Genomic DNA, 271,405 nt, shown 5'->3' with positions numbered 1-271,405 from the left:
ATGTGATTCTTTTATTAAGCCCACAAGCAATTCTATGCTGATAAGCAAAAAGTCTGCTGTCTTTCCAGAACCTTCTGTCTAGAAGTGAAGGACACTATCTACAATCATGTGCCTTGACCACTGGCTTTCCGTGAAAGCTCACAATAAGTCAAGATATTAGAGGTACATTCAAAGCCTTGATGTCGTTACAACCATCCACATACCTTGGTTCCTGAGAGCTGTCAGATAGACCTTTACAATTTAAGCTGCTCTGGGACAATTCCATCAACTGGCAACATAAGTAGGCTATCATTTAGTGAACCTGAGAGAAGAGGATTCAATAAACCTCCTGACCACGGTGTTATGTAATGGTTAACTGTTCGCTAAATAGTTTCTGAAGTAGCAAAGCACCTGTTATCTGCCTACAGCACAGAAAGCCTTTTTGTCCTGCCAGTATTACACTCACATAAATGTATACCCCTCTTCCCCGGACACTTCTTACTGCCCCTAAAAATCAGCTAGTGGCCTGCTTCTCTGATTGTGGCCATAGTCGGTGGGCTGCTACAATTTATTTTCAAATCTCAAATCAAAACTTTACTTTGAGTTGTTTTCAGCATATCTAAATCTTTAAGGGAGTATACTCAACCTCTTCTCCATCAATAATCATCTCTAATAGAAGAGATGGCTGTGGCCATAACCCAAAACAGTTGTAATTAGGTTTCTTCCTCTTTCTCTCCAACATGCAGTTTTGTCCAGATACTAAGTTTAAACTTTTCTGCAGTTTATGCCTGCTTGACAGCCATGGTCACATTAGCTCTCTCAGTTTTATCTGCCTTATTTTGCTCCAGAGCAAGCTGCATTCTGGTGGGGAGTCAGAAATCTTGGAACATAAGTATTGCAACATATCTTAGGGCTCTTTGGAATGAAGAGTGTTGTTTAAGTAAAGATATATTAAAGATCCTGTGTATGTAACAGGCCAGATCTAAATTATGTATCATGACCCCAGGACACACAATGAACTACAATAGATTAACGTGCAGTATCCGTTACATCACTGGATATGTCCCACTGCAGCGAAGTAATTCCATACAAGCACCATTCATAATAGAAAAAAAGTACCATACAAGCACCATTCATAATAGAAAAAAAGTACCATTTACACATGAGTTATGAAGTTGTTTTAAACAGAGTGCCTTACTGGGAACGAGCAGAAGGAAGCACGTGATTCAGAGACTGATTTTGGAGAGACAAATGGAAGATGTAGGGAATTTTGTAGTGTTGTTACTAGACTAGATGTTTGACAGGTCCTGCAAATCTCCTTTGCTTTTTCTCCAAATTAATGCTTTGATTCTTATATACCCAACTTCATTTTTCTAAGAAAAGGAAAAGTGGGACAGATTTCTTGTCCTTAGCAAGAGATTCTCCCTCTACCTGCACCCACCATCATGTAAACTGCTCCTGACTCCCAGTAGCTCACACAAACATGAAGGGCAAAGATCAGGCAAGCAAGTTAGGACAGGGGATCAGAAGAAAACAATAAGATGTAGTATTTGGGCAAAAACATAAAGAAAATAAAAAAGTTGCTTCCCTAGAATTCACTTCTAGCAGGAGTCATGAACTACGAAGAGATCAGACACTATGAATGACCTAGTTATTAATGTTATTTTCAGCTCATGGGAGAAAGTCAGGCATTTGGAGCAAAAGACAAAGAACTATCTGAATTATGCACTTATCTTTAACATGATTTCTGAAACAACAGTTTTTGGAGGGTATAATGCAAGGCTTGAAGGAGTAACAGGAAACCAGAAAAGGAAGAAACAGCAGAAAGCAATGCGCTTTCACCCCAAGTACTTACAGTGATAGGACACATATTCACCTCTTCCCGAAAGAAATAAGCAGACTACAGATATCTTACAGTAGAGAGTCTTTTTTGTTCAGAATAGCTGCAGGGGCAAGGAACTAAAGCCTCATTTGTGTAATAAGCTTAGAAGCTAGTAAAATAAAATAGGATGTTCTGAGGAAGGTGGAAGTAGATTATAAAAGGTGATGAAGTTGTTGCTGACACCAAGTTTTGGAATTGCAGCCTCTACATCCGTGTTAAATAGCTCAGACAATCTCATTTCTTCATCACCAGTACCCTCTTTCCTAGATCCTTCACGTATTTTATATTTGTGAATGACTGATCTCTGTTTTTCCCTTGGAGAGATTATATCAGATTATATCATATTATATTTTGTTTACTTAAACTTGTGCTCTAGTTAGGAAGTACTAGTTTGCATAATGACCTGTTTTTATGGTGACCACAAATGTCAGGTAGTACTGTGTACTTTTTATCCTGGGCTTCTCTTTAGACAGTCTCTCTGGCCACATAAACAATATTTACTTAGGGAAAATGAATGCCTAAATAAAAAGAAATACAAACTCAAAATTTTAGTGAAAATACATATTGTCACCCTTTCTAAGTGTCATTAGAGATCTAGGATAATTCTGTGCCTATCACTTAATCATCACAGCAATTTCAAGAAAATCAGTTAATCACGATTAATGGCCTGAAACACTGATACAGTCTGCAAATTAATTTCAAGGTCAAGGTGCAAAGATGCAGAGTGACGGGACTCTCTTTTCTTGAAAACCCCCATCTATGTTTCAATAGTTATTCTGACAGTAGCGGTCCTGAGAAAATCTCTACCATCTGCGTGCCCTCCAATATCTGCTCTGCATAATGTTTGTCAAAAAATCCTGACTCAAGCTCATGTGATTCTTGCAGAGTTCTCATTTTGTAATGATTATGTTCAGTTTACAAACAAGCAAAATGACCTACCACACAGTATTTTCTTACTGCTTCATTGTATGGCTGCAGACTGATCACATCACCACTCCATAACCTCTCTTGCCACTAGCTTGAGTCTGTAACTATCTTTCTATAGGAAGCATAAGGTCCTTTTTGTAAGCAGCAAAATATAATGTTTTTCAGATTCACTTAGCAGAACTCAACTCAGGGGCCTGATAACAAGAAAACTTATCGTTAAAAAATGGACACGGGGCTGACAAGCACAACAACACGCAGCCACAATTCTGAACTGACCATTTCAGACCGTTTGTGGATGCTGGCTCACAGGCCATTTCATAAACTCAAACTAAATTATTTCTCAGTTCACTGAAATATACCCTTCTCCCATAAGACTAACAATAGGTTCTGTATGCACACACCCCTTTAGCACATGATAGTGCAATAAAAATCTGAGTTAGTACAAAAAAGGAAGAATTTGGCACTCCTACTGCTAAATGTTACCTACAGAGAACAGAGATGTTCCTCTCCAATTTTCAGGATTAAGGGCAGAACTTTATTCACTAGAGCCAATTAAACCTCTACAGCTGCCAACCAAATTTGTCAAAACGCATTTGCAAAGAGCTATAGAAGATGACAAAGGGACAATTAAAGACAGCAGTATTTCTGAAAATGGCAGTGGACACATGCAGTTGGAGAGGATTCTGACCAGCTTTCCTTGGAGTCTGAATGCTGTGGCAATTATGGGCCAAGCAATTTAATGACTGTTAAAATAACTAGCAACGTGGCTGATAATGTATTCAGCTAGGCTGGCCTTTACCCAAGTTCACTACTACAAAATCAAAAATTAAAAAAAAGTAGTGTACTTTTTCAAGTCTTGGGCTAGTTAGGAACTAATTCCAAAGCAGTGTAGAATATAGCTTTGCTTCAAATTGCTCCAGGGTCACCTCATTTTGTGCTGACCCTTTGGCAGAAAAATTGTGTCCACCCTGGCAACCATGACACCACTTGAACAATTACTATGGTGTTCCCATTCAATTTTAACTTTGTAAGTGATGGTTCAACAAAGCATAACTCAATAAATGTTTTTTTGGCTTATATTCATTCTTCTTTTACTGTCTGTTGTCCTCAGCGTAAGGAGAGATACAAATATACCTTGTACTCATAATACATTGTTTCTTCCATTTTGTATGAATCTATAATAAAACTTTGTTTCTCTCTCTAAATGGGGGTTGTCAAGCCCTCTGAGCTAAACAGAGAAAGAAAAGTCCGTCAGGAATCAGTATAGATGAGGATTTCCTATAAAGTCCAATCAAATAAATGTTTTGCTACATTGCTTGCCAAGATAATAACTTTTGCTGGTGCATACTGTGTCGAGGAGTTTTTTTATAAGCAGAAAGTTAATGAGTAATTCAATACACTTCTGAATACAGCTAAGTAAAATCTTCAGTGACCTTTAGCATTAAGAATGGAAGCCTAACTTGTGCTTAAGTTGTGACTAGCCATATTTGGTAGTCCATACGCTTTTACATGGACTCTAAAAATGTATTCAGTCACCAGTTAAGTCTGCTTTAGCAAAAGACACCGTGAACTCAAAAAAAAAAAAAAAAAAAAAAACAACCCAGCAACAGGAACTCAGTGCAGTTTAACATTGAGGTGAATATGAATTCCCATAAAACCACATTAAAGAAAGTCCAAAGTAATAAAAAGTCACAAAGATTCACCAAATGTAAAGATGATGTCTAGAATTCCACTCTTTCACGCACTCAGTAACTCTTGCACATTAGAGAGGTGTGCCCACACATGGCATGGAAAAAGCTGCAGTGGTATGGTATACTGTAGCGATTTTCATTTGATGTCTCACGATACTTATATTATCTTACTTATCTTGGCGATGAAGGAATAGATAGTAATGCTTCTTCCTCACCAACTCTCTGTATATGAGCAAAGTCAAGCATAAGAGGAATCTATGCTTTAACTCTTTTTAGAAACTGAACTAAACTTATTGAGAAAAAAGATTCTTAGCACCGAAGACATCAATGGTGTTAACCTGAGAAATACACGTGTGGACATGACACGTAGTAGACCCACTGAACTACTTCTGTGTAAGAGTATTTTCAGTGCTGATAAGCAGTTCATTGCTAACCTTGCTACCGGTTGAAAAGAGATTACGTGTGGCCATATAAGAAACAGTTTACTTTGTTTTAGTCTGAACGCTATTAAATTTAAATAGTGAAAGATTTGTTTATAGCAATAACATTTTAAAATTAATTTCAATTATTCTCCTCTGTTTCTTACTTTATCCATTTGACTGCCTTTACTGTTCTCCGTTATGTTGTTTCTGTGCATTTGAGACTGTTCTGAGGGTGTTCCATTACCATAACAATTTTTTTTATGCACATCCCTTGCACTGGCACAGGTGGAAAAATAAGTCTAGGAGAAAAAAAAAGGACAAAGAAACTGAAAATGTAGAAACATTGATGAAAGAGCACTTAAAAAACCCTACCTTTCAACTTTCAATTTTTTCAATACTATTAATTGATGGAGTTTTCTAAAATGCAGCATTTACATACAGTATTCTGGGGAGCACTGAAGATAATTGTTAGCAACACAAAACTGATTTTCTGTCAACATTTGCAACTTGGCCTGAAAACCAAGTAGCTGACTGTGAGAGGCAGCAGCTCAGGCTCCCAGCTCCTGTTAAGTTCCAAACTCAAGAGGAGCAAGTAACTTCCCCCCGAAGCCAAAATTTGGAAGGAAATGTGATGTTGGCTCTTGCGTGGCTTCTGGGCCCTCCCTGAAAGGCTTTGTCTCCTGGCGAGGCCAGACACTGCCCAGTAGCTACGTTTGCAAGTGCAGCCGCGAGCCCTGCCTCAAAGCTCAAGTAAAACGCAGAAAATACCTAGCATAGAGACCACTTCATATGTGCATTCAGTGATTATTCTGCCGTTGTACGGAGTAGCCAAAAGCCTAAAGACAGGAATTTTTATCCACCCCCAACTAATCTCATATCTTTACGCATAGCTGCACTGCCCGTACTCGTGCAGCTACCGTACTGGTTTTTTGCCTGCTCCAGCCTGGAAGGAATGACTCAGGCCGGTCTCAGCTATAGGCTGCGTGTTAACCCGTACCAGGTAACTAGCACAAACTGGATTCCCACCCTGCTCGCTAACGCTCCCGTTTCCTCCGTCCAGTGACGTGGGAAACTCCCAGCCGGGCTGCACCGCCGCGCCGCGCCGGGCCGGGCCGGGCCGGGCCGAGCCGAGGGACCCCGAAAACTTCCCCCCCGGCGGCGGCGGCGGCGGGCCGGGCCCGGCCCATCCCGGGGGCGGCCCCGCAGGAGGCGGCGACAAAAGGGCTCCCCCGCGGGCAGCCGGGGCCCAGGCTGCCCCCGCGGCGCCGACATGGAGCCCAACAGCGAGACCCACGAGCTCAACGGGCTGACGGAGGGCGCGCAGCCGGCGGCCGCCGAGCGGGTAGGGGGCCGGGGCCGGGGCGGGCGGAGGCGGGAGCGGAGCGGAGCGCGGGCTCCCCTCGCCGCCCGCAGCGACCGTTACGGTGGTGGCGCGCGGCGAGCAACGGCCGCGCGTCCCTCGCCTCAGGCCGCGGCACCCCGCGCTGAGGGGAGGCGGGGGCCCTGCCGATGTCCCCCCTGCTCCGGGCTGCTGCCTAACCGGTGCCCTCCGCGCCCACCTGCGGGGAAGGGGGCGGGGGGGGCTGGCGCATTTTGTCTCAATTTAAAGGCAGGAACTAAAAATCCGGCAAGAAAATCCTCTCCGTTCCTTGGCACGAGATGGGCCCAGGTCCCAGCCAAAGGGCCAGGGCAGGCCGTGGGGTGCCTCGCCGCTCAGCCCCTGCCCTGCCCGGAGGGAGCTGCGGGCCGTCCCTCCTGGGGGCTCCCGCTCTGAGCCTGGGGCGGCCGGTCGCCCTGAGGAGGGCGGGCGGCTCAAGAAAGTCTACGCAGGAGAAGGATGAGCGCAAAAGGCAGATGAATTGCTTAAAGGGTTGGGGCTATCTTCTTCCCCCTTCCCATACAGTAATCCACATAAAAGCCGGGGGGAAAAAAAAAAAACCCTTCATCTTTTTACCGTTCTATATAGTAAAAGCATGACTTAAAAAAAAAAAATCTTCACTGGAAAGTGTTTCATCCTATACATGTAAAGGATGTTTTTCAAGCATGTTACTTATCTGAAAAGCTAGGCTGGTAAAAGAGCATCTTTTATGTTGCTTTAGAAGAGGTTTAAACTAAACCTCAAAAAAGCAGCTCTCACTCCAGGCTAGGATGCTGTCGCACAAACAGTTATACTGACCCGCCTTCTCCATCCGCAGTAAAACTTTCTGGTTACAGACAGACTGGACTGATTGTGGAGCAGGTCTGTCCTCCTTCCCTCCCTTCCTGACAAACCCTTGTTGACGCCAATTTCATGCCAGAAAGACATCTGGTTTTAATAAATTCTGGAAAGTACCTAAGGAGAATCAAGGCTGGCATATGCAAGTCAAACAGAGGTTTCCTTTAAGTCACTCACTTCTCAGCATTCCTAATCTAGCACAGGCAGAGCCTTGATTGCATCACAATTACTATAAACAGGGCTTTTTGGTTTTTAATCTCAGTCTGTCCTATGAACATTTCTGTATCTTCCCCATTTTGCTTCATCTTCAGTTGCACGCAATCGTCATTTCATTACGTTTTTTCCCATAGAAACTATTCAAATCCTGTGCAAATGTGTCATATGAAGAATGAGCGATTACAAAATAGTTAGCCCTTCAGAGGGCTTTCCAGACACTTCTTCATTTTCTGACAGACATATTTGAAAACACATATGTGAGGTGAAACAGATAGGGGCAGGTTTCTGAAAACCAGTTTTGAAATGGTAGGTTCCTTAAAAATCTGACCGAGTCCACATTTCACACGAACAAATGAGCACCTCAGCTAAGCAGCCAGCTAAACCTGGGGAGGCCACGAATCCACTGGTGGTGCCTTTGGTATTGGAGCCCAAAGTGTCTGCTTTTAAGAACATTTACAGGCGTCACAACTCTGACAGCCCTGATGAGTTTCATATGCATCCTAGCACCTACCCTATCCTTAACAGATTTTCCTGCGCCCATCTTCAAACTGGTACCTTTTCCTCCTTTTAGGCTAAGTGATACAAAATTGGGACAAGAGTCACATTACCTTGAAACACCTTGTAGAGGCACATGAATTAAAAAGGCTGGTTAAACCTACTATAATTCTGGATGAGTGGTCACACAGTGCTTTCCTGTGGTTTATTTCAACTTTGTCATTAATTTGGATAAATTTTTACCAGCTGTCAAGCTTTTAGAAGCAAGGAATTCACAGCTTCAGATACAGGGTTGGCTTGGCACACCTCACTGACTAATGGGAATAATTGCACTTGGCAGAAGCATCTGACCCCTTGGTGCAAAGGATCTGTTCGTGCAAACGCAGTAGTAACTGCTTTTTCATGTTCTTGTATTTCCTGTGCTCACGACCCGTATGGAAACCGTCTAGGTTTGCCACATTGTAAAATCTTGTGTAACATTTCCATGATAATACTCTTTCAGCTGGTATTCCCTGTTAAAGGACTATGAAAAGGTGAACAGGAATGGGATAATAGAGGAGAATGGCTGTGAAATATTTTGCTTCCACTATAGTTGTGTTGTTGCTAAAAATGAATTAATATGTTATCTTGAATATAAAAGTAGTTTTAGTAAAGGACATGGACATTTCTTGGTACAAGTAGCAAACTTCAAATCTGTAGGAATTTGAAATCAGTTTAGAGCACATAAAATGAAATATCATGTTCTGAAGTATTACAAAGTGAAACTCCCATGTTGGTGACAGCTTTTTTTTTAAGCATGCATAAACAAACAGTGCTTTAACAACGCGTAACATAGGTAGCTCACAGTCCAGTCGTGAGAATGGCTGAAATAAGTAATAGCAATGCAAGACAAAAATTTAGTACTAGAGAAAGCTTCTACTTAAAAGTTTCAAGTTCAAGTTATATCTTCATTTCACAAAGTTGGTCATTATTAGTGCTGGTTATTTTTTAAGTCATTTAGTAAAAATATTCTAGCTTGATCCTGGAAGCAGTATAGCTTTAGAACAATGCTCTGCCATGAGATAACACAACTGTACTTTTTCCTTCTTCCTACTAGCTTTTTGAGCCCTCGGGAATTGTCATAGCTATCACATCCGCTACATAGTCACATTTTGTGTTTTCCCTTGCGCAATGTAGCCCTTTTTAAGTATAGGTTTTTTAAAAAAAAAAAACCTATGCTAGAAAACAGACTGTCTATGAAGTGTGAATGTAAGCTAAATTCTTCTATTCTTTTTTCTTAATCACCTGCAACCATACTGTCTCAAGATGTGATTACGGAAGCTCTCACAAGTGAGGTAGCGTAGTGTTAGGTTAGCACTGGAACGGACAGATCTACCCCCAGGAATGGAACTCCTACAGGAAACGTAACTGACAATTCAGTACTAGATGTGGGTTCCCCTTCCCTGAGGCAGCGCTAAGCTTAACTAGGGGTCTAATGTATCACTGGAAGGAGAGGAGAAGAAGTAATCACATCTCCTGAGAAGGTATACAAAGGATCTAGTCATCTCTGGTATAATTGGCATAGCTTTAAATACTCTTCTCAGAAGAATATTTCTTTTCTTTTTAGAATATTTTTCCTAATTTTCTGAATCAGCAAGATTTTAGAGACCGAGAGCAAGGCTTCATTTCTGAGTGGCTATGTATTTATCCATTATGTTTCCTATGTATAAGTGATGGAGATGTGGACAGGAATTCCACATCCATTGGGATCATTAAATGGCTGTATAGAGTTACTGGTTCAATTCGGCAACTATAGGACTAATCTTAGAAAAAATAAAAATAAAATTGTGAAGTTGTGTTCTGTTTTAGTTCTACATTTATTCCTTTTGTCAGATTCTTCTCCTCTTTGATATAACTGAAATTTTGTGCTTTGTTGAACAAGAAATTACCACTGAAGTTCTGGAAGAGTTTGCCATGAAATGTTTTCCTTAAAGATGAATACTTCAAGAAACTTACAAAATTGCATTTTAAGTAAGAGGGTTTTTTTAGCATCTTGTTAATAGTTTCAGTTAAAAAGACTGTTGCAAAACATAGTAAAGAACAGCTCGCTGTAAGATCAGTATGACTCAGGAACACAGCCTTATATTCCTTCATTATTACTAAGCATCTTTCCATTATTTTAATATTAGGACTGTCCCTAAAGAGAGGAATTTTATGAAGCTTGCTCCATGTCATTACAAGCCTATCAGAGGTCATATCTGTCAACAATGAGACCGCAAAATTGCCCTATTTCACTTTGACTCAATGCTATTTAGCTATTAAAAATGTCTATAAATTGCCATACACTTGTAGTAACCACTAGTCTGAAATAGAAAGAAAACTGTATACAGAATTAGAACAAGCCAAAAATTATCAAGACTGCATTTCAGAGTAAGTCTCCTTGGAGGTAAAGAACCTTCTGATAGTTTAAGGAAGGTGTCATTAGTCAGAAACAGTTCTTAGAAATCTTTTCTTGAATATGTAAATAATAATCAGTGTTCCTTCCCCAGTTATCCCATTTAAGTTACTGGTTTCCTGTATTTCATAAAGGCATTCTGCTGCAGAATGATTTAATATTAGAATACCATGAAGGTGTTTAGTATTAATACCTGTAATTGATAGTAAAATGAATATTTGTGCTTTTGAGGAACCTAGATACGACACTGAGCCTGATAATGCAAAAAAAATTGAGCTCAAGTTTCTGCAGTTGCAGCTGACATTACCAGTAGCTGCAATGGCAACTTTACATGAATCAAAGCAACTCAGGCTGTACTTCTGGCTTATGCTTTGTGCTTCCTGGTTTCAGTGCACTGATTTGGGAAACTGAAGGTTCACCTTACTAACTCCAAAATACTGGAGTTCTAGTGTGATTTAATAAGACATAACCAGTCCTGTGCTACTGCAAATAGGAGTTAATTTTGTTCACAAGAATGGCTACACTAAATTTAATGTTCATCATCAAATCTGACTCTTAACTCTGAATTCTCAGGATCCTATTGGTTCAGGTAATATTTGAATCTTTTACAGGTTTACTACGATTTTTTTGTTTGTTTTTAAACCTTCTCTTTAGAAAAAGATGTGATGCAAGACATTTAAGAAACTAAGTGCCTACAAGCGTACCAAAAGGGATGAATTCTAAAAATTTGCACTGAAAATCTAAATGATTTCTTTCCTCTTGTGTTCATGCTGAGAACGACAGAAATGAACATCAACTAAGTTTATGTATGAACCCAAAATAGGCATCATTTTCACTCGTGTTTTTTCCTCCTTGACTTCCAGATGACTTGCATATCAAAAACTGCCACTTCAGTTGACATTCATCTTGTCTTAACAGACTAACTGGTACGATTTTGGGAGAGTGTCAGGAGAGAGGTCAAGTTTGACAAGAAAAACAAAATTCTTAGTCTTTTTTGTCAGACTTTCAGCACACTAATTTGTGACTACTTCAGTAGTCACTAGTGTTTGGAAAATATTCTGTTCAGAGAGCCATGTAATTTATCATAAACAGTGATTTACTGCTGTAACAGAAGGTGGAAATCCTTCTAAGTCACTGTATTTAGCAAGATACCTTACTATTTGTTTCCAAATGTCTCTATTCTCTGTGCTTTTTTTTTTTTCCTGTTGAATCGTCAGGTGGGTCTTAAGTGATCTATGCATCTAATGACTTCAGTGCTTTTTTGTTTGTTTGAAATATGGAAAGGATTCATTAATTCCACTTTAAAGAAACTCACTTTTAGTGGTACCATTATAATGGGTAGTAAAGCAAACAGTAGCAAAGTGTGTACTAATATAGTTATTGTTAAAACTATGTATGGAATAAATTCCACCCTGATATGAAGGAATAAACATTAGGTTTGGTCTTTAAGAAGCAAAAAAGCACCAGCTTCTGATGTAGCATTTTAGCTTTCTCCTTGCAAATTGTGTCCAGTGCTCTGGGGAAGCAGAGACCCTTTTCCCATGCCTAGACACCCAGTGGTGCTGTCTCTGGGGACAGCCCTGCATTTGTGTGGAAATAAGCTCTTCCACCAATGAGCCTCAGTCATAGATACAGTGAGATGAGAAGGCTGTTGACTCCTCTCCTTTTTATAACTGTGCAGACTAGCATGGCAAGTTGTTCTGCTCAGAGGCTGCCGCTTGGGGGGAAAGCATGCTGCTACTGACACGAAAAGGCAGATATTGCAGTTCCAGCTACACTTGGCTCTTGTCCATCCACATGCGCACGCACATGCTGTCTTTCCTCAGTGACACCAACTGTAGGGATCAGCTTGTCTATACCAGAAACTTTGAAAATTGAAATTTTGTTTATATTGAGACTAAAGTGTATCAAAGGATTCCTCATTTGGAATGATACTACATATCATTCTCTTGCTAAATGGCATGCGTAGGAAAAGCCTTAGTTTACATTAGTCAAAGAAAATCTGCAGCAGTTTCACTTTCCCTAGCTGCATCCCTACAAGTGGTAATAGTATAGTCACTAGCTTAGTGCAGAAGACTGCATGTGTTGCTATGTGTTTTGAATCTCTGTAACCATAAAGCCACATAGCAAAGTTTCCATATAATTTGTTGTACATGACTATCTTTACTTTGAGGATAAGGCAACAGCTCTTTTCATTGCCTGCATACTGCTGTAACAAGTTTATTCACTTCCCAAGCACTGCTGTAGCTGGCCTGCATTTGTTTTAATGCTTTTAGCAGTTGCCCTCAACTGTTCTTTCAGAAAGCAATGCTAATCTGCATGTTTATAATAGTTTTCCATCTTAAGACAAGAAGCTCCATTTTCTAACCAAGCAAATGAAAGTGATTGTTGCTGGAGCGTCCATGATTGCAGGTTCTTTCTTCCAACAGAAGACAGAATCTCAAGCCAAGGAAATACTCTGTGCAACTGAGCCAGCACTTCAGTGTGCACACATCTGCTTGCCTAGGTCCAATTGTGACCTGGTCCACTTCCAGGAGTGGTAGCTGAAAGTCTCTTAATCTAAAATGCCATTTTTTTTCAGAATCTAAACATCATGGACAAACAGCTGAGCTGTGATCCCAGGAGTAAGAAGTTTTGCCTTAGCAGCATTCAGTACTCTACTTCTGAACTCTAATAAACAGAGAAGACTTTTTGAAGCAACTCGAAACCTTTGCTTCCACCACAGTTCAAACAGTACTCCACTGTTTCTGTGTGCAGCTTGACCATATGGAAATAGAGGATTAGCAACCAGCAAGGTCCTAAAAATGCAGCACTATATTTCCCCAGGAAGAGAAAAGGTCATATCCTGCAGTTTACAGAGAAACTATCTCATGTCATGTAGTCACAGATATAACCGAAAGGAAGATGTGACCCTGTCTGTTTACTTTTTTGCATAGTTTAGAGAAAAGCAGCCACTTAAAACTTACAGTCACATTCCTACACTGAGTAAAAACAAATGAATCAGTTGTCATAGTTTACCTGCAGGCCCTTTCCATCAGGGTTAAGGGCTGAGTCAGACCTACCCATGGATTATTTGCCTGTGTTATGCATTACAGGCTCATGAAGCCAAAGGAAATTTTAAAGTCAGTATCTTTGGCAGGAAGCAGTTATTTAGCTACTAGACATAGGAAAAGACTTTCTCTATTATGAACTTGCTGCAAGAGAGATTACTTTCACAGTCTACTGGAAATAGTTTATTTTATCCCCATACTCAGAAACAAAGTTCTACTATTACACATATCTAATCTTCCCCCTTTACACTATGTGACCAAGAGTGTTTGTAACTATACAATACATACTATACAATAAATAGTGGAAAAACATTAGTTTGGATCTTTCTGCTGAGCACTACCAGCATATATTTCAGGCTGCTTTGCATAATAAAATGAATACATACTTCTGTTGTAATGGTTATAGTGGATGGTTTTGTTTTGTTTTTAAAGCATCCGAATGTTATAGTTGTTTAATGGAAGGGAGGGCAGCAGCATGGAAGAGACTCTCCTTGGGGAGAGAAAAGGCAAGGAGTTGTGGGACAGACTCCCAAGCCAGTCGAACAGCGTTTTTGACCGTGGGCTATAGACGAAGCCCAGTGCCTACCTAGTTGTCTTGAGCGACCTCCGTGTTAGTTTCAGATCCCTTCTCTTCCCGCGAGCATGAAGGCAGGGTTACACGGTTTCATTCTCTCTACAGGAAAAAACTAGTCTGCTGCTGCCCCAGGACATTTCTCTCTCAGGAAAGTATTCAGATCAAGGCTCGTTACAGTGTGTCTGGTGAAAATAGGTCAAGTTTGGTAGTTGGCTGCCCTGGAAAGAACTGCGGATGTGTTTGTGGTACGCATCAATACCTGTCCTATTTAGAAGGACACTTGTAAGTGTGGACAGCAGCAAACCTGGCTTTGGATTTGGGAATTTTTATGCCGCTGAAGAGAGTTAAATAGAGGGAGTTTCCCCGCATTTGAATTAACCTTTAAAAAGAGGCTTTCCTCACAGTATTTTCTGGCAAGCATAAACGTTTATACAGTGAAAAGGTCTCTTAAGAAGCAGTTTTTAAGAGGTCAGCTAGGACAAGTTTACTCTATTATATGAGATAGAATTAAAATAAAGACTGGAAGAGCAGTGGGAAGGAAGCTCCTAAGCTGTTCAGATGCTGTAGCTGCCTCAGTGAAAGCTGCCTCATCTTTCTTCATCTAACCTAGTCACCCTCAGCTACCTCTAACCAGTAAAGAAATGAAAACCTCCGGGAGACAAGGCATCGCATTACAAGATAGGTCGCATGAACCACCATCAGGAAAAGCTTGTTTTTTTTATGCATCCCTCCAGGTTACCTCTGTTTGTGCCCTACAGTATGCAGCTGTGCTGAGTTTACTTCCTCAGCAGCTTAGTGTTGTTCCCCCTCTCCCATTTGTTCACTGGGAAATCCCCACCACTGGATTTTTTGGGAGGAAGTGGAATGAAGTGTTACCTTTCTTATTGGGCAGGGCTTAGTAACAGCAGATTGTGCAATACTTAAACAGAAAAATAGTTCACTCTGCATGAACCAGAGTAAGAAGCAGCAGGAGAAGAGATCAATCAAAGCTCATACAGTGGCTGAATCCTGAGTTAGGCTTAGGAGTAATTAAATAGCTATGTAGAGATATGATAACATCCACACAGAGTCAATTTAATGTATTATATGTCTAACATTTTTAATTATACCTTTAGGACTAAAATATTTACAACAGTCTGTTTACCTGATTGTTTTATAGGTTCCCCCCACCCAACTTTTCTCAGAGCAAACTTTCAGATTTTCCAAGTGTTCCTTCTCTCAGGAGGGAAACATACTTACTGTTTGGCATGAACTTATAAGCTGGAAAAAGTGCCTCTGCCAAAGTCTAGTACAGATACTCTCTACTGCTCCTTTATCAGATTGAGGGCAGCAGGAGCAAGAAGGATGCATAGACAGAGCAACAGCAGTACTGAGACTATTGATATCATTACAGAAACCAGTTAATGGGCCAAAAGTCATCTCTAGGCCACTACACCAACTAATATCGATATTGGAATAACCTTTTTATTGCCCCATCCCAATTTTAGAACAGAATGTCACAGTGGTTTCAAAGAAGTGGACCTATGAATATCAACCACTATGCAAATAAGAAGAGCGCTGCTGAGAGCATGTTGGACATTGCCCTGCTGATGGCCAATGCATCCCAGCTGAAAGCCGTGATGGAGCAAGGACCTTCCTTTTCTTTCTACGTTCCACTTATCGTTCTTATCAGTGTATCACTCATACTGCAAGTTGTAGTGGGAGTGCTCCTGATATTCCTTGGTATGTAGCAACAGCGAGAACCATTGACATTTATTTTTCTTATAAGATGGAACCTGGGGAGTATAGATTCCCCCACGTATTTGTTTTTAAAAAGCTATTATATTTGAAAGTCTGTCTCAGAATTGGTTAAGGTTTTCTTTGAAGGACAGATAAATATTGCAATAAAAGGAGTAAGGACAGTTTTATGTGGAGTCTTCAGTTTTGATTAACTTCCTCATATTCATTTTCCAAGAGCATGAATATTTTGCTTTTAGAATTGCCTGAAGGAGGAAGGAACATGATGAAATGCAGTAAAGGAAATATTAATAGGGCAGACACGATCATGGGGCCTGCCTAGTTTCATAATACTGTTTCTGATAAGACTTGTTACCTAATCCTATGACAGAAATTTATTTGCTGCATATCAGTAATATAAGGAATTATATAAGAATGCATTATATAAGAATATATTGTGAAGCTGGAAGTCTCTCTAAAATGGAAATGGAAGTTGAAATGTCCGTCTTCATGTTGGCATTGCACATTGTCTTCAGTGAGTTTGTATTCCTGCAATTAAGTCAAAGATTTGCTAACATAGGCTTGACAGCAATTCAAAAAAAAAATCTTATTTTTAAATTTAGGAAGTTATTCAAAGCATCCTAAGTCTCTAGGTGAGGAATGATAGAAGTGTACTTGTTATTGCCAATTTTCAAATCTATGTTAAACAACTTAAGCTAAAAAGAAAGCAACTTTAAAGAGAATGATAGATTAAAGGTGATAGCTATTATGCAGTTCCTAGATAAAAAGCAGATTTACATGCCCACCTGAAAAAATAGACTAGCTGGAGCAAGATTTCACTCTCAAAACATACCAACCTATTATTCGCATACTACACTATTATTCAAAAAACTCAAAATGAAATAACATGTAATGTCACAATACAGTCCAATTAGCTTCCTGGGCCTGCAAATAGATTGTCTCAAATTCTAGTAAAGCTTATATTATGATAATGCTTTTTACTTTCCTTTGTCTTCCCTTATTGGGCAAAGGATCTAGCAGCTTATCATTACGGAAAGCCTTTTTACTTTCTACCAGAAAGGAGAAGAAAAAAGGAATTGATGCAATGCCTTTAAAATATGTCAGAACTCATTTCAAGAGAATGAGTTCAAGTAAGAGTTCAGCTAGTGCATGTTTTGGTCACATTTAATAACTAGACAGCTGTAGAATCGGTTCCTTGCACCTCTGCTCCCCCCTGTTTCTGTCTTATCTGTTGAATTACAGGACCTTATGTTTTTAGAAGTGTAATGCAGTATCTTTGTTGTTCTCAAAAATAGAGGTTTTGCCATTCAGTGTTAATATGTGCTGTAAGGCACAAGAAAATGTTTACTAATAAAAAATAGTTATTTTTAACTAATGTTTCTAAATTAGTAGCGCACTTATATCCTACACCCACTGTAATGTTTGTTAGTTATTAGACAGGATATTGGTTTAACTACAGAACCAGGCTCTTTTCTATAAAAATATCATCACTAAATGAGTATGAATAACCAAAAAAGGCCCAACCAAAACCCTGAGGAGAGTGGAGAGAGACAGTACTCTTCTGGAAATTCAGGTTTCCTGTTTTGACATTAAAGGGGCCTTTGATACTTCACTTTGTTGTCATAAACCCCCCCAGCCTCCACTTGTGCTAGGCAAGATTTAAAAAGAAATTCTATCACTTTTGCAAAGTTGCTAGAAATCTGCGAAATTTATTAGCAGCACCCAAAAATCTATACTACAACTTTGAAGAAGTTACCAAAGATTCCTGTGAAATCAGAGAAGGTCCTTAGCTTTTCAGCTTCAGATACACCCATTATCCATGGAAATCAATATGAGGCCTTCACTGGCTGGAAGCATCTATGCATCAGTTGTTTTCCTACTGATATACAATCATTTAGTCTCATAGCTTTTTTCAAATCTTTCCCTTTAAATTAATGACTACTATGACAGATCTTAAGCATATATTAAAGGAAAACTCTGGAAGGTGATAGCCAGAGATCACATAAGGCACTTACTGAACTAGAGGTGCCACCATTAGCATCTTCATTACTCTGTCAATATTCTAGTTTTTGGCAAAACTGGAAAAAAGCTTTCTGTTCAAGGAAAAAGTTCCCAGGAAGCAAGGATACATATGGTTGTATTATTGATATGCAGCTGGCATTCAGCTTTTTCTTTCTTACGAAAGAAAGAATATAGCTGTTCATGCATGTGGTAGACAGCACAAGGGCAAAATCCAATTCCTGGCTCAGAAGAGATTCCAGAGAAGGATTAGAGAAAGCAACCTGATAATGGAGGATGTGGGGAGAGAGCATTGGAAATATAAACTAAAAAAAATTTCTCAGTTTAAGGCATCTCCCTGTTGGTTGGTTCAGTTGTTTACAACTTAAATACTTACTTAGGTTCCCAGTTGTTGTTGGGCAATAATTTCTCAGCACATGCTGACAATTGCTTTTTAATGCTTGTTGCTGCCAGATGTTGCCAAAGTGGCTTCCACCTCTAATTTTTGTCTTTGTCACACTGAGAGTGACAAGAGTAACCCACAGCCCCAATGACTAAGCATATCTGAGATAAAGTTCGTAGATCACTTGGCAAACAGTGAGATTCATGAAGAGTTCAGTCTGCGCTCTGCAATCATCAGCCATACATCTGAAGTGCTGAGGACGACAAAGCCTCCAGTTTATAAGGTTATACTGCTGGAGTGATTGTCTATCCCTGGAATACGTTGTCTTGTTGAACCCAAAGGTGCTGAAGGATATGAAGGTTTGGTGATAAGGGCATCACAGCAATAGCTTGCTTTTCACAGTGTGGATTTGTTAGTTTTTGCCTGCAGGAATAGTTTGCCTTTCTGTCCAGCCAGAAAAGACTACTTCTGGCAAGATAACACAAGTCTAAATGGAAGTCTATGCTACCATCCAGTTTCTTTCCTTTAAGCATAGTTTTATCCAGGAGCTACCAGTTCTCACCTTTCCTAGTAGATATCAAAAGCATTTCCTCCTTCAAAAGAGCTTTTTTTGATACTCAATAAAAACCCTGGCTTTGGGCCTTGCCAAGCATTTTATCCAACATCTGAAGTCCTTCTCTCAGAGCCCCCTGGCTCAGCCCATTGAAGCCCATACTTCAAATATGATTTCTTTTAATATAGAAAACATGTTAGCCCACTTTCACCATTTTTAATTAAACTAAGCCAGTGTGAAATGCTTGTCTTACGTACTTAAGGATTAATGTTCCATTTTATTTATTCTTGGTACCATTAGGATGCCAACATCCACATAGCTCCAGATGCTTTACGGACATGCATAAACTCATTTTCAGGGTTAAGTACTGCTCAGCCTACATTATTTTTGAATAATTTACAACACAGCTGTGGAATAGCTTATAGAGTTCAAATAGTCCCCTCCCTCCCCACACTATTCTTTAGTGCTTTGGCTGGCCTGTGACATCTCAATACACTGCTTCAGCAAGCAGGGCTTGGAACAGGTGCCCAGAATTCCTCAAAACCAAAGCAGCATTAGACTTTCTAATTAGGGACACTAAGCAAGTCTGGCTTTTACTACTTCAGCATCATGAACGTGTTTGCCACCACTTCTACTTAACTGATTCAAAGAGCAAGCAAGCCTTGGTTCTATGGTAAGCCCTGCAGCGCTGACAAAGTCATTATGTTAAAAATAAAAAACAAAGTTTATCTCATGTAGGAGAGTTGTAAGCTACACATCTATATATGTGTACCTATCAGATGGAGCTCAAAATTTTACTTATGCTGCTGCAAGAACTTCTCTGGTACACATTTTCTTCCACACTTCCTTTATATGCACACAAGCTCCAGTGATCTGTGCATCTAAGAATTAAGTGTCTTAAAGACACCAAAACTGGTCTTTGTTGTCAGGACATGCTCCAGAACTCACTGGCATTTGTTCCAGCAGCTTCAGAGAATTTTAGTACAGCCTCCAAGTTGCAAAGCGCTTACCACAGTAGAAAACAGGCAGAGAAAATCCATGCCAAGCAAGCACTCCCAGACTTCTAACTGTCCTATACAAGTACATGTTTTAGTCTATCATCAAGTCTGATATGAGCCTAATGTAACTCATTTATATGTTTTCACAAGGCCTGGAATCAAAACTTAAACTGAATATCTCCCTTGTGGGTTCCTCCCTCACTCCCATTAGCGATTCAACTGAAGAACTGTAAGAAACAAAAGAAAATATTTGCACAGCTGATGCTTTCTGTAAGAGACTTACACTGCACTACTTTGAAATCTTCTTCTGTTAAAGAGATGCAATGCCCTTGCTTTCTAAAAACAGTATCGGTACAAAAGCTGTACCAAGCAGGGAGTACAGCAAAGGAAGGACACCATTACAAGAGTCCAGCACTGATAAAGAGATATGACTATCTGGCAAGAACCCATAGCATTTTAACTGTAGTATGTTAAACTTCATTCCTTCCTCTCATGACCTCAAGCTTCATATATTCATGACAATTTTTTAAAGGCTTAAAATCTGGAAGAAAAAAACAAACAAACCTAAGTTTCAAGAAATCAAGAACACTGAAGGTTCCTAGTAATGTTTGTGTACCCACCACTTCCCATGTGCATCCCCAGAAATTGCAGATGCTGATAGGCTGCTTGCGACTGAAGGTCTTTTGCTTGACACTTGTGCTGACACTGTAGAATCTAACTTCCCTTTAAAGTATGACTGATACAAATAGCTTAGTATAAGAAACTGTTGAATTATCTGCGTAATGAAGAGTACTTTTATTCTGGATTTTGAAATACACATATAATTAAAGCTTTTCCCCTCCTCCCTTTTGTTTTTGAAGTAAAATATGACCTTAACAACCCTGCAAAACACAGTAAGCTGGATTTCCTCAACAACCTTGCAACTGGACTAGTATTCATTATAGTGGTTGTGAATATTTTTATCACTGCCTTTGGAGTGCAGAAGCCGGTGTCTGAGTCAACTTCAAGACAGTAAGTACAAGGTGAGTGTGGTTTCTCTGCACCATAAGGTAGTAGGATGTAGCATACAAAGATGCAGTGCCCACTAAGGCATATCTGTAGAATTAATGAGCTTATCTATACAGTTCTAGACTTTGTAGATAAAAGAATTTTCTTTAGATTGCTGCAAAAGCAGAAGCTACTAGGAACCGTTAAGTTATTACACAATGATTTTGTAAATGCAGAGTTCAAAAGTTGATGACAGCCTCTTGTTTTGTCAGGGGCTCCTTGCATAGGAAGCAAAGATTATCCTTCAGGGATACCCACTCCTTTTGCTCAGTGTTGGCAAAGCCAGGAAGGGAAATAAGACTGGTGGAGGAAGCGAAACACCGTTTTTTTTTATTATTTCCTTTTTGTTTAAGAAAGGTTTGCATCCAGTCTGTTATGAACATTGAAGGCTTAATCTTTATCCGAATAACTACCAGGGCTATTAAACCCAATGCACAGAGCCCTTTGATTTCCATGAACATAGTATGGCTTTTCTGCCATCCCAAATTGCAGAATTTTCCCTTTGTGAGAGGCTCAGCCCACAAAGATTGCACTATCACTTTATTTGATAAATGTAGTCAGTTAGACCAGTATTATTTTTTTCCACCTGCATTTTAAAGATTCCTATTTATTTAAACAGAAGGATAAATACAGAAACAGTGAAAATAAACAGGTGTCTTCCTAGTGTCATAGCTCTGAAGAACAATTAGAGGAAATAAACTTAAAATGCAGGCTTGTAGTCTGGGGAGCAGGTCATAACTACAGTCCAGCACCTTCCTTCAAAACAGCACTGCTGAGTTTGTGTGTGCTAATGTTGCTCTGGCTCTTCCAAATCTCAAATCATCTTCAGAAGACCTAGTGAAAAAGGAGTAGCTTAGCTTTCCTGAGAAGCCGCGGTACACTGGCTACTACACAGCCCATGTGTGTAACCTTATCTGTCTGGGTTAGCTTCCAGATTAAGTCCACTCAGGAAATTTTACCTGTTACAAAAAATCAGTTCAAGACCCTACATAAAGAGACTTTCAGAGCTTTTTTTTGATTGTTTCAGCAGTGCTAGATACTGAAGGGCAACTTGATTTTTGTATAAGTTTCTCCGTGAAAAAGAAGTTACAGGGCATTTAGACCTCTAATCTGAGGAGTGGTGCAACAGTAATCAGTAATAGAAGCTGAAACCAGGCATAAGTTTATCAGGACCCGAAAGAGGCTGGAGGAAATCAGTGCAACAAACTACTGGGGAAATGAAGAATGAAATTCATTTCCTTCTGCAGGTCTCCTTTAACCAAATAAGCTTTTTGAGGCAGTAAGATGAGCAAATGCATGCACTGTACAGACCTGTAAAGTTCTGGCAGTGAAACAAAGATATTTGTATGTTCCAGCTATGGTCTCTACAAATAAGCTAATATATTGTCATGTTAACAGTGAAGAACAGAGTCTCCAGGGCATTATCAGAATTATAGGTGTAGCATATGTCTCAGCAGGACGTATAAAAACACTGAGACACTAACAGAACAAAATTGCACTGCCATAAAACCAAGAGAACTGAATGAAGGATTATCGCAACTTGAGCTGTCTTCACAGGAAAAAATATGTACAAGCCAGGAACAGATGCAGACACAAGAGTCTGGTATAAGCATCAACAATTTTCAACTCTGGACAAGGTAGCTTCCCAGAATCCCAGCCATAGCTGGGATATAGAGGGGGGAAAAAAAAAAACAAAAAAACTTAAAGCAGAAGAGAAGAGGTTTTTGCTTATCACACCAATGTATCCTAAGGAGAGAAAATGACTTGATGGTGATCCAATTCCAAGCCAGTTAGTGCCCTGTAGAGTATAATAAAATAGTCTGTTCACAAGCAAGCTAATAAACAGAAGGCAGATATCATACAGTGGCACAGAATTGAGGCCAAAAGGCATGAAATTCAGCTTCCTGCTCTTTCTTTGGCGAGTAACTCCACTTCTCACCTAGTATCAGATGCATAGCAGATGAAATGCTATTTCAGATCAGGTGCTATTTCTGTAGCAGTCCTTGTATTCTCTGAGATGCCTTACTAGTTTTCTCTAGTACCAGAGCCAGCCCTGCTCCCTTTTAGATTTCTTACTGACTTTTAGGAGATACCACTTCTACAGCACTTCCCAAACACCATTCCTGTATTTCTCCGCAACCCGACTCAGAACTAAACTGCTTAAAAAAATCTTGCAACTGTTACAGAGCCTTCAGGACATCAGTTTCAGGCATTACAAGCCAATTCAGCTTTGCGCAGCACTAATGTGCTAGGCTCATTTCTGAGCATTACTTGTTCAAACAGCAAATATACAGCAAAGTGCTTCTCCCTGCAAATTCTTATTTTCTGTCCATGGGCTTTGCCCTCTTTCACTTGCCACTTCCTTCCCCATGCTCCACACATGGTGAAGTTTATGGAAGCAGCAGTGGTTTTGTGCAATGTCTTACTGCCCAGCTGGCACCATCTGGCAAGGAGGGCTCTTCACACCACTTGCATTGTAGTTTTTTTTTCTCCACTGTTCCTTCTACAGTCCCTAAACTTGCCACCCAAAAGGCTTATGGTTTAAGTATGGTTAGAACTTTGGAATCCCCTGTTAGAAACCTATGCCTTAAAAGAAAAGTTGGAGCTTGCATGCACCTTCTCCAATATCACCATGACAACATGAAATAAAGTTCTGCCCAGTGGATGGTAATAACTTAACATATAGCTATGCATAGCCAGAGTATTTGTTCAAATACATAAGCATGGTTGATATCTGCTGCTGAAACTGCTGTAATAAAATTGCAGTGCCACAACAAAGAACAAAAAAATAGCTGGATTGTACAGCTTCAGGTAGAGAAAAGACCAAAGGCTATTTAAAACATGTTGACTTCTGTACAAAATAGTATGTTTTGTAAAGATAAACAGCATGTTTCTCACATAAGGACAGTTTCCTAACAAAGTGGCCGAATGCACTGCCTAGAACCTGTGTCTTTTTAAAATTTAACAAGTCTGGATTAAAGTTCTGAATTGTTTAGATCACTACATCTGTAGTTTGCTCTTTTGTACATACCACCTGTGCTAGAAATACCTGTCCATAGTGATCATCTGAGCAGAATTTGAAAAATAAGTGTCAGCAAAAGTGCAGCCCCTGCTTGCCAAATGACAATTCCATGTTCAAGGATTGGCTCTCTAATGGTCTGTAACAGGAACCGATCTGTTCATGGGTCCATAATCTCCTTAAAGCCCTAAGAAAAGCGAGGGGCCATTTTCCAGCTTAAACTTCACGGTGCACACTCTGTGGAAAAGAACTTAATTCCTGCTTTAAGGCAAATCTGTTGTTTGCAGTAATTGCTGAATCACTAACTTCTCAATATCTTTGTTTTGCATTTCAGAGATCTAAAGTATTCATTTTCCCATAGACGCCATTTGCACTTGAGCCAGTTACGTTCGGGCGCAGTAAAAATAATCTGAAGAAACTGGACACAGAGCAACTTTCTCAAGTTTCTGTCAACACGCACCTTTGTGTGCGTAGAACTTTCCGATGTGTTAATATTTAAGCTAATATCTAAGGAACACTTGATTTTGACCCACTGACTTTACTTTACTGGATCCTGGCATTTCAATTTTTGTATAAACTAGTTATTTTTCTGATGAGTTTATACCACTTCTCTAACAGGTAAAAATCAACTGATGGTATCTACTTCACAGATTTCAAGACTTGCCATTTTCTGTGCCTTTTGTTTTTGCAGCAATTTAACACTTCCAGAGTGGTAAGAAACTGGAGGCATTCAGTTCTGGCATGGTCACATTGTCCTTAATTTCACTCAGATGGCACCTGGCCTGTGGTATTGCACTACATGGCAGCGGTTTTCCATTGCAGTGCACCAAGATAGCTCTGCCTTGTTTTTTTTTTTTTTTTTTTTTTTCCTCCCCTCTCTCTCTCCCAGTTCTGCTCTTCAACTAAAGCAAAGATAAAACAAATAGAAAGAGTAGAGTATCTTGTGTCCAGGTTTGCTCACAGATAGTCATTTGTTCTGCTACTTTGCCCCTGGACCAGTCAAAACTTTCCTCTCCTTTGTGCTATACTCCATCTTCCATGCAATAGCCATAGTTCTGAAAAGCCTAATAAGTGTTGCCATTTCTAGGCCCAGCTGGAAAACTAGAGGACACAGAATGAACTTTACTTGCAAAACTGGTTTCAAGGGCTTGACAGCAATTCAAATGGCAAATGAAAGATTCATCCTTCCATAGCCTGCTTTCTCCTCTTCCCAACACTGGCTTCTGCAGCTGTCTTGCACTCAAGACTTTATGGCTAATCTCTTCATTAATTTATATAAATATAGAGATATAAATATCCTCATAGATTCTTACCTGCTGGCTCAGGGACTGACACTTTCTCTAAATACTTAAGAATGGCTACAACAGAAGCATTTTAGCCATTTTACTGCCACACTATCTGCCATCAGAAAAATTGTAGTTTATTCTAGGGTGTGCTTATTTGTAGGTACAGATTTGTACTAATACGTTTCCATACTGTTATATTTTTAAATGCTTCTTCCTGTACATATTAATACAAGTATGACTTTCACTGTCTCATCTCATTTACACTTTTTGATAACACTGCTCTCTACTTGCATCTCATGACCCAGTTATGCCCAGTGTCTTCATTTACATATAACATAAGCATAATTAGCAGAAAACAAATCAGAAACTAGCACAATTAAAGTGTAGACAACATTTTTGAATTTTGCATTTTACCTTTTGTTGCTTCATTTCAACTTAACATGTATTTTTCAGTATGTGACAAACAATGGTTTTAATTGTGTGTTGCACATATGGATTTAAACATAATTCAGAACAGCTGCTGAATGAGGTACTCGGGAGAAATGGCTTTAAAAAAAAAAACTGCTGAAGGACTATTCATCCATACTTGTATTGTAACAGTTTCAATGCTGTACTGCAGTAAATTGACTGGCCGAGTAGCAGTGCTGGAAACCTTACTATTCTCCTTCCTTTTCAAAATAGACAACTGTAGGCAGAGCCCTTCCAAGCACAAAACTGTGTGTGGCTCAGTGACCACCTTCGTTATGCCAGGTTTTCACACATTGGGATATTTGCCCTGTCTGTACACCTGACATCATTAGCTCTTTGAAGGCATCTGCCTCTCCTCTCACTGCACAGGGAATTTTGCACCCAAGGTAAATGCCTGAAGTCATTGCTTTGTGTCATCCTAAACAGATGACCATTCTAAAAGGTAGTTTCTGAAATGCTCTGCCTTTAACCTAGGCATACACCATGGTTTATCATTTTTGATTTAAATCATTTTTGATTGCCAAGGTAACAGTTTTTAATATTCTCTGTTGTATTGTATTTTTGTTTTGTTTTTTAAAAGCAAGAAAAGATAGGAAATGTTTTTCTGGCTTTTAGCTGATCCTCTAACTTTTTGACTTACCCTTGAGGCAGATGCAAATAGATAAAACACACATGCTCTACTGATGTATACTCTGTTTATACTAGGTGGTGATTTGGCCCAATTTTGAACACATCTTTCCATTCCTATGCTGCTTATTGCCACAGCCCTCCCTTATTAGCACAATTAGGTTTGTCTTGCACTGAAACACTTGCAAGCAGCCAGACTGCAGTACAGAAATACCAAGAAGATATACCTTCCTGCTTCCCACATCTCTCTGGCTCTCATTAACTCCAGACTTAGATATTCCCTCATCCGTTCCACTTGTCTCTTCATTTCTCTTCAGTGCTTTGTACACCCTCCCTCAGTTCCTTTCCTATTTTACTCCCCTTGTTACTAGGCCATAGTTTTTCAGGTCACTCAAGTGAACAAGCTGTTGCAACAGTTTTCTCCCCCCAAAAATATATCACTATTCTTATGATATCTTTGCCGCTAGATTGTTGTCCACCAGAAACTACCAAAGCGCGTGTAATCCATCTCCCAGTTACTTATGCTGTAGCAAAGGAAAATAGCTAACTGGATCCAGAAAACTAGGGTATAAAACATGAACTAAGTGATGACATATCTACTACAGATTCCAATGGACTTTGCAAGATGTGGGTCTGAGGACACACAGGAGGAAAAGAAACATCCTTAAGCTTGAACACATTCTTGATGTCGAGAGCTGAATACATGGATCCACACTAAGAGACAGGTGCCTATTCTCTTGAAGTCTGCCAGAGCCAGACTTAGGACAACAAAACTGTGAATCCTGTTTCCATTCTGCCTCCTGAATGCCTGTAAGTGACAGCAGCGTCACAACAGCAATACTTGCAACTTCCAAAGACCTGGTTGCTTCTGTCGACCCTAAACACACGAAAGCCTGACCTTAAAGCCATCCAACTGGACAGAAGAATGTACTGGGCATCAGCAGTATTCAACTCACATTTGAATGTCTTTTTAAATAAAGAGGATACTGGTTTGTTAGTGTTTTTTATTGTGATTAAATAAGATTTAGAAAACATCTTCAGATTGCAATCTGTCTTACATCTCTGAAGACTTCAGAGATCATATATTTTTTAATCACACAAAAGCATCTGCAAGTTGGTTCCTGGTATAAATAATTTAAACATATGATTTTTCTTTTCAAATCGGGTGTTTCATTAAAGTCCTAGTGACTATTTCTTATGGGCTGCAAACAAAGACATCATTTTAAATGGTTCTTCAGTTTTCCATGCTTTTCCAGAGTTCCTGGTTCTAAGCAAACATTTCACTTGAAAACAAGTCATCAATAATGAAGCAAAATGAATTTTTACTGGCTATCTTGGAAACTAGGTCATATCAGGTCATCTCTTTACTCATTTCATAAGCTGCTGAGCAGTGTAATTACACATGTTGGGCTGGTTGTTCTTATTGGTCCCTTCAACATCTAGGACTGCCTTCACTGAACTCTCAGTTTAGTTTTATTTATTTAATCAGATGATAAAAACTGTTTACTGAAACTGATTTTTAAATATGTCTTCTAAAACTGGTACTAGCTGAAGTTATTCTCTAGCTGAATATTACTATAAAATGGACTGAACTAAAAAAGCATAACCCTGATTACTATTTTCCTCTCAACCACCATTCAGATGTTTTTCATTGCTCTTTTTAGTCTATTCTAGCAAATGCTTTATCCTGTTTTCTGCCATGCTTTCCTGCAAGTCGCACAGAGCCCTGCCAAACACTTTAGCATACGCACTGGTTGACTGGGGCACACTTCCCCCCCGCAGGGATAGTCAGCGCTCTGCACTCATCCTACTGGTCCAGAGCGCAGCATTGTTCCTGTGCCCTGCAGGAAAGGTCTGCATCCTCTTTAATTGTTTCTTACAGTTGTTAACAATCTCAATCACTTGAATATTTGCAAAAGAGTGATCTGAAAGGAGTGATAGTACCCAAACACTATATAAATTTAGGTTCTTTTCTAGGTTACCAAGAGTGCTGCCATTTCAAATTGTATGGGTCAGTAAATGCTACATATGGTACCAATTTATGCAGCACTTTACAACATGCTTTCAGCAAAAGCAAAAAAAAAAATCTGAAACCAAAACACCCTCACACAGTATGAAAAGCTAGTCATTGTGCTAGAGTAATTCTGTCAAGCGGCAGCAGAACAGGCTCTACTGAGAGCACGTTGACTTGCTGCAGACTAGTAGGAACACCTGCAAGAGAAGTGATGCTGTATTTTCCTTGCATATAACTCACATCTCAAGTTACCTGTGCACTTAAAAACATCATTCTACTATTCTATTCTTTGAAAATAAATCCTTAGATCTCCCAAAAGATCAGAGGCAGAGCAGGACCCATTAAAAGCACTGATACTGAAAACAAGCAGAGCCTCTTTCTCCTTACGTTATTGGCATACAGGGATAAATAGCATTGCTGCTAAATGACAGTATTTTGTTTTTAAATAAGTGATTTTCAGGTCATATAAATTAACATGATATCAGAATGCAAAGAGAAAAAACCTTCCATCTCTGCCTAGTCAGCCCCCTAGACCCCACACTTTCATTAGGAGATTTTAAAAAATTAGAGCTTCTGAACAGTCCAACACAGTTCTGCTATGTTGTTTATAGAGAAGTGATCTAGAAGAACAGAGAGTAGTTACATTTAATTATTTGGGGACAAAAAAAAAAAAAACAAAAAACACAGCATTATCACTGTTAAACCAGTATTCAGAAACGGATACTGCAGAAGAATAGCATTGATACCACATTTCCCTTAGAATAAGTCAGGAAACAACTAGCACCCCAGATATCACCAGATGGTAATTGTTTGAAAATTATTAGTTCCAGTAAAAACAGTTGTGGCTACCATCCCTTAAGTACACACAAATTTCCCCCTCAAACTACTCAGCTTCAAAGCATCTGATCATACTCTTCTTACAAATATGATGTTTTCCTTTGTACACTTGCCAAATCTCCAGGTGTTCCTGAATGACTGGAACACTGAAACATAGATTCAGCTCCGGCAATATTCCAGAAGCAGCCAAACATTTGGATGGACGCTCGTCTGGGATCACTCAGATACTCTAACACTGAGGTGCTCATAACTAGCATCCATCCTTTCAGACGCCCTCCCAAGGGAGGCTGAACAGCAGCTCTCATTGACTTGAGTGTTCCTCTAGGCCTATGCTCTTCTCATTATGTTTTCATGGATTTTAATGCATGTTCAGCACTTCCCATGCAAAGCAGAATTTCTGGAATTATTGTCCCTGCAGTAACAAGTCTTCTCACTCAGGATTGCATTTGTTATTATTTCCAGCCCTCTAGCCATTATGTTACCTTCTCCTAGGTAAGGAGAAGGCTAGGAAGGTTCACACATTGCAAGGACTGCAGCGTCAACATGTTATGGCACAAATTCTGCCCCAAGGAAGTATTCCAGAGAGCAGAGAGTATTCCAGAGAGATGTATTTTGGAAGAAGGTTTACATGATGCTGGAATGCTAGAATATGTTCTCATTTATGAAATAAAGCATTTCAGCATTTCATTCTGATTCTAGAAATTTGCATGTACAACTTCACATCATAGCATGCTCAAAAGTCCCCAAAAAATAGAGAAAACCTGCCTCAGGGCTGAGAGTAAGCTAGAGCTAAACAATTACTTTGAAGTATGTGAAAGAAGAGAAAGTTCACCTCACCCCCAAATTCCCAAACTTTGTCTCCAAAGGTTACATTCTGAGGAGGGGGCTCTGCCCCCATTCTTAGAGGGAGATTGGGAGGATGCAGCCCTGTAAGTGGAGCCCAGGCAGAGGAGCAGACCCTGTCCGCACTTGGTCAGCTAGTAGCTAAGAACTTCACATTTCAACAGCAAGGGGAGACAAAGTTACATCTCCACCACCCTGGTGCTTTTCCTTCTGGATATGGGACATATTTTAATGCCTGACTTTCCACACACACACAGCTTGGTCCCATGCACTGAAGAAGGAAGGTAATAATAAAGAAAAATCATTTCAGGAGGAAGGTGCTCTTCCCACACAGGCTCTCCTGAGCAGGTCCTTTTTCAGAGGGCTGCCAGGGTGTTATTTCCAAAGCAAATCTGATGGTAGAAAACAGAAATAGGAAACAGCACCAATGGCAACTTGCTGGAAGCTCTCCCTTCAGACACAAGCCAGAGGCTGCTCTGCAGCTCCTATCACAAACAGGAGTGCAGAACTAGCACAATACTTATTTTTTTATTAAGCAAACAGAGCTAAAAAAAGCACACAGTCTGCTACCTGCTTCTCTTCCTCACAGCTCCATGTCCTCATGAGCAGAGACCTACCTTGCAGATGCAGGCACAGCCAGCCCAGGGCACCCTCATTGCCTCACCAGCAGCACACATCCCTACCTTGGCTTCTTACAGCATGCCGAAGATAAAGCCAGAGCTACCTTTCCTCTCACAGGGAGGGGGGGAAAAAAAAAGCACATTTAAGCCTTCCTTTTTTTCCAGGGTAGGAATCCCAAAGTCTTTTTCTATCTTAAGCCACTTCCTTTCATTACTGCTCACACCCTCCAGCCAGGAAACCTCCCCACACCCTGCTTGAAATAGCAGCAATCACAGCTCACAGCTGAAACATATAAAGAGCAGGCAAGAGGGGAGCCGCTCTCGGCTCTTTAAAGGGGAAAGCCTCTTTGCTCTAGTGTCACACAGGGGTCTTGCTGCAGCCCTGTAGCATTCATAGGTGATCAATAAGCCTGGAGCAGTACCAAAAGCTGAGAGAAAGCATTACTAGAACAAGAAATAAACTGAGATGAATGAGAGCAAGTGCATTTGAGGAAGAGAGAAGTAACTGCGTGGCTGCAGCAGGTGCTCGTCACAGAACAGATTTCTTGTCTAAGGCCGGGTTAAATCCAAACGCTGCAGGGGCCATGTGTCAGCTTTCATATCAATAGCCAGTTTTACCCTCAGACTGCTCCTTACCGTGATTTAGTCACCATCCTATTGCTGAACACAGAGCAAAACTCGGCCGTTTGGCAGCAAAGCGCTGGCGAGTGGGGAGCGCGGAGAGGGGCACCAATCGATCCCTCGGCCCAGCGCTGGGGACCGGGGCGGGGGCCAGCGCTGCGCTAGTGGAAACGCTCACGCTGCAGAGAGTTGCTCGTGGCTATTTGCCCTCTTGTTTCGCCAAGACAGACGCGCACCGAAAATGACATCCGGTGTATGCTAGGTTTCCCTCCTGGTGCCTTTGCTTTTTGCGTGAGTTTCTGCGAGGGAGCAAGAGGAGGGACCAGCCTGGTGCACGTGAGCCGCTGCTCGCCGGCCGGGCTGCCCGCGCGAGGCAGCAGCGCTGCTGGTGACGCAGCCGGACGCCCTGCCTGCTGCGCGGGTGCTGCAGGCGCGAGGAACTTTGTGCCGTTTCCTAGCGGCCCCTGCTTTACCCTCGCTGGTGTGCAAACACCTGCAGCCTTACGTGCGCCTGCAGCGAAAGGAAAGACTGACATGGTAAAGCAGCATTTAAAGGCTTCTTCCTCTGAAAGGAGACACTTCACGTTTTCAAATGGATTGAAGTCTTGATCTTTACTCCATGTTAAACGCACACGCGCTGTCTTGCGGCTGCTTTTCTGACGGAGCTTGGCAACGCGCGGTGGGCAGGCTCGGCAGCGGTGAGGGGCATGCTGCGGCGCGTATTTACCGTTACTCACGCGTGCTCGCAGGGTACACCGTGATGAATAATGGAAGATACAGAATACGATCTTTTAAAGAACAATATGTGACCAATATTGCCCAACCTCCTGACATGGTGATGTGTGGAAATGACAGAAAAATGACCTTCTGTGCTACTGGACGCAGTGGGTTGTTTTGAACTCGCTTTCTTCCTTTTCCACAGGTTATTGAAGTAAAACTGGTTTCAGTTTCCTTTTTTTTTTCCTTTCCCCTTTAGACTATTTCATAATGAAAATTATTTAATAACCTGGCTTCTTTCCCAAGGAGAGTGCCACAAAAGAGCACAATAAGCGCAGGGCTACAGCTGGAGAAGGAGGAGTGTTTCCAGATGTCAGAGCAGCCGTCGTTCAGCCTGGCCGTTGTCTGGTCAGAGCAGCAGTCCCTGGACAACCTGCACTTGCAAGCTCATCGGCCCGCTCCGCGTGCCGCACAAGCGCACTTTGCAGCACACCGTTACTGCAGCGGGAGGAGACGCTTTCCAGTTGCTGCTCCTCGGGCAGGCTGGGCATCGTCAGAGCTGGAGCCAGCAGAAACCCCAGTGTATTACTTTTCCAGACTCCTTCGCGATGCTTTCCATGACGTCCCCTCGTTCCCATCATCTGACTCAGAGGCAGTCCCAGCCCTCTTCTTTTGGTATAGGTTTTAATTATTTCTGAGGCAGGTTGTAAGTCTGGTGCCATGGTGTTAAAAGCCATCCCAGAACCCCTGGGACATCGCCAACCATTTTTGCTAGTGCCAAAAATACATAAGAAGTGAGTTTCATCACCAGCCACCATTACCCCAACTTTCTGGCATCAAGGGCAAAAATAATTTAAACCGTTGGAAAGGACTTAGGTTTTCCATTTGTGTTGTAATTGCGAAACCTATGTAGCCCTGTGTCTTTACCCTGGAATAGGCTAAGAAGCAAGCTTAAGTTTAAGCTGACAAGCTATCTAGAGTTTGCAGCAGCAGATTTGCAGGAATGGGTCTATAAAGTATTCCTAGGAAGTTACAAGGGTTTTTCCTCTGTGTCAGCAAATATGAACCATCAGGCATGCCAGGTATGACTGTACCTGATACTTTCAAGATATAGGAAAGCGTCCTTCTGACAAGAAATGAGTATATTTAATTACAGGCCTCTCTGTCACTCATGGAGATTGAAGTTCGGGGAATGTGACTTTAAGAAAAACAAATTGTATTAAACAGACTAAATAGGTCAGTGTGAAAACAAGAAAAACCAGGACTGTACTGTTCAATATTCTTACTGTGTTCCTTTATATGCTGTAAAAGCACATTCTTTGCCACAGGCATTAAAAAACCAGGCCTGAAAACCCAATATGCCACAGCAGAGCAAACGGTACAGAGCAGCCTGTGACCCTGCTAGATCTCTTCACACACCATCTCTGGGAAACACTACCAGTCCGAGGAACGATGGTCATCAAACAGAGGTGTTGGCATCCTTAAACCTGATGCCAGTCACTGTTGCCATTTTGCTTCATTTGTACTTGCCGCTCAGTTTTTGGAGATGGAGTGTGACGGGATAATAAATCTTTTCCTTGTTGTTTCCAGAGTCAGGACTAGACTGGACTCAACTTCACTCAGCTCCGACTGAGAAATTCGCCTCCTACTTGTTCATTTCTCTAGTAACTCTGTGCTAGTCAAGACAAGTTTCACTGTGCCCCACAGCGCTCCTGCCCTCTCAGGCTGCGAATAGGCTGAAAAAACCCCACATTTTCAACTCTTTCATATATATCTACAGTACAGTGATTTTTTAAAAATGCTAACTGCATTGGCCAGCCAGTTTACCTGTTAGCCCTGGACACTGAATTTGGCTTCCATCTGCCATAAAACGTCTTCATTCCTTCCCACCTTTTGGCAGGTTGGGATGCAAAACCAAACAAAAGCAGGCCTGGAATGGTGTAGGATTTAAGGGTGTGAGAAAAAGCTCCTGCACATGCCTTATAAACCCTTCGGGTGAGAGATGCAGAAAGGAGCACAATCCCATGCTCGCAGGTTCGGAGCGAGAACGCCTCTTTAAGAGCCTTAATCCACCCAAGCGCAGCCAGTTTGTGTGGGGCGTCAGGCAGGCAGCAAAAGCTACCGGGAGCATAAACCAGCGCTGATTTGGCATCTACAAGCACTCTTCTGAGAAGCAAGCACAACCTTTAACTAGTCAGTGCTCGTTTGTGCCTAATGCATGGGGTTACAGCGTGCATCTGAACGTAGCAGTCAATTCTGGTTTTTTCTTAAGCTCCAAAAAGTGTCAAGGGATTCAAGCGTGTTTCCTAGGAAATGCATTTCGAAATTGCCTCTCCCAGGAAATAGCTGTCAGGTGGCGCTTTGTGCAGCAGCTATTGCTGATAACTAACTGAGGATGGGTTACTGCTTGCTGTAACTGGGAGCTCAGGTGGGTGAAAAAGCAACTCTTTGCTCTACAACCTGTTCGTCTGTATTGTGGGAAGAAATGGGAAAATGAGGCACTCGGCCGTGCTGGCCAGGAGCAGTCACTCGGTTCTGACATCTGTGAACACTTGTTTTCTCTCCCCACTAGAGCAAGCCTCGCGCTGGGACTCGTGGCACGCAGAGGTCAGATTTTGCCTCTTCTCCCTCCCAAGTAGAATTTACTACAGACTTGGGAACCTTCCCAAAAAATCTTTATTAAAAATAATACGTCTGCACAAAAAAAAAGATGTTAGTTCTTTGAAATGACACCCTGAAGCAGCCACACGTTTTACCAAAGCACAGCTCTAAGGCAGTGCCGAGAGAGGCCGCGTGCCAGGCGACCCGCGCGGCCGGCGGCCGGCCTGGGCCCCCGCGCGGCGGGGAGGGGGTGCCGGCGCAGGCGGGAGGGCCCGGCGGCCTGCCGCGCCGCTGCCCCTGCTCAGACCGGCCCTGGCAGCAGCAGGAGAGCAAAAAAAAAAGGAGAAGAAGAAGAAGACGAAGAAAGTGGCCTGGAGGAGGGAAATCCCAGGCATCCGGCAAGGCGCCCGCAGGGCGAGCGGAGGCGGCGCAGCGGCTGCTGCCTCTCGCCCGGGCACGGTTGGGAGGCGCGTTTTCAACCTCTGCTGAGACGTTTTACAGTGAATTATCTCAGCACAGGTAGTGAAAAAAGAAGACCCTTGGCTGTCTCTGTTAAGGTGAGACCTGTGCCACGGCGCGCGGGCGCAAGACGCAGGAGGCGGCAGGAAACCGCTGAGGCCATCGCCTGCCGCGACGGCGGCAGCGGGGACCGATGGGTACGAAACGTCCGCTAGGTGGCACGGAGCAGCCGCCTGGAGCAAGCCGGCTGCGCCCTGTGCAGCTGCAAAACCCGAAGGACAGCTAAAAATCTGAGCTTAAAAAAAAAAAAAAAGAGTGTGTTTTCCAGGCTGCTTATTACAAGCGGGACCCGTAAGCTGCACTGCTTTGCATCAGCCTAAAGCCACGTGTTACAGAACATATTGCTACCCAAAAATGAGAGGACTTGCAATAATCTCCGAGGAACCTATGGATAAATACATAGAAAATGATCCCAAAATCCACATATACGTGGGCTTGTGGGGTCAGACGCCACATCGTGGACCTTGGGCCCAGCAAGACAAAAGCTGAGGGGATCCCTCCGGCCCTGGCGGGCGGCAGGACCGTGTCCCCAGACAGAGCAGGAGGGTCTCCCTTCCTCCCCGGCCCCTCAGCACCGAACACCAACCCGGGGGCTTTGCTGCCCCATCTCCCCCCTCCACACACACCGAGTCATGGGAAGGCAAGCGGGACCGGTGCAGCGAGCACAGGTAGGCAAACCACGCCAGCCTGCCGGCCGTGCCTGCGCACACACTTTTCAGCAGTTATTTATTCACACCCGTTAGGGGTCCCCAGCCCGCCGGGGCGCCGCAGGTCGCTCCAGCCGCTCCCAGTTGCCTTCCCACAGAAAGCGTTCACCAAGCACAAACTGAGTCTGAAAGGTTTTTGCTTTACTAGGCACGAGGTTATTAAAGTTTTACTAACAGAAGAATGTAAGAAAGCTTTTTCTTGCAACCGTGGCGTGTAATGGCTTGCGCTCCAAAATAGAAAGGGCAATTCAGGATTCACCTGAAGTGCTCTTTTGCACACACACGCACATGCACGCACACACGCAGGCGCATGCGCGCACACACACGCACACACACACGCACACACACGCACACACACACGCACACACGCACACACACGCACACGCACACACGCACGCACACACACACGCACACACGCACACGCACACACACGCACACGCACGCACGCGGGCTGCTTCCAGGCCGCTGCCATCGGCAGCCAAGCAGCCGGTGCCTCCGCCCGAGCCTCTCCCCCGCGGCAGCAACGCGCTGCTTCGGTGGGATCCTCCACATCCCGTCGCAGCCCCTGGGCAGCAGATCCCTCTCCGAAGTCTACACCGAAGCACGAGCCACTGCCAAATCCGTCTGCGCATTCTCCTCACCTAAAGCCCCTTTTTGCGTGGTCAAAGTAACCCTTAAAACCACTCCTACGTGGAAGTCACTTTGATGTAGGCCTCCAAGCAAGTCCGGACGGGTAATGACTGATCAGACTATCACGACGACACAAAGTCAAGGCTTAACAAAAAGACAGCCAGCCTTTGCACCAACGCTTCATGTTTAATTGCACCGTATCACTGAACAGATTGACCAGAAAAATTGCAAAGAATTTTGAAACCAAATGAAAAAGTTAAAAATCTTACCAGAAAAGCCAAAGACAAAATATTAGCCATTGCATGGCAGAGAAGGGGAGGGCGTCAGCAGACAGCCGCCACGAGAGGGCCACGGGCCACAGGGCGCTTCTGGAAGTCAGGACAAAGCACAATACACAAAAAACAGAAGCAGTTTTCTCAGTACAGACTTTATTACAATTTAATTGCCAGCTTCACCCCATTAAAAAAACACATTCCATTAACTTTTATAGAATTAGAGAAGACATACGCTAGGATAAATGATTACAAAACACAGGACCTGTGAAGCAGAGCAAACTGCTTGCACTTCCAGGTGTAACAGCAGCACTGCTTACACAGCCAAGGCATCGCCTTTTTCTGGAATAATGTTTGTGCATACAGAACACCTGTGAAAAGCATCCACAACTGTACATTTCGAGCAAATATATTTTAAGTTTTCCTTTTATTATAGTATGAGGAAAAAAAAAAAAAAACAAACGCATCATAATTCAAAGAAACCGAAAGGGCAGCTCAGCCCCGGCAGCCTGGAAACGCCACCAGTGGCTCTGAAGCAGCCCGGCACGCGGCAGCCTGAGCCTGAGCTCGAGTCCCGCGCTCGCGTCCTGCTGCCCCAAAGTGCTCCAAACAGCAGTCTTGCTTTAAACGGCCTTGTGCAAATTCACCGCACGAGCCGTCGCTTCCTTTCCCAGCTCTCTTCGGATGCAGACGGTCCAGCCTGTCTGCCTTGACTATTTGCACGGCCAGGGCCACGCGCCGGCTCGCGCTAGTCCGGGGCGTTACAACGTTGGCTCGCGTGGGCACGCAGCAGGGGCGGTAAATGCCGAGCTCTCCCTCACTGACGGGGGAGCGGGAATGCTGCACCTCGACACACTCACCCAAGACCCCACTTAACTTATTTCAAAGCAAAAAATACTGCTTCCCTCGAAGGACCTGACTTCCAAACAGGTACATGCACGCTTCCTCAAGGAACTCAATATGCAGCTATCGCTTTGTCTGCTGTCGGCGTTTGCTGCCTAGACTCACTTGGGGAGAAGTGCATTAACTCTTGGTATTTGTTCCTGAGAGAAGGATCTTCAAGGCTGACGACCATCTCCCAGCCGGCTTGCCTCCTGCTCTCTGCTCTAGCCCAGAGAGCTACGAAACAGCCACTGAACTTCTGCCCAATTTCTTTAAACCCTTTTTAAGGACTAGGAAAGTTCAAGGACAAGGAAGGAAGGGAGCCTAGTCGTTTCTTTCCCAGAGACTACATGTTACACAAACCTGTGCAGTGCCAATTCCATAGCAAGCCTCACCTTCATTTTTTTAATCAGTGAAAACTAGCACTCCTAAAGGCACAAATCTGCTGTTCTTTGCTGTCAGGTTCTTTAACCACCAACGCCGGGCTGAACCTACGTCCCTTCTTCCTCGCTCCTCCCAGGCAAAACCCCAGGCACACATCTCCCCTCCAGTTTTTTTCCTGAGAGGTATCCTCATCTCAAACAACTTCACAAGGAGCAGAAACATAGCCATAGCCTTTACTAAACCTTCCTGTTATATATGTTGTAGAAGCTCAAGAAGGCCATTTGGTTTAAGGAACTGGGAGGACCACGTTGTCCCGCACAGCCATCGCGCTCCTGGGGCTGTTTTCCTGGCTCGGGAGGGCTGCTGGCAAGGCAAGGCGTCACCGAACCGGCAAGCACCGCACAATCTGGCCTTCAGATTAAATAGGGCACCAGTAACTCCTGTAGGTTTCAGTAACAGCTCACACCAGTTGACAACCTGTTGTTCAAAGGGTAACATGGTGGATGATCTAAACAGAAAGCATCTGCCTAGCAGCAGCAAGACCTCTGCGTTTGCTTTAAAATGAGATGTAACTGTTCAGATTGCTCTGAACAGTGATTTTGGTGTAAAATGGCACGCTGTCCCTCTAGTGAGGTTTCCAAGTTGGCTTCAAGGCGAAGATTTAAAGCCCCTTTAGCCCCTATTTTTTTTTCTGCTGCCTTAAAAATGGCTGCTTTCGGATTTAAGCAGCATTGCAGAGAGTTGCATTTCATTTCAAATGTTATAAATGCGAGAGAGCTTGCTGGAGAAATCTGCTGGGCATAGAGCAAGGCACAGAGAAAACACCAGAATATAATTAAAGCACATCCCCACACGCAGAGCGGCACGAGGGCAGACGATGGTGCAACGGGGGAGCAGAGCCGCGGGGCGCGCTCCACGCGGTGCCACGAGCCAACGCTACGGGAAACGCTCGTGGCTCAGCCACAGCTTTCTCCCTGATGAGATTCCCCGTAGATACTAAATCGAAGGGACGCAGGAGATGGCGGGGTGGAAGCAGGGGAAAAGACATCTAAACAACTGCTCTGCAGGGTGCTCTGGTTTTGCTTGCACAGCACCTGTATCGTTGCGCATTTCACATGGCACCAATCCGGCTGCTGCGCCGTGTATAAGACCCCTTGGCCGGTGCAGATCTTGGGGTGCACCTGGGTACACCAAGAGCTGCTCACACAGTGACCCCGGGAGCCGTCACGGAGAGGTTAGCCCTGCGCAGTCAGAGCAGCCTCTGGGGCCGCGCAGGAACGGCCGCGGCTCAGGCACCGGCAGCGGCGTCACCCCGCCGCTGGGAGCCCATTCCTCCCCCGGACCACGAAGCTCTGGTGAGCTCTGTCCTGGAAGGAAACACAGTCTTACAAGACCATTTGCTTTGGAGAAGGTGGTAGCATTTTTACAGTACGAATGAAATTTAAAGCCAGGAGATAATTTTCCAGCTGACTGTTTTGAGGAAACCACTGCAAATGACTTAAAGTTTCGCACTTCGGGATCTGTCGATGCACGGTGACTTGTGACGTAGCTGCAACCTGTTCAGGTGACCATGTCCCCTAATGGCATTACGTTTGATCTGGAAGTCACTTACCAGTGAAAGAACAGCTGCAAGGAGCCTTTCTCACCAGGGACGGGGACACGGTCTCCCCAGTTCCTTAAGCGCTTATGGGAACTGAAGAACTGTCCCCCAAAAATGCCATTACTCACAGCCAGCTCAGAAATACTGGACCTCCAGTTTGGAGGAGGAAAGGCCTTTGTGCTAAGCTAGGCAGGAGCACGACCAGGTTCGTGAAGCTCCAAAACCCCACACACCTCACTGGCAGTCCTGACTCCCTCAGCCTTCCTCACGTATTTCATTCTTACTCTGCGCTGAGAAGGGTTTCTGCAAGTTTTTCAGGTTTCAGCTCACAGAAGAAAACAGAACACGACCAAATGACATTACAAACAACTTCAGACTCTTCAAGTAAATATATGCATTTCTGGCCATAAAACACCTCCACATGACAGCACTTAAGTCCCCACAAAATATGTCAGGTTACTTCCATTTCTTAGATACACAGACCCTAAAACACCTCACTGGAAAAGACTAAATAAACCTGAAAAATCTGCCTGGTAGTTGCTCCAAGTGCTTCAGAGCAGACAGTGCGCAGGCCGGGCTAAGGTCGGCGCCAGCTCCAGCGCGCTCGAGCCACGGCGGACCGCTCAACGCCAGCACGAACAAGGCTGGGCTGAGGCGTCAACACGAGGCTCAGAAAACATGGCAAGGACTTGGCACACACGAAGGTACCTGGCACTGATGACGTTTAGAGGCGCCCGTGCCCACCTGAGCTCAGGTAGTAAGTGTAAAGCTTCTAGGCAAAACAGACAGTCCTGAGATGGAGATCTGTATCTTAGTAAGGCTTTGATTGCATGTGGGTTAAGTGCTTTTCCTCAATTAATTATCACAAAAGACAGACTGGCATTCTTTACACCGTTGCGTTCCTTCATTCCAGTATAAAACACATATATGGAAACATGGCTTAAGACCCATGATCACCGACGATATCATTTTAAAGTTTGTATTAAAAATATTTTTATCCAAATGATAAATATTTTAAAATAAGCATTTACAAAAATAAATGGTCCATTCCCATAAGGAAGGACATATATAGCTGAGCTTCTGAATACATCTTAAGGCAATGCAATTATTGATGAAGCTAGTTAATCAAATCTTTGGTATAAGAGCACATAGTACATTAATATTCATGCACCGTTGTATTCCCTTGGCAGGTACACTGTACAGACAAGCAAAGAGGCAGCTTTTCCTTAATTCCTTGATAAGTCTTCCAAATACAACATACAAATCTTTCGAACATGTCTTCCTATGATAATAGGAGAAAAGCCCAAGATTCTCCTGGCTCTTCCTAGGACTTTGGTATCTAAAAAATGAAGGTGGGAGAAAGAAAGAAAGAAAGTGAAAGTAGTTAAGTTTTGCTCCAATAAATAGCATCTGCAAAACAAAAACAGAAAAATGACTCTAGACAAAAGCCCGTTTCCTTCAATACTGTATAAATCAACTGCCACGACAGGGTAGCAATGAATCTGTTAGGCCTGCTGCAGTTTCAGACACCAGAACGGGAGATTACTGAGTTAGATAAGGGGGCAGTTTTACACCTGTGCGTGGCACTGGAGAGTCTGAGCCTGGACTATCACATGCAGGTCTGGTGGCCCCGTCTTATAAGAGACACTGAGATGCTGCATAGGGTCAGGAAAGAGCAACAAAAATTGGAGGGGAAAAAAAAAAGCCTTGGCCTCAGAGAGCTCTAGCTGCTGATTTTAGCAAAACTAAAGACTGAGAAGTGACTTAAGGCACAAGCACCTCCACTGGGAGGAAATGGAAATGCAAAGTGTCAGCTGGCACAGACACGAAGGCCTGAGGGGCTTTGCAACCTGGTGGAAAAAGGAGTAACAAAAATGAAAGGTTGGAGCTGAAACAGATTCACATTGAGAATACGACAAACACTTTTAACACTTGGGACAATTAACTGAGGCAAATGATCAAGGAAAGTGATGCTGTCTCCTTTTTTTGTATTGGGCTGCACCACAAAATGGTGGTGACCGAGCCTAGTGATGGTAACTAAGGACACACACAGGTTAGCCTGGATGGTCTAATGGTTCCCTTTCAACCTGAAACCCTGACTCCACGGAAAGCCCTGCTGAGGGACTCTGATCCGGGAACGAAGGGCAGCATGGCCCAGACTCCCACATCACCGGAGATGTCCGTGAACTGGTGGCTAAGCAAGTAGCCTAGAGCTCTAGCAAAAAAAGTAAAAAACATCATCCAGCTGTAAGCGCTATGACCAGGATGTGAGGAGCAGAAGGCACTTATCCAAAAACCAGTGGCTCCTGCCCCACACCCTCCACGTGCAGGCTGGCACCTCCCACAGCTCTGGGGGAAGACCTGGAGCAAACGACCCCACTGGGTCAGCTGCCCTCTCCCCCGGGATGGTTCCCACCAGCGCTCACTCACTGGTTTGCTGAAGTTGACTCACAGGTTGGGCAGGACCAGACACTTATTTAAAAGCAAACAGAAATGGGTATCAGATATTAAGAAGCCCACTTGCTTCTCGTGATTAAGGGCTCCAAGAAACGCACCCAAGTGAATCTTTCTGCAGTGGTTTAAGACACCATTTTCCCCCAACTTTTGGCTTAGCCTTTCTGCTAAGAGTTGTCACCCTTACAGCAACGCAGGGAGAGGGAAAGGGATGACCGGGAATCGGGGCAGCTCCTCGCTGCGCTCTGGGGGCGGCTGCAGAGCAGATTGCTCTCCGCAAACGCCCCCGGCCAGCACCAGAGCTACCTGCTGCAGCTGCTGGGCTCAGCAACCTGCGTCCGAGTCCTCGCTCACGCTCCAGCCAGCTCTGAAAGGACGTGCAGCCCCGAAGGCCTGGGTCTGTTTTCCAGCCTTCGCCTTCTGACTGCTGGGCATCATGACCCATTGCTATAGCAACAGGAGCTCACATGACTCCTCTCTTTAAAAAGAGCCCTTACTTGTAGCATCTTCTGCTAGGCGAACTATGTATTATTTATATTTTGGCATGTCTGAAGTGCAGTTGGTGTCTTAACCTCATTAATGAATGATGACACCTTGACCCGCTCTGTTAAGTAAGTCACGTTAGATCAAGCAGCACAGTGCTCTCCCCAGCCACGTGCTAAAGCAAGGCAATCATGAGAAAAAATACTAGAATAGGTTACCTGAGTCCCAGCAGTACCAAAATAAGGCAAATCCTGCAGCAACGCTAAAACAAGCAAGGAAAAACACTGGACCTAGAGAAGAAGAAAAAAAGGTTACATATTAAGACAGAAAACAGGAGCAGAAGTTTTGTGACCTGGAGTTCATGTACTACAAAGTACATTCACTATACTGTAACTAAATTTTACTACAGTTGCTTTGACACCGGTCACTGTTCGACTGTTTGTCTAACTAGCTAAGTTTCTATTACATTTACGTTCCTTATATGTTTTTATTTAAGTCTAAAGCTTTCTGCAAAAAACCCTTTAAATGTTACAACAAAATACTAACCAGATTACTGGGACCTTACCCACACAATGCAGCATTTTACCCCACAAACAGCCCCCACTGGGTCAGGGTAGCGCCCACGGGGTAAGAATACTGTGAGAATACTTCAGAGGAGACTGCGGTCTCTTAGAGGTGGTTTTTTAGGTTTAGTTTTTCCCCTTTTTTAGCTTTGTGCCTGCCTCCTTTTCCCCTAACAAGGAGCATTACTGCTCTCCAAGGAGCGTGCTGTGGAGCCCACGCTCTGGAGTCCCACTGGCTTCTATTACTTGCAGCCCTCGTCGTGTAAAGAGCCTGCAGGATCCGGCCTCACGAAAATAACTAGTGCCAGAGAAGTGAAACAGAGAAGCAAAGGCAGAACCCAAATTAATGCCAGCCGTCAGTTCAGTTGTTTGGCTTGCAATTAGTACACAAGATTTTCTTTATTTTCACTGGCTGCATGTCTCATCTATTTAAATAGCCTCTATATATACACTTACATAAAATGCAGCAGGAAAGGACTGCATGTGATTACATATACAGATGTTCCACAAACCCCACTTTCATGACAAAAATAAATATTCTTGTTCCCATTTGCAATACTGATGGAAGCTGAAACGCAGAGGAATTTGTAGGCCCGCATACTTAAACCAAATCTCTCCCTGGAAACATTTCTTTAAAGTGTCTGCCTGCAATGACACGCACTGTAACGTGGATGTTCAATACTGGCGTTCAGTGAAATCTTTCCAGCTCATACTTATCCACACATAAAAAACCTCACAAAGATTTACACCTGCTTTTTTATTATCTAATACACTATTTGCATTTACTCCTTCACAACCCAGGCAAAAAAATACATTCAGTTAAACCGTGTTTCTGTCCCTCACTGCAGTCTTCTTTCAAGTGAAACACCCCTAGAAGATATATTTCATATAAGGTGCTTTTATTCTCTTAGAATAGAATCTAAATTTCTAAATGAAATGTCAATTAAAACTCAAATGATAAAATATTTCCTTAAGAATTTTGAAAGTTATTCAAATTTTTCTTTAGGTAAAACTGTTCATACATTCCCGTTCCAAATATCTTTCAGTGAATCAAATATTTGCCCCTCTGTAATCTGGGCACCGAGAAGAGGAAGGGGAAAAAAAAACCTTAACAGGTTCTCCCAAGGAAAATACATTTAGGTTCACCTTTGCTCATCTTCCTTTCTGTCTTAGTTTTGTACTTCATTTGAAAGTTTCAGTAATTCACAGTGGATTAAAAAAATTCTTGATGGCCTTGTGAAAACTCACAGCAGCAGCTGAAGAACCCTTACTATTAAAGTACTGAAGACGTTGTAGAAAACTAAGAATTTAGCTAAAACAGGATAAGTAAAAAATACTCTTGTAAATACTGCCTAGCCTCTACAGTCTCTTGAATTTCCTGGCACTGTTTTGCTCAACAGCAGCTCAGTAAGTTTTCCTCCATTATGTCCCCTTAAACAGCCACAGTAAAGACATCATAAAACAAACTACTTGTTACATGAAATGCAATTACATGATAAAATAAATTGCATCTTAATCTGAAAAGCCATTCCATCCAGTGACACGGTAGGCATGTATTTACCCCTGTCATTTAGCATACATTTCTCCTTGTCAGTGTCTACCTCTGTGGAATCTGTGGTTTCTAGAAATAAAAGCAACACAGCAAAAGTTAGTACACAGCTCAGGCAAACAAACATACATAATCAGCACATGCAACAATGTGTGAAATACTGCATTTCAGAAAAAATATCCAATTTTGACATGAAATATTAGCTGCTCCTGAAAGTAAACCATGGCTATAGTGAAACGGGGATATATGCTTATTCAAAGACAGAGTCACGTAATCATTTGAATGTAACTAGAAATAGCTGTAGCAACACATCTGTGATCTGCTTAAGCGCTAACCACATAAGTAACATTAAGCATGGCGGGACTCCCATTCAGACGGGGGCAACTACTGAAAACTACTGGCACCATCAAGTAGTTTAAAACAGTTAAACTGTTTCCCGGCTGAGCAAAGCAGGAGTTGATCCTTCCAGAACGCCAGAAATTTTCAGTGTAATAAATACAAAACAATTCTGAACCAAAGCATGTGCTAATCTGGAAACACTCCTCTGACTTAATGCATCACCATCCTTTCTATTCTTGAGTAAATCTCTGGGCATTAATATAGCTGGCAGATAGCGCTTGCAACAATCCACTTGGCACAGATTATTTATCCAGATTCTGCTCTCGGGCTACCTACACGCGCAGCTGCTTTTGAAGCCGCAGGTCTGCGTGCTCACGCTTGGCACTCATAATTTTTAGCTCTAGATTATATTTTTCTGCAAAATCAAGTAAAAGTAAAAGTAAAATCAAGCAAAATTTGACCTCAGAACAAGATTTTCAACAATTAGCGCAATACAGCTATTTACTTGAAATGCAAGAACTCAGAAAGCTTCAGGATGCTACTTTTTGGCTTTATTGAGGGACTTCCCGTGTGGGCCTCAAAATCTGAACAGTTTGCTCCAAGTTAGCCCTCTGCAGCGGTAAAATAAAGGGACGGCCACAAAAGAGAGTTAAGGATGTGCCTGAGAAAGACTGGGCACTGCAGCTCCCCCCGGTCTGCACGCACAACGGGACGGGTGAGGGGGCGCTGAGAAAGCAGCTCTGCAGCGTGGGCTCTCGGCAGGCGCTTCGCCTCACTAGAAGAGGCCCAGACACATCTAGGACTGGCTCTTCTCCTACTTAGTGACGTGCCCACGTGCCCAGAGCAGGTGAAGCGGGGCCGCCAGCTCTGCCCTGGGCAGGGGGACCTGCAGCTGCGTCTAGGGAGAGGACGCGCCTTTGGACAAGCCTCAGCCGTAGGGATGGGGAGATAACACCGGCTGCAGCAAGCGCGGGCAGCACCGAGACCAAGCAACGCTGCTGTCAGCATGAAAGGCAGAGGAAAGACTCTCTCTTAATGCTTCACAACTCTCCAAAATAGCTTTTCAGTCCAAGCCTCCGGGTGGCAAAGGCTGTTCAAAAACAAAACGTGAGAGCTCCCAACTCAGCTGCCGGCAGGGAAGACCTTCAGCTTTTTTCGTTTATCACTCATTTCCTCCATCGGCGTGACAGTTTGGAGCCAGGCGAGGTGCGCGGGACACCCGCCCTCAGCCGACGTCGGGCAGGGGAGACCCTTCTCGCGGGGAGCCCTCCGCGGCGGGGCGGCAGGACCCGGCCCTCGAGGGGACAGCCACCGCTGAGCCGCTTCGCTGCAAACCACCCGAGGAGCGCGGGCCGCTGCAGGGCCGCCGTGGTTCCTCCTGGGCCAACGCAGTCCTGTGGGCCGTTTCTTGTGTCACACTATTGCTGGGGGGGGGGTTGCTCTGATCCCTTATCTTTCTCTTCTACATCAGCTTTGAGAGACAGAAAACCATTTTCTGAGTCACACGGAAGTCCCTGTTTGGCTCCAGCAGCTCGGCAGCGGTCCCCGCCGCGTGCCTTGCCCCCCTCCAGCGGGAGCGCGCGGGCAGGACTTCCAGTGCTGCACTGGGGGCAAAGACAGGAAAGCTGCTTCTGCAGCAAATTTTGCAGCGGTTTTAAAAAATGAAAAAAAAAATTTTTTTGTTTAAGTTTCCTCTGTAGAAAATATTTTTCACCCGTACAGCTGTACGCGTTTCATGTCAGGACGCTGCCCTGGCCACAGCTTTTCAGCCTCCTCACCAGGGCGATATTTTTTTCCAGGTGTTTATAATTCTGCTCTTTCCAGTTCAATCTGCATTTTGAACAAAGTCCCCATGTCAGGAACTCCCTCTTTTCCTTCACGTTCACAACACCTAGTGCCAACTCTGTGAATACTCTGTGCTAAATTTTACAAAACAGAATAACTACCCGTACGAGTAACATTAAAGGTCTGAAGCATGATATTTAAAATGATTTGAGTTCACTTAAAAAGAGAAATAAGGGCTTATACTGAAAAGGAAGCTTTTCTTGAAGAACAGAACTCTGGTTTTTGTTTAAAAGGCTGCACAAATGTTTATCAAGCAGCCAGTCCAGGACGCAAGCACACGTCCCAGTTACGGATTTCCCAGGCAGCAGCAAACACGCTAATGCAAACACTACCACCGCGTCCACTCCTCCCCTGGTCAAAATAAGGCAGCAGCTCACTACGGAGGAGCGCCTCCGCTTCCGTTATTTAGGTTATTCTCATCAGGCTGCTGCTGCTGCTGCAGGAGAGCGCGCGCGGAAAGCGAGTGTTTCATGGCTCGGGACTGCTGCTGGGAGCGCCTGTGCATAGCACCCCGCTTCGGGGGACGCCCCGACCGCCGGCAGGCAGGAGGGCGCGAAACAGCTCCGCTCCTCCTGTCCCGCACCCCCAGCTGGCTCGCTCAGCCTGGACGCAGCTGTGCAGTTTCCCAGGGGGACGGACTTCAGCGGCGCGGACGAACGCCGTGGCAGCAGTCAGCGCCCCGGCGGACTCAGCCCGCCGGTACGAGAGGCGGTCTGGCCTTGGCTATCGCGTGCAGACACGTCAAGGAGCATTTTCAGCAAGGGCTCCTAGAACGATAGCGTTGTCCAACACCAGCCCAGCTTAAACTCTCAAGCCCCCACCACGCGTTTGAAGTGATGCTCTCAGTGACCGCGGCTCGACTTGCGCAGCTGCCCCTAATTCCTGCGGGCTCTCTGCTGCCGCCAGTCAGCCGGGCACAACCACCTGCTGCTCCCCAGCTCCCTGCTAGCAAAAAGGGGGGCTCCAAAGACGACCCGATGCAAGAGCCCGTCCCCTCACAGGGGATGATGGCTCCTACGAGGCCAACGGCAAGTCCAAAGCACCGCCGTAAAGCGGCTAGAGGCCGAATCGGCGGGGAGTCACAGCTCATGGGCGATGCCCAGGCAGGCGCGGGCCAACGCTCCCCCAGCCCGGGCGCGTTTGCGTGCGTACGGATTTAGAGACCGGGTTCACCCCGCGGCCTGCCAGCTGTTAGGTGTTTGTGCTCGCTGGACACGGACTTTTCCTTTCAGAACAGAAGGCTAAACGCAGCTGGACAGTTCAACGTCTTAAAAACTAACTACAACGCTACATGCCGCTCTTCCTCCAGAAACAAAAATAAGAGGCTTTTCAGCTTTTTTAACCTACGTATTTCTGGCCGAACAGTTTGAATCTCACTGGCGTTTGACCTGCTTGGCTAAAATTTCCCTTAGCACGTAACTGAGTTTCTTGTAACCACAGCTCAATTGACTGGTGAAGCATTGGCGCTGTTAGAGACTTTATAAGGCCTTCTTACACCGCAGTCCCTTTGCAGCTTCATTAACTTAATTGCCAGAGCTTTCCCTCCAGCTTCTCAAGTCATTTCAGTACGCTGAACGCCTGAACGTATTTACACATTTCCCATCCCTTCGGCACATCATTTTTCTCTCCAGCTAAGTTAAAAAAAAAACAAAAACAAACAAAAAAACCCCCAAGCACTATCACCCCAAGAGGGCATCATTCTCCCAAGACGGCAGGCCTGATACTTCTCCATTAAGAAACGAGCTGCTTTGTAGCACAGAGAATCAAATCAGTTCTTCTGCAGTGCTCCCATATATACATGGGAGGGAGGAGCTTCACGCCGCCCTCAGTGAGCCGCACAAAATGACACCTAAGCGATGAGATCGACAGTTTGCCATTGCAGGGGCCTACGAACGAAGAACGATCTGCCAGCATGCCTGCCCCGTGCCAAACGCGACACAACCGAGAGGCTTAAGGGTTGCGGGAAAAGTCAAGCTTCTGGGCAACCTGGGTTCTGAGAGCCTGTTTGGCAAATTTGAGGTTATTCCAATGTAGTGCTCTTATTTGCTACATGTCAGAATAATGGCAGAGAAAATAAACAAGCTATTAAGGAGCAACGGTTAGTAAAAAGAAACTGCACTTGATATGAGATATTTTTCTGTGCCCTACATGTGATATTTAAATCGCACTTTAAAGACACAGGCTGATATTTCAGGACCATCAGAGAAATTTGAACAGCCCACGCCAGTTGACAAATAACAAGAACTGTGTAGTCGAATCCCTTTGCTGCTTTTTTAAATTTCTACTCAGATGGAATCAATGCATCAAAAAATATTTACCTACACTAAAAAGGAATGTCTCTGAAATGAGGTTTCGTCATACACAGAGGAAGAAATCCACAGGTGCCTCAACTTACTTAAGACTTTCCTGCTTGGCAGGTCGTTATACAGCTGTTCGGCATTGATCTGCAGAGCCCTGTAAAACTCCTGACAGTGTCTCTCTCCTTTCTTTTGAAGGTGCTTTAGCAAAGCTGAGAGCCTGGTTTGGAGCGACGCCTTGGGATTCCTGAACTGTAAGAGAAAAGCACTCATCAGAAGACAGATACAACAGCTGGAGGTCAATGTTACATCATTTCACAGTATGCCAGGAACGGACTGGAGGTATGGAGCTGATTTTATACCTGCTAAAAGAATGGGACAACAAATGAGGAGAATATGAAAAGCAGGTGCACGGCACAGGAATCTCCGAGACGCTGACCTCCACCCTGGAGACGCTCCCTGACGGAGAGCACGCTGCCTCTGCCTCCCCGAATTTTTGTTTCCGTCCCGATGCAGTGGCAGCCGCTCCACGCTTGATGTTTTCTCTGCATGCGAACTAGCATGGTACTTGCTACTCTACAGCTTGGTTCTGACAGCAAATAGAAAACATCAATAAATACCACAAGAAATTTTAAATTTTTCAAGTTTTTCCTTAGTTTTCCTACTAGCGATGACCCCAATCAAGTACTTCAGGCTGTTGATATCAGTCCCCACTACTGAGGAGTTCATCGTCCCAGGATCACACGTCCCATTGCCTCCAGCAGAGCTAACTGCTGCACGCCCAGCCCATCACGTATAAACTCTCATTATTCAGGTAACAGGGCAAGCAGCAGCAGAAGGAATTACTTTTTCTATAGTCTAAAAAGTGACGAACATTAGGGGACCTTACAAGGAGAATGAAAACGTGTACCCAGCCTTGTGTACACATCAAACTGATTCCAGCTGATTTGGAAAGTGTCCAGAAACATTCTCAGCAAAGCGCTGTTTTGCCGACCAGCAGAGCAGATAACGTTAGCAGTACACTTAGTTAGGATCGATTCCTTCTCGAGGGGGACAGCAATACAACATATCTGATATAACTCTCCTTAATCCAGCAAAATTCCCACAAGGTTGAGCGTAGACTGTAGCGCTGACAGAAGTTTGTGCCGACCTGCAGGAAAGCAGCTGATTTCTGTCTGCAAAGTGCAGAAGTCATTAAATTAGGTTTCAAAAATTCCTGATCCATTTATTTTGAGATACTTAATGGAATGAGGTTTCCTTTAATCGTGCATGTCGCGCTCTTTTTCATATCTCTGCGGCTAGGCTGGCTCAGCTGATGGTCTAGCATGGATCTACACCACCAAATCACTGCTCACCCCACGGAGCTCTAACTCACATTTGGTTATGACAGAATTAGGCCCATTATTATTAATGCTAAAATACCGATTCGCCAAGACCCTGAGGCTTGAGCAGACACTGAAATCGGTAGCGGGCAAGCACAAACTCTTACAATGGAAACATGGGAAGCCTTTAACTTTCACTCTGCACAGGTTTAAAAGACCTTTCTGCCTAAAAACAGGTGCATACGTTTGCAAGCCTCATACCAGGGAAAGGGGTCTCCTTCCAGACGCAGGTGTGCCTCTAGGAGATGCGGCCACCTGCAGCCACCTCGCACAGCTCCCGCACCCGCCAGCAGAGCGCCTTGCACAAACGCCCCCTGCTCTGGCATAACTTCTCGGAGTTATTGATCCGCAAGTAAAACTGATAAAGCCCACAGAGACGGTTTTGTAGACGCAGGAGGGATCACCTCCCGACACGACTCCGGCCGGACTGGGAGAGGGCTCACGAGAGGGCCCCGAAAAACAAAAAAACTGCGCTCACGAGAGGGCCCCGGAAAACAACGCAACACCCAGGGACAAAGCAGAATTCACTGCGTTACCTTTTCCGCTTCGGCGTCGGTGAGAATTTGGGGGTAGACTCTATTAAGCTGAAGAATAATTTTATCCACCACTTGCTCATTCAGTCGGCTGTTGCTCGTAAGAAAATACATGTCGTGTTGCAGCCGAACACAGTACGACTGATCTAGGGGTGGAAAAAAACACAAAGAACAAACCACTGTAATTCATCAGCAAACCCATTTTTAAGTAAGTTCTATACATTTCACTTTTCCTAGCAGCGGTTAAAAACGGAAAAATAAAATTGTTACCATCATCTAACTTTTGAGAGCATCTTTTAGGGAAATGCAATAGAGCCACGGGCTTCCGAAGACCCGTGCGCTCCCAACTATACGCATCCCAGCTCCCGGCTAGCCACCGACAGGGCCTCTCGCCTTCCGAAGGGAGAGCGCTCTACGCGATTCATAGACGTGCACCACTGATGGACACCGAATCACATACAATTACAGCATCCGCTCGGTCCTAAAGCTGTCAGATCACTGAAGATAAACCTTCTGCCAGCTGTAAACATGCAGTCAGACTACAGAGCGTAAAACCAGTGTGTTCTATAACATTTTTAACCTAAATATATATTCCGCAAAGCGATGTCCACTCTTATTTAGAGTTGCAAAAGCACACAGGTTTGGCCTCCGGGTACGGCAGCGAGGCGAGCACCCAGCGCAGGGCCCGCAGCTCCGTGCCCGGCGGCAGCGGCCCGCTCGCGCGCCCCGGCCCTGCAGCTGGCTGGACGAGCCAAAACGCATCGGCGCTAACACGACCCAGAGCTCCAAGCGCTTAGTGCTGCCTTCTGCCTAAACGGGGACTCCGGCCACTTGCACGGTTTCAACTGCCCAGGCTGAAATAGCTCGGCAACGTTAGGAACGTTGATTAATAACAATTAATCTCGGAATAATAACGGCATCTCTGCTAAAGAGCCACCAAGTCCTTTTAGGCAAACGGGAAGGGCTTTTGCCTCCACTGCACCTGGGAGCGGGGAGAAAGAGCATGCAAAAGCAATAAATCTTCACTGTAAAAGCGCCTACAAAGAAAATAACTTTTATATTAACACAAACCTCAGCAAATACACACATCCAGATTCGCTTTGTTGTTTTGGGCACCGTTTCCAAATTGACAGTAACTGATTTTGCAGTTGTCCTCTGAGAGCACCGCTTTCCCTACAGCTCCTTGCACATTGCCCCTATTTTACAATACAGGGGCACGAGGGTCCGCAGGCCGCCGCGTCGGAAGGAGAACGTCGGTGGCTGCGTGCTCTACAACCGCCACCGGTCAGCGCGAGCCCTGGGAGCGCAGCACGTCGTACCCAAGCTGCACGGGGTAAAAAAGAAAACCAGAACGTTCCTCCCGCTTAAAGCGCACACGGGGGTCATGGTGTCTGGGCGACCAGAAAACACACAGCCATCAGCGCCTCTGTGCCCTGCTATTTACAGAAGTTGGACAAGAGGATGAAGGAAAAAAGCAAGAAAAGTTTGGCATGATGCATAGCGCCTCTGCACAGCCCTTGCCCTTTCTGCATGGGTTTTTTTTTTATTACACTGCCCTTTTTCTGTATCTGTGCAGCATTCGTAGCGCTTACAGGAATGGGTTTAAGAAAACGTCCAATGTGATCACGATGGAGCGGTAACTTCTCTAGGGCCGGAGTCTCTCCTATTCAAATGAAAACACACAGCTATTGACACTGCACAGACAGTGGCGGCTTTACAGGCGCCACAGGATTGCTGTTACATTCTTGCTCTTTATGCAGACACAGTACTACTTCCATGTGTTTCTAGTTCCTGGGTTTTCACTGCTGAATCTCAAGGCAGCTTTTCAGTGCATCCTTAGAAACATCCTGACGTATTTACTGTGTAACTCTCTTTTGTTGCAAGGAGCAACACGGTGTCTGATTCAGGTCTGAAATCCAACTTTCCTTCCTTAAAACAGATGCTCTGCACGTATGAAAGGCTCAGCGAGGACCAGGAGACACGGACAGCGGGCTTCAGGCAGCAGGACGCTGTGAAGTTGTCTCTTCGTGCAAACACCTCCTGGGGAGTGAAGCACCACATCCTTGCTTCCTCCCTCCTTCCCCCTCCGTGCAGAGGGATTTCTTCTTCCTCCTCCTTGGTGACATCATTTGCAGTGACTTGCAGTTGAGGATTGCACGGCACATATGAGTCAGTATCTTCTGCAAGCTTACAGTGTATTACATATATTAAACCAGGGTCTTACAGCCAGCAGAACAATTAAGCTTCAGGTAACACCTCAGCATCCAAAAAAAAACCCCAAAAAAACAAAAAAAAAACCCTCCACTAAGTGCTAAAAGCACTATGAGGACCTGATAAAATGAGCATATATAAATAAAATCAGGCCTGAGGAGTCCCTCCTTGCCTTCTCCCCGCTCCCGCGTTATGGCTCCCTGGGCACTGCTGATGCCCATACACGCAGCACGCAGACGCGTGTTAGCTGCAATTACAGCAGCCAAGTTAACTGGGACCAATGCAAGATTGCATTTCAGCTATGATCATTTCCCGAGCAGTCGGGAGCGCTCCACACAGACACGGCATGTCTCGTTTCTACGCACTCCTTAAACCGCTGCCAGCCTTGTCGAGGGCCTCTCGCGGCCGGGGGAAACCTGCACGCTCGTGCTCTGCAGATGATGTTATGCAGCACGAGCCTGACTGAGGCTGCTGGGGTGGCCCCACCTGCTCCACGTCTAAGCCACAAGGCAGGAGAAAAGATGGGATGACATTTGTTGCCTCTGTCTGTGGACGCTGCTAGACTATGCCTACCACAGAGAAAACTTAAGATGTCAGCAAGAAGCTTTTCCTGTCCTATGGGATGGCCCCTTTTTAAGAAGTATCTTTGAAGTCGCCTGCTCCCTGCCCCATTATCCATAACAGCGTTTTACCTGCCTGTACCCTCACCTCCTCCAAGTTACTCTCTTTCAGGCTTTGGGACCGGGTGCAAGGTTTAAACTTGCCCGAAGAGAGGTTATTGAGCTCAACTCCAGTTCAGTAAAAGCAGAGCAGGAGTAATTTCCAATATGACACGTGTCTCTCCTGAAATCCTTCATCTCTCCCAACTCTGAGAAATCTCTGCCCAAACCACACGAGTAACAACTGCGTCCAAGCGTCAGGCAGACTGGGGATAGGAAACTTCCCGCAGGAACCACCCACCGGAGCAGAGCTGAGCTCCAGCTACTGACTTAAAAAAAGAACAGTCCCAGAAGCTGGGACTCGGCACCCTGCTTCAGGGCGATAAGGGTATCTGGACAGCACACGTGTGCATTTTATGCCATCACGTGCTGCTCTGGGTCCCATCCTGCCTGGCCAACTCCTCTCGCCTCCCTCGGGGCCGCCGGGAGGACAAGGGGCTGGGAAGGCCCGGGGATGCTGCAGCCCTGCGCTCCCCCAACACACCCGTGGGGCTGCCTGCCGGGAACAGGCTCCTGGGCTCCTCCGTTCCCCCAGCAGCACCAGCAGCTTTACCATGGCGAGGACTTGTTCCCATGCAAGTCAGTCACTTCTAACGGCCCAGTTAGAGGTGATTTACTACACAAACATGGCTAGAGATGCAAAACAAACCTGAGAGTCCTGCACCTGGGGAGGGATAACCCTGTGCACCAGTACGGGCTGGGGGCTGAGCAGCTGGAGGACAGCTCTGCAGAGAAGGACCCAGGGGTCCTGGTGGACAGCGAGCAGACCATGAGCCAGCAACGCACCCTTGTGGCAAAGGTGGCCAACAATGTCCTAGGCTGCTTTAGGAGGAGCATTGCCAGCAGGTCAAGGGAGGTGATCCTTCCCCTCTGCTCAGCACTGGTGCGGCCACATCTGGAGTGCTGGGTCCAGTGCTGGGCTCCCCAGCACGAGAGAGACACGGACCTGCTGGATGGAGACCAGCAAAGGGGCCACAGAGGTGATTAAGAGACTGGAGCGTCTGACATACAAGGGGAGGCTGAGAGAGCTGCGACTGCTCAGCCTGGAGAAGAGAAGGCTCGGGGCGGATCTCACCCGTGCGTATCAATATCTGAAGGGAGGGTGTCAAGGGGACGGGGCCAGACTGTGCTATAAAGTTTTATAATCACCGTTCATGCAGTGCCAGCTTTTTAATGTTGAACACACCCACTATTTACATTTTAAAATAAAAGAAACCTCAGACAAATAACTTCACAATTGTGGCTGATGTGTTTTCAAGTCTTAAGAAATTGGGGACTGGTTGTTTAGGATATTTTGCATATCCATCTTTTATCTCACTGCCTCAAAGAGACTACAGTCACTGCAAGGGAAATTTAAAATATTTACACTAACAAGACTTTGTTTTTTAGCAGAAGTCACACCTGTATTAGAAGTAAAGTTTGCGCCATTACCCAGTACTCGCCTAGAAAGTGCAGCGTAGCAAAACTGGGAGACAAGGTCAACGAACCACAGCTTACAGCACAGCCTTGGCATTGCCAGGCAGGTTAACACCCTGTGAAGACACTTTCACAGCTTAGTGCTTTACTCCAACAGAAAGGAGGAATTAGCAGAGGACAGAAAGAGATTTGAAGGCCAAACACTGCTAAGGTTCATTTGCAAAAGCAGGTCTCTTGAAATCAATAACAGCAATTGGGGGAGTATGTCACAGCATTTTGTTTCTTTGGTTTTATTTTCTCCGCAGAAGAGAAGCCTAGAACACAGCTAAGAGAAGATACTATTTCACTGAGGTTGACTGAGAGGTTGTCTATTAACAACAACAACAACAAAAAGTAGTACTTTCCTTGCTCATAGAAAATGTAAACTTGTCCAAAGAGATAGACAGGAAACTCAGGAGTTGTCTTTAACAGTTGAGAACAGTGAAGAGGAAAGCAAGCCTAATGATTTTGCGCTATTGACTTACGCTTACTATTTGCTTAGGATATGTCACACACGACCGCTTTTTCCTCTTACCCCAAGCACAAAAGGCCAGTGGGCAATGCTGTGTGCACATCACGTTAACATGCCGAGCTAGAACCTGACCTCACGTACAGAGGGAAAATAAATACATATATTGCTAAGAGATATCCGAGAAAAGCAAGAGATTACAGGCTATTTGCAGCCAGTAGCTCCTTAAACAGAGACTAAAATACATAAAATCAGTTCTGATAAATGCGCAAGCAGCAAGTGACAGTAACGAAGACCACGCACATCGTTCTGCACCTTCAGGTAAAAATCACTCCCATCGCAGTCCACCACAAAATGACAAAGCTCTGTTCTCCTTTTCAAACAGGCAGATAGGTTGCTGCCAGTAGCTGCACAACGATCCAGACATTATACTATGCTGGCATTTTAAGGCTGCTGCAATATATCCTGCTCTTGGAAGTAACGAGACTGATCAAGAGTCCGATCATGCTCCAGGGTTACAAGGCGGGCTGTCTTCTGCAGGGCCTGCAGGAGGACTGTCACAGCGCCAGCTCCCCTTCCCAAGGCTCTCCCTAATTTAATAGCGGGGTTCATGTGGTGTCGGCTCTCTCCCTTCTGGCATATGTCTATGGTAACACTTTCTGCTCCTGAACGGTATCACGAGCTATGAGCACAGCGCAACTGCTAACACAGATAACGACCGGGTTATATTGGCTGTCAAAAATTCCTTTGTGATTTTGCTTAATTGCTCTAACCATAAAAGGCCCCACGCTTTGTGGTACCGTCTTCTGTCGGCTTCTGTATGAGGAATATCCAATGGTGCAGAGCAAACTAGATTTTCATCTTTCGGTTCCTCTGTTGCACACTCCTCCAGGGCCCAGTTCTGCTGCTCTTTTGGATAAAACTACGTGGACCCGCCACCCTCACACTGGATGCTGGGTTGCCACCTCATGTTTATTAATCACATTAAATGAATAAACCCAGCTGTATTTCAAAATGGTAGGCCCATGATCAGCAACTAATTAAAATATTTTTTGGAAAAGTAATTTACTCCAGTGTACTCAGGGCCAAGAAGAGAAAAGGGAACGAAAAAAGTGAAACTCCTACATACCTGGGTCATTTCGAACACCTGTTCTTCCCTGGCGGATTTGGGTAATTCTCATGCTCTCCCGGCAGGGCCCGGACAGCCAGCGTCGCTCTCCCCGCGCCCCGCTACGCGATGCTCGCCTCCGCTGCTGCTCACGCGCCACCCTTCAGCCGCGCTCTCTCCTCTAACCCCGGCCCGCGCCTGGGGGGCACCAGCACGCCAGCCGCCTGCCCTCTGGCAGGCCCACGTTTCCAACGCATATCTCCACCAATATTTATCTCAGCACGCTTGATACCTTCTCTGGCACTGCTGTGTCTTTACTATGGGCTCATCTTCCGTTTGCTTTCCCCTTAAAAGCCTCCTTCGATTGACCACACAAACAAACGGATAAATTTAGCTACAACAGGCACAAAACCCAGTACTTCTCTCCCACGTTCCCCACAGTGATACACATCACGTGCAAACACCAGTTCTGTAAACTTCAATGGTCTCTGATCCACGACGCAAACACAAGTTGCAACTTCCTTGTAAAACTACTCGATGATTTTCACACCCTTTATAAAGGTAGGCTGACAATTAAAACCTGAAGGCATGCGGCCAATCATTTATGTAAGTACACGCAAACTCCCTGCTGAAGGATCTCAGGAAGAAGCTGAAAAAGTCTCCCTAAACACAATACAAGTTTTTAGACTAATTTAGGTTTTGGCTTTCTTCTTTCAACAGTGCAAGAAAGGCATGCTGCAGATTTCTTTTAAGAGGAAATCTGGCTGCAGAGAAGTGGGCTGAGATTATCAAATTGCACCCGTTACCAAACAGACAGCCGAGGAAGAGCATCTGGTTTGCTCGTCTGGTTTTGAAATATGATGCAGAGGCTAAAGACACCATGCCTCCCTCCCAAGCCTCAACCACACCCTAAGTGCTACTGCTACTGGCATGTGTTGGTAACTGCAAATCCAGAGTCGTTGACAACAAATTCAGTAACTCAGCTTTATCTGAAATATCTATTAAAAGTAGGAAAAAAACCCTAAATAATATAGTGAACAAAATATTAAAATCCTCTTGATACTTGAATGTGGTTTCAATTATTCTACGCACATTCCCCAGCCCTCTGACACTCATAGATTAAATAAAACAACTGGGCCTTTATGTGCCCAGGAAGCCTTGCGCTGCAGGTGCAGAGGCAGAACCTCAATGCGCGAGAGTGGGCCTGGGTATAGTAAGCAGCACTGATTTCTTTTAATCGCCATAAGCTGTGCCGTCAGCTTGCCAAGGTGTGAAATCTGGGGCGCAACACGCAAGGCCTGGAGGCATGCCTTTGTCCATCACAAAAAAATCCCTAGAATAACGCACACGCTTAATTGCAAGCACTATGCTTAACTCCTTTTGCAGACTATGTTTAACCCTCAGAACAGACTCTTTTACAGAAGCAGGCAGAACCAGCAGGCCGCACGCAGCACACAAACCAAGCTCGGCGTGTCAAACTGCAAGGCTTCGGGCACTGCCAAGCGGAGCGCAGTTTTAAAGCGGAGCTTAGCCAGCAGGCAGCGCCCGGCGCACCGCGACCTCCCCGCAGCGGGGCCCTCGCCCGGGGGCAGCGCCCGGCGCACCGCGACCTCCCCGCAGCGGGGGCTGTGCAGCGCCGCCCCGGCCGCGCCGCCGCCGCCGGCAGCCCGCATCCCCACGGCTCACGGCCCAGCGGTGCCCCGCAGAACTAAACCCGCCGGGGAAACCGCAGCTCGTCGGGGGCCGGAGCGTGCGGCAGCGCCGGGCAGCGCCGAGCACCCGGCCCGCTCCGCCGTGGCGCCGCCCCATGGCGGCGCGCACCCACCTGCCATGCTGCCCCGGCCCGGCCCGGCCCGGCCCGGCTCGGCTCGGCCCGCCGGCGGCTGCCGGCCTTCCTGGTGCGCGGCGGGGCCGGGCCGGGCCGGCCGGAGCGAGAGCCGCGCCGCCCCGCGGCCGCAGCGCCTCCCCCGGCCCGGCCCTCCCCTCGCCGGCGGGCCGCTTAACCCGCGGGGCGGTTCGAAAGCATCAAGCTACCCTTGCACAGTTAATTGCCAGGTTTTAAAACAATTAATTGCACGGTTAGTAAAGGCGCAATTTCCTTTTCTACTAGTTTAACTATCCGAAAGAGCATTTCTACATTTTTCCCCGTATACGCACGCAATATATGTCTGCATGGACAATGTGTTCTTCTTGTGCCACAGAACTGCGCGCACTTATGGAACCGCAACTATGACGTGTAGGACAAATTTGACAGACAGCCATTCAGCCCTGAGGAGAACGGATGACTTCTCTCAACCGAAGAAATGCTGGCCATGAGGCATCTAATTATCATGGAGGTATTAGCTTTGCGAGGCAGGAAGTACAAAGAAATCTCTGTATTTTAAAAGCTCCCGTTGGCATGAAATTCCATAAGCATTTAATTCCTCGTTCCATACTAGCAAGGTATGGAGGAGAATATGGGGTTTCTAGATATAGATGCTGCACAGAAGCAAAGCTCAACCTTAGGTTTGCAAACTGTGATAAGGAAACAGATATATTATTTATTACTACAGAATTTTTACTGCAAAATCTAGTATTTTTTAATGAATTGGAAAAGCTAGATTTCTAGTAACGCAAAGATACAGGGTGATCTGCAATTATGACTTGTGCCAAAAACATGAAAATGTTTATACTTGAACAGGGACAGAGGTCTTTTGAGAAGATTAAAGATGTGGCAGGCAAAGCTGCCTTCAGACTTGAAAGTACCGTGCTTCAGCGTAGCAACTACCCCTGCAGTTCACCAACTCCACAACCTCGCAGAGCCTGAGCGACTGCCTAGCATCCAGTGATATCCATCCAATTGCACACTGTGGTCCCCAGTAGCCTTTTCACACAACCTCTCGCGTTTTCAGGTAATGGTTTAACAAGACATCTCTGACTAAACCAATTTGGCTCACTTAAGCAACAAGTCTCCAAGCACCAAGACACATCCTTGCACCAAGACACACGCTTACACTGGAAACACAACTACTGCATGGATGACCACTGCAAGACAGAAATGCAGGAGCATCGGAAAAGTTAGCCCTGTTTTGTCTCCATGCCATTTTAACCCAAATGGGGAAAAAGTTATACCAATGCACAAGGGTTGGTTAAACAGAAATATAATAAACCATACAGCCCCTAACTTTTTGTGATATGGCTTGTGACTTAGCAACTGACATTTGACCTTGTCCATTTAGAGACAACTTCAAAGGAATCCCAAGGCTCTTCTTCCCACTGTTATCTTCCACAGGGGCCAGCCGTCCCTCTCCTCTTCCCAGAGGAGAGCACGTGGCTGGAGCGGTATATGAATAGTCTAGTTTATATGCTTGCCTATAGGTTTATACGACTCTCCAGAGCAGGCTGTGTTTGGTGCACCATCACCAACAGATTTCATCTTGCACTGTGAAGCCTAAACACAGGTGGCCAGGTGGAGCGTGTGGAGCTCCGGGTTCAGCCCCCAGCGCGTCCCACCGGGCAGGAGAGCTGCAGTCCCACAGGCAGCTTTAGCTTTGGGCGGATTCAGCAGTGACTCCATACCTTCGCTGGGGTCTCCACTGCCCGGGTGACCCTTTCGGGGACCTCTGAGGGTTTAAGCTCAAGGGCCCTGTTGTCACTTTCAGACTCTTAACCCAGAGGCTGGGCATCAGCATGTCCTGTACGACATGCCAAGACTTACAGCGCCTGCCGGATAGGTTTATCCTGTGTGTGCCTATCCTGAACCATACACAGCACAAGTTGCCAAAGAGGAAAGTTAAGGAGGAAAGAAGGGACGTGGGGAGGATGCTGTTATGCACTGGATATGCACAGCGTAGCCTCTTATGAAAGGCAGAGCCAGCTAAGCCCGACTTGGCAGGAAAAACAGAATTTCTTGGAAATTTGCGGGGTGCTGCCACTCCTCGGTGTTGTGGAGGAAGTGTGATCCCAGGAAGCATGCTCTGCGATGCGGAGAAGACGCTTGGGGCATTCGGGGATGTCTCTACCGTATCCTAGGGGCAAAAACTGGGCTGGTAGGGTTTGGCACACAGACACGTGTCTGGTTTCACCTGTGTGCTTGGAGCTTCCCGCCTGGCAGAGCCCTCCGAAGGGAGAGGGGTCCTGCACCAGGGTGCACGCACCGGCGCGCTCTGCACCCGCTTCCCGGGAGCTAACCCAGGACACTTTCCCGTGAGCCCGGCCCGGCCCTCTGTCACGCAGGTTACTGTGAGCACCTTCATTAACAAGCGAGAGACCTCAAAACCTACATTTACTCTTGCAAATGTTCATCCGTACCTTTGAACTACAACTAAAAGCAGCTTCTTTATGAAGTGTGGGAATACAGAAAAAAATCTCATTGAAATACTTTTAATATTTTAAGATTCTGTGACATTTATGGTGAATCTCCTCGGGAAGATGAGCAGAGTGTCAGCATCCTGAGTTTACTGTGTTTACCCTGAGGGATCCAGATTTTCTGAACAACACGCAAAATGTATTAGAAAATATTTTCAAAATTATTATTATTGCCCACAGAGGCCTTGATCATGCCCGTATCAAAGTCATTTTTGGTAATGTGTTATAGTAACAGAAACAGGCACTTTGTAGAAGGGAAATTGGCATTTTATGACTCCTTTCATCTCAATTTTTTAGAGGCTTTCATGTGTTTATTGAAATATCACAGCAATAGGTGCTGCACAGCATTAAGAGACAGTGGTAGCATGGTATGCAGAGGATTTCTTTTTGTGATCATTTTATACAATTGTGAATTCACAGCATTTTGTGCTCTGCTAAAAATTTCACCAGAATCACTATGAGAGTCTGCACCAGAATACTGAAAATATTTGATTCTTAAGGTGACATAGATGGAAATCTGTAATACAAATTTAAATTAATTTCTAGTAGCTATTGTTTCCAAGCACTATGAGTGAAACGGAAGTGAAAAAATCAATCATTCAAGAGCGCCGCAGCGTATATCGACACATTCTTGGATACAGATATTTTTGGCCTATAGAGTCAATAACGAAACAAGAGCCAAAGGTTAAATATATCTTCTCCTCAGGCCCATGGCACGTATGACTTTTGTAACCTTAGCACGGTCATGTTTTGACTTATAAAGCCAGCTCGGGGTTGGGCCTGGCCTGCTGGTGAGGCCCGCGGAGGGCACACGGGCACCCCAAGGGGGCACGTCCCGGGCAGCAGCGGGCCGCCAAAATCCCACCTGCTGCCGGATCCGTGACATTCAAAGAGCACGACCAGGTTTGGCGCGCGTGCTTTCGCAGTCAGTAAACGCGACGAGCTATATGCAAAAGGCACTGCAAACCCCTCGCAGTCTGCGAGGCAAATCACGCTTATTTTCAAAATGTTCAAAAAGCGAGCTGCGCTTTCCAAATCCCTCACTTCCTGCTACGGCAGGCACGCTCTAGGCTGTTTTCCGAAGCTGTGTGATTCATTTTTGATTTTTATCTCCTAATTCAGTGCACGGTCTAAGTGACCTGCCAAATAATGTTTTCTTTTCCAGTGTGTACAGGGAAGCCAGTCTATTTCCTGGTTAGTAATCGCAAAAGCGATTACTGTTTCCCCCTGCTAAACTGATTTGTTTTATTCAATTTAATTATTTTATTTATTAAATGCTAGCCTTGTCATGGCAACACTACAGCATCGGCATGTCGTGTTTCCTTATTTTAGCTGTTGCTAAATCACAATATGATTTTCTTTATTTTCCCACAGCTGAACAGGACTGGATCTCTTCAGGAATAAATTAAATCCAGATAGCGCAGGCAGTTTCTCTTACAAGCCTTTCTTTGTGCTTAAGAAAATACAATGAAATACTTTTTGAAAGCTCAAGTTACATCCTAAGCTCCCTTTAGCGAGTTTTTGCTTGTTTTTTTTTTTAATATATAAAAACAGACGCGAAGAAGGAAACAAACCAGCCCCGATCTCCCCAGCAGCCACTCCTCCGCCAGAGCCCTGCCCGTCCTATCCCGGCTCTTTGCGGTTTTGTTCGAGCACATTTGGACTTTTCAGACCCGCCGCTTTGCCCCGGTTCCTCGGCGCAAGCAACCCGGCACTTACACGTCTTGTAGCGCATCCTGCCCAGGCTGCGGGGCCGCGGCGGCGGCGGGCGGCCCGCACCGCAGCCAGCGAAACGAAAGTAACATCGGGCGGGCGGCGGCGGCGCGCCCGGGGAGCGCGCACCGCGGGGGAGCGCGCACCGCGGGGAGCGCGCCCGCCGCCCGGCCGCCCGCCGCGCTTCCCACGCGCGCCGCTGCCCCGACCCGGCCGCCCGCGGGCGCTTTGCCGCTGCTTTTAAGGGATCAGCTGTGCAAACCGAGACGTTTGTCTACTTGCAGTTAGCGGGGCTGTTTTTGCGCTGCCCCTTTCTAGGCTCGCCCTCGCCCCCCGGCGTTCGTGGTGAAGCCCTAGCCGTGTTACGGCTCTGCCCACCGGTTACTCCTTTGCCGCTTAGGAAATGAGCAAAAATAATTCTGTGATTCCTGGCATTTGCAAACGCAGAAGTTCTGCTGCAAGCTCCCAGTTCCTTGTTCCAGATCCAGCTGAGCCAAAGCGTTAGATGTGAACAGAACTGATTCGGGTGAAGTCTCGTCCAGGTCCAGCCAGAGGGCTGGGTTAACCCTAGCCAGGATTAATTTCTTGTATGTGTTACATACAAGTAAACCCCACGCACACAAGTGAACTACACACACACCCTGATTCTGCTATATTACAACCTTTTCCTTGGAAATTTTTATTGCTTTAGTAAAGCAAAACAATGATGCAGGTAATGGAAAAATTGAGTTCGTCTTGTTCCTGGTACAATGGAAAGGTCAGCAGATACAATAAACCCTTATATGTCGATCAGAAATCAGCTGGATAATTACAGAACTCTTTCTTTGTGCTGGCTGTTAGGCTGTGCATAGGAATGAACAGCCGGCTGCACATACATGTTCAAACCCACACTCAGCTCAGTATCTGATCCCTTGTAAATACAAATCCAAATACACACACACATACACACAAAACCCCACTCAACAAATTTCGTTGTTGTTTTTTTTTTTTTTACATTTAAATTCTCTGAAGGCAGGAAGCAACCGAAGCCACGTGCACGTCCTCTCACTAAAATAGGTGTGTAAATAAAGTGCTGCCAGAACTGGCAAACTGAGATTCAGCAAAGCTCCAGGGAGCCGCTTTATCTACAGGGGCCTTGTCGGGAAACCGTGGCTCTGCCAGCGGCAGGGCCTCGCCCGGCCACCGTGGGCAGGGCAGGACGGGCAGGCTGGCGGGGCGCCAGCACGCAGCCCACGGGCTTCCTGAGCTAAAGGCCAGTGGCCGGCATACATTAGAAGCTACTGCAGACTCCAGCATATAGGTGCAACACAGACCCTGCGGGAAACACCACTGTGAACATTTCCAGATAACCTTGACCTTGAAGCACATGAACACTGTGAATATGCTCACGCTTAAGTATAGCATCAGGGATCAGGCTGCTCCGGCCCAGCGTGACACCAGCTGACCTTTCATTGCCCAGCTTCCCACTGCGTCGGAGGAGTTTCGTGTTTCCTGGCGTGCGATGCCATCGCTGCATTAGCATGAGCTGCCGAGAGCAGAGACGGGCTTTGGGAACGGCTGGACGTGCAGAGCGGCGGGAGCGCTGCCGCGTTCCCCCAGCTGACACGCTCTGCTTGCAGGGGCTGTAAAAGCGGCCATTGGTTGTGCAATAATTATACGTGAGGCTTTCACCAACAGGCGCTGTAAATCATCTCTCTTCATGACAGTCCTTAAAAAGTAAGTTAAAGAAAAAACTGAGCAAATCATCTCCTCATGTTATTGAAGGAAGAAATAAATGTGGTTACTGGTATCACGTTTAGGGGGAATATGCTTCAGTCAGCATTTGCGCAGAACTGTGTATTACATGGTGTAACTCAGGATCTAGAGCTAAATCTGAAAGGTGCTCTTCTACCTCGCAGCAGGAGCCTATGAAACTTGAGCTTCCCCCCCATGTCTTTTATTACCCCCCCAACCACATCACCCTTGGAGCTATTTTCTCTGCTGGTCCTGGGTGACCTGCGGGCCCCCTTTGCCTCTCCCTGAAGAGTTTCCAGGCTTTTCCCCACCCCATCTCCTGCAGCCTGCTCTTTCTGACTTTCCCCCCCGATTCTGTCTCTTCCAGCTGTGAGCTTCTCTTTGCTCCTGGTTTGCTCGAGAAGGAAAGGTGCCCGGGTAGCGCAGAGCCCACCTCCCTCCGAGGGTCTGTACCATCTTTTTAAAGTGTATAATTTTAAGTATATACATATGTCTGATAGATTTCCTTATTGAACACATAAGTGTAACAATTTATAAGGACAATTTTATGTGTTTATATAATATAATTTATTAAAATGTCAGAGGAACCTCACCTGGCCCCTGCTGGTGGTTGTTGTTTGGCTCCTGCCTGTGGTCTGCCTGGTCAAGCTGTTCTGTGTGCGAAACGAGCCTGAGAGGAGCTGAAGCAAGCCCTGAAGATATGTCAAACATATTTCACTGATTTTTCTGCACCTCTGCAGCCCTCAAGTTACCCTGCCCTCCACCCAAACTGAAGAAGTTCTTAAACTTCTCTACAGTTACTACATGTGCTGAAAACAAACCAGTCCTCTAAACGCAGTCAGGAGTTGCCACCTTTCTGAAGCAAGCAAGAGGCGCTCGCAGCTCTCACCGCCCTGCCTGGGGGCCCCTGCCCGCGGCGCACTCGCTGTGACGTTGCTTTGTGCTCTTTCCTCTTTCTTTTTTTTTTTGTGGCCACAAGAACTGCAGTCTGTATATTACAGTATTTAGTAAGAAGATAACTAGTAAGCCACGTGAGATGTCATCAGGTAGCTGTGGCTCTCCCCTCCATCATCCACACAGCACTTAAGAAATCCCTAAACAAAACACAATGTGTATCACTGCTAAACTAACAACTTACTGGTAGCCTATCAACACGATGAAATGATGCAACTGTAAACCATCTCAGAAACTACCAGCTGGCATGTTGCCAAAATTTTGTCTTGGTCCTTCCAAGCAGAAGATCCAATTAAAGCTACCATTTAATTAAAGTTATTAAAACATGTGTTGAATGTCAGCATTAAAAAAAAAAATTGTTGCACAAGCCATTTACATCTGACAATACGTAATAGTAGAGTCATTTACTTATCGCACTTCCAAGACATCAGTGATGACCAGGATATTTTGCAAGCAAAATTGTTAGAGAACTCTGCCAAGCCTCCCCTCTTCTCCCCCCAAACCGTCAGTCATTTATATCCTGTTCTTACAGTCTCTGTGGTGGTCGGGGGCGGGGGGGGGGGGTCCTCTGTCTCATCCTGCCTTCCCGTGCCCCGCTGTTTCAGCTCTCGGATATCAGCCCCCTCCTGGAGGGTATCAAGGTTCATCAGTTTTGCATTCCCATCTCTTTTCTGGACCCTGAACATCTCAGATACACACTGGCTCAAGGAAGCTTCAAACAGTACAAACCCATAACCAAAAGTCAGATTCACAGAGACAAAGCATGCCATGGGAAACATAATTTCTGGATACTTCCAGGATGATACCCAACAGGCAGGTGCTCAGGAGAAATCCTGCATGACCAAATATCCATTTAGAAAGCTCCATCAAAGCAGTGGCCACTCTATGGTAGATGCTCTGGTACCCATGCCAAGCTTCATTGCTCCAGCTGGATCAAAATATTGTCTTGTCCTTTCTTTCAACCTATGTAGATATTTCAAGGTCATACATACATTTGACAGCATCAGACAGTATTCAGGAATCATGAGTGAGGCTTCCCCCAAAGCATTGTCATCAAAGAAACTTGGAGTTCTGGGTTTTTTCTTTTTTCCCTGTTATTTGACACTTAAGGACTGAAACGTCTCCCTTCCAATACCAGGGTGAGACACCTATTTATTTTTAAATGGAAGCTGTGGTTTTCACATGTGTACCCAACTCTACCGTTTGCAGCTTCATAAAATAAGAAACATCATGAGACTTGTGACAAAAGTCACAGGATCGGGGAACACTGTACTGTGTGATATCGCACAGCTAGAAGCAGGTGTGCCCTGCAGGCAGCACTGCTGGAAGGGCTTGCTGCGCAGGTGTGCCGCTCGCGGCGTTCCCGGGTGAAGCGCTCGGCACTTCCTACGTTCAGGCCCTTGATGTTTCCAGCATGGCAAATTCTCTTTAATTTGTTTCAAAGAATGAATTGTCACTTAAAAGGAAGTAAGGATCAGACGCTTTCCTGTAGCAAATAGTGCACCAGCTGGCTTAAAAAACATTCCCTGTCTAGTATTTAACACAAGAACTTAAAAACTGTCCTTTGGCTTTCTGCAGGCTTAACAACAGGCCAGCGCGACAGCCTCGGCGGCGCTGCCTGCTGTAGGAAAACTGTTTTAAAACACGGGGCGAAGGAATGAAACTAAGCAATTACTCCACTAAACATCACCTTGCCGGGTTTTTAATCTGTGAAGCGTTCTCCTCCCATACTGCCGGGTACAGCAATTAACTCGCAAGCATCCATGCAGGGAGCGGGTGTCTTACACTTGTTTACATAGTTTATAGCATTTAACTTGTTCATTAAGTGCAAGCCATCAGTTCCATAAAATACCCAAGGAAACCTAAGTCGTGTAAAGCAGAGAGGGTTTCACATCCATCTGAACTCACTGGCAGGCAAACATTTAAGGGTTAACTTAATAAATATGAGTTTTAAATGTCTATTTGAGATTCTCAGTTGCTTTCATCTTCTTCCTGTGCAGTGCTCATTTTCCTTCTGAAAATAAATAATGGTTACACGAGCAATAAAACCCACGCCGGGGGGTACAGCTATCATAAACTAGGCACGCTCTCCGAGGGAACGGAGCCACAAATCTTGTAACACACTATGGGTGTTGTTTCCTCATCTTGTTGTAACTTTGCTGCCTCTTGTGTTAGCTGCCTAAATAAATGACAGTAATGAAATGCTCCAGCACAGAGACAGTAAATCTACCGAGCTTCTCTGTTGTTTCCCACGGCCATCAATGTCCTTAGTCGCAAAGGTTTGACTTTTCCCCACCAAGCAGCGCTCGGATCGGCCTCACCTGCAGGCCAGGGCGACTGGGCAGGGTGCCGACACAGACATCCCGACAAGGGAATTCGTGTCACCGAGTGACTCGCAATCACACTGCAGCCTTTAAAGTCATATGATAAAATTAAAATTTCAGGGAGGTAAGTCATAAAATCCAATCAACACAATCACACAGATGTAGAATAGGGAGGGAATTCAAAAGACCTGCAGAGGGGCCTGATCAAGCCTAATGGGGCCACCCCTCACCCGTGTACCCTACCCGCACTTAAACCTCCCCTAAGGGCGACCCCCAGCCTTCCTCAGCCGTCTGCCTCGTCGCCGTACCTCAGTTCAAGGTTTTACTTGGCTGCAAATCATAGTGCATTTCTTCTGTCCCACCCACAGTGGATGCACAGAAAAATGATCTCCTCTGTATAAGAAGGTTTTATACATATTGGGAATGCCACATCCTGTCTTAGCCTTCTGTTTCCCTTATTATGCGCACACAGTGTTCATCTAGACTTTCCCATAAACCCTGCTTCCTAAACCTCTTATCATTCTGGCGGCTAGTTTGTGTGTTATTTTTTGTTAATCTTCCATCATGATGGTGCAGAAAAAGAGGCATAATATTACAAGTAGAACAGAACAGTTACTTCCCATGCCTGAAACTTCTTAACCCTAGGTTGAAATGTGCCTTCACTGAAAATTGATTATTTAAACATTTGTCTGGACTCTATTTGGGTATCAAAGAAGCATGTGCCTTGAGAAATCCTCTATTTCTTGAGGTTCTCTGTTCTCCTCTCATTCAAGCTAAATTTGCCCTTTCCCATCTTCTGACACCTCCTTTATCCTCCACAGTTCCCTGAAGCTAAACTGATGATGGTTCAAGTACTGCTCAGCCAACACCTTAGTAATTTAGGATGGATTTCATCAAGGACTCAGCTTCATCTAAATACTTGTGATCTTTTTCTTGCCTTCTTCTAGGCTGCAGTCCTAGTCCCTTTTTAAAATTAATTGCATTAACCCATGAAACGTCAGTGATGCCTGAACCAAAGTAGACAATAAGTGGTTAAGCCATCTCTTTGTTCATTTTTTTTCCTCAGGAAATAACTTACCTGTAACTTTACTGCATCTCTTCTAATGCATTTTTCTCACTTCCTGCCTTTTACTTCCCTTGCTCACTGTAACTCACGCCATCTCTCACTGTTCTGATTGGGTGCAACCGCCTTCATCTCATTTTATGCTACTCTGCAGTGATTTGCCCAGATTTCTGTTTTTCTGTAGATCTTGCCTTGCAATTTTCAAGTCCTTCAAGAGTTCCCAAGGGAGCTGAATCTGATTTTTGCTGTCCTCTGCATGGGGATTGCCTGGCATGCCTTTGGACAGTCTTTGTCAGTCACTGCTAGCTCTCCATTAGTCACCTTGTTTCTGCATATATCCTTTATACTTGTTATTTGAATATGGTGAGATTTGCTATCATCTGCTATAACAAGATTGTAGTTCTATCATTTGTCGAACAGGCACAAGCACTTCTTATTAAGTTGAAGCTTTAATCACGTGGAAAGACTAACTTCTTAGCATGTAATTCTCACGTACCTGCCACTTGCATAGAAGCATCTCAGATGTTTGGCTGTTTTTTCCAGACTTCATTCCTCTCCCTACTCCTTTCCTTTTGATTTTATTTCCATTCAGCTGTGGACTTTCAGCACTGATCCTAGTCAAGCCGTCGTTCTCAAATAGGATCCAAGGAGGCTTTCCCTCTGCAGATGGAGCCCGGCCATCCCCAGCTGTCCTCCTGGAAAGCACCAAGCCAGAAGAGAGGAAGATTTGCTGCTGTGACAGCTGGAGCACATTGCTTTGTGCATAGGTTTCATATCCTTGCATCTGATTTTCCACTTGAGGGCACCCTGCTAGCGACTCCAGCTGGCCCGCTGTTAATGACTGGCTCCTGCCTAGCCGTTCTGTAGCACATCTTCTCAGACACTTCTGACTCCTTTGCTTCCTCCCAAACCGCGCCAGGGACCTTGTGAGCCACTCGATGCTGTAGATGAGCTGCCAGCACCTGCAGGATATGCCAGAGGACATGCAGCAGCGGCCTTCCCAAACCAGCACACGGCCGGGAAGCCAACCTCGTAAACAGGACTCGGGATAGCGCATGGCACAGCGGCAAGCTGGTTCTGGCAGGATGCAGAAAAACTGCAGACAGCTGCCAAAACAGTTCACTGCACAGATCTGTCCTGATAAACATGGGTTAATACTAATTTAACGAATTGAGAACTTGGAACAAGTGTGGAGAAGGGTGACCGTTACCCTTTTTTCAGTACACACTAAGAAGCACACTGCATGGATGCAGATTACTGTAATGTACAGAACTGAGCTTGTTGTGAACGAAACCATAGCTCTGTCACCGAGACAACCACGCAGCTGAAGTTCATGCACATATTTACAACCTTGGCTGAGTACGGCCAGGATGGACTAGGGCATTTCCAGGCCTATCAGCAAGCCACAGTGATTTGAATTTCAAAACTGAAACTGCAGAAATGAAGGTCTTAAGAGTACGCATGAATCACAGTAAGTGGGACATACAATAGAACAATTACTGGGGCTTGCTATAAGATCATATTTCCATCAGGACAGGAATGTGACAATACCCATTCTGTAGCTGATGATAGGGGAATAAGTAAGAATTCAATCTGAATAAAAAACTTATACTGTAACTACAGGATATACCTGTCTGCACGTGTGTGTGTGTGCATAAGCATTGGAATAAGAGCCTTATCAGTTACTTAACTATTCAAAATGGAAAAAGTAAGAAAAAATGCATTTTCTCACAAGGTGAACAGATTAGTAATAGGAAAAGAAGGCATGTTTCCAAAAACTAAATCGCCCCTTTATTTAGAGAGCTACTCACAGATACACCGCAACGATCCTTTGAGCCATATGCATGCAGATGGGCTCCCCGAGGCCTCCTCCGAGCTTGTCCTCCATGCAGGGTACGCGCCCCTCATCACGCTGCGTGGAGGCCGCTACGCAATAATCCTGCGTGCAAAACAGCGACACACGGCACGCGGGTGGGCCAGCCCGCGACAGCCTGCTTGAGGCAGCGCCTTGCCCGCAGGCCAGCCAGCGCGGCAGCTGCTCTCGCGCCCTGGCACCCACACAAGCGAGAGCCGGTCCGTGGCTACGTCATCCAGCGCGGCAAAGAAGCCCTGCGGACAGCGCGTCCCTCTCGGACAACCCGGTGCACGCGGAGATGTGCCTCTGCTGCGCCCAGTCTCACACGGTTCGTTTCAAGAAACCGATTGGCCTCTAAATACAGGGCAGACGAACTGCAAAATAAGGTCTTCCTTATATAAAACAACAAGGTCTTTTAATTAAAAACAAAACTTTATTTTAATTCTATCATACTAGTGTGCAAAAATATGGGGGATTTTCCTTTCTGAAATGTTTACAAAAAACATAGGTCAAAAGAAGGTTGTAATCTTATGAATGTGTAAGATCATCAGAGACTTTGTATGAGGCAAATATACAAACTCGTTACCATTTCCCTCTATATGTACAGAAGAACGATATTATGCTTTTGCCATGGTCACAATATGTAGCACATTGTAGAGAACGGCTATTGACTGCCACCGTCAACATTCATTATTTCATTTAGATCAGACCTTGAAGTATTTCTTTTAAATAACTATCTTGGAGTATATAAAATTTCAAATTCGTATGAACAGTTAACTATCTATGTTGACTTTAAGGCACATATTTCTGTCCAGATTTTATTTTGGTCCAGAGGAGCTGTTGTATTTCGCACCCCAGCTATCCAGGTAGCTGAGAGCCAGGTTTGTTATAACTATCCTTATGTCCATAGACTTCAACAACATGTATTGAATTCAGTGCATGTGCTGCAGCACTGTGTCCTGGCACAACTTGTTTCACAGGTGCACCGCTGCTTTCGTATAACCTGGGCAGATGGTCCGTGTCCTTGCAACACCCAGGAGCTGTGGTGTCCCGCGTCCACTCCTCCTGGAACCTGTAAGCGTGAAGGAAAAAGTTATGGAGATTCATTTGCTCTGCTGAGGATAGAGAACTCCCCCTTTCCCTTTAGTTGCCCATCAGGCTTTTAGGTAACAACGTGTGCTGTAACTCATGGACTCGCTTCTTCTAGCACTGGAAACAGTTGGCAGCAATGGGGCAAATAATTACGTCTCTGTAAACGCCGAGGCAGACCTTGAAAAGACTTGCGAGGTTGGTTGATCTGGGGTTGGGGCAGATGTTACTGGTTTGCGCTCCCCGGTTTCAGTGCAAGGCTGCGCCGGCCAGAGCAGATCGCTACGAGCGCCCGAAGGCGGAGGCGGCGCAGAAGGAAGCTCCTTGCTTGGTGAGCGAAGCACAGGCGGGGGCACAGAGCCGGCTGTGCACCGCAGCGTTGCAGGTGCTATTTGCTATCTGCAGAGCTGCCAGCGGTGCCCGCGCCGCGCTGCTGCGCCGCGGCTCGCCCTCGCCCTGGCCTGCCCAACCTGCCCGCGCGCTGCCCCGAGCTGGGACGCCGGGCCCGGCAGCGGGGTGCAGGCGGTCCCCCCGCGGCCCTCCTTCCCACCACGGCCTCGGGGCAAGGGTGGGCTCTGGTAACACCGCAGCTGCTGGCACGCCGGGGGCTGCTGGGGTTGTTCAGCCCCTCGCCGCAGGTAAGGGAGCTCGTGCGGTCCCTCCGAAGGCGCCGGTGCTGGCCGCTGAAGCCCGCAGCCTGCGCGCCGTGGCCGTCTCCCGCACACGGAGGAGGTGGCCAGGACACGCCGCCTGCGTGCTGCAGCCATCAGTTACGGACAGAAACAGTCCTGGAGAGGGCTTTTCGGTGAACGTGCACATTCGGAAACCCACAGGGGAAAAACAAAATAGAAGTGTAGCTACTAAATAACTGAGGTCTTGCCGCTCTGGTACAGGACAGATACACTGCGGAAACACCCTTCCTGTAAAGGAGAATAAATCTTGCTCTTCACTGAAAAGTGGTATCGCAAAACTATTTTAGGCATGAGCTGCAGTCAGATAGTGTAAAGGCATCTTAAAGCATCGCTACCTACTTTTCATGTGAGCGCTGCTACCGCTGGAGTCAGAGACATCACAGCCGTACTCAGATGAGCAGGATTTACCCTCTTCAGTTTGGACAACACAATACTCGTTCATTTCTCATACGCAACAGCCTGATAACTTCACCCATTTCACATTGAAAAACCCACAGTTTTAACCGTGCCTTGCAATCTTTATGTGTCAACAAGCCCTCAGGTGTATCTGTTTGACACCAGGACACCCATCTCAGTACCACGTGGCTGTTCACCTACCATCAGGGAACAGAAGGAAGCTACATGCGTTCATGCTGCCAGTTTTAGCACCTGAAAGAAAACCTTCCGAGAGACTTGCTACTGCGCGTATGTTTTCTTAGTACCAGCAACTCAATCCAGCGTTCCTGAAGTGATAGACAATAGTTGCAAAACGAAAACCAGATCAAAAGAGCATGCACAGGGAGACGAGTCAGGAGAAAGGCAAAGCAAGACCTCTGCAAAACACCCAGTATTGCATGGGATAGTCACAGTCCTTGCAAATAGCCCTGCCAGTGTTATATTTCAAATCTAGCTGTTTTAGTTATTGTGCAATAAATACAGTTTATTTCTACAGCTCATGTAACTCATCCCATTCTGACGTGCTCTCCTACAAAGCTCTGCACCATGAAACTCTGCATTTACCCGCTGCTCACTGCCACATCAGGAACTCAAACTGGCTAAAACTGCAGCCAGAGGATAACTATACTCCAGGCTAAGCAACATCCTCCCTGACTTCATTAACTGTCAAGCTTCCATCAACTTAAATAATTTGTCTAGGATGAGGTGATAATAGTCACTCTCTACTAATTGCTGCTTTCAGATGCAGCACACAGATACCTGGGATTTAACTGCTCCTTCTAGGAGGTCTTTCTCAAGTTAAAAGCAAAGGAAGATCAACAAGAGAGAAGATGTCTTCATGCATGAAGCCCTGTGAACATCAAAGGAACAGTGAATTCAATGGTGCTCTATCTAAGCAATGGCTGAAAAGTGCTAATAAGAGGGTTGCAGAATTGACAAGGGATAATTGTGCATGCAGCAGGCTCTCTCTGAATGCATTGCTATCAGCCAGACATGGGCTTCAGTTTGCACTTTCATCCTCAGGAGCACTCTCCACTTCACACAAGTGCTGAACGAGTGTGACCTCTTTCAAGTGCTTTAACTTTCCTTTACTCCAATTTCCAGCTGATCATAAGAAAACATGATCATAAGAAGATCAGAAAACCTCCCTGTACTCTTACTTGGAACTGCAAAACCATCCAGAAATGCTAGATGCTGAACATCTTATCTGGATGCATAAGATTACATTTGACAAGGACAGATGCAAATAGTTTATATACTGGAGCTAGGCTTTTTGGTTTGGTTGGTTCTGCTTTCCTCCTCCACTGTGTTTCAGTTTCCATCACACTAAGTAAAGAGGAAACCTGTCCTGTAACTCCTGAACAATCTAAGAAAATATAGAGCTACAGCCCCCCCGAGACAGCACGACGCTGGGTGAATACAGGCCACAGGGCTGCTGGAACTGGGAGCAGAAATAACAGCACAGCTCCCATTGAGAAGGAAGAGCAGCCACCATAAGGTTGTCAATGGGTTTGAGGAGCCTCACAAGAATTTTGCTTTGTGTGAGCTGAGAACCGTTCATTCCTAGCTGGAGGGGAAACGCTGTCCACAGGACATGGAGCAGCGTGAGAACTCGGGGGGGCCCTGGGGCCGCTGCAATGCTGCCCAGTGCTGGCACTGGCTTTGAAATGACATTTTTATATTGGAGGACGGGAGGGGATTTTTTTGTTGCTTTATGGCTGGTGACTTTGTACAATGCTCTGGGGTAATAATGGAACCATTATGGAAACAATAACAGCGGCTTTATCGAAAGCACATGTTGCTGTGCACACACCCTCTGCACTCACTGCAATGACAATTAAGCTGAGGATGGAAGTAGGTATAATTCAGCAGCCAGCTCTTCTGCACTTTGTGACGGGGCCCCAAGATGAAACCACAGCTCACTTCCCCTCCCAGATTTTTCTTTGAAATATGCGTAGCAAAAGATACTGTAAGATTTCAGTCTCTGAAAGGTGGCATTGGGAAGGCTAGAACGGAGTAATAACAAACTAGAGGAAAACACCTCTTTAAACAGAGAAGCTCAGACTCACAGGGTGGGCCAATCCATGTGAAAGGCTTGAAAGGGAAATCCAGCCCTCTCTCCTGTGTCCTTGCAGGCTGGGTCTCCTCCCCTCCAGCCCTAAGCGCCACATAATCAAACATCATATGCATAAACAACTGTATTAATTAGGTACAATTGTATCAGGCTGGTCATTTGTTATTTGCAGCCATTTCAAATATTAAACACCCTAATGATGATCAGTCCTACATCTCCTCCTGCAGCACTAGAAGGAGTCCACTGGCGGCTCTCTGCAATTTAAGTCTTGTATTTGAGTGGGGAGGTCCACAGTCACGACAGTGCAGTGACTTGAGAACTCCGTGCAAATGATCTGGCATCTCAGTTGCATCCCTGGGCACGAGGAACCAGCAGGGCTGAGCTTTGCAGGGCTGAGTTTTCAGATAAACGAGCAATTTCTAACAGCAAGGTGGACTGCAAAAGAAAATGCCTGGATCTTTTAGAGGGAGTGAAGTGCCCAGCTTTCTGGTAGGACTACTGGCCTCCAAAAGCACCCCGATAAACCAGTTTCCCCATGAAAACACACAAGAGGTTTTGCTCTCCGATAATCAGGATGATTTTGAAAAACAAACTATGCAGAAACTCAGCATCATGAAACATGCTAGGCTAAAAGAATATTTTCTTTACAGCATCTAGAAGAGCCTAGGAACAGGAGCAGTCATGACATCCCACCAAACTGCAGGTATGCCACAAAAAGAGAGCATGGCAGGTAAGCTACCCCCCCACCCCCAATCACAGGTTCAGCTGGGAGCACGGTTCCTGCTGCCGGGGCTAGAAGGAAAAAATGAGCAAAGACTTGTCCCTCCGAACAACCAATATGTTGTAGAGAGGATAGTGGTGTTGCAGAGCCGGTGTAGTCCTCAGCTGAAGTCCCAGCTGTCCTGTTAGCACAGGACATGGAGAATTCAGGCAGAACCAGGGAGCTGGCTCTGGATATATGGGAACGGTATGATGCCCCCTCCCAACGCAAAGGCATCTTCAGCCAGGCCTGCAGCATTTGGACTTTTACCCTGGAAATGGATCTAATGAACATATAGACCCAGAATGGGCTCCAGAAGCATTTCCTGGCATTACTAGATGTAAATCAGCCTTTGGGGACCTCTAACAGTCTTGCGGTAAGTCACTGTTGTAGGACACAGTGCCTGTGCCATTTTGCCCCCTTTATTCTTCTACTGATGCCTCTTCTGGCTCTGCAGCCTCCCACTGTTGAGTTTTTACAGTTGTTCCAGGTATTCTGTTGCGAGTTTTTTGTTCTACTTGTTTTTCCTGCCATCAAGCTTTGCAGCAGCATGTCTCTCAATATGGGCATTTCTTCAAGTGTGCTCCCCTTTCAGTGTGGTAACTCTGCACTTCACTGTCCTCCAGTAGAAGGACTTCAGATCCTTCAGTTGTTTAATCTCTCCTACTTATGAGGGGAAGAGCAGTTGGGAATGAGCCATTGGGGTGCAGAGGGAAGGGTAGGAACACAGCCAAGTGCCATCTCCCCTCTTGCCCATACTTCTAGAAGCCTGCTGGCCTAAGGCCACGCTCCTCAGCAAGCCTGAGCAGATATGAACGTTGCTTAGAGCACATGAGTTTCGGATTTGCGCCTCCCCTGCAACCTCTCATACAAGGTAGTGGAGAACGTCAACCATTATAGCCACTAAATGGAAGAGAGAGAGAGAATAACGTTGGTTTTACTGTGTAGGCCAAAGCTATGAGCTAATTTCAGCAACTTTACTTATGGCTTCTTGGACTGCCTCAAAATGCCAAGTTGCCTCTCCTAAGAGCGTGTTGGCTTTTTTACAAAATCTTTTCACTTGGACATCTTCGTTGTTGGATTTTCCTCGTATGCTTCTTGCCAGGTGCACTGGTAATGCATCTTGTAGTCAGAAAGGGCTCCAGCACAAAAATTTCAGGCACTAAAAATATCTTCTGTGGGAATAGACTAGCCTGTTTCTCTGCAGAAGAGATTTTTTTTTTCTCCTGATAATATGCTCCAGCTGTAGTGGATATCTTAAAGGAGGACTTCAAACCTACTGAGACATGGGCTTTTCCGTTTGACTCACTCTGCAGTCAGATCAGCTACTTCATAGAGACTGTTTTAATAACTTGGCCTAGAGCAGTGTAAAATAATTCACTTCAAAACATTCCAAATTTGGAATGCACAACTTCCCCCAAATGGCTTCACACCAGGAAAAAAAAATCACCAAATTTCTTTGCCACTCTTTAGATGTATTTTTGAGCTGGACCAGCTTCTTTCTGGCTGTCTTATTAGCTGACAGAGGATGAAAAGGAGCAGGTTTACAGCTGCCTCCAGTTCTCCCCAAGCGTGGAAAATACTAGTCCATCAGTTCTCCCTTCCAAAATAATAGCACGTGCCTGGTCAAGGAAGCGCCCATTCCAGGGCAAGTTACAGGCCTGTCATGCTGAAAAAAATAACAAAAATAGAGGCCTCTTCACGTGTGGCTATTTCACACCATAATGAAGAAGTTCATGCAAATTGAAGCAAGCTCTTTCAGCTTTTTCCTCTTACCAGCTCTGCGGCTTTTCGTGCGACCGCTCTCTTTCTGCCTCTGCTGACGTGCAACCGTGCTACGGGGAGACACAAACCGCAGTGGCCAGTTGTTACCAACTGTCTTTGCGTGCCAAAAGCAGCTTGCTGTTCGCTCTCACGGCGGTTGTGCTAAACTGCGCATATTTTTATGGTTTCTCACAGAAGCTCGGCTAGAACTGCTTCCCGGCAAAGAGCTGTTTCCACCCGGGAATCGGAAACCAGCCGCTGGAGTTTCTCTGCCTTACTGCCGGCAGGGACCTCCGGGGCCCCATCCCACCTCTCGCAGCGTCCCCGCGGGAAGCAGCTACGCCACCGGCGTGGGGGGGCCTCCCCCTTGGGCCTGGGTCAGAGTCACTCCGCTCTCGGGTAGGAACCGGTTCCCTGAATATCCCCTCTCCCTGACATTCACCTTCATCTCTCAAATACCACCAGCAGCTGGCACAGGAGGAGGCCAGTTTCCATTAAGCCTCTCGAACTGACCTTTTGCCCCGTGCCTGGGTCGGGGTCGAGACAACCCGCCCAGCCGGCCCAGCCCGAGGCTCTGCCACACGGGTGCGGATGAGGGACGAGGGTTCATCCAGGGGCTGCCGTGTGCTCCCCCCGCAACCCCCAAATTATTCCAGAGCAGCATGCTGCAGAGCCACATTGGGAAGGAAAAGCATTTTTCATCAGAAAACAACCGACCCAACAATAGCACTTACTGCTTGGGAACGTACCACTTTCAGAAAAAACCTCAAGGCCACACTGGCGTTTCCAGCGCTGGCTTCTGGGCGACAGCGAGCGTCCCTGCCGTCCGGGACTCGGCTCCGAGACCCACGGTGACGCATCTAATCCCCAGCAGGTGTGGTGCTACCTGCTGTTTCGAGGAAGGTCTCTGAGCTTGGATGAACAATTTCAACAGTCCTGGGTTCATTCTCATGCCACACTCGGAAGACTTAAATCTTAAAATGTTAGAGGGAGCGGAATATAATTTCCTGATTTACAGTAAAGTACACTTTTCTCCCGATACATGCTGCACTCGGCGAAAGAGGCTGTGAGAGCGACTCTCGCCCTTTCCCCGCGGTGACAAGCCCCCCTCTGCCCTGCAAGCCCCCGGGTGCCGTTTCGGAGGGTCACCTACGTTGCTCTCGCCCAACTATGTGACACCGAGCCGCGGCTAATCGCCTTCGCAGAGGTGACAGACTCTCTCTTCAGCTAATCTGCCTCAGACCCCTGCATCACCCGGCCACTTGCTATCTCTGCACAAGTAATCTGCTACCTCTTCTGAGAAGTAACGCTGGAGAAAAGACGTCCCTCCCAGTGGCCCCACGCCTTGCAACTTGCTATCCCCTACTCAGTCTGCTATTCAAATATCATAAAAGATCAAATGTGCTTTAAAGGTCTGCAGCTCCTGCATACAACAGTTTCTGCTAAAAATGGCTATTTTTAACCCCCATACGGTTCCTTACTTCCAAAAAGAAAGAGGTGGCATCAACTGCGACTACGCTTTGTAGTTATTGATCCCAGGTATTTGTGGACATATTTTTCATCTTTTTAAAGGAATTTGTTCATGCACACAAGATGCCACAATGAGGCTCATTACAAGTACAGTAGTTGTCATTAAAATTCAGCATTTGCTAGCAAAATTGTATGTTTAACACATTTGCTCCATGTTTAAAACGTCAGGAGAAAATGACATCATTTTATGGCAGACAGGTCTAAAACAACAATAAAGCCTCTACGGTCCAACATTATTTATAACTTTCATCCAATAGGACTCTGGACCCATATTCCAGCCCCTCTTTACATCCAAAATTACCTCATCAGCAAACAAAGGCATCACTTTAACAGATGATAACTTTTTAATTCTCCATAAGCTACGACATAAACCACAACAAACCTGCCTGAAAGAACTGGCTTTTCATTTTATTTGTTCTTAAAGTATTTTTGATCCTTAAAGTGGGCAAATCAAAACATAGCATAGTTAACCTCTAAACCTTTTTCAATGAAGTCTGAAAAGCAGTGAGACCTACATCGTTTTCTACTCAAAAATAGGCTAAGATATACTCAGGAGGGTCTTCCTAAAGGGTGGAGGAACCCTCACTTTCCCAGACACTTCACATGCTCCACGAGGAACCCGCAGAACTCTTTTCTTTACGGAAAGGAAATGCTATCGTTAAAACCCACCCTGCTTCTCAGATAAGGGCACAACTCCTCTATTAGGCCTCCTTTTTCAAGGGGGCTAAGGAGCCACTTCCCGTAGTTATATTACACAGAGCAACACCTACTGCAGCTCTGCTATGGGGGGAAAGTGTCCACGTGGCTTTAGATCTCCTGTTGCGGGTTCAAGACGTTTGCTGAGTTTTCTCATGAAAAGGACAGAGAGAAAACAATCAGACTCCCAGGTTTCTTATACAATTCCTTATTAGAAAAATAAAATAAGATTTTTGGTTCACTACGTGGTCTACTAATACATTCACAAATTGCTCCAAATGTCCAAAACAGTAATACAAACCTTGGTTAAATTATCTTTCAGTTTCTTCATGACCATGCTTGCACACTTTGGTTCCAATGCCCCCAGCAATATAAAGAAGCCTCCTTTTCAGCTTGTTTGCCCTCAGTTTTGCTGCTTTTTCCAACCGTACCAAACGTCTCTGTCTATTTCCTCAGACCATCAGAGCTATAACAGCTCTACTGCTACAGCAACGCATGCAGTTAGAAAATTCCTCCCAGCAAAGACTGCCAAAATGTGCCCTTTGTGTTAAATGGAGAAAGGAACCACAAAACGCTGCAGGTAACAAACATTTCCTTCATGTCAGCAGTCTCACAGCACAGGCCAGCTCCACGTCCGCGCTTACCTGGTGCTTCCTCTGCACGGCCCTGCCGGTACCAGGGAGCTACGCGCACAGGATGACGAGACCTACTCTAATGCATTACAGAACAAATAAGCCTTGCAAGTGAAACGTAAAGCTGACATATCACTTCTTGTCTTCAAGACTTGGCATGAAATATGTTAGCATCATTTCCACATCTCATCCAGTGCATATATCCATTTAACAGAATTAAACAGTAGAAGTGAACAGTATTTACCAGTCTTGATTAAATGGATCTTATTTCAGTGAGGAAAGAGGACGTGGTACAAATTCATAACGCAATCCCAAGGCAGAGTTTCATTCAGTGTCTGTAACTGCTTCAGTTTGATTCCCACCCAGGCTTGGGAGCAGCCGTTCTCTACATGATGAATGGCTCTACTTTCAGTTCTGGCATGGGCATATCAATACACTTGCTTTTCCAGCTGATTTTTGCTGTAGCTAGTGATCGGCTGGGAGCATATCACCTCTGCATCGTGCAAGTAAAGCGGACCTTGATCAGCAGTTGAGCTCAGGCACCAGGAGGTGGGTATGCGCACCAGGATTTAACACAGCACGTGTGTTGTGCTGCGTAGAAAAAACAGAGCTCACAGGCTTCACTCCCCTTGCGCTCTTGATTTCCCCACTGAACTTTAACCATTCTCCACGATTCTAGAAAAATAACAAACTTGTTGACTTCTGGCCCCAGTGAAGCTGCTTATCCTGATGAATTGTACATTCCCTGCTACCTTCAGTTAAGAAAAGATGTACACAACTTGGTAAACACAATACAGCCGCTTCTGCTCTGTGGAGCGGTGCAGATAAGAACTGCGAGAGAGCTTGAGGCTCCAGCAGAGCCCCAACCCCTGCGCAGAGCCCTTGTGCGTTTATCCATGTTATTGTAAAAGCAGAGGACACTTTTACCAAACATTAATGCTCTAGCAGATTGAAGTTGCTCAAAATTAAAAATTGGATCCTGAGTCTTCCAAAAACTGGTTTAGGATATAATCACCATTTAATTAGCTTTATACTTCTTTCTGAAATCACCCAAAGCTAAGAACTGATTAAACAGCCATCAGACTTTCGTGTAAGTGCTCCATTTGAATATAACATCCAGCTGCGCTGTGACATCAAAGTAGGTTTACAACCTACATAAAATTGTTTTCTGCAGGTAACCACTACAAATCAAGATGCTGCTGTACACAAAAGCTGTACAAGAGAGCAGTGAATTAAAAGTAAACAAGGACTGTGCCATATATTACTGTATACGACGACTAAGCAGTACCCAAAGGATAGCAAAGATGAAATGACATGTAATTACATGGATAGTAGCAGCAGCACAGTGATTAGAATTTGACACGTTGTCTATTCAGATTTCTATTTGTCTTTTGTTGACAACAGCACAGTCAGCGTAGCACATCCGGCCACATTCGGAGGTTATTTTGAACTGGTACAAAAACCACCTACGCCCACCATGCAGGCACCCACACCACACGCTGCACCTTATTCCCACCGGGGCATTTCTTTGGGCAGAGAGCTGACGGGCGAAAGGGAACAGCCATCGACTAGGGCAGGGTCGGGATTCCCCCCACTGCGAGTATTATTTCTGCTACAGCAGCGTCTTGCAGACAAGGATCCTACTGCGTTTGCACTGGACGCACAAAGGGAAATTGTGTTTCTCGAGAGCTTTCCTTGTCCCTGAGGGATAAGCAGCAATACTCGCTGTCCACTGCAAGCTGTACCACGGCCCGGGGGACCTGGCTGGCTCTTCCCCAGTCTGGCACCTCGGTACCGCTAAACAGCACGGAGCAGTCGCTTTGCTGCTGCAGCTCAGCCGCAGTTTAACAAAGCCCATTAGAAACCTCTCTGCAGTTAATCTGGTGCCACCTCCTCCGCAGACCAGCCTTAAACAAGCTCCCCGGGGCAGAGGGGAAAGAAACCGCCAGTGCCGGTGGGCGGTCACGCTCGGCCTTTCCGACGTGTCACCTTTCGGCAACGTTAACTCGCCGGCGGATGGGTGAGTTCGAGGAAACGCGTTGGGTCTGAGGTGGCCGGTGACCCCTGTGAAGGAGCCGCCCTGGGCTTCTGGGGCTCTCCTTCAGCCTGCACTATTCACTAATCCGCTTCCTGAAATCTGTTCAACAAACCCATTCGCAACCGCTGTATTTTAATAACCTTACCTGTAGAAGCTTCGGTTATCATAGGCCATGTTAGTCACATCATCAAATACTGATTTATTCCTGAGTTTTTTATTGTTGTTATTATTCCTCCCCTTATAACCAAAGTAAGCAGCTTGCATGTTCTCTAGTTCTTCACTTCTGAGCTGGTACCAGAGTTGCATATCTCTGTGAATAAAGCAAAGGGTAAAATACATTACCATGATAAACAGCTGTATAGCGGAGCTTTTATCTGACTGTAGCTGTGATTCACTTAAGTTTGAGTTTAAATGTAAATCCACGTCTACTGAGGACAGCATCTAAATACGTGCTGAATTTCATGTGTGAGCCAAATTTCCAGAGACTTAAATATGTGCTGTCCTTAAGAGAAAGGCTTTCTTAAACAAGGGATTTAGGATAAATACTATTCTACAAAATAGTGTTCTTTTAAATATTATCCAGCATTCCGCAAAAAAACAACCTGAGCAATTTTCTTATAAGCACCCGTGGATAGTTGAAAGCACCAACAAGAACAGCAATTATTTTAATTTAATTTGGTGGATTTTAAGACTATCCTAGAGCACCCGGTTAAATTAACCCCATTGAACTGCGCACGCGAGGAAGGCATTGATCGCTAGCCCCATGCAGCCTGGGCGACACAGCACTGCATGCTCTCCTTCCACTGCCCTCTGAACATGTTCCTATAGTCAACAGCGAAAGGCACTTATGGCATGTATTTTGGGTCCGTTTTCTCTGGAACCTTTATCAGTGACACCAGGTCAGGCCCGATCCTGTGGTATGCGAGGAGACTACAGAGCATTGCTGCTTTATGGAACAGATCACTTCAGAAAAAAATATTCTCTGTGAATTTCTGCAGTACTGCCATTCCTAAGGCTTCAAAAATTGTCAGGCAGGTTTAAAAGACAAATTGACTTAAAAATGGAGGAGGCAGCTATTATACTGCCTTTTCTAAAAGCAGGGCTTGTTTGGTTGCCTTCAGCATTTCCTTTAGGAAACACTCAAGGCACTTTTCACACTTCTCTCCACAACTCTGAGGGCCAAAAAAATTGCTTTTCTTGTTTTTGAAAGAAGTCTGATTCGCAAAATCACAGGCATTCACACTAGCTGATGGGACAAGATTAAACCACGAGAGCTGGTGATGCTTCTTTTCATGTCATTTCTCTCCTCGCAGGGTGCAATCCTGCTCCTGCGGAAGAAAACGGCAGGGGAGGTCGTTGGGTGGGACACGTCTTGCAAAGAAGCTGGATTAGGTGAAGATTTTAGGAAACTTTGTCCTCTATCTCTCCGAACGCAGGAGTAAAATACAAGATGGCACGTGATGATAGTGCTTCAGAGATCATCAGCCAGATATCTTGCAAGACAGGCTTGCGGACAGAAGTGATCTTTTTTTAGTAGCCCAAGTAAAAGAGCTGAAAAAGCCGACGGGCAGACTTCAAAGCTAAAGGCAAAATGAGGACATCCCCTGCACTGCACAAGCGTTGACTACCTTTTCTCTCAGAGATGCTCTAACAGATGCTCATTTAACTAACCCTTTAAAAATTATTCTCAGTTTGCATGTGGCTGCTTTTCAGATTAAAAAAAACGCTTTGTGCATCCAAAAGTCGGCCCACATTTTCCAACTATATCATCTGCTCTAACAAGAGAGACCCCCTCTACGTGTGGCTAATTGGCATTTTCAAGCGCGGGCTGCAGGTCAGGTAAGCTTTACACAGCGTCGTGTTACTCTTTCTTCTACAACAAGGATGGTTTCTATATCATTATTTGAGTGGTTTTCTGACGGCAGGGCCAAGCCCGGCAATTTCTGCAGCGCTGCCCGGCTGCCGGCTCGCAGGAGCGTGGGGCAGCCCGAGGCGGCCGCCGTGGCCCCCGTGGACCAGCCCGGCCTGAAGACCCCATCCAGGAGGTAGTGAGGCGAGGCCAGAGGGCAGCAGCACACTGGCTGGGAAGTGCCAAAGGGAATCATCTGATGTACTGATGACAGGATAGGGTAAAAATTCCCAGTGTAAGGGTCCTTTTCTTTGTGTGTGTGGGAGAGAAAACGTCAAGTTGAAGTCATATGAAGAGCTAACGCTGAAAGTTTTCATTTAAAATAAATGAAAAACAAGGACTTTGATATGAATAGTCCTACCAAAAAGAAAAGTAGTGATTTTAAAAATGCCAGTCAATCTTTTCATTTCAAATATTATTTCACGCTAGCAGTGAAAACCTAGTATTATGAATGACACCAAAGATTTTTTGCCTCAAAGAAACTTTTCAAGGGAAACATAAAATTTGTATTTTTATTCCCATTAGATTCTGAAATTACAGAATATCCCCTCAAAGAGGAATTCTGGTTCCTACGCAGCTCTAGATAAAGCAGAGCTAGGAGCACACAGACCTTTACGCGTATCCCCACCAGTCTCCCTCTACTTTACCCCGCCTTGCTTGATTTCAAATGCTTCTCTAAAGCAAGAAGAGGTGAGAAAACAACAAAAAGTGCAGATTGCTGTCTTGACAGTAGACACCACAGGGATGGGGTGCGGATACACCACTGATGTTATGTGCGGTTTTAGGAACAAGAAACAGGAAGAATGACAGGGAAATGAAGAAAAGGCGCCCATAGAAACCTTTCTGCGGCAGGTGAGTTAGACTACTGCACGCTCTCAAGAAGAGCAGATCAGCTTTAGTACACGGCAGCATTTGGTCACTTAGTCACGTTTCACACTAAGTTTTTATAATGGCCTAGATTGGTAGATTTAATTCGTTCCATGCCTGTTTGCAGTTCTGCCAGGGTCTTGGGCTTCAAGCCAGAAGACAAAATCCTATGTCTTTCCAGCATCCTTGTTCATCACATCTTTGTGACAGCTTTAAGTTGAATTTGCAGATGGTGAGGGCTTTGATAGTTTTGACATGAGTAGGTGAACTTTCCCAGCAGAGTTTGATGAGGGAAGAGAGGAAGAGAGGAAGAGAGGAAGAGAGGAAGAGAGGAAGAGAGGAAGAGAGGAAGAGAGGAAGAGAGGAAGAGAGGAAGAGAGGAAGAGAGGAAGAGAGGAAGAGAGGAAGAGAGGAAGAGAGGAAGAGAGGAAGAGAGGAAGAGAGGAAGAGAGGAAGAGAGGAAGAGCAGCCACTCTTAAAAACGTCAAGGAGAGAAAGACTCGGCCAAGGGATGGGATGTGCACGCTCAGTTCCTGAGTAACCCTGGGAAAGCCCAGATCTGCCTAGGTCCACTTAGGTCATCTGAGAGTAAAAGAAATTAGGTGCCTAAATACTCTTGAATTCCAAATCTTTCCATGACCTAAAGCTTAATCGGCATATTAAGGATTTTAAGTAATTAACATCACTGTGGTGTTGTAAGCATCAGCTTCCGGAAGGGAACTTTGAAGTTCTCTGCTCTCACAGACGTTGGGTCCATATGATGTACGCAACTTTGCCAATTTAAAAAGATATTTTCTTGACATACCTTTCAGTTCTCCTTCTTTCACTTTTCTTCACACACTTGATGAGACAACAAGTTAAAAAAGCCATAGACATCAGCAGAATGATGGCACAGCTCACAATGGAAGCAATCACTGCTACCTTAAATCCAAAAGTCTCATATTTTGATATGGCTGCAGCAAAGCAAACATAGAAGCAGGTTTCTAAGGTGAACACATGAACGTATCTTTCACATTTCCATCAAATCCTGCTGAAACCTACCCACTTCACACTTCTGCTATTAATAACTCTATGAAGACTTTCACGTTAGTATGTGTTAAGTTATCGGAGTGTCTTGGTTTCTCCATAAAGCTATGCAGCCTCAAATTAGGCTATTTAAAAATCACCTGTTTATAAGTTATTAATGAATTGTTCACAAGTATTTTACCACCACAATCAATTAAACACAATGCCACTAACACTACACTAGCTAAAAAGCACGTCTTTGTCAGTATATCAAATGCAAGTGAGCTACCAGACTCTCTTCATCAGCTGTTAACAAGGACTGGAGCTGTAAAAACAAATACTGAAAGGGGTAAAAGGGTTTAAAGAAGCCCTTTGTAGCATGGACAGTTCTATATAATTACATCCTATTTGGTAGGTAGCGAATAACAGGTCTTTCTCTTCTTCTGGAGAAGGAAGGGAAGGGATGGTATCTGCAGGGCTGAGTGTTCACAGTGATCTGAGGTTGGAAATAAATTATCCAGACAAAAGGAGGAATGGGAATGTGGTGTGGCAGGGCTAGCGCAGATCTCTGCCAACTCATTTTCAGCACTAAACACATCTTGCTACAGAAACTCATCTACTGCTTCCAGCCTTACAAATACCAGCATCAGAAAGGGTTCAGCTGAGCTCCATAGAAAGGTTTATATTTCTACAACCTCTCAAAGGGAGGATTTCTCTCATTCCTTTTCTTTAATGGAATCTCTTAAATCAGAGATAAGTATAGCTGAGATTGAGAAGGAATGGTAAGTGTCTAAAACAGCTATCCATCCACCAAATTATTTCAAATTATACAAGGTCTGAGATCCGGATCAAGTTTCTCACTTTCAAACATGAGAAAGCTCAGAGGTATCATGCAGCAGAATTTTGCTGGGCTTATTTCTCATCAAATTACTAACAATCTTACAATAAATAAGAAGGAACAGCATGAAAGGTAGTTAACGTTGTTGCCGTTCAAATGCTATTTGTCAGTGAGATAACTTCTCCACGCAGCTGCCCACAGGCAACAACCTGTGCCCTTCTTAATAGCACTTCTTAAATACCTCTGTGTTTTTTTAAAGTAAAAATATCTTCTGAGAAGAATGCCAGTAGATCAGAGAGTTTGCAAATATATATATTTACAAATTAGTCATATCTATATATTTTCTAAAGAACAGTACATCTTGTAGCCAGAGAGCCACATATATTCTGGGTGCAACACTACTGGAGTCAGTGATGTGAGATCAGCAGAGTCTGAATCTGGCAGAGTCTTTTCTGTGTCATGATAATTAATGATGTCAGAACACATATGGAGTGCAATTACAGTCAGTAGGGGCAACTGTGAAGGAAATTGAATTTGTCTCATTCCTTGCACAGATGTCTAGAATCAACTCTCATGTTGTAGGAGATGCCCAGGGCACAATAGATACAATACAGCCCAAAGGGAATGGAAACGGTTTTAGAAGGACCTTACGCTTGCATGAGGGCACTCCTGCTGTCCACTGGGTACTGTTTCCTTTCCAAATGCAGGTGATGACGCCCTGCCCCTCCAGCTGGTGCTCAGCAGAGCACTGGAACGTTATCACCGTCCCAACAGCAGTGCCGTTGCCATGAATTATCTCTAGTGAGCCAAGCTGGGGAGGAAATACGTGGCTGCACTGTCCTGCAGAACAAACAAAATAGGACAATGCAACGTTAGAGCCAAAATCAAAGGTCCACTTCAGTTGTTTTATTGTGATCGTATTTTAATTCAGTTCAAGTTAATGGTCAAAATAAATAACAGACTTCTGCGCGGGCAATGCTGACTTCTCTGCCAAGCACCAGCCTTGGGCCAAACCCCCTTCAGCACCACTCAACAGCTCCAGTGCTCTGACCCACGGCGCAAAGGGGGATTTACTCATGTTGCAACATTATCTACTTAGACTGTTAAATATTAAAAGTTAAAAAAAAATCATTCTGAGTGGTTTGGTTTCCAATCTTGTTGGGCTCTGTGTGTTTAATTAAGTGCTCAGACCGGGAGTTTTTACAAGCTGGGAGTATTCATAACACATCCTCTCCCATGCAAACTTCCCAAGGTCTAATGGTTTGATCTCACACTTCAGCATTTCAGTCTACACTGGCGGTATATTTTCATGACCCTTCAGAAACTTCATATCTTTCAAGAGTACTACATAGCTCTTCATCTTGGGTGAAACGAGCCAATAGGTTCAAAAGCCATTGTAAGGGGAGGGGACAAAGAGAAAATGGGACAGAGAGAGAGATTCCCATACAGATACCCACATTCAAATCATCTCCGTTTTCAAGCTACAAACTCTGCTTTACAGTATAGTATCCACTCATAGCGTATTTGTTCATTTAGCTTTTCTCTTTATACAGAGTGCTTTCTAATTCCTACAGCTGTTCTTTGAGCCATGCAGTTCTGACTTCTCTCAGGAACCTATTGTTAGCCACTAACTCCACATATTGGGTTTTATTGTCACAACATCCTTTGTTTCACGTTCCTATGTTTCACGTTCATTTTTAACATAAATTTTAATGATCGGTCATTAGGACAACATATGATATTCTGATATATTCCACAGACAACAAGAATGAGTGCATTTTTCTGTTCCTGTACATATGCACCAGCAGAATCTGGGAACTGTTTTACATATTTTTTTAAAATATTTACTAAATATCAGCACTTCTTCTGCCTTAGAAGCCAGGCTGTCTCTCTCTCAGTTGATTTCCAGATGACTTCAGCAGGGCCACAGGCAGCCTTAGAGGCGACTGGGGTGCAGCTGCGAGACTGGAGTTGCAAGCACCGTGATAAAACACAAAAAAATGAAGGAAGGTAATTAGGCTTCCTGCACTTACCAGTAAAAAGAAATTCACAGTTTTAAAAACCTCCTTGAGACCATTTGGACAGAATTACATGTTGACATCAAAACTATTTTTACAGACAAAAAACTCTCCTGCGGTTAATTAATAGTAAGCTTTTGAGATTAAACAACAGAAGACAGGCTTACTACCTATCTTCAATTTATGCTCTTAAAAAACCAACCCTCTAGAAAACAAAACAAAAAAATCCCAGATAAAGACTGAACAAAAGCCACAGTGACAATTACTGGTCTAATCTACTAAGTAAATATGTACTGATGACTAGCTTTAAAACCATGCCATTTTTAATTCCATGCCCATTATTTCTATTTGTTCTGCCACCCCTTTCAGCCTCATACCATGGCAGTAATTTACCTCAACAAGAGCAAATATTTTCCAGTGGGTCATTTCCCTTGTTCCCCTGTCCTTTTCTCCAGCCCCTGATTACTGGAACACAGTGAATACATGAACTGGACAACCTTCCTCCCCGCTTCAGATGAATACTACCAGTGTGAGCTTTTCTTTTTACCTTGTCTACTTATTCAGAGACTTTTCGTGAAAAGTCATTTTCATAAGCTGCAAAATATCTACCTTTTTGCATTTTACACTTTCAAGGGTATTTTTAGATATCAGATTACATACAGATCAGTTCATATCAGTGACACTTCCGGCTGGGCGAGATGCAGAAAGTAATTCAGAGCAAAATGTGATTCAAAGTGCATTGGCGTAGCTGGGCGAGCAGCCCTCGTTAGACTCTTTCAGTAGACTTGCCAGTGGACCTGCAATCTTTATTCAGCCTGTACTCTCCAAAGAGTGGATAACTTGGCACTGGATTCTTTCTTTCAAGACATACTCCATTTAATCCAGTGTTGACCTTTTCTGAGTAATATATGCAGCCGTAGCTGGTTCAGACACTCTTTGCCCTTTCCTGCATCGTCCTTGCCCATACTGATATATGTAGAGTAATTAAAACATTTGAATGTCAGTGAACTTGTCAGCATTCTTCCTCAGCCGTAGATTTTAACATATTTTTGTCACTTGAGCATTTAGAAAGATTTCTAAATGCTTCTCCTTAGCCAGTATCCCATTAAGCTGTGGATATTTCCTTGATTTAGTCAGAGCTGTAATAGCATTATGTCATCTCTGAGCAGATCATTCCCGCACTGAAAGGAATTGGGGCAGGAACTCTAGCTTTCAAAAGCTTCTCCACCTGGCTTTACACATATGCTTAGCTGAACATTCATCGACTTCGTTTCACGTATCCGCATTTGGCCAGAATGGAAATACCCTTTCTTCCTCTTCCTAGAGCTTTTCAACACAACGCCCTCCTGCCAAAGTCAAAAACACACTGCTTTTTCCTTTTTATATGAGCTTTTATTGAAATGCATATATGGACTTAGGCCAGCATGAGTTTGTGAATTTTATCCAGGTTCAGATTTAAAATTTCTGGATCAGATTTGCCCTGCTTTTCATCAGTAACGGCCTTCTAATAATTCATTTAAAAACCTCTCCTCTGAAGCTCTAGCATCCTGTGCTGTTAACGATCTATAATCTTTTTGCAATTACTTGTTGCTTTGACTTTCCTACCATGTTAATTTTACTTTTCCATCTCCAGAAAAGGACTGATTAGGTACGTTTCCATCCTCATATTTATATAAGCAGTTTCCTATGTAGATTTATCCTTTGAATACTCTCTAGGCGTGTTTATTTGACTAGGTTCCTACAATCAAGAATTTTTGTTTTCAGCTGATGCTGGTGTTGAAGGTGCATTGTCTCCTGAAGTAAATCACAAATGCTGCATAAACATTTGTACCGGTTAGATTTACATCTCGAGTTATATATGTTTTCTAAATATCTAGACGTGTTTAGGTCTTGGGTTGCAGTATGTATTAGCACCCAGAAAAGCAATTTTGAATAAAAACCCCTTAGCACTGTTCATGTAGCTTTCTCATAGCTGCATCTCACACCCCACATTCATGCTTGGCAACCACCACCCACAGCTGGGAGGAACGTGTAAGCAACCAAGGGCCTATCACTGCTAAGTAGTTCATTATAAGTATCAAAATGCACGATGTGTTGTTTAGTTTTGATTAGTTTCGTGGCATCACTCCTAGCCTTGATCTGTGCCTCCCCAGCCTCGTTCCCATTATTCACAAGCTCCCATTATTATAAGTGCCAGGCTCACGTTCTGCTTACACTTTCAGCTATTGGCCTGCAGCGTCCAAGTCCAAGAAGAAAACTCACTCGCTAGTGCATCCCTAGGGACGCAAAGGGTGGAAATCACTTTTTTATTTTAAATTCTACCAGAGGTTGTGAGGACTTTTGCTAGTTCATCTGACTAACCGAAAGGATTAACAGACTGCCTCCTCCCTGCGTACCGGGCCAACGGGTACCTTCAGCTCTGGAGAAGCAAAGACCAGCAGGAATTGGTCAGATGGGGTCAGGGGACACAGAACTGTACACCTTACAGTTCCTAGCAGGTACTTTAACCTCAGCTTCTTGTAAAGCAAGAGCTGATTTATACAAACGCATTTCTTAGTTTGGGTTCACACTAAGAGGATAACCAACGTTCAAAAATTTGGACCTGATGCTACTGCCTGACAACACAAAAGGGCACTGTCTACTGCAAAGAAACAGACCACTCCGTATGACAAGTGACTGCCCCCAAATTAAGCCACTGAAGCGTAGCACACTCCACAACCTTTTAATTCACACAAACCATTAGGTTCAAAATAGCCAAATACATAATTCCCAGGCACTGAAAATAAAGAGTATTATAGGAACTAAGACAAAATAATCCAAAATATCTCTTCTTATGCACAGCCAGGATTATCCATATTGCAAAATCAATTTGTCAAAAGAGTTACCATATGGTTTCACTGTCAGCAAGCTGTGGATTTTTGTTTTGCTGATACGAAAGCAGAAATGAAAGAGCAATCTAAGAATGCTTTTGTCTGTCGAAAAATTTCTTGTGCTCCTTCTCCTTTCCCATGGTAGACAGAAAACAAACATCTAATACATTGCAAAGGTATATACCAAAATGATCTAAAACGCTGTAATAATTGCCTGAAAGCATTTTATCGAGATTGCCCCTCACTGTTCGTTCAGAAATAGAACTAGCCATGACTCTGCCTCTTTATTCCCATCCACATGTAACCCCAGCTTTTGCATTGCTTACTGTTGACTTCTAATGCAACTAAAACATGCCATAATAACCAGATGCCAGAAAGGGACAGAACATTAGGTTCTGCAGACCCTGAAGAGAATAAACACGCTGACGATATTATTTCTGCAAGCCTATTTTCTTACAAAAGCATGCCTTAGAAATTGGTGCCCCTGCAGTCTCAGGCATAAGCTTGAGCAACGCAGCAACCCCATAGCAGAGCCCCCGGAAGAGCTCGCCATGTCAAAAAGAGAGAAGAAAGAAAGGAAAAAAAAGCCAGAGAGAGAGAGCCGAGCTGCAGCAGCCGTGGTGCGGGCGGCCGGCGCGTGGCCCTCCGCGGTGCCCGCACCCTCTCGCAGCCCGGCCGGGCTCGGCTCTGGGCTGCCTGCAGCCCCCCAGCAGCAAACCGCGGCTCGGAAGAGCTCTTACCCTCCCACGGGCAAATTCAGGCGCTGGCGCAGCTTTTTAAGAAACGGGTGTTAAACGTGACACCAGCCCAGCAGCAAGGGAGAGGGGGGAGCCCAGGCCGTTGAAGCTGCTGGCCCTGAGCAAGCTGCTGGGCTGTGCGGCGGGCGCCAGGAGCCCATCGCCAAGCCTCGGCGTGCTCAGCGACACCCGAATAACGACCCGCTTCCGCAGTTTCCAACAAAAGCACAGGCCAGCAATCTCGGCAATGGAAGGACTTGACCTTTCCTACCTATTGCACCGTTTTCAGAGAGTCCTCTTCACACCTCGGGGCCGGAGAGCTGCGAGAGCCCGGCGGACCCAGCCCGGCGACCCCCATCCGCGCCGAGGAGCGCGGCTGCGCGGCCCCCCCGCGGCCACCGGCACCGACGCCGGCTCCTCTGCAAAGGGGGGGCCGCCGAGCCCCAGCCCCGCGGCGAGCGCGCCGCACGCCCACTCGCTCCAACCCAAGCGCCAGAGGCCGAGCGTCCCCGAGCCAGCTCTGCGCAGGGTCCACCCCGACGCCGGCCACCAGGAAAGCTGTAAGCTCCCTACAGGAAGACATCTGCCACAGGGCTCAGTCTGGAAAAAGAAGCCCGACTGTTAATAACATGTGGGTCCTGCATCTGCCTAATTTCAGCATTTCCAAGTGAAAATATTTCATATAAAATATCCTTGTTTTCGATGGAAAAGTCGATTTTAAAATTGTTAAAGGGGTAAGCCAGTGTCTGGCCGCTCTCACAGGCCACCGCTGCACAACCATGGAAATGCTCTTAGAAGAAGCTCCTTCTGCCGTTGACAAAGAGCTCCTAAACAGAGAAGGCAAGGTATTTGAAGACAGTTTCTTCTTTCTGTGTTCATTCACCCATCAGTGCTGGGATGATCCTTCCACTCACGCCTGTGTTATAAATGAAACCTTAGGCCCTCTCTTGCTCATGACTACTTCAGGGTTTTTTCTGTTGTCGGTTTTTTGCAGGAAAAGCTGCGTTCGTAGTTAGCAACATAAGCAACACTTGTGCACCTCTGCTTGGTGCAGCGGGGGCGGCACCAGCCGCCCCGCCACCCCCGCGGCTCGAAGACTCGCCTCTGGGCGCTGCTCCCCTTTCGGCCCCAGGCCTCGCCACCGTCCTTGGACCTACCAGCAGGCTGGGAGCCAGCGAGACTGCTGAGCACACCCCTGCGTCCTGCGCGTCGACCTAAGCACCGCTGCTTTGCCTGCTGCGTTTCTGCCGTTTAAATTCAGCCACGCCAGAGTTTGGGCAGCAGCTGCTATCGGACGAGGCAAAGGTACATTCCTCTGCACCACGTTTACGCAGGGCAGCACGCGGGGGTCAGCGGCCCCCTGCGGCGGGGCTGGTGGCCGCGGGACGGCGCGCTCTCCCGCCGGCCCGGGCAGCAGCACCCGCAGCCGCCGGGGCCGGGGCTCCCAGCTGCTCGCGGGCTGCGGGCGTCCCGGCGCCAAGCGCCTCCAGCGCCGGAGGGGCAGCGCCTCACGCCAACGTGACCTTCTCAGATGTATGAGCGAAACCAAAGATAAGCACGGGGGAAGGCATTAAATCACCTCCGCAAGGCCCCTGGGGGTGAGCAGAAGCTGGTCCTGTCCCCCGTGCAATTTAGAGCCACCGGACAGTCGCGCTCCCTTCATGCGGGGCTGCCAACGACTCATCCCAGAGAGCTGCAATCCCACCGCAGGCTCTGAAAACATACAGTAGCGCACTGACCGCTACACCGCTCTTGGCAACGCAGGGCGCCCTGTGGCAGATGAGAGATGGCGAAGCCTACTTCAGGGTTTTATTGTGCCTCCTAAGGTAGCAAAGATCATCAGATAGCAACTCTTGGCATCCATCTCTGCATCAAACTCCTGCGATACATCACGGCACAATCTGACACACGCGTACTCCTGAACTCCGAGGGGCAGATCCACATCTGCGCTAGACAAACTTAGCTCATCTCTATTTACAACACTGAGCCTTTTTCTTTTCTCTCTCCCAGCATTTTTCGTCTGGCTTTTGAGATGTTCAATGTAGTGAACAAGTTATAATAAGATTTAGGAGTCAGCACGAAACACTTCCCATCTCTGCGCACTCCCTGTCTGCAAGGGCTGAAAGCAATTTTAATCCATGCAGAATCCAAGCTACATATCACCAAAACGCTAGATTTAAGTTTTGGCTGGCAACGTTTGCAATGCTCTCCTGTTTGAAGCACAAATAACGTGTAGGATTGCTGTAAAATGATTCTTATTCACGAATTCTATGTTACTCTTTTAAGAGAGGATTTGTTCTGTACAGTCATCTCCGTGATTGATTTTTTTTTGCCAATTTACATCAAAGTCAGGTTATTCTCATCTGCAGATTTTACTCTTGGATCTTGAAACAAGAGCAATACTGAATATTCTTCTCCTTATGGGAACAATTAATTGAGAAATAAGAACTAAATGAAAAATGAGGTATTTGATGAAGTCCCCAGTAAAGCAAGAACAGATGGTTATTCTGCACTTTATTAGTCTGTTTACCAACAGAACTGAAAAAGTACATCATGACATTTCTGAAAAGTTAGTAATAGTGTAACTTGCAAGAACAGGAAAGAGGCATTAAACCTAAAGCAACTTAGAAGTATTCATCTATTTATCTCTTCCCCGTTACTTCCACATTTAAAAAAAACATCAAATAAGATATACACCAGAATTACGCCCTAAGGCAAAGTGTTCCCAAATAAAAATTGCCCACGGAAGTGATACCAACAGTTGTTTCTGTGACTGATTTAGTGAATGGATCTAATATTGCCGTACGGCCAGTGATGATCTTCCCTTTTTGTCATTCTACAGGAAATAAGATGATAAATAAATTATGAATAAATTCTGTATTTGCCACATGCACTATTTGTGTCCTAGCTTCTCAAATAAAGACCCCAAAGAGAATAAAAGGCTACCAACTCCCGCCGTCCCGCCGCGCAGACCTGCCGGCACACCGGGCTCCAGCCCTGGCTGCGCTAGTTGCAAAAGCCTGCTAGGACAGCTTGTTGCACAATAAGCATCAGGAGTTACAACATTTACGAAAAGGAGAACAAAAGTAAGCAGTGATACGGTACCACACTCCGCAACAGATGGGCTGCAGCCTCCCCCACGCATGTCCGCAGCCGCGATTTCGGGAGAGGTTCAAGTCCAAAGTGAGGTGTGAGCGTCACCCCGGTATCTGCCACTCCACTTTCACGGAAAGCCAAACCCACCCAGAGACACAAGACAAATGAAGGAAGCAAAACAAATCCATCAGCTCAAATCTGAATTTGAAACACGCAGGTCAGAATCTATTTCCATATCACTTTCTTCCCCTCTGAGGAATAATGGACACTAGGAGAGAATAAAGGAGAAAAAAAAAAGAAAAGAGAAAAAAGAGAGAAAAGAAAAAAGAGAGAAAAGAAAAAAGAGAGAAAAGAAAAAAGAGAAGAAAAAAGGAAAGAAGAGAAAAAAGGAAAGAAAAGAAAAAAGAAAGAAAAGAAAAAAGAAAGGAAAAAAAAGAAAAAAGAAAAAAGAAAAAAGAAAAAAGAAAAAAGAAAAAAAGAAAAAGTCAGTTCCTTCAGCTTGGTCTTTTTTCCACAGACACCTTTTTCTCCCGGTTCACCGTGTCATTCCCTGTATCACAGACTAGCAGAGGTCTAGGGAACGCACCAGAAGAGCCAAGTAAAACGTCACGGAGCAACTCTGCCCCTCGCACCCCGCGCAGCACCTTGTGCCGGCGGCTCCCGACACCCACATCGCACCAACGCCGACGGCACCCGGCCGCGTCCCCGCAGCTGCCGGGTCCCCTCTGCCCTCTGAGCTCGCTGGCGGAGCTGTCATTCCTCAAGCACCGGGCCAGGGAAGTCTGCAGTTTTACATTTCCAGCTTTCATCATTATTTTTCCCCAGTGCTCATGAATAACCCCGTTGGTTAGAGCTGTGCAGCCAACCCTCACATTTCTGCTGACCGTGGAAGTGATTCGTGGGCTCCATTAACCAGATGCTGTATTTTCTAATGGGAATTAGGTTGACCAGAAATGTTAAAATTTTTCCTTTTCTGTAACAAAGGTAACAGATTATCTTGGAATAACGTTCAAAACAGCTTTTGTTATCACAATAACTGCAAGAAAACAATCACCACAAACGAAATACAAATGAACAACTATGCTAGAAAGGCCAATTATTTCTGGAAGTTCAGACTTCAGCATCCCGATTAGAATTTAGCATCTTGCCAACATAGATCAAGTATCAACAGGAAAAGATAAAAGTTTTGGTAATAATCTGTCTTTGACAAGTCCTTCATCATGGTTATTCAGGAGTCTGGAGCAAGAGAGAGCCAGCAACCGTTTTGGGGGCAAAACTTTTCACTAACTGCCTCATCGATGCGGGGAGACACCCCAAAAGGCCGTGAGAATTCACAGTCCTCCTAATGTTTGCAGGCAGCTCTGCTGTCTACCAGTGACTAAATTAAGGACAAAAAATGATGGGTGAACAAAACAAACGGTGCGCTCCAAAGCGGGGCGGGCAAATTTGCCGGAGGACGCCAGGGAGGGAAGCACACGGGCCGGCCAGGGCTGCCGGGAACGGCGCCGTGCCGCCCGGCAGCACCCGTCGGGACCGCTCGTAACGTCTGCTACCAATTATAACCAAAGACTGATGATGCTGCAGCGTCAAAGCTGAACATTTTTTCATACGTGTATTGATTTTGACGGTGTTGCTGAGGGGCATTTTGGGGGTCTGGAGAACCTTGCTTGTAGACACCCGAATGGCAAAACCTGACCCTTTGGCCTGGAAGTAGCTGTTCTGATGAAACTCCCTCCCTTGGTTTTGTTTCCTCTGAAACGTAGGAAGAAGAAAAATATCAAAACCACGTTGTCCAGACAGTTCTAACACAAAGACCTTCTCAGCGCTGCTCCTACCAACAGACCCAGGACTGGGGCTCACTGGCAGAAACGCTCCGCAACCAACTACGTGGCTGCTCACTTACAACATGTTTTAGCCCCTCTAAGGAACTTGGCAAATCGTTTTGACCTCTTCTCTTTTGAGTAGATGAACATCTTTTCTTTTTTTTTTCTTTTTTCTTTTTTTTTTAACCACCTAAGTGGATCAATTCTGCATTTAACCTGAAAACAAGCTGGCTATAAACCTAACATTTTCTGGATTCCCTTAATAACTATAAAGATATAATTGAACGATTTAATAATTATAAAAGCTATCTTGCAATAATTAAATATTTCAACAGATCTTTGATAAACTGAGTAAGATTCAGATTTTCCTGTTTCTTGCACATGAAGAAAGTAAAACTGGGAGAAACCATCAGCAATGTTGACCATGATGGTCCGAATCTACAGCTTTCATGTAGAAATCCCTGATGCTTCTGGTGACCCTCTGCGGGGGCTGTACAGCAGGGGCGGGGGAGCCGGGCACTAAGCTGAGGGCATTAGGATTTAAAGCACGCAAAGGGTACAGAACAGAAAACGTTAATCTCGGCACACATGACGGAACAAGGAGGACGAACATGATGCCCTGGCAACATGAGAATTCTCCTGCTTCTATTACGGTTTGCAACAGCGTATTTAATTTGCAACATACAGAATTGCACTGCTTCATTGAGAAGCTGCCCACCGGAGAAGCCAAAAGAAACCCCCACGCTAATTTTTGCAGAGCAGGAAGGCGTAGGCGACGTGCTCCCGCCGCCCGAGGCGGCCGGGCCGGGCGGCCGAGGCCGCCTGCAGCGCGCCCGGCGGGAGCGGCGGCCGAGGGGGGCTGCGCCGCGGGGCCGCCCCAAGGCGCAGCCGCCCCGACAGCAGCGCCGCTGCCTCACCAGCGCGCCAGGAGCAAGCGGGAAACGCGGCTGGCCCCAGCTGCGCGTTTGGCCCCCGCACGGCCAGAGGCAGGGCTAGAGGCGCGGCGCGCGCTGCGGACGCGAGCGGGCGCCCCCAAGGGCAGCTGGCACGTGGCTCCTGCCAGGCTGTTCGCGACCTCCGCGCGAAGAGAGGGCGACAAGGAGAAGCGCTGACCGTAACCTCCTCCAAAACGCCCTCAGAGGGGACAGGTAGGAAGGGGCTAGAGCTGGCCAAAACTGCTTCAGTAACTGGAAAATTCAGCCCCGCATCGAACTTCAGGCGGACTAGAAGTGCTTGCTCTTTGAGGTCAAAGTGCTCAGTTTGGGCTAAAAACTCCACAAAACATAGGGATTATGTTTGCTTAAACCACTGATTTGAAAAGAACAGGGGAACTTGTCAACTTTTTTTTCTTTGAACTTGCTCTCTTGTTTTAAAAGAGATCATTTCACACAGGGCTGTTGGGTTTCTCTCAGAAAGCTGAACACCCTAACCAAGGAGCAACGCAGGTTTCCTGGGAAGAACCATTTTCTCCTTTTTCAATCTAACTTTTAACGCTTTAAATTTTGGCATTATTTGCCCAGTTCTCAGGGCATGTGCTTTAACTCCTTAATTCTCTTAACCCCAACCCAGCCCCAGGCTCAGCGACAGCCAACGGAAAACAAGCGTCACCCTCGTTAAACAGCTTCGATGTCCAGTTCTTAATTAACGCAGCGTTTCCTAGCATGCTCCCAACAGGGGAGCAACTAGCACAGCAGAGTAGACCGCTTTGTATCACTTTGTGCCTCCAAAGTCAAGGGAATTTCCAGCCACCCTGCTAAGGGAAACCAGCCCGAGCGCTAGAGGTCTTGCCTGCATTTGCTCCTCCTCGCTGCCTTGTTCTGGCTTCTGCGGGTCCCTTTTCTAATAAGGGAAACCGAACCTGCTCCTCACTTGCTTTGCTGTTTTACGCTGCTAAATGCGCACCACAGAACTATGACCCGGCATTCACAACTGTCAGCAAGAATTTCTGTGAATAATTGATTTTTCCAGACAGCAGTCTGAAAGAGTTAGCAATAGCATGCAATTTATTATGGTGATAGAAATCACTCATGGACCGAGAAACTAACTGAACAGTCAGATTTAACAGCCTTCTCTGCAGCCTTGTCACTTTTTTTTCCTGCTCTCCTTTTCCTGCTGCTGGGTTCAGCTTTCGTGCTTCCAGGCTTTCCCCGCTGCAGGGCAGGGACATGCCACCAGGAACGTGGCCGCTGCTGAGAAAGGACACAAAAGCAACCTGTGGACCTGAAGCGTGTGAAAGTCACGCAGCGTCCCAGCAGAAGTCATTTGAGCACTACGAATGATTAACAGTTTCAATCAATAAACACACTTCTGGCCTCCCGGGCCATAGGAATGTGTGAAAGATGACCTGAAGACTGAGGGGGATGTGAATAGAAGGACACTGTGCTTACTTTTTCCATTAAAATAGTAAGCGATTGCAGGTGAGTTACAAACTGAATGACACGTGTCTTAAGCCAGTAGATCAAAGGACACCAGCTCCACGCTCTTCACTGAACTGTATATAACACATGCCTAAGATACTAAGATCTGCATCAGATCCATCTTTATAATTAAGCTTCATCTTTGGCAACTTTTGGAGGGCCTGTGCACTCAGGTAACATACCAGGCAAGGACAGTCTATCGTTCACATTTGAAATGAATGCAAACCTTTGTTCCAATCTGTATTAACAATTATGGGCCAAATACTACAGGTCTTTCTTGCCTATGCAAAACTGCCACTGGCTTTGTGGGGCAATTCTTTTTAGACAAAAGAGAAAATGTGTACCCAGTCCAGGTGCCCCTTTTGACCAACTGGCAAAGCTCCTGGTCTTGCAGATCACTGTAGCTCAGAGAAGAAACTCTACTAGATGTAATTCTGCTCTTTACAGGAAAGTACAAATTTCTGCTCTCCTGACCAGGAGGAATCAAACAACTGAACTAAATGTCCTTGCTGATGGTAGCTCTTTCCCTCACCCCAGCCCCAATGACCTTTCTGAACAGCTTCCAGGGCCACACATTCATTCAGAAATTTTTGTACACCATCTCTCTCTCCTTCGCCTAAGCTGGCTCTTTTCCGCATTTTCACTCCTCAAAATAATTCCTAACCAGAGACCCTGTGCTTAGAAGCCATGCACACCTGAGTAGCTCTGCATTTGGCTTTATTTTACCCCAGAAATTATAACTTCATAATTGCCTACAACTATCTCAAAGGAAAAGCTAACCCATCTTTTCCATGTACGAGTTTTCCCACAGCAGCAGAGCCGCCCCTGATACCGTTTACACCGCCGCAGCCGTGCTGCCGTGCAGGCTGCCGTCCGAGCAGCGTGAGGGGTGCTCTGTCAGCACTGCTGCACCCGCCTTAGGGGTCCTGCTACACCGGCAAAACCTTGCAGCTAAATCCAGCACTGGCTCAGCCCAGTCTGCGAGACCCTCAGCAGATTCAGGAGCTGATTTATTTTGGCGACTGGTTGCTCATTCTGCAACTTCTCCATCCCACGCTGTCACTTAAAACCGAACGAAATGCAAGAACAGCAGAGTTTCACAAAGAATGCAAAATCATCTCTCCGTCAATCTCCATATCCACTGAGCTAGTCAACACAGCTCCACAGAGCAGCACAGCTGCTTATCTGCCACTGCATTTGAAAGACAGCCTGTCAATAAAATGCCAAAGTCTTCACATGAAAGCTAGCAACTGTCCTACACATTAGCTTGTCTCTGTCAAATTATTGAAGGTAAAATTCTGTAGTGCTAGGCTCATAAAAAATCAGCGGTAACCTTGATCAAATAAGCTAAGTATCTAACGCTAATTTTTGCCCAGTTGAAATTCTCTTTGTTGTAGAGTTTCTGGCACGCACAGGGAGGCTCGGCTTTCTCGTGGGAGTCCCAGGACCTCCAGGCTCTGCCACAGCGGAAGAGCCAAACCAGCAGCATCTTGGGACTCTAACGCTCTGGTCACAGCAAAACCATGAAGGCTGGGATTAGCTGGTTTTGGGTGTTTTTATATTTTGAAGTTGACTTCCCATTTAAAAAATATTAATGTTTTAGTTCCAAAACATTCAGCTCATTTCTTTCCTTAGCTGAAATTCAGATGTCTAGACATAATTCATCTCTATAACATAAGCAATTTAAGAGTATCTTGGACAAAGTATTGGAGGATACCATAGGGAGCAATCTTGCCCCGTGGAGGACTATGCTAGAAGACCTAATAACTCTTCTCCTTCTCTATTTCGTACTCTTCTAGAGTTTTTATGACAAGCACAAAACTCATTCCCTCAAAGCAATAACAATACTTGGTGCAAATGCATAACTACTGAGATCATCATCTTGCAGTACAGGAGACAAAACTAATTAGCTGAAATTCTGCACCTGTCACTTATTTTTTATCTTATTTAATAAAGCTTTCACTTTGATATCATGGGAGAAAAGGGAAGGAGAAATAACCCTGACGAAATTACAAGCCAGCCCATATAGTCCAAGTTCTCTCACATTTTACCCGGTGGAAATAGAAATTCACAATGAATATTTTCTTCCCCAGCCTAAAAGCTGAGCTGCATCTTGGGATCACAGGAAATTAGCTCAGAATTTCTTTGCAGCCTTTCTGCAGAGCAGTAGTAGTCTTGGCTTTGAAGAACAATTTTGCTTTTGCTTTCCTGGAAGAGCAACTACAAGTTCTTAGTGACATGTTTTCACAGTTTCTATACTGACAAGGATACAAATTCACTTCAGAAAAAAAATAGCTGCTCATTACGAGAGAGCAGACACCTTGGGTCAGACCGAAGATGTAGCTAGCCTGCTGTCCTGTGTCCCACAGCGGCCAGAACAAACACACAGAGAAGAGTAAAACTGAGCAAATACATTGTGATACTTTCCCAGAAAACCCTTTCATTCTTCAGCAAAACGCAGCTTATGTCTGTCCTAAGCCAGAGATGGTGTCTTTGCACTTAACGGCTCTTGCTTGACGATTTCCTCCATTAGTTGGTCTGGACGTAGCATTCACGATGTGCTGGGGCAAGGTCCACAGTCCTCAGGCAGTCTCTCCCTTCCCTTGGTTCGAGGAGGCGGCAAGAGGCCTATATCAATTAACACCCTGGCATAATAATTGCTTCTGTCATATTTTATATTCCGTTCCTACATTCCCGGTGTCTGCAGCCACACTGACATGTTTATAGGGAAAGGCATTATAAGCCAGGATTTAACTGCAGAGCGGTAAGAGTCGACACAATCTGCTGTCAATGCATACGGACACGGACAGAGTCCCGCGCCCGAGCGAGGGCCACCCCAGCTCCCGGCGCCCAGGCGGGCAGCAGCTCACCCCCCTTCCCGCAGCTACAGTCGGTCGCCGGAACGAGGGATGAATCACAGCAAAACCCAGTGGGCTGCCCTGGAAAACCAGCGGCCCAGACTAAAAGTAACTTGACCCTTTTCTCGCTCCTTCCCCTCTTTCCTACCTCACCCCAAGAGCCGCGGGGTTAGTTCCAGCGGTTGCAGCACAGCGCAGCGGCGGGGCTGCCTGACCGCAACACACCTGACGGTGCCCCGTCACCCGCTCTGATTCGGGACAAGTCCTGGGGAGCAGGAGGCCACCCAGGCCACCGGTTACATGAGCACTTCAGAGTTGCAGAGGCTTTTCAGATAAAACAGTGAAGGTGGCGAGAGATGGCCAACGAGACACGGCCAGTCTGTGCACAGAAACCGTGGCGGAAAGGCAGTAACCCTGACATGCTGCTCTGACAGCAAAACCACCGCAGCACGATACGGGAAACATCAAAGCATTCGTATAATTTAAAAATGTAAGAGCCTGAACTGAAGAAGGCTGCTTCTCAGCTTCAAGAGATACTGGGACAATTTGCTGCACTTTGGCCTGCCCCATGCTCCCTCCCTACGCGTTTGCCCTGCCAGTATGCAGAATATACTAGCGATGCACTGACCTGCCCAGCGTGCACCTCCCGCCACGCCTACCGCTTGTGATGCCCATATCCTTCGCTATGCCCAAAAGGCATAATTCAGACGAACTTACACAACTCATGTTGGAAAGCGCGGGCGCTGCCGAACCTTTCCAACACAGGGTGATACACATCTCCCTGCTTTTGGTCAAGGTGAGACTGTCTGAGGGAGAAATCTGTCCTCAAAAGGTAGGCAGAATCAGAAAAAGTAGAGCACGTTTGAACTTCACAGCTGCAATTCAGGAAGCTGAGAGTCCCTTTAAGGTCTAGAGATGTTAGGCTCTGCCAGAAAACTTCTTTTAACTTCCCTCTCTTTCACATACTAATTCAAATGGAAATTTTGCAACTGTTTTTTCCTCTCCTGCAGAAGGAATGTCTGAGGGAGTTTGTCTATGTAAATCATTCTTACCACCTTATCACTCACGGCCTCAGATTTTACAAAGGGGATGTTCAATCAAGGCAGCATGAAAAATGATTACCGCTAACAACACGATACTGTGTAACAGTTGTCATCATCTCTCTGTAGAGGTCATTTTTGCAACACTGCTGCATAAATAACAGGGTCACGTTTCAAATTAAGCATCTTGAACAATAGTTTAATTTAAAATCATAGAAGTACCCATAATTTTAGCTGAGTATCTAAACCAATCACATTGAACAGCAACACGTCCACCTAGGTCAATGTATTTGTAGTAACAAATTGATACTCAGCAAAAGTGAAATCTGTGCAGATGGCAAAGTGTAAGACAAATCTCCACAACGCAGTGGGGCAAGGAGAGAGGAGAGGGGACGAGGGAGCTTGCCAGGAGCAGGACACCTCACCGAGGGTCTGGTAAACCTCTGCGTGCCGTGGGCATCTCCCCTTGTCCCAGCATAGACCCAACACAGAAAAATATGTCAGGAGTGAACCGGAAGAACTACAGATGAATAACCATACCGTGGTCTTGTGTAGTCACTGTTTACTTCAGTTTGGCACCTTACTAAGACCTCCTGGTCCACATTTTTAGTGTAGCTCCGAGAGGACTGCACAGTCACCCCTACGTTAACCTGGCGACAAAGACAGGTTTCTCCATTTCAGCCTCTCCACAGGGTATTGTCACGGAGCCTTAGCAAGCGGGTTCTTCAGCAACAGAAGAAATGTCTCCTTAGGGCTACCACAACATATAAAATACCATATTCTCTCACTTTGACTTCAAAAAAATAGATAGCGTAAAATACTCTTGTTTTCTAGCAGTGGAATAAAATGACCCATTTTGACCCAGAAGTCAGGTTTGCAGACCTTGGCGCGATTATCTGAGGGTGGGTCCCACGTTTCCGGGAATTTTGTCACACATCTACATAGGGCGAGATCCTCCTATGCAGAACTAGCAAGGCTGAGTGTAACAGCAGGACATGCCACTGATAAACCCTGTCTCAACTGCGGGCACAACCCACCCTGGGAAAACAATCTGACACAATGAATAAAGGGAGACAAGTCTATGTAATTTTACAAAAGAAAAAAGTCAATAATACATAACATTAGCATCAAACCAGAGCAACAGGCTCTATATTTAAGTCTGAGCCGTTAACTCTCAAAGTATATTACCTAGAACTTGTTTCATATTTTTAAAATGAACTGCTCTATTAAATCTGAATTAAACGCACAGTTAAACATACTCAGTGGATGTAGTCTAAAGCATTACAACACCGTTAGCTAGATATGTTTGCTTTCTTCTATCAGCATAATAAAATATCAATATAGGTCATCGGCATAGTCCTTAGACCTGCACCAGCAAATTAAACCTGCGGGGAAGAGGAAGTCCATGACTTTCAGGACTGCTGAGCACCGGACTCGCTCCGCTTCCACCAAAGCCCGCGTGAAACGCTGCCTACACTGCTATAAACTGTAGCACAGCCGGCAGGCACCCGAGCGCGTGCTGCTGCGCTGAGCAGCCGGCCACGGCCGCGCCGAGCTCCTGCGGTTTCACCTTGCTGCTGATCTCTCGAGCTCGGCCGTGCTGCGAGCCGGCAGCTCCTCGCGCCCGAGCCAGCGCAGGCGGCGGCAGCTCTGCGTCTCCACTGTGCCCAGAAACTCGCATCCCACGCGCAGCACACACATCCGACCCGCGCCAGGGCAGGACCTGCTCTCCAGTCCCGTTATCCTCACGTTAATGGGACCCATTAAAGCCAAAGACATTTTGAAAGGATGTTATAAGCCACATGATCAAACTGAGTAACAAAACTGAGGAGGAAGAAAGAGAAGAGGAAGCAAAAAAGCTTTGATTCATTTTTTTATTCCACTCCTCGATGTACTACTCTATTCCGTTAAAACACTGATATCTTCATTTTCCACCCAGTCAATTTATATTCGCCAAGAGAGCGCTCCTCTTTGAGGACCAGGGGCTTCTAACACACTACATGGAGGTACGCGCCCTAGTCCTTCCCTCTTCAAAACGATACCCAGATTTCACATCAGTCCGAGGTTCATTGCCGCGAGCCGCACGCCATCCCTGCGCCCCCGGTTCAGGGAACTGAATGAACTCCCATAAATTACCCTCGCTGCTTCATAATTAAGAGCAATAAAACCCCAGGGGCGAGCTGCCCCCTTCGCCAGGCCCTCTGCAGTGGGACCCCCCCGCCCCGAGGGCTGCTCCCCGAAACGCTGCCGGGGCTCCGGCACCAGCCAGCAGACCCCCGCCGGGGACCCAACCCCTCCGGGGCGCTCGGCGGGGGGGGATGTGGTGGGTCCCGCCGAGGAGGGGGCTGCCGCAGGGGGTCCTGCTCCCCGCGCGGAGGCCCTCGCCCCGGCCTGACCCGCGCACCCCCAGGGCTGGGCACCCGGAGCCTCTCTCCTGCCCGCACCCGGAGCGCAGCCCGGGCACAGCCGCTCAGCTCCCAGCGCGTTTTAGGGCCACCGAGCCCTGCCCGGGGTGGGGGGGGGCGGCGGTGTCCCAGGCTGCGCGGGGCCCCGCGGTCTGTCCCGGGCGGCGCGGAGCCGCGCTCCTACCTGCGTAGCGGCGGGGGCGGCGGCGGCCGGGGGCGGCGGTGCGCGGTGCCCCCAGCCCCGGCGCCGTGGCTGCCGGCATGGCCCCGGCTCCGCGCCCGGCTCCGGCTCCGCGCCCGGCTCCGCGCCGGCAGGTGCAGCCCGCCCTCCGCCGCCGCGGCAGGGGCCGCCCCGCTCCCCGCGCAGCGCCCCGCCCCGCCCCGCCGGCACCCGCGGAGCGGCGCGGGCAGGCGGCGGCGGCGGCGCTGCTGCAGCCTGTTTCCCTGCGCCCGCGGCCGCCGCAGTTGCGGCCGCCGCGCGGTTTGCAGGCGGCCGCGCAGCGCAGCGCAGCGCAGCGCAGCGCAGGGGCGGCGGCTGCCCCGGCCGCCGGGCGCCCTCCCGCCGCGGCGCCCCGGCAGAGGGGCGCGGGGAGCGCGCCCGCCGCCCGGTGCCCTCGGCAAACCGCTGCTGCTGCTCGCGCATCGTGCCGTTACAGCCGGGAGCGCTCTCCGAAGCTGGGTTCATTTTCAGCGGGAGCCGCAACTCAACTCACTGGGTGGGTGATGCCGGGACCCGTCGCCTTCCTACCCGGGAGCGGGACGGGACAGGCCGGCCGGCACATGCTGCCGAGCAAAGCCCCGCGCCGCCTGCCCCCGGGCCCCCCAGTCGCTCCCCCCGCCAGCAGTGCCTCCAGCGAGCCCGGCTCGCAGCCGCCTCCGGGGAGATCGTCGACCTGCTGGCACTGACACGGGGCTCAGGAGGCTCCGAAAAGTACCTCGGCGGCTGGCGCTGCGCGTCCAGGGACAGCAAGAGGACCAGCTTTTCTAAGGGAGCTTTGCTTGATGCTGCTGAGCATATGGACCGTGGCCCACACTAAGCACTGCAGCTATTAACGCTCACTCTGCTTACGTTACCCTCTCCTTGTTACTTTTTTCTTTTTTACATGGATTAAAAAAAAAACCTGTAGCAGCAGATTGGAGAGATGAAATTGCAAGATGCCGCAAACCCAAATAGACTGGGAAAAAAAAAAAACTACTCCATTTTATGCCGCCAGAAGGGCCTTAGAAGAGTAGCTACCCACTGGCAGTGAGGCAGCTATAACCTGCTATTGGACATACGACTCTTTACTGTGAGCTTACACACACAGCGTCCACAGAAAAAGCGCAGATTTAAAGGACTGCTATTTCCATCTCTACAATCAGAAAACATTTTAAAAGTAATAATTGACCCTGTTATAACAAAAGAACAGCATCTTTGAAAATGCTGCAGCTTATGAATTAGGTCCTCATTTCCAGTAATGCCAAATACTCATAAATCTGATTGAAGTTAACATGAATTATAGCTCCTACAATCAAGTCCTTCACGTCTAGCATTATGGGTAGATGTCTATGAAACTGGACGCAGATACTGAAGACAGATAAGTGCATAAGTGATTCTTTCCTTCTGTCATTGTTATTATAACTGTTATTATGCAATTAAAATTGAACACAACTGTGTTGCAAGCCAAATCTTTTCTTCATATGTACATTTACAGAAGCAAAACTAGAAGCAGCGTTTGAATCCTGCTCATTTCATGTCAACACTTAATTTTTTTTGGTCATGAAACACAAAATGTTGCCACAACCCAAGAGAGGTGGCAGTGCCTAGAAACGGTTTTGCTCGGCGTGCCTGGGGTAACAGTGGGCAGAGCAGCTCTGCCGTTCGGCTGTAATCCTCATCACTCTGGCTTTAGGGTGACTGCTTGCGTGAGGACGGCATGCAGGATTTAGTGGCGCAGTCAGCAGAACCCTTACTGCTGATTTTAATGGGAGAAGGGGGCCAATCCCTTTGATCCAATTCCTATAATCCTTCCTTAAAATCCAGCTGTATTAGGAGGAAACTTTGCCTGGAGAAGGTGCTGTCATCTGCCTCTGAACAAAGGCTACGTGACTTCACTTTTAAAGCTCCCTCCCTCCTGCGGGTATACTTTGGATTTAGTGATAAATGCCACCAGTATAGGGGGAACAAGTGAAAGAAAAAAAGGGGTGAGAAGAAGAGGATAGAGAGCACATCCTAAAAATTATGACGTTTTCCATACTGAAGCCCCTTTTCTCCGTTCTGGACCCCTTGTTTAGCCTTCAGCAGCCGCCGCTGCTGCTGCTGGGCAGCCCCAGCGGACACTTGTCACCCTTGTGCGGGACGTGCTTTAACTGTGGGATTTCCCTAAGCTGTCCTAAGGCCCCGGCTCTGGTCTAATCCCTGTTATTAGGGCTGGCTCCAGGCATGCCAAGGGCACAAGACTGCTGAAGCAACGTTATCCACAGCCTTGCTGCCGACTTGGCCTAAGGCTGCAAAACCTGGCTGGCTGCAGAGGAGGGACCCGCCGCCCAGAAGCAGCTTCAGCTTGCCAGCCCTCCAGCCGCAGCAGCCCCGGCCCTGCATCCTTCCCTCCCAGCTGCCAGCCCCCGTCCCACCTCTGCCTTATTCCTCCTCCTGCTTTCATCCTGCAGGAGCCATTTGGCTCTAGCCAACCCCAGCTCCTCACTCCTGAGGACAAGTTTTGTCAAACCTGGCTTTGCCTAAATTGCTCAGAAGCCTTGATCTGGCAGTTCTGCTTATTCAATAGCTCTTTAAAAGGAGGATAGCAGCTCTCGGCCACAGGTTTCTGTTTTAATCAGCTAACGCATACATGTGTGTTACTGCTAAAAGTCTTTCTCAGACTCAGCAATTAGATTCCTGAAAGAAAAATGAGATCCTTTGAAATGAAATGATCTTTAGGATATAAGAACTGTTACTGGCCCCAGGTTAGTTCTGGATCGATGGATCGCCACTGCCGAAAGGAGCTGGTTTTGCTCTGCCTCTCACCTCCTCCCCCTCCCAGCTCTACACTGCACCCCTGCCCACGTGCTAGGTCTGGCGCTTGTCTGACAGCAAGGTGTGCCAACTGGATGTGCTAATACAGCAAAAAACCCTGCTTTTTTGGCAGACTAGCTCTCTGCCATCTCCGTGTGTTGAACTGGCTTGCTACGTGGCCAGCCGAGCATCAGAGCTGGGTGAAGTTAAGCACTGAGAAAGCGGGAGGAGAGGGGGAAAGTGGGACCTTTCCATTGGTGACTTCAGCCACCCCACAGGGCTCTCATCAGCCGGTGACCAAGAGACTACTTTTTTGGGCGCAATGAAGAACTGCCTCATGGAGCAGCTGTTTAAGGAACCTACAAGTGGAGAAGCAACCAAGGGCACAGTATCTAGCTCAGATATTACCCCGAGCCCATTACAAACCACAGCAGACTCTAGACTCAACATCCTTGCAAGAGCAGCAGAAGCCAGACAGTTCACCGCTGTTGTACTCAGCTCAAAAAGAGGAACTAGATAAAAGGCCTGTTAAAAACAACCTATGAGGAAGAGCCAAGAGAGTTAAATCCTTGCAGGCAGCATAGAGACTGCTTGTGGGCACCAGCCTGAAGACACAGAACAAACCTGCTTATCAACAAGGGCTTGAGAAAGGTCAAAAGGAAGCTGGCATGACTAAACAGTAGAGGGAGAAGGTTATTAGAAGCAACTAAGTATCCTTTGAAAAAATCTGAAATTGTGTCCAAATGAGGGAAGTAGAAAATCTGGCAGATTAAATGTAAAAGGAAAAGAAGCAGGCCAAAGAGTGGAAGAACAATTTGCAAAAAGCATCAAAATGAATAGTAAATTCTTCTGCAGACACCCCACAAGCAGGAAGTCTGCCAGAGAACCAGAGGGGTCATCGATCAGGGTACCAAAGAAGTACTCGGAGATGAGGAGGTCATCATAGAAAGGCTAAATTAATTCTTTGCTTACCCTGGAAGAAAACAGGAAGGAAAGCCAGAATCCCTCTTTGAGGGCACTCATCTGTCCCTAATCCAAGTGTTGGTAGATGATGTTACGGAACATACAGGCAAAGAGCAATAACAGGTTGTCGAGACCAGGTGGTATTCAGTAAGAGTTCAAAAGAAATTCAAGATGAAATAATAACATTAATTTTTAAGCCTGGTGCATAAACACTCACTTAAAATCTTCCTGATTACCCAAAGCCTGAAATATAGAAAACGCAATACCAGTTTTCTAAAAGGATTTCTTTCACATGAGACCCCAGGAACAATAAGTTGGTAAGCCTGACAGCTGTACCAGCCACAATAGTAGAACATTTATTAGCCAATAAAATCAGTGAATACTTTAATATATTTAATATATGGGGCACATGCTGCCGAGTCAATATGACTTTTATGAATGGAAGAAAGTTACGACTCACAAATCCCCTGGAGATGTTTAAAGGAGTCAATAGACAAGAAAATCCAGTTGATACTATCTATCTGGATTTTCAAAGGGCTTTCAACAAAAATCTCTTCCCAAAGGCACTATAGCAGCTATGGCATAACAGGAAAGGACCTTGCCCAAATAAAGAAGTGATTAAAAGACAGGAAATAAAGGGCTGCTTTTCACAGCAGAGAGGAGCGATCAAGGGAGCACCTCAGAGATCTGTGCTGGGAGCCCGGGTTGTTCGGCATGCTTACAAACACCATCAGAAGGGGATGTGAAGTGACAAACTGTACGGGAAGATTCAGGCTAGTAAAAGCAAGGGCCACCTGGGAAGAAAGGCAAAAGGACCTCCTGAGTCTCAGTGACTGTATGTTAAAATGGTAGATGAAATTCAGTGTAGGTTACTGGAAAACAGGCAAAACCACAAACAATCATGCAAAAATAATGGGCTCAGGGTTGAGGTACTGCTCAGGAACTAGATCCTGGAATTGTCATCATAGTCCTGCAAGCTATCAGCCTAACGCTCTCTGCAGGGTCACAAAAGCAAACTCACGTCCCATAAAGCAATGCTCTATTTCCCTTCTGTCTAGTAACCCTACGCTTTTTCCCCAAGAGGTAGAGCCAAACATTAGAGAGGTGGTGGATTCAGGATGTGGCCATAGTTCAATAACTACTTTCTCGTATTACTATTAACTACACGTGCACTGATAGTGTAGGAAAAATAGAGCAATATGCAACTACGTATATCCCATCAGAACAGAGTCTGAAAACATGAAGCTAATAAAAAGAAGGAACGCTTTTGTTCCCTTTGTAATAGAAATGAATAAATACAGTGCGACAGGCCAAGTGGCACCAATACACATGCAGTTTTGCCAGGAGCCTGGAAAAACAAACATTCTGAGAACAACCATTTATGTCTTCAATAGATGATAAAATGTCGCTGTGTACACTCACATGCAAGCTATCTCCTCAAGCATTGTTCAGAGCTAATCAACACAGTTACAGTTAAGCAGGCATGGCCTTACAAATTCATGTTTGGTTTGGGATGTGGTGCCTGTGGTAATCTGGCATATGTCACACTTTCCTTCCCAGCTTAATTTCTTAAAATTATAATAGAAAGCAAATAATAATAATTCTATTTCTCCATTTAAATTGGTTGGTTTTGCTGCTTCTAGGAATGAGAAAACAAAATAAATGGTAAAAACATGCAAAACCCGACATTACAAACATGCACGCTGCACGGCACCACCAGCTCTGGCAGCCCTGGGCACTGCTACAAACGTGCAAGAGCATGCTCCGAACCAGCCTCCAATTTTCCCAGCTTTCCCTCTCCTTGCGTTCCTCATCTAAGCTCAGTTTTCCTCTCCTACATAGTCCCGGCACCTCTTCTGGTATTGACTTAACAACACTTCCACCGCCCTCACCTGCCATCTGAGGATAGATGGTCTTCCCACAGCCTCTCCCCTCATGTCACCTCTGCAGCCTGAAGCCAGACTGCGCCTTCTCCCGGATTTTGGCCAGGGACTTCCTACCCCATAGGGAGTCAGCCACCACGTCAGTACAGGGCCCACGAAGCCGCACTCTTGGCCGCTGCTGTTCACAGACCTGCGTCTGGGATGAATGAGCAATATCTATGAAGGGGGCATAAGGAGGAGCTGGTAGAGATTATTTAAGAGGCACAGGATGGGAATGCATATGCATAGAGGAAAGGGAAATAATAAAGAATAATAGGAGGGACTGGGAAAGAAGAGACAGAAAGTAAGAAAGTGGATCTTTTAAAAAAAAAAAAGGGAGGAGGACAGAGAAGTCAAAATAATGCAAGAAAAAGCATCTGCCAGCAGGTTGCAGGGGGTGAGATGGTGTCTTGAGAAGGGACAAGAAAAAGCACCAAAGGCTTGCAACAAGTCGGTTATATCTGTTGGGAGCTGATGGTAGTTATCTGAGGAAGAGCTAACCACAAAACTGAAAAGCGTAGTACTCAGAAAACAGATAGAAGGCCTCCGTGGAAACCAAGGCCTGGGGAGAGTCAGCAGAGAGAGCCTGAAGCAGAAATGTCCGAATTTCAGGTTCTCTCACTCTCATTCCCTTGGAAGATGAAAACTTAGAAGTAAAAAAAAAAACTTTCTGCAGTCCCACAGGATTTGAAATGGAGCTAAATTCAAAGCTGAATTCAAGCCAGGGGCCCTTAATATGAACATTCCCAAAATCGGGGATATTCAGATACCAGAGTACCATTCATGCTGAGAGACAGAGACTTGCTCTAACAAATAAGATTTTTTTTTTTTCTTACAGTTAAGATTTGAATGTGGAAATGGTCCCAAAAAATTAGGACCCGCTTCTAAAGAAAAGATGCTGTGGCATGAAAGGCATTAAGCAGAGGGATTGTATGGAAGAATAAAAATGCGAGTAAGCAGTGGGATTTTCCTCTCCACTTGAGACTTGGGCTCTTGGAAAGTAGATCTGCTGTGAAAACTAGAGAGCAGTTGCTTTGAAACAGCGGCAGCATTGCGCCGAAACGCGTCTTGCAGCGTGCTGGCATTATCAACCAGAGACAGAATTCACGGGGCAGAGGGGAAAGAGTTTGTTCCTTGGGGAGGATGACCCCTTCCCTCCTCGTGCACTGTCAGAAACGGAAGAAATCAGAGTGACCTCGCTCAATGACACCTTTTATTAACCCTCAGGATCGAGCCAGGACTCTGCATTTCAAAACCCATGTCACCAGGGTGCTTGTCTCCTCAGAGCTGCCTCTCCAGCCTCAAGACTGTGAGATACTGTGAGCAGATGTCGAGAGTTTAAGATGGGAAAATTACGGGGCACACTATACCAATGCAACAGGATATTGAGTCCTATGCCACAGAGAGTATTTATATGGGTTCACAATGTTATCAGTAGTAGCGAGATGGCTGGTTTTTGCTATGTGTACACAGTGCTGACACGTACACAAATAAACTGAAGGTTCAAGTGATAATTTTTAAATCATCCCCAAGAAGAAGGGCAAAGTTCATCCCTATTACATATTAGTGACAAAATATTAAGGTCAACAAGAGTTGACAAGAGTCAACTCAGTTGAGTTTGACCCTTTACATCTTAACCATGCAGGACATTTTTCACCACGAGGGATTCAAAGCAAAGGCATGAAATGTATTCCCAAATGAACCTCTTTTGCTTAAACTGAAAATAAACACACATTTTATGTCCTGTTTTTTCCCTTGACAACAAAAAAGTAGCCAAGACAGACAGCGATACACTCCTGAAAGTTCAGATTTGTATCAGCAAGAACAAGCGCAGCAGTCATCACCTTTGCAAAGACTCATTAAAGGAGTTATTTCCCCCCACAGGCCTTGTCAATCTGATTTCACAGACAAGGAACGTAATTATTAGGATATTTATGCTAATTTTATTTTCCCACCACAAACTAGTCTCTGGAGTCACAGTCATCCAAAACACATTGTGTGATCTGGCAGCCCTCCAAACCCTGCTGACTTACCTCCCATAATTAGTATCTTTTATTTCTTTGTATCCACTCAGTCTTTGTGCCAGGATTCTCTGTAAAACCCCAGGTGCTTATTTTTAATGAGTACAGCAATGAAGCAAATATATTCCTGACACAAGTTGTGAAGAGATACATCAGCAGCTTCTCAAAGTGCAAGCCATACGTTTGCTGGTGGCAGGAACAAGTCAAGTGGATCTACTTTCTCTCCGTTTACTGCTCTGTATAAAATGCAGTTACACTTTATGCAGGCAATTTTTTGCAGGTAGTTTTCTCTAATAACTATCTGTTAGAACTCACCATATAATAGTGGGAACAGAAAAACTACAGCTTAACTATTCAGCATGAAGTGAAAACTTGCTCTATTACTGATGCGCATTGTTGTTAGAAGCACCCACGTATTAAATTGTATTAACAAGGGCTATTCACCAAGATAGTCTTGAGCCTGGTTTAACCAAGAAATAGTGTACCTCTAATAAAAAAAACAAAAAACAAGAACAACAGTCTTTCTGACACAAGTCTGCCAGCTGTGCAGTTTACAAAAAATAATTCCTTCCCCAGTTCCTGTCACCACAATAGCATACTTGAGCTTACCGAGAATTGCCATGCTTTGGCTACAGCCCACCAGTGGCTCCATTCTCACATAAATAGGCAGACGCAGCAACAGAAGTTAGGAACTACTCCTTGGGCATAAATAAACCAAGCACCCCATTTCAGCCAGCACCTCCCCCCTGCCCCAAGCATCTTGCTGCCCTATGACTCCGCATGAAATACAGAGCTTTACCTAGAGCACTCCAGCACGCATCAGTTCTTGCAAACTCTCACGTTGGACTAAAGCTCTTTTTACAAACAACAGGCTCTTTAGACTCATAAAGCCCAAAGAACACCTGGTTCCTCAATCTCAGCTAATGTGGAGAAGAGATACATATCCAGGGGACACAACCTGTTTGTCAGGGGACAACTCAAATTATTCATTCATTAGCAGCACAAGACAAGCCTTCTGCATGGTTAGGAAGTTTCTTTTGCCCCCTGATCACAGTTGACTAAACTGATGTCTACTACCCTAAGAGTCAAATTGGAGCCTAATACTACCAGAGCAATGTAATGACTGGATCTGCAAGTCATATGACAACCTGTAAAACACTCAGACACCAATGAAATGTTAAAACGCAAAGAAGGCAAAAATGGTACTTAGAAAAACTTGACTGTAGCCTCCAGGAGGATGTTCTTGAGTTTTAAACAAAACAGTATTAGAAGTAAGTATTTTTTTTTCCAGTTTAGTCTTCTTGACTGCAATCACATGTCACAGACCCACAGGACTTCAGGTAGTTTCCAAACTGACAAATTGAGAGGACAGCAGCACATGAGAGAGGAAGTAGCGAACAGAATGAGATAATACATAACAGCAAGTTAATAAAACTACATAATAAAATGAAAAGTCAACTTGTCTGCTGAAGTTTTTTCCCCAGAATGCAGGACATCTTGTGCAGGTTAGCCAGTAGGAGCGACTAAGTCATGCGGGGCATTTCTCAAGACTCTGAAATGGTTAAGAAAAAATGCTGCTGTTGTGAAAAGGACAAAACTGGCAGGAAGAAGGAAAAGTTAAATTTCAGACAACTCCAGGAATGAAGAAAACCAGTGCCAATGCACAAGTTACTCAATACAGTGTTACATGGTAAGTGAGAGCAGCAGATGACACAGCTATCAAGTACACAGATGCATAAAACTGCACCAGGCCCGCAGGCTGGAGGAGCCCAGTCACTTGGCCACAAAGACAGAGAAAAGGAGGAATAAATATATGAAACAGGGCATGGTTTGCCGTTTCGTTACCTATGCGAGGGCTTAAGTCAACCACGCTGTGCTATAGAGGTCAATGCCAGCTGGAGCTGGCTTAATAGCAAAGTACACAGACAAACATAAAAACATGTTGTTGAATTTAAAAAGCACTGAATTCAGTTGGCTATAGCTTGCAGGACACTACCACTGCTGCTTGTGAGGATTTCTACAGACCATAAAGGCTCATGATGTCTGTAAATATTTGCAATGTTCTTGAAGTTGTACAAAAGCTTTCCCAGCAAAAATTGTAATCCAGAATATGTCATTCATCCTTTTTTTAACAGTCATGACTGCTTAACTGACAAAAGAAAACCACCCAAACTTATTAGCAATTGATAGTCTGACCAGCTGTATTAACTATCGAAGCGTGGAAGAAAAAGTTGAAAAAACAGAAAGACAGAGAAACACTCCCATGCACAATTTGTGGTCTATAGTGCAAATGACTGTTATCAGTGTAAATGAGATTATGGATAGGTTTTACTCTATGATATATAGCAATTGCAGGAGAGTTTTCTAAGCACAGCCAAGTCAGCTATCTGGATAGTAGAACACATCATTTCTTGGTTGTCTGTTTTGTTTTAGTCTTTAATATCCACTACCAAGTGAAAATGCAATACAACGGCATCACATCTTTGGAGATTGTGTTCACAGTTGAGTGAATACGTCCTAAAAGTATCATGAATTGGACACGTTGCAGGCTATCCAGGCAAAATGACAAACTTTCCATTTAAAAACTATGTACAGCTGAAGTAGTATATTCATCTTTCTTTCTTTCTGTAGACAGATGAATGACAAAGCTGAAGTTTTATGGACTGAAATCTCGGACTCATTAAAGGCAATGCTATAATCCTATTGTTGCCAGCGTTTCTTGCCACTGACTGCTTGCTGTCTATAGACTGAGCCATTATGTTAGTGGAGTATGCAAAAACACCGTATGCGTTCGCTCTCTCCTACAAATTAATCTTTTGGGTTCACACAGGTGCTTGCTCTCATAAATCAGGAATCTAGCACCAGAGTAACATGTTCACAAGCAATAAGCTGGACAAATTTATAAATAATCAAGCTTGCCAGATCAAAACCAAAGCACTCCAAATTAACAGAGAATGAGAACTCTAATCCAAAAGATAGTCCAAAATTAATGATGCCAAGATCACAAAACTTCAGGAATCCTAAGCTTATCTTCCTATTTCAACATCTATTTACAAAGTTGTTTTCTACCGTGGGTTACATTCTTCTAAATATTACCCCTGTGCACACTGCAGGCTATACTAGTTGGTTCACCATGACGTCCCACCATAACACTATCACGAGTACCGTAATGTTACACAATCAATGCAGATGGCAACCAGTTTTTATCCTGGCTGCTGGACATAGACAAAATCCCAGGGTATTCTTTAGCCAGCAAAATATACGGTACCTAATGTTGTTGGCCCATAGTAAATAGGAAGGAAAAGAACTGCTGACTGGCACAGTGGCTTCACCTCAGGATGAATTATGACCACACATTGAGATCCCTATCTCCTAAATTAACTTATATAACTGCATAAAAGTGAATAAGCATAATCTGAAAAAAACTGTCAGAAGTTGCATGTCAGACTTGTTGCTGCCATTGAAGTTAGAAAGTTAAAGCTGAAAAAAATAATTTGCTAAATATCTAACATTGCTTGACCAGAATTCTAGACCCAATGGAGTTTAATGATGCTTTGTTTTTTCAAATTAGCTTTCCAATTTAGGAAAAGAATAGCTAGGAATCTTCAGAGTAATGAAAGTAAAATACAATGTAAAAATAGAAGAGTACATTTGACTAAATAACAAATTAAGGAAAGGGAACATTTCACTAAATGAGAAAGTCCACAGAAGAGTTCCCATGCATCTCTCCTCCTTACGTTGTAAAAGTGATTGAAGAAACCCTCTATTCATTTATCCCTTGGGCAAATATTTCTTCTTTTGTTGCTTTCCTATTAAAAACAAACTCTGAAAGAGCTCTTTCAACTGTAACATAAGTAAACTTCAGCCACCTCAATTTACTCAACCTGTAATAGTTGCGTTTTGTGCAGAAGCAGCAGCAAAGCTCAGTTCCTGGCATAACGCAAACACCAACAGCTGAGGAAAACCTCCACCTGTCCGCTCTAAATCAGAAGTCAAAGAGGTCTTCTGTGGAGCTAATTACAGCTAAAATAAGATATAGAAGGCACTGACAGTATACCCAAGCAAACAATAGCATATATCACTTCTCACATACCGTACCCAGGCATTTATCACCTACTGCTGCCACCCAAGGATCTTACTGTCCAAGGGAATTATACAAACCATCAGTGGGTGCAAACGTACTCTAGGAACGAGGACATTTCATTGGGTGGGGGAACATTTCACCTGCAAGATAACAGAGCTCCCCGAAATTACGCAAACGCTCGAGTACTGAGCGCAAGCAGGAAATCGACTCCCAAAACACGGAGACAAAATTGGGCTGCCCATGGCGGAAAGGCGGATGGGTTAAACGCAGCAGCCTGCAGGCTGTCTGTCTCCTTGCGTCTGACAGGAACGCTGCCTGTAGAAGTTTCTGCAGTAGTTTTAACCTCTGCATTCAATATTTGGCACAAAATTCAGTGCAGCAGAAATGGCCAAATTACAGACCTTATGGTTCTCCTCAGGGACAGGAAGGAAACAGAGGCTTCGCTCACTATGCTAGACTGTAAACCTGGGCTAGAAATCAAATTACTTCTGTAACAGCAAAATCAGAGCCCTTATCAGCAAAGCCTCTCTAGACTAGGATGTTTAATTTATATCCATAACCTAAGCAGACATAGCTTCTTTTTGTAATTTCAGCATTTGTATCAGAAACATAAATATTTACTCCTATATGCTTGAAATACTAAAATTAGAAATGGAGAAAAATAAATTTTATATAGAGACAGATATACACACATGCATATAAATACACATTCACATGTCACTATCATGTACAAACCTCATATCTAGATTGAGTTCAAAAATATGGTGTCAGTTTGTGCTTGACTGGTTTCTAACAGCATAAAAGCGAATCCTCTCTCACGCTGACCTGTGCTGTAAGGTGCTGTTCTATACCTGTAATAAACCATAAGCTGGAGAGAACTAAGAGATGATTTCACTTTTCATTTTAAAACCAAATAGAATACAAAATGATTATTTTCCCCAGAAGAGCTCTCTTGATTCTAACTAACTCCTTACAATAAAACAGACAAAGGAGAAATACATTACAGCAAGGTCTGTGGCAGCTTTTTGTATCCGGTGCAGTTTCCCGGGAGCCCCAGGTACGGCAGGATAGCACATCTGGAACACACACGAACAAAACAGGATATTTAGAGCCATTTTTCTTGCTCATCAGAGGAAAGAGGGCTGCAGGCGCTCTGTACACCAACACAGCCCCATAGTGCTTGTTCACTGTGTTTACTTGAAAAAATAAAAGAAATGGGATTTAAAAGAGACTCCATATGATATTGCTTTAGCAATATCCTTTTGCAGAGGATTCACTTGGGGCCGTACCACAGAGTCCTGTATTTGACACAGATATGGATTCACTCCTGCAGGAAGCATTCCCTGCAAAGCCCCAAATTTAGGACAGTTTTTGACAACTCTCCAGCAGTATTTAGATCCTGTAAACATAAGTTTCCTTGTAGACTACAGTTACCTCCAGTTTTCCTACTCATAAAATCTCTTCTAGATCTGATATTTTTAATTAAACTCTCATGTATGTAATACTAATAATTTATAAAATACAGTGTGCAACAGAAGTAACTGTGCTCTAGTAACATCCAGCATCTTCTGCCTTTTACTGCTTATTTAAATAAATGAGGAGAAGGAACACTTCCTGATAGGTTTGTTCTTTGGAGAGGACTCCATCTCTCCTCCTCTGTGCTCATGTGAAAGAGACTCTCAGCCCTGGAGAATATGGGGGGGGGAAAAAGATGAAGTCCCAAAGTAGAGCTGATTTCTGTCCCCTGCAGTCCCCGTTGCCAGCACTGCAGCTTTGCACGGCTAGTCCGACCCTCCTGGCAACATAACTGCCAGGTTTAGGAGCAGGTCTTCTCTCCAAATTGCCGCAGGTAAGCTTCACCACCTTCTCACTCCCATGGAGACATTCAGATAAATTCTACCAAGGAAACTTGCTGGACTGATCCTGCTCCTCCCATAACTTGCTGTAGGGATTTTGAATTTTATATATAGGTTTTCATTTGCATGATTATTCTGAAGACAAGATAACTGTTCTAAGAGCTGCTTTGTTCAAAGGAGTCTTATGAAGTATATTAGTAACATGACATGTTACACACAGAGCTACTAAAAATTAGCATCATTTATCCAATGTATGAGCACTAACGATTGGCATAAATGGTCTTACTCTCTTCCTGCCTCCTGATCTCATCTCTGCCTTATAAGGTACCCTGGTTTTAATTCTGTTAATGAATCTGAAAAGAGACGAGCGAGGTGCTTACATGCTCCAGTTACGTACATGAGAAAATAACAAAAGATATCACTGTAGGTGAAGGCAAGCATTCAACCACCTCCGAGGAGAATAATATCCCCCAAAGCACCAAGATGTTCTCAGCCACTTCCGGCTACGTGGGATGAAGACACTAATGACAAAGTTTTTTCCTCAACATTTTATCTGCTCTTACTAGTTCCTTAAGTTTCACCTCTATCCCCCTATTATCACTTTAGTAGTCATCTGGAGACTTATCTATAGTTCCACCTCAGGAATTTCAATTGGCAGTAGATTGATTAATTTGGAGGTAGAGGGGATGAGTAAATGAGGACATTTTATTATAGCTTACAAAATCATTACCTTTGCTTATAACTGCATGTGCCATCAGCCCACCAACTGATGGATCTGTTTTGCAGCGGATCCAGTTATTTAAATTTCACAACACTTTCTTTCAGAGCCCTGCACTGGCAGACGTAGCCTCTCTTGGCATCTAGAACGCCACTGCTTCAGCTTTGCTTGTTCTCAGTACCACCTTCTGATTAGCAATCGTAGTCTATGGGTTTTACTCCAAATATTTTACCAGTGCTAACTTTAGACACTAGTAAACCTATCAGAAGGTCACAAAACAGCTAAGAATGCCTCGGTCTCCCAAATCTACTCAATTCAAGAGAAGAAACCCTAGCTGACAGGAGTTTGATCTGGTCCATATTTAACAAGTGTCACATTATAGCACAATAATCAATTTTATCTTGCTCTGTATAAAGTAGGAAGTGAAGTTAACATCATTCTCTTAACAACATGAAAGATTAAGGAGTCCATTTGCAAATCACTGCAATAAAGCACAATTGGTAGTCAGGGTGAGAACAAGAATTAAAAAATCATACACTCAGTAGGCTGAGGTACCAAACTGCATTTTCAAGCAAGGCACAGGGCTGGGCTGTGCACTTTCCTCAGAAGAACTGTAGGTGCCTGTCTCCTAAGGAAATGGGGTTAGGTGTCAGGTAACCTCTGCAGAGCAAATCTGAGCTATAAACGCTCTGCACAAAGGGACTGAAAAGGAGGAGGGTGATTTCACTCCCCTTCCACAAACCAAATAGTTCCCTTTCACCAGTTTAGTCAAACTATAAATAAAAACGTCCTGTCATCATCTTTTCTGATCCACCCACTCTGTTCTCCTTAGGGCTGGCTCTGGCTTTCCCATACTCCCTGTGCAAGGTTAAGAGAAGGAGTCAAGGAGGGCCCAGATGGGGCATGGAGAGGCCTGAAGCATGTGACATTCAGGTAGTAGGTGCCCCTCTGTATCACTGTCCTTGGGCCAGAAATGCCTCAGGCCCTTGTGACAGACACTTGGAAACTAGGCATCTCTCCAGGCCACGATGGGCTTCAGCAACCAGCTTGACTTTTAATAGCAGGCGGCACAAAGTCCGCTCTCACATCAATATATTGAGTATTAGGGAGGAAGGGCTAAGGTGAGGTTTATCTTATCATTTGTATAGAGCTCATAATGTGCAACACCTTCAGATACGTGGAAGCAGATAGTCACTGCCTTGCAGAGCGCAGTCTGTGCTAAACACAAATGATAAGACGACGACGGAAAGAAAGATCATTCAGCTGAGCACCAGCCAGCATGCATCTCAAGTGAGCTTCATTTGGGAAGGCTTTTCTTCTTTTTTTTTTTTCTTGTTTTTTCTTTTTTTTAAGTTCAGTCTTTATGTAGCCATGGTGTGTAGAAATGCACTAGAGTGACATACATTTTCATACGTCCCAAATTCCAGATTTTTATCTGGGATGGAAGAAAAGTGCTCTTCTTGAAACATCTCTGACTCAGCCAGAAGCTGCTATCTAATCTGTAGAAGCGGAGTTACCCTCAGAGCTGCAAGAGCAGGATCAATTGGTAAAAGATCAGTCAGATGGAGCTAGAGACTCTCCAGTTACTTCTCAAGCTTCTGTTCCTTAAATAACATGATAATATCAGGGAAATGGCAGAGACAAAGACTCATGTGATTCCTTTTGTCCTCATTTGCCTTCTCACTTGCTATCTTGTCTGTGCAGAACACAAACCCTTCCAGGCAAAGACTCTTTGTTCCCACACAGCACATAATACAATGGGATCCTAATCCCAGTTCATGCCTACAGTCATTTCCCTAATATATTTGTATTATACAACCTATGTCATCTTAGGGGTTGTTGACTTCTATGTTTGTGTTTTTAACATGGGAATTCAGAAAATTTCCCATGTAAAGAGCAAAAGCACCTCATAAGATGTTTTAAAAACATTTTCCATTTCACAAACCCCCATACTTCCTTGTACTTGGAGAGTGTAAGGGAGTCAGTTCAGACAAGAACCAGAACCTCCCAGGTCCCCTTACCTCCCAACAGGAGCTGAACATTTTAACTCACCTCTCCTTCTAGATGCTACATCTGCTCAGCATGGGCTTGAGTTTATACTGGGCATTAAACCACCATGCTCAGGAGCTTGCTAATCTTTCCAAAACACTTCAGAGCATCGCCTCTGTTTGGTATATACATGCACCTTTCTTTCCCTTGTGAGAAGGAAATGCTTTTGGCACAGGCTGAAACAATTCTTTGGGTTAATATGGGCAAACGAGTGCAACAGACAGCATCAGAACCACATACCAAGTATTTCACTAAGTTAGAGGTTTTTCAGAATGACTTTTGAAATGCCTCTGTTGGGTCCCACAGAATCACTCAAGAGTTGGTATATGGTCTAAATATTGAAGTTTTACATTTAACCTCAAACGAAAGCTGGATTTCAGGTCAGCTGAAGAACTCAGAATTCAAAGACAAGCTGCATGCTACGCTTCGTACCCCAGGACTGAGAACCGAGTAGCTTCTAAATTCCCCTGAAGCTGATACCAATACATAATCCTTTCTGTAACTTGAGATTACGCAAAACCAACACCAAGTGACCAAAAACGAGTTATCCATTCCTTGCTCTTTTCTAATTTGTTCCTGGATGCAGTTCCAACATTCACTTTTAGACAAACTGAAGGATTTACTGAAAATAGGTTTTCTTTTTCTCAGTTTTAAACCTCTTGGGCTCTTGCTGTGAGTCAGTTTCTCCTATCTGTAACAGGCTGACCCTTAAGTGTACCTAACATAGAGCACATGACTGGGATAATAGCTTGGGCTATGGGGACAGTCAGGTTTGACATTCTGTTTTTCTAAAGCCTTCCCTCTGTAGTCAAGGGCAAGAATTTTGGCTTAGCTATACAAAGTTATATTTGGATGCCTTACTCCTTTTTAAGCACCTAATTCTTATTACAGTACAAAAGGAGCTACATATCTAAACATCTCTAAAAATCTGGGATTAAACATTCGAGCTTTACATCTTTACAGCTATGAAATAGGGATAATTGTATGTCCTTACTTCACATATGAATAGCGAGGAAAAATATATACAGGCTATTCAGAACATGCTCAGATAGGAAGACAGCAGCAGTGCCAAAAAACTAATCCTTCAGGGTTAATCCAGTGTTTTACTAGTTAAACAGAAACAAAGATAAAAGCAAAAGTTTACCCAAACACTCCTCTCCTGTTTAGCTTCCAGCACTATATTCATTCCACCACACACATTTATCTTTTCTTAGATCCCGTCTATCACAACAACCCCAGAAAGAATATCAAGTAGGATATTTCACCAAGGCATCTCCTTATACAGAGACATTGAGAAAATGAAGACAAATCAATTAAAGGTATGAAGTCAATGTGCATAAGTTAAGGCCTGCTGCACTCCCATGAGGCTCCTCTCTTACAGCGAGCTGCATTCCTGAATCTCAATCCTCCTTTCAGAAGGATTAAAATGGATTAATGACTGGCAGACTAACAGGCTTCAAAACACAACCGGGACTGAGGAATACTGACTTGCTGATGACGGTTCCTAACGCTTTCCCATGAGGACCGGCTCTGGACCTTGAGCCATTTAATGTTTTTACTGATGACCTGGAATCAAATATAAAATCATCATGGATTAAGTATGCTGATGGCACAAAGATAGAAGACAGGTAACTGTTGCATAGGAATCCAATTCATTTGGTAAAGTGGATGCAGGCTATCAACATGCATTTTAATGCAGTAAAATGTAAAGTGTCAAATCTGTAATCAAAGACCACATACACCGGCAGGACAGGACCTCAGAAAGCAGGGTCTGAAGAAAGCCAGAGTGGCATAATAGAAAGCCACAGGATCTTGCGCTCCTAGCGTGCTGTGGGGCCAAAAGGATGAACACGGGCTAGGGTTGGAGCAACAGAAGTACTGAGAAACAGTTGGAAAATCCCATTACTTTTGTAATTGGCATAGGTTTGCCAACTTCTGAATTACCGAGTCTAGTGCTGGTGTCAACATTGGAGGCAGACATTGCTAGTTTCAAAAGGGCTCAGGGAAGCGTGGCAGAAAGACCAGAAAAAAAAAAAGATCTAATAGATTCGCCAGAGGGAAGGGTAAGGAGATTACTTCATGACCAGTTATAAATTCCTAAGGTCAGGGACAAAATATTCATTTGGTTCCTTGGTCTGTCTAACAGACTACAGTATAACAAGGCCCAGACTGACCTGGTGCGGACTGATGTTAGAAATTACACACTCCTCCTAGCCCATGGGGACGACTATGTGGCTGTGAATTTGCAACCCCTAGTGATTTTTAGATCAAGAGTGGATGTTTTTCTAAAAGATATTCATTCTGGGAAGTCTTATGACCTTTGTTATGCACAGCATGGTAATAGTCCCTTCCAGCCTTACAAACCAATGAGATTAGGCTTTGCTATTTCATTATTTAATGTGCTCTGTAGGAATGACAGCCTGATGATGGTGTCAGAGACGGCTGAAAACCCGTCTGTAACCACACACCGAGCTGTGGGACTCGTGCGTGAAGGACTCCTCCTCCTCTGCCAGGAGACTTGGGTCATGCTTTCCAACTACGTTTGCTCAGTGTTTACAGATAGTTTTGTCTTGCATCCTCAGCTCACCTTCGGCAGCTCTGTTGACTAGCTAGGTTATGCCAACGACACCTTCTGGAGACTTACACTTACAAGCATAGTCCCAGAGAGTCCTCACTCCAATAATCACATGGGTGCTACAGTTTTACCGCTAAGGAGATGCCCACTGTCCTTTTTTTACAAATCAAGATTTTTCATGTTCAGTGTTTTGTATAGTGCTGCATTTCTGCTTGTGCAATTTTAAATGGCTTATTACAATAAATCATTTTAGTAAGCCATTTTTATTTTAACCTTTTGCCCTTTTCGCTTCGTGCAATGGATTTGTCGCAGTTTCCAAGTGGTGCATTTAAATATAATTGCTTAGATGCTCTGCAACATCATCAATTTGTTCATTTAGCAAAGGGCAGTGCTTGAAGGATATACACAAACACAAGTGTAAAATCGTCTTCAAGAATGTCTGAAGCTGATATCGATTAATATTTCTTCTTCTAGCTTGTTAAAGAAACTGAACAAAGGAAATAACACCAGCCAGTAAAGCACTGATACATTACCATTGATCAAGACAGTCAAAATAGCACAAGATGCTGAAAAAGGTGGAAAAAATTGTTGCCCCAGACATAAGCAGTTTGGGACAGAAAGACAAAAAGAGAAAGTCAAATGGGCTACCAGTCTTCAGCTGGCACGGAAATACTGAAGACTCTCAAAGCACACACTACACATCATACACTGCAAATGCCAAAAGGAATAAATACTGTTTTACTCTCTCTCTCCCCTCTTATCAACAGACCTTTATGCCTCTGAGCATTTCACCCAGCAGGATGCATACAGGGGTCACTAAGGTGTGAACAACTTCAGAGAGGGGGGGCTGCCATAATCACATCATCAATGTGCTCCAGGATAGCAGCTACTATGTTCCCTCTGTAAAAGTGTCTTTAATGAACATGAACACGTATTCCTCATTTTCACTGCTCTGCTACATTTTCTCTCCCTCTAAATAGCTCCAGCATAAAACAAGAAATTCAGAACTTTATTGTCTTTCTCTCCGAAGCAGCTGTAAGCATCCATCAGTAATAAAGCAATCAATGAGAACAGGAAAAAAGATTTGTGACTCACATTACCCTCTCCCCTACCCTGCCTGTAGTCGCTGCGTTGCTCGCATGGGTTATTACAGTTATCAGATCCTGCTCACCTTGCGGGGCCTCCTGTTGTTCACATTTAGTGGGAGGCTTTGCTTGCCCACAACAAAGGTCTGAAATGATGCAGCTAGCTATCCTAAAAGCTCAGATTTGCCCCTCCTCTTCTTGGAAAAAAGTCAAGCGAGCCTTGCAGTACTCCCTAGCAGGCAAAATGGAGACTCGAGAATGAATAAACCAAACAAGAACACTGAAGCCTAGAAAATTGACAGAAGATTAAGGTGGGTACTAAATAATCCATCTGAATGAATGAGCCCCGTTTGCTTCTACCAAAAGCTAGGCGAGATTATCACGTGCAGATGGTTCCCGCGGGGTACAGCAGAAAGGGAGCCATCCATCTCACGGTTTTCGCTTTCCCTGGTTAGATTTGTACCTGCTCAAACCCTGCTGGACCCTGCACACAATTTTTCAGCTCACATGGGTGCTCCCGAGTAATTCGGCGCCAGAGGTAAGGTAATATATTTAGTGAAAACATAACTTCTACCCTGCACATTTCTCATTCCTTATGCATATTTTTAAGAGGTGACAGTGATTTAAAAAAGCACTCTTCAATGACAGGCTCGATTTTCTGCAGGAAAATGCTGACAGCAGCTCTTTTCCTGATGCAAAGACCCTGACACAGGTACAAAGAGCTCAGTCACCATTTGCATTGCCTTTGCACAGCACCAGAGGCCCATGTACGAGCGGAGAAGAGAGATTCAAACTGGGGTCTGCTCTTTGCTGGGATGCTTTGACTTTCCAAGCCATTACCACATACTATTTGTCACCCTCACCGCTGTGCTTCTCATTAGCTCTGGAATTAGGCACCTGTCAAATTCCATCACATTTCCAGGGAAGAGAATAAATAATTGAAAACGCGCCATGTCTGCGTGCACTGTCACTTCCTTTTTTCTTGCACTTGGCAGCTGCTGTGTTTTTGTTTTTGCTTTTGCCAACTCTTCTTTCTGCCAGTGTAACACTAGATTGTAGTCAAATAGAAAAATTAATAGAAACGCACTCACACTGAAAATTGCGCTGCAGTGATATTAAGTACACCTAATTGGCTTGTTAATGAATGAAACAAAATCATTCTGAAACAAAAATGTTGTTCCAACCCCATAACCTGTGATTCGCAATTTAAAGAAAAGTGGCACGCAGCACTTAATAATTGAGTGCAGCGTGGGGATGACGGGCAGCTTGGAAGCAGCCAGCCCCTCCGGGGCAACGGCAGCAGAGCCCTGCCTAACCCAGCAGGCTGCCCTAAGTCCAGCAGGGTTAGCACCCAGAAGCCAGGAGGCACTGCAGTACGTCGGGCTCCTCCAGCACCTAAGCCCTCAAGCACTACAGGGACATGAGACAGTTCCCTGAAACACCATCAGCTCCTCAGGAAAAGCAAGAAGGGTATCATCATGGATCTGAGCTACGCTGCACAAAACACAGTCAGCCCCGAGCCCCGGGCGTCCTGCAGCTCCTGCAGCCCATTCCACAAGCTTACCCGGCTCCAGTTGCAGCTCGCCAAAGAGCAATGAACGGAAATACCACTCTGTGGGTTTCACCACTCTGTGAAAACTCTGTGGGTTTCAGTTTTAGAAGAAAATCTGCCCCAGTGGAAAATTCCCAATTAGCTATAGATTTTAATTACTGCAAAGGGGGTAAGCATGATCCTTGGTTGGGGGCGAAGAGGAACAATGGCAGTTGCCCTCGCATTGTGTGAGCACTAAAGGGGTTCTTGACTCGCTGCCTGTTTTAGACACAATTTCTGAAGTGTTTGACATCAGAAGATCTCACACTATGGCTTTTACAGCCTTAAGCCCTGCTTTGTGTAAATTCAGTCCCCTGTTTAAACTTGGCTGCTGCTGTCACCACTACCTTTTTTCCCTCTTCTCCTCATGCACAGCATATGAAATTCAGCTGTACACAGAGGCTAGAGAAGGGCTATTAACAGCTTAAATCTTATTTATGCACTAATATGAAGGCATAGGAAGGATTTATGTGGTGCTTAATCCCTGTGCTAACCCTCTACATAGAAGCAAGCTGTACTCAGAAGAACAGATTTTAGGACAGAGGAAAGTCTTAAGCTTACAGTTTTTTGACAGATTGCACCATGACTCCTATTTCTTCAGCCTTGAAAGCTCTTGCTTCCTTCCAAGTGACAGAAAGACATGAAGAGAGAACGAAACTAAGGTCCTGACCCTACACTTTTTACCTGGACAAAATTAGCTGCTACTGTAGGAGTCTCCAGAGAACTTCAGTGATGTTCTCAGAGGAAGCTGGTGCCAGTGTGCCGGCCTCTCATGCTGGTTTCTTCACTACAGGAAACGGGTGCAGACTGAGATATAGACTCTTCTTCAAATGCATTTTGACACGCACCTTTCTCTGAGAGTGCTTTGCTATTGTATCATTGCATACTGCTTTGTTAATGTATTCATTTTCATTGAACATATTTCCCCTGATTTGTTTAGTATGCACATCCCTGAAGGATTTATATTAATGAAGTTGTAGTAAATGAGATCCAGGTCTCCTGCTGCATTTCTTGGTGTGTTTGCTTCCAAGAATAGCAACACTAAGCAAGGAAACATTGTAGAGAGGAAACAGGTTTTGCCTACTAGCAAGCAGTTGCAGCAGTTTATCATAAGATTAAAACAAAAACAAATGAAGAAAGCATGAAAGGGTTTTGTAAAGTAAGATTTTTTTCATGTGGTTATTTTCTGACTGAACTGACTTGGTTTGCACAGTTCTTCCCTGAGATAAGCAGACAATTCTCAATCATCTTCTGCTTACCCATAAACATAGAGTAAAACTCCTCTCCTGCCTTTAAATAGACCAGCAGAGCTCTCTAATAGGAAATTAAGTATATTACCCTTCTACTGCACTAATGATCCATCTTGGATTAGTGGCTAGATTTGAACTTATATGCAATAGCATGAAATGACTCCAACCAAGCTATTAGCCTATTTATGCTTGGTGCTATAGAAGCACACAGGGACAGATAACCTAGAGACAGACGGAGAGCCCGCGACTAAAACTGAACAGACAAGGGGAAGAAGGGTGAGTGAAGAGGAGAGGAGTCGCCCCAAGTCACCAAGCAGGCTGGAAACAGGCATAGAAATTGGCTGTCGCACTGGACTAATTCCCCAACCTAACCCACTGCAGCACGCTACCTTTCCCATTTAGGAAGACTTGCTTACTACTCTGAAGTCTTCGTGCTGTTACTAGAGCAATTTCTCTGTTTTTTGAGGAACTAGCTAAAAAGAATTAGAAATGTAAAAAGTAGCCCCAAGGTTAACTCATAATCAAACACTCCTTCCTCCAAAATGCTTTAAACAGTTGGAATAACTGAAAATCTATGAATCAAGTCTACGCATCAAAAAGTTTTTTCTTAGAGTCTGTAATTATAAAATGAATGAGTTTTTATATCAGCAAAGCAGCATGAAGGTATGTTCTACCTTGGTCAAGTCCTGTGAAAACTGATGCAATCGACCTGCATTCTGTGGTGCAGTTTTCTGGAAAGATGCAACTACTCTTACAAAAAGATTTGACAACGTAGTAGGTTGCAGGAAACCTTAATGAAAAATTTACCACCTGTGCTTCCTAGCTTGACTCATGCTGACATGAGATATATTTGGTCATATAGTTCAATTGCAATAGCATGACTTGGGGAACAGATAAGAAAAGGCACTGCTAACAGTGGTGAGGATAATAACAAAAGCGAAACCAAATCTCTTGTATAGCAGAGTTTGCAATAAGGTTCTCAATATTTAGCATTTTTTTTAAAAATAAATGCATCAATTTGGTTCAGTTTTACCCTAAAGAAAAGAATTGCTTCAATCCTGTGATTTTAAATGTAATGTCCTCTTAGAGTCATGCATAAAAAGAAAATAGCAATACAAAAAAATCACATGCAAGATAGTGTTGTAGTCTAGAACTTGTGCTTAAGTGAAGAAAACATCAGCAGCAATGACCCTATCATATTTGTCCTACTGTAATCCCTTCACAGCCTTCCCTGGCATGCAGTGCAAACAGTATATAAATAAAGTAGGTTTTCCTGCACCTGTAAACATAACAGATGCTGTTTGGAGGAACTGGTTAAGGGACACAAAGATCATCTTCCTTCTACAGTGGTGTTGCAAAACAAAACAAAATTAAGTTAAAAAGAGCGTTACCTTGAAGTACAGTTCTGCTCCTAACAGAGATGATTGTCCCATCACTGTCCCAGGATTGTCCTCTCCTCACTGCTCTCCAGCGGAGCGGTGCTCAGTGTCCCACGGGATGCTGCTGCTCAGCCCACCCTCCCCGGCTCTGGGCACCAGGCAGCTCCTTGGCTCGCTCTCTCCACCATGTCCAGCAACCAGGTCACCGCCACCACTGCCAGCCAAACAAAGCCTCACCTCCAACCCCTCCTTGTCCAAAAAGTACCTCCCCATGACACCAGTGGAGGGCTGTTGGCTCCAAGGGTTTTGCACTGGTGGGACTGCCTGACCCCTGGGGAGCATGGCTGGCCCTTGCAAAGAAGAGGGTACAGCCCTTTCCTGCTGAGCATGGCAGCACCAGCTCTGCTGAGGACATGGAGTGAGGAGTAAACACAGTAAAATCTTGTTTTAGCGCTAAAGCCAGGAGGTTTGGTTCTGAATAAACACAGGGAGCTCACCTATTGAGAAAGAAGGTGCAATTTTTTTCCATAGTCGTTTTTCAGAGCACAGCAGCACTGTCAAGGACAGAAAAACGACAAAAAAAAAACAACTAGGCTTTTGTTTAGTGCTCTCTTATTTGTGTCCACTACAGTATCTGCTCAGCTGCTGAAGGTCTCAGATGGGAGAGGAGCTACCTAACCGGTTCATCAAGTTCAGGTTGCCTCATTTGCTGGAGCAGGGAGTATCACTTCTATTGCTTGGTTTTACAGGGAACAGAGCTAGGGTTAATTCAGGAATAGATCCTGGCATGGTGCTCTGCAATCTGGTACTGGAGTGGGTGTGAAGAACCCCAAGAACCAACCATTTCAGAGGTACGTGAGGAATAAGGTTCAAAGGGTGGGAGCCACGTACTCACCAAGGGCCACCTCTGATGGGAAATTCACCATCCTTATATGTTTTCCAGAGCCAGTGGTGGCATTGTTAGAGGACAGACAGAAAACGCACTCCAGTTGCTGATTACTATCAGGCTAATACACTAGGTGCCGTTACCAAAGAGCGCAGCATCCCTACAGCATTTTGCTTAGGGAGACTGCAGCAGAGAAGTACCTTGCTATTCCTTAAAAGTCAGCAATATCTACCACTCGCTCTTTGGCAGGGATATGGCCTCAGCCTTCACACACCTGAAACATGATTCATTTTCTCATATTTGAATCAAACAGCATCTGCAGATAAAACATTCACTTACAATGGGGTTTTCTTCACCTGCACAGGGGGATAATGCAGCACAAGGTAAGTCAAGGATTGCTGACACAAGGCTTTCACGTACAGCACCACGAGGTGGAGATTTGACTACGTTTATTTCCCTGTGTTTTTCTAGATCTGGCTGACCCACTTTTACTTCTGTAAGAACTGGCATTATCGTTCAAACAAACCTGGAAAGCAAATGTCTAATCCAAGCGCTTACAAGGAGGTGAGAGAATGTCCATTTAGTGCTGCCAAGAATTTGAGACAAAACCTGAAATCCATAAAAATACATATTTATGGAAAGACACTGTAGATGAGTTCTTGCTGGTCATTTCAAAGTGTTTTAAGCCCAGGCTTGCACAGAAGCATCTTCATAAAATAATGGAGCTATTTGAGTTATTATTATATTATTTTAAAAATGGATTCATTTATCCGTCAGCAAATTTTTCCCTTTTAATCATATACTCCCCCTGGTGCTTGTTCAGTAAAACAAACTCGGATTCCCCAAGGAAAGAAAGGAGGACTCACTTCCTGGCTGAGCAACCAAAAAGCATACCCGGCAGGCCGCATACTAAGAATGGTTGATGATATCTGAAACCAAATCATGTAGCCCAGAGCTGCATAAGATGAAGTAACGAAAGGCTGCCTTCTACCCTTACTTTATGCCTATAGATCCTGCTATGGCGCCACGCTGAGCTGGCAACCACGACTGCCTCACTGTGCAAGTGCACCTTGTTAATTCTCATTTAGGTAAGACAGAGAGAGATGCAACAAGGGGCTGCTGAACAGGCACTGCAAAAAGAATACCTGATGTTTTGGGGGTTTTGTTTGCTTGCACTGGTAACAAATTCAGTCCCCAAGAGCAGTGTAAATCTGTATGATGCACAATGCTCAGAACAAGGCAGGAGTTCAGCTTGCTTCCATGTAAAAGAAGCTTGAAAGACAGAAATTGTCCGTGGAGCTCAGATGTAGCCTCAGATGGAATTCATACATCTTCCAGGTTATTACAGGCACATACAGGACTGTAGGATTATTTGCACTGTTCTTACTGCAACCGTGAATTTTCCAGAATTGCAGGCACCCAGCTGAGTATATGGTTGGCACTATGCTCGTCTTCAGGCTCCAAATAGCTGAAGATTGACTGGGAAAACTTCTACCAGCTTTCACTTTGTGCCTTTTTTTCCCAGTAGGGACACTCCACCCCACCCCAATCTTGCCAATGAGAAGAGTGAGGTTTTTCTTCCTTTTAAAAGCAAAAGATGTTATCCAGAATACTCAATGGGAGGGAGTGAAGAAGAGGGAGAGCTATTTGGAGCTTCCTCGGTTTATTAAAGCCCAGCTCCCTCCGTCGGCTGGCTCACCTCACTCCCTGCCGCCCACGCAGGCGGCAGCGCCGGCCAGCAGACTCAGCCCCCTGCTCTTGCGATCCCAGCGCCAACTCCCTGCGCGTGCAAAGCAAACATGGAAATATTGCAATTTAGTCCAGAGTTGCTTCAGGGACCAAAAAGGGCAGCTAGAGGCTTGGGTGGCTCTTAAGGTTTGATCTCAGAAAACACGAGCACTGCCCCTGCTCCAGGGACACTCTGAAGTGTGTGTTTAACCCTACGCAGGTTAATAATGCAATTGAGTGAGAATATTTTTCCTTACAGTCAAACATGGACTTTGTTGCGCTGAGGAATTTAAAGGGTACAACGAATAACGTGCAAAAAATTCGAACTGTAAATCTAGGGAGAAAACTTTATATTTGACAAAGTTAAAATTGGTCTAAAGGGAGGTCAAGAGTGATTTTACTGCTAGATTTCTGTGTGTCCAGGATATGGTTTCACACTGTGAAAAAAGAAGTCTTTTCAAAAAACTTCTTCAAAAAATAAACCCTTTATTTTAATCTGAACCACAGGGTTTAGCATGACTGTTTCCTCTTGCATTTTGGTCTGTACAACTCATTACATTCTAGATTAATCAAAAGCAGCATTATATTGATGCATTTCTTAATAACAGGCAACTGGGTCTATTAATACCATTATTAAATATATTGCCTGCAGCATTTTCAGGAAGGATACGTATTGTTTGCGATTAAAACAGGGTTTTATAGATCTTATTCTAATTTTACTGCAGCTGCGAACTAATCCACCTAAACTGAAAAACTCACTGCAATAACCCTGAAGCACACAGGGAAGTCTGAACAGAGACACTGGCGTGCAAAATTCAAGACCTTATTGTGGACAGGACTAGCATGTTCTTTGTGTAAATGCAAAAGCTTTATGAAATTGGTGAGCCTCAACTACAAACTGAATCCAAGCTCTGTTTACAGAAAGACAGTACTCATTTATTCTAGTCCCCTGAAAAGATATTCAAACTAATTGCATTCCAAATTAGTTTCATTATTTATAGTGCGTATAGAAAACTATCTCAGAAAAATAACACAAAACAAAGCTTCTCACTGTTTAATTCTAGCTATTACACTTCCTACTGTCAGCTCTTGCTTTTCTTCTTTCTTTTTAATTTATCTGATGCTTCTGCAGAACTCTCTACTAGGTCTGCCACTGAGGAAAGTGTTAATGGAGACAATTAAACCTAAAGACTGTTGAGAGTTACTAGAAATCACTATTCAGATTACTGGCAATTCCTGTACTCAGACATCATTATACTACATTATCGTATCATTTTTACAGCAAGCTCGCAAGACAGCCCCATTCAAGAACGTAGTCTGGTGTAAAATAAAGAAAATGCCAGCACCTGAAACAACTTTATGACGCGTTTGTGAGCAATGGGCTGGAAATCTTTCCAGTTGCTGTTCACTTTTGTGAAGGCTCTCGGTTCCCTAGGGCGGCACTCGGGAGGCGAGCGCCAGGCTGAGCCCAGCCGAGGGAGGGAAGCCGCTCCGTGAGCCCCCGGGAACGGGCGGAGGAGGCTGCCGAGGCCCCGGCCGCAGCGGCCGTGGGAGCTCCCGGCTCAGCGCTCCTGCCTGCCGCCTGCAGCACCCGGCACGGCACGGCCGGCCGCAGCCACGGCAAACCCAAACTCAGCACTGACCAAAGGCAATGCAGTCTGGGGACACGCGCTAGGGTGAGCGGGCACGCACAGACGGCGCTACGTCAGTGTCCCCGGCCGGGCAGGCAGACAGGTTACTTTCAGCGGAGCTGCTGCAGTCGCTCCTCGGGGATGGGAAGGAGGCACAGGCTGACCCCGGCACAGTTGACTTGCTCCCAGCCATTCGCACACAGAGCAGGGCTCTCGTTTTCCCTCCTCATTAACGGCCCCTTCAGCTCCCACCACAGGCTCTGAATTGTAGCCAGGTCTGATTTTAGCCTTTACACAACCCCGCATTATTAGAAATGATGTACTTTGGTACATACCCTGAGAAACAACTGCCCTAATGATGCACAACATGGGAGCAAACATGACAGTGCCCATCTCAGACAACATGGATGTTTGAATGGGAAGAAATCCTCCAGAATTAAAATATGGAATTATTACAGGTTGGGCGAAACAATTGGCTCCTACGCTTTGGGGCCAGGCAACGGGTTTCGCAGCGGCAGCAGACTGGGCAGAGACGGGCACAGGACACCCGCAGCGAGCGGGAGGGACACCAATAATGCTCCTGCTTCACTGCCAGGGTCACTTCAGCGTTTTCAGATTTCAGCCACACCAGTTTGCAGTAGCATAATCACCAAAGCTTCAAGAACTAACATTTGTTTGACCTACAGATAGGCAGCTACTTTCAGCTTTACGGTGCTGAAAAGGCAAGTCTATGATATATTTTTATAGACGTTGGCGACTGAAACATAAAAGTAAAAGCGATTGAGCTTAAACAGCCTGTCACAGTGTGTACAGGGGGATGGTTTTGATTAATATCCAAGCAACATGTTTTGAGTTCTCACTAGATCAAAGTAGGATAAATCCACAAATTTGAGAAAAATAAATCTGTTATAATACAAAACCAAAAATCCAGCAATTTCTCATTTTCAAGAATGACACTGCTGAATAATAAATGATTTATAGTCATCCAATGGAATTTCTTCAGACTTGTAATTATGGGTGCGATTTTACAGTACTGAGACAGGGAATACCCATTAGCACCAGTCAGAAGATGGCAGCTTTGCAAGAACTCGGTTTTGGCCGCAGGTGTCCTGCCGCGCCATTACCCAGGCTTTTCAGTCAGCCAGGCACCACCAAGCAGAACAGTACTCTAGCACAAGCTCATCAGCAAGCTGGTATCAATTTGCAAGCAATTATCTTTTGGGTGTAGACACAGAAGATGTGTAAATGGAACTGGAGCTGAATTCAAGTCTCCTGAGACTTAGATCATGGAGAGATGCAGATGGTTGAAATCGCTGCAGCTGATTAAGCTTTTGCCTCTCCCCATCACAGAGGAAGGTTGCTATCTCCACAGCCTGTTCAGGGGAGGGGAAGAAGAGCCCCTCCAAAACCCAACCAGTCTGCCCACATTTCAGCCAGCCTCTACGAAGTGCAGTAGCTCCGCGACAGCAGGGATGGGCACAGGTCTTAACTGAGCTACTGCTTTTTGCATAAAAGTGGCTGCAAAAGAGTTAATAAGAGTCCTCTGCTGGAAGGTAAAACTTTTGAGACATTGCACTGTGATCCACAACGCAGAGGTGACTATGGCCCATAGGACATTAACACCCTACAGAGCTGAGCTGTACGCTCTTGTTTCCCTACCTACTATTGCTGGAAGAAGAAGGGTAAATAGAAGAATTCTTAGAGACAGCATTAGGCATCTCAAGGTTTGTCAGAAAGATGAAGTTAGCTTGCTCAGCTAGAGCAGATAGACTAGGGCGCTATGGGCCACAGGGCATCATTTTATCACAGGGACTCTTCAACAGGACACTGTTCCAGATCAACCACCTTTCTCTGGAGTCAGTGGAAATTCTCTGATCAAGCACACTTTTACATTGGACATGAGAAAGGATGGTATCTGTAGCGTGTATTTGCTCTGCAGAGCTGCTCCACTCATTCTTCCCACGCAGACAGATCCTGAGCAATGTCACTTGCTGGGCCAGTTTAAGCATGGGCTCACATCCAAAAGCTTGTTGCCAGCCTGCTATATTGCACCATCACAAGTAACTGCACAGCACTATGCTGAGCTGGGCCAGAGATTAAAAAAATAAGCCAGGTTAAAAGACAAAAAGATTATTTTTCAGCAGGATGAGCTCTCTGTCCTGTTCCACAACATGGCTAAGCACCTGTGCTGGCACAGTGCAGGAAGCAGCATCAGGCTTTTGCCACCAAGATGTTGATCTTGAAACCTCATCAGCAAAGACCCAGCATGTTTAACAAAAATGGGCTTATTTATTATTAAAGAATCTAAAACGATGCTACATAGCACTTTATCATTTAAATCAGTCAACTTGAAGAGTGATCACTATACACTATACCATGGCAGGGAGATCCAAAGGCAGGTGTGAAGGTGCTCAGTTGTCACCGAGTTCAGGAGTGGCACGTGAGCAACAGGGAGAGGGCAAAGGACAAGAAAGGAGGTCTGGTGAGTAAAATGTTTGCAAAGATGAAGGAAAGAATCAAGACAAAGCAAAGGTAAATAGAGCAAAAAAAAAAGTAAGCAGTCAAGAAGGGATGGAGGTATCATCCTGTCTCTGCTTATCCTGAAGATTTTGATTCCATCTTGTCTAATTTTATATTGCTAGAATGCCATGGTCTTCCCTGTTTGGCAGCTGAACAAGAGTGTGGCATGGTTTAGAGACCTTCATCATCACTTTTGTTCACAGATTGTCTCATCAGCAAATTTACCTTCTTTTATATTTTTTTTTTGTATTGCTGTGACTTGCATATTTTAAAGATTTGCCGAGGGGAGCATTACAGTTCTATCTGTCCCTGCACAGAAAATCTTTCCCTTCTCAGAGAGGGCTCTAGCTCTTAGCTCAGCAAGGCACCATCTTCCTCTTTTCTTCTTATATTTAGGAAGATTTTTTTTTTTAAGTCTTCCTCTTGCTATCACCACATGTGGTCCCTGTTTGAACAACAATAGCAAAGGATAAGCAAGAAAAAACAGGTGAGGAAAAAAGGAAGAGAACGAGTAACAGAAGAGTCAACTTTTGAGGAGCACAATGAGCACCGGTCCCTGAAAGCTGGGCCCTAGGCTATTAAATCAAACAGATCCCAGGATCAGCTGCAAAGCACCCAGGATATCAGCACTATATTTAAGTAGGTGGTTAAAACTGTGCCGAGCTTCCTGCTCTGCCAGAAGACGGGCTGCGTCTCTCTGCGCTATGCTGCAGTCACAGATTCTTAACACGTTTTAACTTGGATTTGTGTACCCACCACACATCAAATGCCTGTCACAACAACACTACTTTGTGAGAAACATGAGCGTTTTAATGTGGTGGGTAATGTGGTGGTATGCTTCTGAAAACTTCAATTCAGCCCTAGCTCAGAGTAAATATGTCCTGTTCCCACTTCCAGCTGGTATTTTTCCTCAACCAAACATGCAAATGAGACCAGAAAAGATAAAGTAAAAGTGGCAGGAAAAGAGAGAACCCTATTCTTCAGGAATTGCCATGTTTCTCTAAGTGATTTTATATCTCCAATTATCCTCCCATCTGCATTAATTAATGCTCACCACCTTAATATTCCCACATGAAAACAGCTCATAAAACACACCTTCTGATGAGAATGCTTTGGGATTTACAGCCTGCTCGGGGCCAGACTGGTACACAGGCACAGTGCTTCACCGCCTCCCCAACAGCTTTGAAATATCTGGAGAAAAGGGAGAAGGTTTCTTCATGGCATGCATACGCTTTTTTCAGTAAGCATTTGTCCACAGGATTTCTTTTCTCATTAAATTTAATTCAGCTCTTCCCTAACCATGGCTATATATATTATTTATTTACCTGTCTCTCATATCCCCTTGGGCTCACTTCTTTAAAAATCCTGCAAGCTTCCAGTAATTGCAGATGATCTCTAGGCTACAGGAAACACAGTGATGTTGTGGTTTCTTAACCTGCAACATATTTCCTTCTGTAATGCTAAAATGTATATCTGGGGTCATGTGTTATCACCAGCTCTCTCTCATTTGACTGCCTTAAGTCCTAACTAGGGACACAAAGGCTCCATCACGGCTTTTTCCTTGGGGTCACATATTTACAGTCACCAGTTAATGCAACAGCTACAGACACGGTGTGACAACTGGAAAAGGGATGGACGCAAGTAGGAGGGCTGCCAGTGAAGACTTATCAAAGCAACCTTACTCCTGCTTGTGCCCTGCGGCTTCTGGCTGTGGTCCTGCACAGGAGCGAGCTTACTCCTCGCAGAGCAAAAGCTCTGTCTCCCACAGGGTAACGCAGCGCCTCCAAGGGCCAGTGCAGGCATCTAGGCTGTATAAAGGCAAACAAATGGTGTTTCATACGCATACTGCTGCCATGGGACTGTCATTTGTTCTCTACAAATCGTTAGCCTTTGCGCGCGCCTTTGCGCACACCTTTGCAATGTAAGCTGAAAGCACAGGCTACATCACTGCAACCCTGGCAGCACTTTCTTGCAATGCTCCTATCCATTCCTCACAGGCAGCCCTGAGAGCTCAACCCACCCCTCCTGACACATAAAAATATTAGGAAGTCTAGATATTAAATATGCCACAAATTGACTTCATAGGGCTACTAATTCCTGAGGTAGTAACAGCAACCTCATATTGCAGCCTGATAATTGAAAGGCTCCAAACAAACAACGCACACAGAACAGGAGTAGTCTGGAGAAAAAAAAAAGGTCACAGAGGTCTTCCGGCGGGTAAGATGTAGCTCTCTACTTACTACTCCATCAGACTCCCACATCTACTAAGAGCTCCCTCTGGAGCGCAGAGCACAGATATATGAAGGAGATGAATTTGGAAATTCCTGGCTAGGCAGTGCGTTAACAGACCCATATTGCTTCTTAACTCCAGAGTCATACACAACAGGTAGAGATTAGTTCAGCAAAAGCACTCAAACTGCTCCTCTCCCTCACATCCTTATCTGTAACTTATTCAATAATATCCTACAATAATTTCGTTTCTTAGCTTATACGGTAAAAATCTTTGCTGTTGCAACTCTTTGAACAAAGAAGGTAAGGGCAAGACTTTTTTTCTTCTGAGGAAATTCCCTTTTTAAGCCAAAAATCCTCACCCTCCTGCCCTAAATTACTTGAAAAATGTTAAACTGCAAAACTAAACACTTAAGATTTGGGAAACACCCAGAATATCCATTGTCTGTGGATGTTTAGTTTGATCCCCTCCTCCACAAGTATAGTGATACATTTTTAGTGCACCAGATGCTGCTGCTGTGGGGAGGATTCAGACCTGTATAATCAAAGGAGTTATTCTCTACTGTCTCTTTTTTTTTTTTTTTTTTGCAATGACTGTAAAGAAAAGGATTGCAAGTATGGCTCCTCTCCCTTTCAACAGAAACTTGTTTTCCCCATGAACAGAGATGATACAAATTGATGACTATTGTTATTGTCTAAAGCAATCAGAAATCCCACTGCCTCAATTGCTTGTATGAGAGCACTGTCCACTTAGCTTTAAGTTTTTTTTTTTTTGTAAACAAAACACATGACGGTAAGACCACTTCACATTAATCTACAACAGCATGCATAGATACGTCATTGTCAAATATTACTGACAAACCCAGACAGACATCTCTGTTATGGTTAAATAAACCAATCCAATGTCACATTGTTTTTTAACAGATGCTTCTGGGCACCAGTTAATAGAGGGAGACAGAGCTTGGCTATCAAAAAGGATGTCCTCACCTGCATTGACAGGCATGTGGTCCACATCCACTCTCTGACAGGACACTTGGGTGCTGGAAATAGGCCTAACTCCTTCCACGTGAATTGGACATAGGCAGGACCAGTCATTATTTTAGCTCCGAGTCTCTCTGGCACAGCCTAAGGTATAGGCTTCAGATTTTACCTGTTTTGTATTACACTGCTTTAACACCATACAACACTGTATGTTATTGTCCCTTCTCCCTAGCTGTTGATATACCATCCCTTAGGTCCTGCCTAGTTCTAAGCCTTGTAAGACACGGGCAAATAGTTTATTTCCCTATCATATGATTTTCAGTACAAAAAGTTTTCTATTTTGATTCAGTTCCTGAGTAATTCCCTTTCTACACACGGTGACTTCAACACTGTTTATTGTAATGAAAAAAGACTTCAGAAAACCCAACGTATAATCTCCCTTGTGAAAAAATTAAATGCACTGTTCAACCTATGAACAACTTGACGGCATCGGAATTCCTAAGACACCAACCTATCTATAGCTGCCTGTGCAAACGTACCAGTGCTTTCAGACCTGCTCAAAGCCTCCAGACTACTGAAATGCAATACCACAGGCAACTTCAAAGTGTTGAAAGTTAAGATTTCCTGAAATCGCCTTAGAACTTCCATATAATGTGAATCAATACTGGGCTTTTTAATCAAAGCAAAAAAGTGCTGCCCAAAGTGGAGTGTGAAATTAATAATGCATGCATGAGGCCAATGTGCAATGTTTAATTATTCTTACCCAATCCAGAAGTCAGCTGGTAGTTGCTTTCACTGGTTTCACACTGAACTTTGCCATCTTCAGCCTGGAATCTGCATGCATCTTCTTCAGCACTAGAAGCAGGACACATTGTATTTTCCAGTTTAACCTCTTCTTGCAAGTTTTAGACCACTATGGCACAGAATCTTATAGAGCAAATGGCAACTTCTTATAACACAATGTAAAAGTCTTTTGATAGATCCTTGCCTATTATAAGATGCTGGGATAAACGATTATTCCTTTCCAGAAATATGCACTAACTGCAGACTATGTGAAATTTCTTCTATCTGAATAGTGAACTGAAACACTCTCATGTGTGGAAAGCATCTTCCTGAAATATAGGGAAGTTAACTTGAAGTTTGCTAGGGAGAGCAGGTCCACCTGGCAGAAAAAAAATCACAGACTTGGAAATTGGAGCTTCCAAATGCAAAGTGCGTAGTCTAGACACAGGAACACGGAGTCTCATTAACACATTGGCACATTCATTCATTTCCTTATCGAAATACATGACTCATCACTGATCGGTACACATTGCATGCTCACCCCTCTCCTCTGCTTTAAAATCAGTTTTTAAATAAGCTTTTTGTGGGGGAGAGGGAGCACAGTGCAGACAGCGTAGGAAAAGAGCATTGAGAAGAAGGATAGCTTTTTGGAGACATACTATCAGTCAAAAATAAATTAACATTCCAGTCCAGGCCCCAGGCTCATTTAAATGGATTGGTGAAGTTAATATGATTTATTCCATGTGAGTATTTGTTGCTTGAATTTTGAACCACTTTGATAAGGCAAGTTGAAGTAACAGCCTTTTCTATTGTTCACGCTAACGGCAATTCTAAGAGGGCTAAGAGTTTAGTTTGCTGCACTCTATGCAAGCAAGCCATCTATGTAAGCTGGTTCCAGTTCCCCAAACCCTCTATTTTAGAGGCATCAAACAGAATTTCTCCTCTATTCTAATCTCTTACGATCATGGATCACGCAGTAACAGCAAAGACAGCCAGTGACTGCTTTCTGAAAAGTCCGTTTTATCACTACTTCATTCTACAGCAAAAGGTAATCACTCAATTCTGTCAAGCTTCCGCGGGCCCGCAAAGTGCCCAGCCAAGTGAAAACACGGACAACAGTGCAAGCCAAACGAAAAACCTCACCATGCCCCATATGGATTGAAGAGGAGAAAAGAGAAATGGGAGGTACGTGAAAAGGGAAGGTGCTTGTTTACAGGATATGCAGTCACTTAAATTTGGCAGCTAATGTTCCATGCTGCGAGTGAAAGACAGTGAGGGAAGTAAAACTGGTGTCGGGGGGGGTTAACCACAAACTTTAATCTAGTTTCAATATTGCTGGGCAGCTGTTTCTGAGAAACTATGCTAGGATGCAAAATAGGCAAGAAAACATCTACTCTTTCGTTACCTCATCACCAAAGAACAAAAAACTAATACTGTTGCATTTCATAGAAAAGGTAAAAAATTCTCTATTCGTGTCTTGGAGCTCACTTTGTGCATTGATAAATGCCTTTTAAACTGTTGGCTTGACTTATTTTTTTAGAATAAACCAAATAAATGAAGAAAGATATACTTTCAGAGATGCACTGAAAACATGTAACATATTTCTTTCAGAATAAAATAATACTTTTAGCTTTATCATTTGACCTTTCCTTTGACAGCCCAAAGCTGGAAATTCACTGTTTTGTGTAAGAAGCAAGAGATCTCCTTTCTTTCCTAAATCATTCCAGATGATCCTGATTAAGATGACATTTCCGTACCCCTCTTGCAAGATGCTCAGTTACATACGGTTGTGCCACTCATGGGACTGACTGATTTATCAGAACACGGTGGGAGCACAAAACATCTTAGACTTATGGATGATTTCTTTCTATTTCATGTTGCTCTCAGAGACAGATACGCCAGGCACACTGCTGGGCTCATAAAAAATATATTTGTATAAAAGATTGGTCTGAATTGACATGCTACCTTCAAAAACTATCTGAATTCAACTAAAAACCCATACAACGCTCAGAGAAAGTGATGGAGGTTTTATAGTACATCTGTCTGACCTTGATGGATACAACAGCTAAAATGCTACAACCTTTCCTCTCCTGCTTTTGCATATGCTTGTGGGATCTGCTTTTACATATGCTTGTGGGAGCAAATACAGGCCTGTAGACATCTACTAGATCTGCAAAATTTTAGTTATAGACAGAAATGATGGTACAAAAAGTAAAGGCTAAAACTTAGAAAACTTAGAAATTAGCCCTTCAAAATCAAATACCTGTAAAGTATAAGCAACAGTTAAAATGTTGCTTATGATAGTCCCAATACTGCAGAAGTTTCTACGCATGCTTTATCTTGTCCTGTTAACAACAGTGGAGATAATCCACTTTGGGTAAAGTTAAGCATATGCATCAGCCTTTGCAGGATCTTTTGCTTTCTATAATACTAAAGACTAACCCCCACTTCCCTCCATCCCCTCTAACTACTATCACACATTTCTCAGTTGCAATTTTTCATTCAATTGGTTATTTAAATAATATTCTGGTCTCATTAACAGAGATTAAGAGTGACAAAAGTGAGGCAGACTACAAATGCACGCAACGACCACCCCGACACCGACAGTAATCAAACCCAGGTGCTCTTCTGAAGAGCAGCACTGGTTTAGAGCAAACATCTCTTGACACTTCCCCAGAGCATTCTCCCAGGTTCCATCAGTTTGCAGGTCAGGCACCAAGCGAGGTGTATAATCGTAGTACACACCTATTAGACTAAATGGGGGGGGGAAGTAGATCCGGGAGTTCAGGGAACCCTGCTTACCTTAGCTGACTGCAGTTTTGGAATGCCTGTTTATCATCATGTCAACTAGATCACCATCATTTTTATTGTTTTCCTTTGTAATTGTACGTCAAAGGAGGCAGCCTAGTTTCTCAATGTGGCAGGACACGTGAATTAACCAGGATTCGGGTAAGTCTGAAGTGATTATTTACTGCAACCCCAACTGCGCTCAATGGGACTGTTTCATCAGCTTCACTGGGAGCTTCGTCAGGCTTTGGCAAAAGATAACACTGTCTACTGGAGAGGTACTGCGGATGTGGACAACGGTCACATTGCTGATCACAGCTGGGACAAGGAGATCCCAGTGTGGAACACCACTAGCTGTTTCATCTTAGGCTGAGGATTTTCCTGCTACTACCAAACAGCAGCAGACCTCTAGGATCTGTGATGGGCTCACATTAGTTTTCCAGACAAAGTTCAAGTTGTTGGCTTTAACCTATAAAAGTTCTCGATCGTCAGGGGTTTTGTTATCAAGTGGACATTCCCCAGGCAGGTCCCTGGCCATTCCCACTGGCCATGGAAAGCTGTGCTGGCCATGAACTTACTCCATGAGAACTGTGACCCAGCTGCCTGCTGGTGCCCTCACGCGTTATTGCTCCAGGCAGACTACAAAGCTTTATTTTTTTACATTTTTTTTTAAATCTGTGACAGAAGGTGAACTGAGGGATATAAAACAATTAGAGTTGTATTTTGACATAGTTCTTAATAAGAAAAAGAACAAGTTGCTGATCCTCTGGAAAAAATGCAAATAACGTTTGCTGAATGTTTTTTTCTTCGTTAATAAAACTAGGAAAATGAAAGACTTATTCCCTTTGTTGTGCTTCATCGTTCTTCCTTCCCATTTCTCTCTTGGCAACAAAGAAAAAACAAAGCAGGAAGAGGAAGAAAAGAAAAACTGGGAAAAATACAGCAAGATTACAAAAAGTGAATTTTCAAAGCAAGCACATTTTAAATCGCTACAATTTGAGGGAATCTGGGGGGAGAAAATTACATACACTGAAAAGAATTTCTTTTCATACCCTATATGATAAAAATTACCTGGTAAGAAACATTTTTCATGCTAATTGCTTGGGGGGAGGAGCATGAAATGTTAACAGTAGCAGTTTAAATACATGGCTTCTATTCTTTAGCATCATGAACTTCAGGTATATGATTTATTAAATCAAGATTTAAAAAAAAAAATCCTTTTCTGTAGGTAAGAGAAATACTCACTGAGGCAGATCACTAATTTTCAACAATCCTAACTGAAACTCTGGCTGTATGGAGCAGCTCTTTCTTTCTACCAATATCAGAAAACGTAGAAGGCTGAAGAGGAAACAAAAGTTAAACCAAACCATTTTAAAACCACAGTACTGTGACAGATTTTATTTCATTTTTATCAGTACTACATGCTTGCTACCGCTAGGAACAGACATTCCTCTTTTCTTTTTTTAATAAAAAAGAAAAAAAACTATGTTAAATGTTGACCTAAAGCTTGCTGTGCCTTGGAGATCTGGCTCAGGAGTTAACTGCATGAGTTTATTTAAATAGATAAGCACTTAAGTTTGAAAATAAGACAAATACAGGTGAACAGGAAAATTAAATTACAAATTCAGTTCATACAAATATCTCTTATTCTATGCACTAAATCCTGTGAATTAGCTCAGATCTTTTAAAAATTCTTAAAATACTTATGAAACATTATTTACAAATTATATAAATAAATCCTAGGTCATTTTTAAATTAACCAACAAAAAAGTCACCTTTTTGTACTGCGTGTACTAAAAATGTTCTTGTTTATTGATCATAACCCAGTTTGCAGTATAAAACATTTGTTCACTTACATTAAAATGGGTTCAAATAGAAGTAAGGAAGGTATTGGTTTCAAAAGAAAACAAAACAATATTATAAATGCTTAAAATCAATGAGGCTTCTTAATGTTCTTTTCTGCACAGTTGGCAGTCATTTTTAAAAGTCTCTTCTACAGAATTTGTCTTGTGAACAGGTCATCTCAAAATAGCAGAGACAAAGTTTCAGCAAAAGAAAATATTCAGTACATTGCTCACACCTCACACAGACCTTGTACCAGGAGGGGAAGGACAGCGAACGGAATGTCAGTGGCCAGCACAAGCCTTTACAACATTTAACTTAAAGGCAGCATTTATAGAACTAATCACAGACTATACACATCCTGCACTGAACAGCAATCAAAAGGACTGGAAAATATACATTTAGGAAAACAAGAGACTGATGATTTTCCATTACCTTTGATAAAATTAATGCTTTTCTCCTTGTCTTTTGTTTTAAAACCAGCATCAACACCACCAACAACTACAACTACCTTTTCCTTTAACATAATATATGCCAGATAACTACTGTACGTGAAAAATGTACAATAAAGGAGAGAAACCACTGAATTTCCTATGCAGACACATGAAAATATAAAGCCATACAGATTCCAAAGTGCCATGAATACCAAATTCAAGTGATGGTTTATAGCATGTACAAAAGAAACTAAATGGGACTTGCTCTATGGATTGCCGAGTCCTTCAGCTGTATCTTCAGTTTCCCCTTTGGCTGCTTTAGTGAGAATTTCCATCCATTTCATCTGCAGTTCTTCATCTTCTGCACTGAAATATATAGTCTGCTGGGACTGGCAAAGCTTAAAAACATGTTTCACTTCAAACTTCTCACCAGAACCTGGTAAACTGACTTCATATCCAGGCAGAGGAATAGGACGTGGGCTCCGTCCATCCTAAAAGAAAAAAAAAAAGCAAATATAAAAATCCAGCAACAAATTATATTTGAAATGGTAGGAGAGAGGCAACACTGCATAAGACAGACAGGTTGCCCGTCAGTAACACTACAGAAAAGCTAAGACATACTTGGGGATGCAGAGCCCTATACCCAAGACATGATAGCCAGGCGTACGCTTCCCAGCAGCAACCCCAGCCTCCGTATAACTTGCGCCTTCTTATTTCTACCAGTTCCCTTCTGTGACAAGTGCCATCACGAGCTACAGCACAGATCAGCTCTCTGGGACCTCGGCGGCATGCATGCAATCCATGCGTACATGCACACACACGCACACACTTAAATAAGCACCTGAATGCACTTACAGAGTACACCTACATTTTGCTCCAAATTCAATGATGTAGCTTAGAAAACCGATAACAGATAGTACTGCTTAATGTAAAACAAGAAATGAAAATGATTTATCAGTGCTTTACTCTTCTTTAAGAGATTCCCTTTTGCAGTAAGAATCCAGCAATAGCATGACTGAGGCTTTTTACATAACCTCACGTAACTTACACATTCTGTCTTTTGCCAACTTCTAAAAACGTTTGTATCAGGTACAGGCAATTAGATCCAGCTGAAAGCAGTTGAATGTAGCCCCTTTGAACTCCATGGGACATCCGGAAGTTTGGTTAAAAGAAGACAAATAAGAAGAGCTGGGCCTTGAGAGCCACAAAGACAACTACAAGGGAGAAGACTTCAAAATAAAAGAGAATTTCAAATTTGAATCAATGAATCTACTCAGAAGATCTTGGGTTACTGATTAACCCCTTCAGGGTGGTCAACGAAAGTCAATGCTCAGGTTTTTAAATATCCTTTAAAGGACAGATTAACTCACAGATCTAAGAAGCAAAACAGGCAAAGAGCAAGCAACTTGTTTCAACTGATGCCAGCTTCAAGTCACAAAGCATTTTCCAAAGATGGGTACCTAAAACTAAAGGCCAAGCCACACAGCCATCAAGCATGTGGAAGGAGCTGTTGCCTCTTGCAGCAGCTACTTGCGTAGCAGCTTACTCGAGTTCAATGCCTCTGTACCTAAAGTTAACACATCTGTAAAAAGAAAGACAAAGTCTTTCTTTTGCCATCCCATACTGAATGCAGATGACATGGTGGATCTGGAAGGGACCCACAGCTCTGAGAACAGCAAGAATCAAAAATTTACTTTTCCAACACTTAGGCTGAAGGAATTCAAGTCTCACAACTGCTTACATCAATATGAACACATGCACTTATCCGAGGGACAAAAAGCACACGATCAAAAATGTGTCTACGCAGTTTATTCAATTAATAGAGGCTCCCTGATTTATTCATCTATTTGTTATTGTTATGCAAAAAAACAAGGGCCTATCTGCTTGAAGACAGAGCACTGGTCAAGGAGATTTATTGCAACCTTGCATCAAAACCCAAAGAATTTGGTTCCTATTTTAGGCACCAGTCATTGTGTTAAAAATAACACACAGATTTCTACTGGATCCTGACATCACAGCTGCATCCACACAAACGTGGAGGCCTGGCATACACAAAAGTTAGAACCAGCACACACAGAGCAACTCTAGAGCTGGACACACGGCAGCATTAAAGCAAGCAAACATGGGACTGCCAGGCACAAAATGCACAAGAAGAGGCCTTGCAAGCTCAACCACATCTGCTCTGCTGCTCTTGTACTTATGTTTTAGAAAAATGTACACATGTAAAACTGGAGCTTGCCCATGACAGTGAAAAATGATATCATTTGTAGTCAAGATTTGCAGCATAGGAGCAAACTGATGTTTGACTTGTACCTGTTACACCTACACAGTATGCGCAGACATATGCAAATGAGACAGATTGCCTTTGGTCTTCCTTCCTTCCTTTTCTTAATAGGATCCATTTGTTACTTTTTATGTGCCTGCCTGATCCAAACGGAAGGGATTTAAATTATCTCTGCAACGCTGCACTACTAAAGTACTTGGCCTCTAATAATATCACACTCCCAATAAGTGATCTTCTCCCTGTGGGACCATAAGCATCTCAGGAAATCTTGTGCAACAAAACCCTTCCCCCTACCCGCAGTCTCCCAATTCAGGGGCCCTTCTGTGTCCATAAGGAATTTCAGCCCTACACCGAGTGTGTAAGTGGGATTTGCAGACCTGCTGCTGGATCCTTACACAGAGGTAGATGTCATATTCTGTTTTTAAGTGCCCCCTGGATTTGGCTGGCTGAAGTTTTTTTTTTTTTAAATATTTCTACAAGGAATAAACTACAGCTACATGACTTTAATATTTCATCAGACCAAGCTGCCCAATACTAAGAAAAGCCTCCCTTTAGGGTTTATTTCAGCCATTTTCCAGAGATCATCAGTGATGCACAAAAATCTGCTGGACATGTAACACTGTCACTAATCACATGCACTGTGCACTCTTACATTGACTCTAAGCAGCAAAATGCCAGTGGCTCATTTACTTAGGCAACAACAGCAGGGTTTATTTATCACTCTATTATAGCTATTACAACAGCCAGGGCCTAGGATTTGGAAATGGATAGCCCAGTTCTGCCATGGAGGCAGCTCTGTTAAAAAAGGAAGCACCACTACTCGAGCATCCCTTGATACAGACATCTCTCCCCAGACATCCTTCCTGCTCGCAGTGTATAAGCCCTCCTATGCAAATATACAAAACAACAGATACCCATCGATGGGCCTCTGTTATTTTCCCCTATTTCTTTTGAGTAGGCTTAGAAAATACCTCTTCTTCCACCCTGATTCCCTCCCTACCCACTTTAGGCCTAGTCCAAAACCTGCAAGAGTCAGTGAAAGACTGCCCAGATTTGATCACGTGCCAAGATACAAAGCTCTGCAGAACCACGGAAAAGCAGAGAGAGTTTCTTGCAGAGCCAACCAAAGCTTCACCAAAACAAGGCCAACAAACAAGCCACAAAGATATTTCTCTCAAGCCCTGAACACCCCGTAATCCTCAGCTACTCTCTTATTTTCCATGAGCAAGTCACATCAATCTATATGACGAATAAAAAATTTTTCTTAGGAGGTTTTAAAAAACACAGTTTTGGCTTGGAACAAGCCTGGCATTACTGTATACACTAGCTCTCACTAGCCAGAGATTTACCCTCTGTATTTTCCCAAAATTCATTACTTCTGTAGCAAGCTGGGACTCCTTCAATCTGCATTTCTCAACCACATGCATGCAAGTTGGTGTCAGAGCTCTGGATCTAGTTCTGCATCCTAGAGGTCAAGACAGGCAGAATGAGAAGCTCCAATTCGTATCTTCGAAACAGACTGATTTCTATATCTACCTATTTCTATCTATTCTTATAAGGCTTTAAAGCAAATTCTTTTAATTCTGCTCAGATAAACATGACAGTTGCACAGATTCAGTTTCAGTGTGAGGACAGATAAAATTGGTATGATTTCTGTACATTAATAAGCTGTGAATTTTATTCTCATGCATAAAGCCTCACACAAAACTTAAACTGTGAATACTCAGGGGATTAATTTCATCCTCCTGGAACAAGCAAAAAGTACAAGAGTAGTTTTCTTGCTTTTGCTATTCTGAAGGCTGAGTCATATTTCCATTTGTACTGGAAACTCTTCTTCAGCATCAGAAACAGGGGTGCAGAGGATGAAAGCTGTCAGGGCTTTCACTGCATCAAGAGCTCCAGTTTTAGTTTGGCTTATTCTTCCCTCCCAAGAGGCAGTTATTCTTCTTGTTCTTTTTAAAAAGAATCCCACAACTCTTGCACACACAGAATTTTTATGGTCACACTTCATTTGCTCTGTGTTTCAAGACCTTTAATGCCATTGGTGGTAAAATGATTCCCTAAAGGCACCTCTTTTTTTTTTTTTTTTTTTTTTGGTATTGAGTGCTTTCCCCCCCCCTTTTTTTTTTTTTTACACCTTTTTGGAAAGAAAATTTTTGCAATGGATATGCTGTTTGTTCAGCAACGGCAAGCCTCGTACTTAGATGCTCCATGAAAACAATTTGCTACCACAACTCCTAACCAGGGTAACAGTTTTGCTTTCTTAAAAAATGGCCTGTTTCTCTCTGGTGGGCTATGCATCTTATTCAGCAACCAAGACTAATGATTCTGTAAAATTTAATATTACACATATTTATAAAAACTTCAAATGTTAAGTCACAGAATTAACGTGATACAATTAACTCATACTTTTTAATTTCTGTTATGCCCTCAGCAGTCATGCTTCCCAAGCAGGTTTGTTAGGTGCAACGAGGTTGTTGTACAAAACCGACAATTATGCTTGGGAAAATAACATTCAAAAACAAGTGGATTCCTGACACTCAGCTGAGGATGGAACTTCTGAAAGAGCTTTTTCTCAGAAGTCTGGCACATATTATGTAAATCAGAACTAATATTAAAGTCAGGTTAATATTAAGGAATGGGAGTGGAATTGCTCCATAATTTTTTCCCTTCAACTGGATGCAAATTGCAGAAAGCACCTGAGTGGGAATGGTACACCCTTGAAGCAGGGACTCATTTTTACTGCTTACAGTCTCAGCCAGCAACTGTTGATTCCTGATAGTAAATCCAGACTTGGTTACGGAACATAAGAGAGATTAACCTTGTCCTATATGCTTTCTTGCTGCTTTATTGTGTGATTTGTTTCACATCTGAAATAGCTGAAGAAACTAACCACTAAATTTAACTGTCATAATATCAACAATCAGTGACAAAGGCACCCCTTCCCCCTAAAATAGAGGCTCCTACTAATAATATCAACAGATGCTCCAGATCCAATGTGGGAGCACATGGAGGAAGGAGAGCAGCATCCGAAGCACAGAAGTTCCTCCAGCTTCCAACCCTGGCTCTGCATGGCTCACAGCGGGGGATCGGACAACCAGACATCTCTCTGCTGCGCATTAAATACAGCTGTTTTATGTCCCATGGGTTATTACCAACATCGAGACAACCAGTTGGTCACTAGGGCAAGTTCCCACTCTACGTCATATCATGTAAAAGGTGCTGCTTTATCTTAACTTCTGGTTCCAGTCACCTCTTGGATGACACGATGCTCTTGGATGAGGAAGGCTGGAGAACCTACAGCTCTTTCCCTCGATTCTCACCCTCTGCCCCCAAGCTCACCTGTTTATTAGGATGAATGAATGTATCCAATAAAATACGAGAAGTCGGAGAATTCTCAAAGTGGATTTATCTTAATATCTGCTGCAGTCAGGACACTGCTTGCTCCTGGCTCTGACAGAACTTAGGCCTTACATCAATATATTAGCTCTCCAAGAGTCAATGACACATTTTAGCTTGGTTTGTATTGGTCCTCTGCAGAGGCGCAGTCTTCACATCACTTGAGTTTTGCAATGAAGCATTCTCTCTGCTTTGCTTTTTAAAGCTTTTTCCTTTCCCCAGACAATGACTCCATATAGATCTAAAGATTGGTTTTGTTGCATTAGTTTTAGTGTTTTGTCTAAGGCAGTTTGCTTTTTCAGCTCGTCATTTCAGTCATGCATCTCCTGTTGACTAGGAGGGAACTTGGGCAGCTCACTGCCCGTGGGATAATTTGGACGCTTAACCCAGCGTGGGGTTTGAATAACTAGATGAAGCCAAGTCAGCCTGCGTCTGAAATGCTGAATTCAAGCTCTCAGCTTCTTGAGCGCTATGCTTAAAACATTCCAAAATACTTGTTTAAAACCAAAGGTGTTCCTTCTAATGAGAAGTGAAGCACACAATTCTAAGGATGATGTGTGCCTGTTGTTGAGCATTTGCTAATGGGCAATCTTTACTTTGAAAAGCTTTATAAAATCATGGAGAGTATTCAAAAAGTAATTAAATGAAGCAGTTATCATTTACAGGAGATAAGAGTTATTGACAGCTGCAGTTCCCAGGCTGTGCCCAGCAACAGCCACACAAACTCATGCTAATCAAAAGCAAACCCTCCATACAACTGCAATTACATTAGGGTAGCAGTAGTTTGAGTTCAGTCCACATTCCTTCTTCCACCCCAGCATCCATGAGATAAAACAAAGCCATATATAAACATGCCAAATATAAAACAGGATGGGGAGGATTTCATTTCAACGTTGTCATTCTGCATTAACAGCATTAAAGAAGCATGATTTGAATTTCTGTCTTAGAGTTTATTTGACTTTCATCACATAGAAACGCTAGTTAGCTTCAACAGTGCACTTTTAAAAATAAATGTTTACCACAGTATAATTATTTCAAGTAAAGATAAAATCAGATAAGGTTATGACAGGAGCTTTGCCACATACTTTCCAGGCTCAGCAAAACATCTACGTTTCCAAAAAAGCCTCTAACCTCAATCGAGAACTAGGATAGGAATAATAATAGTAATAATAACAACAATAAGGCTTGAACCAGTATTTGTCATATTCATACCACTTTGCAGCTCTACACATTTTATGGGAAAAATGCGTTCCCCAAAGACAGAGTCATAAAACTTTTGACTATACCTGTCTGAAATCTCTGGAAAACAAAATGTAACTGAAGTAATTATCATTGCTTTGTCCCTATTTGTTAAAAAAGGAGAAAGAAAAGAAAAGTTGCATGCCCAGCATTTACTCACAACCATATCAGCAGCAACTACAGATATGAAGGCAATCTGAATCTTTGAGGCTTTGTTCTAAGTTCAGAATACCAAGTTCATTTTTGGTGTTGAAATCAAGCCAAATCCTTTGACCTATTTCTCAGTTTGACGTATTTAAAGTCGCACATTTTTGCTGACTGACAACCCTCATGAATGTCACTTTACCTGGCTACTTCCTTGCAGATACAAAACAAGAGGCTCAGTCTTGGGGATAGTCACCCACATTTTATACCAAGTCTTCCCTTTCTCAAGGAACTGGAGGTAGCTGCTGAAGAGGCTGTTTTCAGCTGCTAATATGCTTTGCTTCTGGAAAAAGAAAGGAAAAAAAAAAGTGCTGTTTCCATTCATGCTTACATGGACAGAACACTTAGAATGAAATATGAAACACACTGTATTTAAGCTGTCCAGAGCCAGACAATACTGAAGGGCATACACTGAGTAGTTCGTAACTGAACAAAAGTGTAATCATTGTTATATACCATCAAGAAAGAGCACACTTCCATGTAACAGAGGCAGATGCTGAATTACTCTTCCCAGCGGACAGGATGTTAAATTCCACTTCCAGAGTGTAAATTGAGAACGGCAGTTAAGGTGACACAGCTAGTTTCCTGCTTAGCAAAGTGGCTGGGAGATGATTTTAAATTAATGAAAAAGGCGTCTCAGGACAGGTGAGCTGCTTTGGTAGGGGACGGTGCTGCTACAAAAGGCTGTGTGGGATACAACTCCAACACTAGTGCTAGGGGAACACGAGCCTGCAAATAAGAAATGACTCTTGCACAGTTTGTGCCCCGCAGGCTACCAGCCTTACGCTGCCCCTCTTGCGATCCACTTCAATGCACAGCTAGCAGGGGTCATTTGCCACACCCAAAGCAGGTATTTTGGGAAAAGACAGCAAAAGAAAGCTAGTGTCTTTCTATGCTGGAGTCTTATTCTGTTTGTACTCCGTGGATTTGATTCACCCTTTCTGCAGCAGCATACCCAGCTCTCTTTTTGCCTGCTTTAGATTACTGTCACAGTGTGGAAAGGGGAAACGTCTGGAATTTGGAATAAAAATTGAGCAGGCAAGATTGAAAAGGTGAAGAAGTAAACAAGTACTTGCGTTGCTGTCTTTCAGTGTGAAATACCGATTTTACTTAACTGATTTTTGCAGCATTGGTATTAGCAGACATTCTTGTGCATGGGTGCAAAGATACGCGGTGAGTCGCATCTGAGAGGTTGGTGGCAAAAAAATTTTTTTTTTTTTAACATCATCTTGTGATAGAAATCAAAGAAAAAGAGAATTCCAGTTCATATTAGTTTTTATACAGAAGTCTCTTGAGGATTTCTGGCATCTGCTAAGGACATTTGTAAAATGGCAAACTTCTTAGCTGCTATTACACTAGGAGATAAAGAAAAAGGCTGGCTCCAATCTTTCTTTTCTATGTAACTATTTTCTTGCATCGCACCTCATCCTCTGAGGATTTAGCACAAGGCCAGAAGTCTAAGCATACAAACGAAAATGACTCTTTTCCTTGGGTTTATACGGCAGTAATCTGCTTTCTGAAGTAAAGCCACAGGTTTCACTGGTTTGCTTTTTGGCTTTTTGGATTAGCAGAGCTCTCTGATGGGTAAGTGTAGGTTTTCACTTTACTACCAAACAAGTCTGCTGAACTATGCTAGAAAGTTCATAGTGAGATACCACAGACTATACTGATGCATATAAGCGCTCTTCATCTGTAGGCATAGCTATATGGTATATCTGAAATTTTTAATGGTATCATGCTCTGGATCCAGAACCTTCACTGGGCCACACGGATGCAGTAGTTCAGAGAAGGGCAACGTGCGCCTGTAGCTTTTCCCCAGTTGGTAATTCTGAGATTCTGGATGGGCTGGGGGTGCGGAGCTGACAAAGCACCTGAGCGGTGGAGTTCGTTCAGGCACACAGTGCCAGCATAGTTGCACCTGCAGAATGACCATTAGGGCATTTAGCACCCTGGAATGAAATCAGCGGTTCTGGGAAGCACAGGGGCGGTACCCAAGACCACCTGATTTGAGGAAGCATTTTTTACAGGAGTTGTGGAGGCACACTGGCAGGTTTACGTTTCTTCCTCAGGCACAGTCCAGCTCTTTTGCACGTAGTATGACATTTGCTTCTGATGAGGAGCGTAACAAGGTTGGAAGGCTGTTTGAAGGCCTATGAGAGGTGGTTTCCAGGAAGACAATTTTCAGGGTAAGATGTTTTTCAGTATAGGCTAAAACTCTTTGTCAATTTTCCAGGTAGTCTTCATGCAGGGTGGTATGTGGCAGCATAGCAAATCATCCTTCCCCTGATATGAAGTAAGTTCTCATATGGTGACTCTCTCAAGAGCCTGACGTACCCCTCTGAAGATGTGTCCTTGTGAATCCACTTTCAACTGAGTGAAGTGTCCTCTTTTAAGCACATAGTGACTTTGGGTTGTATTTCACAGGTAAAATAAATAAAAATCTTTTCTTCAAGGTGGCCCACAGAAAGCGTGGCATGTAATAGTACTCTCAACTTTGCCCAGAGTCTAGAAAAAGCAGTGGTAAGAGAAGATTCAGTTGTTGTGGGTGAGGATAAAACAAGTCAAGTTTGTCAATATATTTAGGTACTTTGAATGTTGGTCTTGTTCTTGCTAAAAAGATCAGGGTAAGTTGTGCTGCTATCATGGTATAAAGACTGGTGACATCTGTGGCAATTGCGGAGCAGTAGTTTATGCAGTATAATTTGCAAAAGTCCCATCCTGGAAAAAGCTGCATTATAGCAGGGTCGAGAATGTTTCAGGGCATCCTCACAGTCTTTCAAAAGGGATCCTATGCTTTTGCACGATCAACGAGGAAAAATTTGTTCCAATGACATTTTGAGATGACGTGAAATATAAGGAGGGTAAGATTATCCCCAAATACTTGTACATAGAGTTAAAAGGAAAAAAAAAATTTATTTTGCAAAGTTTTGCCAACAACTATTGCGAATAACTCAAGACTGGAAAAACCCAATAATGAAAAGAATCCAGAAGTTCTTCCTCATTTTTGTTACTTTGAGGGTTGAAGTTTAGCTGCAAAAGCTGTGTGCATCCCTGTACATTTGATAAGCACACCCACTTAGGAACAGAATTCAGGCTGCAGGCCCATTCAATGCATGTTATAGGCCACAGGGTCAAACATTATAGTGGAGAAAAAATAATTAAAGTATTCCAAAGGACTCCCCAAACAACAACAACAAAACCCTAAAGCCTCATGAGGGCAGCTAGTTTCTTGGCAAAATACTGTACTGTAAGTTTCTTGGCTAAATACTGTACCTCTGCGGCTAGTCTTTTCTTTTGTTCCCCTCCTGCTTCGACTCCAGGGCTGCAAGGGGTTGCTGATAGCTGCAGAAAACACTCTTTACACACCCGATTATGACGGCTGTTATCTGCAAGTGGTTTGAACTCGGAGCATTTTGCACAGATCACCTGTATCAGACAGACAATGCTTTACTTCTTGGCCATTATTAAAACACAATCCTCCTTATTTATACTCTAAACAGAGTGACTTGCAAAAGGGATGTTACTGTTATTGCAGAAGAGACTAAGCAAAATCCTGAAAGCTAATGTGAGCATAAGACAGAGTAGCCAATATTATATTTGCCCTATTTACCTCCAGTTAGAATTAATGTTTCTGTGGTCTCACACAGATAATCAAGACACCCACTAAATACCTACTCATCAAGATACCTACTAAAGAAAACATATGCCTTTTGGGAAATATTTACAAGTAACACCATACACACTTTCTTTTCTTCCCTTTTATAGAAGCCTTTATGAGTCAAAAAAGACCCAGGTTTAAGAACCAAGGAATCCAAAATTGCTGACCATTTCGAGAACATAGATCCATATGTTATCCATTAAAAACTATTTGTCTCATGCCAAATTAACAACTTTTGACTCCTTTCCTCATTTGCTAAGAGCACACAACAAAGCATCAGTCCCATGAAACTAGCTCTTGTGAAGAGTGATGGATCCACAGCTGTGCAACCTGTTTTCACACTTCAAATCTAACTCTACCACTTGCTGTGGCACAGTGGCACCAAGAACAGAAACTGTCCCCTGGGGTACAGTGGAGGGGCACTCAGCAGCATTTGTCATCCATTCTTAATTTACTATATATTAATACACCACAAATGCCCTTCAGTTGCAAGTGTATGTTATTACATGCTTCACTGCAAGACATTAATTGGCATAGAAAGGTAACTGCCTTCATTCAGCACGCTGTATGAAAGCGTTCAGCGAAGCACCATTCTGCCAAGTTATATAAACAAAAGCAAGCTGGCATTTTTAGAAATATGATAGGCTTTCCCTGAGGCAAATTAACTTCTTCAATTTGAATGCTATTGCCACATCAGAAAAACATTGCATAACCAACAACTGTTGGTTATTAATAATGTAATTCTTGTTATCTTTCTGCCCATGGGGGAAAGCTTTTATTTCATTTCTTTAATAATACTGAGCTTTTCAGTAGAACATTTTAAACCTCCAGAAGTGTACTTTATGATTTTAATAATTATTAAAAACAAGCCAGGAAGATTAAAAATCCCAACCCTAGTGCAACAGCGTCACCTCCATAATAATTTTATTTCAAATTGAGACTGAAGTTTCTTTAAACTTCCTAACTATATATTTAGATCTCTCTTCAGCTGAAAATATATCTCCATTTCCCAAATGAATACTGGTATTTAAATAACATTATTCTGTACTCTTTATATTAGGAACATTGAACTCAAACTCAAGTCACAGAAGGAAGATTTCAAGTCATATTACAGAAACCAATATCATCTTAGTCAAGGCTGGGATTTTCAGAAAAATCTCAGAGAATTAAGCTCTCACTGAACTGCACTGGGGAAGGGTGTCCAAGTGCCTTAAGTCCCTTCAGGAAACCAGCCCTTAAAACTTCAGCACTGGATCTTTCAGACTTCTCAAGCAGGAGGACAACACCTTGGGACAAGCACTTCTTGGTAACTCTGCTTTAGAGAGAGGAGATCCCACCTGTCTAATATTGTACGTTTGTCCTAGAAAAAGCCATCTGTGAAGAAAGGTTACTAGAACAACATTCTGTCTCCACAAACAAAACGCACTGGACAATCCCCTCTCTGGATACTCCGCTCTCCTCCCCAGAGGAAGCACCCCCCCCTCTTTTTATCCACTGAGGCACAGTATCTGTCTTTAAAAACAGCCATGACTAGGCCTCTTGCATCCCAGCTTTCCTCTGTGTTTCACAATTCCCAAGTAAAGCAAGTTCTGTCGACCATCTGCCATGAACTAGAAAGTCTTTTGGCTCCTGCAGTGAAAAAGTAAAAATTCTCCTCAGTGCTCTCTGCAGAGGAAATTAAACACCTAAGCATGCTCTGATACTTACTGCTCCACACTGCTTACAATGGTGCCTCCTCTTAGTGATGGAGTTAAAGCTTTCGCTGCAGCTCTTGCAAGCCTGTTTCTCTTTGTCTCGCTTGGATTTGGAAGATTTCCTACAGGAATCACTCTGAAATGAAAAGTACAATTATGTGATTTTTTTTTTAAATTACCACAAAACAATTATCCTGTTGATAAAGATCCTCTCTGGGTTTCACACCATCCACATCATTTAGGAAAGAATTCATGTTAACACCGCTAATGGCCTAAAGTTAGAGTGGAAGCGCTGCCTCAGCCATCAGGAGTTCCTTAAGTGATCGCAGATTGTTAGAAATAATTCTCCAAATCCCTCTCTCCCAGAGTGTATTCCTACAGATACTTCATCAAGATCAAGATACTTCATCTCATAGTCTTGGAAAAACAAAAACAAAAACCAGTAACCCACGTGATCTGGCACGAGGGTCTTTTCAAGAGGAGCTTTCATTCTGGAACTCACTTCTTCCATCTTAGTGCAACGTGATTAGTTAACGTCAATGTTTTTGATCTTGTGAGCCTGTTGCAAGCTTTCCTGTTCTTGGGGAGGAGATGTAAAGAGCTTGGGAAAAACAGCTTGACTGAAGAAGTCAAAGGTGCTGGTAGTGGCTTCGCACACCACTCAACTTCAGGCGCTTACTTTTCCAGAGCAGGTTCCTTGGGCTTTCCCCCTGCCCCTGAAGAAACATTAGCCTCCTCAGGAAGAAAGGGACACCTACACCAGGAGCCTGCTATAACTGCTCTCTGCAGAAGACACTTTTCCATCAGTTGTCTAGATAGCCAAGCAAGACTATCCTCTTAAGCTAAGTAATTAGGCTGGTACAGCCTAGCTGAAGAGCTAGGCTCTTCATAAGAGGCTGAAGAGCATTAACACAGGTAATGCACAGTTCATAAAAATACAGCTGATCTAGAACTTCAAGTAGACCTCTGCTTTTGTTTTGCCTTTAAATAAAAAAAGGCTACCTCTCCTTCCTAGGTAGGGTGACTACTTGCAAGAGAACGCCAGCTCCCTCAGGGTACAGCCTATGCTACCCACAGCCAGGCAGCATTTGCATGGAGATCTGAGCCTGAAGAAGGTGCTGCACCGTTTCCTGGCACAGTTCCTTCATGAGAAAGGTTTAGTAACTCTATTTTCCATTGCTTCACATAATCTTTTAAAAAACTACAGGAGAAGAAACATTTCCTCTAAATCAAAAGAGAAGAGGTATTTTACATTTTCTCTGAAAATTTTAGAGCACTCCAAAAATCAAATGTAGCTCTTAGCCACAGTTACATCACATTTTCAATACTCAATCAATTTTGATCAGAGCGTTCTTGAGAAAGCTATAGACTGAAGGTGAAGAGTAGGCCCACTGTAAGTTACATAAACGTACTGGCTCCCCAACACGTCTCTTCCCTTTAAATCACGTGTGCACCTTAAGTTGCAACGTTCACATGAGTGAGAATAATTGGCTCAACAAATCTGCCCTTCTTCAAAGTCTTTGTTTAAGAGTGGGATGTGGGCATCCTGGGGCGGGAGGAAGGCGACAGCACTTAGAATTAGCAGAAGCTGCCTGTGGATCACTGGGCAAATGGTCCCAGCATGGGGGAAATCCTGCCATTTTCCTAAAGATGCCAACTTGGTTGCTGTGATTAACCTACAGGAGCCACTAATACACTTTTTCAGGCCAATTCAAAAAAATCAAGTTTCATAAACTTTAATTCCTATTATGCAGTGTAGAAGCACAGCCTGACCAAAGCAACCAGCACTGCATGCCCTGAGAACCCAGTCCCACCAGAATGGAAAGGTGAGGGCAGGAACTATGTTTCATTTCTCAGAGGCACTTTTAAGAAGAGAAAGTAGACTTTATTCTTGCAATTAAGGGCAGTTCAGAAATAAATTCAGCTCTATACCAGAGGAAAGTCTTATGAACCAGAAAGCAAGATCACAGAATGAGTTGCACAGATCCACAAGCTGAATTCCACATGGCCTTCCTTCAGTGCCTTTTATCCTACCTGCATGGTCTGAATCATCTTCCCTATCTTTCCCCAAGTCTCTGCTGGAAAACAGAGTTGTTCTCCCCATCCTTCAGTCCAATCCTTCTTTATTTCTTTCATTCTTCTTAACCTTTGCATTTCCCTTGGCCTCAAGTATCACTGATGTATCCGTTTCTCTTCACATTGCAAACCATTCATTCCACCTCTCTTATATTTAAAATTTTCTCCTTGAAAAAGGATGGGGAGACATAGACAGGCCTGGATGCCTTACTGCTGACACCACTCACATCTTTCAGCCTCTCTGACTCTCTGCCCTGACATCCCCTGGGTACAAAGCAAAGCACAATGTTTTTCAGCAGGGCTATTGAAACCACCCTGGCTTGTAATGGCATTACACAACGAAACAACAACTAATTACTTCTAATTGGATCTTTCATTTTTATTAACTTTTCTGCAGCTGCAAAAGCAATGTTTCAAACTTGCATACAAGTACATGCAATGTTTTGCAGTTCAGCTTGGTGAAGCAGAGTCATACGGATTTGCTCATTCAGGAAAATCACTGTACCTCCATATATGCACACACTAATTGTTCAGCAAAGCAGAACGTCTGCAAAGCCAAGTCCGATCCCCCAAAGAGCGCAGTATTTCACTTTGCTTGTGAAGAACCAGACATCACCAGCACGACACTGAATTACAATTGAACAACGCCTTGGATGAATCACTGGGAAAAACGTTCCTTTCAGACTGTGTTAGACCTCTCCAAGTCAGTTTTATAATTAAGGTGACTTGATCTACTTATACTGATCAGCAGCAATCTACAGAGCAGCATTTTTATTTCTATCTCATATATGGGCTAAAGTCATAAATTTCTCATAAATTACCTTACAACGCCGATTTTGGTGCTAGCGCTATTCATGTCTTTATGAGACTGCTTCTCCTTGCACTGACTAGAGATGGGTTACCCGTAAGTTGTTAGATGAGTGCTAGATATTTTTCTATTAATAGTTAAAATTTGTATACAGAATGACAAGCCTTTTGATTCTTTTGTTAACCACTTAATTTCACTAGCGTTACTGGGACTGCAGGAGCACAAACAAAGGCTTCGTTAGTCTTGTGAGCTATTACTGGAAGGCAATCTTGAAGAATGCCAAACAAAATCAGTTTTTGACTTCCGATTAATACCTGCACCTGCCTGCATAGTAAAAATGCTTCAGCTCCTCCAGCATGAATTGAATCAAATTAACCAATTTCCATATGAAACAATCTGATTTGTAGTTCAGTGGGAATGTCCATCACCACCACAATGCATCTTTCTATAACATAGACAAGAGTCAAGCTGAATATCAGAAGGAGAGTTAGAGAGCTGTGCATGGGCTTTTTTAGACTGTTATATTTTAGCTCACATTGTAGTTTACAACAAGCACTTCCTATTAATTTTATTAATCAAAAAAGGCCATTTATAAAGAGGTCTCTAAGTGTTTGATAAATATTAGCAAATATTAGCAATGTTTCTCAACACTATGAGAGCACAAAGAGAATACAAGAGAGTTGTGTTCTCTTTACAACTTGGCAAATTCCAGTGAGCAAATCCAGAAGAAAGATGCCAAGTGACTCAATATTACATTATTGAACTGCTGATACTGGGAAAGAATTAAGAGGTAATTTGCCTTCAATCCCTGTGAAAAGCCTGGGATTTGGCTGCACAGGCAGCCCACCCATCCCACAGGAAGCAGACAGTGCCACACACTAACTATACACTATCTGAAGGGAAAAGTCCTTGTAGAAAATGAGGAAATGTGTTATAATTTACACACTCCATTCATCAAAGACGCAGTCACTTTGCAATTGTGCCCTTTATTACTCAAGCTACATCATTCACTGCTGATGTATGTTCAGAAGGAATTTAGTACAAAGCTGCCCTACCCTTGACTAGAGTCTCTTGATCCTAACGTACTTAAATAATTGTCATATTGCTCACCCATCTCGGTGTACCCAGCCCTGTTTTGACATTAGTGAGACTGATGGGAACAAACACTTGTGCAAGATCTGTTCAGAGCCAGGATACAAAACAACTTCTTCCAGACTGGGCGCTTTTGACCACTAATCTGCTTTTACGCTATAGTTGATTAAATTATCTAGATCTTTCTTTAAAAACGTTTTCCTCAAATTTTAAAATTCTGGTGGAAAGAAGAATGTAGGTCCTAGTGATGGGTACAACTCTACAGCTAAGTGACTGTAAGGCCAAGGCCTGTGGCTGGTCTGATTAGGGAAGCAGACACTACATCATTAGCGAACCACTGGAGCGTCCATCGGCTTCTGAAAGGCAGGGAAGAAATACTGAAGACCTCACATTAGCAGCGAGAAACACACTGGGTTCAGGAAACTGTTTTTCTGTTACTTATTAATTGCTCTGTATTTCATCCTATGTAGAGGCCAGTAGCTGAAAATTACACCCTGATATTATACACACAATAAATAGCAGGAACACAGGCTAGTGAGATGCTTATATGGGCAGACACATGAGCAACAAAAGTGTTTCAAATCCTTTTGTTCTCATTATGCTTACGCAGCTGTGTATTTTCCATTTGCAAATTATGTATTTGCACACATGCACACTGGGGCAGAACTTCGGTAGGTGCTTCCGGAAAAGCTGGAGGTACATCAGAAGTCATACTTTGTACTGCCACAGAACTGTTCCGTTTATTTCTCTGTATACCAACATCCTTACATGCAAGATAGCATGCAAGACAGTCTTCCACTGAGTTGTACTTTGCTTGTGTACAGAGAAAGTTTAGCATTAAACTAACAGTAAACTGTGCTAACAGTGCAAACTGTTACCACAATACTTTACAGCAAGCAGATGGTACTTCCTGCATTATGCTTTACCCTCTGGTTATGCCAATGGGTAGCACTTCAGAGATCTCAGCAGGTTCTTCACTAGGCTCAGCAGAACCACAGGAAGGAGATATTAATTTGCTGACCACCACCACCACCAAGTGGTTTGCATGTGGAAGCTGTTAAGCACAAAACGTTCTTGCTCGTACAGTCAGTGATATGTTTTTAAAGGGACCTCATCATTAAAGATTAATATTTTTTAAAGCTGCAACTAACATCTGAATTCATTGCTCACACTGACATTATCCATTTGTTAAAATACAGCACAATGGCATATAAAAATAATAGTACGCGTTGAAAGTATTTTTAGCTTTGATCGGTTTTGATGATTTCCATTTTTATTTCTACTTATGAAATTTAAAATTTTCTTTAAATATACAACTTAAGGAAAATTATTTAATATGTCAAGATGCACTATGCAAACCACTGACACAAATATCTACTATCAGCTGAAGGGATTCAAATATTTATGTTTTTACTTAGTTAAAACTAAAATTTATTTTAAGACCAACTGAAATTATGTGCTTGTTTTTAGATCCTATTTAAAAACATTCTTTCGTTAAATAGCTAACTCACTATAGCATCTGTAAACTCCAATAACAGTGGCACTGACCTAAACGGGCTATAAACCAGCGAAAATTGCTTAGAGAAAATATAAAATGTGAGCAAACAATAAACAGCAACAAGGTCATTAATTACAGGCACACTCATTTTTAATAAAACCCATTCTTGCTCATACAGGTCAGCTTGCTGGCTTGACAAATTTTCACTGATACTCTATAAACTCTACGAGCAGGTCACAAGTTGGGCCAGAGGTCTGGAAGACCTGCTAAGTGGTTCCTTTGTTATTGAAAAGGTCAGGCTAATATGTAATATCCTATAGTATGTCTCAGCAGTTGTTGGTTGCGGGTACCTTCCTCCTTGCCAAGTAAACTCAGCTGACTCTAAAGCATTTCCTGAAAATCTGTTATTCTCAGAAGACGTTTTAGAAGGGAGAGATAAGAATGCTAAAAAATAGACCTTATTAAGGACTCAAATCCTCTTTTTAAAGCAGCACTGGTTTGACTCAGGAGCAATCACAGAGCACTACACAGAGCAAAATGAAAAATATTTCTAAAAGTACATTTTGCCTTTGTGGCAACCAATCACTGTAAGGCTAAAGATGTATGAAAGCACTACCAAGTCCTCCTCTATATTGGCAAAAAGAAAAAGCGCGCTATGAAAGAAGTCTTAATCAAAATTTAGGTCTGGAGTTGAAATTCTGAGTAACGCAATATAAACCAGTCAGGCTTCCTTCTTTCTCTCTCCCCACCTCCAGCATTCAATACAGCTCCCTACCCACATTTTTTTTTACATATACATAAAATATATATTTTATATCCTTCAATCTAGGTTCACAGTTTGTGCATATATCTGGAACAGGAGGATTTAAATTCAGTGATGGTGCAAATTCTGCAAGCAGTTGGGGGTGTAACTTAGATTAAGGACAGCACAGCTGCAGCAACAGAGACCAGAACACAAAAAGATACACCGAAGTAACTCTGATTTTTTCCTGCTACAAAAGAAACATTAAAAAAACCTGCTCTACCAAAAATAAGTTCAGCTTCAAATCACTTACCCCTCCAAACGCACCTCCACCATCTGCCCCTGGCATAGATTCGACAGAGCTGGTGCTTGCTATCTGAAGGAAACACAATGACACAGATCACTTCAGTATGGAAATTCTTCCTGAAATATATTAGATGTTAAAAACAAAATGTGGAATATTTTAGCTCTAACCCCTCAACTGTTCTGCTTGTGAATACACTTTAATTGCCTGTGCACTCAGTCCCTCTCAAACACTCAGTTGGCTCTGAAGTGGGTGACTTTACAGATGGCACTGCATTGCCAAGTCTGCTTTTCACTGACTTGTGTGCCTCTTCCCCAGGAGCACCATATAAAACAAACACAGATTTTGAACTGCACTTCTCCATTTCATCTCTATAAGCCAAAAGAGCAAGTGCTTTGTGTGGTCAGTGGATTTGAAGGAGGAAGGCTATATACCCCATTCAAATAGTACTCATTTAAGTTTTTTCTTAATTGTAAGACATTTCTTAATGTCTTACTTAAAATATAAAGGCAAAATGGCACCTATAAATATTCAATACATAAACCTGAGGGCAAACAACAAGCTTGTGCATACTGAAATCACAGGTCACATCCTAAAAGGAAGGATATCTCATCCGTCATTAATTTACAGGGGTTGTAGATGCTTTGTTCTCAAAAGATGAGACTCTTCAATTCTCCTTTTACAGCGGTAGACCACTCTTCCTTTGCCAATCAAACTTTTTGAGGTTATGCAGATCTCCAGGCCGTTTTGTACTCCAGCTTCCCATTCTATTTGAAAGCAAAAAACTTTCACCTCTGCTGTTAGAAACAACCCGAGCTGTAGCACTGAGGAAGAAACCAGACTGAAAAGGTCCTTTCTGCTCTCTAGTCCAATTAGTTATATGCAAATACAACCAAGCAGCTGTTAGGAACAAACAGTGTGAGTAAACAAGGCGGTAAGGTCTAAATGCAGCCTGGGTCATGAGAAGTCCCTCTCTTCCCTCCCGGTAGGGCTGTACTGCCCAAGAAGTACTTCCTTAAGGAAAGAAGAAACCTTAAGGAAAGAAGAAACACTTACTCGCTCCAGCCAACTATATCTGTCTCTGCAAAAACCCAGTAATCCTATGGTCTCGGACATAATATGCTGCCCAGTTCTGTGGGAAGGGGTTTCTCTCAACAGAAATCCTAATCAACCCAGGCATTGTAGACCACTCTGCCCAGCAAGGACACATCTCCTCTGACGGGAGTCAAGAATGGAAGTGAAAAATGGGGACAGAAAACAGGGTCTGAAAGAAACGGAGAAAATCTCCAGCAAGTTTAGGGAAAAGGTTAAACTTCTCTAGCTGCTCTTCCAGATCCCTATATGGCCTTTTTATATTTATTTGGAATAACATGCTAAACACCATATATATGTTAAATGTGCAAATAACAATTTACCCCAGAATGGTCAGTGCTAGGGGGAGTAATAGAAAAGGGGGGAAAAAAACAAACCAAAAAAACCCCCTGTGATTTAACAGTCTCTAAAAATCATGATTTAACTAACAGAAGTACTCCCAGCTCTCAGATCTTGGGGTTGCTGCTTCCACAGAGCTGAGCTCTCTGTGCAGAAGACGCTACTTTCCTTTGACAGTCTTCTAATAATGCACAGGCTGGGTTCTTCCCCCATACCATGGGTCTCTGCTCTTTTGAGAGCAAACAACTGTAAGGATGGTCCTTTTCCTTGGGAGTACCTTTATATAGCTTAAAAAGAAGAAATACGTACATAGCCTTAAAACGTGGCGGGTGAAAACAGAGGGCAGGGAAAAGAACGTCCTCTTGTGGAGGGAACTAAGCCACAGTGGGATCCTGAAGCTTTCCAGAGAGACTTCTTGAAGAGACTATGGTTACAGTAATTCTGCAGTGAACTGGCAGGCAATGACACTGCACAGCCACCTCTTTGACAGGTGGGAGTTTATCCCCACGCTTCTCACTTGCACTGCAGCAGGGTCCAAGCGGACAGTCTCACTGGGTTACACTTAGACAGCCTAAGAGATAAGCAGTAACTGCGAAAGCCAGAAAATGCACAGGTGAGGGAGAGGGCAAGCGGATGACAGAGACGTTCCTTCCAGGGGCCGAGGGTCTTTTTTTTTTTTCTCTGTAAATTTTTAAATTTAATTAAAATAATTGAAAGAAATATTAACAGGAATCATAATTGCTCCAGATAGCCCTCAGAGGCATAATGATAAGTATCAGGACAAAATGTCAGTCCTATTGTCAAATCTCTGCACCTACAAGAAACTGCAGATCTTCAGGAGGTGAATCGCAGCCTGAGGACCAACCCTTAATGCCTGTGTAAGATTATGCGAGTCAGCAGGGAAAAAGAAAGTATGTTAAGAATTGTGGGCAAACACACGCAGCAGTCATGCAACTGAAATTAATAACAGACATTGTACCATATCAAATGTATGGCCGCGGATGTGAGAAAGGATGTGAGAAGGATAATTTGGCTCTTTTTCTATTAGCTTACTAGTACCAGAGTCCCATTTCTAGTAGCTGTTACAGATCTGACCTGAAATCCACAAAAGCATATCTATTTTTTGACTCATGAGAGGAAAAAGTGAAGATTACTACAATTTTTTCTCTAAAGCTGACCAGTATCCCATAACTATGATGAGACGTGTAGTGGATAAGCTCACAGCAGAATACTGCTACGGAGAATGCTCTCAATAGTTGTACAGTTTTCCTCACAGAATTACAATTAGCTCTTTTTAATTAACAGCAGTTTCTGCCACATTTAGCTTGACCTCAGTTTTCAGAACTGATTATCTAGATAACCTAATCTCCTAAAAATGCAGGTTAGCATTCTGACACAAAGGAAACGATTACGTATATTGCAGTCATATCAAAAGCAGGAGATAAATTAGACTTCTCTTCTGCCTGAGTTTTGCGAACCAGTGGAATATAAGCACATGGCTACACCATTAACACAGAAGCCAAATACAATGAAATTTTAAAAGTAAGATAATAATTATAAAGTTGAACAGAGACTGTGCCTTAATTGGATAAACAGAAGTGTGCTTGTTAGTTTGGTTATCAGCAAAAGATATTCTCCCAGAGCATCTTGTTTCTGAAGGGGGCCATGAGTTAACTTAAAAAGGCTTTTTCTAATTTTTTTCAGATTTGAAACAGAGTATTTTTAGTTGATGAATAGTTCGTGACCAGCAAGCTATGGCATGTTCTGAAAATGGATCACTGCTGACCACTCTCAGCAACAGGATCCTGGACTCTGTGAAGGGTCGTGAAGATCTCCATTGTCAGTCAGTGATTAATACTGGGATGAAATACAGCATCTCCCTGAGCCCCTGGGAAACAACTCAGATACAAATCCAGCATGAGCTGCGTTATAGAGTCACTGGGCCAGATTCTGGAGAGAGGAATTTCCAATAAAGGTTAGGTACAAAAAAACAAAACGAAAGAAGAAAAAAATTTGGGAGGAGTAGGGGAAAGTAAAAAGATCCCTGGGTTTAATCTCTGCAGATGGACTCTTTCCCCCTGTGCTATCTATCAATCACGCTTGGTCACATAACACCATCAAGCCACAGACAACTCCGCACAGAAGTCCCAGAAATTTCCCTCTCCCAGGCCCTTTTCCCTTCAGCTTTGCTTAGCAAATGACTTTGCTGTAGGTCATTATCATCATTTTCAAGTCATATCAAGAGATACTGTTATCATCCTCATTCTCATGTGACCACTTCCAAAACGAAATTCCTAACAAACACAGCAAGGAGTAAAGCATTACAGTTCTGCCAAAACAGAACAAACTTTTGCATATTTAGTTAAAGATCCTATTTCTGGAATGTTTGTTGCTTACAAGACAGCATTGTTAAGATCTCTATAAAGTTTCTCAATTTCCTTTCAACTCTTAAATAAAAAATATCAAATCCAAAACGCATCCCTGAGGAGATGGGGGAAAGGTAATGTACAAAATCCCCCAGGCACAACATCATTTCAGACAGTCAACCTCTCATAACATTGAAGAATTACACCTGTTATGCTAAATGAGCCACTAGTCTGGAAAACATGACTGATAGATCTCTGCACTGAATTATCCTGGGTAATTTATTCCATACTTGCATGGTTGGATAACTATGACTGATATGCATTTGAGAGCCAGGGAAATGGAGCTGACTGTATAATAACGTAATATAAAAATCAAGAACAAGACTATAGTATTTTAAAGTTAGTTGTGTAAGTCCAGTTCAACTGTTGGTAACACCTTTACAGCAAAGGAGGACAATTAAGCACTCATACTTACTGATGAATCAGGGAGATGGTCCTCTTCTTGAGAAAAAGAGCTATTAAAAGCTCTAAATGTTTCACTGTTCTGTTTGTGCTTTTCAATTGTTGCTTGAATGACCTGAGACAAAAATCCCAAAGATAAGAGTCACAAAAGGAGTTTTGGAAAAATTCTCTCATAGGAAACTGATTAGAATTATCATTTTAGTGGAAAAACACTGACATTTGTAGAAATGAAAAAGAAACCTAAAAACCTTAATAACCATGAATGTTACTGTTGACTTAACAACTAAGAATGCTATCAGTCAGTGCTTCTGCAAGTCAGCCTGCAAGAATATACAACCTAATCTCAAGACCTACGACTTTTTCTTCTCTGACTGCACTTGGGGCCTGCAAAAAATGAGAATCCACCCAAAGACTACGTGCACTGCATAGAGAGAGCAGGTCAGGAGTAGGACCCGAAATGGAGCACTAGATTTCTCCATAAGCCACTCCTCCAGACTGGACTACCTGGCTTCCTCACATAGCCTCATTCATTCGGAACCCCAAAAAGATGATTTCAAAAATAGAAGGTACTGACTGCACAGTGATTTCCACCCATATCATAATGTTTTTGTATTAACCTGAATCCATTCCCTCTTCTCCTCTTCTGTCCTGTGAAAATGAAAGAAAAATACAGAAGACGTTATCACTCTACTTTTGATATTTTCACTAAATACAACTACTGATATTTTCCATATCTTTACATTTATCAAGATTTTAACTTTGACATCCACAACGAAATAAATGCCAAAAATGTGAATCACCACCTCAAAGGAATCTCTAAGCATTACTATCAACACCTTACACATGTAGCAAAGCAAATTAACATACCACTTGTATACGCTCTGACTTAGGACCAACTAATTTTATTACATATGTTATTTGACCATTTTGGCTACCCATCTCCTCCTGGTTTAAAGCTATGGCATACTAGCACAATCATATCCCCCACACATAGTTTCCTACATAAATATTCACAAGCCTGGAAAAGCAGAACACACACCGTACCTGGCTTGCAGTTCCAGCGATCTCTTCTTTCCTGTTATTGAAAATGTATGAGCCACGTTTTGCTTGGCAATTTCTTGGACCTGCAAAAAGAACAACTCAGGTTCTTGCTTGTCTCCATCCTCTTTCAATCATTTTCAGTGACTCACAAATACAACATTCATTCTTTGAAATACTCAGGTTGAAAGGATCTTTCAGACAGAATACAGTACAAAGGCTGAAATGACAAAGGATCCTCTCCAGCACGATCTGTCTTGCAATTAAACCCCAAAATCCTTATCACCAACCAGGACCATGCAACAGTAGGAGAGTAACACAGTTCCTGCTCCTGATAGGTAGGGCTTTCAATCAAAGCATGTATACAGTCACTGTTTTTTAACCCACCTTTTGATTACCTCATAATGATAAATCCAAAAAAAGAGATCCAAAGCTGGATTTTATAATTTACATTATATTTTTCTATACAGGCATATTTTTGGCTTCAGAGGGGATCTGAGATTGTTGATTTGGGAAACAAATAGAAGCGAGAAAAGAGGTGGGGAATAAAAGAGAGACTCAAACCTGCAGTCCTGCAATGTCCATTTTCTCTCGAACACTGAACTTCTGGCCTATCAGCCTCAGTTTTGGCACACAGTATAGCACCATGCTGTTGAACTGTAACAAGGGAAGATAAGCTTAGGGGTTACAGGCAGGATGGAGCCTGCATTTGGACAGTTTAGGACTTTCGTGCATCTTACTCTAAAATGCAGTTCTCAAGGAGAGATTTGAGGAGCAGGCTGAAATCAAACATTACATGAGGGAAGGGGACAGACAGAAACATGTCGGCCAGTCTCCTCCTCCTTCTCCCCTCCCCTCCCCCTGGTTGCTCTCTCTGGTACCGATTCAACTGCCTTGAAAGCAAACAAGAGTCCTTCTCTCAACGTGAAGGAGAGCTGCTCATCCCAACCAGCAATGCGAGCCATCGGGCAATGCGCCTCCATGGGTGCTTTGCAGGAAGGCCACCTCAGAGGAGCGGGATGGGAAAGTCTCCTCGGAGCTGGTAAGCCAGCGAGGAATAACATGGGAGGAGGAAGGAACTCCCCAAGGAAAAAGCATCAAGAGAAAACTGCTCAGAGCAAGGAGCAGCAGAGCGCAGTGGGTGGAAGCTGCTTGTACTGAGATCCAGAAGACAGAGAAGCACGACCTTACAGCGCGACTCTGGAAATAACAGAGCAACAAAACACTCACCAGGAATAAATACCTATCCTGTGCTGTGCCATTTTTGGCTGAAAGTTTCTGAATATGTCCTTCTTTAATGAGTTCATTGGCTGGATTAACAATATCCTCTTCACCACCAAGTCGCTCATAGACTTCCAAAAGCTTGTGCATCTTTTCCTGTAAGTGCAAAACCCCCAGCAAATTACTTTTTCCTTCTCAGCAAAGCAGTTTCTACTTTATATTAAGTCCTGTAAGCATTAACCCCCCTCCCCAAGCAGTATCTAAAGGTGATTAGTTCATCCACTTGCAGCTGTTCTATTAAGTACTACAGCAGTTCTAACAAATCAAAATAAGAAAGGTACTTAAATCTTGCTACTGAGTAATAGCATTCGGAAAGGTTTGGCTTTCAAACCACAAGCTAGGCTAGTACGCTCCAAACGGCACTGTCAGCACACGGTCAGAGTGAGAGCAGACATCTACGGAAGTACACTCAAAAATATGCCCCAAAACATCTGTATATCACACCTGGATTTCTCTATAGATTAAGCTGGAATTTTAGGTCTTTGGATACTTTGTGTATTCCCACTTGACTTGGAATATTTCATCATAAATGTATCCCCCTCCAATTCCTCCAATTCCTGTCCTAATCTCAATTCCTCTGACCAAAGATTAAAAAATAATAAAATAAACACACCGGAAAACAAAATGGAAGTGAGGGGGAAAAAAAAAAAAAAGACTCAAAACAAGCAAGTAAATCATCTAAGCCCCAAACCCAGGAGAGTTTTCCATCAAATGGGAAGATAAGCCATACTCAGAACTCCAAAAAAACGTGAAGTTACCAGGTTACTTTTTGTGGAAGGAATTGGGATACTAAGTGCAGACAGTGGTCCCAAACTTGAGAGACGTCTATGCATCTAGGAAAAGATACTGTGAAAGCCAGGTTTGGAAGCACGATTTATTTCTTCCACCAAAGGCAGAAGTAGCCAGTATTAGTTCCAACCTCCAACCTCCTCTAACACTCTGAGGTTTTGCTACAGCACTTGCTTTTCTCTCAGGCTGCCTCGGTTCTCAGCCCCACGCAGCCACCCACATCATAACACCGCATTTGGGGCAGGCGCATGGGCAGATCACACGTGCTGCTCATGGCTGTGCCTGTACCGACCCACCGGCACCCCCAGGCACCTCTGCTGGGGACGGGCACCCAGAGGTGGCTGCTGGCTGCGGGGAAACCAGGAGGCCAAACTCAAAATTCTTACCCAAGTATGCTTCCTTTGAGTCTCTGCTCTGGCAAAACCTATTAATTACAGAAGAATTCACAGCAATGAGGAGACCTGAATAGAGACTTCAGGTTCTAATCAGCAATAAATAAGGGTTATAAAATTACTACAGCAGCCTTTTCTACTGGGTTTTAGAGCCGATATCATTATCTCTATTAGCTCCACTTCCATTCTTTCTTCCATTGCATATGAACAGATATACACCCATCACAGAAAGCAACCGATGGCTGCCTCCGTACACCTGGTATCGATGGAGACGCCAAACAAAGGTCCTCACAGCATAGCTACTCTTTGTGGAGCTGTGAAAGGCCTAACAACAGAAACATTTACACTAAAACACGTTCTTCTCAAGAGAACGCACTACATTCAAGCAGAAATAGACTGTTTCAAAACTGGTTTTAACGGAGACATTTGAAAATACACAGACGTCAGCTGGTTACTTTGCAATAACAGCAACAGGAAGCACAGTCTCACGGTGTCCCCAGGGGGACTGGAAGCGTGGTGGTATGGGCTGCCTGCCAACCCAAGAAAAGGAACTAAAATTACTTCCTCTGGTCTGGGACAGAGCGATGCACAACGCTGTTTCCAAAGATCTGTGATCTAGAATTATTCAAAATACAAAGATTCTTTAAAAAAAAATCCGAGAGGAAGCCCAATGGAAAGATAAGGGAAAAAAAAAAAAAAGATACGAGCGAACTGAAGTTAAGATGAAAATATACAGGTACATAAATCATATGCTAACATTCAGCATAAAAGGCCTCACCAAAAGAAGGGGAAAAAAGTCCAGACTCTGTGTTTTAAGGTGAAACTTTCAAAAACTACCCCTGGCTGCCCAGCTTTTGAACTTCAGGAAGTTTACCAAAGCTGCTGACACACACCAACATCTTTGCGCATTTAAACCGAATGAAAACCAAACCAAAACAACCCTTAGTCCAGTAAGGACTTGCACTAAAAATAATGTGGAAATCTGCAAGGATACATTATGACTAGACCTAGTCAGAATACTTCCTACATTTTTCAATGAAAAACAAGTAACGAGTTTATGAAGACCTCCTTTTTCAACCTATTTCATCCTTAAGAACAAGGAAAAGGAAATTTTGGCCCAACAAACCATAGTCACCACAATAGGATCATTCATGATAAAAGAGATCTAAGATATCCAACTTACGTTTAAACCTTTTCAAATTGTATTTGAAAATTCTCTCCAGTCTTACAATTGCGTGACCATGGCAATAGAGAGTCATTGGTGCAGCTGAATATTTCAGATTACAGTTCCATTGCACCGTTTCTACTCACCATCTTTCGGATGGCTGCATTTGAATGGTTTGCTGCGGTAGAAATGAGCTCCAGCGATTCTGCAATAAAAGTAGCAAGTTATATGTATATAACGCTCTTCGGATTATATTGGTTAACAGCACAGTATTCTTCATCTCCCTCATCAGTACTGCTGCAAGAGAATTGTTGCAAAAGCAAGGACTACGTTTTGTCCCTGCAAACTGAAAAAAACGTTTATAAGCAGTTGCAAATACAAGCACTTCTGTATGTTTAGCAGTCCACACGTACCCAATCACTGATCTCTCTCTCCTAAAAGTCTAGACAAATTAAGGCACATAAGAGACAAAAAAGTTACCTTTTATGAATCAGCCTACTTCTTAAAGCTAATTTAGGTTTCACGTCAGTCTTCAGACACATGTTTTAAGAGTGCTTTCCCAAAATAGGGCTTGCATGCTTATAGGAACATGAACTCTACTTAAGTTTCCCAGCAGAATCACAAACTCCTATAAATCAATAAAAGCCTATTTCTCTTCTTCCTTTGTGTTAATAGATTCTAACCTGTATTCCTTGGAAGCCTATACATTTAAGACAATTTTTATTTTCCTCCTGCAGCTATTGCAAGGATGTCCTTCTGTATTTGTTTTTGGGCAGATAAAAAATTCCAGATGTTTTTCAATACAACTTTCAATGTTTTGCCATTATTTATTTGCCAAAGCTGCCCTCATTCCTCGAGCTGACATATCAGCCCTTTTCCTCCCTGCTCCAAGAAGATCCCGAATCGCTCTGTGCTGAACTGGCCAATAATTTGGTTAGGTCAAATGTCCATTTCTACTACTAGCCCTACATGAGGGTGTCTGAACACATAAAGGAAAAACTCTCCAAGATTTGAGAGCGTTTATTAGACAGAGAGGAGTTTACATGTACTTTCAGCATCTTTCCTGTCTGGAGACTCTTCTGGAAGTTTCTTTAAATAGTCCTTTAGGAGAAGCTCGTAACGAGGAATCCTTTGCACTGGCTCAAGCATATGATGCTGCAGCGTCAGGTTTCCGCACACCTCCTGCTTCTGTAATGGAGAGAAAAAAAAGCACAGCGGGGTTGGGTTTTCTTCCTATCTTCGGTGTTAAATGGAAGAAAAAATAACCACTCGCGTACAGTCAGAAGAGCCTAAGAAATCTACTCAAGCTATCGGAGCTGACAGGTTCCAAGTGAACCTTCACCCTTCATCTCTGCCATTTTCTGTAGATAGACAACAATAGGTTGTGTGCATTTCTGCACGGGCTCAGCAAAGTTCCTGCCACACGTGGCCCTACACAGCATTTTTTTTTCCCCAAAGAATAAATAAAACCAGAAATTGCACAGGGATATATTGCTGCTATTTGCTGTACAAATAGCAGCTGCACTGATCACACACCACCCTTGAGTAAGCTGCTGCCTCAAATCCTCTCCTTTCACATGAGCAAGAACTGGGGTACATTTGAGACTGACCACATTAAATATTGTCCCGCTCAAAATGGTACCACGTATTGCAGTGCACTGATTTTCACAGGATCCCTAGGAGGTAAAGTGCTATTTCTGTGGTGGGGGCGGGGGGAACACTATAGGAATAACTTGTGTTGAGGAACACAGGAAGTTTGTTAGAGACATGATCCGATTCCCAAATCCCACATCAGCACGTTAACCGCATACATTCACACCCTTCTCCATAATGCTATTTTCAATCGGGCTCACGAATGCCAGCTCTTGGTCTGTTGTAACGCAAGCAACTCCTCAACTACCGCATCAATGTCAGTAGTCTGTTCCCACAGAAACGTGCTTGTTTCACGTATTCGCAGTGTTTGTCATAAGTATTACAGCCCAGGACACAAGGCTGACCTTCCTGATTCCAGGAGCAAGGCCTGGAGCTAATAAGACGAACATCTGATAGAAAAATATTAACCATCCTTCCAGTAACTGAGATGTAAGTTTGCTTTAAAAAGCATCCTGTCATGGTATAATAGAGTGAACGATATTTCTGTTTATAGCAGATGAAGTGAATTTATTATCTCTCAGAGTTTTACAGCACAGCTTTTCCCAGAAAATACAACTGGGATGGAAAGAACCAGAGATTCCAGGAAGAACTAAGAGATACACAGAACTGTACTGCTGCACATTTACTCTTGGTTTCTATTCCCAAATCAATAATATTTCTGTTATTTTTCCATTCCTGCAATATGATGAACCTTAAAACCAAACAGGAATAGAGGAGAAGAGGAGGAAGTTCCTTCAAGACTCATATCAGTTGTATTAAGGTTTCTAGTGTAGCCTCTATAAAAAGTCAGCAATGACAAAATAAGTTGTCCCAACAGGAAAAGTTTCAGGCTATGTGATTTCCAAAATACAGACTGTACAATGCAATTCAAATGACTTTCCTATAGGAGACAGAAATGTTTGTTCTGTGCTTTATTAATTCACGTGAGAATCTGAAACACAGAAATAACTATTAAAAAAAGTCCTTAAGTGATGGCACAAGGAGAAAACGGACAAAAGAAAAGCCTGTAATAAACTCACCATCTATGAAGACTTGGCCCCAGTAAGGTGGATATGAACTAAATACAGGCTGTGCTTTAATATTAAAAGCATACAACCTTTATCTTCAAGGTCAGCTAAAGTAAATTTGAAAAATTAGAATCATTCATTTTAAGTGACGTGCTTTTTGTTTTCTATGTTCTTGAATTTAGCACAATTAATAATGGTTGATGCCTTAACCTGTACAGCTCTTCCATTAACAGCTTGGGTGCAATTTCACAATAAAGCAATAAAACACAACAGCACATTCCTGCAGGATCGCAAGAGACTTCAGTGGGTATTTTCAAAAGTAAAGCTGAAGGTCAAGAGACTGGCCGCATTAATGCCATCCTCTGGGATGTGCTGCCAGAGTCAAAGCTGTACGACCCCGCAGGATGGGTCTTGTGCCAGGGACGTAAAAAAGACTGTGGCAGCTTCACTGAAATCCATATGCAACTTTAAAATTATTTGAATATAAAAATAATACAGGCAGAAACAACAGGATGAAGTTTAGTTTATGCATAAACACATTTTCTGATACACTACAAACTTTGCTTTCAATCTGTAAACACGGGCTACAGAAGCTCCCAGAGCAGGGGCGGAGGGAAGGACAAATCTGTTTGTTACATAAAGTTAACTGGGGCTTTTGACAGCACAGAGACAGTCAGATGAGTAGGCTATGTGTTTTGGGTCAAATCTTTGCCTAGTGCAGCTGTGGTCATTGACATAAGCCAAAGGCGCTGTGATATTGCTGCTAGAACAGCCTACAGTGAAATAATTAGCAAATATTTAAATTATCAGTAGGCTTCAGAATTGCATCTCCCAGATGCGTTGCCTGTGTTAATACTGCTTGTTAAAAGTTTTGCTCAAGAAACGGCGAAAACACTCATGATCTCAGGCAGCGGCGGGCTCGTTCGGCAGACTGACAGCTAACACGATGCGCTCGTGCTGGGAGCTCGCTGCCGAAGGGAGACAGCAGCACTTCAGCGCACGCAGGGCTCTGCGCGTAAGGGAAAACACAGGTACAACAAGCTGATTTATACTTCAGAAAGGCACGTCAGAGGCTTGACGGCAACTGAAGACAGGGAAATGCCTGCGCACATGGAAAGTGCAAGATTTCAGTGCTTGTTTTAAAGTGTCCCAAATCGCTTTGGAGCGCGGTTGCACCTGTATTTCTTCTCCTAGCGCGGGACAGGAAGGCTCAGTGCTGACGTTCTCCAGGCGCTGCGGCGGCACAGGGCAAACCCAGGCACGGCAGATGTGCGCGGGGGCCACCGAGCTCTCCGCGGGCTGCAGGGCAACAGGCCGTGGGGCCCAGGGCTCCCGGCTCTCAAATTCCCACCAGCAGATGCACTCTGCTGTGCAGAGCCTCAGTGAGAGCAGACTGGATTTAGACAAAAAGAGGTTAAAAAAAGGCCACGTACAGCGAAAGTCTGTAAAAAAGGAACTTTCCCAGTTCCTGCTCTCTCCCCACCACTCCTCCAAGACAGAGCTTCTGTCGGATTCGCCGTGCCGGAAAGCCCTGACCCTCCGCAGAGGCCTCTCCTCTCTGGCGTGCTGGGGATTACTTGAGTCCTGACAGCTGGCTGAGCCCCACAATCCTCCCATTTAGGGCATGCAGCTGTGCTCTCTCCCCAGTTTAACTCTCTCCCTGCCGGCCCTCGCCTCCCAGAGGGCAGTGCATGCTTTCCCAGCACCTGCAGCGAGATGCTTGGAAGCAGCTTGAGCCAGCTCCATCCCCCCTTGAGCTGGCCCAAGGCCCACAGAAAAGAGGGAGGGAGGTTTTGCAAAGGCTCCAGCATAAGCAGCACTCTCCCTCCTCCCCCCAGCTTTTCCTATAAGGCTAAGACATTAAAATCCAAGCTAAGCATCCTCATGCAGAGCTGGGATCCTCAAGAGCTCCGTGACACTGCATGAGCCTCAGAAAAGAAATAGGCCAACAACAGGCAGATGAAACCCAAAGAGCTACCTCCGCCAGATGCTGCAAATGAAACGCCCATGGTCAAACACATCAACCTCAAGAGGAAAAATACAAGAAAAAAAAAAGGTACTTAAAATTAGTAATTAGGAAGAGAAATTAAAAAGACTTTATAAATGTACGCATTCGGTGCCAGAGCAACAGTGAAGGGAGAGGGTATCCTGCACAAGGCAGGACCAGCAAGGCAGGTCAAGGTGGTTCACCGGTGAGAGTCTGCAGTGCAAAGGAAGGACTATGTCACATGCACCAGTTTTTCTTCCTTCTATTGTATAAATATCAGCAGAAAATACAGTGTAAAGTGAGGCTACCCCTTGCTCTCCTCAAAAGAGAGACCTGACTCTGGTGTCTTCTCTTACCAAGATGACAAATAGTGAGTGCATCAAGAATTTCTGGATAAATGAGATGCAGTCAAAATTTGGGTAAACTGTATTGTTATGGCTCAGTTCCTCTCATTTTTTAACTTCTGATTCTCCTCTTCAACATGTGAGTGGGAGAAAAAGCTACCTATGTGAGAATCTGTGTCACAAGGCAAAAGAGAAGAAAGGACTGCCATTTCAATTTTGTGTTTTAGTACTACAAGATAATATTGCTGTAGTCAAACACTATGAAGTGCACTGGAAGCAAAATAAAACAAGCCAATTAACAACATACCTGTATGTTCTGAACAACGTCTTTGAAAGGAGACGACCTCTGCATACATGTGTTCACCATGTCCATTGCCCTGTCAAAGTTCTTTACGTATTCTCCATACATCTTCAGAAAAGGAGCCAATTTTTGTAGGATATCTCCTAGCCGAGGGTTCATGTTCCTATCGAAGAGAGACAGGTAAATACAGAAATCTATGGAAATCAACACTATTTTAAGAGAGAAAATAACTGTTGCACTTCCACAACTATTGTCTCTCCCATACACAAGCACTCACACACATTTGCAGTCAAGATACTATAGGCTAAGTTTAGTTTAAAGTAATCTATACCTACAGTGATCTAGATGAAAAACTTAAACATTCATCTAAACATACAAAGGATGATGTTTTTGCCACCACTCTTAAGTCCAGATCAGACTCAAACTGGCTATGCATTATTAAAGCAGCATCTATATCTCTGTTCACTACAAAACACATTGTGGGAAACATTCTGCTTTTTAAAATGATCTTTTCTACCATAGCAAAATGTTGGAAGAAGTTTTAATGCAAAGAAATCACTCAGTTAATCCAGGTATCCCATGTGGGCAGGTACACGTTTGCTTTGAGGCCCTTGCGGCTGGCAACAGAGTTAGCTGTATATCCTCACCTCGCTGAAACCCAAGGCGAGGCAGAGAGCCAGCCCTCTGACAAAGCCGGGTACCCCAGGATCCCCCACCTCAGGGGGTCTCCAGGGCACCAGGGGGGGTTCGAGCCCAGTGTGGCCCACCACAATGCCCCTCGCAGCCCTGAGCCGGGCCTTGTGCTGCCCTGACCTTGTGGCCCAACACTGTGCTGGGCTCTCTCTGGAAGACCTCTGGGGCAACCCCGGGCTGGTTTTGGCCACCTCCATGCCACTCAGCAGTGTCAGGACATTCAAATAGACCTGGAGACCCCCGAGGCCTCCACCAGTGTCACCTACTTGGCTAAAGTTTGGATTTGCAGGCAAGAAAATAGCACTTGCCTTTCCCCAGAGATTTGGGCTCTTATTTAATTTGCACATAGCAGGAAGCGATCATAAGAATTAATTGGCCTCAAAACGCAAGGATATTGGGATAGGGCTGAAGTAGGTACTGGGAAGTTTTAGCTCCGTTATTGCTCTGCTACCGATTTCCTGGGCAAGTGTGGCAACACGGTAACTTTGCACCTCAGTTCCCTTTTCTTCACAACTTTCCATGTACCATTGAAGAGCAGCATAAAGCCTAAACGCTGTAATTTATGTGGGCATTCTCAGAGGATTCCTACGAGAGTTAGACGAGTAAATGACAGCAAGACTTGCACATCTAAATTCTCTCGCATCTCAGTCCCCCTACAGTGCCAGTCCAAGGTTTCTACCCATTTTTTCCTCAGCATGGTATTTTTCTCCCATAAAAATCCTAATGTGTAGTCTGTTTACACTAGATCCCTTCCGCCATTTAACAACCTCATGCCATCTTCTTACTTCCAGGCTCTCTAGTCTTCTTCCCTCTCTATTACAGCTGTCCCCATAGATTCAAGCCAGGTACAAAGGTGCTGAGACTTTTACTTACTCCTTCTGGTCATGGATGACCTACGTGAAGATGACTGGACTCAGCCAAGAGAGACGTGAACTCTCATCGTGCCTTCATCATTTAGGGCAGCTGGGAACGTTAACTTTGTTGACTTTAGAGTTTAGTATAAAATGAGGTGCTGCATCAGTACTACCAGCACTTTCCACTGCAGGACAGTCTTTGCAGCCAATATGCCAAATCAGATTTCCTAGATCTACCTTGCAACTAACCATTCTGTCTAGCATTGTATTTCCTCCTTACTTACAAGTTATGACAGTTCCTAAATTTTAACTGGTGTATAACTACTATTACCCATTGAAGAAAAACACCTATTTTTCTTGAAGAATATTAATACAGGTACAGCATAACCAATAATATTTGTTATCCTGAAGGACAATTCTAGGGTAAAAACTTGTTTAATATTGTGGTGTTAAACAGCAACAGAAGTAGTTGCATAATGGCTGTAAGTATATTTGTAGATGTAAAGTCATTGATGTTACGTGTCTACATTTTCCATTGTTTGGCTGGTATAATGCTAATTTTAATATTAAATTTGATATAACCACAACTAAAAACGTTATAGCAAAAGTCTCCTGTACACAAAATCTAAACTACGCTGTGATGGTGCATTTTCCTTCTTTGAGAAATAATTGTATTTCTAATACTTCATAGAACTATCTGTGGGGTCCAAAATAAGCAGTTTGCTTCTTTCATAATACTGCAATTCTAGGAGAGTGGAAAGATAGTCAGAAGATCAGCTTTTGCAGTAGTTTAGACTGAAAAAAAATTCTCAGAACGTACATAGAAATTAAGTATTCATGTCGATTCTTGCATTCAGGAATGCTTAAGAGACTCCATGCTAACGTCTGAATTGTGTGTTACATTTCCCTTGCGATTTTAACAGCTATGTTACAAGACCAGACTTTTTGGTTGCTAGAGTTTCTTAGAAACAGATTTTAAAAATAATTGTAATGACAATTACCCACCATTCTTGTGTAATTCTTGTTTTGAGCTCAGGAAGAAGAAATTGTCCATGGAAACAATAGATGGAAGAAATATTTGAAAAGATGCCCGTTATCACTTCAGATGAAATACCTGCTTCTGACAACTTAGTGCAAAAAACCTGCATGAGACAACAAGGCAGTAACTTAACATATATTAAAAAAATCTTAAACACACTGGCTTTAGATTGTAATATTTCAGAGCTGACTGCATGAGAACAGGGCTACAATTTTCAACTTCTGGTTCTCAGTCCTTGGGAATCACCAAACTGAATACTTGTAGGAGCTTCACAAAACATAAGTTCCTTGTCAAGGAGCTGTAGATTTACAATTTACAGGCCTACTCCTCCATTAGAAAAATCTGAGGGGGTCTCTAAGTCAAAAAAGATTGAAACTACTGAACAAATAAGACAGCTTGTATCTGGAAGTGTAAGTTGCATAGACCAATCAGTCCCTGACAAGTACTAACTCATATTTACATGAGGTAAAATAAACCATTTGATTATTTCATTTCTCCGTGGGAAAGATTACACCATACTGAACAGAAGTGAAAGATACTCCCTTGATTTCTAAGTTCCTGAACCACTCTCTGCTCATCCAAAGCAAACACTGGAAATTTTTCTGTAGAGGTCCTAGTGTTGGAGAATAAAGGGCTCTATGAAAGTTGCAGCTTCTAACAAGATTTCTAGCAAGAGGACAGTTTTCTTTTTTTAAAGCACTTGTATAACAATGTGACTCATCCTCTTTTTTACGTCTTTTCTGCACATTCATGTTTTCCTTTAAGATAATTATAGATATGCCTGAACCGCATAGACTCACCTCAGTGTTCTCTGTGGAAGAAAGTTCAGACTCATCACACCAGTTTTACTTTATCCCCAAGTATAAACACGATGGACCAAAATTAAGGAAAGTGGGGGGAAAAAAAATCCACTGTGAGCAACAGCCTGATCTTTGTGGCCTGATCCTATTACAACCCACCAAACCTATTACACTCGACAGAAGAGTCACAGATTTCATTATGTCGTTATCTTTCAGTGCCTTTGGTGCCCCATGATTTCGTTTCCATGTATGCTCAGGGGAGCAACTGAACGCTTCTGGTATTTCTATCTTGGGTTGCTGCTTTCCCGTTCCTCCTTCCCCTGCACTAACCCTCAGGCTCCAGTTCAGGGAACCTGCTTCGCAAAAGCTCACCTCCAGGATCCTTGGCATGCGACTGCTCTCTAGACCTGGCAAGTAAGCTGCACCTCCCACTAACAAATCGTGTTTTCACTCCTGCTTCTCTAGCACCTCTGGTTTAGTATTTGGTTGCATTAATTCAGATCAAACACAAGGGATCCTTGATGGCCCATGTCGGCAAATAGTACTGGCGCCAGAACAACACGCGCCAGCCAAAACAGGGATTCTGGGTGTTGATGAAAAAGGCAATTGGGCTATCGGCTAGAGGAGGAACAGAAGACACCATTGTTGCTCACAGAAAACAAAGCATAATTCATTCAAAATTGAGTTACCTGGTCCAATAGATGGAGTCTTTTAACATACGCTTCTTCTGTATGGAGCAGTTCATTTGCAATGTTGAATAGCTTTTGGGGCTCCGTACACTGAAAAAAAAAGTTACAAATAACAATTCATCTGCACCTACAAACCTAACTTTCGTCAACCATCCCCTTTTCCATTTTCGCAGCGGGCCAAATTCCCTGCTAATACAGAAGCCTGACATGAACACAGTTAATGCACATCAAAATCTGCTCCGTGTTTCTTTTCAAATGATCTGCTTACTCCGCAGACATTTTTAAAGCTATTTTCTGAAAGACCAACTACTAACTCAGTTAACGGCTGGCCAGGATGTCACTTAATTCTTTATGGTTTTCTATGAAGAACCAGAAACATCCTCCAAATGTGGAAATACATCTAGCCTATTTATTTGGTAACTAAGGCACTAGACTACAAATCAACTGCTGTCCATTTTTAATTCAAGTCTTCTGACTACAAAACCAACAGAAACTAGAAAAGAACATTTCGGTCATGTACTTCACTCCATGGCGAGTACGGCATTGCTACCAGTGGCAAATATCTAAGTATTCTGTGCAGTTTTAAACTCCCACCAACTCCCTGGAAAGACTTTTCAGCAATGCAACTGAAATCACCCGATGAAATCGTTCATTTTTTTTTTTTTAATATAAAATATAAAAAATATAAAAAAGACTAAAGCAAAAATTTGAAGGCAGTTGTGAAGTTTCAACTTTACTCACTTTTTAGCCAAAAACTATATAGATTCTCAGCTCTAAGAACTTGAAAATACTTGAATTAGTATTTCGCTTTTTGACAGACTCAATACATCTTTGTAAAGGTCTAGACTTTCAATTCCATGTTTACAATCAAGCCAAATTCAGGCTGCAGAACTGAGCATTGGTTGGTTTTTGTTTTGTTTGTTTTGTTTTGTTTTTTTTTTTTAGGAACAGAAACATCTGAAAAGGACATTAAGGATGATCAAATGTATGGATACTTTACTAGGCTATGGAACAATTTCCGTAAAAGAAGAGGTTAAGAAGACTGGGCTATTTTAAGAGAAGAAAAATAAGAGTGGATGTAACTAATGCACACAATATACTGCACTGTTAGAAAAGGTCATTAAACGCTCACATTAAGCTTCAATGTCATTTTCTTTCGATTATAAACAATATTGAAAATAAAAAAAATTAAATAAAAAAAAATACAATCAGACAAACCGCAATACAATGGAAAGACTTCAAAGAATTTTAAAAGCCTGTCATATATTCAGATAAACCCGAACCACAGTTACCTTACACGAAGTAACGCACCACAGTTACCTTAACATGAGGTACCTGGATTCTGTGATGTAAGTATTAATTGAAGAAAGGCAAATGCTTTCTCTGGATTTGAAAAGGTGTTAGTCTTCTTTTCTTAAAGTAATTCCTCGCTCTTTATGTACGAACTTGGAGGCAGGCGACCATTCCATGAAGAAACTTCTGACACGTACTCTACCTACCCCTGCTATTAAAATTATTTCACGCAAACTCAATTATTCTTTTAAGTTATTTTAACATCCTGCTCCATTCATCCATATGATATACATTATATAGAGAGAAAAATCACAGCACAATAATGCTTTGAACTTGTTATGGGGGAAAAACAACATATTACAGCTTATAATGAAATACGTTGCTGGCCATTCAAATTCCAGTAACTACAAGGCTCTCTCACTGAGAAAGAATTTATTTGCCAACTTTGTTGAGCGTAGAAAGGAGTGTCTGAATGAAAAGCACTGATGTAATCAGACTGGCATGCCAGCCACCAAGAACATCCTTTGATTTGTTTGAATTCAGAATTTGAAAAATAATTATTTTCAACCAAATACATTTGTTCTGAAAAGTAAATCTTTACATAGCACAGGCACTTTTTAACCTCCTGACCCTCACCATCTGCAACTCAGTTTATATTTCCAAAAAACTTGCTGACATCTGCTTAAATAGCAAACAACGGCTGAACACAATTTTAGCCTGAGTTGAGCATAACGTTTTAAAGATGGACTATATTTTCAGCTGCTGTTTTTGCTGGTGATAGAGACAGGCATGTTTTTCAAACTCATCTGCAGCATGTTCACCTTTCAATTGACACAACATTTTAAAAGAAGTATTTGATACAATAGATTAAACGTTACAGACAGTCCCGTTCTTCCAGCCTTCTGCATTTTGCACCATGAAAGGACCCATTTAACAAAGCCTGAGCTGTATTCCAGTTTACTGTGGGCAAGATATTTCACGCTCTATGTTTATAAAGGAAAATTAAAAAAAAAAAAAAATCAAATGAGGATTACATTCCTTATGCGACAGTCTCATTTAAGTCTATGTTCATGTTTACTCACATAACTACATTACCTGGCAGAAATCAAAGGAACCTCAATGAAGTAAGCAGGCTTCAGTCTAGCGTTTTGGCAACGAAAGTAAATGGGAAAACCAAAGCATCAGGAGCACGTGCAGTCAGGTAACATTGCCATCAGTGTCATTCAGAGGTGGGAAAACAGGACAATGCATCAAAAAGATATTGTCAGCCACGCACTGGCATGGCAGTGCGCAGACTGATCGCTCCCCCTGCTCCCAAACGTTCATACAGATCATACGCACGAGTTGAGCAGGATTTTCCATGATGCCCACGCCAGAGTTACTAGACTGTCATCGGTAACATGGAGATACCGCGTGCTCACTTTTAGGAGATTTGGGAAAAAAGGTGTTACCTAAGCAGCAAGTACTACTGACGCTGCAGTGGGGAACGCAGCCGGCCGCAATGAGAACTACGCCCGTACCCAATTTTGCATCAATTCAAAACGGGTAAATATCTGAGGCTAACATCACGTTTATGATTGCTCAAAACATATACCCTAGTTTTGAGGCCTATATCCAAGCAGATTACTTATTTTGTTAACAATAAAGACAAAACACAACATTAAGCTTAAAGCACAAGCTACATAGGAACCAAATTATTGTTGCTGGGCACCAGTGAAACATAGCTGACTGCACTAATAAACATATCCTGAAGAAACACCACACACGTCATTTACAAGACGTGTAAATAACACTGAGACATGAAATATTTATTCTTCCGTACCACACAGATTTTAAGCTGCTTCATTCTTTGTAAATATATTTAACTTCTGTTTTGCCAAAGCTTCTTGCTGAATGACTGCTCAACCCAACTACAGCGTGTCGCCGCTATCCTCCACGGTCACACAGCGCAACCGTAAAACTACTTCACAAGCTTTTTAAAACCGTTTAGTTGGCTGAGTGAAAAGAAAAAGGAAGCGGTAGGTGTTTATTTTGTGACACAGGAAGCTTACTACAGCGTTCGGTGGAACCGTGACCCGATGCTCTGGCACCGCTCTGCCCAAGCGCCAACAATTTGGACCCACTAAATGTGTGGCCATAACTGTCCGCAAAATTAAAAATAATAATAATAATAATAATAAAAAACCCCCAAAACACAGTCCCCTTTCCCCCAAAAAAAGAGGAAATGCCAGCCGGAAAACCACAGAGCCGCCTTCCCGTAGGGCTCGGTGGGGTGCAGCCAGTGGAAGTGCCTTTGCACCTGCGCGGTCACTGCCGGCACCCACACGTGGCAGGTAACAGCACGCGCCGAGCACCTCGGGCGACTCGGGGCCTGCAAGCGCCCCCTCGTCCGCTCTGTGCCACCTCCTTGGCCCGGGGGGCGCCTGCCGGCCGAGCAGCAGTCCGGCCCTCCCAGAACCAGCCGTGCAGGCGGCTGGTCCCTGCGCCTGGAGACGCCGCTCCGGCGGGACGGCTGCCCTGCAGGCACCCGCACGTCAACCTACTCACGGATGCAAAGACTGACCAAGCTATCATGAAAAGCAAATTCAAAGTAAAAATTAAAAGCAAAAAAATCAAAGATTTGATATGAGAAAACTTAGAGGAGAAATTGGGCAATATGCTGCAGCAACTATTTTTCATGTAATTGCTACTGCACAAGCATATTCAGTTAGTATCTCTGCTTCATCACAAGAGGTTTTCATCGAATCTCATGAGAAAACTGCTAGGTTTAGGTTAAAATCATATATGGTCATGCTCTAAAAACACAAAAAAATACCACCAGTCACCACTACAAAGAACCCAGAAGGCCCGGAAAGACTACAGAAAAACTTCCTACTCAAAAATGCTGAAAACGATGTAAGAAAGTTATCCCATGCTACAGCTGTTCTCTGTATACCAACATCTCATTTTCCTTAGAGTAGCCAAAAAAAATTGATGATGAGATAACATACATGATTTTTCTGAACCAGCGTTACGATAAAACAAGCGATTCTGATAGTAGGCAACTTGCATGGATTTCTCTCTGGCCTTTAAATATCACTAAATTAAGAAACAAACCAGAAAACTCCAAATAAACAAAAACTTCTTTTCATAACCTGCTGTAAACCCACCAACAGAACAAATCAGGATGCCTCCACGGATTGTGAAAAGATTGATTGTTTTGGCAATGCTCCCTGGTGTCAAATCAGGAAGTAGAGATAATTTCACTTCATCTTCAAGGCTAACTATTTTTACTTTTTTTTTTTTTAATAATATATAAGGAGATACTCCTACCCAGAGGTCTGACTTGGAGGACTACAGGTCGTATTTTCCAACACAAACCGCACAAAGCAATTAGAAGTGAAACTCCAGTTAAGTATAGGCAGAATGGAAATACATCAGTGACCGTACAAGTCTCCCATGGGACTTTGTTATTACTATTATTTTACACAGCAGGTTCTCAGGAAGCAGGACGGATAGAGAAAGGTGGGTTTTGTGGTTATTAATAAGTGTGCATTTCTCTTAGTGAAAAATATTTAAATAAAAAGATACAAAGAAGTGGTAGCCATCTCAGAAGCAATACTCGGGTGCTGCCAGGCAGTCATTCAGCAGAAGCTGTGGAGAACAGACTAGAGAGTACGACAGCCCCTCCTCGGTCCCACTTTTATGTCATCTTTTCTGTTGCAACCATCAAGGCTAACATGCCTCTGTTCTTGGAGCTACTGACATTTCCTGAGACATTATCAAAACTAATAAGCTCCCCATGTTCATTTTCATTTTGACAAAAGATAACTAGAAATCCCAGCAAGTCACTTCTGTGAGTTTAAAACATATTCCAGTAATTGTATGCTAATAGCGAGATCTGTTAGACTGTGCCACAGACTCCCGAAAGAAGCCACACCGCACTGCCGAGCTAAACCGAGACTAAATAAAACAATACGAGTCACACATCAGGCGACATTACTTCATCAGCCATGGGACGTGTGAAAGCTCAGGTGGTGGATAGGGAGATATGAAGTTGAAAATTAGAGAAGAAAAAAGGCAAATCTGAATTTTTTTCTACTCATTTTTATTCATGAACTTCACTTAACTTGATATCCTAGGAGTTACTGAGCCATCATTAAATCCTTCTGCGGCTGTACTTATTATGCATTCTCCTCTAACTAAGCTACAAAGCTTTCTGGAAACCTGAATATTATTACAGTGCTATTCGCCCCTGTTGTGCAGCTGCAAAACCTGGTGCTAGAGGTAGGCAGGGACGAGCAGGGAGAGCGAGCTGGGACCCTGCCACAAGCCTTTCTGAAGGGAAGGTTTCAAGAGGAGGAAGGGGTCTCCATCCCTCGGACCCACACCGGGGGCTGCCTGAAACCTCCTCACCTCCTTGCAGGAGGCAGGCACATTGCTTTCTGGCAAATAATCACTTTTGTCAAGGTGACGCGAACGTCCAGCCTCAGAGTGACCAATGAACAAGTGAACTCCAAATCCCACCGGCTCTCCTTGCTGACAGCCACAGCCCTTAACTTCTACTGGCTCACTCCACGGCGCCTAAACATGCAACGCAGCCAAAGGGAAGAGTGGGAGGATGCACGGGCACGCAGGACACACCTGAGCCTTACGTGTGTGCGTGTGTCAGCACGCGCCGTGTCCCCAGAAAACAGCACAGCTCCTACACGGCAGGAGAGGCAGGGGTTCTCTACAAGCCTTTCCCCTCCACGTAGCCGCAACGACAAGGTAACTTAGTGGAGCTTGGTCAGTACCAAACCTGCATTTTTGAAGGTACAATCAGCTTCACCTGGGAGAACCTGAAGCGCGTTCGCATGAAGGGTCCCCCTGTACTTACCCATTTAGACTCAGAGGCCCAACAGGAAGGGAAGTAACTTCAGAAGACTTCTCACAGGAAGACAAGTAATTTCTTCCTCTAGAGATCTCTCTCTTTTATAGATTCCTCAAGCATGCTACACAAAAGTATCAGCTCTGTAACTCAGTGTTTTATCAATATTATTTCATACTACATAAATATTTAACCTAAGGAACAAGATTCACACACAGCCTTCCAAACTCTAATATCGTAGAGAATGTTGGTATTTAGCAGTAAAGCACATCTTAATCATGTGGTAAAGTCATCCACTCGGGGTAGCCACAGTTAGTTTGATACTGCACTCCTAACCCAAACAGTAAATTGAATTACCAGATTCAAGGTTTTAGAATTTAATGCATTAGTTTCTTGCTGGCACGTTACACCCAATAAATGAACTTTTTAATAATATTTCAGTTTCATCCGTACCATTCAAGGATTTCACTGCGTGTATACATACGTATGCACCTAACCACACAGTTAATGCGGCCTTTGGAAACAGGAACATCGGTGGACTCGAAACTGCATTGCCACTGGGAATGTAAACAAGCTTTCTGCCAGACTACTGAAGAGATACCAGATGTTAATAGATGTAATAGAGGGTAAGTGTTAACAGATGCTAATAGATGGATGTTAATAGGAGAAACTGAGATGCCTCACTATCACAAGGAGCTTTCCTCAAAATCTCCACTCTGACTTCTTGCACAGAACATAAAACACAAAGGTCTCCTTGGCCAGCACAGAGCTGCAGACCTGCAGGATCCCTGACTTGTATTCCCACAGATTTATTCCTGTGCAAGCCCAAGGATGTCTGCACCATGGCTTTCCCTGCCCAGCTGAAGGCAGTCATGTCTAATGTACTTGGTGCAGACTTCAAAGAGTCCTCACCAGCCCTTGGGGAGGTCAAAGTCCAGTTCCTCCTCCCGATACCCCCACCAACTGCCAGGAGCTGCTGCGGCTCACAGGGAGGCAAATCCCATCACATCCCCTCCGTCTACAGGTTTGGTACATATGTGCAGAAAGCAGCCAGGTTTGGCCACGCAGACTTGGTTAATGCGGCCCCTTATTGTTTCACAGTCTGGCAGGTGTTTAATCGTCCGGTCTACTCTAGGCCCAGCCCCAAAAGGTGGCACTACTGGGCTACAGGCACCCTGATCGATATCTGTCTCTGCCCGAGTAACAGTGGCTACCATAAGAGCCAAAGCTCTCCTAGAGACTGTGAAACCTGCGTGGAGTCTCTAGTGCACTTCAGATCCGCTAGAATGAAAAACACTAGCTAGAAAAACATAAGTTATTGTAATTATGATTGACATTTTTGTTCCCCTGTGGAGTGGGTTGGGTATTCATTCATCACAGAGCTTGGAAAGATGACCAGCTTCCACTCTCACAAGGAGAATTTGCCAGAACAAACTTTCAAGTTTTGCTTTGATGACAGCTATCGCTCTGATGTTAGTGGTGTCAGTGACACCAAAATCAGTGTTTCTGTCCTCCTCTCTGACTAAACTGATGGGTCTGAGGGAATTGAGCAGGTCTCTAGCACTTGGATTTATAAACGTGTAATAAACACGTTCTGCACCCATTATACCAAGATTCAGGTGGGGAGTTACACCTGCCTCTTGTACACTGAAACAGTAAATGAAGTTCCTGGATATGAGGGAGCTGAGTCTCCTTTCACCCAAATTGGTATTATAATTATGCAATTTCATGGTTTTTAAGAGAGTCGTTCCTTATTTACACGGCAGTACTCTGAGAAATACTAAGTCTTGTACTCTGTTGCTGAAGAACAGGGTTGTAAAAATTGTCAGGTGCTACCACTTGAACAAGTATGGCATTCCCTGAACATGCAAAAGGAGCAGTACAACAATTAAGTATTGGGTGGGAAACCTCAGTCCAAGGCAATAATGCTACTGTTTGAATCATGTGAATTGAAAGTGAGTCCAGCCATACAAGATTGAACTTGGACTACAAGTGACAAAAAAACTCCAGCATAAAGCAAAGCACATGCGTTCACTACAGCAAGAGTCTGGGTTTTTTTCGTACCTTTCTGAAGGTGTGTTTGTCTCATCACACTGTGTCTTCTACTCTTTGAAAAAAGGGGACACCACAAACCATTAACTATGCTCAGAAACTATACTCGTCATCCCTGAATGACAGAGCTTTATGCACAGCACATACCTGCATACGGTTTTCATCACTCTGTAATAGTCACTGACTGATTCAACGCAGAAGCTACTGTAAGAGTTTTAACTGCCACCTTTCCCAAAGGGACAAATTCTTAACATTCATAAATCAGGTTATATGCAGCAACTTAACAGACGCACACAATTCACACAAACTGATGTGTGAACACTACGGTTCACTACAGTTCACTGGTCCCTGGTTGCCAGTACTCACTGTATTTAACTAAAACATCCAATATAAACTTTACTTTCATGACTGCCGAGTAGAAATCCCCCCAAAACCAAAAACATAAACAAAAACACCCATCAAACAAAAAAATGCAACATTTTGCTGGCATTTTGCTCAAAGCATCTTCTGTTTTCTTTGTCTGGAAAATCTTCCAACCTATTCTAGGACCAGTATTTCTAAAAATAGCTGTTGTGATAAACAGATAATCAAAGGAATCTGTCATTAATGTTATACAGCTGCAGCAACCTACACAAGAGCCTGGACTACATTACTCTGTGTTCAAGGAAAATCTCTTCTAGTTACAGTTTCTTGAACAGTAATTTGATGCTATTTACAGAATAGCTACCCTCAAAACAACTTCTTTGCAAAGAACAAAAAGTCACACCAAAAGAAGCACAGTCGTCCTCGTTTAAAAAAAAAAAAAAAACCTGCTAATGGAGACATCCAGCATGCACATCTTTCCATAATTTAAGGCCCTGATTCTGCAAGATGTACTATCCAGGTAACACTTTGCATGCCGTGGAGCCCCACTGAAAGCAAAAGGATCTAACAACCGGAAGCTGAATCTAAACAAACAAGAAACACAAAGTGTGAGTTTATCTGCAGAAGCACTTAAGCAACTCTGAACAACTTACCTCTGGATGGGATGGATTCTCTTATAGGAAGCCTTTTAAATCAAGAGTGGAAATCTTTTTAAAAGACATGACCTAGCTCAAGAACAAGTTAAGACCTGCATCAGGCAGGAAATTAATGACCGTAATGATCCTTCGGGGGGAGGGGAGGGGAGGAGAATCAACAAAAACCCCCACCACCCATCCCATGAAAGCTGATGATGCAAGGAATATCTGGCCAGGAGCTGCCTTCGGAGTACTTAGAAGTAACAAACAAGCTTACCTTGTTTACATCCAAATACTCTAACTTTGGCACTTCTGCTGTCTCTTGTTCCTCACTACTTCCTTCATCGATGTCACTGTCCTCCTCCTGCGTAGAATCTCGCTTCTGCTCTGCAGAGGAAGGTTTGGCACCCTTTTTGTCCAGTTCCATGTCTACTGGATTCCCAGCTGCGCCAGGTTTCTTCTGTTCCGCGCCTTCTTCGTTGGGGAAAGTTTCCCCCGCCACGCTACAAGAAGGGCTGTCAATGCCACTGTCTCTGTTGGGAATTTTACCATTACCATTCAGTTCTGCAGTGGAGTCTTTATTGCCAAGCTCTCTAGAGGGTTCTTTGCTCACATTCACAGCAGTACAGTCTTCATGGCTTTTGTTATCGCCTATGCTTAGCTCTTTAATTTTCATTATGTCTGTGTTAGATAGATCCGCACTGCACAGTACGTCTGGCTCATTTTCATCTGGTTCACTTTTTTCATTTGTCGAGCAGCCGCTGGAAGCTGCCACGTCACAGTCACATGAGCTTGATTGTTTGGAGGAGTCCAGGCCAGGTTCCATCTTAAGAGCTAAATTTAGCTGGTTTCTTTGAAGTATATGTACAGGTTGCCTACAGGTGAAGAGAAAGCACCCCAAGTCATTCATACTAACACCCAGAGAGTTCAGAAGTGCCTCAAAAGAGGCAAGGTCTGATTTTCATCTGATTCACATTATGTTGCTTACACTTCCCTGACAACTGTCGGAAGCAAGTATGTGCACGTCACCATTTCAGATAAAAACATGCCAATCCGAGCCAGAAGTTTTACTTATGATCTGACACCATGAGAAAGCCAGCTCTTTAATACTCTCCACATTGTCTGGAAGACTAGTTTTGTTTGGTAGTTTGGGGACAGCAGAATCATCTTTTAAAGGAATTATTTGCTTATGGGTTTGTTTAAACAGGAACTTATGTTCTGCAATGGAACAAAGCCTTTGGGGCAAATTAATTTTTGCAAGAGAAAGGACATTTCTGAAGCACAATAACGCTTTCCCATCTGAAAGACACCTTATCAGTTTCACCCTAGGTGGTAATATGCTCTCAGACTGTCTCCCTCCCTCTCCATCCCCATCTTTATGGGAAGAATCACTTAGCGCTACCGGGCAGATGTGGTCATCAGAGAGAATCTTCATGTTAACAGTGTTTGTAAAAAGAGCTAGTTTTATGGCATAAAAATATCGAACCCAATTTAATGCTCTTTTTATACATATATATATATATATATATATATACACACACACACACACATTTTCAGAGGAAAAAACTATATTATACATTAAGTCATTTTGTGATACACTGCAATTTAACTGTCCCCTGCCTCCAAGAAGCAAGGTAACATTAAGTCTGACGTTTACTGAATCTTAGAGAACTCATTTATTTTAAATCACTATAATCAAGTTCCTATAACGCTAAAACAATTCTGATACCAAATCTACTTACTAAAGTAGATTTGGAATGTTTGTTTCTGGAAGAACACTTGCCAAATTTAGCGGGCCTTAAGCTCCAAGAACGACTCTGATGCACACTAAATGGTCATCGAAAAACATGCTTTTACAACAAACCCCTTATGTAGTCAGTGAAGCTTCGCACTTCCCATTAAAAAAAATCCCGAGAGAAGTTTCTGCATGACAACTAATGTTTCCGACTGTTATACCTTAATTTTAAAATGCAAAAAAGAGAGATTAGAGCAGATCTCAAAGACATATTTACCTAATACTTTCAAATTTCTCAATGAGTGTGTTGACTCCTGCTGATATTGGTATTTCTTCCTCTCCAGGCACTAAGCTCCTTGATGACTTAGGATCAGCTGGTAGAGGCCGAGAAGGCGCAGGAGGAATTCTCTCCTGCCCAGGTTTGAGATGGACAGGCTTAGGAGGTACTAATAAAACACAGAGAAAAAAAGGGAGCATAAATCTCCATCTTCCTTAGGTTAAACTGAGGGGAAAAAAAAATCCATGCAGTCAAGGCAGAATGAGGAGAATCCATTCTTTCACCCTTCTTTATGAATTTCACTGGTGCTGTTGCAGTCCAAAAGCATTTCTTATACAAAAGCAGACTGCCCTATGCTAAAGAAAAATCGTGGGCTTCTATTTCGCATGTCTGCAGTTCTATCAGATGTGTTAACGAACTGAGCAGCTCGCTTCACCGCTTCCTTGTTACCAAACAGGATGCACAGCTCTCATTTAGCTTTTGCAAATGCTGTCGCCATCTCAATCGCGCTGCTGAGTTTCCCCTCCCATGACTCAAAATTCAAATGCTCCATTGAATCTAGTATAATGAACTAGAGCTGGAAGAGAAAAAAAGGAGAAACCCAAACCACCAAAAAACAATCCCACCATGGATTTCTGTGCCTTATATTTACTTGGCCAGAAACCCTAAAAGCAGAACGTCATAGCTTTTCTTCCTTTCAGTCTCCCTCCCCCATCCCTTCCGTGGTGTAGTCTTCATAAACTTCCTTCCTCTTTCACTACTACGTTGAGTCATATGCTATATAAAGTAAATACACGTTTTAAGAATGCATACACTCTGGTTAAGAATTCATTAGGAGGTTAAGGTAAAAAGTTTAATACAGTATTCTGAAAAATCTAATTTAAAAAAAAATGTATTCAGGCCTCTCATATTGTTTGCAGAGTAAATGGCTTTGGAAGTACGCAAGCAGTAACCCATGGCAACAGGTTCACACGCAGTTACGGTTTCATGCAGTGAAAGTAACTTCATATTAGCAGACCTTAAACTAGAAGACAGGCGAACTGACACTTTGGCACTTACTCCCAAAGCGCGTACTACTTGGAGCAGCACTGCCAAGTATTTGCTCTGGTCTTAAATATCCAAAGAGCTAATAAACAAACGAGAAAACTCTAAACGCAGGTTTTCTTAAACAACTCTTTCAAGAACAACAATTTATTTCAAGAAATTCAAATTTTTAATGGTCCATCTGGCACATCAGCATAATGTGATTAACACTGTAATGGAGCTTTAATTAGCAACTGTTCTGAATGTGTAATTTCATGGTTACGTTCTTTAAGAGGATAACTGACACACACGCACCAAAAAGCCAGTGCCCGTGGTCCCTGCTCTGCCTAAGCTCTGAATCTGTCCTAAGCTCTAGGCGAGCTTCACAGCGGATGCGCAGCTGTCACAGATGGTCCTTGTTTGAGGTTACTGACTATGGATTGATCCAAATTTTGGAACACAGAACGCAGCAGGAGTTAAAACTATGGACACCAATGAGTTCATCTCAGCATCAAAAATTAAAATCAAATCTTCTAATGATTTGAGCCTTAACGGGACACTTACAACAGACAGACTGACTCTCAGATTGGCCTAGCATCCAAAATCATTTGGAATTCCTACCTTAATAGAAGTGTCATAGTTCAGATTAAAAACACCACCACAAGATCCTTTCTCACACAGGAAAAACAAGTGAGCAGGAAAAGAAAATAATCTTGGATATTAATGGAGGGAAAAAAAAAACCCAGCCACCCCACACCCCTATCCCCTGTCAGGTCTTTAATAGCCTAAGGCTGGTTTGCAGCACTCAAAGGGGAATTTTACTGCCTGCCTCAGAGTGTGTACGCTAAAAGCAATGGGTACCTTTGCTATCCATGCAAACATCCAATCACCATTTAAGTCTTTCCTACTAGGGGACTCGCCTAGGCAGTACCCTCTGCAGCGTGTGATACATCGTACTAAAAGGAAAAAGGGAAATAAGAGAGGCATGTGCTGGCATTGCATCCTTTCGTTAGTTCTGAATTTGATATTTACCAAAGTAATCACGCGAAAAAGATACGTTAGCACCTAGGCAAAGTCATTTACCTTATTAAACGCTATTTACAAAGCAAAACTAAACATACAAAATGTGTACTCAAGAGCTGACACCAAAAAAATCTACATTCAAAACTTACAAGAAAACATATCACTACTCCAACAGCCAGGCAGCTCTGCCTCACCTATGAAAACACAGGAACGTATTTGTAACTCTAGGCTCTGCCAAACCTGCGTTGCATCTTTCTGTGAAAAGCGTCGAAATAACATAACCAGCATTGCAGCGCGCACTCCTGAGCCCCTCATAAAATCCATTCCATGGCACAGCATGCATCTCTTTTCTGTCCAATTTACCAATTTCAGATTCAAAACCATTTCAGACTTCCACAAATGAGTGAACGGAAGATCTGCATACTAAAAACAAATAAGACTAGATGAGCTCTTCTCTATCTGTACAACCGTCAGAAGTATTAAGCAAACAGTCAGTCCTGAAAAAAGTAGGTGCTGCTTTTAGGTAGGGATACAAGTGCCAAAGTAGGAAGCCAAGGAAACCTTCAGTTGCCCATCAGCCCCCGCCTGCCATGAGCTCCAGCCCACAAAGGCAGCAACGCCGCTGGCTGTCGCGGTATTTCATCCTCTGCAATGGCCCTCGCCCACGCACCTGGGCCCCCGGCAGAGCGGCGCGGCCTTGGGATCAACTCCCAGGGCTGCTCCCGGGCACAGACAGGTTAACTGACAGAGGCAGGAAAGAGAACCAAGAGGTATTAGTGTCACTGAACATGTTTCAGTGGTGCCTGCAAAGCGAAGCCAGGCCCTGCAACAGCTCTTCCACCCGCTCTTCCACCCATCCTTCTCCACCAGCTTCACCTAGCAGCCCAGAGCTATCTGGAAGATGCAGAAACTAAGGAAGACACATCGCTGTTGCAGAAATAAAACAAGTAGGATAACGAGAAGCAGTGGGAAGTAGGGGCACAGAAATCCCACGTGCGTGACTTGCTTTGGCAGATTTGTTTATTTCAGTTAAGGTCCATCAACTAAGAAGGGGCTCTAGGAGCAGCTCTCCCCTACCCTCACCTGAAGCTCTGTCTCGGAGGTCACTTACTGTGACCACTGTGTACCCACGTCCCAGAAGATAGCCCTTCACAAGGTGTTTTATCCTTTTTTTTTTTTTTTTTTAGGGCTCAGGAGGTGATGCCAGCACATCTCTCAATAAGCCGACGAGAAACAGGCCCTAGTGAGGAATCCAAGTAGCTCTAGGGATAAAGTTGAAGCTTTAAAGCTCAAGAATCTTTAGATTCTTGCATAATCATACCAGCAGTAAATCAGAGGAAAGATTTGTGTGTCTGCTGTGAGGAAATGCACCACAGTGTCGCGATCACTTTCTTTGGGTGGGGTCACCAAGAAGCAGCAGGATCGTTTACAGGAAAAATGTCAACTTGAATACAGTCAGTTTAATAAAAACAATACAGTTCCTCAAGCTGTTTTCAGTGTATCTGCCCCACGACTCCTCACTGATTTTTTTTAATTTTGTCAATTGCATTTTCCTGGAGAGGCAAGAAGTAAATATTTTCCTTTCTTTGCTGGCCTTTCAACCCACACAGTAAGGGGAATCAATGAACAACCCAATGCAAATAAGCCATTCCAAATTTACAAAGTCTATACAAGGAAAGAAAAAAAATCTTTACCATCTTCTCTTGCTTGCAAAGGATCTTAAGTACTGTTTTCTACTGCTATATGTAAGCTATTTTGCAAATACTTTTTAATAAGTTTGTTCTTGTAAAAAAAATAAAGTGAAATAATAAAATCATTGTTTAAATTTTATGATAATTAAGTATATTACAGGAAGATGACTGGCGCATCCGTGACCAAGACTCGTAACAGTGATTTGCAGCTTTGGCCAACTTGGCTCAGTCTAGCATAAAATTAGAAAATTAGAACCAGATTTCAGATTAGAATCTGATTTTTGAGTACTGGGTACTGTATGACAGCCACATATGGGAATTTTGACTGGGACTCTTATTTCTTATTACATGACATTTATAGTGACATAACAAAGCCCAGCAAGCTGGGTTCTATCAAAAAGAGTATTAGCAAAGGTAGCTAATCGAAACAGCATGTTACTTTTGTGTGTCTATTTTACCTCATTAACAAACTTTTATCGTTCTCAAAGCATTAGGCCGCATGTCAGCTAGTGAGATACACTGACTGCTTTGATTCTAAGCCCATGGCTCTAACGGGAGAGAGGGCTCGGATGTGCGTTTCTGAGCAGCAGAAAGAAGAAGTAGTACCTGTCTCAGTGATGGATGCGGATTTCGCTAATCCACTTGGGTAGCTTTTAACCATGATTTGAATCAAGCTAAGCAAGCTCCCTTCAGCTTGTCTGATGTTGAATGTAGAAATATATACACATACATACATAATACATATATATAAAATACACACACTTTTTATACATACATATATGTACGTACATATATACTCACACAAAACAGGCTACATCCTCAACAACTGGCAATCAGTGCTCCCCACAACTCCAAAGGAGCTTCCCTGATCTGCACCAGCTGAATTCACTCATTTGTTACTGAACAGACACTTTTGTTGCTCTTTTTTTATTGTTAGTATTAATAACATTCATGCAACACCCACTCAAGAAACAAGGAATACCAAGACCTTAAGGTGAAAGCCCTGTAAATACACAGGCCATTACCTAGTGGGACAATTCAAGCATGAACTAACATACCAGTTAAGCGTTTCACATGGACTTCCACGATCCAAAGAGACAAAACTTTATCTATGTAGCTGCTTAAGGTTAAATGCACACCTAAAAATTGCTTTCATACATGCTTTTGGAATTCGGGGTGCAAGGGCTCCGTTTGTAGAAAATGGACAGGCTTCTCACAAATTTTTATTTTCCAAATTTAATATCTTCTCTGGGCTTCTCATCGTCACTTGATCCAAAGACCTCTCCAACTAGATGCACTTCATTTATTTACAAATATCATAAGGCAAGCACCTATCACATACAGCATTTTAAGCAATTACTACTGGGGTGGAGGGGAAAAGGGAGCCTTAAAATTTGACATTACAAAGACAAATCACATTTCATTTCACTGATTTTATTCTCTTTCAAGGAATTGTACTGCAGTCTTTTAAAGCCTTCAGAAGTCCTGGATATGTGGGGAAAAAAAAACTTGGGGAGATCAGCCTGGAGGCCAGCTGGAACACGGCTCTTCCTGACTTCTGTTCTACCATATTTTGGGATCGTTACCTATGTCACTGATTCTTGCAGGTCTGTGGAACTACCACAGTCCACATGCTACCCTTGGATGTGACTGGCTTAGCTCGCATTTCTCTTTTTTAAAATATACTCATTCCATTTAGGCATTTCCTGTTGCAACACACAGTTCATATAATAAATGGAAAACAGATCCAGGTTTAAACAATAAGCTATTCTTACCTATATTCTTTTAAAAAAATTAAAGAATGAAAACAATATTGCTAAATTAAACTTAGACTTCACAGCTGCACACAGCATAACAACAATACAGGAAACATAATACGACAAGTAATCTGTTATTCCTGAATCAATTTCTTGGCTTCCCTAAGAGGTTATCTAACATTGGAAAAATGAAGATAATAAAACTCTCCTGGCTGTATTTGAACCTTTAGAATATAAAATAACTCTACTTCATCATGACACAAAATTAAAACAATTAATTTAAAAATATTTCACTTCATGCCCGATAGAAGCTTCCGGGGAAACTTCTTGCTAGGAAGACAAAGCCACTTGCCTTGGGGTTTCTGCAGAGGATGCATTTTCGCCAACGGAGTTTTGGTTTTGGGCTTCCTTCCAGTTTGATGGATACATTGCGCAGGGCTGATGTGCTGCAGCTCGCCGCATGCTTCCAACGCTGGATTTGAGTCAATGTGACATTTGATTTGAAAAGGAGCACAAGAGCAACCTAAGGAGAGGGGGGGGGAAAAAAAAACAATTCAATGTTTGTTTCCTTCTCTTAATCCTGAAAAAAGTTTGTGTTCCCTCTAGTAGCACACTACTCATGTAAGATCCTGAAGTTTTCTTCAGGCAGGCGGGTGGAAAATGAGGGAACCATTCATTCACTCAGAAGTTACTACAACCAATATATTCAAGCTGGACAAACATGCCAAACCAGTTGATTTTATAAGGCAGCAGGAATTTTGGTAATCATATCTTCAATTAATAACTGACTTCTTCATTAAAGACATCCAAAATAGAAGCAAAACAGTAAATACAAAACATAACAGCTGTTTCAAAAGGATTCCTCCAAACAGAAATACAAGTGCCCTAGCATACCACAGCACTGTACTTGGTAAAACAGCACCTAACTTACAGTGAATTAAAAGTGTGCCTGATGAAAAAAAACACTCCATTCTTTCAGGAGATTTAATCATTCAAGCTACATTTTACTGCTATTTATTATTCCTCCTTGCATAAAATATTAACATTCCCTCAAAACACTCCAGTCTAGAAGATCCCATTAAGATATGATCCAGTGGAGAAAGTAGAGAAAAGAGTGATTAATATGTTTGTTTGCCTTTTAATTTAACACTCTTGATTCATTTCTGCGGGCACTGTGGAAATAAACCCATATCTCCACTTTCACATAATGGATATTGGATTTTTTTTAATTTGGGGTTTTTTGGACTTGTGGGAAGGAGGTCCCAGCTGCATGAAATCCTGAGGCAGCTTTACTAGTGTGTCATAAAAAGGAAACTGGAACACTAATCCGTAAAAAATGGTAAAGAAAACATGACGAAGATTTTATGTCCCTGTTTTAAAGTGGACTAGTCAAAATCACCAGCATCTTTCTGCAGTGAAATGATCTCTGCTATGTAGAAAGAGGATTCATTTAAACGTGAAACTTGATCTTAGCCTTTCCGTGATATGAATTTCACAAACGCAACCTACTCTTGCCTAGATTTCTACTAAGATCAAAAAACTGAAATGACAAGCACCTCCATCCACATCAGCTAAATTATCCTGGGTTTACACTAATAGTATTAAATTGGGATGTGACCTTTTGGATCAAGACTTTGAAATCTGAGCCTTACAGACTGCTTGTGAAGATCAGCCGAGGGCTGTTCTCCAAACACAGGAACTTTCACAGCAGTACGGGAATTTTTTAGAAATTGGCATAAAATATTTAAAAGCTAATTTCCCTGATAAAAATAGATTCACAAGGCACAAATCTATTTACTGATCTCTGCCACCCAAATATATAACCCATGGATTCCTCAGCACGGCTGCCAGTTGCTGCTGTTGCTGCTTCATTAGCATTTTACCAAAATATCTGCTTTTCAGCAGATTGGAGACCAGCTATTAAAACATCCTTATAGGTGAAAGCAGGATTTTATAAGCACTAGTGTTATTCACATATAGTTTTGTCTATCAAGAAAATGCAGTGAAAGTAGAATAGATTATTAGAAGAGACTAATAGATTATCCAAAGTGAGCCACCGCTGGCGGAGCTTACACAGACACCTCCGTTCTGGAGGCTGAGATGCCCAGTGATGGCAATGGCAGTGTCGCAATGGCACACAAGATTTTTAGGGAAATGACTGCAACTTTCTGTTTATTAACAGTAGCTCAGGACAGTAATAAATTAAAATATTGCATAAGGGAAAAGCTATAGTTAAAGAAAATGAAATGGCAACATGCAGAAAACAGAAGCGAGCGCTGCAGTGGGAATTCACCTGCGTCCGTGACCGGTAGGCAATCCAACAACCCCATATTTCCATATACGCATTTTTTCTAAAACTTACTTTAACGCTCCAGTTCGTGGTGGACAAGTCTCTGTACCTACAAAAGCTTTCCAGCAGACATCTCTATCTCTACCTGTGCTTTGCTGTTTGCTCACAGAGGCTCACATTGGCCTCCTCTCCGGGGGGAAGAGAAGCTGCCCGCGAGCTGGGAGAGCAGAAGAGCCACCCCAGACACTTGGGTCTGGAGAGGGGCCAGCACGACGCGTGCAGCCTCCCATCGCTGCAGCGAGCCCAGCCATCCCTGTGCTGGTTTGGGATACTCAGTCTCCATTTACTGATAAAAATTAGAGCTATCGGTTGCTTGCTTGCAAGTGCATGGCACCACCAGACACTTCTTTTATATCTGTATTAGAAATTCTTAATACCAGTCTGGGCTACCGAAAAGTAAAGTGCTTTAACTCATATTTTATAGGCCCACAAATAAGTTTTTCTCCTCTGCTTCATAATCCAGTCAAACAGTCAAGGCACAGGCTCCTTTGCTGATTTAACTCAGCCCAATGGCAAACGCCTCCAGGTTGACTGAAGCAAGCTCCGACCTTAGCTCCAAACGCCTCAGGATTTGTGCTTGGAGGCATCTGCCAAGCAAATACATAGCCAAGTCTTATGCCACTTCCCTTTAAACAAGAGAAGATCAGATTAAACAAAAAAAATCATCTTCTAAAAATACAATATTTTATATTGTCTGTCTTGTATACTGCATATACACGTTATTGCTAAAAATAATATTGCTCTTCACCTAATGCTGGCATTCAACGTATGCATTTACTGACGCTGCATCCAAAGAGCAAGCGGGCACAAAGCAGAAAATAAAATTGATAAGCAGTTAGAAAGAAAAGGAACTTGGAAAGCCACAAGTGCCTTACACACCAACACAGTACTGGCCCTAAATCAAGAAAAATATGCATGGATAAAACCACAAAAGTGGCTTTCATTCTTTTTTATTTCATTAAAGCCAAGACGGTTCTCTCTGTTCATCTCTGATGTGGCCCCTAAGGGCTGCTTTTTGCACACAAGACAAAAATCCACTTTCTTTATGTGTTTTTTCAAGTGCTATAAAATGATCTTTGAAAACAAGATTTACTGGATTATTTCACATGGAATTCTCTGAAAGTAAGCCCCACTGTCTGCAAAGAGCGCCAGGGTGCTCTTAGGAATAGACTATGAGAGGGAATATAAATAAGACGCAGGCATAGCCCAGGTAACCACCCTCAAAATACATGTGGTTCTGCAGATGCTCCCAGAGACAGGAGAGGGCCAAGGGCCCCCCGATCGCCTGCCCTTCGAGGCCCACCGATCTGCAGGAGCCCAGGGAAAAAAATCGCCTCCTCTTTGCTCTGCAGTGCCGCGTTGGACTTCGTGTGAAAACCCGACCTAGAGCGGACTGGCCGTAACTGCTGCGTATCACTTTGGGAGAGTACTGGTATGTGCAAATCAGCGCGTTCGGAAAGAACGGTTACTTGTGTCCAATCTTTATAAAATGCTTCTAATAATAAACTGTCATCTCCCGAAAGTCTGGCTTTCTCTGACTTCACGTCTGATTCTTGGTTACCTGTGACAACTCGAGGAAGAAAGTTAAGTGTGTCTGAATGGGAAGTGCGTCACCACTTCCAAAAGCAACGTTTAAATGGAAAAAGTGATCTAAAAACCTTAGCTTGCACTTCCAGACATATAAAACACAGCTTTGCTATGCCTGATCCTATTCTAGCATTCCTAATACTGTATTAGCAAATAAGCCATGAAGTATTTAAGCGTAACTTTACTCACATAAACATTACTTACGAGCAATTTCTCCATTCAAAACTAAAGCAAGGCGAGAACAGCAAAGGTGATGCTTCCCAGGGATAACTCTTCATGTTAGATTCATAAAATAAGGTATTTAAGGCTCCTCTGAAAGTAAAATTTAATCAAAACTCCTGAAAATGCCTATGATGAAGTACAATTTACATTTTCACTAAAACAAAAGATTTGCATTAGCCTTTCTGACAGAATTCAATGCCACAGGGAAAGCCTGTCACAACACAGAGCAATATCCGCCCTCCATCTAATCAATTTTAGATGAAATCCCCACTAAGCTATTTACACTCAGAAGAAAGTCCATATTTTAGAAAGATTTCTCTTAGATGTCGTTGCAAGCTTTTTATCTTAACGACTAAAATATGTTTTTCCATTAGACTAAGTAAAATATAAAGATTGCAGGTGCTCCACTGAGTGTAGTGGTGTAAAGACCCGTTCAACCCAACTGGCTGAACGCCAGGTTACAAACCTTTCCTCCAGTGCACCAAGCTCATGGCGATTCCCAGGCTTTGAGCCACATTCGCTTCTTGGGCTTGGCATCTAGTCCCCAGGTATCAGGGTTTAAAAAGTTCTCCCAGTTTAAAATAATAAACATCTTGGATGCCTGTGACAGACAGCAGCAAGCACCAGAAATGTTACGGCAAGCTACTGATTTGGCATACCCTACATTTGCTGATCCAGTAACCGGTGCCCTCACAAACCGCAGGTGCGCGCAGAGGACTGGACACGTGCACAACCCGGGCAGCGAGCCCCTTGCCCGCAGACATCAGCACGGACGTGCTTTCCCTGCACGCTCGAAAGCAAGCGCACCCAAGCCAAGAGCTAGATACGGACTTGCCTGCGCTGGGCTGCCACGGACTGCTCTGAAGGATTTTGCACCCAATCCTCTTTCAGAGGAAGAGGTATCTGCAATAGTCAGGTGACGTTGAGAAAGCCTAAATCTCACCACTTTAGTCTCACTGCTGCACTCCCAGATGACGCATGGAGAACGTATACGGATTTAAAGGGATGACAGATGCCGGACTTGCAGAAAAAGGCTTCACCCAATAAACACATTAGAAAGGCACTGCTAAACAACTCCTACTTTAAAAGACTGCTTTCATTGAGAATCAACACCAGCAAGGGACTATTCCAGACACCCAGAAAGACAACATGACTTTATTTAACAGCATAACTTGAATATTAGCCTGCTTAAGTCAGGCTCTCCTCAGGGACAGTTCCCAGAGGAGAGCACAAGAGCTTCGTGAAGGAAGAGAAAACGGTCCCAGTGACGAGTGGATAAACCTTCCTATTCCTGTATACCTGCAACTACAGCTCTGCTCACTGCTCGAGCTCACAAGTAAATGAAGCTCCCAGGAGCTTCCAGTTTCCTAATTCTTTGCTGATTTACACCTTCTGCAACATCAATGAAGTCAACAGCCCCTAAAGGCAACTTCAGTGTAACATGATATCCATCAGGTCCAACTTCAAGAGCATGGAAAGACACTGTAACTCTATTCTCTCCTCAAGAAATGAAACTATTCCAGAAGCAAACTGGTTGTTACTTCCAGAGATGTACCTAGTAGTAGCCCTCCTTCTCTAACCTGATTTTGTAATATTCATCATGCATCCCCTTTCCTAAATAGAGGTGGTTATCAAAAGGGTAAACTACCATCACTAGTCTGATTAAAAACTGTTTCCAGGAAAAAACAACAACAACAACAAAATCCATGTAATGGCAGGGGACGTTTCTGCAGTCAACAGAAGTCTAAGCAACTAGCCACGTACATACCCCAAAATGGCCAGATCTTTAAAAAACAAAGCAAAACAACCAACCCCCTCCATTGTTAATATCTAGAGCTGTTTTGAAAGCTGCGCCTTGTCTAGACATCTTAACAGGAACTGAGCTCTTCCCAACATCTGGCTAGAAACCTCCTCTAGCAGGTTTTCATCGCATACAGTTCAAGCAACTCTGTATTGTCAACTGACACATCCGCTTGGGCATTCCCTAGCACTGTCACTAGTAGCTAGGTGAGCCCTATCTTCATCCTTTCCTCCATAGCAAAACCCTTTCAAGGTGGAGAGACTAGTTTTACTCTTAAGTCAGAAACCTACTGCTCACCAGCAGGCCCCGAGGTGGACAGCGTTAACCTATGCCTCTGGATAAAAAGATCCTACTAAGAGGAACTCTGTCACAAATTAAAAGGTGCTGAGCATGTCTTCCCTGTGCCAGCAGGAATCGGCCAAGTGGTATAATGCTTTGTCCTGTGCGTTCAGGCTGGGCTACAGACACTGGGGTGTAAAGACCTCCTTAAGGAAGCTAATAGCATTCACTAGACTGCGTGCAGAGACAACGTCACAAGTGTTAAGTACGCGGCACCGCAATGAAATTTGTATTGCGAATCAAAAGAAAGGTGTCAGCTCTAATAACGGCACAACGCCATCCTGCTTGTTCCAGTCAACTACAAAATACCCAGCGTCATCCTTAAAGTGGTCCACAGACCTATAGCTCCCCAAAGCTCAAGTTTTTTGTCATCTCTGCAATTTCGCCTGCTCCCCAGCACCAGCCTTGCTCCTGATCCTGCCCAGCTGAGCACGGGCAACAGATCCTTTCTCCCACACTGCCACCTGGCACATCCTTTTTTCCCCCTCTTACATTGCCTAATTAACTCCAGCATTTTCCTCAAATCTATTGCAAAACTCACCTCTTCTTCCTACACCCATAACGCACTAGCAGAGCGGACATGCCCAGATCCCTATGACTTTGCCCAGTTGCTGTCACTCAGCCTGAAGCTCGACTCCTTTCTCCTGCTCGGACAGCACTGCAGGTGCTGCATGACAGAGCGTGGGACAGCGGGCTCAGGCTGCCCTTAAACCAGTGGGTGATGGTACTGTACGCATGCCCTCCTATCAACCTAAGCTGAACAGCATTAACAACACGTATTTCACATGACATCTATTTTTCTGGCATTCCAAAAAAGTCAATTTCAGTAAAAAGAGTGATAGCAAAGCTATCACCATAAACTTTCAGAAATAGACACAATCAAGAAAACATTTTGTTTGAAAGCAAGCAAGAAGCTGACATGGATTGAGATTTTATGTCAAAAGAGATGCACATAACTTACCTGTATTCAAGCAGACACCCACGTTTTTCTTATTCGCTCAAATCATAAGATAACCAAAAATAAGGGAGACCAGTTCCTGCTGCAGCTCTCATAACATGTCTTAAAATGACAGTAGAGAACATTTCTAGTTGGGTGCGCGGAAAGCCTCATGCTCACAGGAACTGACCTCCACTTCCTATGATCAATGTGGTTAGGTAACGCAAAGCCTATAAACGTGGCAAGCATGAACTGCAGAGCTTTACTAAGCAGAAGTTAAGGGAGATTGCTGCAAGTCGGCAAAAAAACGCTCTTTGGGTCAAGTTTCATGTGTGCCTGAAATGCATTAAGTAGGATGCAGATGTTTTAGAGTCCTGAATCTTTCTAATGCAGAAAAGACAATAAAGCCAGACCTCTCTAAAATGATTTCTGTTTAGATACAGCTCAACATTACTGCAAGAACGGTAACAGCAAAATGTCTGCCAATAGCAGTGACATAACACGGAAACCACAACTCCCAGTTCTGCGCAGCGCGAAGCTCTGTAAGAGCAGGTTACACAGATCCCCCAGGAGATGAGTAGCACGCGGGCAGTGCCCACGGATGTAATCCCATGCAATCTTCCCAAAAGGGCTAGATCCGGGTATTTAAAGAGCTTTCTGAATGTAAAGTTATTAATTCTGCTGTGAAACAGTCCACAGAAGTGACAACAAATGTAATTAAATAGGAATGGCATGGAACTGGTTAAAAAAGTTCCACAAAAAGATTTTGAGAATTATTTTCAACACTCCTTCTCCCCCTCCTCCTGGTTACAGCTCTCCTGGTAGAATCACATCTCGGGAAACGATGAAGAGAAAGAAAATGTAAAATTTGTCTATTTAAAATGAAATGTTTCATTTTTGGGCAAGAAGAGTCCCCAGAGTCCCACAGAAGAGCTACTATTTTGTGTCCTTACGAGAAAAATACAGAAAGTTTGCAAACCCTGCCAAACTACTTAGTCTGAGGAAGGCTATGAGAGGTTTGGTAAATTCAGCTCAACACACTTAACACAACAAATACGTACATGCAGAAGAGGATTTTCACAGAAAGAACCAAACAGCTAAAATAAACAGCCAAACAAATCTGTGTATACAAAGAACAAAAAGACTGATAACTTCTCCAGACCTGTACTGCTACAACATTTCTGTTCTGGGAATTGGTGCACTTTTATTTTGTTCTGAGTACTTTTAAATGTCTTAGGTGAAGACACTTCCGTTAATAGACATTTCTACAGTGCGCTGAGGGTCACTATTTTGAACATCACCATTGCAGTGTTTTACCTATGTTTACCTCGAGATTTCCCACCCTTAGCCTCATCAGACTGTTTTAAAGGAAATTACTGCATACTAACCTACATAATTCATGGCTACAGTACTGGTAGGCTCTTTATGCCCCTTGCGTTTCACCATCTGAACCACAATAAACATATTTTTTTATAAATCAGTTCTTTTAGCCCTGATTTTTTATGTTCTCCCTCTCTAAACTAGTTCCACTTGCCCATTGCATCTCCTAGAAATTAACTTACTAAGTGTAGCTATACCACATGCTCATTCTGGAGATCCACAAACATATTTAGATATGTAATTTCCACTGAAATTAATGATACCTGCCTGACCACTGATGATTTTACTACTGACTTTAGAAGGGGCCAAGATTTCACTGTTGATTATAACTCTTTCTAGTGGCTCTGTGACATTACAGGTACACACAGCTCCTTACAATTCAGTACCATCACTGTACCTCTCATTGCAAGGTTGCTTTTATTTCCACATCCTGAGTGGAGAGGTGCCTGAGGACTGGAAGAAAGCCAATGTCACGCCAGTCTTCAAAAAGGGCAAGGAGGAGGAGCCAGGAAACTACAGGCCTGCCAGCCTCACCTCCATCCCTGGAAAGGTGATGGAACAGCTCCTCCTGGAGGTCATCACTAAGCATCTGGAGGACAAGAAGGTGATCCGGAGTAGTCAGCATGGATTCACCAAAGGGAATCATGCTTGAATAATCTGGTAGCCTTCTAGGATGGAATGACTGGCTGGGTAGATGAGGGCAGAGCAGTGGATGTTGTCTACCTGGACTTCAGCAAGGCTTTGGACACTGTCTCCCATCACATCCTCGTAGGTAAACTCAGGAAGCGTGGGCTAGACGAGCGGACGGTGAGGTGGATTGAGAACTGGCTGGATGGCCGAGCTCAGAGGGTTGTGGTGAATGGCGCAGAGTCAGGTTGGAGGCCTGTAGTGTAGACACACTGCTTGTACTGAGAGTTAAATGCAGGCAGCAAGATGTCCAGCACAGGCTCTGGACAGTCAGATGCAGTTGCTTTTCTCCACCTTGGTCACTAGGTCTTCTCATGCAGACATGGTTAAGCTGACAAGCTACTGTTAAATATTGACTATAAAATTAATCCCTATAGATACATTTGCTCTATGTTTACATACTATAAACATGCAGGAGAAACAACATTTATGAGTGACAGGAAAAAAAAAACACAAAGACAAAAAACCCGAACAGGTTCTGTTTTGCAGTTGTATGCTTTTTGCAGCGGCCATCCTACTGTACACAGCCAACACAGAGCCCTCGGGGACTGCGCCGATATTTCACACTGGCACCAAAGGAAAACGCCAGTAGCTGCTGAAGTGTAACACAGGATCAAATCAATCCACTGCCTACAGAGAAACTTTAAACTACCTTCCTGGACAAAAAGGCAGAATCTAGCATTAACCATAAGGAAGGAAGGACATTTTTCCCCTAACAAAAAAGCAATAGGAGTTTTGTAACTGCAGAAAGGAGGCTTGGCTGCCAAGCCAACCCTCGCTGGAAATGAAGCAAAGGAAGAAAACTAGCGGATAAAAGGAAGCAAAGACTAGGTTCCTGATAGAGGAGATTAAAAAGAGGTTGTAGGACTGGAAGTAGTGGCCTGAAAAATAATACTGAGAATAATCTTAAACAGAATAAAAATATGCTCACTTAGAAGGAAAATAAGAAAGAAACCAAAGGAAAGCATCACAGAGTATATTCCCCTGTCAAAACTAACAATAGGCATATTAAAACCCCAAAACAAAAATATTTTCTTTTCCTGTATGAAACAGGATGTGGTATCCCAGTCAGCAATTGGTTATCCTCGGTCTTCTGAGGTTATTAGCAACAAGAAATGAAGAAGAAAAAAAAAAAGTTGTCTTTTAAAACCAAACTGAGTTCACTGCTAACATAAACCTAGATCATCACAAAACTGTTGTCCGCTTTCTTCAGCGTCAGTTTTCTTTCCGTTACAAAAGTCAGGCCCAAACCTGTGCATGCCTTATGGACACCTCGCCACGGGGAGGCAACCTGACTTCTCCGGAGTCCCTTTGCTCGCAGCCCCGGGACCAGCCCAGCCTCAGCCCACATCGTTCAGAGGGCGACCAGTCACTGTGAGGCAGCTCCTACCTATGAGCCACCACTATCCAAACACTAGATCCATGCAAATACCAAGAGCAGAAAACCGCCACATGTAATTCTCTCTTGGCTAATAAGCTTCTAGGAAAACTTAAACTTAGCTGGAGTTTGCAGGGGGAAGAGCTGTTTGCTTTTTCTAAGTAACCGTATGTGTTCTCTGATGTGGCTTAATTCAAAGGCTTTACATTTTAGCTCTGAGATCTGTTTCTGCATCAGTTACAATAGTTCAGAGAGCAGTGTTACAATCTGCACAGCAAATGACCTCAGAGTGATGTCAGAGGTAAAATGTGTGCCTCTCTCCATTTGCTAAGTGGCAACTATCAAGTTCCTTGTTGCTGTTTTGTGACAAATTTGTACTCAAGTGATTCTTATTTTGCTTGCACTCAGTACACCTTCAAAGTTTGCTCTTAGCTTTCATCTTCGTAACTTACTCCCCCCAAGGAGCTCTCCTGTAATTCTGTTCAATGCAATAGCATTTCTATGACATTTCAGAACTTGTATGCATCTCATCAGATCTGCTCTCAAACTTTTGCAATATAATTTCAAACCACAAGTGAAATGCACGCAAAGGACAGAGGAGACAGATTTTCAATTAAATAAAAAAGATGCTTAATTTCTCACTGTAGTGCTGGAGACCTATTCACTGACAAGAGGGAGATTCTTGAGTTCACCTATGGTTCTTCATTGTCTCAAAAATCAACACTCGGTCTGTTTTTCAGAAAGACATGCAGAAAGTAAACAGTGTGGGATACCGGCCACTAAACCTCCACAACAGGAAGGCAATGTTAAGAACTTGTATGGTTTATCAAAATGAAAAGGACAGGCTAAGACAAACTCATTCTTCAGGAGGAAGCATTTAGCTGAGTTTTCCCCCTGAACGGCTTAATTGCATTACGCTAGGCTAAAGTAATAGTCATAGTAACTTTCTGTGACACCAAGACCAAAGGCAAAGGAAAAAATGGGAGACTCTTCCATCTACTAAGGAAAGTAGGTTAAATGACGTAGCGATTGCAGCACGAAGAGTGACAACGGAAAGGCGAGGAGCCTGGGGCAGATGTCAGCTAGACTGACATTACATGTGATAAAAACCCTACCAGTAAGGCTGCTCACAGCGCACGTCAGGAAATTCAGTAATCAAGGGTGGAAATAAAATGACATTCTTCTACAACAGAAATGCAGGAAATGTTTTCCTCCCTCCTCTCTGGGGCTCCAAACTGGCTTCTCAGGAAACTGCATCTTTTTCTGGTTATTAATTCAGTTTAGCTTTGGCTTCCAGGTTTAGCTGGCATGTGTCTGGTAGGATGCTTACATAGGATCGCCCCTAGTCCCTGGAAAGGTAACATCCCACACTGCATCCCTAATCTGAGGAAATATTGTAATCAGCTGAAAGTTCACCACAGATGAAGTGCAGTATGTAGCTGCAACTATAAACTCATTTGCAGCACAGATTTCCTAAGTTAAAGTTATCATTTACTCTATCAAACAAACTGACAGTCTTTTTTGACCCATAAAGCCCAGAACATGGCCTCTTTTTTGGGAAGAGGTACTTCATGCCGCTGGACCCACGATGAAGGAAGGTACGCAAAACAGTTACACAGCATCCCTGAGACTTTCTTCTTAGATGAACACAGAGCATTTTTTTTCTTGACAGGTAACAGGTTTTTCCATTGTGATGACGGAGTCCTGATTTATAATTACACCGATTATGCAAATCAAAGAGCATATTTCAAGTTAATAACCCTCCTGAGACTTCACATCTGTACTGGTTTAATATAGGAATTGCAATACCAGAGCAATCCATTACTGCAGAAATTAAAAAGATTTTATGCAGGTTAGACACAAACAAATTATCGCAGCCAAAGCCATTCTGATCTGCTCCTTTCAGATTACTTGCATCTGGGTGATTTAGTGTTTTGGGGATTCTTTCCCTTAAACAAAGGGAAAGATGGTAGATCTGCAACTCCCAGGATTATTTTCATGGTAGGAAGGAAAAAGAGCAGAAGAGCATTACACTGCCCACCCTCCAGTGATTTACAAGATTAATGCAAAGGCTAGAAAATAGCTAATCACTATAATCACGACCTCAGCCTCCATTTAAAGCTGCATCATACAAAAAGGCTTCATATATTTCATTTCCCATTTTACTAGAAGCTTATTCAATTTTTTCTAATGACATGAGCAATCTGCAAGCTTCTTTCACACTGCTTGGTTCATATGCTTCTGAATTTTTTCTTAATGACACATTACTATGAGTAAACTCTTGGTTAGCCAATATACACAGTAAAAATTATCCTTCACTTAACATTTAATGACAATATAATGCATCTCCAGCAGTGACCCAATTAACCGGCTTTTTTTTTTTAATCTTGAAATATTTTATTAGTTTTGGTAACCCAGTAATTATCCTCTGCTCATTTAAAAGTCTATTTAGATACTAAATTAAAGCAGGTAGAGGCTGTGAGCTCAGTTTTTTGCTACAGAACCAAGTTCTGCAGATGCCACCACCTTTTCATGGGAGGGTTGGCTTTTCTCCATCATCATAACATGCTGTCAACTTCATATTGTAGAAGTTAAGAAGTATCAGCTTCATTACTGAAAAGCATAATGACTATTTTTAAATTGATACGCTATTTGGCTGTGCATTGCAAAATAAAGAACAGTTTCACATGATGCAACTCCAACAGTTCACAATAATCGTTAAAGGAGAACATATTTCAGCTCTTACTGCTGGCTTGGTAACTCTCCACTTGAAATTTGCTGCCCTTTACAGAATGTGACAGAGTCACAGAACCGCTGAGGTTGGGAGGGACCTCTGGAGATGGTCTCAGCCAATTCCTCTGCTCAAAGCAGGGTTGCCTACAGCAGATTGTTCAGGATCTTGTCCAGTCAGGTTTCAAATATCTCCAAGGATGGGAGACACATGAAAGAATATATACGGATGACATATAAAATAACAACAGGACTTCTTTTTCTATGTAATACTAAGGGTAAATCACTTTAATCAGAAAAGGAGTCAGAGAAAGTCATGTATTTTCATCTGATGAGGTTGAACACAGACAGAAACTGGAGAGGATCAGGAGCCGGTGGTGCCCTCTGCTGTGACACTGGCAGACGGAACTGCCATTGTACCACAAGAATAACAGAAACAGAGAAACCTGTAAAAGCCTGTACAGCACTAACTGCACCAAAGCAAAAGCGTCCTCAGCTCTGTGCCACTTGCTCTTCCCGTACTTCAAAGATAAAGCAATCACATATGGCTACTATGAATCTGAAAGATGAAATGCTCAAGCAATCTTCTTCCCTTTCAGATCCATTAATAAGCACCGGTATTGCAACCACAGGTGCAATTGCAGTAAACACATCTGCACTACACAGGCTGGGTGTTAGGACCCGCTCATTATTAGCTCCCTCATAAGGCCATATTCAGAAATTTTTCCTTGCAACTACTTTAGGCCTCCACAAGGGTCTTAAACAAAATAAGCACATTGAGCCTTATCCAATAAGAAACTGTTGGCCTATAGGCTTTGATGGGCTCAGGCCACTAGAGCAGACAGCACTTCTCTGCATTCAGGACAGCATGGGCCAAGCCTCCAGGAGCGGAGGAGCCTCATCGTCTGTGCTTGCTGCGGACCACCCTATTCACCCTTGCCAAACTGGGGCTCGCTCGTCTTGTCCCGGGAAGCCAGATTTTCCTCAGTTCCTATCCAATGGCACATTACTTAAAATATAAACGTCAGGCATCCATTAAAGCAGCTACCCTGACAGACTGCTCAGCGTCCACGCTGGTGGCTGGGTGGCCGAGATAAGGCACTGTTTCCTGCAGCAAGGCAAACCCCAAATCCCTCGTGAGTCGAGACAGCAGCCCTCCTGTGGCAAACGGGAGCATATTCCGAACTTCCCAGAGGGAGGAACCAAGAGGAAAGCATTATTTTGCTTGGGCTAAACATCATCTTAGCCTAGACCAGCGGGGTGTGTGTGTGTTTGTTTGCTTGGACTCTGTGACCGACAGTCTCTTTCTAAGGACCAAAGCAAGACAAGGAAAAGGAACCCAGAAAGGTAAAAGGTGTTCAATGGGAACAATTTAGGGACAAATAAACTGGAAGAGACTGAAAACCACTGAACTGGCCCCAGTATTTTGTACCCCAGAAACGACAGTATCGTATAAAGCATCCTTTATATTTATTTCACCTTGGCAAGTGACAAATAAAGTAACAACAACTCAAAGGCCTGTAACACGGACTAGGAGACAAAAGCTGCGATAAAAGGAACTATTAGTGGTTTTTCCAGGGAAACTCCAGTTAATTTATCACATCTGCAGCAACTATTTCATCTCTCCTTTTATCTATAGTCGCACTTTCATCAAATCAGTAACTACGAGATGTGAAAACAAGGACATTTTGTTATCACTTTGATGATCGTTTGGACGGCAGTTAGAAATCTCAAGTACTAAAACCCTTGCGACTGGCTGCTAAATCTTTGTTCTAAAGGAAAATAAAATATACACAATCTCAAAACCAAAATACAACTCTACTAGTGATGATTTTAAAGAAAAGTGAAACCCAAGATGAACGTTTAGGGAACAATTTCAGAATCAGATCATTAGCCCAACCTCTTCATTCAAATTAATACCTTGAAAATAATATACACTTTCTCTTCCTTATGTGACGGTTTTCAGTCCTAAAAAATACCAAGAGTTTGGTCTACCATCTCATGAAATGCAACTGGCAACTATCCTTTTTTTCAAACGCAATTGTATAGATAATAAGGATAATTATAAACTATGTTACTTGCCCAGGACATACCTGAATGCTTATGTTTAAAGTTATATTACACAAAATACCATTTACCACATGGCACTCACTGCTTCAACAATTACTAATTTTCATGAGATTTTGCCTCATTAATCTATCTTGTCCTTTTATTGGAGAATATTCTGGGCATACAATGTACACTTGCTGGCAAAGCTGCATCATTAAGGAGAAAGGACAACTGGAAATAACGGGGGAAGTTAAGAACAAAAGCGATTACAAAAAAAAATGTTGACGCCGTTAAGAAAGTGTAAAGAATTTTCACAGTAAAAGAAAAAAAGAGTGGAAAAAGATTATTCCAAATAATGAATGGCTCTTATGAGCTCATAATTTTCATCTTTTCCATTCATTGATAGTGAAAGTATAATTGATATAATTATCACAATTGTCCACAAAATAGTAGTAAAATGATAAAATAATTACATTTGAACTTTACAATGGTTATGAAATTTTGAAATAATGAATTATGAATTTTTTCATGGAGGTCAAGACCTCAAAACGGGTTAATGTTATTTCATTAATTTGTTATCATCTAGCTTCCATTTTATCATATGTTGACCTCAGTTAGCCTTAACTGCCGCAAACATCACAAGCACAGCCTCTGAACGAGAAGCCCTTTCCAACAATACTTTACTCTTGAAAGTGTAAATCTTTACACTGAAAGTGGGCAACAGTTATCATCGGTCAATAAATAAACAATAAAAATAAACTAGTACACCTGCGGCTTCGCCAGCGCTCTGCTAACGCTCGCTAGGTCTCCTGCGAGCCGTCAAACACAAAAAAAGGAAAGAACCACCACACAAAAAACCCGTCAGGAGCGACCGGCCGCCCACCCTCCGGCGCCTGCCAGGCTGGGAGCGCTCTGGCCAAATACTGCCATGGGCAGGGACAGAGGAAAAATGGCCATTTCAAACAGAAAGCATTGGCTTGGGGCGTTTTTTAAAATTTAAACGGTCATTTGCGCTAATGATCCCGAGCAATTCTGACTAGCGGCTTTCTGGCACTTCCCTCACCGCGAGAGGCATCAGCGCCGACAGCCCAGCTAGAATAACGCTGGAGACAAATGGAAAAAACTCCTTAATCCGTCTGCGTTGCTGGTCACAGACCGGAGAGGATTTATCCCTGCCCTCTAATCCACCTTGCCTCCGGAAAGCAAACAAATAAATAAGCAATATATGCCAGGGCTCTCTCTCACACCAAAGGTATGCTTCAGGTCACTGCGGCCTGTGCCATATTTCTCAGTAAAAGTCACTGCAGGTGATTTTCTGATTGCTCCTTTAAAACTGGCTTCAACACACACCAACTCAGCTTGGGATCTGCGGTGTATTTTCACCACGGTGCTCCTTCTCTGGCTAGATAAGGGGATACAACTTCTAAATCCTTATTTTTCTAAACAGGTATTTAGGAAAGCTATTCTTTGACCGTAGTGATAATTTTCCTTACCAGAAAGCAGCCATTTCCAGATCCGCGGACGCGCAAAAAGGCAACATGCCTTTGCTGCTCCTCCAGTCTACGCTCCAGTCTCCCCCATGCGCATACATGAAACATACAGCAATTCTTTGCTTGCCCCTTTTTAGCTCCAGCCCCAGATGTGTTTCCCTCCACAAAGATATTAAAGGTGTAATCTAACTAGAGAGCTCTTGTTCAGCAGGAAATACCGCCTCACGCTCCTAAACCGACACAAACAGCCAAATCTGAGAAGGCCCCTTTCAATCTCTTGAACGCTTGTTTCTCACTGACAGTTTTCTAACTCAGCTTTCCTAGATTAACCTTCAGGTGGAGATTCTCCGTGACGCTATCCACTCTAGGCTGAAGTTTAACCTAATCTTGGGTTTTAATGTTTTTGTATATCTCAGTTTCTAGGCTTTGCATGGGAAAAATGACGCTCCTTAACCAAAGGAAAGTGTTATGAAAGTAAACTCAACACGTTCCTGTCAAGAGAAAGGCACAGACCACAGGATGCTCCGCAGAGAAATACAAAATGAACTTTCAACTCTCTGAAAGCAGCAGATGCATTTGATAAATGAAAAGCATGACCGGGGGGGGGGGGGGGGGGGAAGAGGGAAAGACAGCATATAATTTCATTGTAACGTCTGGGTCTTTTTTTTGCATTGACAAGTTTAATTTAGGAGATTCCTAGTAAATGTTTCAGTTATTTTAGCATTCTTTAAAAGTCATCTGAAAGTATAATTAAATAATATTTGAATTCCAGAGTGCATAGTATAAAGTACATGCAGTTGTTGAAATAAGTGACCCAACCAGAGATGTCCCCCAAATATTTCACTTCGGTGATTTCATCTGATGATGGAATTACACAGGTTAGACTACAGGTAAATAAATAATGCACTCTAGCTGTCTAAATCATTCAAAATAATAACAGCAATAAGCTTCTTTACAGTAATTAAAATTCAAATTTTCACATATTCTAGACTGCGTTATAAGTTGTGGTTTTTCATTCTTTGTATAGAGTAAAATATATTTTCTTTCATAACATTTGCAGAAGTACAAATATAAAAGCTAGAGCCATAACAATATATTAGTTTCTGTGAATACAGACTCATAGTTGCATTTAGCGACATAAAGTCTGTCAACCTAGTGATCTGTCAGAAATACAAACGAGAATATTAAATATGGTATAATTCAAAATTAATTTTTCAGCATTTAAAAAAACACACACAAAACATTTTAAACCTAAAAACTGTTTCTTCCTCCTTACAATTCACCTGAAAGGCAGACTGCAGGATTCATAACGTTTGCAGATGAAGTGGCAAAGGCTGCCAAATCAAGTAGCTCTGGTGTTCAAAGAAGATGCAAACAAGTCTATGAAAAGCCCCTGCCATCTGGACATCGGGGACCAGGAGCAGTGGGGGAAGGAGGCTCTGCTCTCCCCAGGGAAAAACACTGCACTGTGAGATGATAATTACCATTATTATTTATAACACGCCATAGATGTTCAGTGACATTTTACAGACAGATAGAAGACTGGAACCTCTACCCTCAGGAATCAAAACCTACTAGCACAGAGCAAACCCATGCGAGCAGAACTAGTATAAACCTTTAAGGTTAGGCCCAAACAGGCTACAAACACATTGCAACCTGTTTGGGTGAAGACACTTATTCTTGCCTTGGCTGAGTCGTTATGCAATACATCAAGAGCTTGTTCTGGACTGGCGAGTGGAAAAACTGGCGATCCATGGAGAAATAACTAGATTCCCATGGTCCTCCCTGTGATCTGGGGTCAGCACAAATGGCAGGGAGAATCTGGAGCGCAAGGACAAGTTCTGGCAATTTACTCTAGCTTTGAATTGAAGTTCAGTTTTTCTGCCATGTCCAATTCTTCCCTCTTGTTCATAGAGGGAAGACCACCAAAAGGTTGGGAACTTTTTGGAACAAGCAGATGACGCACTGGGAACGCTCAGACACTGCAGTGACAGCCACAATGTTAAAACAGTAAAAATGATGAATTATAAGAAGATACTACCTTGAGAAGGATGGTGTTGTGAAGGAAGGTCAATCTGCGACTATGGAAGGCCACAAGAAGGTAAGCAAGAACCAGCAACACATGAAACATTCTGCTCCTATTGAACTTTAACTGATAGCCTTTAATTTCCCTTGCAGCATGGCTGTAGAAATGAGTATTTTAATTTGTCTATGGGTGGCACTTTGCACCATTTTACAGATACACAATCACCACAATGTGGTACTAGTTATCTAGTAGGAGGATAACTTTCATCTCACCTGCATTAGGTACAAATCCATATTCCACCTGACATTGCATCACTGGATGGATACTAGCAATAAATTCTCCAGAAATCAGCAGGCAACGGGAAGAAAATAGGCAAATGCTTAATGCCAAGAAAAACAACCGCCTTTCTTCCCTCTCTGATGCCTACTCTAGGCAAGACACCGCATCAGCCTAACCTGGATTCATTCGACAACGGACTCAGAGTATGGGCACCTCCAGTTCCTGCAGTTTAACAAATTATTGCCTCCTCAGAAAACCTGCCATCACCAGCTACGTGATTAAAGAGAATGAGCAACTTCAAGCTGACAGCTTGTATCTCACAACTGGGGCAGGCCAGCAGCTCACACATTAACCAGAGCGGCAGCCAAACTGAGAGAAGGCAGCTTCCTAGTCTGCTGCAATTAGATTGCAACCAGTTGCATTCCTGAACTCTTCAAAGGTTAAAATTCTTATTTTGGTTTAGTGCATTCCTAACTGATTTAGGACAAATTAAAAACAAAATAAAACAAAAGAGCCAAACAAATAGGAGTGTCTCAAAGGCCAGTACCAGCCTCTCAACTACTTCTATTCAATTCACATTTTCAGGCTACCTGAAAACAGATGCAAGGTTTAATAGCACAAAAGGACTCTGCATCCAGCACCGCAGAATCAGCAAGAAAATTCTCTTCTCTCACCTTACTTGAAGGTTAAAATTGGAAAGAGATTCATTTCTAGAAAGTTTTTCAAGCTTTTTGTTTTCAATAAAAGCAAAAATTTCTTTTAAGAACTGAAAAGGGAAAGAAGTCTCACTAAACAAAAATAAAACGTTCTCCTAAGCAGCACTCATCCAAAACCCAAAGAGAAACACTTCACTACTTCTGAATCCACTTTACCTTACAGGTTCTTAGATAAGGGACCAGATTTGATGAAGCAAGGCAATTTGGGTAGCAAGGTGGTTTGGCAGAAAGCTGTTCTTAAACAATTCAAGCCCTGATCTTTGGCTATCCATCACAAAAGCGAAAGGTAATACTGGTTTAAAGAGCTTGCATATATCTCACAGCCATTCACATGCATTTCTTAGATGAATAAAATTTAAAGGTTATTACTATGTTAGGAGTAGTGTCCCAAGCAAGAATGTGCTCGTCTGCAAAGCAGCACCAAATGGCATTTAAAAAGCCAAAAATCTATTTTAAATGTGCATTCACCACCTATCTCACAATCACTCCACTGTTGTTGTTACTGTAGTGTAAATACCACTGTGCATACACACGTACACGCAACCCCCCCCCCCCCGGCCATCTCATGTAAATGAGCTCCCAAACTTGTTCCAGCGTGCAGTTTCCTTCAAGAAGCCCTGAGCACTGAACCCCCATCTCACAAACACATCTCATGTAGCATAAAACTATAAACAAGAATCCTAAAATTAATAAAAGCTTCGGGCAAGGTTTTAATTAGCTTGGGTTTTTTTATTTTTACAGAAATACTTGATGAATTTTTCCTTTGTTGTTTAATATTGAGGAAGAAATAGGTTAGTGTTTACTACGGATAATTATCTCAGAAAGCTAAGCTCATCTTCCTGCACAACACTTGCAAAGGTAGACAGACGGATTACAGCAGATAGTACCAGTACTATTCACAATGCCATATTTCGCAGAAGCTATTTGTTCTTTGCTTTGACCTTAACAATGTTTGAACCAATTGCTGATTTCTCTGGATAATTAACATCCAAAATCCGATTCTTCACAGATGAATTGGAATGAGCTCGAGCACCCGGCGAATGCCGCTATTCAGCGGCGGCCAGCCCTCACTCTGCAGACAATGGCTGAAATTTTCCTGCACGTTGAAGACTATGCAATTACCAAGCTTGAAAGGATCGTAATCTATACTACCAAGAAAAGTATTAATAGTGGTTTGATCAGTGAAGGATAAACAAGAAAGCAATATTTCAACCTTGGCAAGAAACGAACGTACTGGTTTGGAAAAGCCAGTAGGCTACATTATGCATGGCTATGTTGAGAAACAGTAAATACACAGGTAGAAAATTATTCATGAAAGGAGCTGGATTGGCCAGGGCTCAAAGAAAACATAAGAAATCTGTATTTGTAGGCTAGCTTTTATTCTTCCATTTGCTCATATCAGTCTCATTATCATTGCTATTATTATCATGTTTAAGCTTGTGGCAAAGACATTTTTAATTGATCGTTCCAAAACATGAATTTTTCCTCTATTTTGACTTCCCTACCCAAAATTTCGCCCAAAAGCTCAGCAGAAGATCTGGCAGTACAGAAACCATTTTGGGCTAATATCATGCAATTTCATGCCAGTAGTACTGGCTGACACAGTAGCTACGGCCTAGTGAGCACCCCACACTCTGATTTACAGCCGAGACCTCGTTTAGCTTTCAGATCTGGATCGACATCCCAACCGCAGTATGCATTCCTGCCGTTCCCTCCATGTACTGCCAAACAACGGGCAAGACCCGAGTTTTTTTGCAGCAAGCATAGACTGGAAAGTTACTCTCTAGCCAGTCACACCCCGGACTCAACGCACAAATAAATTTCCAATTAAAAAAAACCCAGAATTTGCTATAGCCATGATAGCTACAGGACATGGGCAAGGCAACTTTTGTAGGTAGAAGGGGTTTTTTTTGTTTTTAAAGATCCGCTGGTATAGATGGGGAAATAGGAGAATTTTTACGACAAACAAGCCTTTCTTCAGGATTCATTTCCTAGTCCTGTCAATAGGAAACCATTTTAACTGTCACAGGTACTGTCTAAAGTACTCCTTTTGCTGAAGACCAAAGTCCTCTACAATAAAGATGACTGATGTAATCACCTGCAGCACTTGAAATATTGAATAATTCCCTAAATTATTATTTACAGTATTATTTAGAGCTACCTCATATGCAGCAATGGATCCATCTATGCACGTCAGAGGAACTATTCTCTCAAAGTGGTTTTAAAGTTTTCTTTTTGCCTCACCACTGGAGCCACCAACACCATATTGATAAACTGGTGGGACGTTAAACGTGCCTTCTTCGTCCTTGCTTTCCCCTTCCTCCCACTCTTCAGTTAAACTATGCAGCATAGAGACACCCACACTTGCAGCAGATCATGGGAGGGAACAGTTTCCACTGCCTTCAGCAGGACAACTCTTAATTTGCACAGCACGACCACTTTTTGCCGATGGAACTGTGGGTTTTGAAGCATAACAAAATATAGAAACTGTGCAGGGATGGGAACATCGCCCACTTGAAATGTGGGCGCTCAATCAGGTATCCTGACAATTGCTTAAAAACATGAGCGACATCACGGAGACAATAGGATGCAGTCAAAACGAGAGCGGAGATGAAGCTGAAGGGAACGAAGAGAGCACATTATAGTGTTTTTCGCTATTTACTCAGTTCAGTAACTAAGCCGATCAGTAAGCAAATGCTGGCTACCACTGTTCAAAGCTTTGAAAATTTGCCCGTAGAAAGTTCCCAATACACACAGCTTCACTTTTTAAATACTTTTCTATTGACATTTTTCAATTTATTTATTTACTACAGTCAACAGACAACTTTCAGCAAACACCGTGCGTGCCTTCTGACACCATGGATTTCACCCCTTCTCCCTGGGCACGGTTCAAACCGGCAGCAAAGGCATACTTTGAAAGACTTTCATGTCCCTCTAGATTTAATTGAGTGGCTTAGAAATAAAGCCATTTCACATTAATTTAATGAACAGATTCACATCATATTTGAGAGAACGCTTTAGTCAGTTTTCAGTTTTTTCCCTACTCTGAAAAAATTCTCTCTTTTCTCACCCCACCTCAATGCAAAAACAAACGTTCATCCAAACTGCTGTATTTTGGGAACGCAACGTGGGACAACTGCAAGAATAAACTGGAATGTATTCTTTAGATAATTCAGTTGCCAACAAGCTCAGTTGAGTACTTCTGGGCTCTGGATTGTTAACTTCTATTTCTCTATTTTAAATAATAATAGAAAACAGTTAATGAATAGTTGCCACCAGGACGCTCTGCTAAGCACAGGCACAAGAGATTGCTGCTAGTAGAACGTGGACAGTAGAAATGGCTTATTTCCCTGTAAAAGACAGAACAGTCTTACAGAACAAGGTTACAGACATTCTCTAAAACTCTCATTGTTTCAAGAACATGCTAAATATAGCTCCGCTTCAATTCTGTCACCTACATGTCTTTTTCAATTGTGATGATACAGCCATTTAATTTAACCACCTATGCCTCTGTCTTGATCTGTCCTTGCTGAAAACCACTGCCAAACAGACATGTATAAAAGCAGGAAGACACGAAAGTTCCTTCTGCAAAGTGTTTCCTATGCATTTTTACCTTAAAGTTTAAAAAAAAAAAAAGTATATATAATTAAATTTCAATGGAACTAAAGGAAAAATACCATCATTAATGGGACTATTTGCCTGTCTTCCCCTGACATTTAAATTTAGCTTTCTAATTATCAGAGCAGGGTTTTGTTTGGGTTACTCAGGGTTTATATGTTACCCTAGCTGTTATTCATTTCCCAGGAACACTGAAGATATTAGTGTAGTTTGAGCGATTTTAAACAAAGCCAAGCAAAAAAGAATTCATTCTAAAATACAGACACTCTTCTCTTGAAGCAGACAAGAAACTAATCATAAACACAAAGAATTAATTACCAAGAATTATTTTCATTGAATTGACAACTTGCAAATTCTGGCACATTAAAAAAAAAGCATGAAATAAATCTACTTTCAAAATGATTCTTACCATTTTAGATAAATGGCTACTTTTGGTGGTAGTGCTAGAGCAGCAAGTATGTAATAGTTTCCCTTGTTTAATTTCATCCTATTTTTTCCATATAAATATGGACGCTACCATAAAAGAAGAGAAGTCCTCCTAACACAGCACTGTCAGTAAGTTTTATCCAGTGGATCCTTCTCCTAACACTGAAGTCATAAATTTCTCTGCAAGTACACTCTTGCATGACGTGGTCCCCAGGCATACGGGCTCTGCTACCGTGCCTCACAGTGAGAAGCCCTCGTGGACAACATCTGAACTTCAACCACAAATGAACTTCTGTTTTATAGCCATACGAGCATGAGTACACTTAGATGAAAGTCCCTCTGAGAGAAAGAGCTGTTTAACATAGGTACAGTCACAGGCAAGCGTGGTCAGATAGAGCCTCTGTGCTGGGTCTGGCCCAGGGCAGCCTGAGGATGCAGCAGACAAAGCCTGACTCTTGCAGACCGTACCCAGGAAAGTTTGCAAGACAGTAGAGCAGTTTTGAAGCCTGAACCTTGAAACGGCAAGACATGTGAGTAACCCCACTGGTTTCAGGGGGATTGCTCACATGAGTACAATTACAACACGCACCATGTAAACACTCACCTACATTTTTTAAAGCAGGATTAAAAATAATGATTCAGAAGTGGTTTATGGGATACAAAGTCAGCAGGACACTGGATTTTGTAAGCGTTGCTTCAACATAGAAGACAAGTTCTCCATATTTAAACTTCATGACACCTACTATTATTGGGAACTCCTCTCTGACAAGGGCTGTGATGAAGAGACATGATTACAGATGCAAATAATGGTTTCAGGAAGCCCATTTAGAGACCCATTACATACCTTATCAGTTGCAAAGCTATAGAAATGCAACTAAGAACACAAAGACAAGAGAAAGTACAGTTAGAAACTCAAAATCTAAGGTTAATACTAGATAGAAGACATTCTCCAGTACTCTGTTACCAAAGTAGAAGCCACCAGCTGTCAGTAACATTCAGCCTTTCTCCAGTCTCAGCCCTCCGTGACCTAAATATTCACCGACTAGTACTTCTATATGTTTAACTCTTTAAGGGCCCAATCAATCCTATGACCAACCGAACCTCCTGCTCTGTGTTTCTCCATCCAGGCTGCTTAACACAACACAAGAGCACTAGGCAGCCCTTTTATAAGGAAAACTTAACACCTCACAGGATTGGGCCGTGAACTCCATCAGTTCTCTGTGCGCCATAGCTGCTGACGTGCTACACTTAATTGCAACTGCCATTCACTTCGCTTTTCACAGGAACAGTTCCAAAACATAACATTTTAACACCACCAGACCATTCAGTAGCAGAAAGAAATGGTAAATACTGTGTTAGAAGGCAGAATTTAACACACGTGCAAGATACAGATGGTAGGACTGCACGTGCGGCTTTATATCACACTTAACCTGGTCTAACTGGACTACCAACAAAAGGAGTCATCCTGCCCTGCTTCCTCAACCCCACACACGCACAAAATCTTGGTCATTAGGTTTCTGTCAGATCAATAAACTGATCCAACTCTGCTTTGATCCAACTGACCCCACACACAGGGAAGTGATGTGAAAGCAGGCTGCACTTTTGGTGGGAGCCAGTGAGGCCACAGTAAGCAGAACGCGGAACTGGACTCTAAAATGTTTTCTACCTTGGCACAACCTCTAGTGCAACAATTTTGACAAGTCCTGTGCTCTGCAGAACCCTGGGAGATGGTATGATTTACAGCAACACAACTGGCCAGCATGCAGAGGCACTGTGTATCAATTACTTTCACCTAAGAACACGAAAAAGAAAAATACAGAAAAATATCTCTTGCTCTGCAACAAAATGCTTTCACTGGGAATCAGCGGTATTGAAAAACACACCAAAATATTGGGGTTTTTTGTTTTGTTTTGTTTTTAAAACAAATTCATCATTACAAACAAAATAACCACAGTTTCATCTGGCATCCTCAGACCATGAAATTTTGACCAGTCATTTGATACATTTAACCTAAGTTAAAAACAAGTTAGTTTTGATAAGCAGTGAAGCATTTTCTCCAGACCTCACTATCATTCTTGTGGCAAGGGCTTTTATAATTCCCACATTCACATTTTTAGTGGAAATGAAACTTCAGCTGATTCCATATTTAAATGAAAATATCCTATTTTGATTTTCTGGTGGAAACATGTAAGCATAAAAACATTTTGGGGGGGGAAAAAAAAAAAGATAAAGAGCACAGAACAATAGTTCTAGAAAAAAAGAACTCAATTTTAACAATGAATTGTTAATTCTGTTTTGGTGGAAGGGAGGGGGGAGAAAGTGGAAGGCATCCTATAACCTGGAGAGAATTTTTGGACCCGGGACAGGGATTATTACACAAAGGTTCTTTGTGGCAGTCTGTAAACCAGCACCCCCCTCATATTAAGAAAAGACCAAGAAGAAGATAACACTGCAAGCTACTGCCAAGCTCAAACATCAGCTTGTTCCAAACGATACTGCAAATGAACACGGGTTCCATTCTGGACCTGAGAAGACCGAAATCAAATTTTCTTTATCCCACTTCAAAAGGGACACAATGAATGGTGGGGGGAACGTCTTGATTTAGGGTGAATATCAGTGGGCTATTAAAGCACTACTGCTAACATCAGATAGTGTAAAAAGCATAATTTCCATCTCCAGGACCCTTCAGTACCATGAATCCTGCAATGACAAACAGGTTTTCAGTCATATCTGTCAAATCCCTGTAGATGTATGGATGTCCAATGGCAATGGCACATATGCGTGAGCACATCATCTCCTAACAAGTAAGAGGACAGAGCCTTCACTCCGTCTTCCTAAAAAAGCTTATCACATCACACTCACACACTTCAAACCACCCTGCTATTCCCAGGCTACACCTGAACAAGGGAGAATCTCTCACCTCTCTTCCCCTCACTACTGCAAACAGCAGGGAAGGATTGGTTGGGATTGCCTCACAGTACCAAACCTGGCTCACACGCTGGGAACAGAAGGGAGTAATTTATTCCCAAAAGCAAAACAGTGACCCTCTTGGTTAAGTAAAGAATTTAGTTAGCATGATTATCTCATCTAACTCTAATACTTCTAGGTACACAGAATAGGTAAGACCCAAAGGGAGTGATCAGTTCAGATCTACTTCTGGTCATGACTTTCAACTTTTTGCCTCTGGCACATAAGGTGGGTTTTCTAGCTTTAAGTTTCTTGAAAGCGAGGTGTGAAACCAAAGAAATCTGCATAACCCAACTCCATCAGACTCCTGTTCTTACTTGTTGTTCTCAGCATTGATTTATCTCACTGTTCTGAGCCTCTGGCTCAAATAAAAACTGCTCTCAGATACTGAAGATTAATTTCCAAAGCACTGGCTTTTCTGCACAGTTGCCACAGTCAAAATTATAATCTAAGTACTGCTAAGGAGAAAGGGAAAAAGGCTGTGTCACATAGACATGTGGTTCTTCTACGTCAAAGAAAAGGGTCCAGTTCTCCAAAGCTCTGGATAATTCCTGTTAAACATTATCTGGAGCTTCAACCCACATGTTAGATAGAACTCATCACTTTTCCAAATTAAAAAAAAAATCATTATATTATTACTTCACATGGCAGCAAGTAAAAACATCAGGTTGATGGGCGTGAGGAAAAAACCTCTGGCTCTTCATTTTCTCATGTCAGGCAGGTATGGTGACAAGAGCCTCTGTCATGTTGTATTTGCTTTTCAATGGACTTAATACTGAAACACGCTTGCAACTGACACAAGGGCAGGTAAACCCATATGTTCTTGGAAGGTGTCTGAGACACTATGCTTCTCCTCAAGATTTACACAGGATAAGGCACAAGTGACAACTACAATGTTGTTTTACTTCAATTTATCCAAATTACAATGGGGGTTTTCCCCTCAAGAATTATGATATCTTAAAAGTGTTTAATCACCCTCTTATGCTGACACTGAAAGGTCACCTACACCATCTCCACAGAACATCTCCTACACACGCAGCAGCTTACTGCACGTTATTCCACTCACTCCACTATAAATTACACAGACCGCTCTTACAAACAGGAAACAAATACCTCCACTCCCATCCCAGAAACCCTGCTGAGAGAAGGCAGGAGAAAGCACTAGGGAAAGATCTCCAGAAAATATGTCTGCTCTTCAGAGGGGACACTCCCTAGAAGATTCGCGAATTAGCTTGGTCACCTCAAAACACTGACCCCAAAGTGAGCCTGTCTCAGTCAGTGCGCATGCCAACAACCGTGGGAGAGGGGACCAGGCTCCAGATGGTCTCCCACCACTGCCAACCAAGCGTCTTAGATGCTAAGCCACAGGCACTGTTGCTCCTTGCACACCCTCTCTAACATGGTGAATCTTTCATTCCTTTCTAAACAGAGCCATCATCTCAGGAGAGCTTCAAGTGCCCTGTACAGACTCACCTACAGCAGGCTGGAAAAAACTGAGTGGTGAAATTTGAACAGTCTGAGATAGAGGAGGAAACTGAACTAAGTCTCACCCACCCTGGATCTTTAGTCAGCCCCAAAGAGCAGGAAGGAACGGCTATCGCAGCCGTCTTGTGAGCAGCCTGACCCTGTCCACATGTGGTACGTACATTCAGTACCCTGCGCAAGAAAGGTAGAAGAGTGCTTTGTTTCTTGACCATGATTGGCCTTTTTTTTTGCCCCATCCTCTAGCTAGCGCCAAGTCCAGCCTTGTCTGAACAGATATGCTCTTATGGATTAGCTTATATATAACTTTCAGCAGTCCCCAGACTCGCCATGTCCCACGGGGCAATGCCACTGTAACACAGGAACCTCCAGGACCATGCAGGAGCTCAGCAGAAATTTTCAGGGTTGCAACACTGGACTCACAGGAAATGTAAACACCTAACTCTTACTGGAGGTGCTAATGTCCCTGTTTGGATCCCACCTTAGTTCTATAGTACATTATAAATATATTTTTATATACACTGTGTATACTGAACAGTGTTTAATCAGTAAAACCCTACAAACAGTTTACCTTGTTAAAAGCACCGTACCAGCAGGAGCTGTAAGATATTCCTTCAGACATTTCAGAAAGCATAAATGACAAATAGTCAAAAAATAACAAAACAGAAAAGGGGTAGAGGGAAAAATCTGATCCAGGTCCCCATGTTGTCATGGTGACTTTACAGCCATTATGTACTTCAGACACATTCAGAAGAAAGCTACATTTTTACACCTCCCCAGCCAAATAACATGAGGAAAAACAAAAATCCTGCCAGCTTGTCACAAGCCAATCAAACGGCAACACAATTCTTTGATCAGGCATCGTCTCTAGAATATTTTAATCGATACTATGATTGCACTGTGATTCATGTGCTTAGATAACAGGAAAACAGAAACAAGCAGAAAACTAAACACAATAAGCTGTCAAATTTATCATACAAAACGAGGACGCTTTGAAATGTTTCTGACAATTGCTGTATTAGACAGATGTTTCTGCTCTCAGAACGTTTAAAAATAATTACTTACAAAATCATTTCATTCCTCCCAATTTGCAGATACTGTTTGCAAGCAATTGGTTTTCTTTTACCAAGTACTACTAGCTCCACATGCCACTCTCATCACACACAGCAAACAAATAGCCTTAGCCTGCTCCAATATAATAAAATCCTCTCAATATCTACACGGAAATGCTGCACAAATACGGATTTTGGAAAGCACGCACTGTCAAGATCATAAAATCAATCCAGCTCATTACAGCAGCAAACACAGCACATGCTATACCACCAGATTTTCAATTGCTCGCACAGAACACACACTGTTAAATGCCGCTAAATATGCCCACTTCTACCCCAATAAAAGACAAACGCATAATACACTCAAAGAGCAGGCATCTGTTAAGACACCATTTTCTAAATGATACCTGAAAAGACATTAAGGACTCCATGAGAAAGCAAGATTTGCAACAGATCCCAGCACGAGCACTTACCAGCCGTTCACCAGCAAAGCGCGGCCAGCCATCTGCCCGGCTCCCCCCGCCCCGAAGCCGCGGCAGTAAATTGCCACATTCACTTCACAGAACGGCAGTTCTGCGAGCCCCCTCCCTCCAAGTTAATCAATTAACGAAGCCCGACTGTTTTTCCTTACTAAGCAGCGTACGGACACTAGGTCACTTGAAGGTTGCCCGTTCCTTCCTGCTTTTGGGCCTCCCAAATAATAACTGCTCATCCAGATTCAGCCTTCCCCCCCCCGCCCCTTATATATTCACTCAAAGCTGCAGGAATACACTCAGCCCTTGACAATGCCAGCTTGCACGATGAAAGAGCAAAAGTAGTTTTCAGGCTGCAGAATGCCTTCGACGGGTTTCCATGGAAATAACTGTGGGAAGGGGAGGGGGCTCGCCGGACCACAGCGCTGCTACTAAATGGAGCCGCGCTGAAGGACGGCGGAGCGGGCGCTCTACAACAGCGCAGGGCTGGGGCACAACACGCCTTTTACGGCTACTACTGTAACCCCACCTGTGCTCACTTTCCTTTGTAAAAAAGGAACGCAGCTAAGGAACACATGCAAGCCTACTTCAAAAAAAGCTGAACTTCTCTGGGAGGGAAAGGGCAGCGCTGTCTGAAATGAGCGCTCTCATTAGGGCTCTCCAGAAAGAAGTTAAAAAACTGGAAAATAATTTTATTTACATATTGAAATTTGCACGGATGGGAATTAATGTTCAAATTTTGATTAAAAATTGGTTGACAAGGGTGAACCTGTTGCAAAGCGAAGACTTTACTAAGGATGACTAGCTTCAGGGAAGCGTGATAAGGAGCATCGTCTTACTAAAATGCAGGGTAGCGTTTCTGCTACTGGCAATTATAATGCATATTTTGAAATATATTGCCCCAGTGATTTCGCTTTTGTCAGGAGAACCCAGAAAAAGCAATAATCAAAGGCAAAGTGGGAAAAGTCAGCACCGTCCCACTGCTACACCGACCGCTCCTACGGCAGGAGCTGCGCTGGCAGTACTGAAGCTGCCCTCGCCCACCTCAGGTCTTGCCAAACACCCGCTAAAAGCCAACCAAAATACTCCATGGAAGACTGAGGCCTGGCACCAAAGTCCCCGCAAGCACAGCTAATACAATTTCAGTGATGTGCTTCTAAGGCATTGCGTAAGGCACTGAAATCTAAAAGTAAGTTGGAAACGGTATTTTGAGGCAATTATGCTAGGGCACATCGGGCCAAAGCTGTGCTCACGTACGCCGCAGTCTGCACTAAACACAGCTTTAAAGGCTGCTACTATCATCATGAGGAGATTGTGAAAAACAGAGAAGAAAAGAAAGCGAGTTGCAAAATACACGTGCAACACAAAATACACGTGCAACGCAGACGCTATATATAGCGGCACTAATGCTTCTAACCAAAGGGCAAGACTCACTTTCCAATAGTTGCCATAAAGGAACATCAACTTTTGCAGACATCAGCCTGCTGCTCTTAAAATGACAAACTTTGCATGCTGGAAAGTACCCACGTGCTCTCCTGGAATACACAGGTATTCCTACAGTTTCTTTTTTCCATTTTTTTTTTTTTAAGCTAGAAGTTGTTAAATGAAGAGCACCCCCGTCGCACACCAGACCTCCTGCCTCCTCAGCTTCCTCGAGGACACGAAGAAGCCTGGCGCACGCAGCAGACTATTTCCGATGCGTCAGCGCAGGGAGCAGCGGCGGGGCGGCACCGGGGAACCCCCTCTACCACAGAATGGCCGAGGTGGGAAGGGACCTCTGGAGACCATCTAGTCCAACCCCCCTGCTCAAGCAGGGTCCTCTAGAGCACATTTCCCAGGATCGCATCCAGACGGGTTTGGAATATCTCCAGCGAAGGAGACTCCCCACAACCGCTTCGCTCGTTTTCACCAGGCTGCTTTAAAGACGGGGCAAGCCAGGCAGAGACAGGAGGAGGGAGCAGAGCTGGGGGCAGCCGAGGCGAAGGGCCCGCGAGAGGCGCTGCCAGGCCGCAGGGCGGGCGGCGGGAAGCCGGGCCAGAGCGCAGGGAGTTTCCCCGCGCCAAGTCCCGGCCGGGGCGGCCCAGGGGGCCACCGATAACAGTGACCGCACGCAGGGGACAAGGAGACACTACCGGGCTCGTAGGGCCCCCCAGAAAGGTGGCTGGTATCTCCCACTCGCGGCGGGGGAGCCGGAGAAAAACTGGAGGGGAAGATACCCTGAAGACGGGGTGCCTCTGCAGACTTCTCGCTCGCTGCAGCCCTTTCTGCCTTCCTCGGCGACAGCCCTAGCTGCGTCGCTTGGACGAGCTGAACTTTGGGGGGGGGGGGGGGTGGAAAAAAGCATAAAGAAGAGTTTTCCCAGAAAGATCTCAGAGCAGGAAAGGCAGCTAACGCTATATTAATACACACAGCACGCCTCGAAGACAGGCGGCGGGCGACTCGACCGTGTGTTTGCCCCCCCCATCGATGAGGCCGTTCGGGGGCCCAGCAAGGGAGGAGGCCGAGGGGAGGCGGCAGCCCAGCTCGCCCCGGGCGAGGGGGAGCGGGGCCGAGCGGCGCCTGAGGCGGCCGCCGCGCTCGCCCGCCTCAGCCGAGCGCCCTCTCCACGCACCAGCGCCCGCGCAGGCCCCCCCCTTGCCCCGGCCACAAGTCCAAAGAGCGTAGCACACAGACAACGCAGCTCCTAATTATTTTATGACATCACCGTATAAAAAAAAAAATAAACAAAGCTTTGCTGATCACACAGTACCCAAATTACACGGCGCGTGGCTCTCTGGGCTTTCCTGTGCTCCTACAGCTGCCCCCGTCATTACAGCTTTATAACCACTAAGAGCAAAGTTTCACTCTAAGCAAAACCCCGCTCTCTTAGCGAGCTCAAGGAAAAGCTCAGGGCAGCGCTAGATCTGCCAACGCAAACACAGCAGAACATCGTCAAACGCCAACTGCCACGAGCAAACAACGCGGAAGGGCTAAAAAGGCCTAAAACTCCCAGCAGCCAGGAACCGGAGGAGCCCGGCTACTCTGAGAGCCGGCAGGCAAAGGCGAAGCTCCGCTCGTTTCGTGCGCGAAGCAGGCGTCTTGCACGAGGTCTGGGCGCTGGCACAAGCCGCGCAGCTCACGCGGCCCACCTAGGCTTAGGCGTTTCCGACGCGAGCCCTCACGCTGGCTCCGGTTTCCACCGTGCCATGGCGGCAGCACTGGCCCTTAGCTCCTTCATCAAACTAGTCAGAAATGAGCCAGCAGCCTCCAGAGTAACGAGGAGGCTCAATTCCTCTAGAAACCAGGTTAAAAACTACCGCACTACCGGGGGGAGCTCGCAAATTCAGATGGGAGCAGCGCAGATGTACTCCAGCTGTCTTTAAAAGGTAGGCTGGCAGGAGAAGACAACGGTGGCAACTGGGACGCAGCAGAAGACCAAAAATTTGCTGGAATAACGTATTCCTTGACCTCTGCTTCTAATCAAATGTACAGATATGTGTGTGCGTGTGTATATACATATGTATATTTATATAGTCATATGTACATATATGGTTCGAGTCATGTGTATGTATGTGTATATTATACATATTATATACATATTATACATACACATGCATACATGTGTACACACACTATATATAAATATACACACGTATTATACATACATATATACAGACACACACATATATGTATGTGTGTATATATCATACATATCCAAGTATTCCTAGAAATGAGAGCCAGGAGGCTTCTTAGAGTCGCTGAACCAGAAAAGCATTCCTGTTTTAGGCTCTGCAACAGCTAAACAGCAATCGACTCTTCCAAGCATACGTTCCCGTGATTAAGTGGCTAATACCCCTGAGCTTGAGGAAAGTAACATACATATCATACCACGTTTCCTAGTAACAAGGCAAGATATCAGATGTGCAATGCTGAGAAAAAAAAAAAAAGACAGACTTTTTTAAACACTTTTTTTTATGTTTATCCTATCTCAGTGAAAGAAAGGACAAATGGATGGCTATTTATTCCTATGTGATCCTTTTGTAATCTTCTTGAAGCTTTTTATTAGAATTGTTCTCACTCAAAGAAATGAAAAATTAATCTCCTAGTTGCTGGTAGCTTTTAGATTATTGATAACCTCTTGCCAGAAGAAAAAAAGAAATATAATTAAAAAAGAAAAGGTCATCATTAACACTTAAGTCATAAAGCATAAACTAACACTTCAAATCAAGTACACAGCAAAACAAGGAACAAAGAGATACCTGATATTTATTTAATACTGACAGCTACATTCACCTGCGAGTGAAACAAAGGAAAGCATTGTCAGCTGGCATAACTGCCACACTAGTATTTGCTAGAGACACTTGATTTGCTAAGTATTAATAGTATCAGTAGTTTCATGCAGCAAGATTCAGCAGAAACCCCCAGAGAACACAGAGAGAATCATTCAAGCCATAGGGTAAGATTCTGCTAGAGAGAGATATTTTTGAAGGCAGTAAAAACATTTTACTAACAAACACAACATTTACAACCGTCATTGTGTCTCAGAGCTAGACAAGTGCACCGTGTGAACACATTACAGCTTCTCAAGCAAAATGACTAAAAGTGAAATAACACACCGGTTCACGGAAGTGGAGATTTATAGAAGTAGCCATTATATATAGGGATAGTCTGTGTTTTGCAACGTGTATTTTTACGTTTTTCTCCTGATCGAAGCTGCCTGTGTGGACAGCTAGGCAATTCAGAATGCTTCTTTATGAGCCCTATAGTTTTGCTACACATTCTGATCTAGGCCAAAGTCACTAGAAAATAAATGGAAGCAATTGTAATAAGGTTTAATAAGGTTACTTTTCAAAACCTTCTGTAAGGTTTCACCATTTTAAAACCCATCTGTTCTAATGGCCAACAGCAGTGAAATTCCTCATATGAGCCAAAAAGGCTTCCAGATGCTACCCTAGAAATTAAGGCTGGTTTAAAATATTAATGAAGAAAATCTTTATTAAGCAGTGTTTATCTCTCCCCCCCCCCCGGCAATATCTGCAGTTTCTGCAGTGACATTTGCAAGTTTAAAACACAGCTGTTCCAGTCAACCCAGGAGTTTCCTTGGTGGTACGAAGACTGTGACTGCTTGTGTCATTGTTGAGTTGCAACTTAATTTTTGCAAACAGAATAAATTTTGAGAAAATGGAACTAGCTGTGCTGTCAGTCAGCTCTGCTGCCAAAACACACTCCTGCGAGAGCTCCTCCATGGCACATGCATCTTTCAGCTGAACATCTATGAATTTGGGGTGGGAAGGAGGAATGACTGGTTGGTTGGGGACTGTTCTGGAGGGAGTAGGCACTTGCTGCAGTTCAGCACTCGGCATGACCGCGCTGCCACCATGGTCCTTGCCAAGAGACACCTCGTCCTGCTTCCTACCAGCACAGCCAGCCCAGCCAGCGCTCTCGCCCACTGTGACCCTCGGGCGACCACAGCTAAATGCGATGGGGGCCGGGAAGCTCCCCCCTCACAGTCTACTTACCTCTTTTAAAGGATAAACTCAGGCTTTTAAGGTTGAAACCAAGCCTCCCACACTTGAGACACCTTTTTCATGGAGGAAAATTAAACTATTTAACTCTGAAAATAAGTAATGTAGTTAATAGTTACAGAACGCATGTAGAACTGAATTTCCCAAATCATCTCCATGGGCCAAATCTGTACTAGGCTTAAACAAACTAAATAGAAATATTGTCCTGGACACGTGGATTTCTGCAATTTTAAATACTTCCCCTTAAGATCCTGGAGAAAGAAAGAGAGACGTTTAAGCTTAAGTCACTTTTAGGGTGTGACTGGTGTTAAGAGAAGGTTACATACCCAAATAACTTCAGCTACTTAATTTGCTACTTATTTCTTATAAACTTAAAAAAAATTATTCTGCAATAAAACTATGTGAATGAGTCATTGTAAGACATCTTTGATACATCCATTTTATACCACATGTTCAGTAAATGCATCACATTTCATTGTACTAACAGTTAGTCACAGACTATATTTACAGGCAATGTTGATAATTGCCTTTAAACAGCAAGCACGCTTATTAGAGATTTTAAACTTCAGATTTCATGTTGCCAAAACGCCCCGACCAAGAAAGGTATGCCTAAAAAGAGTCAGGCGAAACAGAGCCACGAGAAATGGGGAAAGGGCGGAAGCTGGCTTAGTTCCCTGGCAGTACCATTAAATGAAATGGATCAGAAATGAGTATGAAAGGTGTGAAGTGCATTTTTCCTTTCTTCTTTTATCTGCTTGCTCAGCATACCCTTTGAAATTAACTAGCACTTTCATGAGGTCCCAAACATCTATGAGGTCACTTATGTGAGCTTTATAATTTCTCCTAAAACAATGGAAAAGAGGAACAAAACTGGAAGGAAGAAACAATAAAATGACTTGCGTATTCACTTACAGTTGACTTTGCAATTTCTAATTTGGCTTTATCAGGACAAAAGCCCATGGACTCACTTCCTCGAACCTCCAGTTTCCAGTGAAACTCATTATTAAAACACAGAGTTTTAAATAGACCGTGACTTCACAAAAAACAAAGATAGCTTTTGTATGAGGGGAAACGCAGTTGGGTACTTGGAACCGTTCTCAACACTGAACAGCTTTAACAGGAGCTTGAGTCAGGCCAAGTCCTTACATACACACATCTATACATATCTGCCTCAATTACCATTACCTTTAATAACTCTGTACTTACAGAGAGGTAATTTGCTGCTGCTACATAATCATAAAAAATTACTGTGTCTGTTTTCAGAGCAAAAGGAATAAATACTTATTCACAAACAACACTGCAATGAACAATTTTCTTCCAACAACTTCAATCTCTGCTTCCACAGCAGACAGTGCAACAGAGGAGCACCTTGCATAACTCAGGCTGTGAGGTCCTGAATCATCCTGGTGTTAGGAAAAAAGTCCAGCAGCAGAGACAGGCTAAAAAAGGCTCATTCACTTTTATTTATTTTGATGCATACAAAGTGGAGAACTTAATCTGTGGATCCTTCCTAGAGCAGCTCATGGTGCAAACAGGTAGAATCCAGCTTCCCTTGAGGCTGCATTTTCTAAAGCTACCTCAGCTTTACCCCATCCTCTGCGCAGTGCTGCCCACAGCCTGCCCCGCAGCATCTACAGGGGCATTTCACTGCAAAAATCCCCCAGCGGTCCCCCCGCCGCCAGCTCTCCGCTGCTGTGGCGCTGGGGGCGCAGAGGGCTCCTCTCCAGGGAGCTCAGACGCACCTGTGAAAAGCAGTAACTGGGGAAAGGGCGCAGGGGGATCTGGAGAGGCGGAGGAAAGAAGGGGCAGTGAAGAGAAAGGATGGGATTCTCTGCAATTAGATCTATGCTAGCTTTTTATGTACATGCACGTATGCATCCCATCTTTTGTGTTTACTTGGACTTCACCATTTTTTTGGAAGCTGGCAGTACCTGCAGCTATGCACACATCCGGGACCTGGTACACCGGCTCTTGTTCCTGGTTAGAGCACTTTGATAGCAGCTTGTTTGACCATTTTCTAGCATTAATTTTACTATTTCTGGAATTGTTAGATGCTTTTGCAAAGGAAAGCAGAGCCCACTGTACAGGGCACTGTACAAATATAAGCTAAAAACAATCTTTGTTCACAGTCCAAACAGAGAATGCTTGAAAAAAGAAAAAAAAAAAAGTGTTGCTAAGGTTTCACAGCGGGAGCAAGGACTGCGGTCCAGTGGTCCTCCTGCTCTCAAGGCCTGTGACAGGGCTGCTCTCCCCTCCGGCAGGGGCTAGTTAGAGTAGTGTTGTTTCACAGAAGGAGTAACTGGGTGCCTTTGTTTTCCCACCACCACTGCCCCACTCCCCAAAGGAAATAAATATAGTATATGCACCTCCAATGCACGCAACTCCTCGCTGGCACAAGGCAGGTAGGGAAATTCTTGTGGGAATCCCCTGCTAAAACACTGGCAGAACTTCACTAGCACTGCAAAAATCGAATCCCTACATAAGTCATGGTCCAATGAAAACAGAATATGCAGTATTACAGAAAAAATGTAAAGGAGTATGCAGAGAATAGACACTATGCAGAGAACTTATGACCATAGCAGCATCTCATACAAGAAGAAATAAAAAGAACACAGCATTCTACCATGCAGACCCATTCGTAGCGAGCAGTGAGTATATTTGTAAAGAAACTGTTCTCTTAAAAGATCTGAATTAGTCTTTCCAAGCAAAACTTCAAGCCTTTCAAAGAACTTGCTCGGCCTTCATGCTACATTGAAGCAGAGTCATTCCACAGCTAGCGCTGCAAGTTTTAAAGTTTCAAAGGTCCTTCCCACAAGTAGAAAAACACTGGATTTACTTTCACAACTCTTAAAAATTGCTTTTGAAGGTATCCATTGGCACATGGAAAGAGGCTGGTGGGCTCCCATACAGATTTATACCAAAATAAAATTATACAGAATAGAAACCACATTGTTAAAAGGATGTAAATATGTAAATAGGTGATGTGCTAAACAGAGGCTGAGTCTCATCCTCACGCGCTGCCCAAAATACAGCAGTCTTGGCCTACGTAATTAAAGGGTTTAACAGTCCCATAGGAATTACTGCATTGCAGAGTAACATCTACTTTGCATGAGTAAAGGTGACAGCACTCCGTAACACCACGGTCATCTCATCTGTGCTAAGTTTCAGATTCAGTGTCCTCACTCACTCAGGGTCCTGAGGTAGGACACTACACTCCTTTATTCAGAGGAAATACCCATTGGAGCCATAGGCCTTCTGCTCTCTCTCTTACTCTGTTTTGATATTGATTCAAGGACAACAAAAACAGTGTTAGACAAATTACTCTGCGGAAGGTTGCGTAGCAGCATAGAGACTGTGATTATATTAACAATTTGAGTATGGTCTATTACTCTATTACTGATTTACATCAAAATACTCTCGCATTCAAAGCTTTCTTCAGCAGTTTTTGCAATTTTCTGTACATGTGCATATTTTCACGTAAAACAAATCAAAAGTTCCCTTTTTTCTTTATTGTGAAGAGAAGGGTTACAATTCACTGAATTGCTCATTTTTCTACCAGGCTTAAGAGGTACAAATGACCTAGATTCTTTGCCAGGAACCAGCAGCAGCAGCATGCTTGCCTGGCATGGCAAATCAGTGCATCTTGCTAAACCAAGGTAAAAGTTTAAATCTTATTGCTGCAAAGAAGAAAAAAAAAAAACTGTTGGCAGTCCTATTAATTTCTGTATTACATCAAATAAAAATCAGTGCTTCTAAGAGGATGTGTAAAATTATGGCCAGTTCAAGCCTGTAGTTTCTAGAGCCTTCATCTTGGAACCTGGAATGTGTTCAACCATAATTAACCAGCCTTAATGATAATCTTATTACACAAAAGACTTCTCTCCTCAAAAATCCCAAAGCACTTTATGAAGTAACATTTCTATTGACACAGAATAAAATATCAATTACAGAAATTCAATCACCTCCCATCTGAGCCCTGGCAGGTTTTTGCTTAAGGGAACCAGACAAAGGAAATACAAGTCAACAGCCTTTGATTCTGCCAGCTGCTATTTTGCAGCACCCCGAAGGGAGGCTGAGCACTGCTATGCTGAGGAGCGCTGTGCTACAGCCAGAGACCCAGCCTGAGATACCTTGGATCCAGAACGAGTTCAGGACTTGCAGGAGACGGATTTACTTTTGTTCTCTTAATTTTCCAATAGCCATGAAACGACATCCTGGCTTGAGAAATAAAGTTACCAGACCCTCTTGTCTCGCACTAACTTGTCTATTTTATGGCACTCAAGGCTTCTATTTTGAATGTTGTTCTTTTAAGCGCAGTCTTCTGCATGGGTTTAAACGTCTGGCACCAGATAGTCCAAAGAGCTCTTTGTGCTAGCTTGCTGCCAAGAGGCTCATGTTTGGAGCAGTTATCGGGTGTTTCATCCATACTAATGACATGCTTTAGACAAACTTCTGGCAACTCATTCTCGGCCTGAGAATCCTATTTTCTCATGGGAATATCTTCCCACATTGCTGAAGGAATATGAAAATGAAGATCCCTACATGGAAAAGATGGAAAACTACTGTATTCATCACCAAAAAAGAAAAAAAAAACCTTCAACCTGTTAGACAAAGAAATATAAGTAGGGCACAAGTGAAGCAAGGAAAGTCAAAACACCATATTCAAGAAATACCCAGGTTTCCCACAGTGAGAAAATGTGTACACTGTGGGGTCCAACAAATTACCCATGCCCCAGGGTTATTAGCAACAATTATAAATCAGAGTTTCACTGAACCGCACTGTGACTACTATCCTGTTGTACTCTTCTCCAACCTGTAAAACATGATTTTCTGCGCAAACAAGCTCAAGTTCATACTGAGCTAAATATTTTGTTGCCCTAGGAAAAGTGGACTCTTCCTTCAGGATCTGTCCCAATCCTCTCTGATCAAAAACGAAACAAGTTTTATGCATCATTTCTCATCTCCTTCATAACACACCTTGAGGAGACTCTGGATCACTTTTTAAATGGAATAAGCTCCTTCGCTTTTTAAGAAGGACAAGGAACTTTTTCACTTCCCCTCGTGGCAAGGCCAGGAGAGCAGGCAGCGCCCCAGCACTAGCAGTCCTGTTCTCATAACTCTTTGTGACGTGACTCCTCCACCAGACCCCCTGGAAACACCCCATAACTGCAGCTCAGGCAGCAATAATCTACTGTAATTTATTAAGTTGAGCTTCAACAGATGTTTAATCAGGGTTGAGGTTTATCATCAATAAATTTGTCATGCTCCCTTAGCTTTGCTTCTCATTAGGGATGCAAAAGCTCCCATTGCCTCATTTCAGCACAGAGCTGAAAAGTTAGGCTTTAGTCTGAACATCACTGCTTTGTTTTCTGTGCAATTGTTTTAAGGGTTTGAGACCAAACTGAAGAAGCTGACCAAAAGCAATGGGGAAAGAAAAAAAAAAAAAGGAGTGAAAGGGAAAAACAAAACCAAAGGATTTGGATAATAGATGGAAAGGGAAGGTTGGGGGTAGGGGGAGGGCAGGGAATACTACCAGCCTATACCATGCCCTCTAAACTATTTCAGCCCAGCTTAGCTTTTTGGGGATTGGTCAGGCAAATTCTCTATTTTAACATAACGCTCAGGAATTGGCAGTGGGGGAGGTGAAGGAGAGAGGTGCCAGGATCCGTTTTAGTTTGTGCACAGGTTGAAAGAGAAAGGAAAATAGAAGTTTAAATTACAAAGAGTAACATTTACTAAATTGAAATTTACCAGCCCTCCAAACACAAACCTTACTGTTCATCCTGACTTTCAAGAGCTTTCCAAGCTGTGCTTAGACCTGCTCACCTCTCATCCATATCAAGGTACACCGACAGTCAGCTCTTCTAGCCTCTCACCCAGACCAACCTCCCAGCTTCCCAAATGATCCACTCTTAACCGTGTTTGCAAATGGATCCCAGGCTTTGACTGAATAAAACAACATTTGAACTCCTGTTTGGGCCAAAGCCAACAAACAGATCACCTGAAAAACATGGAATTGTAGACTTACGAAAGTCAGCTTAAATCCTGCAACCACAAATAAATTACTGTTCATTTATTCCATTTTTCAACACTACAAATCCAATCTTTAACTAAAGGAATTGTTAGACTGACAGATGAAGCTGCAACTCACCTGTACGTTCCTTCAGCCACAACTGCTCTTACTTGAGCTCTGCCGAAGACATCCGTTCTGCTGCTCACGTCTGTTTTCAGACGTGACCTGCAGCTCCACATTAACTTTTCCTACTTTGCATCCTATATCCAGGATTTTAGTACAAGTGTTTCGCCAGTTTATTTGGCTAACATTCGCTACAATGTTTCTATTTTGGTCCAATCTTTGTTGCCCGCTTTTTTTTTTTTTTTTTTTTTTTTGACAAGCATATAGGAAGAGACCCCTTACTGTGCTAGGTCAAGATCAAAGAACGTTTCTCCAACTCTTTCCTACATTCTCTTCAACTTAAAAATAAATAAATAAATGAAAGTAGTGGAAACCTACAAGATGGGCCACACAGCATAAATGCCCAGCTCCTTAAAATCAGAAGTAGCGAACAGACAAGCAACACAGTGTTTCTAATTGTGCAGGCTGAAATAATTCCAAAACTAGGGTCCACTAATGAAAACGACCTGTCCTTAATTTTCCCAAGATTAAGGATGGGGCAGATTTCAAACACAGGCGGACTTGCCAAAGCAGATGCTGCAATGTCACAAACAGATCCTATCAGAGGAACTCAGCTATTAAATCGAAAACGTGCATAAAGCCATGAGCTGCCTATACACCTCTACAAGCAGAACTGCTGCAAGACACTTTATGCATCTAAGCAGATGATTCCCAGATCTTTGGCAAGAAATATCATTCTCCTATACTTCTCATGTACTGCATCTTTTTTGCCCTTTGCTAGCTGTCCAAAGAGAGAGTAACAAGTTATCATTAAAGCTGACAAGGTAGAGTTTCTGGTTTATCAGATTTTTTTCAATTCGTTTTTATTAAAAATAAAACAAAATAAAAAACAGAAATCAGATTAGAGATTCCAAAATTTTCCCACAAATCCCTGAATTCTTCAGACCTTACAACTGCTCACTAGAAATGGTAGTTTCCAGGAGCAAAATACAGCCCAAGTGCCGGATTGCAAGCGCATCCCCTGCTGGGCCATCTCCACGTTCCAGGAATGAAGCAAACGGGCTGGAGGCTCCTAACGCTCCCCCCTGCCTGGCGGGTCTGAACCGGAGCCCTGGAAGGGGCCTCCAGGAGTTCTGGCATGATCCTGCTGGAACTGCACCTTGTACCTCGCATTCTGAGTCTGCTTAAATCCCAAGTATTTCAAAGGACTTGCATCAAGTTCAGTGAATTGTTACTTTCTGATTAGGTTAAAAAGCACATCAGCAAATTCCTAATTACCACACCCTTTGGTCAATGTGGCACAATTACCAAATACTGGGCTCATGATGAAGAGCGTACTTAAACACACACCAATGTGTCAGAGTAAGGCAAAGTGCCCCTGTTAAATGTTCGCGCGCACAAGGAGCCACTATGAGCCCTTGAATCTTCATGAGTTGCACTGAGTGAAGAGAAGCAAGAATGTCAAGTGTTGAGGAGAAGGTCACTTAAACCACTACACCGTGTCACAGCCACATAAAGTACTTTGAGACAGATGGCCTCAAAGCAGAGATTTTCCTGAGAAATGCAAAACAGCTGGTTAACAAATAATAATTAAAAAAACAGGTACCTCAAAAAACAAATACAGCAGGGCCTGGGATCTGTGTTTTCCATTGGAAGAAGAAACATAGCTCATGTGCTGGCTACTTCAGTGGTATTACTTGAAAGATAACATCATTACAATATTGGATTAATCTGAAAGCTTTTGATTAAAACCACCAGTGAGTCATGCCACTTCCCCTGAAGTCCCTCCGTAACCGATCATGCTGATTAGGCACGGTCGCTCTGCCACGGGTTCACTGGGGGGTAAAGAAAAACACATGAAAAGAGCAAAGCTACAACAAAATAAAGTTATTTTATGGGGGGCAGGAAGGATTACTTCATGCAAAATTATGCCTCCGACATACACTTACAAACCAGACACGGACCCTTTTTACACATCTATAAGCCTCCTAAATACAAAGTTCAAACTACAGAGTTTGAACTATAAGAACTAAATACAACCCATTTCCTGCTCTCCTCGCTTTATTTATGCATTGCTTCTTCAGATGAACGGCAGTGACAAACAGTTACATCTGGATAAAAATATCACTAAGATAAATACAGCTTGAATGTGAAGCTAAGCGTTCCTGTGCCTCCAGCGTCTGTTGCAAAGGGACCACATCCTATTTCTCTAAATACTTGTGAGCCCTCTGGTGGTGATCCCCAAGTTTGTAAGGCCAGATCTGTAAGCATTACTGAGAACCCTGTACACCATATTATTCTATTGACTTGAAAACAAATATTACTACAGCAAAATATTTCTACAGCCGTGATTTCACATCCCAGCTGGGCTCTCGTGGGAGCCTCCCCAGGAGACGCACTGGGCGGGCTCGTGTTCAAGAACACGTTGCATCGCCAGAGCCGCGCCAGAAGCTTTTACAGATTTGTAATTGCAGACAGTACTGTGGTGCAAACAGGGACCAGGACTCCACTGCACGAGTGAATCACACCGTCCCCTTCCAATGAGCTTAATAGTTTAAGAATATAATCCACAGCATCTGTCTCTGCTCCCACTTTAACCTTATGCTCAACAGGAGCATCGTTTTTAAGAGCAGCTCATGAGAAGGTGATTATAATTATGGTTTTATCTTCTGCATTACAAATTTTTCCTCAAACTCGTCATAAAAGAAATCTCCCCTCCCCATTTTTATCTTACGAACACAACGAAAAGCACAGTTACAGCATGTAAGTATTTTTTATATACACACGTAAAATTTTGCAAGTCCCGTAAGAAAACATTTTGGGAATGAAGCGCGATGAAGGTGGAGGGAGGGAATCAATTAAAGGAATACAGAATTTTCAATGCAGGAAATCATTTATTTTCTTTTCATCTCTAACCATCAAGTGTCATCTGGTGGATTGATACAGAACTGCACAGAAAGTAACCTTCAAAGCGTATTTAGTAAGGATGTAAACATAAGCAAACTAAGCAGAGAGAATATATTCACCTATAGCCTCTGGCACGCGAATAACAGAAGTACAAACCTCTGTCAGGTGCAAGCGCTTACAAGACCAGCCCTCAGATTTCTGCTAACACCCCTAGGTAGTTCATTGATTTACCCAGCTGAAGTTTTGGAAACTACAGTTACCTAGGGCCTTCTCTCAGAAAACCTAAAACAACCATTCACTTCTCATGAATAAGGCCTAAAGTAACCTTGCATATCACTTGAAACAAAAACACCAGATGTATAAACGAGCGTGGAAGCGTTCCTGTTTCTGAGCCTGTAAGACTCCATATGTCTCCAGATAACTTCATTCAAACTAATTTTTTGTTTAATGTAACCTGAGATCCTTAACCCGAGCCTGGAACCAGAGCTTTCAGGGAAAACAGCTATCTTCAGTGACAGGTCAAAAACTGTTTTTCCTCTTGGAAAAAAAGAATTCAGATGCCTTAATCAAGGCCAACAAGTGTGCTGCAATGCTTTAAATAAAGCAGCAAATACCAAACCCTAAACCATATTTTCTATTATTTTCTGTGCCTTTTAAACACATTTTAGTCTCTCTAAACCAAGACTAACTACTTCTGACATCACAATTAAAAAATATATCCTTCCTTATCAGGCAAGGGAAGTATGGGTAAGAGACAGAGCCAAGAAGAGAAAACGGACTACAACAAAATCCTAACAAAACTACAGAGGAAAAAGTTAGTAGTATTTGCCATAATCACCACCAAAAGATTAATTTTTGTCACACCTTTGGTGCTTCAACTTTTAAAATAACTTTTTTCCAATATTAATGTATTATAATTTTAAAGACATCAATTTTGAAATACATCATTTACTGAACTTGATAAGCAAACCATGGGGCAGACGGCTTTGGGAAGCACTCAAGAGAAGTTTTTAGGAAAAAGAAGAGCACTAATCAAATGTAAAGTAGAAAAACAGCAGCATCTCCATGGAGCCTTTCAAATGATATTGTCATTTGCTGTGGAACCTCACAGCTACTGACGGCATTGAAGTTACTGGTACCTGTTTGAAACCACTGCAAAATCTGCTTGCCAGAGAAGGCAAAAGAGCTCCCACAGTATGATTTTGTTTGTCAAGGACTAGAGAAGCTAGACTCAAGTAAGTGCAAATCTCAAACACGGTTGACTTGATCAGCACTGATAAAGAACACACTGCACCAAGGACTAAAGCAAGCCCACATCACTCCAGTGACTGTAATTTGTCCCAAACCTAGCCAAAGTTTCACATGACTCTGCTGTGCCCAAGAACTTTATAATAAAGCCAGTTTCTTTTTCGCCCAGACACAAGCGTTCAGGATACAGAATCAATCCGCTCCCTGCAGCTCCTGTCCTGCGATGGATTGCAGACTTGCACAAAGAAATCAGCTACGACTCGAACCGAGCCTTACCAAATTGCACTGTGCGAGACAGCTGTCGAAAGCTCTCCAAACATGCCCGGGGCCGATGTAGGGTCCTCAGCGCCCACTTCATTCCTTAGATCCCCTTCTCTTGGGCTACGCTGCTTGCTGATGCAGACACAGACTATGTATATATACGCTACTACTCCTTTCCTTCATATTTTTAACATTAAAAAAAAGTTTTACCTAAGCAAAACCATTTGCTAAATAATACAAACTAAGAATAAATATAATGACATTCATAACAACGACATTACCAATTGGAACTGCTTTCCACTCCTAAACTAGGAACAAAAACACTCCGGGAATTCTTCATACGCTTTATACTTAATGCCTCGCCATTAGTCAAATCCACTCTTCCCCCAAACCTGACACAATAGAGAAGTAAACCACAGCAGCATTTCTTAACAAAATCCAGGCTATTTTAGATGAGGGGGAAAAAAAGCAAGCTTCTCATCGATAATTTCTTACAGACACCTCCCACTGGCAGAACATTTTCTAGGAACCGCTAGCCTTGGCAGTTGGGTTAGCTCAACTCGTACCTGCCACGGACAGACGCTGCAGATCCAGAGCCGACCCAGCTGGCTGCAAGGGAGAAAACGTGCTTACGCACTCTAAGCCAAGCTAAAACCGTCAAGGTTATCCAAAAAACGAACAGGCCCAGTGCTTCATGCAGAGCTGTCTTGCCAGCGACTAGCTAACCTAGATCCAACCCAAGTTTTTGGGCAGCCTTAAAAGCGAACCTCCCGAGTACCACAGCATTTTCCAGTCAGTTCAAATAACCTCATCCTCTTTTTCTGTCCCAAAACTGCAAATAAAGTCCTCAACTGCCCCAGAAGAAGTAAGGAAGAGACAAAAAGCTTCAGCAGATCAGAGGAAACAAAGCCAGTCCTCATCTCGGACTTTCTCACGAGCTGTCAGAAGTCCAGCTGAGCTGACAGAGACGGCCAGGCGCTACCTCAAGGCCAGCTCAGTTTCCGCTGAGCTGATGCGGGGTCAGATGAAGGTGCAAGGACTGTCGACAAGCACCTAAAGCGGCAGCTGTTTAAATTACACCGTAGAAAGCAGAACTCAAGACAGGACAATTTTCTGGTTCTCCTGGGATTAAACACTGCAAAATGACTAAGTGGAAAATATAGCCTGCCTAACTGCCAACAAAGCTGGAACAATAGTCACATGCACAGCACTGACATCTCGGTAGCCTCCTAACTCCAAGCCCAACTGCGTTCGGTAAAAACTACAGAGGATAAAAATATTTCTTTTCCAAAATTAAATAAAAATAAAAACGGTATTTGTATAGGTACGCACACATATACATATGTAATCAGTAAGCGTAGCGCCCCTACTGCTCTGAGGCAGAGACGTGGCCCTGCTGTTACTCCGCGGAGACGAAAAGCCCCCAGCTCTGCTTATAATGACAAGAGCAGCCCTCCGCCACGAACGGCAGCGCAGCGCGGTGCCAGCATCAAGTTGTGGTACGGCTCAAGGCCCCAGAATGTCTTAATCTAATGCCAAGTAAAGCCACTTCAGTGCAGCGTCTTCATATCCCATTAGGGACTGCAAACCCTATGTTTAGGGGCATGGAAAGAAGCTGAGAGATTTAAGAGAATTAGCATGGCTATATCTAGAGTTTCCTACAACACCCACTTTTTCCAGTAAAGTAGATCTGTGGTCTTGTGAGGACTCACTTAAATGCCAAATTATTCACTACAGACAGAACTCCACCAAAGCACCAGCTCCCAGCTAAAGAAATCTTCTTCCTGACATACATCTTACAGATTCCTTAAATACAATTTTTTCTAGTGTTGCCTTTATTGTCGGTGCCAAGCCTGCTGTCTGCCAGCACGGTAGTAACTCAGGCTTGCAGTGGAGGGGGGAGAAGGAGAAAAACCATTCCAAACAAAATTAGTAATTCAGAATTTCCTGCAACACCAGCAGAGCACCGGTGAACAAGCAGCAGAAAACGATGGTATTGGGAATGACAGAAATATTTTTCTTCCATTAGACTCGATCAATCATTATAAGAATCCAAGACAACCTTTACTGCCACTGACCCCTTGCCAAAACACTGAAAATAGGTGAAGAGGAATTACTACTTTCAAGTTCTTCTCATTGAATAAAAGCACTGCAAAGCTCCTTTCTTAGGAGAACCCAAATCCTCCTACTTTTTAGGATCCTGCTTCTTACTCTTCCCACTACCCTCATAAATATTCATGTAACCCAAGCTACTGATCGTAAGAGAAAACATCCCACATACACAAGAATGATCTGGTACCTTATATTGTTGCTATTTTTCCTCCAGTCTTCTACAGAATCAGTAAAAAAACCGCTTCCAGGTTCAAAAGAAATCTAGTCTTTCTAGATGGATCCGTTTTTCACAAGCATAACTGTAAATGGGTCTTCTTTAATTCTTTTTTGATTGTAATGAACTCCCATCCATCTGACCAAAAAAAAAAAAAAAGAAACAAAACAAAAAAAACCCAAAACAAAAAAAGGTTTTGTTCCTACATTTATTTTCCCAGTGGAACATTGGGGTGTAGCAGCCAGAAAGCATTTGTCTCTATCATTTCCTGCTTTTATTGACCAAAGTCCATCATGCCACCCAAACTATAAAGTTCATATCAAGCCTGTAATTAGAGAGAATGGAAAAGATAATAGAAAAACAACTTATAACATCCTGGGTTTTCCTAATGATATTGATATGTTAAAGAAAATCATTAACTGTTAGACACCCTTGATCTTAACTATGCCATTACTTTACAATCTGTATCCTCAAACACTTCAAAAACAATCCAGGAATTACCCAACATTTGAACACAAAGGAGAGAAAAACCATGACATGACTCACAGGGAACTGTAAGCTCAGTTCTTCACACAGCTGTTACAGAGCTCTGTGCATACTTGTGACCTAAACTTCACCAAAATAAACTCCGATATTCTTGCAAAGCTGAATATACTTGCAAGGGAATATACTGAATCCCCACGCACTCAGGAGCGTCCTCTTTTTCCGAAAAGGAACTGATAAAATACTTTGTTTTGCTGTTATCGGGTCTGTTTCGTCTTGACTAGGCTGCCTGCAACACTAGAAAGCAAGTTTTAGTGCTTGGTTTTTTGGTGCCATCCTAATAAACAAAGTTAAACATGACTGTGCAGAGAGCATAAAGTGTTTCACTAATTATAATAATCCTGGCTAGTTGATAGAAGACTATGGCATGCCCTAGTCTACCAATAGTGCAAACCCACTTCCAATAGTGGGTTAGCTTACCTGATTCCAGAGCATAATGCTTGTTTTCTAGTGACAAGTCCATCCACTTATAATTTACATTATAACATATATTACATAAAATAAAGCTGAGTTCATACGACAAAGGATCTGCCCATTTGCCCTGACTGGGACTGAGGTATTCCACTGCGGACAGAAAGGATGATGTTATTTTCCAAGGCCGCCTTTAAGAAAAAAAAAAAATACCCACACCAACTTCTAATAATGACTTTGCTGTCTTCACAGTCAGCACACCCTCAGCTGCTGTGGCCATACTTCAGCCTGGTCTTGTATTTTCAGCCCCAAACAGCAAGGTCCTGACTATCGACAAGTTGGCTTAACAGACGGGAGCTTTAGGAAAGCTCCTAAACTTGGAGACTTAGGGGAGGTAACAGTTGCTCAAATTTAAACACAAATAGTAATAGCCAAATTTTACATGGTCAGTATGATAGAAATTGAGGAGAGGAAGAAACTGAAAGCGCTTGCATTCACGTTCTTGAAACGTTACGGCACTTTGAACAGATTCGGAAACAGGTTTGCCTGCTGGAACATGAATCTTCTCTTTTGGACCAAATATTTAGAACAGAATTGTCAGTACTGAAAAACATCCTAAGCCCGGAAGGAAGTCATATTCACGATTGCTCTCAAGAAAAGGTTGTGCTGCAGTTCAAAAAATATGCAGGATTTGATTTCAATAGTCAACAAAAACTAAAAGTGAATTTAACCTGATTTTAGCACTAACGGATATACTAAGACCATGTGGAGGACAGATACAATGGGTGGGCCTGAACAGAGAGCAGCAGTACTGGCCCGTTCAGACCAGCTCCAAGTAAGTGACCGGATAGCTCATTTACTTAATATGCTTAATACATATTTCAGCCAGGGCACAGTACCAAATACTGTCATTATGCAACTCCTACAAATGCTTCTGAGCGCTCCAAAATTCTGCTTGTAGAAATCCACAGTGAAGTCTGTGCTACAAACCCTACATAAATCAGACTTTATCATGACTGCCATTAAATAAACATAAAAGTAACAATGCAGAAAAACTGCAGACTTCCAGTTTTTGTTGTTTTTTGTTTAAACAGACTAGCTCAAATCCTGCAATTGTAAGATCCAGCATGAAGCTCTTAAAAGGAAAAAAAATTCAACTATGCAAGTTAATTCCAAGCATCAATACCGGGAGGTTTAACTGAAGAATCAAAACGTATGCACAGTTTTGAATAGGCCAGCAGAGTGCCAGGATGGGGACAAATTCAGAGTCCCCTTTCAGAGATAAAAACCACACTCACATAACAATCCACATCCAGTTTCTGCATGCTCCTAACACAGGAGGGAAAAAAAAAAAAAAAAAATCAAACCTAGTTGCCAAATACAGCCTTTATGAATAAACGCCTTTTTACAAATCACATTTATTTTATTCTGCACAGTACACAGACTACATTCATTCAATAGATGCACTTTTGTGAGTCGATTCTCCAACTGCAACAACATCTAAAAGACATGCAATAGAGAGGCAGCGCTTCAAACAGCGCTCTGCAGATAAACCTAACAGCGACTTGAACGTCACCACCAATACTTCCAGTCAAGTCTCCTTCTTCCAAAACTATTTTTCAAACGGATATCCCTTCCTTCTGGGTGCGTAATAAGGCTGATCAACTCCAACCCTGCACTAATTATCCACCGCCGTTACCAGACTCGCATGAAGAACCAACGCCCATGGAAAGCACAGTCTGCTCAGGTGGGCGGACAAGCCTTCATCTTGCTCCATCCTCTGTCAACCTCTAAGTGCGACCTGCCCTCAGCAGAAAAATCGGGGTAAAAGCATACAGTTCCTTTGGGCAATGTCTCCAAGCACCACACTCGCTGAAAAAGTAAAAGCCGGAGCATTGGGCATACTCTGTTGCTCTGTGAAATAAAGGATAGTCACCTCTGTTGCATCATTATGTCAGACTGAAAAATAATTATTTTAAGGTCTGCCATATGCCTTTTCAGCAAGAGGACACAACTGTAGTCAGTACTGTCAATTAAAAAAAACAACAACAACAAAAAGAACAAACAAAAAAGGAGGGTTCAGGCTCAAACCAAAAGAGACTAGTGGAACACACTTTTTGCATCACCAGATTTTCAAGTCTTTTACAAAAAAAAAAAAAAAAGCAAAATGGAAGCTACAGGATCAAGTTACATTTGAACTGCGTCCCCTGAGTAACTGTGATGTTTTTGAAAATCCTAACCACTGTAAAAAAAAAAAAAAACCTTCAATTATATTCCACAAAAAAAACTTAAGGCTTTCAGTGCAAATGGTGATTTAGCAGCATTTTAGATACTGTGGCATATGACATTCAGAAATCTTGAGTGCATTTCAAAAGTTAGAAGACCAATATGAACTACTCATTTAGTAGCAGGAACATATACTAAGTGTGTATTAGACCAGACCTCATCTTTTTTTTCTCCCAACTACTGGCTAGGGTCAAAATTAGTTTTAAATGTGAAGAGGCTTCTCTGAAAGGCTTCGGTGGTTTTTAAACACATGATGTGCAGCCCCCATGATGATCGGTTTCATTATTTATCATGTCACCACACCCACAACTCTGCATGCTACACCCAGATGCTACATGCTTAAACGGCTGATTTAATACCTAATGTTGTTTTTTCCATTGCAAAATAAAGGACCAAAAAGTTTGGAAAAAAAAAAAATGGAGACTACAACAGTAAGAAAATGCATTTAATTCAAAAAACTACATACACGTGATCTACCTAAACCCCGCACAGTGGATCTAAAAACAGAAGTTTTAGAAGGCTGTGAGCACAAACGTGCATTTTTGTGATCTGGCCACTAGAAAGGATATGAAGAACACCACTAGGTTAGCCTATAACTGGAGCAACTCTGTTTTTATTAATTTTTAACACGTACTGTCAGCCAAGCAGATGCCAGACACCTCAGCAAGGAAATTCTGAGGACGTAAGGTACCACCGAACCTGGAGATGGAGAGAGGGACAAGGGGCAACAACCAGGGAAGAAACAAGCGGGAGGTTGCCGTTTCACCCCATCAGTAGCGTATGGGACTCCTCAGGCATCCTGGAGTGGGACAACAGGGGACCGGGACAATCTCGACCAGCACCAGGAGTTTGAATTTCACCTGACACAGCATGTGGAATAAATCAGAAAACAGGAAAAGGCAGGATAATCTAATGAGTTTTGCAGGTTTGGAATATAATTTTAGCAGCTGATTCCTGTGTGGCTGAGAGCGCCAGCCAACACAGATGCAAAGTAGGAGATACTGTGGACGAAAAAGCAGCTTCTGCTATCAAGGCTTAGGTTCTTCAGGCACGTTTCACTATCTCATTCCCAAATCACAGGCACCACCTATGGCTCCTGGGTTTCCAACCCACATTGAACAGAAAACACAACATCACCTGATGGAGGTTCTGCTACCGCAGCTGATTAAGTGAGACTATACTAATTTTTGACGCTAACTTTGTTTGAAAGCTAATTTTCCTTCACAGCATATATATTTTCCTGCTTGATATGCTTTTGAAGCAGACACTTCTGTTCTTCCTAATAGTAATAAAACCACCTTTCTACATAGACAAGACAGAGGAACTAATAGGAGTAGCAAGTCGTGGTCCTGCAGACCCACATGTAACATGAAGACTGTTAACCATACTGGTTTCCACTGGTTTCCAACTTAGAACATACACAACTTGCAGAACATATGCTAAACTCGGAAAATGCGGATTACAAGACAGAACCTAGTTTTATGCTTCAACACATGCCAAATTCCTATGCTGCAAATGCTTTTAAGGTATTTTGGTGAAAGAACTACAGGTTACATTTAACAGGTGTTTAACTGATTAGGAGAGGAATACTCTATATAAACTATGTTATATAAACTTGGCGGGGGGAAAGGTGCACGCTACACTCCAGGCAGAGGCAGCTTACCTGCAGGTTTCTCGTCGCATTGCGAGAGCGAACCCAAGTTGAAATGCCAGCGTCTTCCCTGTGCACGCAGCAGCCGGCCAGAGCACTCCCCAGCCCCCAGAATTTGTTGCCAAAATACAGTGTTTTAACACTTTGAACATACACAAAAGTGAAACAGTGGCACCGCTTTGTCTGTATTTTCTTAAAAATTAGAAACAAACTAACTTGCAAAGCACAACCAAATCACAAATAAAAAGCAAAAAGTTCTCCTCTCTTTTCCAAGTATTGAAAACGCAGGCAGGGGAACTCATTGCCACAGGATATTACTAAAGGATATATACACTGAGGTACTCAAAAAACTAACATTGTATTTCCATTGATATAAAAATAACTAGAGATACAGTTCTAAGGCTTTTTTTTTTTTTTTTTTTTACTGTACAGTAGCAATCCTAAATCTGCTACCATCCACAAGAAAATTCCTATTTCAGTGGAGCAGAGCTTTGGAAGTTTACAAACCCTCATGCTTTAGGATACAATCCAATTTTTAAATAACTAGAGAGAGGAGAAGAGGGAAGAAAACAAAATAAAGCCATCTCTTGGTGCTAGCTGTTCCATAACTATTTGTTACAAAATTTTCCATGTCTGAAGCAGTGGTTGTGGCCACCAGCAGAGCTTAAATACTGGACTAGACTGATGGTTAACACAAGAGTTCCTATCTCCTCAATATGCACTTCCACAGTTTCTCTGTCCTAACAAGGAGGGTAGCAATTTTAAAAATAACTTTTAGGACTTGCGTGGTCTAGGAAATATTGGAAAAAAAAAAAAAGTCAGACTTTCCTTTCAAGTGAGTAAAAAGAGGAGCATCTGTTCTGCATTCCAATGAGGCAACTATTTTCACAACCACCAAAATCAAGCAGCCATAACGAAGAGCAACGACACAGTTCGAACATCTCCAGACACTATGGAAGAACGAGGCATTTATTTAATTTTGAGGTAATCTTATTCCTCCACCAGCAGGTCACTTGTCACTCTTAGTTTAAGTTGAAAGGATTTTCAGAAATGAATTTCTCAACTGCATAATCATTGGGGCGGGGTTCCCCCCTCCCCAGCTTTCATATTAGTCTCTGCATTTTCACAGCTCAGGAGCAGGCTGTAAGAATTGCAATACTAATTGTTAAAGCAGACAGAGAGCAGGCAGCACGGCTTGTCTCTCCATGGGGAGCTGTGGTCCAAGTCGAGAGCTCCCTTGGTGCGCGCCCGTGCTCCACCACGGTGGCACACCTGGCCTCCAGCCGGAAATTGGAAATGGTGAGATTTTTCCCCAAGGCGAATCCACCCACCCCCAAGCCGGGGCTTTGCAGATATTCAACAAATGGGAAAAGAGGGAAAAAAATTTAAATAGAAAAACCATATCTGCTACTTCAATGCAAACAGTAACTGTTCCAACACGCAGCTCTGCACGGCTGCAGCCTCAGGGCAAGACCTTTAATCATGTAAGTTATGGTAGAGTCAGGCCTGGCTCCGAGAGATCTGGGCAGAACCGCATCAGCCCACGGCACAGACCCGACGGAAGACACACACAACCGTGTTGCGCGGGCTTCACGCCTCCGCGCTAGCTGCAGGACGACAGGCAACACCTCACACAGCACAAACCTGCTAGCACAAAGTGCCCTCACCACCAGTTTTTGAACGAATTTGTGCCGTGCCGTGGGAATAGGTTTGCACTTGATCAGCACAGTACGTCATGTGACGGCAGCATTGCAATCTGGATTTAGCCTCCCATCAGAGGAGAGTCTCACCGATGCTGCTTGCACACACAGGGCGTAATGGCAGGTCAGAGGCAGATTTCATGGGCCTCATGTGGGCAGCAAGATGGACCCTGCATCAGCATTTAGCCTCTTTGTAGAAATGTCATAAGAAAGCTCCCTGTTCCTTCCCCAAGGGTGTGAGAACTGAGGCCACCGTCATCCTCTTCCGTTCCCAGAAACGGCACAGCCAGCACAGAGCACACTGCTGGGCACCAACAGCGACATCCAGAAAAGAAAAAGAGAGGAGAGGATCTGGTGGTGCTTTGGTCCATTGGTTTTGGGGGACATGAGTCCCTCCTGTGACTTATTTTTCCCATATTTCTGTTGTTCTGTAATCTGGATAACCTTTCCTTCATTTCTGCAGTGTCCATAGATTTATTCTGAGCAGTGGTCTTCTACGGGTTTCTTCCTCAAATTTCAGAATTCTTAGCTCATTTTGACTTTAAAATCCCCTTTCTTCAAAACCTCTTCCTATCTCTTCCAATGCTTTTTGGATTTTATTTACTTTTCCTTCTTTTCTATCTTTCTGTCTCAATCTCTCCCTTCTACTACTCCACCCACTTCAGTTTTACACAAGTATTTTCATCCAGCCTCTTGAAGACGTAGGTGCAGTTCAAATCACAAACACCCTTCCAATGCAAAGGGACAGCAGCAGGTAATTTGATGTCTCAGGAAAACTTATTCTAGATTACTGCCCTGTTTGCAGAGTGACAACCAAACTACACTGAACAGGTGATTCCTACCAAACATGGGAAATCCATATTTGGAAGCTTCTTTGTGCCTCCTTTCTCCTCTCCTTCTCCAGCCCCGATGTTTGGTACAGTAACTTTCACCCTGCTCCAACCTCAATGCCCAAAATGATTGCTGAGGTAGCAAGAATCTCATGAATGTAAATATTTGCTCAGGGTTAAGTTACCAAGAGAGAATTTCTACTCGGAGCCCGTAAGCTCTAAAAGAAAGAGCAGAGAGGGGCCAAGAGTTTAAAAAAACTGGAGGCCAGTGTTAAATTCCTTCATCATAGTTAGACACCTGCCTAATTTTCAAAAGTCTAGAATAAGTATGAGAAGCCTCTGACGTCCAAGTGATATTTAGGTGTCTCTCTGCCTTCCCCAAAATACTGGGACTACTGGGCTTTTCGTTATTTCTGGAAGTTAATCAGATTCTTCAATGTGAAGACTGCTAGCCTTCAGAAATCTTTATCTAAATTGCCACTGAGATGTGTAAAGGTGTATATCAGACGTATACGCTGTACCCAAAAGCTTTGTCTCCAGGATAGAGGTTGGGTTTCTAACAACAGACTGACATCTCACCACAGTCTCGGTGTTTTAGCTTTATGCATTGATTAGCTAGATCAATGAATATCATAAAGTAACAGCAGAGGTGGTTACACTTAAAGCATTGGCTCTGTACGCTTTATTTCAGCAACAGAATACCCAAAATGCTTGAAGAGAAAAAATGGGAAGTATAATGCAATATTCATTCCTTCAGCAGTCCAGCATAAAATATTCTCTACTTGAATGTTCATTAAACCAAAGAATTTCTAAGAAGATATATCAAAACAGTCTCTGAAGAAATTCAAGAACTAGAAGAATTACACTGCAAAAAGGAGAAAATTCAGCATTTAAAAATATAATTTAAATAATTATTCATTTCCATATTCCAAGGTCCTGAAGTGTTTAATAGTTCCTTGTCTCTCTCAACAGTTTCCTGTAGTCTGCTCCATCCCTCTCTGCAAATGCCTTGAAGATTGTCATCCAAAGAAATGCCTTTTCCTGCTAGTAACAGATTCAAAAACCATGAATTGTACATTATTCCATTCACTGCCTGATGACAGCTTCTTACTCACTGTAAAGAGCTTACTTCAAAACAGCAATTGATACTTCCAACATGTTTAAACATATCCTAGAAGCCTATGCAATTAAAAAAAAAATCTTTAAAATGGTTATAGTTCTTGCTTTTAAGAACATTGAGCACTTGAGAACGTCACTAACACGTAGGGAAGACACAAAGGTTGGTAACAGTGGACAGATTTCTTCAGGACCAAAGGCTGTCAGCACCCACCAAGACCACAGAGCGAGACCCACTCAGGTTTCTGCCACTGGCCTCTCGGGGACTCCACGTGACAATAGGCCCAGACTCATCAGCTCTGCCAATGCACATTTTACATCACTCAGTATTAAGTGCCTTAATGTAGAATAAAAATTACATTTTATCGCTTCTACAAATTTTTTTTTTTTTTTTTTTTTTTTTTTTTTACACACTGCCAGTCCACTGTCAAAGAGCCACAGGTTCCTAAGAGTTCATAACCAACACACTAATCATACCAAGGGGAGGTGGGAAGGCAGAGGGACAAAAACATCCTGATGATACTTACTGAAGCAGTCCCTAGTCACGTGCACCTCACAGCAGCCAGGTCCCACTGCTTCCTCTTAGTGCTGTCATCGCTCCCGTTAAATTCTGACCGTTTCTATGCGTTATCATGTCACAGCAAGTAAAACACAAGGGAGAAGACAATCTCCTCCAGTAATACAGAATAATCAGGAGACGCTTGTGAAATAGCTTGGAAGAAAGAGGGAAGGTTTGCAGTTGATAGCTGCAAACAGAAGGGGTATTCAATACACGCAGTCTAACCCTACGGTAGGTACCTAGACACTGTGTACAGTTAGTTAATGGAGCTTCCACCTCACCTCTCCAAGCACCAGTACCGACTGTATGGCAAACCCTATAAGGGACGACTGAGGCTATCCTCTGTAAACCTCCTCCTCTCCCCGATCTTTCTGCCTAATTCGTCGCCTAGTGCTCTTAGGGTAGTTACCTCACCAGCTTTTTTGTCACACACCAGGGCATACGAGTCTGGCCGAAAAATAAGGACAGTGCAGCCCAGAAAACAAGGAAGTGGATAACAACAATAAGCTCTGAAATATGGTTGTATTTTACAGAAAAAAAAACCAAAACAGCAGCAGAAGCCAGCGACACCAGAAGAAAAAGCAGGACCAAAAGCATTTCGAGACGTAGCGGTCAGATACCACAGAGGCAACGTGCTTTAAATGATGCCATGACTGAGAAGCCAGGTCACAACTGGACACCCTGGGTATTTCTCATACAACTACATGGTGAATCGTGCCACAAAAAGCAGCGGCAACAGGTTAACAATGCCTAAACAAGAACCTCCCGCAATTCTTCCATTTTATTCCCAGCAGCCACACCAATGAGGGAATGGAGATAAGTAACAGTTTTTCACTCCATTGACTCCTGCGGAGGAGGACGCTATGCATTAGCATGTCCTCCCTGTGCCGGAAGGCATAGCATTTAGATGAAGCAAACATGCAGTCCTCTAGCAGCAGCAACTCCTAACGACAGCAACTATGGCTAAAGTGAAAAACCATTAACTGCGAAGTAAAATCCAAAGAGCCATGAAATTTTAAGACACTGCAAAGTGCAAAATGCAAATATGGTTATACTAAACCTCTTCTTTAGGAGATGGCTGGGGAATGGGAGGGGGGAGAGCAGAGGGAGGGGCAAAAAATTTCACTGTAAGCACTTCCCAGCGTACCTCCACTATTGTTCCACCAACAAAGGCCTTCTCAAATTTCACTACTCGCAACCTCCAAGGCAGCCAGAGTTCCTCGCTGCCGTGACTGCCTTCCAGTTACTGTATGCTTGAGAGACTGCAACACCAATCTGCAAACGCCCATTCCCAATTTCGCGGTGCATTTTCACGGTGTAGCTCCGGGGTGCTGTGCCTGGGGGGCTGAGGGGCCTGGGCCAGCACTTACTGGGGAGTTCAAAAGGGTTGGCAGAGGACAACAAAATGCACGTCCTAAGGACGGATGGTGGGTAAGCAGCATGGCTCAACAGCTGCCACATCATGGAAAGAACTAGCTGAGCAGTTCAATCACCTCCCTCGTCATTCCTCTCTTCTCTCTCACTACCTCACTTCACTTTATCTCAGGAAATCTCATATTCTCTGTCTCAGTTTCCACATCTGAAAAATATATTAAGTTAATTTTTTATTTAAAGAAAGCTTTCAAATAGTTTAGAGAACTTGGAACAGGAGAGAGATTTTGCAAATGGTATCAATATTCGTCATTATGCAATACTTGTAAACCAAGGTCTCTCAAGTGAAACGCTCGTTTTCACATTAAAATTTGATGACGCCAACAAAAACAAATACCACAGTAGTTATTACTGCTTTTAATCTGCCACACTATGCGCTCCACTCAGACAAACTACCATCTGCGTAATCAATAGCTCAAGGCTCTAATACAATATCTGTATTCAATCCTGAGAGCTGGAAGTATTTATTCATTAGTTTTTTTTACCAACCAGCTCTTCTAAATAGCTTCAAATTCTTTGAGTTCTCAGTATTTAGTGACTGAAAAAATACTTTAATTAATTACAAAACAGCTTAAAGTAGTAAATGAATCTTATTCAAAATCATTTTAAAAGTTTACAGCTGCTTTAGTAGGAACAAGTTTACAGTCAGAGAAGAAACGTTAATCACATTATAGTGACATTTACACTCTCTGTCCTTTCAAGTCTCATATGGACTACTTGGTCACCCTGACTAACTAAAGTAGGACCATTTGCACCAGTATTACTGGTGTCCATTAGTCTTGTTTCAACAAGATCTCTGAGAGTAAAAAAAAAAAAGTACAAATGATTTGATAAAAAGCCATTCTCTATTATTTTTTTGAGCAGGGTAGGTAGTAACAGACAAACTTCACCCAGGAACAAGAGCGTTCACCCAGTGTCCACTGAACTAGGCATGTGACAGATACACGGGAGGAGAAAGCTATTCCCAAGGACAGCCTAAGGAAGTTAAGTCGCTCAGTTTCCATTGAAAGTCAGTGGGAAACGCCCGCAGATTTTACATGGGATTTCAGAGGGCTGCAGTCTCCAAGTCACCCCATCCCATACAGCCTGCTTGAGAGCAAGGCTTCCCCCAGAACAAACACATAAATAACCTGCATCATGGAGCTAGGAGAATAAAATCTTTGGGTTGATTTTGAGAACCCCAGGGACAAAGCTTCTCTTTAAAATATTGCAATGCATACAGTGCACAAATAAAAACTGATCATTTTGATTTCTGACTTCCCAAGCCTTTCTTCCCTGTGTCCCAGTACTTCAATGACCTGCTCCCTCTGCTACTGCTACTCTTCTCCTCTCCCTTCTTGCTCACCCTACAGAAGTCTCTGGGATCCTCACTGTTCTATTTTGATTCCACTATTTTTAAAATTTGTTTGCATGAAACATTCTTTCATTCTTTCAGATACTTCAAGACCAAATAAGCTTTCAAGTACCAACCTCCTTGCACATTGTTGCTTCAGCTGATGTGTTATGAGGGACATTCAGAAGACCTCAGAACTCTGAAAGTCAGTTCTTCCTGTGCCATTGCAACACCACACTGGACTGCCTTAAGGAAAGGGTGACCTAGTACCCTGGTCTTTCTTCCCAGTCTTTGGGGAGGACAGCCAATGGGGCCTATATTTGCACATTCGTAAAGAGACAGAGCTCCTCTGAGAGGACAGAGTCGTGGGCTGGTTTTCAGCAAGTGTTGTAGACAGACCTTTGAATGCAAGGAGCTGCACTGAAAGGGACTGGAAAACTCCAATTCCAACTCTGTTCAAGAATGATTCGAGTCAAGACTATACAAGCTAAGGGACTTCCACAGAAAAGTAACCCTTAAATAATACACATAGAATCCTTTTTTATTTGACCTCTACTTTGGGGACATATTTGAGCGAAGCCACAAGAGCAAGCACGCCTATTTTCTGCAGACTTTGGGTAGATTATCACACTGTACGAGTTGACTTTGAGAACAGAAACCACACTCTCATAACCGCAGTTGACAAACCTATACATTCATGCATACTATGGGGTATTTATAGCCTCTACCTTCCAGCATCTAATTTAAGAGCCTAGGCTCTTGCTATAACTAATGTAGAGAAAAGCTTCTAACACAAGTATCGCAGCTCACCTCCTGCAGGCTGCATTCCACGCCTTGGAGGACCAGTCTCCAAGCTTAACGTACTGACGTTTGGTACCCCAGTACTTCAGGGGATGCCAGAAGTCAGACTGTCTGAATACTCCTGGATCCAGGGCATAGGGGGCATCTCAGCAGCTTTGCATGATATGGTTCCTGGGTAAACCAGACTTTATATACCCCAAGTAGCAGGGTAGAGGAGAACTTGCATTTTTTAAAGTAAGCATTTTTTCTTCAAAAGTAGGAACTTCTCTAAATTCAGTTCTATTTTTATTGTTTTTCCTCCAGCTTCATTAAGTTCAGGAGGTATACACTATAAAGAACTGCGATATAAAGGAGCTAACCCAGGAACAAAAGCAGCTTGCTTATTTGGGGGGTATGAATTTATAAATGCAGTTCTGCTAGTTTGACTAGCATCTGTGTAACCAGAACATCCTAACTGGTAGTATTTTATAATGAAGACTAGCCTATTATTAAAAAAAAGCATCTTATAAAGAATGTAAAAATAGTTTTATCAATACATTTGCCACCATGCATATTGCATTTATATTCTGCATCATTCTCCACCTGGACAACAAAGCCGGTCAGGTCATTAACAGTGCCAACAGTCTCTTTCAGCCTCTTTGGGGCTGCTGTGTCTCAGGTACTGCAAGAAGTGGTTAGCCTACAATTATTTTTAATTGTAGAGACATTTTCCTTTGTGTTACGGTTCCCTAAAGCTCGTGAGGGAACTAAGGTAGAGTGTATCCCTTTAACATACTTTAACCACTCTTAATATTTGGAATGGAAAATGTGACTTAGGTACTGAGGTTTAAAAAACAGCTACGGTGTATGCAGCCAATTTTCTAAACATGAATCTCATAAGGTTTTTTAGGTTGGACTTTTTTTTCTTCTCTGCATGAGAACGTAGGGCTTACAAGAGACGGCCAGCTAAACGCAACAGACCATTATGGCTCAGAGGTTTCCAATTTGCAACTAGAAGCGGTTTACACTATAAGTACTAACAGCTCCAAAAGGTATTTAAAAAAAAGGAGAGAGCGGAGGAAAAAAAAAAAAAAAACTTGGCATTTCACAAGTGCCTAAATATGGATTGGCAGGAAATAAATTTGATCCATGCCGCTAGTAACAGTCTTGCCAAAATAAGCGTTGAACAGAGCTGGTTCTGTACGGGGTCGGGAGAACTACAGATACGGTCGGGCAGCTTCCCACCGTGCCCACCCGCGGGCGCGGCCCCGCGGCCGCCGGTGCCCGCAGACAAGCGCCGAGCGGCGGCGGCGGGCGAGGCTCCAGCTCACGGCCGGGCCCGCGCCAGGCGGCCCGGCGCTGCACCCGCCGCCCAGCCCGGCCGCGCGGCGAAGGCGCCAGCTCGCTGCCGGAGAGCGGGGAGGAGAGGAGCGCCGCCGCCGCCCCCCCGGCCCGGCCCGGCCCGGACAGCGAAGCGGGGCGGCAGCGGAGGAGCCGGCGCCGCGGCTGGCTGCCGGCCGAGCCCCGCGCGGCGGCGGCGGGCGGCGCGGGCCCCCGCCAAGCCTAAGCGTCCCCGCCGGCGGCGACTCCGGCAGCGGGGCAGCGTCCCGCCCGGGCGGGGGGGGGGGGGGGACCCGGCCGGGCGGCGGGGCCCGCGGGGCGGGGGGCGCGGCGCGGCGCACAGCCTTACCCTCGGGCTCCATGGGCTCCGGGCGCCGCGCTCCGGCGCTGGCGGCGCGGCTGCGAGCGGGGCAGGGCGGCGCGGCCGGCTGCGCGGCTACAAAGGCGGCCGCCGGGCGAGGGGGGTGGGTTTCCTCTCCCTCCCACTGCAGCTGCATCGCGCCGTGAGGCGCCGCGCGCGCGGCACCAGGCGCCCCCAAAGGCGGCGGAGGCGGGAGCCGCTCCCGCCGCCCGGCCCGGCCCGGCGAGGCCCCGGCTGCCAAGGGGCCAGGTGCGGCCGCGGGCCCGGGGCGGCGGCGAGGGGAGGGGAGGGGAGGGGAGGGGAGGGAGCCCCGGCCCGGCCTAGCGCTTCATCACGGCCAGGGGGCGGGGGCGCGCTGCAGGCCGCCCGCCGCGGCCGGGATTTTAAGACCCCCCCCCCTTCCTTCCTCCCTCCCCCGCCCGAGGCGCGGAGCGGCCCCCGGCGGGGGGGGGGGGGGGGACGAGCGCGCCCCCCTCGCCCGGCCCGGGGCGAGCCCCCCTCAGCCTCCGCCGGCCGAGACCCCGCCGCTGCCACGTCGCGGCCCCGCCGCCCCAGCCCGGTCTCCTCCGCGGGCAGGAGAGGCCCAGCGGGGGCCTGGGCCGTCCCGCGCGACGGCACCCCGAAACGCCCGCCGCGCTCTCGCCCTTGGCTTGACCGAGACGCGGGGAGCGGCCCCCGAGGGAAGCCCGGCAGTCGCGCCGGGGGCGCAACAGCGGTAGAAAGCGAAGCGTCGAAGGGCGGCGGGGTCCCGCAGCCGCTGCGGCCTTCGAGGGAGGCGAGTTTTGCAGGCGGCCGCGGCGGCAGGACGCGTGGGGAGGCCGAGCGGCCTGCCGACCCGCCGGGCCTCCCGTCGGAGAGCGCTTCGAACGCGAGCCGCCCGCCCCAACAAAACTACCTCTTGCTGCACCCCAAAACCCCCTCCCCAAACAGTAGTCTTTTGCGGCTTCTTGAAAAGTCAGAACAAAGTGCTCGGTGTAACTCGTTCATCTGTGCCTTACAGGATCTGCCTTGGTCGGAGAGTTCATTGGGAGCTGCCACCGCTGAGCCCAGAGGTGATGCTGTCCCTCACACATGACAGGTCGTTAATTCTGCACCGCTAAAGCGCTCATCCCCTCACACTAAGAGTGGCCTTCCCTCAGCAGCCTGTGCGCTACCACCATGTTAAAACCCTGCCTTTTCAGACGAAGGAACGTGTGTAAGGGATAGGTTTCTGCGAGTGAGCACCTTCAGCTCCTCATTGCAAAGAGAGCGAATAATACCGAGCAAAACAGCTATATTAAGTTTAAAAGTGCATATCAAACAGTCTGTCTCCCAAAGAATGAAACCAAGTAAAACTGTCTTCACAAAGACATTTAGGAAAAAATACAAAATACAAAGTTCAGAAAATAATTTTGTTGGGTTCTGGCTTTATTACCCAGTAATCCATCGTTATTTGTCCTTCACCTGATTTATGGGCAGCTGTGATATAGGCTCCATCATGAAAATATGCTTTGGAGTAACTGTAACATTGTGGTGGAGTAGCAGAATATCAGTAGTGAGATTAAAAGAATGGATTTCCTTGGACTAATTACTCCAGATTAAAAAAAAATGGAATAGCTGTTCTAGAGTAACTCTATCCATAGGGTCTAGTTAATCCAGAATAAGAAACTCTGAAGCAGATTTATCAGTAATGAACCAGCCTGGATTTCTTGATGTTACGTTCAAAATCCTAGCTCAAAATATTAGTATATGTATTTAACGTAAAACAAGCCACTTCAGAGATTAGGCTACCAGCATTTATTGCTTTTCAAAATGGTCGTACCTCCCTGAAATTAGTGCTATCATTTAGGACAGTAAGGCAAACCATCTCTTGCTTTGTTCCACAAGAGCAGACCAGAGCTTACCAACTATTGCTACGTGCTTATCAGATATAACTGATGTTCAGCAGCAGAAATAGACTTTAAAATTGTTGGAAATTATCCAGGTCCTTTGCTCTCAAGAGAGCAAGCAAGGTCCATACTGTGGCGTATAAAGCTAAGACAAACTTTTTTTTTTATTTTAAGCATTTAAGCACATTTGATTTAGCACCAGGGCACCAAATAACCAGCATTCTTTAACAGAATCATTTTATTTCAGGCAATTTGAAGTGGCAATATGGAATGGGTGGCACAAGTCATTCTGCATTTTTCATTCTAGATGTTCTCAGCTCTTAAGATCTGGGCATTTGCAGTATTTGATGTGACACTCTGACCAGAATCTGTTGTATTCAAAGGGTAACTCTGGAGAAAGTTTACAATTTAGCATTAGATTGTGGCCATTATTTTTGGCCCACTAAGATTGTAGCAAAGTACCAGCACAAGTTTCATCATGTCTAAAAATCAGCTATTTCTTTAACCAAGATAAGCAACATGGAACGAGAAAGCAGTTTCAGTAGGTGAGCAGCAATGAAAATAAGTGATCTTTTCTCGTCACTCCGATGGGTAGTTTAAGGATAAAAAGCTACTGAGAAAATAGGCTGACACTACCAGCAAAAAGCATAATAGCTACAGAAATTGGTTTTGTAACAGAAAGGTACTTGCTGGGACACTTCCTCTGAATGCTGTATTCTGCTCCCCTCCCACCCCCGAATTAAGAGGCATGCAATCATTTAAAAGCATGGTGGACAAAACCACCGTGCTCTGGGGTACGGTGTTCGACACTGAATAAAAGCACAGGACTCAACCTTAATTATTGAGCTGCAGGCTGTAGATCCATATCCAGCTATGCTAAGCCCTTTCCTCCTGACATAACTATCTCATGCTCCCAAGCCACTTCCCCTTTGGTCTCTCATGAAGGAAGTTACAATAGGAACAAGTCCAGCTTGTCAACATTTTTGTCACTTCTACTATTCTCAGACTTAATTTCAAAGAAATCAAAGCTTGCCTCAAATAGAATAGAAGCTGACTTGACAATCTTCTACATTGAACTGGATCTTGCTGAGCACCTTAAAGTCTTAGTTTTATTAAAACTTATTTGCAAATTAAATGCAAATCGCACTTCGTACCCAGTACAATATACTTCCTTCCATTAAGCTTTGAAGCAGTGGGCAATATCAATTGAATGTGCCCTTCATCATGGAATATTTTCTATTGTTTTCAAACCCTTAATATCTAATGCCCACATATGCAAGGGTAAGAGAAAAGGGTCAATAAACGCAGTGTAAGCAGTTAGCGGAGTTCACACAAATACTCATTCATTTCCCCCCCCCCCCAAATGAACAAAGTTGCCTGTTACAATGCATTAAAATTCTTTCACAAGAAGAGCTCTTTCAACATGATTTAATTCTCTCTCATGTTAGGCTTTGCAGTTAAGTAAGGATTACCATTGCATGTCCAGGAAAGATAAATTCAAAGAGGGTAAAAATAACCTGCTGTACATTTAATGAGGCACTGGAGACCAAGAAGCTAAGGCTTTGGAAGTCCATGGTTTTGTCTGACATGCTTTTCATATAAGAAATGCATGTTGTGCTCTCTTCCGGATGATGTAATCCTCAGGGTGACCCTCATGTGCTTTTGCCATCATATGACACTCTACTGAATATACAAAGTTCCTTTGTGTATAGGCTCCTTATTTATAACTCTGAGAATTTCGATCAGAGCTTTTTTTTCTTTTTGAAGAGACTACTTTTCATTTGAAGATGCATTCAGATTAATGTAACATCTTTTGAGTATTTATGCAATCTCATTTTCAGGAATTTGAAACAGCCCTTTCAATTGCAGAGAAAGAAGTACTGCTTTATTTCCCGTTCACAATGAAATTAAACCAGCAATTACCACAAAAATGTGAAATTTATGACTGTATTGAACCTGATTCTGTTACTTTCACTTTAAATTTATAAAAAAGCAAAAGAGAAAAAAGATTCATCAAAGGTGGTTTTCAAAGGGGAAATGTTTTTAAGCTTTCAGTAGTTTTTTTTTCTTAATGATACCTTAGGCAAAAGCAAGTTTATTCCATACTCCCTAACATTAGTTACCAAAGCAGCCAGGAATCCATGAAAAAACAAGGACAGAGCAACAGAGAGACAAAAATAATGAACTAGAGATAAAACTAAAGCAGTCCTCCGCACAGGACCTCAGTTTTGTGTTGGCTTTTATGCTCTGGCAAAAGATTTTTTTTATAGCAGAGTAGAATACTCAATATCCAGAGGAAAATACTTTATCTCCACTTCATAAAGGACTTGAACTTAAATATTTACTAAGTATTCTGAACCAATGTTAATTCTCCTCATCATTGATGCAGTTCAAAGCTTGGACTTTCTAATCTCAGTGGTATTTTTTATACACTAGCTTTATAGTGCTTCATATAAATTGATTCAGATCTTCTTAAAAAATAGACATCATAGTTGTAATCTGGACTCTCTGAAGGCAGGAGAAATAGGTTCATGTAGCAGATAATGAATGATGGCCGTGAGTCAGGTTCTCTTTCCAGAGCCTGATCTTCTCAACAATTGTTCTTGGAGTCCCCAAGGATGGCAACAGAGCCATTCTTCATCTTTTAAATCCTGGGTTGGGGAAAACAAGAATCCTGTTGCCCTTACTTTATAAGGAACAATGAAATTCCAGGGTGGTGAAGCCACTTGCTTTGCCTCTATTCTTTCTTCTTTGTCTCTGGTGTAAACAAGGATAGCAACCTTGATCATAAGCGGACTCGTAATATTCTGGTCAGAGAAGCTACACTTGCTCTGGGACTATCCATATTAGGAGAAGACGGTGAGAACAAGGAGGTCCTATTGACCTCTTCAGTTAAAAGCCAGCATGCGTGGCAGCAAGCCGATTCTCTCAGTTTCTTAGTGACTGTGTCTCCATTTACTAGCCACAACCAGAATACCAAAGGTAAACTTAGGCAGAACACAGTAGCGTTACAGAACCCTCTACATATATTCGATTCTGTTTACTGTGGTTTTGCATTTATATTTTTAGATTACTGAAAGTTGTAGACTTGTCAGACATGTATATTCATCTGCAGATTTAGGGATGAACTCAGTGACCCGGAGGGACCTTTCAGTCCTATGTTTGTAATTTATTTTGCAACACATTATATAGTAAACAAAGAGTTAAAGCTTGTCACCATTTTGATTAAACATTTCTAAACAATATTGGCTTTCATAAAAAACCTCAATAACAACATATGCTTTATGAATTGAATCATCTGACATGGAGAAGATAAATTGAGGGTGATATTTTTCAAAAGCAAAGTGTCTCAGGAACATAAACTCCATTATTTAAAAGGAAAAGGACAGTGGTACCTAAATGCTCTGAGCTTTGAGCTGGACTTAGATGATGTCTTTCCAGAGGCTGTTATGTAGCTATTTAAATAACCTAAAAGCTTTTACAGATTTTTCTCCAAAGGTACAAGTTTTCAGCCAGCCAAATTCAGACTTTGCTGCTCTGTAGCTTTGATTAGAGAGGTGCTAAAATTGGAATCTCTGTCTAACATAGAAGAAAATACTGGTTTTAGGGACACCTTTAGGTTAGAAATTTTCTCCCACGTTGGTCTGAAAGAGGCTAGAAGTGTTACCTTTCAAGGTACGCCACAATGGTCTGGCAGACAGTAGGGTTTAGCTTTTGAACACAAAGAGAATTAAGGGGCTTGATTTTTGTCATCCTGGTCGCCGCTAGTCCAGGTTCCGAAACACTGATTCTGAGTTTTGATAAAGGGAGTCTCGTGTCCTTTTCTTATGTTACTTTGAATCTAGACACATCAAATCAAATGCATGATAAGTATTGCCGTGGCTTACGGGTGACTCCGCAAATCCTTTGGAGCCAAAATATCTAGTAGTACTTTTTTACTCTGAAAAAAACCCACCAGAATAGGTAGCACAATATTTACGGAAACTATTACTAAAACATCCAGAATACAAACATATTTCCTTTAAAAATAGATTGTCTTTGACCCTTCATAAAACTACTGAAAAGTCTTCATACAATAACATTTTTGAATCATCTCTTAAGAAAGTTTCGAAACAGCCATCGGCAATTGCTCTTCTCACAAAGCTAGTCCATGTGTTATCAGGATCTGGCTGAACGCGAGACTATCGAGGATCACCCACAGCTTCCTCCTGTAGCCCTCAGATAACAGGTCGGCCCAGCTCCTAATTGGGCTTAGCTGAAGTCATGCGGAAGTATGCCAAGGGAGACGGACAGCTCCACGTACAGTTCCTGTCTTGCAATAATGTGGCTGTTTTCTGTCTCATAGAAGATCTCTTGCAGCATCTATCCCTGAGAAGGCAGGTACGTGAACCCGATTTATTAAAGCAGAGTCAATCTGCATCTCCTGTCTTCAAGAAGTCAGATGGTCAGCCATCTTACAGAGTTTGTTGGCTGGACTTAATCAGTATAATTGCCTTATTTGACTTCTTCAAAGACGTTTTTTTTGTAATCTAATAGCTTGCATGAAGCCCGAACTTTCTTGAAAGCTAGACTCTGCAAGTGGCTTATCAGCCAACAGACTTTCTTTTTAGATATTTAGTAAATTTAATTTTTACCTCTTGTATGCATTTTGGATATATTTAGAGATGTTAGGCCATCTTTTTTTCTTGATGCCTCAATTTTCATAGCTGTCAGTGTAAGGAGGAAAGACATGCTTTAAGAAATCTAGCATGGTCTTAACTAAGAATTAGTGCGTGAGGATTAAATACACCAACTCTTCTTCACATGACTTTGGTCATGAGGGAAAAAATACAATTAAAAATGAACCCAACAGTGGAGTTCCTGATGGAGTCTCTTTACATCTCTGAGAGAAATGCAATCTTTCCTGGAGAGCTATTAGCCTTTAATTGTTAAGTAAGTAATAAAACAGAAACATTTACTACTTTTGATCTTGAAGTTATCTTGATCTTGAAGTCCCCCAAAGTTATTCCCTCTTTCCTTCATACCTTAACACTCCCCACCCAACTCTAGGTTTTCATTGAGTCTTATCAGAGCCAGGCAATTTGGCACTGGGGGAGGGGGGTTGTTTTTACCGTCTGTCAAATTCTCTCTCTAACGTGAAGAGTGATGGTAACTGAAAAGGCACACTATGAATTCAGGTCCAGCACAGAAGAGAGCAATCAGCTAGACCCATCTTCCTTGATACTTTTCAGACCAGTAGATCATGTCGTGACCAGACACCGGATTTTCCTGCAGTCATTGAGAGAAAGGAGAAAAGATCAGTAACTAAAGAAATTGCCATTGAAGGAACAGTTGAGTAGGAGACAAAGCCAAAAAAAAAAAATTGGCAAAGCACATGATATTATATAGCAAAGCTATCCTATCTTTAAATGATTCAGTGCATAGGACAGCCCTGAGCTGACAGCTATGTCCTCCCCAAAATTCACCTTCAAGCAAGCTAAAACAGAGAGTAAGCAACAAACAATGAGGACATCAAACATGCAGGAATTTTCCATTGCTTCTTAATGGGAAGTAGCTCAGGAGTGGTGGGGAGCCCAATGTACATTCTCCCATCAGCCCTAAAGTTTTTCCTGATCAGTTACAAAGCAGGAGCAGATTCCTGGTCTTTCACTCCTAAAATAGTGTGAGATCCCAAGCAGTGATGGCATGACAGGGAAGGCAGCCAAAGCATGACAGCATTTGTAAAGTTCCACATTCAATTGTCTTCTATTTGCCATGCGTGTGTGGCTGTGTTACCCTTTAGGTAATGAGATTTACATTGTTTTTCAATAGTTTTAGCTTTCTTCCTCTCTGTACAATGGGACTCAACCTCAAATACAAGAGCCACTGTAGGTCTTGTTTAACCTCTTATGTTTCACAAAGACCCAAACTGACAATACAGGTAAGTGGCGAGCTGAAGACACGTAGAAGTGTTCCTTTCTTTGTGACCTCCTCCCCCAAAACAAGGCTCACAGTCTGCTGTACTTACCCATGGCGAGATCTTGGCAATGCTTTTTTGAAACAGTGCTCTCAAACTCTTAATTAAGCACATGCAAATAGGAGATGCAGGCTGAGCTCTTGCTGGCTGACAACTGTAACGAGTCTATTGACCAAGTGTTCAGCTGGTGACGCAGCTCTTGCCTGCCCATTCCTACTGGGCATTAAAATTAGCAGGCAGGGTCATGGCAGTTCCAGAGTGAGCCCAAGACAGTTGGTTATGTGGCATGCTGACAAAATGGCAAGCACTCAAGAACG

The 271,405-nt window shown here is 43.5% G+C and overlaps 5 protein-coding genes across 27 annotated transcripts; 1 reads left to right on the top strand and 4 right to left on the bottom strand.

The window, feature by feature from the left end:
- The first annotated feature begins 6,084 nt into the window (after positions 1–6,084).
- Positions 6,085–27,013, top strand: NINJ1 (ninjurin 1). Of its 6 annotated transcripts, none has more exons than XR_011144022.1 (5): positions 6,085–6,243; positions 15,373–15,607; positions 20,435–20,585; positions 23,975–24,258; positions 26,627–27,013. XR_011144022.1 is itself a non-coding variant. In XM_068960267.1 (4 exons), the coding sequence occupies exons 1-4, from the start codon at positions 6,172–6,174 to the stop codon at positions 26,718–26,720; spliced, it is 552 nt and encodes a 183-aa protein (XP_068816368.1). In that variant the 5' UTR covers positions 6,085–6,171; the 3' UTR covers positions 26,721–27,013. The 6 variants fall into 6 exon arrangements, 4 of the variants coding, with proteins under 4 accessions (XP_068816368.1, XP_068816369.1, XP_068816371.1 ...); XR_011144023.1 differs by having other exon boundaries at positions 20,435–20,596; XM_068960267.1 differs by lacking the exon at positions 23,975–24,258.
- Positions 27,014–40,231: 13,218 nt separating this feature from the next.
- CARD19 (caspase recruitment domain family member 19) lies at positions 40,232–62,872 on the bottom strand. Of its 9 annotated transcripts, none has more exons than XM_068907090.1 (6): positions 62,742–62,872; positions 50,717–50,859; positions 48,897–49,050; positions 44,261–44,389; positions 42,424–42,495; positions 40,232–40,607 (listed from the first exon to the last, which is right to left on the bottom strand). In XM_068907090.1, the coding sequence occupies exons 1-6, from the start codon at positions 62,755–62,757 to the stop codon at positions 40,495–40,497; spliced, it is 627 nt and encodes a 208-aa protein (XP_068763191.1). In that variant the 5' UTR covers positions 62,758–62,872; the 3' UTR covers positions 40,232–40,494. The 9 variants fall into 9 exon arrangements, with proteins under 9 accessions (XP_068763191.1, XP_068763194.1, XP_068763196.1 ...); XM_068907093.1 differs by having other exon boundaries at positions 44,330–44,389; XM_068907095.1 differs by having other exon boundaries at positions 44,348–44,389.
- Positions 62,873–63,384: 512 nt separating this feature from the next.
- LOC138061010 (uncharacterized) lies at positions 63,385–70,930 on the bottom strand. 5 transcript variants are annotated; one of them, XM_068907539.1, is made up of 4 exons: positions 70,622–70,930; positions 69,307–69,772; positions 65,063–65,161; positions 63,392–64,443 (listed from the first exon to the last, which is right to left on the bottom strand). In XM_068907539.1, exons 1-4 carry the CDS (start codon positions 70,696–70,698, stop codon positions 64,423–64,425), a joined length of 663 nt encoding a protein of 220 aa, XP_068763640.1. In that variant the 5' UTR covers positions 70,699–70,930; the 3' UTR covers positions 63,392–64,422. The 5 variants fall into 5 exon arrangements, 2 of the variants coding, with proteins under 2 accessions (XP_068763640.1, XP_068763641.1); XM_068907540.1 differs by having other exon boundaries at positions 69,307–69,505; XR_011134556.1 differs by lacking the exons at positions 69,307–69,772; positions 70,622–70,930 and adding an exon at positions 65,291–65,945 and having other exon boundaries at positions 63,385–64,443.
- A 148-nt stretch (positions 70,931–71,078) lies between these two features.
- On the bottom strand, positions 71,079–143,833 carry SUSD3 (sushi domain containing 3). Its single transcript, XM_009688181.2, has 7 exons — positions 143,765–143,833; positions 142,645–142,706; positions 141,482–141,573; positions 87,646–87,834; positions 85,957–86,104; positions 82,521–82,685; positions 71,079–71,737 (listed from the first exon to the last, which is right to left on the bottom strand). The coding sequence occupies exons 1-7, from the start codon at positions 143,831–143,833 to the stop codon at positions 71,524–71,526; spliced, it is 939 nt and encodes a 312-aa protein (XP_009686476.2). The 3' UTR covers positions 71,079–71,523.
- A 2,246-nt stretch (positions 143,834–146,079) lies between these two features.
- FGD3 (FYVE, RhoGEF and PH domain containing 3) lies at positions 146,080–263,515 on the bottom strand. Of its 6 annotated transcripts, none has more exons than XM_068907537.1 (19): positions 263,253–263,515; positions 200,904–201,074; positions 195,058–195,226; positions 193,323–193,920; positions 183,854–183,943; positions 182,331–182,467; positions 179,785–179,941; positions 175,536–175,674; positions 174,633–174,691; positions 172,090–172,236; positions 171,424–171,516; positions 170,866–170,945; positions 170,439–170,469; positions 169,835–169,936; positions 165,572–165,634; positions 159,056–159,178; positions 156,964–157,116; positions 153,833–153,973; positions 146,080–147,055 (listed from the first exon to the last, which is right to left on the bottom strand). In XM_068907537.1, the coding sequence occupies exons 1-19, from the start codon at positions 263,398–263,400 to the stop codon at positions 146,831–146,833; spliced, it is 2,826 nt and encodes a 941-aa protein (XP_068763638.1). In that variant the 5' UTR covers positions 263,401–263,515; the 3' UTR covers positions 146,080–146,830. The 6 variants fall into 6 exon arrangements, with proteins under 6 accessions (XP_068763638.1, XP_009686478.1, XP_009686480.1 ...); XM_009688183.2 differs by lacking the exon at positions 263,253–263,515 and adding an exon at positions 230,541–230,800; XM_009688185.2 differs by lacking the exon at positions 263,253–263,515 and adding an exon at positions 230,699–230,782.
- Positions 263,516–271,405: the final 7,890 nt, after the last annotated feature.

The sequence above is a fragment of the Struthio camelus genome, chromosome 14 (assembly GCF_040807025.1).
Source record: "Struthio camelus isolate bStrCam1 chromosome 14, bStrCam1.hap1, whole genome shotgun sequence".
NCBI lineage: Eukaryota > Metazoa > Chordata > Aves > Struthioniformes > Struthionidae > Struthio > Struthio camelus.
This window is presented reverse-complemented; position numbering and strand designations above follow the sequence as displayed.

Coding starts and splice junctions, on each gene's coding strand:
- CARD19 (XM_068907090.1), bottom strand. Junction 44,390..48,896: donor GCCAAGCAGGAAAGTCTTAA/GTAAGTTGAGGC, acceptor TTTTATTTCTAG/AAACCACAGATTCCACAGAG. Junction 42,496..44,260: donor GATGCAATTTATTTTATCAT/GTAATTGCATTT, acceptor CTTCTTCTCTAG/GTCCAGTGTTTTTCCTTGCT.
- LOC138061010 (XM_068907539.1), bottom strand. CDS start 70,698: ATGGAGGACAAGCTCGGAGGAGGCCTCGGGGAGCCCATCTGCATGCAT. Junction 65,162..69,306: donor TGCTTCTATGCAAGTGGCAG/GTACGTGAGAAT, acceptor ACATATCTTCAG/GGCTTGCTTCAGCTCCTCTC. Junction 64,444..65,062: donor CAACCACCAGCAGGGGCCAG/GTGAGGTTCCTC, acceptor TTACTTTTTAAG/GACTGTCATGAAGAGAGATG.
- NINJ1 (XM_068960267.1), top strand. CDS start 6,172: ATGGAGCCCAACAGCGAGACCCACGAGCTCAACGGGCTGACGGAGGGC. Junction 6,244..15,372: donor AGCCGGCGGCCGCCGAGCGG/GTAGGGGGCCGG, acceptor TCCCAATTTTAG/AACAGAATGTCACAGTGGTT. Junction 20,586..26,626: donor TCTGAGTCAACTTCAAGACA/GTAAGTACAAGG, acceptor TATCTACTACAG/ATTCCAATGGACTTTGCAAG.
- SUSD3 (XM_009688181.2), bottom strand. CDS start 143,833: ATGCGTAGAAACTTCTGCAGTATTGGGACTATCATAAGCAACATTTTA. Junction 87,835..141,481: donor CCAGCTGACTTCTGGATTGG/GTAAGAATAATT, acceptor TTTGTTCTGCAG/GACAGTGCAGCCACGTATTT. Junction 86,105..87,645: donor AGGAGTGCCCTCATGCAAGC/GTAAGGTCCTTC, acceptor GCTTTGCTGCAG/CCATATCAAAATATGAGACT.
- FGD3 (XM_068907537.1), bottom strand. CDS start 263,400: ATGCAGCTGCAGTGGGAGGGAGAGGAAACCCACCCCCCTCGCCCGGCG. Junction 195,227..200,903: donor TCCTCTGCAGAAACCCCAAG/GCAAGTGGCTTT, acceptor GTGTTTTATTAG/TACCTCCTAAGCCTGTCCAT. Junction 171,517..172,089: donor AGGATAGGTATTTATTCCTG/GTGAGTGTTTTG, acceptor CCCTTGTTACAG/TTCAACAGCATGGTGCTATA.